At 39.1% G+C, this 288,358-nt stretch overlaps 3 protein-coding genes across 3 annotated transcripts; 2 read left to right on the forward strand and 1 right to left on the reverse strand.

Annotated features, from left to right (window-relative positions):
* Window positions 1-931: 931 nt before the first annotated feature.
* CPED1 (cadherin like and PC-esterase domain containing 1) lies at window positions 932-147,692 on the forward strand. The gene is made up of 23 exons (XM_033059148.1): window positions 932-1,046; window positions 1,516-1,987; window positions 13,874-14,054; window positions 35,060-35,166; window positions 37,041-37,116; window positions 48,231-48,387; window positions 49,908-50,073; window positions 61,512-61,654; window positions 63,020-63,092; window positions 64,658-64,825; window positions 67,481-67,585; window positions 68,853-69,022; window positions 74,789-74,856; window positions 75,179-75,223; window positions 77,080-77,266; window positions 80,025-80,193; window positions 121,884-122,001; window positions 128,477-128,613; window positions 138,265-138,485; window positions 138,747-138,848; window positions 139,055-139,142; window positions 140,973-141,119; window positions 144,670-147,692. The coding sequence occupies exons 2-23, from the start codon at window positions 1,736-1,738 to the stop codon at window positions 144,895-144,897; spliced, it is 3,108 nt and encodes a 1,035-aa protein (XP_032915039.1). The 5' UTR covers window positions 932-1,046; window positions 1,516-1,735; the 3' UTR covers window positions 144,898-147,692.
* Window positions 147,693-165,019: 17,327 nt separating this feature from the next.
* Window positions 165,020-179,269, forward strand: WNT16 (Wnt family member 16). Its single transcript, XM_033057902.2, has 4 exons — window positions 165,020-165,105; window positions 165,201-165,448; window positions 167,273-167,559; window positions 173,250-179,269. The coding sequence occupies exons 1-4, from the start codon at window positions 165,020-165,022 to the stop codon at window positions 173,712-173,714; spliced, it is 1,086 nt and encodes a 361-aa protein (XP_032913793.1). The 3' UTR covers window positions 173,715-179,269.
* FAM3C (FAM3 metabolism regulating signaling molecule C) lies at window positions 178,830-209,036 on the reverse strand. Its single transcript, XM_033057904.2, has 10 exons — window positions 208,937-209,036; window positions 195,419-195,478; window positions 190,978-191,082; window positions 189,855-189,884; window positions 189,335-189,458; window positions 185,500-185,558; window positions 183,931-183,981; window positions 183,379-183,463; window positions 181,649-181,775; window positions 178,830-180,648 (listed from the first exon to the last, which is right to left on the reverse strand). The coding sequence occupies exons 2-10, from the start codon at window positions 195,429-195,431 to the stop codon at window positions 180,559-180,561; spliced, it is 684 nt and encodes a 227-aa protein (XP_032913795.1). The 5' UTR covers window positions 195,432-195,478; window positions 208,937-209,036; the 3' UTR covers window positions 178,830-180,558.
* Window positions 209,037-288,358: the final 79,322 nt, after the last annotated feature.

Here is a 288,358-nt window from a genome sequence, read left to right on the forward strand (position 1 = left end):
CTGCATGGGGTATTCAATCACTTTGATGGCATTTTTCTTTGTCTGCAAACTGATAGGTTTAGTTTCGGGGCGGAGGGGGAGGGAAAGGAATTTTTAAGCTGAATAAAAATCAGCACTTCAAAAAATATATAGTCTACTCTTCCTTGCTGTTTATAGGCCTCTAATTTGGTAGTGCTGCTGCAGCTGCCAAACTGCGTATATTGACTCAAAATTATTGTAAACAACATTCATTTCTTATATATGATGTAGTGTAGGAAGAACTGTCTTTCCAAAAATCATCAACTAAGGATGGAAGATAAAATAGATTACTTATAAACAGATATTTTTAGCTAAAAGAACTTGATTATATTAGAAGTTCTGGTCTATAAATATAACAGAGTTTGTGAACTGTTCCCATCTGTCTCGTCCCTGTCCTGTGTCAGTAGGGGGAAGTAGTAACTAAGACCTTCTGTGGCTTAGATACTAAGTGCTTTCATCAGAGTATTTTTGTCCACCCTCCTTTCCCTCTTTTTTTGACATCAGCAAGAAGTTTTATTTATATTCTGCTATGAGATATTATATCTACTACCGAAAATCACTGACAACTGCTTTGGCAGTGATGCTTATGTCCAAGTAAATCTGCTTAGTTTACAACATTTTTTGTTAATCTGGATTAAAATACTGCAGGTGCTTCTCCCGGAAAGATATTAATATTGTTTCAATTAGGCTAGTCGCTGTAACAGCAGTTTTCTAAAAATTGCAGTGATGGTGGCTTCGAGGCATGCAGCGTGAGCAAGGACACCTCTCCCATCCAGACCTCAGGCTGTGTCTCCAAACCCTGTGCCTGCTCCGAGCAGAGCCAGTTTAGCTCCACCCTCTGAGCAGTCCAGCCCTTATTTATATGAAGTCTGTGGTCCAACTGGCTTCAGATGGCGTGTGTTATGTGCGTGTGCCTGCCTCCTGAGTGAGTGAGACGAGCTGGGATCATGAGCCAGGGTTGTTCCAAGTGGTTTTAATCAGCAGCCCATTAGAGGAGGACGGAAAACTTCAAACAGGGTAAGAACCAAGTAAGTAAACCTAACTTTGAACTTGCAGTTTGGACAAAACAAATGCAAATGAAAATCTTCACAGTCTGTCAGTTTTCAGATAAATTATCACTTTTAGAGAGAAAGCTGTGCCTTCTAACAGGAAGGAGGAAATTTAAAGGGACTGGAATGAAGGAAACTGTAAAAACAAAGTGGGAATTGAGAATGCAAGAGAGAAAAAACAGCTAACGATTGTTCACGAAGTTGGTACACTCTCTTATTTTTTTCAGCTGTGGACAGGACATGTTAAGCTTTAACCTCTTGCTTTCTTGAACACTATTGTCTGGCTGAGTAAGTAGATCCTTTTGCAGAGGGAGTGAAGATTACTGCTCCTCACCTGTCTCCTGCAGGTTTGTTTTCCTGAGAGCATGGAGTGGAAGAGCTCTCTACAGCTCCTTACAGGAGGCCCCCATGGCATGCTGCTGTTGGCTCACTTGTTGTTTTTTCACAGGTTGTTCCAGTACCTCCATGGGAAGGTGTTCCCCAAACCTCTGCTCCTCTGGAACTCGTGACTTCTTGCCTGACACCAGGAAATCATTTACTCTACTTTCCCATAGAAATGGGAAAATTCATGCTAGTTTTGGGTAAAGTGTGCCTCTGACTTTTTTTACCCTGGCAAGACGTGGCTACTTGGACTGCATCTGCAATGTGGCAAAGGGCAAAGTGAGGCCATGGTTTGTGGGCAAATCCCCAGATGCCGCAGGCTTTGTCGCCCTCGTCCCTTCCTTCTGGCTTTAGTGGTGGCCCTCTGTCTGTTCTGCCAGACCCTGACTCCTCTCATGACCAGCAGCATCCTTTCAGCAGTTGTTAATGGGATTGCACCCAACAAACTGACTAAAACACAGCAAGGAAGATACAAGGAGGTCTCCCCAAGCACCAATCACTGCTTCCTCCCTGGCAGCATTTCAGAGACAGTGAAAAAGGTAAGTCAGCTGGAGGAGAGTGCTGAGCAATAATTAGCAAAGCAAGGGATAGCAAGTCTGGCAGGATCATCTGAGTCCAGCTAAAATTAGCCTAAGCTTGGAAGTCTGGGATCTGTATACAAACAAATGGGTGATCTAATGACAGCGGCATATGCACAAGCACATTCCCATTACCAGCTCCTCAGTGCTGTTATTAACACAGGAATCCTGAAATCTTCAACTGCAATATGGCATTGCTCTGAGAATCCAGCAAGATTTCCGTTTGCTGCACAGACCATGCTTTATTTTAGCTTTGGGAATTGGTTTAGAGGCTTTACAGTACAGGCACGTAAATCAGGAGCCAGTAGAGTTTCATGGAAGTGACAGAGGCTGTTAATTGGCACAGGGACTGCAGCTGCCCTGTATTAAAGTTATCTGCTTGTCAGCTCTGAACTTTACTGGGATTCTGCTGAGAACCTGAATTTAACTGTATTTGAGAAGTAAAAGAATATTTTCAAATCACACTATATACTTTGGAATCTCTGTCTCACAAATTTTACTTAGTCCATAGGTTACGTGACTTCATGTTTATTTTGTATAGGGTTCCTAGGATGGGCGTTAAAACTTAAAAAATGGAGACACAGTTATTTTTGTTGGAAAATGTAATAATTTGTTAAATGGTCTCCAGACTGAGGTAGTTATTTTTACTCTGGAATCCGTGATCAGCACTAGCACAAATGTTTCAGGTTTCCTTCAGTCCTATAGCGGAGCTGCTAACGGTGCAGCAGATACCACGCCATGAAATTATCATTATGCTAACATTTTATGTATAACTGTAGCAGAACGGTAAAAAATTTGTTACCTCACAAATTATGGACAGCAACCACACAAAGCAGTTCAAATATGTATGTTTAAAAAAAAAAAAAAAAAAAGTACCAGGCTGCGTCTTTGATTGGACAGAGTTCATAGTCTAAAAGGTCAGCAATATTGATTTTAGAAGAGCAGCTGTAAAGCGCATCTTCTGCAACAATCAAAAACAGATACGAGGAATAACTGTGGCATGAACTCTTTAACCTTAACTCTTAAAATACTGGGTTTTTTTCCTTGTAGTACATGCTGCATTTGTCATTGTTTTATATTTTTATGACCTTTTAGTACACTAGGTACCCAGATTCAGATCTGATCTGAAATATGATATAAATAATTACAGCTTAAAGGGAAATAAGCACAGCTGACACATGCAGGTTGCGTTGTATTACATCTATAGAAACAGTCCATTCCTTTTTACTCATTGCTATTGTAATGGCAAAAAAACATTTCATACCTTGGGCTACTTAATGTCTGTAAGAACTGGTGAAATAATGGCAAAGTTTTGCTGGTATGGTGTTTGGCTGAAAATATCTGTAGCATCTTTAGCAAATTGCCTGAGAAAAAGTGCAGATTGACATCGAACTTGGTGTGCTGGCCAATTGAAACGAGAAGAAAGCTTTTGTTTCCACAGCATGCTGTACTTACTGCTCTCCAGCATGCATGGTTGGATGTGACTATCACATGCACATACTGGACCTGTAGTACAGATGTGTGTGTGTTAACCCTTGTAGGTATGTTTTCCAGGGCTGTGCTACCTTAACGCATTCCTTTTCTAGTTCTTAAGACCACCCATAGCTGGCTCCCTGTTTGTCTTGAATTTCTCCTCTGGAGCAAGAGGAACAAAATGTCTTGCACGTGTTGGGATGTTGCTCTAAGTTGCTCTCTGTTTCTCAACTTTCTCTGCTGGTTGTGTGGGCTGAATAATAATCTCAGAGAACAGAAAAGACAAACATCACCAAAAATCTCTATCACTTTGCTTTGAAAGTGTGTTTTTGAACTGTGTGTTTTCGTGCACTGCTTATTCAGATAGCTGAACTGTTATCTGGCTTGATTTTATTGGACACTCAGTAACATCTAAGACAGATGTCACTGTTGAAACTTTACACTGTTTTATTTTACAGTCACGTGCCCACCGACAGGAGCTAGTTTGGAAACAACTTTTCTTTATGGCTCTCTTTAAAATCTTCATATATGAACCTGGAAAAATACTTTAAAATATAGTTATTCACATTTGTAATTAACTAGTCATACATACATCCTTATTCAATAAATAATCCAGCAAGAAAATTCAAATGCATTAAAAAGAATCTATTATATAGTTAAACAGTGACTTAAAGCAAACACTGCATCATGTCTTATGAAATCAAATTCATGAATAAACTTTAAGGAAAATAAAACCCTGCTGGACGTTATAATTTTTAAGTATCACATAGTGTTTATGGGCATTGAGTGATAGCATATTACACTGCAGATTCCCTTCTGCGTTGAGGCAGGTTTTGTTCTTACCTTCTTCAGAAAAACAGCCAGTAGTGTGTTGAGCCTGTTGTGAGAATTTGGTTCTGATTGTTATTATAGGGGCAAAATCCCCTTCCAAAATCGAATATTTTCTTCATTTAGAGAATGCAGAGCACTAAGTGCCTCAAAAAACGCCCACAAAACCAAACAAAATAACCTTGGCATCTTTTATGAGCCATTTGTTGGAAGCAAAAGAAGAAAAACAGGACTCAACATTTTCTAGTACAAAATTAAATGTTTATATCTGAAGCATGAAAAATAGAAGGCTTACTTCTGATTCTCCAGCATTAAAGGCAGTAGAGAGTGATATCCCATCTAATAGAAAGCTGTCTACAGGTTTAGCAGGGCACTCTTACCTTCCGAATGATGAAATATTGGGGAATACATATAGTAGGGAGAAGAATTAAAACTGGAATAGGTATCAACCAAAAAAAAAAAAAAAGAAAGCCCATACAAGCCCTCAATGTAGTTTTCCTGGCACGGTGTTATGCCAGAAATAACTCTGGAACCAGCCAGCTGTAATACCGTTACATTCACTTTAAGTAATTTCACTGTGCTTCTCAGCCAGTTTTGATTTGAGCTAATTATCTGGTTAAGCTGTGCTTCCACTCTCAGAATTAATTCAGCCACAGACAGTTTAGATGTCTCTGTATGCAAGTAATTTTGCCCAGGTAGATTTGTGTCTCTGCTGGTTGGAAGAAATATAGACTGTATTGCTTTTAGGAGGGCAGATACCTGGTGTACAGTTGCTTTCCAGTCAGAGGAGACCCAAAAACACTTTTCCTTTTTTTCTTAAAAGGCCCAGTTCCCAAATCATTAAGCTTTACATCCAGGTTGAAATTGTAAGCCTAGTTCACCACACTGGCAATGGGATTTCCTTTTTGGTCCTGGAAAGCAAAATTCTCTCTTTTCCTTATTTCTTCCACAGCTGGAAAAAAAAAGAGGAAGAAATTATTAATCACCTTTTATAGTTATTACTCCTTTGATAGGCACTTTTTTGGCATGCTAGCTTTTCAGCCATTATGAATGTATTTAAACAAAAAAACAAACAAACAAAAAAATTTCAATTTTAAATTGGGTTCTGAAGGAGATTATTTTATGGATACTCACAAGACTTTTGCTTCACATGCCTTGGCCATTTGAAAAGAAGAAAACAAAGAAGAGACACAGCTGATTATATGACAACTTGATGAGTGGGTTAGGCTGGCATCCAAATAAATGAAATACAAGTGTAGTGAAAAAAGAGCTGTCTTCTTTTCAAGGCCCTGAACCTGCCACTTAGGTTTTGTGTAAAAGATGTATCTCAAAGAGGAATATATTGAAGTGAGCAAGCAGGAAGGATTAAAAAAAGGCTTTTTATGCTTCATTCTGAACAAATAGGATAGAATATAATTTCCTAGGAGTGGACAGTATGAAAGATAATGACAGCCTCTTGTGCCCATATCTGAAAGATACTATGTAGAAAAAGGCGGGGGGGAAAGAAAAGAGAAACATCATGGTTTAGTCTTAACCAACGTCATGAGAATGATCTGGTTATCTTGCATAGTTACTGGCCCAAGCATCTATATTTGAAAATTGGCAGTGAAATTACTGAAAAACTGAGAAAATGTTACTAGAACATTAGAACATGGGACATCCCGCGTGGAATTATCCTCTCTTTACTTGAGTGCTCCACTCTGACAGAGGCAGAAAGCTGGACCTCACAGTGAATGGAAATGATGGTGTCTAATGCAAAATTAATCATGAATTAATGCAGACATTTAAAACCTAGTGAATTTCATCCTCTAAAGTCACGTCTCTTTTTCTATTGTTGGTTTTTTTTTTGTTTTTTTTTTACTGGAATATGCCTGCTTCAGACAGAATAAGCAGACAACAAAGGAGATAGAAGCAGAGTCTTTTGTGGAAGAAGGCATGGGGAAAGGAAGCCGATGTAGGAGAGTAGAGAACTACAGCTGCAAAGTAATAGTAACTTCAGAAAGTACAGAAGAGATTGTGTACAGAGACGGCTGAATTTTGCAAGGGAAGAGAAAGGGAGATGAGAATGGAAATAGAAAGAAAAGAAGACAAAGCTAATGAGAACTTTTGAATTGTAAATATGTGAAAAAAGAGAATTGAGGCCAGATGATAGAATAAGATGATTTTTGCTATTATGCAGAATGGAGCATAGTGAGAGCTCTGGATAGAAAAGATTACATTATGCATAATAAGGTTGGATACATTTTTAAGGTTTGATACATTTTAAAAGTAAATTTAACTTAAAAGCTATTTTACAGAATAAGTGGGGAGGATGAGAATTTTTCACAAAAGAACAAAGAACTTTGCTGGTATGAAACCTGTTGCAACCAGAAAGCAATCAACATAGGAGGGTATGATATCAGTGACTGATTTCCTTGGAACGATACCACATTCACATTGTGCCCTATGAAAGCAGGACATTTGTTTTCCTCTTTTGTAATGAAAAATGAAACGGCGCTAATGAAACAACTATTTTTACTGAGCAGATAGCTAGAGATATTCTGGTGATAAAGGGCAAGGCTATTGTGGTAGCAGTCAGGAAAGAGGGGCAGGGTGGAGACTTTGCAGGAAGGGAGCTTTGAGAAGAACACATGAGGAGAAAATGGAGGCAGAATCTCACTCATATAATTCACTGCAACTTCCTCCAAAACGAGGTGTTTTGATAAGTGGTAGGATTGGCTCATTGTCTGTTCTCAAGACAATGTGTCGTTGATACCATGTACTACATGCAACCATATAGCTAAAAAGCATTTTGATAAAATAGCTCTGTGCTTCCTGCTCAGAGTGTTGGTGATGACTGTGCAAATTACTCAAGTTTTGCTCTTGGATTTATAAAGTCATCAGAAGACACCCATCAAAGTAATGCCAATAATCTAATTGCTTGTTCTGTATTTATCCAACAAACAATTCAAAGCAGAATTACATTCCAGCCATTTAATTCTACAACCCAGTCCTTTCTGATTAGGAAATTCAACAGAACATAAAGCAAACACATTTAAATATCCTCCAGAAAGTGAAACAGGAAATTAACTTCTCTCTTACTTCTTGATACAGCAGCTATGCACACTCTTAAATATAATGATAGTATGAACAACTTACTATTTCCATGAACTTTTATGCAAACAGAAAAAGGAATTTAGAAGTCACATTTGGAGCTAATAAACATTTGCATAGTCCCATAAATGAGTGGCTTGGGGCATTAGTACCATATGCTAAGTTTTTATTATCACTCTTTTTATTGATGCTGTTCAATAATAGTGCAGTATTTTCTGGGAATCCCATTCGTGTATTTTTTGTAATGTTGTTCTGCTGGGTGTTATTTAGTAGCAAAGGTAGATGCTGACTTCCTTTGCTAGCTAAATAGGAATTTAGGTTGTTCACTGCTTGTGAATATTGCTAATAGTGCTGACCCTGTTTTTATAAGGCTAGTTTTCCTTTGTGATGTTTTTGTTGCACTCTGCTTTCATGCAAAGGCCTTTTGGTTTGCACAGTGGCTCATACATCTCTTTTGCAGCTGCTCAGTACTTGCAGGAAGCATGGGGTTAAAGTAAGCTGGAGTCAAGTTATGTGAAGCTACTGGATCAAGTCTCTGACTGTCTTGGCTAGCTCAGTATGAAAAGTGGATGCTTGTAATCAACACAACGGCTAATGACACCAGAACTGGGTAGTTGAAAAGATGATTCACAGTTTTTGAGTTCTTTCCTGAGAGAAACTTAGGCCATGACATGAGTTGGGCCATTATGTTAGGATGGAGAGTTTTATCTGCAATTGAAGTGATGGTCAGTGAAATTCTATGGCAACAGTTCAAACTGTATATTTGCTTCTTTTCCATGCATAGACAATGCATCAATATTTATGGAATTATGTAATATTCTTGGAATTTTTAAGAACTGCCAAGGAACTGTTTTGCTCTCTTCAACTTGAAATATCTTCTATTTTCTTCTTGGGCTAAACAAAACCAGTAATTATACATCATAAGATTCAGTTACTGACCAAATTCTAGATTTTTGGAACAACCCAGAAATTCTATAAAATAGAGGAAGGGTTCAGAGACTGTTAGGATCAATTATATCCTTATACATTCATAACCTAGAATTGGTTATATACCAGTTTCAAGGGAAATGTCAAAACATTTTGTGTTTAATAGAGAACTTCACAGCTCCCTGGAAGTTGCAGACAGACTGAACTAAGAATTGAAACTCTGAAAATGATCTATTTTCAGTTGCGCAAGGATGGTTACATAATTCTTCAGCTTTCATATTATATAAACCAGGCCTTTTATCTTGTTTAAGACATCAAAGGAGTATACATTTGATACAATTTAAAGAAAACTTTGATAAATTTTAATAGAGCTCAATTTGTTTTCTTTTGTGTTTTTCATGTTATTCTGTAAACTGAAAACAAAATTACAAAATTAATTTTTATGCATTTTTATTTACTTTACAGCCCACTCTGGTTTGTTTGGACCAGTTGTTAAGGCTGTGCATCATCTGTGTAACAGCCAATTGCACTAAAATTAGGTCAGTGACTCAGCTAAGTGCAGTATTTTGTAAGTTTTAAGAGCAGGTATATCATGTCAAAGCTGACATAGGTCTCATCCAAAATCATATGGGAGATCTCAGCCTTGCTGTAAAGCTTCACTAATTTCTGTGGAGACAAACACACAATTTTCTAGGCATGACATGGGCTGCAGATGTTCTTACCAATCCCTTTCACGTAAGATACATTGAGTCTGTAATAAAATGACCTGCGAACAAATAGCCTGATCCTTCAAACTGAGAAAGAGCTAAAAAAATGTTTGGAACATGGGAACAATTGACCATTTACCAATTATTCTCCAATTTTTAAAATGTTATGGATCCATTTTTTTGTGTGTGTGTCTGAATCTGTTGTACATTAAAATTATAGGAATTGCAAAAAAATCAGAACCATAAAATGTGGAAATATGTGAACAGCTTATTTTCATCTATTGTAGGCTGCTTCTCTTGTACTAACTCTCTGCCCAGACCTCATTTTTATGATTGAGAAACATTTTATGAAAACCAGCAGACTCTTTAAATATATAAACATGACTGTTACTGCTATAATATTGGAAATTCTCAAAAACATCTAGTAGTAACTAGATCAGCATGTCCAGTGATGCAAGGCATTTTGTATAAAGCTTTGGAAAAAGTATGGAATCACTTGCTACAAGCATGCAGTTGGCCGGATTAAAAAAAAAAAAAAAAAAGTCTGTGTCGCTGACAACCCACCTTACACTGCAGTGGCTTAGCAAACAGAGAGAACATGTTGCATCTTATAACCTGGACTGCAAATAGCTATGAAAGGACAGGGCAGAGAAAATAAATTTGGCAACACTAAGCACGGATCTCAAGCAAGTACCCTAAAAGGTGTGGAGATACTTCATATTATTTAGTAGCACCAGATTAGACATCAGGTCAAGCTGTTAAATTTAGGTTTCTGGATTGCTCTCGTCCCAGAGACGCCGTTGCGGCTCTTTGGGGAGCTGGTGGATGCCAGTGCCGTACCCAGCGGCGGGCAGGGGCTGGGGCAGACCAGGGTGGCCCTGCTCGGTCCCTGCCAGCACTGCAGGCCTCAGCGCCTTTGTGTGTCTCCGGAGCCAGTGTCCAAGAAAAGCCCCCTCAGAAGCAGGCACTGTGCTGTCCATGAGGCTGTCTCCAGCCCTCTGATCGCCCATCCCGGGGACGGCGCCTGTTGGGAGCTGGACACTGTGTGGGCCCCGTGGAGCCGCTCAGGGACATTTCCTTTGTGTTCTGTGGAAGTGACCCAGGTCACTGCCACTGCCTGAACTTCCCTCCTTTTTTTTTTTTTTATCTTTCTCCTATGCTGCTATCAATGTTCTGTTGGACATTTGTCGCTGCCAAACCGGAGTGTTGTAAACATTACAGCCCTTCCTTCCCCAGAGACTTGAGGAAGATGCCTTCCACATCAAGGCTGATGCTGAGGCAAGATGTTCCCTGGCACATCCCACTGCAGGGAGGCAGGCTGAGCCCCTGGGGAGGCCTGGGGCTGGTTCCTGTCCCTTGTGCCTCGTCCCTCGGGCCCACAGGGCACCGGGGCCAAGGCCTGTGGCAGCAGATGTGCCAGCGGGGGAGCCCTGGGTGCTGGCCCTGGAGTACTGACCGCAGGGAATGGGGTCACTGCCGGGTGCTCGAGGCAGGACCCCTTAATATTTGAAGCAAAATACTTCCGAGGTGACACTGCAGGAGGCTTTGCTTCCACGAAGAAAGGTGTGTTTTCATGGCATAATAGAAGTGTGGTAATTGTTGGTGAGGAGGGGGGCACACCAAGTGCCACCACATCCAAGGTAGGATCCTTGCCCCAGGCCACGCTGGAAGGGACAGGAGCGGGAGAAGCCATAATCATCGGGAAAAATGGAACAGGAGCAGGGACATACATGTCCTGGTCTGCATCCCCTCTGTACTCCTCACACGTCCTCAGTTCACCCTGCAGTGCTGGCCCCTGCAGAACACATGGGATGGAAAATGGAATTTTCTTGCAAAATAAAGCAAGAGGTGTCTCTATCTTCTGGGTTTCTTCCACGATGCAAGTGAAATGGAAAGTAGGAAGTATTTGGCTGGAATGCCTGGAAGAGAAGGGAGAGAGAACAGAAGAGGGGGGCTGGGATAAGGACTGGATTTAGGAACAGAGAGGGAGGGAGGGAAATGGAGAGGAAGGGCTGCCAGCAGTTGCTGGCGCTGCGGGAGAACAGGAAATAGAGGAGATAAGGGGGAGAGGAAGGGGGGTGAAGGCAAAAGGGAACGAGAGTGACGTTTCTGTGGTGGGCAAGGGCCATCTGAGACTAACACTGTGCTTGCCACTTGATTAATGTGTTTTAAAAATTCTGGGATGTCCGGAACGCTGTCAAACAGGTGACCTAACACAGTTCCAATGACTTCACCCTGTGCTATGTGTGCTTACTCCTGCCAGTAAGTGATCAACCTTTCCTTGAATATCTCAGTTTCTAAACTAGTTTTGGGTTGCACATTTAGCAAATGTGGAATACTCTGATAGTGTTGTATTGAGATATTTTCAGGGTCCCTTGATCAATAATGCTGACACTTTCCATGGGCAAAAGAACATTGGGTGTTAGAAGCTCTGAAATAGTTTGTTCTCATTACTGCGGCAGAAAAGCTTACACTTCAGCCAAGCATAATGTAAAACAGAATCATACACTCAGGGAATACACTGCTGAGAAGAGTGAGTTTAGCACTGGATCTCAGACCTATAAACAACTGGATGCGTCCTGAATGATATTTATTTGTATCAAAGCATCTGTCTCTTTTCAGTCTAGTCTACTGTGCAAAAAATGGTGGTGACTTGTTTGTGTAGTGCTTCCTATCTCCAGTGATAAGCTTACTAAAATTAGAAGTTATGGAATAACTTAGTTTTTAAACTGCTGACAACTGTCAGGTTGAAAATCACAAACTTGCAAAGAACTAAATTCCTGTCCTGAATTTAATCCCTGCTGGTGAACTTCAATTCTAAAGACAAATATCTTTCACCAAAATAAAGTCTTGGTTTTTAATGGTGTTTTCATTGCAAAAGAACAGCTAGACTGTTGCAGATACTAGCATCATAATTCCCACATGCAGCATTCTATTTCTTTTTGCTTTATTTTATTGGGGTTTGAACAGCGAGGTTTTGGTAGTGAGGGGCTACCAGGATGGCTTCTGTGAGAAGTTGCCAGAAGCTTCCCCCATTCCCAGAGTCAATGCCAACCAGTTCCAAGACAGACCTGCCACTGGCCAAGGTTGAGCCCATCAGTGATGGTGGTAGCAACTCTGGAATAACAGATTTAAAAAGGGGAGAAAAACAACTGTGCAACTGCAAACAGAGAGAGGAATGAGGATAATATGAGAGGAACAACTCTGCAGTCACCAGGGCTGTGAAGGTTGAGGATGTGCTTCAGGAAACAGAGCAGAGAGCTGCCTGTGGAATGTGGTGGAGTCTGTGGTGGGGCAGGCTGTCCCCTGCAGCCCACAGAGGTGCACAGTAGAGATCCACCAGCATGCCATGCAGTACCCATGGTGGAGCAGTCTGTTCCTGAAGGACTGGGCCCTGCAGAAGAAACTCATGTTGGAACAGTTTGAAGAATTGCAGCCTGTAGGAAGAACACATGTTGGAGAAGTTCGTGAAGGACTGCCTTCAATGGGAAGGACCCCACACTGAAGCAGAGGAAGAGTGTGAGGAGTCCTCCCACTGAGGAGGAAGGAGCAGCAGAGACAACATGTGATGAAGTGACTAAGACCTCAGTCTCAGCTACCCTTCTCCAGAGGGAGAGGTAGAGAATTTGGAAGTTGAACCTGGGAAGAAGGGACAGGTGGGGCAAAGGTGTATTGAGATTTGGTTTTATTTCTGGTTATCTCAATCTAATTCCATTTATTGTCAACAAATCAGTTCCCCCAAGCTGCATCTGTTTTGCCTGTGGCAGTAATCAATGAATGATCTCTCCCTATTCTGATTTCTACCCACAAGACTTTCATTGCATTTTTCCCTCAGTCCAATTTGAAAGGGGAGTGGTAGGGTGGTTTTCATGAGCACCTGGCTTCCAGACAGGGTTAACCCACCACATTTATTTAAGACATAAAATATCCCCCTTGCCCAAAGATCTGATGGCAATGGCTCACTGATATGCCATTTTCGGAAATTAATGTTATGTTTGCACAATGACTGTGTGTTTCTGATACCTCTTTTCCATTTTTTTCTTTCAAGAAGCTCATACCTCAGGGTAGATAGGGAGGAAGAGTTTTCTCTAGATGCCTAGGCACTATATGGGAAGAGAGTAAGTGATAGATAATCCAAGTGTACCTTGGGATTCATTGGAGGCATCAGATACCTTTCCACTTGCTCTTGTATACAAGTCGCCCTGCCAGTCCTCCTATGGGCTAGATTGTGTTGGACTAATAATGCAATAAAGGATTGATAAGGTTACATTTAACTTTCTAGAGCACACTAATCTCCAGTTCTGTTTAGGATTCCTGATTTTACCCCAGTACTCTTCTTACTTTTCTTAATAACACTGCACAGCACAACTCAGATGCCTCACTTACAATCTTCATAATACCCGCGTTCCTTGGAACAGCTGAGGTGGCACCTACCAAGGCCTCTCTGTTTAGGTGACTGCACCCACAGTCAAAGTCAGATGGCAATTGCTGTTGCCAGCTTACCAGAGCAGCCCAGATTTCAGGAAAAGTTGTTTCCACTAAGGAAAGAACATGTTTTAAAGATCCTTGAGTGCTAGCCAGACCTTTCAAACCTTTATAGAATCAGTTCAAAATGAAGATAGAAAAAATGAAGAGGCAGACAAGATGGAATTTGTGGTCTGAAGTCCCTGATATAAAGAGAATTCTTAATGATACTAGAACTATTTTCACTGTTGTCACAGTAAGTTACTAGCTTCTTTTTGTGAAAAACAGCTGTATTTTGTACTGTTGACAAATGTCTTATCTTAAAACCATTGTCTTTTCACTGTGTTTGCTGTAGATCAATGCCTCAATTCTCCAGTACTTTGGAAGCCACACGAGAAGAGCAGTTCTCTATGCGCCTCCTGCTCACCATGAAACTGAGCTCTGTCAGCGCATCCTGACAAAACATGGATATACAGTCACCGTCCTTGAAAACCGGAGACTGGTGGAAGATCTGAGGCATGAGGGACCTTTTCAAAGTAAGAATCATTGGAGTTAGTTAATTTGTTTATTACTAAGTGTGATCACTAAATGTAGAATTGATCCAGCGTTCTTCCATAAGCATAAAGCATATAAACTCTGGCAAAAGTAAGGATAGAAGCCAAATTCTAGCTCTTCTCAGCTGTGTGGATAATTTTCCACAGTTAGGTGATTCTTCCGTAAGCTATATCCTTCTTTAAAAAAATGCGGCAAAGTAGATCATCATAGTCTTGACAACTAAATCAGATCAGTTTGGTTCCTGATGACCTCTCATACCAACTTCATCAATACAATTGAGGGATTTTGAATAGAATGTTTCATAACAAAACACATACCTGCTATTTGTTTCTTTATTTTCTCTCCTAAAGAAAACTTGTATGTGTGAAGGTCATTTTTTACTCTAGTAACAGTTTGATTGTTCTGTAATCTTGTTAAAGAAGACAATATAGGGCAAGTACATTTTGCACTTGCTGCTGAATCTGGGATAGATTACTGTTGGTTCTCAGTTCCTCTTGAAATTTGATACACACTTCAAGCAGACTGCTGAAGAATTCTGATATCTGGCACTGTAGCTTTATTGTGTAGAGTTCCACTGTGCTTAATAGAGAAGGTTGGGCACCAGTTAGATATGTGATGACCATGTTTGAGTGTTCTTGGACACTTCAGAGGTATGAACTGAAACTGATGCCAATTTGGTCTTGGAAGTCAATTCAGGAAATTGAAGGCCTTGGAAAAAATAGGCTACTATTCTGTCAGAAGAAAAATAGTTAGATATTTCTCTTGCTGAAGGGATTACTGTTTGCATTATTCAGGCTTGCAATACACTTCTAAAGATACCAGAGAGCTCAGGTTTGCTTTGATCTTTAACCAAACCAGATAATTTCATCGATGAAAACTACAGTTACTTAGCATGCTTGAGATTGCTCAAAATTCCATGACTAATTTCAAGTTTCTTTAAGAAACTTCCTTGAAAATTAGGTACATGTGATTTTCTTTGGCAGGCTATACCAAGAAGTAGTAAATAGTCTTCATCTCACTCTTATTTCAGTCTGGTTTTATAGTCACCTTTTAGCCAGTCCTTGCCTTGAATACTTTCCATCTCAGGGTGACGAGACACACTATGTCCACAGGCTTTGCTAATGTCAGATGGGCTGCAGAGAAAAGTTGGTATCTCTGGGGACCATGTGCACCATCTCTATGAAATACTTTTTTTTCAAATGGCCAAGGAAGTTGGTATGCCAAATTCAGTTGCAGCTTATAAAAAACCCCACAGAAAAAGGACTGCAGTAGATTTTCCTACAGTGCTCTGTTCATATTGAAGTTCTCACGTACAGTTTTTACAGTCCAAATATTGCCTCTGCAGAAATGAGCTTAACTGTGGGTATTTATACTTTATAGTCTAGAATCAGTACTTCCTGTAGTATTTTTCCAGTAATAATAAAAAGGTCAGGTATTTTCCAGGAACATCCTACAGCTTCCAGCAGATGTTGGATTATGTAAAAGGAAAAAGCTTGCCAACTTAAGGCAAAGAGTAAGACTCTACTAATTCCATTTGATGGCATCATAAATCTGCCTTTAACTATTCTCTGTTATGTAAGTGTCTAGCTTTTTGGTTATGTTTTAAAAACAAGAAGTAAGTAATAGAGCATGTCTACATACCAACCCACTGATCTTTTCTTACTGCTAAGCAAATTACATTCAAAGTAAATTTTCTTCTCCAGTAGATGATGAGGTTTATTCTTCTGGATGGGACAGTATTCCTTATTTTTGGAGAAGGATATTTTGAGCTATTCTTTGGCATAATATTTTTCTAATAGAAGTAAGTTATTAAAAATGTGCTTCTTTAAGCCTCAGTTAAAAATATGTAGATAATGAACTGAGAAACACAGAGTGTGAGTGCTGTGAAAAATCTATAAAAAGAGTAATTTCTTATTACTTGGTATTATTTAACAGTTCTGTCAGGTGCTTTTATTTGTGTGCACTTTCTTACTCATGTATCTTTCAAAGTTCACTCTAAATTTGAAAGGGTTTTTTTGTTTTGTTTTGTTTTGAATGGCTGAGAGCCAAGACTCTGTCTGAAGTCATATATGGAAAAAAATTCACCACAAAACATTCCTAACTTTTTTTTGTGCTGGCCTGCTAAGAATTTTGGGACCAGTTCTGCTGCTGTTTGAAACCCAAATGTGACAGCTCTGTACACTGATCTTCCAGAAAGATCTTCAACACCTGGGCTGCAGCACTGGGTTGATCTCGTTGCTGTCAGAGAAAAACATCAGGGGAATAGTTTTCTTCAGTGGAAATTTTTCACTTCTTACAAACCAATCAAACCCATTTTGAGTTTTGGTAATGGGAAAACAGTTGTCTAAAAAGGAAAAACTTTTTTTTTTTTTTTAAATCATGGCAAAAAGACTGTGGTTTATGGGTTTACTATGAAAAATCCATACAGATGTGTTCTGCAATAAAACACAGATTATTCAAACCCCTAATTTTTCACTGAAAAATAGCTTTGTCAGTAAATTCTCAAGAAGCTTTTCTTGAACAAAAAGTATTTGTGCTGCTTTCACCATTCCTTAACAACTTAACCCACATGAAGAGAAAAGTCCATGGACTGATGATACCTGTGTCTGCTTTGAGCTCTTTGAGACTTCCTTTTGCAGTAACCCTAAATGAGCTGGTTTGCTGTAAGTTTAACATGTCTCTCTGCTGCTGAGGTGGAGATAGAGAGGTGGAACTGTGTTAGAATTGTGTTAGTAGCGGATGTGAGATTTTGCAGAGAGCTAGGATTACTACCTAGGGAAATGTCATTTAACATGGTCAGTATATCCAGTAAATATCTGTGGTAAATCTGTTTTGAAGCAAGCAGTTCAAAAGAAGTTGCTGATGAGCAAACAGCTCATCATAACAGCTGTTAAGAAAGGTATGAGGTTGTATTGCACAGCACATCTACAAATGGCACATTGTATGATTGGTCTTCCTTCCTTCCTTCCTTCCTTCCTTCCTTCCTTCCTTCCTTCCTTCCTTCCTTCCTTCCTTCCTTCCTTCCTTCCTTCCTTCCTTCCTTCCTTCCTTCCTTCCTTCCTTCCTTCCTTCCTTCCTTCCTTCCTTCCTTCCTTCCTTCCTTCCATCCATCCATCCATTATAAAATGTGAAAATCTGCCTCTCCTCTGGAAAAAGACATGCCTTTGCCACAGACTTGGAGGGTGTTGAAATGGATGTCACAATCTTGTGGAAAATAATAAAAGGATCAGAAGGAGGAGTTAGAAAGCTCTACACTTCCAGGCTTTCTCAGGGGAGATTTGCCATACTGAGCTGTACAAGTCTCTGGGCTTCCTTGCCTCCAGCCCAGGACAGAGCTGTGTTGATCTATCAGAGATGAGTGGGTTGAGCCATCTGGCTTCAGAGCCCCCTTAGATCCTTCCAGAGTGGCAAATACCAGAGAAGAACTTGCCAAATATTTTCCAGTGTCTTCTGCCTTCTTCCCTGTTCTTCCAGTCTGAGAAGCTCTCATTTCTGTTACCACAGTAAAGATTAACAGGTTGTGTATGTCCCTATGACTCTGTGCTACCCTGCCAACATTTTCACATTTTTTAAAAGGAAGGCTTTATTAGAAATTTGTTTCGCTAATAGGCATTTCTGCCCTCTGAAAATGACGTTCCCAGTTACTGTCTGCTGCCTGAATCTTTCCTGAATTCCATGCTTTGCCCAGATTTATCTTCAAAGATGAATAAACTGCTTACACCTTTCCTTACAGAGCCATCAGTTTTTCTGTCCTTTGCTGAATATGTCTGCCTCATTAGTCTTTGGTGACCCTCCCATAACAGGCATTTCCTTCATTTCTCAATTCTTCACCTTTACTAATAGTTAAGCAAATCTCAGCAAACTTCAGGCTCCAAGAAATGTGTTCAGTTGTATGTTACAGATCTGACTGGCCAATTTTAATTCATTCAGCAATAACATGCAAAATTCTGTCATTACCACTAGCTCTTAGAATGGAAAAGATGGTGCATAAACTCAAGGGTAGCCCATCAGTTTGGCCATGGAAAAAAGCACATGTATTAAGACTCCTGACAAACTGAGTGCAGTGTAACATTATATTCTCCCTGCAGCCTTAGGGTGTTAGAAATTTAGCAGAAGCTTTTGCAACTGCAATGAGGGACTTTAAGAAAAGAGTCATAAATTTTCATAGTATTGCTTTTATATGATAATTTCCTATTTTTAGAATAATGCAGTTGAGTATTTAAACTTTACTGTTGCCTCTTTTTGCAGTTTGAGTGACATCCATTGAAGATTAAATTTTAGCCATGCCATTAGAAAGATCACTACAGTACAAATATTTATTTGGGTTGGGATTTTTCTATGTGATTTATTGTTCCATAAAGTAAGTATTAAACCCATCTTAGCTTTGGTCAATATTTAGCTTTTCTGTCAATTTCCACAGAAATCAGTACCGTTTCCATGTGCTATTCATTTTACTGACATTGTTAAGTACAGATCATATACTACATAGATACTTAAATTTACATATATTGCAAAGAATATTAGATCTGAATTTATTTCCTCTTTTCTGACTTTATCAATATGCACTGAATTCTGTTCTGTTTTCTGTCATTTTAAGAGCATGCTGTGTTTAAATTCTTGGCTGTGTAAACTAAGCCCTGGTTCCAGCAACTAGTTATGAGGATGATCTGCTTTTTGCAGATGTGGGAGTGGTGCTTGGGTGGAGCTGCACCAGGAACAGGAAGGGATGATTGAGCAACAGACCCGTGGGAGCAAATCTGAGCAAATCTTGGCCTTTCTCTTTATGTGCTCGGGTCAAGAGATCTGTCTAATATTTAAAGTGGCGTTACTTCTGTATGTCACTGATAAAGCCACCTGAATATATTCAGGCATAATTCATTTTGCTGTAAAATGGTCATTTCATAATTGTATTATTATAGAAGATAAGGCCTCTGTGTCCCCCTCTTGGGTCTCTGTAGAGAGAGTTCTTTTGCTTCTTTGTACCCCCAGTGGTGCTCATTCCTTGCAAAAGCTGATGCTTGGGGAATGTCAGGGAACATGAGGCTGTAGGAGTAAGCACAGGTGTTCACAGATGTGGAATGATGCTAGCTGCAAAGTTTTCTGTCTCTCTATATATTGCATGACTGAAGAAGCAGCTGGGAACAGATGGAAAAAAATTCTGATTTTCCCCAAAAACAATTTTCCAAATCAATCTTTGTCAGTTTTTCATTTTGGTTTGTTGGGTATCCTTTGGAAAAATTACTTTAAAAAGAAAATTTACATTTTTCATGGAAGAAAATTACTCAGTTCCCTTTGCTTCACAATTGGAGTTAAAGGCTGGAAAATATTGCCACATCAGTTAGAGATGGAGAAAACTAGGATAGAAACTTTTTGAGTCACTGTCAGAACTAGGATGAAATGCATGCTCTTTGCTGTATATCTTTATGTTATTCCTTTAGCATACTGTACCACCCCTCACTGTTCATACTTTTGACCAGAGGCTAAGTAGGAAAAGTATCAGCTTAATTGCTGACATCTGGCCAGCAGCAAGGTAGGAACTTGCAGAAGTGCTCCTTCGTTAGTGCAGCCAGTAACAGTTTCCTCAGAGCTGCTAATTAGTCTAGAGAATAAACTACAGCCGTAGGTTTTGGAAGCCCCCAGGGCCACGGCTTGAGACTGTCAGACATCGGTTTTTCATTTTCCAAGACATACCATATCAGCAAAATTGGTGAAAATGAGAGAAGGTGGTAGAGACAGGAGGACACAGTGATGCTCTTTCTTTAATGAGTGTGAAGACTAGTATGTTTGGGTGGACAGAGGTGCTTGTTAACACAAAGTGTTAACAAATTCTGCTGCCAAGGAAAAAAGAACAATCTGTTCATCATGCCTGTAGTAATCAGGGCATGATGTACTACAACAAAGTTGTTATTAGGAAATCTGTTTTGGGAGTAAAGCTAGTGAAGTAATCAAATGGATTACCTGGAGCTGTGAAGCATTCCATCTTAGATGTCTTGAATATCAGGTAAAGAGATTTTATTGGGTGTACTGGGTCCCCTGTTGGGATAACAAGATGGTCTCGCAGACTTCTTGGAGTACATGACTAGCCTTGAGAAAATCAGGAAGACAAAAAACTGAAAAGGGAAAATGGTAGTTTCTAAAGATGATGGAGGGATGTCAGGTATTAATTGGCTGTGGTCACTCGAGTCTAGTTTACAGCATCTTCTTAAAATGCAAAATATTCTCAAAACCCCCAAAATTTATGAGAATATATTCTTTATGGGTGTGGGGAAAAGGGAAGGGAACAAAAATCAGTCATGCTTAGATAATAGCCAGTTGAACTTCGAGAAAGTAGAAAGCAAATAGTGTGTTGTGAAATAGGGATGTTTTTCATGGAATGGCATGTAAAATAAGTACTAAGAGTATCAATTTTTCTCCCTTAGTGAATGGTTTTCTATGTAGTTAGAAATACATCAACAAGAGCAGGAAACATTAGTTCTAACTTTTTTTTTTTTTTTTTTTATTATTATTCAGAATATAGATAGGAGGAGCCCCTGCTTGCTGTTTGTTTCAGCCTCAGACAAGTTTCCATGAAATCCAACTAACTTTAGCAAACAATTATAAAGACTAAAGGCCCCAAGGAAAATTTCTTGTGTGTTCTGTAAACATCTGGTTGCCATTTTCAATTACAAGGACCAACCCACTGAAGGAAGCAGTTTAGTTTTTTTGGAACAGAAATGGGACACTGGGGTTTTTGTTCTTTTTCATAGTGGAGAGTAAAGGAAATGTCAGGAATAGAGAGGTCACTAGATGCTCAGCTTTTGTAAATACAAAAGTCTCTGAGAAAATTAAAGTAAATTGAAATCAGGTTCTGAAAGTGTAAACAATTCTGTGGAGGTGAGGTTAAATAAGCAGGACTGGAGATCCTAGCATGCCAGCAAAAGCACAAGATCATTCTATTATAAGTAAGTAATTTAAAATACTGTGCAAAATAATAATGGTGAAGCTAGCCACAGAAATATTTTGTGGGTTACCAGACAAATACATATGTATATTCAAATTTAGCAGATGTAACTTCTCTTCCCAAAATACTTTTGGTGAACCGTTGGTACAGTATACAAAACTAGTTGGTTTCCTAATGCAAAATATATGTTGTGTGAGTCCTCAGCTAAGTTTTGACAAATAAAACACACATTTTAGAAGCACCTCTTTGTATGTTGCTAAACAAGGCGCTTCCTAAACAAGCTAAATAGGTAGAAATGTGCTCCTCAGAGCATACTGAGTTACAAACATGCAACAGATTTAATTTGCTTCCATAACATGGAAGTTCATTTAGTTTTGGGAAGGAAATGCATACCAGAAATATACATTATCTTGATCACTTTTCAGTTTTGCTTTTAGCAATTAATCTTGTGCCACACACATCATTGATTTCAGTACAAGACGTAAGTTTCTGACATACACAAATGAATTCTGCTGTCTAATGTGATGCTGTGGTTTCATGTTAGAAAATCTATATGCATCATTTGTTTTTCTGAACAATATGTATTCTTCTTCCTAATCACTAGCAGAACATGTTCATGCTTTGTAGAAGAGTACACAAATGATTTCTTTGTATTACTAAAATAAACCCTCTGTAAGATTGTACTGAATCCTCTGTTTCAAATGCATTCTTTTCATTTAGAAAGTGAAATTCTTTATTTGTTTATAACAAAAGTATAAGGACATTGAGCTCTGCCAGGTAAAACTAAAATATAGCATTTAGTACTAAATGTACCAAACATATATTTCTCTGAATTTTCTATTTAGTTTTTTAAACAAAACATACAGTCCTGTGGAGAGTGGTATTTAAGGGGCTGACTTAGAGATTACAATAATTGAAATGATACACTCTGATTACACAGTGAGCTAAAATTAAAACTTTACTGGAATAAATTATGTCATATTAAAAGAATCTGAAAAACACCAGTGTCCAGGAAGATCCACACGTTGGCCAAAGGAAAGCAGCAATGTGTATGTCTACTGAACTTAAATAATTACAAGGGATTTAGGCATCAGTATACCAGCTTTGTAGTAGGCTAGTAGCATGCAAAGCCTGTAAAAAGGGTTGAGGCAATTTTTTATAACTGTAGCGTGTCAGATAAGAAGGTAACAGCATACAATTTCTTTTTAAAGTATTTTTTAAAATGCTTCCCTTTAAGAAGCATTTGTTTTACTTTAAGAAATGAATCCTGGCTCTGATAGGGTCCATGCCGAGACTCTGGTTTATAAATATATATGTCTGTTCCTAAATGTCAGATAATTGTCTGCTAATATAGGTGTTGGGAGAATGTGAGTCAGTCTAGCCAGAAGCCTGTCACCATCCTGCCAGAGCACACTCTGTAAGGGATTGTTGGTTAGGACTGCTCAGTGATTTGGCTGCTGGAAGCTGTGGACCCTTTTTGATGTAGTCACTGGCTCTGAGCCCTGGTCAGCTGTGTGAAGTGTGCTGCTGCCTTTCATCACTGCTCCCATTTTAGGTAGTGGCATTATATACCACTGAAACAAAAACAAAAACTTTTTTTTTTTTTAACTTTGGCTACCATGACTTTTATTGATTCAGGCAGCAAAAAGCTTATACACTGTGTATGCCTTCATTGTAATTTGCAGCCAGCCCACGCCATTCCTAGGTTCAGATTCCAACTTTCTCCAGCTGCATCCACTTTCAGCTGACAGCTCTTTTGAATGCTGCATCCCAAAGCCACCCCAGACATCAAAAGTGCAGTAGCCACCCACTGTTTAGAACATGTTTCTGAAAATTTCACACAACGTGTTGTTGTTATGCTGGCTTATCTTACATCAAAAGGGAACCTTTTCTTCATGAGGGGAATGATTATTCTACCCTTCTGATGTTCATTGTACTCCCTCAGAGTTGATTTTTCAATGTAACATGGAATATTTTTTTACTCAGCCCCTGAGGTTGTCCATTTGGAGGTAATCCTAGTTTGCACAGATGTCAAAGAGAATAGAGGCTCCTCTGACATACTCAGAAATAGAAACTATTTCTCAGTTTCAAGTTAGTCGTAAGAAACTTCAGATTTCTGGAAAAAAATATTTACTACAGAAAATTATTACTAAAAGTGACACCCTCCCTTTCATTAAAAAGGAAAAACCCCACATATCATTAACTTCTATCATTTTTGGCAGGCATGTTTCCTTACAAAACAATGTCTATTTTTCACAACAAAAAGGCAAAATATCAAAGGGATTTGCATTAAAAAATAACAATAGAATAGGATTTGAGCAACTTTAACGGACCACACGATTAAAAAAAGACAGTCTTAGCATATTTCCTCAATGGTGCCTCGCATAAATAAAATGCAGTCCTACTCTGATAGAGGGAAGTACAAAGCATCTGAGTGGTGTGCATTTTAGGAAGGTTTGAACCAAATTATTAAAGTCGTAAAGCGTTTCTATAACAAGATTATTGTTGTTGTAATGACTTTGTTTCTGACATTTGTGGTAGTGCTTTCAAAAATAAATATTTAGCTATAAAAAGGATTTTCAGTTTTAATTTATAGCAACTACTAAAAGTTTATATATACAGTGCTTACTGAGTGTTCTTCTGTGTTTTGTAAATGCAAGATGAATCTGGCAGAACCACAGTTATTTTAGATCTGATAGAATACAGCTCAGCTGATCTGTTTATTGAAGAAGGACTTTTGGTGTAAAATGGAGAAGACATGATCTTTTTTTGTTTATTTGGAAGAAAGCCAGTTCACTACTATTTTTTTTCTCAGTAGGTAAGATAGAAAACACATCAGTATACCAAAGTACTGTTCAACAGGCCGATAGACAAAATAAGAAGAAGATCTATCTGTTTTAGAGCAAATCAAGAAGCATTTGTCTGTCTAGATGGGAATTAGGCATTTAAATATCTTTTTCACATTTAGCTTCAGCAAGTGTATAAAAAACTTTCTCACTTTAGGTTCCACAGTCACAGTGAGGCCAAGTATCCATGGAGCCTGTCTAGAAGTCATTCTTCAACAAAAAATAATGGAGGTAATTTTCTATAAAGACGGGGCTGAAGTCAAGGATAAATACATAGAGTTTGACATATTAGCCCTATTTTCCCTAGGAATGTAGTGTTAGGGTTTTAAGCAAGGCTCTGAGGGTAAAAAAAGAGAAGTATTCAGTATTCAGCTCAGAAGGTAACTGTAGACTAGGTTGACAGTCTTAGGTTGCCTTTTTTATGACAGGATGATATGTGAGGTAGGAGAAAGCATCAGATTTTCTTCTTCCTTTCCCCAGCTCCATGGCAATATGATTTACACTCTAGATGTTATAGTACACACTTTTTTTTTGCAAATCTAACAATGTGAAGGTATCTGTTGGACTTCAAATGTGAGGTCTGACCCTATATTTCCTGAAAATGTTTGCAGAGATAATTTTAAGGTCATCCATGTTTTATGGATGCTCTACGTGGCAGTCCAGATATTTATCATGGACTTCCACTACCCCATGGCACACCAGGTGAGTAGAAGTGAAAGGCAGCATATTGACACACAGAAACCAGGATCTGTGAAGTTCAACTGGAAATCCTTACATTAGGCATGACTTTATTATTGCATCACTGTCTTTTGCAGTTTTGTCTAACTCATAAATAAAATGGGTCAATTCTAAGGACAAGTGATGCAGTATGACTCATGCCTATGTATCTAAACCCTTTTCCCCTGACTGAGGGTGGCCTGCTTTTTGCTGAATTTTAGGAACTGTCACTGGCTTAGGCTGTCTCCTGGGGCATTGCATGGCCACCCAGGGAAAAGAAAACAAACACAGTAGATGATTGCAGGCCAGTGGTTGAGCCTGTGTTCTGAAACTGTTTAGTTTAGCCATTGCCTTTATTCCCAAGCTTCTTTTTTCGGTATTGTTTTATGTCTGCTGGGTATTACATAATCTGGCACATTAATAAGGAGTGATATAGGTGCCTGAGTGCTGTAATTGCAGTGATCAAGGTCTGCGATTTGGATCTTAAAATATGTTTTTTGTTTCTTGCATATGTGATTATTATTTTAACATCATTATTTTAATATTGTAATTGGTATCCTCATTCATTGTAATTAGAATGAGACAGCACATTTAGACATTTGCTCATTAGCTGCTTATCCTGAGGTTACTCTATATCCATAGAAGAGGCTATTTTCTCAGCTCTAGCTCAGTTTCTACCTTTTAAAGTCAATGATGAATTCTCATTACTGCCATCATTCAGAGTGCTTCTCAGCTCAGGTACCTCATGTTCTGTTGCAAAGAGTGGGAGTGGTAGAATTGTTGGAGTGAAATGCAGGATGGAAAGTAATCACAAGCTGGCAATTTGGTTTCCTTGGGCAGAATTCCTTGTCCCTAGGAATGACTTTCTAATTGACTCTTCTTTCCAGCCACCAGTTCTTTCTGTTTGTTGCATGTGCCTTTGTAAAACCTCAGATTCTTCTTCATAAGTGTATCAAGATCTGCAGGTTTTGCAATAGTCTAGTGGGGAAAGTGCCTCAGTACCACTTGTTCTTGTTGTTAAGTTCTATGTACACATTCATCCAAGTTAAGATGTGCTTCCACAAGGTCCACAAAGTGCTTTGGGGCTCCTGTTCACTCATCGTGTTCAGCACTGTGGTGGATTCTCCCCAGGGACATCTTGAGGATACCAGGGCAGGGGCTTGTGTCGTTCTGACAGGATTGCTGGGGTTACCTCTCTGTGCTCCTTCGTGTGTGTGTATGCATGTGCATAAGAGAGAGGAGTATTTTGTGGGCAGATCCCTTCCTGCAATGTCCCTGGGAGCAGATGGAGCAGGGTGCTATTTAAATTCTTCCACCTGCTGCTGTTCCTCTGGGGTCCATTGTGCATGCTGGTCCCTCCCTGGGTGTCTTAGCAGCATGACCCTTCTTCCCACATGCATGTTCTTTCCTTCCAGTTTTCATCTGGTTCTTCATGCCAATCTACTCTCAGTAGCCTATAGCTAATATTTTTCAATCTTTTTTGTCTGGCAATTTCCTTCTCTACCTTCAGAGAAGGCAAGAAAACACCTACACAGATGGATTTAGCTGGGCTTTGGTGGACCTGTAACATCTGTGCTTTAACTAAGTACCAAGTACTTCCATCCCACTGGAAGTTAAGTCCCACAGTGTGTGGGTGAGAAACATATATAGCAGCTCTGACTGTTGTAGCTTATGTTGTGTATTAAATACATATGAAGTAAGAATTTGAGCATTTGGGAGCATTTGGGGCTGTAAGTTATTTTAGCTTGCATACACGGAGTGCATACCGTATTGGATTATTAGGAGCTTTTGGTTTCACTGGGATTTGCTGTGCAGAAAATACCCGTGTGTGGAGAACATACCAGAATAATCTGAATATTCATCCAAAGCATGATGTGTAAGCACAGAAGTGGAATAACAGACTTGAGTGTTTGAATTTCCCCAGTGTGTTTGTCATTGTGTCAGAACTGCATATTTTCCTTTTATTTGCTATTGAACTCTATTACAGCTCAGAAAGTATTTTGACAACATGCTTTCATACCTTGAGTTGACAGGTTATGCCATGATAAAACCTGGTTGTTAGAGTTACAATCTGTAATATAACTCAGTGGAAAATGATTCTTAGCCTGACAGTCTTTCCTGGATAGACCTGCCTTACAATACTGCAGTATTCTTCTCCCCATGTCAGACTAATACAGTTTTTGAATGTACTTTTATTTAAAATATTTGGCCCATTCTTCAGTTGCACAGAAAAAATATATGGATATTGTTTAATAATACTGCAATTAAATTTTTTTGTACCTTTTGTTGTCTTGCCGACAGTTATCTGCAAATTGCAAACCCAACTTTAAAATATTTGGTGCAGGCCTGAAAATTCTTTTTAGGTTGTCTGTTACAGTATGGTAATGTACTGATTGAAGAAATGATTGTTAATCTATTGCATGACTCAATGTGATGTAAATGGAGAAAGGATTGTCCTGTATGTTCTCCATTCTTGTACTTTACCTACAACAGATTTCTTTTGCTTCTTTGGAGAAAGTCATCTACCTCGTATTATCAATTGCTCCAGTAAGGAAGATGGTAACTCTTTGACTTGGTAGCTAGGTCTAAGGCAGTTTTAGAGTTTGAGACCAGGCAGAGAAATTAAAATATCTTTACACATTTGAGAATATTTCTGATAGAAACAGATAGCTCTTGGCATGTTATGCTCATTTTTTTTACTTTTAAGATTTGCCTTTGGATTGAAAAGAAAAGCAGGCTTGAAACCTATCCCTGCTATAAATAAAAAGTAATAAAATAATTATTTCATGAAAGAGTGGAAGAATTATGCTTCTCCATTTGTATTTAGATCCAATGTACCTCCATAGCATTTGGGGAAGGGATACAGGATAAGTCAGCCGTTACTCTGTTTTTATGAGAGGCACTGCAAAAAACTTCAAATGCCTATTTCGCTGCCCAAATTCTGAACTCGGATGTGACTGTGCATTAATTCTTGGGTATAGGGCACTGTTTTGTGCTAAGCTGTTCAGAGACAGATGAACTGTCCTTGGAATTACACTGGTTCCATTTGGTTCACGCCAGTGTCTCCTCTACAGAGAATGCCTCCCTTGGCAATTCAGATCCCCTTAGTTAGGGAGTAGTTGAGCCAAAAAAAAATCATGATCATCCTCAAGGGGGGTGAGTAGTGACTGTCCTCAGGATTCCTTCAGCCTTTCCCTGGCAGCCACACAGCAACTGCACAAAGTATTTTGTGAATGAATTGACTGTGTCAATTGGCTCTGTCCAACCATCTCAGCCTCATATGTAGGGTAGAGTATTTTTTTACACTTCAAATACTCCAGTGCGATTAGTGTGACTATAGCTCTTAGCCTAATTTGTCCAGCTAAACTACTGATTATGGGGCTATGTGTTATGGCAGAGTACAGTCAGTCTGAACACACTTGGAAATTGTGGAAGATTTGCATATAGGCAGGTGAATAGATGCTTTCCAGAACAGATCAGAAAATATTAGAAACCTCACCTCTTGTCCTGTGGAATGATCATTTTTTCATTGTTGTCATAGTGAGTCCATATTGGTAATAGCCTGTGACCATCAAGGATCACACCAAAAGAAAATTAAAATGCTTCCACAATAACTACTGTTTTAAGGAGAAAATTCCTGAGCACCTAGGTGTGAGATGTTCCTTTAGGTAAAGTCTTACAAATGAAACAATTATATCAAAAGATTACAAGAGAATATGTCATTAACAAAGAAAAACTATTCAGTCCAACAAACTGCATTCTGATATTTGCACAATAAGACAGCCAAACTGCTGTAACCAGAAATAGGCTTCAAAGGATATTTTCCCCTGGAGTGTTATCTGTGAAGTTCAGATCTTCAGAGGTGTAGAATTCCCACATCCCCAGACCCCGTCATGCAGCCTGCTTGATGCTGCTGCCCTCTGAGATGCTGAAGAACATAAAATTCAGTGTAGAATCCAGAGGCAGTCAGTGAGGCAGAAGTTCTGTCTTCCAGACATCTGTTAGCACTTCCACTTTAAACTCCTGGCTAGCAAACAGTTGTATCTTATAAATTGACTACATGACAGGGTTGAAGCCCAGCATATTCCTCTGTCCAGTTTAAAGTAGGATTTGTGCACAAACAGCTACTTTCATATGTACGTGCTTCCTCACTTGACTCCTCAGTACAATCTGTGCTCCCTCCATTACCATGCAGGAGCAGAGGAGGTTGACTTTTTTTTTTCTTGTATACTATGAGGACTCATGACTCATAAAGCTAAAACTTACATTCATCTAAAACTTACACTTTTTTTTTATAGATCAGGATTACACCATGCTGTAACTGGATACAGTTCAATGCATCAATATGTAAACAATAACTTTTCCTGAAAATCTTCTCTTTATATCCATGCAGCTTAGAGGTGCGTGAAAATACATTTCAAGTAGAGCTGATACGAATTTCTCTTAAAAAAGGATCCTGTGCAAACCTCAGGATCTCCCTTAGCAGGGGCTCTATAGCCTCCTTAGAGTAAGGTATTCCAGTACTTGATACATGTGTTTAGAAACTATTCTTTATATATCCCTTGCTGCAAATTAAAATGCTTACTTTGTATTCTGTCTCCAGTGATTAAAGAGACAACTTATTTTGGGTGTGTAAAAATTTATTCTGGGATGTTGTGGTTTAACTCCAGCCATCAGCAAAGCACCACCCAGCTGCTCTCTCGTCTCCCCCTGGTGGGAAGAGGGAGAGAATCAGAAAGGTAAAAGTGAGAAAACTCTTGAATTGAGATAGACAGTTTAGTAGAGAATGCAAAAACTGTGTCTGCAAGCAAAGCAAAACAAGGAATTAATTCACCCATTGCCATGAGCAGTGTTCAGCCATCCCCAGGATGGGAGCTTCATAATGGATGGAACCAAACCATTAGTTCAGCAGACAAATGCCATCACTCTGAATGTGTCTTCCCCCCTTCTCCCTTCTTCCTTCTTCCTCCAGCTTTTGCTGCTGAGCACAGCATCATATGGTATGAAATATTCTTTTGGCCAGTTGAGGTCAGCTGTCCTGGCTGTGTCCTGTTCCAGCCTCATGATCATCCCAGCTTCCTTGCTGCAGGTTAGAGTGAGACACCAAGAAGGCACTGACACCCAGAAATAGTTAAAAGAGTGGTGTGTTGTAAACTAGTTTGGTATCAAATCAGACATCACTGTGTGAGTTGCTAGACAAAGGATTGACTCCATCCAAGTCAGCCTCTGTAGGAGGTCTTCCAAAATCTATCTCCTTTGTCCACTGCCTGCTGAAACCATGTTTTCCAAAACTGGGGAAGGGTGCTACTGGAAAGGTATGACCAACACAAAATGAAGCAGAAGGATTAATTCCGATCATTGTTACCACCATAACTCTCATAAACAGGTTTGGTTACAATTTTTTGATATCTGCAGGGCTACTATTTAGAATTCTGTGGGGAATTGGCATGGAATAAATTGAAACTGAAATTTTAAAGGAGTAGATTCAACTCTTTCAGCATTGATAAATACTTGCCAACAGCTGAAGAATTATTATATTTGCTTTGTTGGTTTGGGATATTTTTGTTTGGGTTTTTTGTTGTTTTTGTGGGGGTTTTTGTTTTGTTTTTGTTGGGTATTTTGTTTGTTTGTTTTTTGGCAACAGTATTGTATTGTTAGTTCACTTGCCGTTTATAAATTTGGTCCTTCTCTGCAGTAGTTCTCTATGGCAAATTGTACCTCTCCTTTTGATTTCTTACAAATTATGGCACTTTTACCTAGTTTTGAATTTCCTTGTGCTGAATCTGGACCAATTATCAGAGTTATTTTGAATTCTGACCATGCTTTGCAAAGTCCTTATACTTCTCAATTTGATGTCGCTTGCTATTTATAAATGCACTTATTACTCCATCATGAAATTTGTTACCAAAAAGTTTGAGCAGGACTGAATGTACAGTGGAGTATCTTGATATTCCAAAGAAACTCCACTTTGAGAGTGGATTAGACTTTATTTTGTCAAATAGCTGTGCAGTCACCTCATGGGTATATTATGTCGAAACAATGTCTAAAGATTTACTAAAGTCCAGTTGTTTCATTGCTAATATTTGCTTTGTTCACTAAATCAGTTACTCTGATTTCTGTTCACTAAATCAGTTACTCTGTCAGAAGAAAATAAATACTTTTGTGTAATATGTTTTTGACAAACAAATGCTGGCAGTTTCTTCTTGTCTTCTTTTCCTCTAGTGCTCATAAACTGATTACAGTAATTTCACAATTATAAGCTGCACCTGATTATAAGCCGCACTTTCGTTTGCAGTGAGAATCCGAGTGCAACTTTCACAAGGTTGCCAATTAGTAACAGAATCGCGGCATCGCGGGGCTTACTGACTTGGCTCGGGGCTGGGCGGGCTCGGCTTGGCTCGGGGCTGCTGTGGGCTCACACTTCTGGGTTGGCAAATTTCTGAACTTCATCCATATATTGGCCACACCTGATTATAAGCCGCACTTCTGGGTTCGGACCAAAATTTTAGTCAAAATGGTGTGGCTTATAATTGTGAAATTACTCTAATTTCAAGATACTGGTGTAAGTAAATGCAAAATTACAAACTGACTTGAGATTATAATAAAAATAAAGCCAAGTGGCTTTCCGCCCCCAGAATGAATGTAATACAGGAAGATAAACATGCAAGATGAACATTTTATTTGATTTTCAGAGTTCAGTTCTTTTATTTCAAAATTCAGGATGGAAACATTAATACTGCAAAATGAAATTTCAGTCTATGGTAATGAAATTGAATTTAGTAATTTGATTAAATTAAATAATATTCGCCTAAGAGATTAAAAATTCCAGAGGTGCATGCATCTAACAGTTTTCTTTCAAAATTTAGCCTCCAATGCCAGAGCTCATGGGGAGAACATCATCATTTCAATGACTGAAATAAAATCACTTTTCTTTAGAAATCACCTTTAGAAATTTTTGGAGTTTCTCTATAAACCTGAAACCCCATTAAATCCTACTGTTCTCATTTGGTTTCTGTTAACTTTGGTCTATTATATCAGAATACAAAAACTCTGCAGAATATTGTTACAGAAAAAGTTAAATGTTTTTATTGGTGTCTGCATTGCTATTTCCTCTGCTGCTAAAAAACATCTTTGCTTTTCTCCCTAGACTGTTATCTTTTAAATTATTTTTTCCGCATTAGCTATTTTAATTATTTCACATGACAAATCAATGTCAAAGCCAATGAAAACAGTGCTATCTCATTCAAAATTAGAATTTGTACATTACATCCACTTTCAGTCTTGAAGGTTATTCCTCTCTGAATTGAATAGCATGTTCTTTGACTCATTCAGAATAAAGGTGATCACTTCAATGAAATCATGCTGTACTAATATTAATTGAAGTAGAAACTCAGATTGATATTCTTAGGTAAACATGAGATACGCATTGCAGTTACAAATACTTTTTGGGATGGAACTGGATGACGACTCCAAAGACTGCAGGAGATGAGAAACTAAGAACTGGCAAAAGGCAGGTGAATAAAAGCATCATGCTGCCAGCATGTATCCACTTAAAGCTCACTTTGACTGCATAGATAAAATTCTGCAGATGAACATTCCTTGTGTATACAGGGCCTTAATTAACAGGCTGAACTAAACTGTCTTGATTTGAAAAGATATTCAGAAAGCAGATGAATGTGCAATTGCATATTCTCATCTTGTTACCACCCTTTTACTTGTCCAAGTGCAAAATAATACAAAGAGTAGAGAGTATCTCCATAAGGTGTGATTTTATGCTATCTAACTGATCTACAGCTCCTGTGTGTTGAGCTCCACTGGTTTGCTGAATAAAGCAAACAGGATTTCCAAAACTAGAGACAAAGTTCATTTTGTGGGAAAAGCTTAATGCAAATTGCTAGTAATTAAATTGTTCAGATATGAAGCATTCTTTTTAACTTTCCCCTTCAAATGTCCTGTAAAAGCCTGCTTCTGGTTTGAAGTCTGCAGGGAACCAGCAAAACAGTCTGTACATTGAAAATGGAATATTATGGACATTATTAAAGCTTCTTAATTAAAGTCTCTAGAAACATTTTAAAACATGAGTCCTTCCATGCAGATGGTGTTTATTATTACTATCTCTTTTGTTCTTTCTCTTTTATTGTAAAATGTTTTCGCTCACATGTATCTTGCTTTAATTTAAAAATAATTTCTGTGAAAGAAATCTTTGGTCCTTTGTGTGGCCCATGTGATGTTGTTGGAATACTAATAAGAGTAGCACTTTTTTTCCTGACATATAGTTCTGCTATAATTAAATATGATGAAGGAAGACAGATTGTTAGTTTCCTGATCATAGATGTTCATTTTCCACAAAACGTTAAGCTCTGGAAGGAGTGACATGGGCAAATTTGAGGCAAAATGGATTCGTAGAGGAGCCTGTTCTAGAACTACATAGCTGTTGTAACCCATGACTTGTTTGGTAAAGTTTGTGAGGAATGTATCGATACATTTAAATAGAAGTCACTGCTCTATCAGCCTGAATCTGAGAGACAGCACTAGGTGTACACTGTTTTTTTCATAGGAAGTCTCCTGACTTCTATAAATAGACATGCTTCAGTTCTGATTGTTCTGTACTGAAATAACTGGCTAGAGGTTTAATTACTCTGAGTAGAAAACACAAGTAATGGCAGGCACCCAAGCTCTCCTGAACTATTCTGCTTCCTGGGCACTGGCTCAGAAGCACACCAGATCTGAGGGTACATTTTCCTTTCCTTCCCTTAGATACATTCATATTGATCACTCTGATGTATCCTAAAGGCAAATACACAGTGCAGCATATCCTCTGGAGTCAGGGATCAAATTCTTCCCAGGGCAGGATGTATCACAATAAACAAGGGAAGGAAATGAGCTGCTTCTGAGAAATGGAGTTCCCTCCAGCTCCTTTTCAATTTGCACACAACTAGGCATTGTGATTTATATGTAATTATAATGATTTATTCAAAGGTGTTTACTAGTCAGAAGCATAACATCTTGCTTATCTGATAATTACATAGCTGGTGAGGTCATTGAGTAGGTTGTTAGCACTGCCAAACTTTTGCACTAAAATGAGGTATTTGCTTGTACATTTCTTTAATGCTTTGTTTGTTTGCTATCTGTGACATTTTTATCTACCTGCAGGGGTTTTTTGTTATTTCTTTCACAAAGAAGCATGTAGCGAATCTGTCTTGCCTAAATTTCATATACCCTAATTACTTTTATACCATAATACTGGTTCTCATAATGTGAAATTGAAGAACTTGTTACAGTAATAAATGCAGTGTAACTGAAAATGGATCTCTTCAGCTTTGTCGCACTGCTTATGAACATAAAAAAGTGATAGTTACTTTCATAGTCCTGGATCCATTCTACACAATCAGTTCATTACTGTACTTAACATAAATTGAGTGTTAAATCTCCTTAAGTGGAATCTTTACCCTGCTTGACATTTGTAATCATGATTGGTATGGGAAAAAAATACATTCTGGAGAAAGAAAGAAACAAAATAAATAAAATAAATACCTCTGTGGGCCATCAGTGGGACCAAATTAAGAAAGTAACCTAATAAAATTAAGAAGGCATCACAGATGGATAGCACAAAATGGAATAAAATACATGTAATCTTCCCAACCTTGGGAAAAGGAACCAACCTGTCCCTGAAATAGCTATTCTGCAGGGAGCTTTGAGACCTGATTCTATACCCTTGGATGCTGTAGTGTTTCTCTGACTGCCCTTTCTGCTTGTAAGTTCATTATTACTGATTCTTCCTGTCAGTGAAATAATTTACCCTTTATTGAACATACTCATGCTGTCCTCAACAGATGTAATAATTCTGTTGTGAGCTGCCACCGTCTCTAACTGGTCCAGATAACAAAGGCTGTATACAGAGGAAAACAAATGACAGTGAGGAAGCTGTCCAAGGTTATTTGAAGCAATTTCTACACCACATCACATCCTGAGATATAAGCAAGTTCAAGACCTATTTGTATCTTTGGGTCAGCTTTGTCCCAGAAAGCATCACATTAACTCGGAAGCTAGCAATCTAATTCCCACTTGTCGACCAGTTCTAGGTCTGGCAGTCTGGTGTCTAATATTTAGGAATCCACTACACCAAAATAACACTGGATATGTGTTATGAGCATGCATGTTGAGAAAAAAAAAGAACAATTTAAAGCAGCATCATGTTACCAAACGTTTTAATTTCTGAATGTTAAACAGGTCAAACAGCAGGGTTTGGACATCAGTAGGCAGGAATAAAAGGGAATGTCCACTGTGAAACACCTAAATATAATTCCAAAGCTTGAATTGTGATAGCAAGTATGTCTTTTATCCTTCTGCCACCTGTAGCTGTTCATGTAATTAGCTCTCCAACAGTTTGCTGTTCTTCAGGACTTTGCTGTAAGTACTTTTTATGCAAATAAGAATTGCATGATATTTTCTTTCTCAAAGTGCTTCTTTTCTTTCCGGATAGGTGGTATGAACCCTTGGGATCTTTTCATATGCTTGTCTTCCAGAAAAAATGGTGATACTGGATGCTTTCAAACAGAAGATTTGCGTAATCTAGAGCTTTTCCAGAAGGTATGAGATTGTTGTGTTATCCTTCGTGGGAATGGAAGGACAGGCTAGCCCAGATTTTCAGCCCTCACTCATAAAAAGAGAAATATCAAATGTTTATTTTATTCTGCAGCAGCATGGTTTAGCAGAAATGAAGGTTTTTTTCATGTTTTCTATTTACTGAGAAATACTTCTCAGGTACCAACATTTCATTCTTGTTTATATCACACCCAGTTATCAAAAGCAATTTCTCATTTGAACATAGTATGTTAGTTTTTATGTTAGGTTGTAAGTATTTCAGTGTAAATGTTGAAAATTGTTACAACTCAGTGTCAAATTTCCCTTTTCTCTTCTTCAGCTTGAACTTTTGCATTCTTAGCCACCCTCAACCAGCATGTTTGGCTGCAAAAGTGTCTACAAGGGAAATTATTTAAGCAATTTTTCCTATTGGGGAAGAGAATTTAGAAATGGTGAGAAACAATTAGAAAATGCATGCAATATTTCAGATTGATAGTGTAGGCAGAAGATAGAGATGGATGAATTTAGACTTCATATCTTACATCACTACTGAGTTTCAGCTAATGTAATTTCTCCTTTGTAAACACAATTTAGGCACTTCTCCAAAGAGTGACAGTGCTCCTACAATCAATAATGTATAATCTGAACTAGGGCCTTCGAGGGAATTCTTTGCTCTGGCACTGCAACCTGCATTTTCGTTGTCCAAAGCATCAGTAATACCAATTATCTTGGTATTTTCAGGATTGCTTTTTGGTTTTTTTTCTCACTTGAGGTTGCTGTGGGCACAGTTTAGGTTACTTAGATATATAATTTCTATGTAAACACTCAACCTGTATGTGAAAGTGTATGAGTGATATAAACTGAAGTCTTTGATAAAATGTGACCAAGCTACACCTACAGTTTGTCTTGTATTTTAAGTAAAATAGCACAGATAATAATGACAAGACTCTAAATTAATGACTCCAGCTTGAGGGTCTGAGAGAATGGAGCTGCTTTTAGAAGGTGCCTCTGGTGGTACAATAAACCACTGGTGTCCACAGAAGTCAGAGCTTCAAGCACATACACTGGGATTCCCTGGGGCAGGATGCCATATCAAAGTGTGTGCAAAGTGAAACGTTCATGGCAGTTATAGTTTGCTAGAAATATACATGCTTTGAATATACTCGGATAGTAAAGCACCCAAGGCTTCTGCAAACTGCTTTTTTCTTATTCTGCCTATATTACCATATCTGAGCCTCTGATTCTGAGCAGTATAATAATCCTGGCAGCATGCTGCAACGTCCAGATGTGTCACACATGAATAACTGAGACCCAAGGTGATCAAAGGAATTGTCCAAGTTCTGTCAGGAAGTCTGCAGCAGAGCAGGGACTTAAACCAGATGGCCCATTTCTCTGGAAAACTTTAAATATTGAACTAACATGCTGCTGGCATGTCCATACCAAAGTGCAACAGTGTTTTGCTGCAGAGCCTGCCTGTGATTTAGCTACTTTAGGTTATTTCTGATCCCAGGCACAGCAATTTAAGAGGCATAGGATATTTCCATGCAGGGAGAGCCAGCGGTTGGTACCTGGACAGAGCAGTGAAGCCGCAGAGACTGAAAAGGAGACAAGGAATGGGTCAACACGCAGCAACCAGAGGGAGAAATATAGGCCTAAAATTTTGCATTGTTATGGACACAGAAGAAGAGTCCACGTCTTAACTTCATTATTGCAACATTACAGGAAGGGCAAAGTTATCATTTCCTCTTGACAATGATGGGACTTTTGCACATGAGGTGTCTCTGATAAATGAAATACAAACTCCTGGAAGGCATTTTCCATTGAAGAAAAAATAATGTTTTCCTGAATGAAATCATTAAAGCTTCTCTTTTTACCTACAGGTAAACCTGCTTCCAGAAATCCAGCATTTTCTTTGCAGAAAAGAGGGATTATGCCAGATAATAAAAGCCTTTTCAGGTAATCTGATTTATTTAAATCTGAATATGTGATGATGGTCTTTTAATAGTTGTCACAGGAGGTTTCTGAAATGAGACTGTCAAGCTTAAAATTCCATTTTATTTTTAGCCATGAATGCATAGAGGGAAAAAATGAAGGATTGATAATCCATTTTAAAAACTTAAATATAGATTACAATTATACAGTATCTTTCCAGGTAAAGATACTGCATTGTTCAGCTATTGCATATTGCTGAAATAATTTGACTGTGTCTTTGTTTTGGACTGTTTTGTGTTAATATAGTATTGGTATTTACACTTCTGTGCCCTGAGTTTGGTGTAATATGTTTGTTCAGCTTTACAAAAATGTTGTGGCATGGAGAAGGAGTAGGAGTCAGAGTTTGGTTCCCATCCAGACATAATTTACTGATAAAAAGCCTTTATTGTGTATTAAGATCATCAACCAGAAAAGTTTAAAGGTTATGGGCAAGTTTCCAAAGAGTTCTAATTTACCATGGGTAAAATTCATCTTTGAATAGAAACTGGAAAAAAACTGTTGTGCACTCTATTAGGTCTATTTAGGCTTCCCTCTCTTTCCCACTATTTAAAATATATATACTAAATTTAACAGACAGAAAGGATTCACTGCATCTCATTTAACCATTTAGAAGTTAGGTATCTTCTGAAAGCAGTATTCTAGTCTTCCATTTACGTCAGTGGAGAGAGACACATACCTACAAATGCTACTTCTTTTTATTTTAAAGTATGTATTTAAAATAGGTGTGTTGAATTAGTCTCTGCAGATACTTGCTACCCAGTTGTGTCTCACCTCTGCCTAGAGAAAATTGGTAGGCCTTGCTCATGTCGTAACAGATTGCATTTGAACAGCATTGGTTTGCCTTACCACTTGAAGAAAGGCCAGTTGCAGTGGTTTTATTATTTTACCAGCACAAAACCACAAACACAAGTGGCACTTACTACACACAGAGCTTTCTCTTTAAAATATGTGCATTTTCACTGCTGTCCATAAACATGGTATAAGCCATTTTGTATATGACTCTTCTATTTAGCTGTTCTGTGTTTTCTACTGTACTGGGTTTTCATGGCAAGCTTTTGGTAGTGAGGGGCCACAGGAGTGGCTTTTGTGGGAAGCTACCAGAAGCTTCCCTTACGTCCAGCAGAGCCAATGCCAGCCAGCTCCAAGATGGCTTTGCTGCTGGTCAAGGCTGAGCCCATTAACTGTGGCGGTAGCACCTCTGAGATAACATATTTAAGAAGTGAAATAAAACAATTGCACAACAGCACCTGGAGAGATTAGTGAAGAAGGAATGGGAGGAGGTGCTCCAGGCACTGGAGCAGAGATTCACCTGCAGCCTGTGGAGCGCCCAGGGCCAGGAGAGGGGGATGCCTGAAGGAAGCTGTGACTCTGTGGGAAGGCTCCTGGCAGGACCTGTGGAGAGAGGAGCCTGTGCTGGAGCAGTCTGTTCCTCAAGGACTGCACCTCATGGGAAGGACCCACACTGGAGCATTGCATGAACAACTGCAGCCTGTGGGAAGGACTCTCCTTGGGCTCTCTTTCTCCTATGAGGAAGAGACCCCATACTGGAATGTGAGGAGTCCTCCCACCAAGGAGAAAGGAGCAGCAGATGCAATGAGTGATGAACTGGCCGCAGCTCTCATTCCCTTCTCCCTGCATCACTGCAGGGAGGAGGAGGTAGTGACTCAGGAGTAAAACTGAACCTGGGAAGAAGGGAGGGATGGAGGGAAAGTATTTAAAATTTAGTTTTATTTCTTATTATCCTACTCTGGTTTGATTGGTAATAAATTCAATTAATACCCACACATTTTTTTGCCTATGATGGTAATTAATGAGTGATCTCTCCCTTTCCTGACTCATAAACATTTAATAACAGTTTCTCTTGCCTGTCCAACTGAGTGATAGAGAGGCTTTGGTGGACACCTGACACATAACCAAGGTCAACCTGCCACAACTTATCTTCAGAGAAGGGCCATTTGTAAGCATCTTATTCCTTATTCATATTTTTAGTTCTTTCCTGGCAAAGAGAAAAGACCTTGTGGCTGATGTTGAAATCCCATTGAAATCGAAGTAATACATGTGCTTTGCAGCAGGGATCTGAATCTTAATCCACACAGCAAAGGAGGATTATTCTAGCGCTGCGCTGAAGAACTCTCACACAGGAAAAGGCCCATCCCTCACTTTTCTGTTACCAAAAAGAAAGGTTTGAACCTAAATTAGTTGAAGCATTTTAAAATAAAAAAAAATTGTATCTCTTAAATCTAGGTATCTCCACATCAGCATGTTGCCTAGGGCTGAGATAGCTATTTCAACACAAGGTTCTCATGACACTTAAGATGCTATGGAGAGTCCAGCATGCCCAGTAGAATGGGCAGATTCAGCATAGGACCCATTTCCTTTATGGTCCAGCAGCTGGAGGTTCAGATGGATAGCCTGGCAATAGATGTCTATTTGTGGATACTGAATGCAGCACTTGGTATTTAGAGTAAGCAAGCCTGAAAGAGCATTTATTTTCAGCATAATTCAGGATTTGATGAATTGCTCCACACTGACTGTGTAGACTACACTGATGTACACTGACAGGAATGGGAACTTAGACTGTGATACACAGTGGGGTCATCTCTGTATAGACCAGACCTCAGAGCTTCAACCCATAAATTAATCCTATTCAGTATCATTGGATATGTGACATGTAATTTAGAATGAGTGGAAATCATCCATAAAAGGTGAAATTAGAATCAGAAGGGTAAATTATTTGATTTTAGATTCAGTGGACAAAAAGGCATAAGTTAGAGCAAACTAGTCTAGAGGTGAGACTTAGATACTCCCCCTTCCATTCATCTGATAAAGTCAGCTCTTTCCACTTCTTTCTTGCTTGCATTCTCCAACAGATCTCTCTTTCCAACAACAGCAGAGGTGCCAATTAGCAGGATTTGTTTGATCCTAATTTAAAAATTATTCATAGAAAGAACAGTTCTCATCAGTATATCCTCCACAGAACAGTTTGTTTCCTCTCAAATCAGTTATGTACTTTCACTCTTGTGTGCTTGAGTCAACAGGGTTTCTCTGCAATTCCTGTTAAAGAGGATCAGTTGATTTGTTATTACTGTCATTTAGTCAGCCTTCAAGGAGCCAAGCAATTTCCTGTAAAAGGGAAAACACAAAGAATTATGTTCTCTAATTAAAGACATAGTAAGTTGTAGAAAGAAACACCAGGCAGCAAGGCTGAGAAAATGGGATTACTGGATTTACTGTGGCTGTGACAGTGTTGATGTTGATAAGCTGTGGTGAAATGGTTTGGGGTTTTTTTAATGTTATTTTATTTCTTGTTGTGCAACTCTTAAACTGCTAGGCTTTGTATTTAAGACAGCACGCCCATTCTCATAACCCTGTTGTATAGGAAAGGAAATGATTTATACAAAATATTAGGCTAGTGCTTGTTTTTGGAAAATGTTTTTGTTGGTCTAATATTTCTTATTGCTCCTCTCTCTGTGGGGCAGGGAGAAATAATACACATACCAGTGATGACTGCTTTTTAGGAAAGAAGCTGGGAAGAGAAAAAAGTTAGGAAAAATCAGTCTGGAAGAAGACTAGAGGAGCAAAAATGTTAAAAATACATGCTGTGTGTGGATAAATTGGATTAAATTAGATTACCATTGAAGACAGGGCTGCTGGAAGATGGGCATGTATGGGTTTTGTGGCAATGGATTTGTGAAGAGGCATAAGAATAGTAATAAAGCTTAGAATTCAACATGGAAGACTACTTGCTGCACAGTCTGAGAGGATTATTTGAAGTTCTGCTTTTGCAGGGCAGTTGACCCAGATTTTACTCAAGTGCTTGGTGTCTTACTGTGTGGGACTTGGACCTTGAGAAGGTTCTGATATAGCTAACGGATAAGCAAGGAAGGCTCCTGGAATTTATTGCTGCAGTAGTTGTAGTGATCTGGAAATTAAATCTTCCTGCAAATGACCTGGACCTGGAAGCTCTCTGAGGTTGAAGAATGACTGTCAAAGAGATTTCAGGTGTTCATACCTGGTAACCCACCATATGTGGGCTTAGAACTGGGCTTGGCTGCCTCCTGGAGCTACTCCCAGCCAAGAGATGGAGAAGACTAAAGTCTACCATGTGAGCAGAATTGCCCAGGTTTGGTATAGGGCACATCCTGATGCATGCACAGCAAATACTGTATTTGACAGGTTTTGCCTGAGAAAGTAGTGGAACTGCTTATAGCATTGCTTCCCTAATTTTCCTGTTCTGTAAGAAATCCAAATTAGTCTGTCTTTCCATGTAAGCATATGCCTCATTTCATCACTTCTGGTGCCCAGCCCATGCCATGTATAGCTGTTTTCTCTACTCATGCAAATAATTGATCCTTTTTTGAAGTAGTACTTTTGTCATATACTTCCTTCTGTGTTTCTGTTTATTAGTGTCACTAGTGCAGAGACTTCATGAGTGTCTGCCAGCCTTGTGCACTCCCATGATCTCCTGCTGGGCTGGCCAGTAGCGTTAATCGCACAGAAGGTCTTGGGATAGGCATGAGCCTAATGAAATTGTATGGAAGGGAGAGCCAAGACAGTCCAGCTGTGTGACTCTACTCCCTCTTTGTGATATGTTTATGGTCTGGTGCTAACCCTGTGCTAGCTTTCTTCTCCTGCTGCCTGTCCACAGTGTCCTTGGATTACTCTGGAGTCAACATGAAGGTTGTGACCTGAGGGTAGAAAGCAAGGCACAGTAGAACCACCTGTGGAAGAGAGAAGTTATAGATCAAATTCATTTTCTGTTGTAACAATTCAATATCTCTGAGACAGGAACCTATTTTTTTATAGAGACATGCATTTCTTTTGGCAGCTGGCCCTAATAAATATTTGTACACCAGTTTTGATCAGGTTTGTGACTATTCCCTTTGTGCTACTGAAGTTAATAAGAGCCTCAAGAGTGGCCAATAAAATCAGCATCTGATTTTTTACACTTAATTTGATAATAAACTATGTGGGGCAGGAATTTTTTGTTGGTTTTACAGCAGTGTCAAATCTCAGCTAGGTAAGAAGAGCAACTAACAGCAAATAATAGTTTGAAAAGAAGTAAAATGGCTGAATTAGTTAATTAATTGACCTATACTCTTCTGTATTCTGCCCTGTCACTAGTACAGAATTGTGGCTAATGATGCACAGTCAGTCAGCATTTTCACCGGGTTGCTTTTTCCAAAGTTTTATAACTTATCTGTGTAATTAAGTTCTAGTATGAAGAGTGCACACAGAAGAAGCAGCCTTTCTGAAAAATATTGGAAAAACAATTGGAAAAAACCTCTAACTCTTAGGATAGTTTAGGAATAAAGACACAAACACTATATTAATACTGTAAGTACTGTTTTTCATGCACCTGCCATAACAGAGAGGCAAAAAACATGGTAAGTGATTAATCTAAACTGAAGCTGTATTTGTTGATGTTTCTAAAGGAAAAAATAAACAGCATCATACAAAATGTAGCACTGTCATAATTTTATCTTTTTAACTCTTAAACTTCACAATGAATTTCAGTTCATTTCAACCCACAGTTTAAACTACAGTAATTTCACGATTACAAACCGCACGGACTATAAGCCGCATCTCCGGGTCTTGGCAAACATTTCATTCTTTGTCCATAAATAAGCCGCACCTGAGTATAAGCCACTCTGTCGTTCACAGCGAGGACCCACGTGCAACAAAGTTGCCAAATAGTAACAGAATCACGGCAGGGCGGGGTTTAGTGGCTCGGCTAAGGCTGTGCAGGCTCGGCCCGCTTGGGGCTGCTGATGGGGCCAGGTGGCCCAGCTCGGTGGGGCCACTCAGTAGGGCCGCTCGGGGCCGGCCGCCGCTGCCGCTGGGCTCACTCACCCCGGCCCGGCGCTGCCCTGTGGTGGCAGGTGGGGCACGGAGCCTGCCGGCACCCACGGCGGCAGCGGCAGGCGGGGGCAGGAGCCCCCTGCTTACCCCACTGGCCACGCCCCACTACCTCCCTCCCCACCCTGCGCTGCCGGCACTGAGCTGGCCCCACCCACCGTGCAACACAGTAACCAATTTGTAACAATCGTGAAATCCTGGGTTTTACTGGCAGGTGCTCGACTCGGCACCCTGGCTGGCACTTCCGGGGTTGTAAATGTCAGAAAATTATTCGCATATTAGCGGCTCCTGAGTGTAAGCCGCATTTCCGGGGTGGGAACAAAATTTTAGTCAAAATGGTGCGGCTTGTAATCGTGAAATTACTGTAATTTACCTTTAGATCTGTTTTTTATAAATTGTTTGTTTTTAGTACTAAACCTATGTAGGATAGTTTAAACTTCCAGAAATGACAAGTAGTTTGACATTTCTTAATTCTAAATATCCAGAGTGTGTTGCTTTGAGATTAAGTGTATTACAGAGGGTGGGATCACTGCATTTTTTAATGTGGAAAGCTTTTAAGGGCAGCTAAATCAGAAGTCAGGGGTGGGCAGGATATCAGACTTCCATCAATGTTGACATTACAAATAAAACTCGTAACATATATCAAGTCCATCACATATTACATTTCAAGCAAGAAACCATATTCCAGTGAATCAATGCAAATTTTTCCAGGACTTCACTGGGGGCCAGGATTGCCCCTAGTGTTTCTAGTTTGCTTTAAATATTCATTATCTGTTTTGAGTTTCACAGCCACGCTTTTCTAAATACATAGGTCATAAAATGAGTGCTAAAGGATCTTTCTCTTTCTTTAGCAACCTCAGGGCATAATGTGTAAGCCATAGTACATTAGTAGTCTTTGTTTCAATCTTTTCATCCAAAAATCAAATGGCTAACAGGAGGTGATTGAATGGGATAGATCTGCTTTCTGTGACAAGTCTCAGGGCATATAGTGGCAGTAGTTCAAGTGAAATCATCTATCCTCCATAATCAACACTGAAAAATGGAAAAAAAATTGCATTTTCAATGCTAATTGATTTCACAGTTATGCAGCTTAGAGCAGGTTGCTGTACCTGATTGAGCCAAAGGTTACTAGGCTTTATTATGACCAAAATTCCTTGTCCTGGAGGACTCAGAAGTCTACCTAAGAATCTGTGAATGCTTTTTAGGCATCTCCTAATGTGGATCAATATTTGCAGCTGTGAAACCCACCTTTCCAACCTATGGAGGCTGAAAAATTGCCCAGCTGTAAATTCTAGAAGAGGACCAGGTTGTAGCAATGCAGCTTGCCTGGTCTGTATCACAGATAAGCTCTTTGTGCTCCAGCAGCCCACACTAGTAAGGAAAATGGATGATCCCAGAACAGAATGCAATATGGAGTTCTTCTGACTCACTGAGGTGCCCTGTTGGAATGCAAACCTGCAAGGCTGACAGAGAGGGCCTGTAGTTCAATATTTCCTGACTATTGTACTGTAGAAACTGCTGGTGACAAATGACAATGACATGAAGTGCCATTCTCTTTTTTTTTTTTTTTTTTAATGTCAGAGAATTGAGGCTCCTGCTGGAAACAGACTACCACTATGAAAATCTAGGAAGACATTCATAAGGCTTCTGTGCAGATGGAAAGGCTGCTGTACAGTTTCAGCATCAATGTACTTTAAGGTTCTAAAGCATTGTTTTTTCTGCTAAAAAGAAAACCAATTAGATAAATACCTTGCAAGTACAAATGTGCTGGGTTTACAATTTCCTTTCATGAAAGAAATCAACAATGTGTTGGCTCAGAAAAAAGCAGAGCACATGCTACATTCCATTCAATCTCTACCTTTTTGCTCCCTTAAATAACCAGGAGCTCCCAAGGTGACTCAATTGCTCTTGAAGTGTTTGTGACAGATTTGACAGTTGATGGGCACTTGAGAAATAAAATGACCTTTTTCTCACAAATAATAGTCTTAATTGTTCGTTGCTCCATGTTTGAAGTGTGTAAAATATGCAATATTTTTTATGTAATATAAAAAGTCTATTTGATCTTGCTCAATGTAAGAAATTAACTAAAAAACTGATATGGGTTTTTTTTCAATGGCACCATTCCAGAGATGTCAGCATCAGAAAACTTCTTCAAGCTTTGTGTTTTTTTCAAATTGAATGCAGGTATCCAGCCATAGGTCTTTTGCTTTACACTGGAGCATCAAAAATGGCAGCAGCAAAAAGTACTTGTGGCAAAGCCTGAAGCTGCTCTTCAGGAAAAACAGCACTTTATGTAACATCTCCTTTACTGCATAGCCACTGTAAAAGGAAAAATTATCTTCTTTTGTCTGTTTTTTTTCCTTTGATCTTTGGAGTCTGCTATAAAAATTACTATTTACAAATTGCAAATGATATGATTTGGAATTTTGAAAGAGGTAATGTATCTGGAAACAGTATTAGGGTGGTGGAACTCTTTCTAACTTGGTTTCTCAAGCTGTCTGACACATCAATTGCTGAGCCTGCTTCACCTCTTCCACTAAAAAATGTTGATGTTGTTTATATACTTCAAGAGGACTGCTTAATTAACAACAGCTTGTAAAGTGATTTCAAGATGGAAAAACATGGCAATTACTGCAAACAGTAAAGGCACTGCAGGCTAATTTTCATTGATGATAAAGTTGATTAACAAATACATAGCACTAATAAACACTGTTACTGCTTTTGAGTGCAGGAGCAGGTGAAGAGTTGCCATGAGAACTGATGCAGCTGAGTGTGCTCAGTTCAACACTTCTGATGTCTCTTTATTATTATGATAATTGTGTTCATTGATTACTAGGAGTAGATTTACCAAAGTGAGGAACTCTCACTCCCTCTTCACTCTGCCTGATCGTGTACATGCTCTGTATCATCTCAAAGGAGTAAGCACCTAGTGACAGTCTCACTTCTTCTTAGAGCCCCCTTATGATGGGCTGTCTCCCAGGGGGATGCCAACACAAAACCAATAAAGGGGTGTAAGGCACCATACAAATTGAATGCTTTATAGAAGAGGCATAATTTATGAGCATTGCCCTTTTTTAGTTTTCAATGCTAATCATCAGCACCCTGAAATTTGTTTAACCTTCTCTTCTTTAAGACCTGGCAGATGAGTTGGTTGGTTGGTTGGTTGGTTGGTTGGTTGGTTGGTTGGTTGATTGATTGGTTGGTTGGGGTGAGGGGGATGTGGGTGGTTTTGGGTTGATTTGTTGTTTTGTTTTTTGTTTTTTTTTAAGTTGAGGCATTTTGCAATGACTTAGGGTAATATTAAGGATCTTCTACCCTGTAGTTTGAGAATTCCAGCACAGTTGTGTTTTTCATCTGTGCCTACCCATTTGTTTTACTTTGTTATATCCAGCTCCAAGAAATGGTCTACTGGGTAGTAACAAATGAATTAATGTCAAAGTAATCTTTTTTCTTTCCCTGAAACAGCTAAAATTCTCATTTAAGAGGGATAAATACAGGTACACAAACCTCATCTCATTATTTTTAAACTCTGTCTTGTGAGTTGTTACTTATTCCTTTAACAACACAATTAGAAACATGTTTTTAAAAGGAAAAGACACATTGCTTTCTCTTGTGTAATGATCTGTATAGCCCTTCTCTGCCACGGTTACTATTTTCAGTAAAATGTTTACTTTCTTTTAAGTAGCTAAAGTGATGCATAGGAGTAGTTACATGGGATCATTACTAATTACCATGGTGAAATGACATTGTCTATCCGCAGGGTAGAAATTACCATAGTAAAATGCCTTTACGTCTTTACATGAAGTCAGATATGGAAAAAAATACAACTGGATTTTAAAGATCTGGTTCCTGTGTGTGTTCAGAAGCAAATTTGCTAAAGAAATTATTTATTGGGAGTTTACTGTTCTCCTCCTGTTGTCACTACACAGTCAAGTAAGTACAGGAGTCTGCTTTTGTCACTGTACCATCAAAAACCAGGTAGTCACTTGCAAAGTTCAAATCAGTTATAATGCATAACACAACAGAAAGATGTCAGTGTGAATATAATTTGAGCATGACATATTCTATTAAATAACTGCCTGGTTTTGATTATTAGAGCCTTTAATGCTGATAAATGGTGCATGTAAGGCAGAGGACCAGATTAATTCTAGATCCCAGTTGAGACTAGAAGGTTGAGCCGAGCTGATCTGATGAAAGCTAATAAATACAGACAATCACAATGTTATTTTAATAGGCTTTCTGGGAAAATGAATAGTTTTTTTACTTTAAATGTCTGTTTACAGCTCATCATTGGGAAAACAGCTTCAGTTTTATTTTTCATTTCATGTACCAAAGTTGAGAGTGCATGCTTTAGAAAAGAAGCTCTACAAATAAATTCATAACATAGCACAATGCAGTATATCATTAAAAAGAAAAGTAATAAGGTTTGGGAATATTTTGAACAGTTTGATTTTTCCTGACCATTACTTAAAAATTGAAATGTGAGGTGTGTTAGAGTTAATGAAAACTACCCTGCATAAAATAATGACACAATGAAAGGGCTTTGTGCCTTTTTTATCAAGCACAGTAAAAGCAGAAAATATATGCCACCCCTTGACTGATCTCATATCACAACATTTTGATTACTATTAACAGTACATACCTCAATAAGCTTGAGAACTGCTTATTGCAATAAGCATCTGTCCTGCTCCCACTGTGTTTGGTGGCAGAACTAAGACTCCCATAGGCTTCAGTACCTGCAAATTATAGCCTTAATGGTGAACACAGAAACTAGGATATGTGCTTATTTATTGAGCTATGTTATTACAGTAACAAAGTCCCTTGGTTCTTAGTCAAAGAAATTTCTTATTCCCATTAACTGTAATTAGTCCTCCATGAGAAACTAAGTTTTGGTATTCTATATTTGGAAATTAAGGATTTCAATTTTTTTTTTTAGAAGGAAAAAGAGGATGTTTTTGTATGCAGTATTGCTGCACTCACCTCAAAAGTGGGAATTGCAGCTAAACCTTTCAGCTTGCAGCTGGAAGGGGGTGCTTGGTGGGGCTGAAACTCTCTGCTAGCAGATTTGTCTCAGCATTTGTTATTTTACATTTTCGTCAGATGTTGGTAGCTCCTCTCTGTCTATGGTGTTTTATACATTTGATCCTTAGCAGCCGGAGTCCACCTCTGCTTTCAATGATCTGCTGACTTCCTTTCTCATCCCCTTGGTACTTTTTCAGACCTGCAGCTCCCACTTGTCACCCCAGACTGTTCTGGTCAGCCTGGACTGTCAAGGGCCAGCACCACAAGAAATGTGTCCCAGGGCAGCACAGCCACTGAGCAGGCACGTGCCTCCCATCTGCAGCACTGGTGGAAGCAGAGCATGAGCACAAAGCTGTAAGTTAATGATAACCCACCCTCAGAAACTGCCGGTGCTTCAGCACACAATTATTTGGGAGTCAAGGATGCAGAATGCAGTAAAAGAGGAGAGCACAGCAGATGGAGCACTTGGATGTATTGCATCTCACAGTTGCAGAATGTTTATTTGTGTATTAGCCAAGTTTGCACATGTTTTGGCTATAATGTGCAAGTCTTTATGTTGAGGCATTGAAGCATCTCGACAGATAAATGCAGACCCAGAGACACCCCTGAATCTTTAGGCCTCATGGTGGCTGAGCTGTTTCCTGCTCCTGTCCCTGCTTTGCCCCTGCCACAGACACACATATGTATGTAGTCCTTTGAACAGGCATCCTCCTCCCTTTAGGTGAAGAACCAAGAAGTATTTGATAATTTGTCTGTTACCAAGTCCTGTTTCCTACATCACACTATTTCACAAATTTTATGTTCTGAGGACCTGCTATTCTGCAAAGGGGAGAAAAAGTTCTCTCTAAGATAGATGTTATTAGACCTACCTAACAGATAGCAAAATTGAGGTGGAAAGGCCACATATTGCCACATATTGCACAGAAATTGAAGAAGAGTCCTTTGTCTTTTACCAGTAATCAGTCTTAGAGATCCATAATTTCTATAGTCATCTTCCCATTAAATTTTCTATTAGGTAAACTGATACTCAGAGATTTTAACAGACAGATGAGTAACGCCATTGTGAATATGCACAAGTATAGCTCACATTTCCCCAAGTAATGCGCTTTTAAATAACAGATTTTTTCTTGGGTTGGGTTTGCTTTTTATTTCTGTTCTGTTTCTATGGTTGACTCTCTTTGTGTGTACTATGGGTGCTATAGCCTAGATTTTAGAGAGTTGTGTCACTTCTTAAACAAAGTTGTTCGCAGAATTCTTAGGTTTAACTGATTTATTATGGGTTGTTTCTAGGTATCCTAGTCTTTCATAATATTTGAAGTGATTGTATATGGCTTTCATTAGGGGAAGTATGCAGCACCACATGTTTCTGACCCTTTATTACAGAAGAAAGTGCTAACAAAAGTGCAGCCTTTCCATAGGGTTGGGTGGGGGTGTTCATCTGAATTCACTACAAATCAGCATTAAATCGCATTAAATAAACCTTGACTATGCATTTCTGTTATTTAAGATGTTTGGATTTCTTCAATGTTTAATTTGATCTTAATTTAGTTTTTCACTCTGTTACAAAACTCAGGTTTTGTAACACTTAATTGTTCTAACCATGCAGTTACCCATATGTACCCATACTCTCAAACATCACTCCCTCCAAATATAGTTGATTCATGTATTTGGAAACTAAGAGTTAAAAATACTGAAATCAGTAAAATTACTTCATGTAAAGCTTTGTTCCAGTCTACTTGATTTAATCTGTGTTGCTTAACTTGGGGGGAAAAGGGCTAATTTCCTATTCCCACTAATGTCACTATTTCACTACTTTCTTATAGCTCATTTGCAAAATAACTGTATTAATGCTACATATTTTTACTACTTTCCAGGAATCATGTATCAACCATATCAGACAAGGACATCCTTAAAGCTCAAGACCTTTCTGTGATCATCAAAGCATATGTGCTTGTGACATCCTTAACACCTCTGCGGGCATTCATTCACTCAACTGCCACTGTCTGGCATCCACCCAAGAAGAAACATTTTACCCTAAAGGTAAAACATCTAATTTCCTCAGTTTTCCATCTTTCAGGCAAAGTACCCAGACAGAAAGCTAGAGAATATCTTTCTTCTCTTTTACTGCTTTGTTATTAGCAGTCCAGAGCTTACAGTGAATATTCTTCTAATGCACTGTTTTAATTTCTCAGAATGAGTGGGGTTTGCTTCATGAAGCAGGAAAGCATTGCCCTGTGCACTGGGGGCCTGGGATTTGCATGTCTCCAAGCCCATTTTTATTGATGACATTTGACAGCAATTGCAAGATCAGAGTTTTCTCTAAAGCACAGCATTGTGAGTGCTGCCAAAGAATAGCAGCTTTTGCTGGGATATTGACAGTGTTGTGAAAAGGGAAAGTAAATATTTAAATCAGTTTGTTTAGATTTCTCTTTTAGGTGCATTAAAACAGACTAGAAGAGGGTCAGGACACTTCTAAATAAGGGGAAGGCAGTATACCATGGGTAGGGTAGTTCCCCCATGGTCTCAATTTTATGAAGAAGGATGTTCCATATGTGCCTTAGATTAATTCTGGACATCTCCAAGTGCATGGAGATACCCCTCCCTCTCCACATCTTGCTTGCTTAGCAATCCCATGGATTTGCAAATCCGCTTTCCCATTCCTTTCTTCTTCTAGCAGGGGACTGTGCTTGTAACACATCAGCTCTTTGTGGAGAAGCTACAGTTGTGTCACTGCTACTTCCCTTTTGAAGAATTAAGGTCACAATGTGACAGTGATTTCTTGAGGTCACATAGATCAGCTCCTGCAGCAGCTGTTAAAGGATGGGTGTGCTTTGCCCATGTAGCCCTCTTGGGGTAGGAGTGGGTCACAACTTTGGATCAGTCTCTGTTGTGGTATCACTGTCAGGACTGTTGATGATATCAACCATTTGGAAAGTGCTACAATTTTAGCTCTTGCCAAGTGGAGCGCCTAGTTTATGCTCATTATCTAATTCTAGTCATTGGAGAAACAGACACCTCTAGAGAACAAATTATCCCACTAAATTTAAACACCAGTTTTGGCATGAGTTTCCTGGTGAAAGTGTTTGCTTCCTTTTATTGGCTATGACATTCTTAGAGGACATGCCAAATTCTGCATTGCCAAAATTAGTGAGCTGAATCTACTTTTTTCTTCCCCCCACTTAAGCTATGGAAGCCCAGGGAGATGTATTACTTTGCCATGTATTTTTCTCCATTTACATTTATGAAGAGTAATGGTCACTTGCTTTCAAACCCTGGAATTCAGTTTTGCTTTATGTTTATTAAAATAGCACAATATCCAGCAGCAATACTGTTGCAGCTGAAGTAGGGACTACTTTGAAGGCTAGTAGTCATTAGTAATTGTGATATGGCTCTGAAAAACAATTCCCACTGAGGGAAGTCTGCTGAACAGGGTGCCAACCACCATTTACAGAGTACTTTGGCAGCTGAAGAAGCAATAAAAGTGATAGATGGAAATAGCAGTGCATCTACAGTAGTTCCAATCTGTTTACTGCTGTTGTGACACTATGCCTTCCGTAGCTTCAGACAAACTCATCAAAATTGTGAAAAATACACAAAAGATAGGCCCTGTTTGTGAAAGAAAGCACATCTGTAGTGATGTAGATATTGAAATGCAAATAAACAAAATGATGGAAAATGGAGTGTGTAAGGCTGTCTCTCAGCACAGTGTGCCCTGTAAAGAAGGGGGCAGGGAGCTTTCAGGAGAAGGGGTGCACTGGGAATTCATAGTGGCTGGAAAACACTGCTGGGAAAATCATACAGAGGGTCTGTGCTTGATGCAGGGGGAACAGGCAGGTCACCTATCAGAAAATACTTGGGTGAAGGTATGAATTTAGCCATTGATATCCTTTGTTAAGAGATTTTGTCAAGTTTCTCATAAGCTTCATGGAGCCCTCCATCACTTGCCAGCGTGACTTAAAATGCCAGGAGAGTCATCTCTCCCAAGTACCCAGTGGAGCAATGCATGCTTGTACCAGCCAAGGAGTCTGGTCCAGAAAGCTCCTAAGCTTCAGGTTTCTGCCAGTTCTATTGTGTAGGATGGAAATTGCCACGTTTTGAAGCTTCAACCTGTCAATAGTCTATACAGACAGAATTTCCAAGTCCTGTTTTTCCACTGATTGACAGAATACCTATCAGGAACTCAACATGCCTAGGGAGGAGACTTTGGTCCTGAAAAATTTGCCAGTGTTTTCCCACAACTGACTGAATTTTGTTTTTTATTTTTTTAATGTAGAGATGACAATAATTTAGATTATCTACTTTCAATAATGTTATACCATAACTTAGAGACCTCCTCAGTTTGTATAGACCTCTGGTCAGGAACTATTTTCTCATACCAGTATAATTACAACATTTTTAATGAGAAATTCATTGTGATTAACTTAGTTTTGCTATCACAAACTCAGTATGTTAAGTATCTTTAAAATTTAATTTCCCGTGTACAACAATGCCTTATGTTTGCTAGGAGTTACTGGAATGTGGGATATTTGAAAGAGAGATATTTTTTTTAAAAGAAACTGGAGATGGGGTAGCTATATGATTGCGAGTAACTGTGTAAAGAAAAAACAGGAGTTTTATTAAATAATACTGCGTTCCTCACTGCCTTTTTGTTAGTAAATGATTGTAAATTATTTTTGTAATGCATATTTTCTTTTTATAATCATAGTGGCATGGCATCAGAATGATTCCTTGAATAAGCATTGGTCAAATGGCAGTTCAGGAAGAGTTCAAGTGTGTTTTGCTCACCAGCTGCCAGGTTTTCTCTGGATTATACATATTTTAGTATTTCATTTCAGAAAGCAAAAGAAGGTGAATCCTGAGTTGGCATGAGGATTTTGTGTGCAGTCAAGGGGTAACAAAAGTGCAGCTCCAGATTTGGGCCCAGCATGGGAAGATGCAAGACATGCAGGGGAGAGAATGGCTTTCTGCCACACAGATGTTTAGATATGAGGCTTGTGTAATAGCCCTGTTTCTTTGAGGAGAGCTGGAAACCACTTATTTATACCATCTGTGTGTTGAAAAATTTTTAATGAAAAAGAAGCTTTTGATTTTGCATAATGTACCAATTAAGGGAAGGGTCTCTGTCAATGTATGCAAAAATCCCTTTTGTGTTAATCGACATTATGTATGTGTATTGAGAAGAATGCTGACCCCTGAATAATTATCTCTTTTATAGCAGCCAGTGTGCAAACCAGTAATTTATGATTAATTATTTCAAGGCTTAACACACTGCAAACAGCTTCCTTTGCCCTGCCATTAACCTTTCCCAACCTGATCCCAGTGCTTTATGAAGGGATGTACTTTTGTAGACAGAAGTACCACATCCTGCATCATCAGGGAAGGCTCTTCTGTGCTGTCAGCAGCTTCCTGTGGCTCCTGCTATGGCTCATCATCCTTTTACTCATCCAAAATAGACAGTTGCCTCCTGGACTTGAATTCCTTGACTGGTGTTTTTGCATAACCCTTGATGCACTCAGATGAAACTCTGCTCTTAAGTAATTTTCCAGTTGTGAAGTGCCTTAAGTATAATTTATTAAAGCAGTTTGCTGTTGAGCTTGCTGTGGTGTGAATCACTGTAACTGTCACTGAAACTCTCTGTGTATTAAGCACTTGGAAACTTGAATATAGATTTTGTTTTCTTTCTACTTAACATACATGCAAGTAAAATTGGACCCTCACCTTTACAGAAAATCTGTCTTTTAATATGATGTGGCGGTCTGGTTTAGAGTCGAGCCTGGTGGAAATTAAGTTGCAGTATTGCCCTCAAGTGACCAGCTTTGGTACTACTGCAAGTATTTAAAGTGAGATAGAATGCAAACATATGTACCAATGAAGAGCAAAAATGCTTGCAAACAGCGGAAATGCTTGGGATTTTCCCCTTTATGTTTGTTTGTTTGTTTGTTTGTTTGTTTTTAAATTTCATGTCATTACCCTGTCACTTACAGGAGCAAACACACAAGAAAAATTACCATAAATTCTTAATCAATTAGATTGCAGGGTTATTTGAGACTAAAATTAAATTTGCTCAGTAAGTTCTGTTAGAATGCTGTAATGCTCTTCTCTCTGGGATATTGAGCAGGATATAAATGCCATCTCTTTTTTTTTTTTTTTTCTCATGATATCTATAATTTCTCTTTTCACTGATGTAAGAATGGAAGTCTATCTGGACTGGGGGAGATCAAAGACATGCTTAGTCTGACACTTCATTTTTGCCAGTCAAGAGAGTATCATGAAGCTGTGCAACAGGACAAACATAAAGTGGTAGTGGTCCCTAAGCAGACTGTATCTATTTCTGGTAACCTGTGGGATTAGAAACACAAAACTGGAAGTGGAATATATGTCTTGGTGTTTAATAAGCTCCAGTGGGCTTTTATGAAAGCAATTCTCTACTAGGTTTTTAAATTCATGGATGCTTTTGGTCTCAGCCTTCAAGCAATGATACTGTACAGATTATTTTCATGCAGCTTGAGAAAGAGTCTTTGTTTTCTATAAAACTTCAGCTAAGTCAAATATCACTTTATTTCATATCCTTAATTCTTGTCTCAAAACAAAGAATAAAAAAATCCTTCCTTCTTTGCCTTCTTCATCTGTGTCAACCTGTCTTGAAATGCAAAAATAAAATTCTTTCTGGAGTTCTTTTCTGCTTTTCTAATTCTGAATATCCCTATTTAGCTAAGTAAGAGCTTGAGACTGTCCTCCACGACATGTGGATATGTCATAAGATTTTACACAATTATCCTGGCCCTTATCTCTCTGGTGTTTTCTGCTTCACATAGCCTCTTGTTTTGGCTGTTCAATCCAGTCATCTTTGTAAGCATGTCCTTCTGTGGCTTCCGGCTTTCCTAGACCGACCTCCTATTATCCTAATTCTTCTCATCTTTCCTTTTTGTACCTATGAACAACTACTTATGCCCAAAAGTATTTGGACCTGGTGAAGAAATTTTATCAAAGATAGATCCAGTAAGAAGAATGAATGTACAAAAGTGAACTGAGAGAATCGAGCCTATATTGAAAGTATTTAGAGATTTATTGAATTTATTTGAGTTATTTTCAAGAAGACACAATTATTGTAAGATCTTGAGAGCCTGAAGATCCAGCTGATCAGAAGGAGTGCAACAACTCCAGTACATAGCAGAACAATTTGGAGAGGATGCCCTTTGCTACTTCAAAAAGGGTAGTTTTTTTAAACCAAAGGTCATGCTTTGACCCCTCGGACATAAACCTTACTTTCAACTCTTATCCTGATAACTTTGTCTGCTATGTCACTTTGAAGGCTACTACTAGGAACCAGCAAGGTCTTTCAACATCAATTCATACAAATACTGTAAAGTAGGATGTCCTAGATCCCAAAATGTAAACCTCAAAATTGCATTGAGTTACAAGTGGTCTCTTTTCTTCTACTTTCTTGCCTCCAGAGCTCATCTGTGCCTCCAAAGGGGAGTTGCTGTTAAAATGTAGGAGTTCACATTGTTTAACCAACCCCAGAGGTGTCTAACTGATGATATACAATCAACTGGCAGCCAGTAATTATATCTTCTAAAAAGTTCAGTAACAAAAGAGATAAATCATGATACCAGACACTTATTATGTTTCATTGAACATTGCACATTTCTAAACATCCTTCTCTAAATGCTCTTTGAAACTCTAGTGACAACTGCTCATTCACTCATGTTTATCCAGCCTCTATGTCACAGCCAGCACAGGTTACAGAAACAGTCCTGCTCTCGTGGGATGCAGCTTCCCTTCTTTCATGCACCTCTGCTTGGAAAAGTGGGGGCCCCTGTTCTATGGGTACTTATTTCACACATACCCACACTGGACCTGTGCCCATCCTTACATCCCAGTATTCCCTGAAGTCTAGGCAGAAGCTGAGGTGCCAGCAGGCTGGCTTGTGGCAGTGCCTGACCAGGTTTTGGCTGCTACTTTCTCCACCCTGAGTATCTCCTCTGCTGCAAATTTTCATACTCCTTTTCAATTATTTCCCAAACTGACTACTTCTTTGTTTCAAAAGTCACTTTATAATTTCCTGGTTACTGTTTAACCTTGCTGATGGTCACATTCCTTTTTATCATGGTAAGTTTGGTCAAACATCATCCCAGACAGTTCTGCATATTCCAGGCACACAGGTGGTGGTGTCCGTGGGCAGGCTGTGTGAGCACTCCAGTGACAGATCACCTGTCTTCAGTGTCTCACTTAGATTCCCCAGGGGAGCCAAGCAATTTTAGATTGCAATTAATGTCACTGTTTTGAGATATCTGCTTTAGGATGGCATAAATTATGCTCTTCAAGCATCTGTGTTCTGCAGTGAGGTGTAAAGGGAACCTAGACATTTAGCTTGTACATAGACATAAGCTGCGTAGTTTTGTAGTGTGGGATTCCTCTACAATACTGAAACCTGAGTTCCAATTGTCTGTGTGAACTGTGTCTCTGAACCCCTGTTACAATCAACAGAGAGCTAATCAGTGCAATCAGTAAAGGAAGGTGTTCTAAGTTTGCATTAATGGCCATTCCCAAGATTAGTTATGGAAAATCTTTCTTGTTTGTTTCATCAGGAGGCAAGATTGTTTAGGATTGAGCTAGGAGGCAATCTCAGAAGATCACTACAGTTTGGTTTTACATTCTTTCTCAGGGCAATCCTCAGCTGACCACTCAGGTAACTGCCCCAGCAGCTCTTCTGAGAAATTAATTTACAGAAAAGTTTCCCCAGGAAAATCTTCTTGAGGCAATTACTACACTCACCACGACATGAGTGAGTGCCACACTCTTCCACTCTTCTTCAGGCTCCATGACTTTGTGCATGAGGTTGGCAAATCAGAATTCCTTTGGTAATTAAATTCCTTTTCTTCAATGTGTCAGACCTTTACCTGATGAGTCAGTGTATTTTTGAGGAGCCAGAGGGATCTATGTCATTGAGATTATAAGGCTGATTTTGAAAACTGGATGTCAAAATGGGTTAAAAAAAAAAATCATAAAATTAATATTGAATTAGCCTTCCCCCCCCCCCCCCAGTGGCATTTCCTAAAGCAAGAAGAAATTATTGGGTAGTGAAAGGTCAATGAGTTTAAAGTAATCTAAAGAGCATTTCTAGTTAATTCTGCCTTTACAGAAAATGTATACTTGATCCATGTAACTTGACTGCATTTGCACACTTCTGTAAGGCATTAAATCAATATTTGGAGCATATCTCCAACTAAGGCCAGCATTTGGATGAACACCTTCAAGCTTCTGAGAAGTCTTGCAATTCTGTATGTAATGGTGTCATTGTGTAAAATAAGTGTGCATGTCTGTGTTTAGTCTTACAGCCTACTAAAATTTAAACCCTGTTCCTCTGCTTAAAAATTAACCAGACAGAGGTCAGCTTTCTCCCAGAATAGGTTCCTGTAATTGCCAGCAGTATTTCCTATTCTGGAAATTGTTTGATGCTTTAAATTGTTCGATGTTCCTGTTAATCACACTCTATCCGTGGTGAGGGTGCATTTTGCTGGATAGACAGTCTGTTTCCTCTAAAAGCGAGAGGATCAGCATCAGTGGTGGTCACGTGAAGAAACCTTCAGCTGTTTCGAATTTTGCAGTTGAATACAGATATTTATATACTTCTATTCACTCAGAAGAACCTGAGGTTGCTGCAGATTTTCAAATACTACCACTCTTAATCCGTACACTTAAAATTTTTCATATCTGTTACTGTAAATCCTGTGGAATCTGTTGGAGTCAAACCTAACCTGACCTTGTTTAAATAGGATTTTTTTTTATGAATTGGAATTTAACCTGAAGTATTAATCTCATCTCTATTGGTCCTGAGCCAGCCTGACTAAATATTTATTTTCAGCCATTGGCTTAGAATAAACATTGGTCTAAAACCTGATACCCTCTAATGAGAACCTGTTGAGAAATGTTTCTTTTCTAGGTTGTCTAAGGAGAGCCATAACTAAAATGCAGTTTCTTGGAGATGCCAGTTTTATTTTAATGCCTGTTCTGATAGCAACAGTTGACTATTGTAGCCAACAGCCTTCTATGTGTACCAGTAGGGCAAGCCAGCCTGTCTTCATCAGTTGTTACTAGAAATGTATGAATTATGTATTCTTTGTGTTAAAGTGCATGAGAATTGATTGATGGTGAGGGAGGAAATGAGCTAATGGTGCTCTTGCTCTTCCTTCCAGTAATCCCCATCTCTCCTTATAAAACTCTTCCACTCCTTATGTTCCCTATGCAGCACAATAGCACATCTTCTCACTTAGTCTTTCAATACTCTCTGGAGATTCAGGAAGTTAGAGAAAAGGTGCAAGCCAGAGTAGCAGGTAATGTAATTTGTGCACAGAATCTGGCAGAAGTGCTGGAAATAATTGCAAAATTCAGCTGAGGAACCACCTTGGTGAGAGGGGCCATAATTTTAATTTTTTTCTTTATTTCGTATGAACAGTTTAATTAACTGGTTTTGTCCTGAACAAGGAACTGCAGTGGAACAATTTCACTTGGAGATGAATCTGAATCAGATTTGAAAAATGTGGAGTTTCTTGTTCCGCATTTGTACCACTTAATCTTTGTACCACTCTATGAGAGAAACATAGCTTTGGTGGTCTTAGAATTTAGGAAACAAAGACTCTTTCTCAGCCTGTTTTGGGGATTAAATGGAGTGTGATGTGAGGAGCTCTAAATAATGCATCCACGGCTCCTTTGCCCCACAGGCTTATAGAACTGCAGTACACATGGAAAACATTCTACAGTATAAAAATACAGTGTGATTTAATTCAAGATTTCAGCATCATGCAAATACCTGAAGAACAGAGTTGAGGCTATATATGTAACCTTTGTTTTACCATTTCCTGTAGTCAGAAGTTTAATTTTATAACTTCAGCCATAGATATTGCCATTTTTTTCCTACTGGCATTTCAAACAGTTTTACTAAAAAGACAAAATAAAGTCCCAGGCACTATAAACCTTTAGTAAAGATCTGTGCATGGGTCACAATTCTTTCAGTCAATAAAACTTGGGAAGGCAACCATTTGTAGAAATGAAAACAGAGGTGATAAGAACAGGAAAACAAACAGACCAAATTCCTACCCTTCAGTTATTTACAACTGAATGGAGTTAATGAAACTGAAGAGAGCAAAAAACAAGTGAGGATCAATGTTAGCTGCATATTCTGCATATCTCTCATGGCTGGCTGTAGGCAATGTTACAGTATTTTTTAAAAAGGAAATTAAACCGTGCTTATTATGTTTAGCTGCAATATGCTGCGTGAAGAAAGCCATTCATCTGTGCCAGTGCCGACCAGCGTGCTTGAAAGTATTCATGCTCACAAGGGGAGATTCCAAAACCTCCTAGAAAATTCTGTGGGTGTAGTGAAGTGTGCTGTAAGTTCTGGTGTCAGCACAGTGAATGCACCATAGCGCATCACCAGGGACTAACTAGTGTTATATGGAGAGATCCTTACTGGGTCTGCTCCTGTTCAATGTCTTTGTTAAATATCTGGATGATTGGGCAGAGTATATACTCAGCAAGTTTGCTGATGACAGGAAACTAGGAGGAGTGGCTGATACAGCAGAGGATCGTCCTGCCACATGGAAGGACCACAGCAGACTGGGGACAAGCGTTGTCAAGCACCTCATGCAATTCATCATGGGGAAGTGCAAAGTCCTGCACCTGGGAAGGAGCAGCCTCAGGCACCAGCACATGCTGGAGGCCAGTGGCTGGAAAAGAGCTTTGCAGGACAGGGTCTAGGACACCTAGTTGACCATCAGCCAGCAGTCTGCCCTTGCGGCACACCTGGAGTACTGTGTCCAGTTCTACACTCTCCAATACTGGAGGGATGTAGAGAAAGTCCAGAGGTGGGGGCAGGCAAAAAGGTGATTAAGGGTCTCCAGCATTTCTTAGATGAGGAAATGCTGGAAGAGCTGTGACTGTTTAGCTTTGAGAAGCTTCTCAGGGGCCAGAGGGATGTCACCAAAGCATATGAATAGCTGAAGAGAGGCTGTAAAGAGCACAAAGTCCCTTTCCAGTGGTGCCTAGTGACAGAACGGGAGGCCATGGGCACAAATGGAAACATGACACGTTCCTTGTGAGCATCAGGAAACACTTTTACTTTGTGGGTGACCAAGCACTGGCACATGTTGCTCAGAGAAGTTGTGGAAATCTTTATCCTTGGAGGTATTCAAAAGCTTTCTGAACACAATTCTGGGCAACCAACTGTAGATGATCCTGCTTAACCAGGGGTGTTGGATCACATGACCTCCAGAGCTCCCTGTGGTTCTGTAATCATGCTTTGTAGCCAAAATATCACATAAAACTTTGTTGTGGACTTTTACCAAGGCCCAGGCTTGAGTAACCCATCTACTATGGATAGTTGTTCATGGCTGTAGCAGTCCAAAGCAGATAGAGAGGTGCCAAACATATCAGTCCTCAGGAAAGTTGTCTACAGAAGCCTACATGCTTCCATCATCTTACCCTTCTGGGGCATGTTTAAGTGGGTGATAATAGAAAATATATACTGGCATTTCTAAATAAATGTAGTTGAGAAATTCCCAGAAATAATCAGAAAATTTTCCTTTTTTAATACAAAATGTGTTCTGCATATACATTCGCTGCTTTATTCCTGAAGATAATATTTTTTGCTATATATGAAAGTGTCTCTTTGGTAATATAGTACTACTTTATTGTCTAACAGTTTTACATAATTCAGACCTTAATGAGGTTCTGTGCTGTATGATAACTCTAATGGAAATATGGTTCAAAAGCAGCCCCTTTCTGAGCACTGAGGATACTACAAAACTTGCCTATGTCCCACTCTTCGCCAGGTTTCTGTGCTGCTCCAGTTGTTTCTCTGAATCTCTATCTGCAGTGATGATAGGGGTGAATTTGCATGAGTGATGAAAGCACCTGAGGACAGTGTTGTACAGGCCAGTAAATATGCCACTGGGAGGATTTGTACCACAGAATATGCAGAGTTTGGTCAAAACTCGGGCTGCAGTGGTTGATCATTTTTCCAACATTCTTCTTCTGTATTCTACTTAAAGCTTTTTGTCCTGGGGTAAGGATGTGTAGTCAAGGTCAAGTGGGATAGCCCTTGCCAGAGTATGTTAAGAGAAGGCTACTTTAAGTGTGCTGTTATCCTCTGATGAAGATACAATAATTTGTGAGTTTGTTTGCCTAGAACCAGTGACAGAAAAATGTTTTATCAAAATAAGCCTAAATTCTGAGCAATGTTTTTAAAACCATTAACACAGTTGTTTTGTTTTTTTTCTGATATACTTATTTGTAAGTAAAAAGTAATTCTCTACTAGTATGTTCTTTGGAGCTTTTTATTCTACTTTATTGTACAAATGAATAATAATTGAAGATGATATTCCAAGACAATTTTTATTTCTATCAACCTTTTAATTTATAAATTTAGGCACTGATTTACTGTACATTCTAAAAAATATATGTATTCTCTTTCACAGCTGCAAAGGTTTTTTGAGATATTCTTCAGAAACAGTTCTCCCCAGCAAGCCTTCAACAACATGAAGGAGGCTATAAACAAACTTCTGCTTATAACTGAGGTCTTCAGCAAATCATCTGCCTCAGGACAAAATTCTTTCAATCAGTAAGTGACTTGCAGTAGTCATTGTAATGCTAGTGCCAAGATAGTTCTTTAGAACAGAACAAAAATTGCAGAGTATACAAAAATCTTAAAAGAAAAAATTCCCATCTATTTCATACTTCTTTATAAAGTATGGGCATGCTGCATTTAAGGAGTACAACACTTCAATATCCACAGTATTTCTAGTTTGTGAAAAGGTTATGGTCAATACTTAGGACCAGCTGGTGTCTTAATGAAGTGTTTCAGGCAGCACAAATGAACACAAGTCACAGTTGGGATAGTCCTAAAATATATAAAACTGTATTTCCTTTCAGTGGGCATTCTGTCATATGTCAAATATTTAATACTAGAGTAGCCCAGATTGTTCAAAGCTGGCTCTGGCAGGCAATCTGAACAAGAGACACTGTAAAACACTTTATGAAGTGTACGTCATGAAATATACCTAGGCATCAACAGTCACATTTCTGTGTGTAATCACCACTATTAGTGTTACAATTCTTACACATAAATTGACCTCAGTCATGTAATATTTTTACTAAATAAAATTAATACTTGTTCTATGTATGTTATGTCCCATCCCTGACATTTTTATGATACGTACTAAATAAGTTACTATTTATTAAATTTATGTGTTTAAGCTATTTTGAGAACCAGGTGTTTAAGCAGCAGTAATGTAAAACTCATGATTAGACTTACACAAATTGGGAATAAAGCTTATATTGTGAGTGAAGGGGGGAGCAAGGAGGAGAGGATTGCAATGGTGATGAAGCTATTTTGACAGTGGTCCAAAATCTATTTTTTACCATCGAAATGGACTGTCTTGTTTGTTTAACACAAGACTTGTGTCTAACTCCTGGCCTATGCCTCCAAATATCCCCATAGCTGCAGCAGAGCTTTTTGGCTTCAGTTACCCTGGAGTGTTTCACCATCTCTTCCCCTCCAAATGTCTTCAAAGCTTTTGCAGGGCCTCATTCACTCTCTTCAAAAGGCATTTCTTCCTTCAGCATAATTCACCACCCTCTCTGTCAGTCATTAAAAACATTTTCATATAGCACTATTTTCATCACCTCACATTATGACTCCTTCCAGGTTTAATGTTGCTGGCTCTTTTTAGAAATTTATTTAGTCTGTATCACATGTTTCTTGGCCTATGGGTGTATGTTTTCCTGCATATGTTCTCTGGATCTGTGTGTATTGCATTTTACTGTGTATAGGGACATGGTTCAATGGTGGACTTGGCAGTGCTAGATTTATGATTGGAAACAATGATCTTAAAGGTTTTTTTCCAACCTAAATTAGTCTATGATTCTGTATTTCACAACAGTACCTAATCTCACAGAAACTGATTCCTTTTATATTGTATTTCAGATGCAGCCAATGTTTTCAAATGCTAACCTTTGACATTGGATTTGGCATGTCCATACACCCAATAGTTCTTAAGGTGAGAAAATCGCACAAATTATTGCTTGACTCAAAAAATTTACACCAAGAAGAACACAGCAGAAAACCCTCTTTGACAGGTACTCTCAAATGTCTAAGAAATGTACCAGTACTTTAATACTAATTATGGTTGATTGTGAAGAGTTTCTGTAGATGAAACAAGTTTTTAAGAGTCAGAGTTCCAGACTATCAAAATGTGCAAACTTTTCAGTTTACAGTAAAAGACTATTACCCCAAAGGAATATCAGTGAAACAAAATCCATAGGAGACATTGCATGAAAGTGAAGTTAGGTTTTAAATGTGACAGAACAAAGATGAATGGAGGAAGTTAAAAAAACACAATTGGCTTTTAATACAAATTGAAATTCTCCAAAAATTGTATTGTACTTCTTCATTTCATTACCTGCTTTGACCTCCACTGGGCTGCCTTCTTCCTGGATGATCCACAAGGCCCTTAAAACCTATTTTTAGGGAAAATGAAGGAAAGGAGACCTGTACCAGTTTTTGTACCACTCCCGCCTCAGAACAACCTGTCCTGAAACAATTAGTGCTTTCCAACTGTTCTCGTTACCTCATGTGTACACATGAATATGCATATGCCTAGGTATGTAAAATGTTTCTTTATATTTGTGATATACAAATATTTAAAAAAAATAGTTAATATATCTCCACTTAAAATCTGTTCAAGTGCCTAGTAATAGCAGGGCAGTCAATCACTGCATTTTTCAGAAAAAAAAGAAAATCCTTTAAACACATAGGAAAAATACAGAAGTTTGCAGAATTTAAAAATTCCATGAAGACAATATTTTTAATTAGTCTGAGAAGACTTATTTAACTAGTATAACAAATGTGATATGTCATAACAATTCAATATTTGTCTACCAGGCTGTAAAAACATTATTCCAGAAGAGCTTAAAAAAACTAAACATAAAACATAATGTTTATCTTCTTGTATTGAAGTTCCAACCATTATCTGTTTTCCATAAATTCATAGAAAATCAGTAGGATTTAGTAGTTTCTTCTGAAAAAACAAATGGCTCTAGAAAATAGCTGTTGATAATTAATGCAACATTGACTTTGCATATTATAACTTGGAAATTATATTATGCAAGCAATCTATTCATATTGATGCTATATTTGTGTTTATGCTAAAGTAATGATTGAGTAATATTTCATAACCATGAATTTTTTCATTGTTTATATATTGTAAAACTTATGCTTTCATCCATAGTAACAGATGTTCTGTAATAAACCCTATGAAATTAGTTTTGCAAGAGTTTTGTTGACATGTAATCTGACATTTTATATTTTTAATCAAATTTAAAATCAAACATGGGAAAAAAATCTCTTCACATGTGTCTGCAATACTGCCCTCTGTCCACTGGAGGGCAGCAAACATTGTGTTACGGAGCTGTGACAGACAATGTGGCGCAGCTTTTGTTGGATTATAATCCTGTCAGTTTCTGTTGTTATTACCTTTTTTAAAGGTTCCAGGTCAGTATTTACTGCTGTGAGAAGACTGGAATTGTTATTAAAATTATAAATTTTTATAATTTTTTCCAACAGGTGCATGAAAACTTTGACTTTCAGATTGAGAATGAATCAGCTATTCAGGACCAAATTTCCAAAGAACTTCTTTTTGAAGATACATTTAAATTTCTCTTATCTGATGAATTCTCAACATCCAGTTTCATAGAAGCTTTGCAAAAAATATATGGATCATCTGTGAACAAGGTAGTTAATTCCAACTTTTTCTTCTTATTTGAAAATATTTAATTTTCAGTTGTATGCCTCTGAAATTGTTGGTGCCAACTTATAGAATGAAGGATTTATTTAATCAAAAACATCTTTTATTGTATTCTGGGGAATAAAACTGTAATTACATTGAACAATTGAATTTTCTTTTGCAAAAATTCTACTCTCCAATCATGTCATTTTCCAAAATACTGTGCTTGAAAGATATATTTAAAACTTTAAAAAGTAATTTTCCCACTATTTTTAAAATAATATTTTTTTCCTATACAGATTTGTGTATTTTCACAATTCTGTCCAGAAGTGGTTACAGTAATTTCACGAATACAAGCCGCACCAATTTGACCAAAATTTTGGTGGAAACCCGGAAGTGCGGCTAATATTCCGGGGCGGCTAATCTATTAACAAAATTCTAAAAGCTGCCAACACGGAAGTGAGAGCCCGCGGCAGCCCCAAGCCAAGCTGGAGCCCGGCCGGCCCCGGCAGAGGTGGGAAAGCCTGGCAGAGGCGGGGCCAGCAGTGTCGGGGGCGGGCGGCAGAGCCTGAGCCAGCAGGGCGGGGGAGCCCGGGAGAACTGGGGCTAGCAGTGCAGGGGAGCATGGCAGAAGCAGGAAGGCCGGCGGGTGGGGCTGCCTGGCAGCGGGGGAAGCCCAGCAGAATCGGGGCCAGCAGCGTGGGGGAGCCCGGCGGTGCGGGGGCCTGCAGTGCCGGCCAGGGCGAGGAAACGCGGCAGCGGTGCAGACGGGAGGGGGCGGCCGGCGAGCCTGGTGGCGGCGGCGGCAGCCCTGCCGGCGGGGCGAGCGAAAGCGGCGCTCGCGAAAGCGCCGCCACGAGCCGCGAACCGCGAGCCGCGAACCGCGAGCCGCGAACCGCGAGCCGCGAACCGCGAGCCGCGAGCCGCGAAACCGCCGCCGCGAGCTGCGAACCGCGAGCCGCGAAAGCGCCGCCGCGAGCCGCGAACCGCGAGCCGCGAGCCGCGAGCCGCGAGCCGCGAGCCGCGAACCGCGAGCCGCGAGCCGCGAACCGCGAGCCGCGAACCGCGAGCCGCGAACCGCGAACCGCGAGCCGCGAAAGCGCCGCCGCGAACCGCGAGCCGCGAAAGCGCCGCCGCGAGCCGCGAAAGCGCCGCCGCGAGCCGCGAAAGCGCCGCCGCGAGCCGCGAACCGCGAGCCGCGAAAGCGCCGCCGCGAGCCGCGAACCGCGAGCCGCGAAAGCGCCGCCGCGAACCGCGAGCCGCGAGCCGCGAACGCGCCGCCGCGAGCCGCGAACCGCGAGCCGCGAGCCGCGAACCGCGAACCGCGAGCCGCGAACCGCGAACCGCGAACCGCGAGCCGCGAACCGCGAACCGCGAGCCGCGAACCGCGAGCCGCGAACCGCGAGCCGCGAACCGCGAAAGCGCCGCCGCGAGCCGCGAACCGCGAGCCGCGAAAGCGCCGCCGCGAACCGCGAATCGCGAGCCGCGAAAGCGCCGCCGCGAGCCGCGAACCGCGAGCCGCGAAAGCGCCGCCGCGAGCCGCGAACCGCGAGCCGCGAAAGCGCCGCGGGGCGGGCGCGGCGCGGGGCGGGCGCGGCGCTCGCGAGGCGCGGCGCGGGGCGAGCGAAAGCGGCAGCGGGGCGGACGGCGAGCCCGGCGGCGGCAGCCCTGCCAGCCGGGCGAGCGAACGCGGCAGCGGGGCGGTGCTGACGGGAGAGGGGGGCCAGCGAGCCCGGCGGCGGCGGCAGCACCACCCGGCCAGCCCCGCCGAGCCGTGGCGCTGAGCTGGGCCACCCGGCCCCGTCGGCAACCATGAGCGGGCCGAGCCTGCCTGGCCCCGCCCCGAGCCAGTAAAGCCCGCTATGCCGCGATCCTGTTACTAATTGGCCAATTTGTGAAAGCTGCGCACGGATTCTCGCGACGAACGAAAGTGCGGCTAATATTCGGGGTGCGGCTTATCTATTGACAAAGACAGCAACATTGTCGAGGCACCGGGGGTGCGGCTTATAATCCGTGCGGCTTGTATTCGTGAAACTACTGTAAATCATGAATGGAGATACATGAGCATCAGAATTAAATTTTGTTGCTTACAACTTTGTGTCTTACTCTCAATGAAAGATCCAGTTCCAGTTTTTGTTTTTTTTTTTTTTTGCATTTATAGAATCCGCATAAATTTTGCTTCACCAGTGAAAACCATTTGTGACAAGCTGAGATCTCTTTTAGCCGTACTTCTCTCAGTCTGGGAACTTTTAAGGATGCATTTCTGAGGAGTCCCCTGCTTGAAAGACTTATGGCGACTAAATTATCCGGGCAGCTTCCACCTCTTGGACAGATGTGGCTAAAACGGGGTCATGGGTTCGAAATTTATGTCAGGATAAAGTAGAAAGCTGCAGACATCCAAACATGTAGCGATACGATTCCCCAGCCTGTGCTCCAGACAGCAGTAGTCTCTATGGGTTTGTTTCTACACGAAGCTAGGGCACAGTCTGCTTTATTCTAGACTGAAAAATGGGATGAGCTGTAAAGGAGCTGGGTGGCTGAGGTTAGGGCTAATTGAGAGCTGCTGTGACTTGTTCCTATGATCAGTGAAGGGATTGGGGTATAATGAAAGCACATTGCTTTCCATGTGATTTCACCAGAACATGTTGTCCTTTCCTTCACAGGACAGAACATACAACAGAGAAGATGAGCAATGTTTCTCTTTGGAAGAGATGAATTCAATGATTGCTTTCATAAAGGAGCTGAAGAGTCTTGGACAATTTGAGCTGGTAAAATATATAGGGTTTTGCTTTACTGGATATATATTATGTAAATCTCTTAACATTTCTCCTTCATTACTGTCCTTTGCTGTCTTTGGCAAATGTAATTTGGGTGGGCAGGGAAGCAAGGAGATAGAGATAACACTGATATTACTTTGGTGGATCGTTTGAATTTAATTTAAAATAGATAAAGAAATGCAACTGAGTATTTGAGCTGAGCTTCCACTGAAAAGGACAGCTAAAGCAGAAACAGAGACCAGAAAATAGAAGGGAAGGGAAGGGAAGGGAAGGGAAGGGAAGGGAAGGGAAGGGAAGGGAAGGGAAGGGAAGGGAAGGGAAGGGAAGGGAAGGGAAGGGAAGGGAAGGGAAGGGAAGGGAAGGGAAGGGAAGGGAAGGGAAGGGAAGGGAAGGGAAGGGAAGGGAAGGGAAGGGAAGGGAAGGGAAGGGAAGGGAAGGGAAGGGAAGGAAGCTATGTAAATTACTAATAAGGCGGTAAGAAAATAGAATGATAATGAAGCAAAGCAGGAGTGAGTGGAAGGACTGAGAAGTACAATACTGAGATCATGACCAGAGAGTAGATATAGATGAAAAAGTGACAAAAAACCCAAACCAAACCACAAAAACTGAAACAAACAAACAAACAACCAAAATAACCCCAAAGACCACAGGTGGAATATGTTTTCTTCTTCATTCTTTGAGTTCATTTTTGGAGAACACAGATGGAGGAATAACAATCGGTATCTGTGAATAGGCACAGTTAATGAGAGATATTATGAGAATTCAGAAATAAAGTATGTGCAAATGAATCTGTTGTTCAGAAAGTGTACATGATATCAGGATTTCTATGAGACTTCCTGGATGAGTATCAGGAATGGAGACTGATGACACTTTCTGAAGAAGCATTGAGTCTGACAGATCTGGAATTCACAGAATCATCTGTGTTGGAAGGGGGCCAGAAGGATCATCAAGTCCAACTCTTAAGTGAATGACCAATACAGGGATTGAACCTTTAACTTTGGCATTATTAGCTTCACACTCTGACCAACTGAGGTAAGCTCAGGGCCAGTTCAGAGGTAGAGGAGATCAAGCTCCACATTGATACTAGTAATCCTGATTTGCAAGGCTGGGCATGACAGTCCTTTTCTAAGCGTGTGGGAAAGAGCATTAATATATGACCAGCCCTATGCTGTATATACTGTCTTCTGATAATTCTTTACATATTTGCACTCCACAAATACCATACTGTGTTGTCTCAAATCAGTGTCTCTCTTCTCAGCTTTTCCCTTCTTCTACACCCAAGATCCAGATGTTGCTGCGTGACCTTTATCGAACAGTAGACCCAATGAGGCGGCTTAGTTCAGTCCTGACTCTGCATTGGTTGCTTTCCAATGTCCTTCAGCAGTTCCAGCTCATGAATAAAGAGGCACATACAAATCTTTCAGAGTGGTAAGATAACTCTTGTATATGTTGAGGATAGTTTCTCATGTTCTATAACTGCAGTATCTCCAGTGAGCTTAATCCTTCAGTAGATGTAGATGGCTTGCAGCCCTTGAGATGAAGGTCGATCATCCCATATGGAGATCTGTCAGCCATCCTGCCATTAGAACTGTAGCTAGGTCTCTAAATAGAACAGGTTTTGCTTCTCTGTCTAACATGAAGGACTCTGAATTGAAAATAAATTGGAACTATTGTAAATTTTTTAAAGAAACATTAATTAGGTACATTTTTTTTCCTGTAAGCAGTTGTAAACTCTAAATTAGGAGCATTTCCCAGGGTTAAGACTGTCTTAATTTATGCAGTAATTAAAAGCAAAACTGTAAAAAAAAATATAACTTTCAGGTGAAAATTTTTTCCAGAATAATTAATAGTTTACCTTGGTTCCAAATTTTCTGTCCAACAAAAGACAGATCAGAGAGCATAATGCTCTGAGAACCTCATTTAAATGCCTTATGAAAAGATGGAAAAAATGCTATAATGACAAGGTTAGATCCACTGAATTTTTGCCAAGAACTTTTAACTTTCATGAGGAGAGAAAGAGGAAAGAAAGAACAGAACAAGGGAAGAAGAGAGGCAAGAAGGAAGGAAGGAAGGAAGGAAGGAAGGAAGGGAGGGAGGAAGGAAGGAAGGAAGGAAGGAAGGAAGGAAGGAAGGAAGGAAGGAAGGAAGGAAGGAAGGAAGGAAGGAAGGAAGGAAGGAAGGAAGGAAGGAAGGAAGGAAGGAAGGAAGGAAGGAGAAAACATATAGTATACTATATGTTTAGTACAAAATTTTTCAAAATGTATTTTCTGTTTTCATTATCTCTAGCTAATGGTGTTTCATATGCATGTATGCCATACTGACTACTGACATTTATGATTTTCAAGCAAGGACTTGGAAGTAGAGGCACATTAGACAATGTGTATGTTCCATTCCTTTGAGTCTCTAGATGAATGATATTAATTTGTACATTTTACTGGAAAATACTGTAGTGAGTATATAAGGCATCTGTAAGATTTCTTAAGTTTTAATTTTGTTCCTCATTGAATAGAACATGACTTTCAGCAAATCAATAATTATCTGTATGTTTGTTTGCTTTACTGTAAAGGGGACCTTATACTTTGTCACTTTAAGTTAATGTTTATTATTTTAAATATACATAGTTCCATAAAAGTGCTAAATTATTATTGTTACTGCCGACCACTCTGATCAGTCTGTGAGAAGGAACTCAAAGCAGCTGCTTGCATTCATATGTAAGCCCTTGCCCTTTTGCAGAAATATTTAGGTTTGCATATCAAAGCATACCAGCCTTTAGGAGCTTTCTGTTCTAATCTGAGCTGTGCCACTCACTCACTTTGAGCAAGCCCCTTGGCCTCTTTTTTTTTCCTTCAAGCTCAACATTATTGTATATGTATAAATATGTAGAAGTACCATGATCTTTCTCCAGGGCATAGGCCAATGTGCTTCTTTGCTCTGTATTTTTCTGTAGTGGCAAAGCTAATAACACCATTGTCTTCATTCACTGTATTAACAACCATGTCCTTTGACATTGCTAAATCAGAATCTTCCACTCCTTTAGCTACATGCATGTGAGGTTGATGCATGTGTCAGATATGCATGTGATTATACTTAATTGCAAGGAAGAAAGAGCTTAGTTGTACTTACTCCCCAAATAACTTAGGTATGCATTCTCTTTGAGCTTTGATTAATCTTTTTTTTTTTTTTTTTTTTTTTCCCACAGCTTTGATGAGTTTGTATATCAGAACACTTTTCCTGAATTTCCTCAGTTAAGGCCAGGTTGTTCAGTCAATTTATTTAAGAGCTCTTATTTCTCTGACTGTGGAAAACTGGTATTTCTGTTTATCAAATCTAGTGATTCCATAACTGACTGTCCAAGCAGATAAGAAATACATGGGAAAAATAGTGACTTCTGACTGAGGTCTTGTACAATTACTTTGTTTACCGATGATGACTCCAAAGGATGAAGGCAGGATATAAAGATGTTTCCTAGTCTACATTTTAACTCATTTCATCTATATGACTAGGGTTGAAACGTTAGATGGTATTAGTGAACTCTCTGAATTCCTTCTACAGGAGAAGTAAGAACTCTAGAAACTCGTCTCAAACTATAATGAAGTAATTGCAGCCGGTGAAAATGACCACCTCAGGTGCACTGATATAAGATATTACACCAAACATGTACTCTGAAAAAATTTTTGGCTTTTTTAATGGACTTTTTTCAACTCTATGCAGCTTATACTCATATAAACTCATATAGACTAGGACATACATAACTGCTGTCTTTTGGAATAGGGGGCAATGAGGTGTCATGGAAAGTATATTTGGCTATATCTGATAGCATGGAAGAATCAGATTAGTCAGTAAAGCTAGCTCTTCTGTATCTGCAGAAGTCAAAAGCCTAAGCAGGTCAAAGAGCTGCAACTGTTTTTTGAAATACTGATATATTTGTAAAAGTGGTTCTTCTAGCTTCTCATATGCAAACCCTTTTTTAGTTCAAACTGGGAGCATCAGCCCTCAGACTGAATTTGGGCTGAAAATACTTTTTTGTAATTTAACTTGGTCACACCAATTACCTGTGAAACCTGAGAAATTAACATGCTTTTATGGGACAGAAAAAGGCAATGGCAAAGGAAGACAAGACTAAGATCACTGACCTAGAATGGGAAGAGTGAGAGACAGAAAGAAGGAGGAAACGAGAGAGACAGTTGGGATGAAGTGCTAGGAAATTTATCCCACTCTTGCACCTGAATTTTTGTGTTTCACTTCTGAAGATCAGCACAAGGTATTTCATTTAAGGGCCCAAATGACCTCATGGAAACTCTGAGACTGACGCCAAACAAACACTCTACAAAATAGAGTGCTTATTTTGAAGGGAGACTACATAACATCATGTAAAGAAAGAAAATTCATAACTCTACTAAATACTAAAATATGGTCTCAGTCTTGAGTTTATGACCCATTGAAAGTTGCACCATTCACAACTAACATATCCATCAGAGACACCAAAAGTGACTAGTTTTTTCTTTTTATATTTTAATCTTGTGAAATATTCTATTTCTGCATGTCTTTCATTGCTTATGTTAGATTGCATAGACAACCAGAGCTATATTAATATTGCTACTGTCAATCCTTTGCCTTTCTTGTTTGCTGAATCAGGGAGATTTCTAAAGAATAGGTTCACAGTCAATAGTTTGTGATGTACATGTTGGGAATCTTTTCAGAGGTACATTCACAAGCATACACTCACCAAGGGTACTGACATACAGGCATTAGTTTCATTAGAACTAACTGTAAAGTGTGTAGGCAAAGAACACATCTGTACTTGTCACCTCCAAGACACTTAAGTAAAGAGGGGGCCACTGAAACAGATGAAGGTCCTTTCTTGAGTAACAGCATGTGAACGAAAGGAGTCTGCAAAGTTCTCTGTATTAGGAGGAACTTCATAACTACATTGTATCTCAGTCTGCTCATTGCAAGGAGCTTGGACAAAGGAAAGCTTCATGGCGCTGATGATTAAAAAGCTCAGGCTGCAGCAGAGATAAATCATTGAACCATAGAGTCATTTATATTGGAAAGGTTCCTCTCATCCTATCGCTTAATACGTGGGAGAATGCCTCCACCCCGCCACAGCCTTGTTTCAGGAGTTGTAGAGAGTGTTGAGGTCTCCCCTGCACCTCTTTTTCTCCAGACTAAACATCTTCACCTCACTGAGCCACTCCTCATAAGGCTTGTGCTCCAACCCCTTCCCCAGGTTCATTACCATGCTCCAACACCTCAATATCTTTCATGTAGTGAGAAGCCAAAGCTGAACATAAGATTCAAGGTGTGGCCTCACCAGTGCTGAGTGCAGGGGGACAATCACTGCCCCAGTGCTGCTGGCTATGTTGTAATCTGAAAATGTTTCTCTAATATGATTTCTAAATACTACATTTTGCTGCCCAGCTGTAATCAGATATCGTTATTATATGTCTCTTAATGCTGTATGATGTTAATTGCAGTCTCTACAGATTTGAGATTCATACAGGTCATGCTGTTCCTTTGTGAGCAGGGACCTTGTAATTGTGACTGCCACCACAAAGGCACACTCCTGAGATGTTCTCTGACTAAAACCAAAGTCTGTCTTTGTATAGAGTTCAGAAATGTTGCTTTCACCATAAAACAGGATTTTGGACCAGGCAAGCAATAAGGGACAGTAGAGAGAAAAAATATATTTTGTTTGAGTGCCAGGTGTACAAAGCGAAGCATGCAGAGTCCCCAGGCAGGTACAAAGGAGAGCCACTTTTTTGCAAAAAAAAGGCCTCTTTAAACAGCCAGGCCTTTATCAGTAACCTAGTTTTAAATCATAACAAATGTAATCCAACCAACCACCATGATGGGAACACATAATGGTTATATGTCTTGTTTTTCTACCTCTAATTCATCTGAGTCACTTTCCCACGATCCTCTTCTACTTATCCAAAGTAGCAGGCCTGAACCATGATTTTACAAGTGTAACAAGGCCTTTTTTCTATAAGGTTTTACCTATATGCAACAGTATTTGATAGATGTTAGCTGTTACATCTTTTACAAGCAGAAAGAGGGGTGCAAAATTACTTACAACTGGGAAAGCAAGCCCTCCGAGTGTTTGTTAAGTGCCTCCTTTGAAGTAGGTAATGAATTTGCATGAAATTAGGGTGGTATCTAGATAATGCAAGCCCAGAACTACGTTTTCCTGCACACACACACAGATCTGCCAGGTGCTTCTTTCCTTATCTCATTGAGTTAATGCAGAAATCTGTTTTATCACTTTTTCCATGATTGACCTCAGTACTGCTTTTAGAAGCTGCTGTTGAAACATCACTGATGGATGATTGCACAGCACAATATTGCCACCTCCCTTGCTTGGAACAGACAGTGACTTTATGTTCTTCAAAGTCCAAATTGCATTATCCAGGAAGAAGCTGCATTATGACAACTTCTAAAGGAAACACTAGGAGGGAAACCATGAACGCTTCCAGAAACGCTAATGGACCTCCAAAAAGGTCTTATCAGCCAGAGGGTTGGATTGAAGAGAAGCCTACTCCCTTTTTCTTCCAAAATTCTACTTGAAAGAAAAAATCTGCAGAGTTCACAATATGGGCAACTGGCATGTTGATTTTTTTTGTTCCAATTGACTTGTCTTTTTTTCACAGAGATTTTACACAAACACACACATGCATGCACGCGCACACACACACTGGATTTGTTTTGAAAGTAAAACACACAGAGATTCCATTTGAGGAATTTATGGTAATATTAGTGCAGATAATCCCCATGAGACATGCCTTCATTTTTATTTAATTAGTTTTTAACAAAGTCTAGCTTTAATCTCAAGTATATGTAAAAATAAAACCAAAAAACAACTATCATAGAAGCAGTTAAGAGACATGGTTTGGTTTATTTTCTTCTTGCCTATATCCACTCTTCCCAGCAATGCAACTATGTTTTGGAATTTATTTCCTTTTTTTCTATTGATGTGATGTGCTGCCATGTATTATGAGATGTGTGTCTTTTTCTGTTACGTTCACTCAGGTGATATCTCTAGTGCTCGGAATACGAATCCAGAAAGTTCATTTTTCTGTGGAGAGTACTAAAATACCATGTGCTCTGGGGTACCATATAGAAATTTTTGCAAAATATTTCATTGTTTCTGTTCCTCCCATTCATGTAGAAATATGTCTGCTATTGAATTGACAGGCAACTTTCTCAAGAAAATATGAGTCCTAAGCAGAATGTTCCTTCTGACTTCAGGAAGAATCATGAAGGTGAGGGTTCAGAGTAAGATTTCTTATATACAGTATGTTTTTCCTATTTGTATTATTTTTGATAACGTGTGGATTTAGATCACATTGCCTTGCATTTCAGTTGGAAAGCCTTAGCTTACTACATATAAAAGACCAATTTCTTCCTTATCTTATGTAATTTGCTATGCGGAGCCCATGAGCAGCATTTGCAAGCCTAAAGTAAAGATCTCACACTGTAAAGAATAAAAGGTGTCTCCTAAAAGTAAAAGATGGTTATTTCTCCAATAGGACTGTAATCAGGGTGAGAACAGAAAATTATTAGCTGTTTCTGCTTATCTTTCAGCATTGCATTATCCCAGTAAGACTGGAGAAAAACACTGCAGTTATGGTAAGTAAAGGTCTTTCTAGACTACAGAGGGGAAAAGATATCATGAAAAAGTTTCTTGGGTTTCTCTACATAATCTCTAAGTGAAGAGTATCTGTAGGCTCTTACTGAGAAAAAAAAGGAATTTTAAGTATCAAGAATGTTTATAAAACACTCAATAAATGGACTATTATGTTAAATAAGCCTCAAAACCAAAATTAAACACTGCTGTATGTGCATACTAATGTGAGTATTCTAGCACTCATTGATCCCTTGTCACACTTCAATAGACTTTTGCCCCTCTCTTTCCAATAACCTCAGCATACATTTGTTCTTGTGGAAAAACCTTTAAACTTGTCTGGAATTTAATCAGCTTTGTTCAAAGCTTTGTCTTCAGCTCTGTAATGGAGTATTAAGGAGCTGCTTAAGAGATGAGGAGTTTTTCTGAAATATTTGCTTGTAGGAATATCTAAGATATTTTTAAAGATCTGTAAAGAGGTGAAATATGTTTTTCTTTGGTGGTAGCAATGCTTTCTGCTGCCTCATTCCCAAATTATCTGAGAGGCGCGTTTGTAAATGTGAAGCCATTGCTGTATGGTGGAAAGGTTTTGGTACACATTGAGCCTCATGTCTCTTTTGTTGTTGATCTCATGTTGCCTCCAGGAACTATTGTTGTGCCGGACAGAGACCAGAAATACTCCTAGGCTGGCTGACTGGCATCACATTCTAATTGCATGATCCTTTATTTTAAAAACATCTCAATTAATTTTACTTTGAAATTCCTCTTAATTTTTAAGCTAGTAGTGAGAAAAAGAAATCCAAGTGAAGCATACAGAATATGGAGAAATGTTTATACTCATCTGTAGGGTTTTTTTTTAAATACCTTGTGTGTGTCAAGGTGTGACACTCTATTCCCCTACAAAGCTTGTCCAAATTCTGTTCTTCCATTGGAATATCCTCCATTAAGTTTTAATCCATGCAAGAGAGTTCTCAAATTGCCCTGTTTAGTTTCTCAGGGCAGATATTTCAAAATTGAAATAAAAATATTTGCACCATTTTTGACCCTTTTTATTCACAAGATTTTTCAGATATTATAGTAAAGGACTTTCCGATCTGCAATATTTTCTGAAGTACCCAATTTAAAACATGTGCTAATGAATACATGTGTAAAGCAGTTTTGAATGTATTATACTGTAAATCTGAATCCAATAGGCTGGATTAAAATATTTGTCATAAGTAGGTTGCCAACAAATAATTACTCTCATGAGTAATTTGGCAAACACTATGAAGTAAAGGACACATTTGAGCAAATAGGATTTGATTGTGGAGATTTCATGCACAAGGAAAGGAGCTGGAATTTGTTGATATAGGAATTTTAATAAAACATTCTTCCAGCTGTACTGCAAATGACCCCATGGGTCTTGATATGTCCATGTGACTTGTTCTTATGAACAATATGTCTGACTTATTTTGATTTTTATTGAAAATTACACTTGTACATAAACCCTGTACACAGCCTGGTACCTAAGCAGGTTATGAATTTTGGCCTGCCTCTTCTTTAAGTTTCAGTTAACTAACTAGAGACAGATCTCCCAGACTTAATCCTTCCCTTTTCAAAGGCTTACCCAGGCTTTGAGTTCTGTGACTAGGACTAAAGTGATTGGACACTGGATATTTAAAATCCCTGCAAGGCCTACAGATTTCTCTCAAGTGCCATTACAAACTCCATTAAAACTTTGCAGCAGGATTATGAGTCTCAAAGTCTCTAGGCATTAAATATCTTGCCACTGTACATGGTTTCAATCTGCCAGAAGTTGCATGTTGTTCCAGAATGTTAATACGTTTCACATTTTTTTTTCTCTGATGCCTTCTTGGAACAGATAAAGATACCCTATCTCATATCAGACAGATCTTCACCAGTCCACAGCTGGACTTGAATCCTCAGTTTAACCCAAGGATAAGAGAATACTATGCAGAAGTGCCATTTGACATGGTGACAGTGAAGATAGGAGCAGAACCCTCTAACTGTCAATGCCACGTACACCTCGATGACAAGAAAGGGCCAAGGTATGAGCAACAAAATATGAGTGTAAAAGCTTAATTTTGAAAATATGTCGTAATGTTCCACAATTTTTTTAAAGTTTCCAAACCCCAAATAGATTAGTCACAGGATAGTCAGAGGGAGTTCAACACAGAAACTTGCATTTATTTCCAGCGTCCTGAAAGCAATGGTCATGTGTTGTTCCCAAGCCATAATTAACCCTAGCTTAATGGAGTGTACAGCTCCAATATCTCACCCAGCTTCTGCAGTCACTGACAGCATCAAAGCTGCTTGGGAACAGACTATCACTACTCTGCACACAGCAGATGAGTGAGAATTTGATCTCTCGTGTCTGGGTATTAATTTTGCATGGTGCCCTAATCTACTGCCCTGCTCGGCTTGGTCTGTTTACATGGGTCAAAATAGGGCCATTGGCTTCAATAAAAGAAATAAGTTAAAGTTTACTAACTCAGAATGATCCATTTTTGTCATAGTTGTATTGTAAGGGATTATCATAGTATCACAGAAGTCACATTGAAAAAGACCCTTAAGATCATCATGTCCAGCTGTTAACCCAGCACTGCCAAACCACCACTAAACCACATCCCTAAGTGCCACATCTGCATGGCTTTTAAATTACTACCAGGATGCTGACGCAGCCACTTCCCTGGGCAGTTCCAGTGCTTGATAACCCTTTCAGTGAAGAAATTCTTTCTAATATTGAACCTATACCTCCCCTGGTGCAACATAGTTGTTTCCTTTTGTCCTCTCGCTTGGGAGAAGAGACAGCCCCCCACCTTCTACAATCTCCTGTCCAGCAGTTGTCAAGAGTCTCCCCTCAGCCTCCTTTTCTTCCCTCCTGCTCCCTCAGCCACTCCTCATCAGACTTGTGCTCCAGTACCTTCACCTTGCTTCCTTCCTTCTCTGGATGTGCTCCAGCCACTCAGTGTCTTTTTTGTAGTGAGGTGCCCAAAACTGAACACAAGATTTGAGGTGCAGCCTCACCAGTGCCAAGTACATGGGGGCAATCACTGCCCTGGTCCTGTTGGCCACATTATTCTTCATAGAGGGCAGAATGCCATTTGCCTTCTTGGCCAGCTGGGCACATGCAGGGTGATGTTCAGCAGCTCTTGACCAGCACCCTCAGGTACTTTTCTGCCAGGCATCTTTGCAGCCATTTTGCCCACAGCCTGTAGCTCTGCCTGGGGTTGTTGTGACCCAAGTGCAGGACCTGGAACTTGTCCTTGTTGAGCCTATACACTTGGTCTCAGCCCTTCCATCCAGCCTATCCAGATCCCTCTGCAAAGCTGTCTTCCCCTCCATCAGATCAACACTCCCACCTAACTTAGTGTTATTTGCAAATTGACTGAGGGTGCCCTCAATTTCCATGTCCATATAATTGGTTTGGCCATCCAGCTGGTTTTTTACCCAGCAAAATGTATGTGAACGTAAGGTGTGAGCAGCCAGTTTTCTCCAGAAGAATTCTGTGGAAAACAATTCCAAGGCCTTCACTAAAGTCTAGGTAGGCAACAATCACAGCCTTTCTCTCATCCATTAAGTGGGTTATCTTGTCATCCACAAGAGTTCCATCTTATGTGATCTTTTAGAAAACGATAAAGCTGGATGATAGAGGAGAGAGCAGTCATCACTAAACATCATGTTTGAGCACTGACTCACAATAAACCATGACTTAATTGCTGCTATGAACCCTGACACAGTTTTGGCTTTCCCAACCAGCTCTCTCAGAGACAACAGCATGTACCAGGGACAATACCAATGGTATTTTGGATATGACCTGGTTTTTAAGGTTGGGAGGAACAAAAGCTGTTCATTTATCTGGGTCAGGTACCTCAGAACCAGAGAACTGGCTTATTTACATACTAGCCATTAGTGGGTGGATAAGCAGGAGAACAGGGACAGTAATTTTCTTGGGAAGAAACGTTCTTAACCATTTCAGAGCTAACTTTGTTTCATGGCATGAAGTGCTTAGTCAACATACCACCTTTTGACTGACTGTGAAGCAGATGCTTTGACCTGGAATGTCTGCTACTAACCAGAAAGTCTGTGCAGTTGTTACTGATCTGATGCCCAATGTCTTTTCAGTAAGAAATAAATCTTGACTTATCATTTCAAAAGAAACTGTCATTGTATTCTTCCCCCCAACATTTTGCTGTTTTAATGTGAAACGCCTTGGCAGTCAACTTGAATATATGTGAAAACCTCAAAGATTTTTTTTCCTTTCCGTAGAATGAAGAAGAATAGCAAGATGCTCTTTATACTGAAAAACCCTGCATGTGCAGATTCAGCATTTATTTATTTTTCAGAATTTATTTCCCTGCTAAAGGCAGAAGAGCACAGCTCAGCTTTGCTCTGGTTTGTTACTCTGAGCAGTTTGTCTGGAAATCCATCACATTGGCTAGTGGACAATTTCAGCAGCCAGCTACACTTCTGATTGTATTTGTCTCACTGCTGACTTCATCACAAATTTGGGCCTGCAGGAATTATTGTCGCTGATGGTTTCATTCACAGATTTCATGTCAAAATACTTTCCACTACCACTGTTTTCACTAAATTTCACTCTATTTTGTCTTCTTGGTACAAGACAAAATACTTACGAATCCTATTTTGCATTGTTTTTATTTAAAATCTCATGTATTTTGTAAAAGAAAGAAAATGTTAGAAATAGCAGCCTCAAGGAGCAAGTAAAGTTTAGCAGCCATTAAAAGAGTGTACATCTTTGTTTCTTTATTGTTTATTGCACTTCTTTCCTATTTTGTCATACAGCATTGCTAACTACCCCCTTGGCCTTGGACTGAACAAAGTCATCATTGTCTTAACGGATGATTCGCAGCCCAGCCCTGAGGTTGTGAGCAGCTACAAAGTCACAATTTATCGAGAAGATCGCCCTAGTCTCCCTTTGTTTGATGACTATATGATGTGTGGGTTTGTGCAGGTATTGTTTCTGCATTCTTTTGCTATACACATTAATAGGAATAGCTGGTTTCTGTTCATTCCATGGTATGAATTAGGGTACATGAGCCAAAGCTCATGCAGAGCCAGTTTTTCTTGAGATTGTTTGAAATTCAGCATTTATGCAACATTTTGGGTATAAAAGGCAAGTCCAGCGTAAGTACCTGTTACCATATATTTGAGAGCTCCAGGTTAATTAATCCTTGCCTTGGTGAGCCAAAATTTTCTTATAACTTTTCATAACTGTCTCTCTCTGACATTGGAGACATGGAAATAATTTTACCAGGAAAGATATTTAGGATGACAGTGGTTATTTATCAATGTTCAAGACAAATGCTGCTGCATAATTTATGAATGAAAACTGTTTATTCTACATCAATAAACACAGTAAAAAAACCCTCACTTATGATTCCAAAGGTAGGGATGGCTGTTGCTTACATCACATTTGTCCAAATACAAATTTGGGAATGCACATAATTTACTCCCTACAAATAGCAGTCCTTAGGAAGGAGTGGGTCTGTTGAATGAAAAAACGACCAGAGTCTGTCCAATATGGCTTAATAAGGGCTGGGAAAGCTGAGCCCATACTGAATTAGACACAAAAATGGAAGAAAGCTAATGAAAGTAACAGTGAAGATTTCAGTTAGTGAAACTATAGTGATAAAAATATTATGCATAAGAGAGAAAACCTGGGACACATTCTGGAACAGAGCTGTTTATATTCCAAAGTTTGAGGACTAAATGTTGGTTGCTGCTTGATATGATGGGCAAAGATAAACCAACCAGTTTGTAGTGGTAAGTGACATTGTAAATGGTAACCATGGGCAGTGCATTTTTCTGTGGAATTGTAGGCAGATTGAAAAGATTGGTGGGTTCATTCCAGAGTATCCAGGAGTAATATATTTTGTCACAATTAATTCTGCAACCAGAAAGTAGAATTTTCAAAACTATTGTGTTCAAACTGTCATGCTTGTTCACATCAAATATCTAATCCTATCTTTATTTATTTCTGTAAGAAGATCTTAGTATATTCTTTAGCAAAACTTGCTTCCCTTCTCTGGTTTCTTTCCATATACTGCAGAAGAGTTTGGGAGATCAGGGTGGTAGAAGTCAGAGCATTTATATGATCGGACAGATCAAGAGGGATTATGTTTTTCTTGTGGAGAAATAAGCAGTAGGGCTTAAAATGAGTCAAAGAGATTATAAATATTGATAACAAATTCTATGTTAACAATAATTATCTCAACCTGAAAATCAGGACTGCCAGACAAAATGTAGGTAGTAATCATACTGTACGGACTGCTGACCTGAATACCTGATTATGGTGTTGTCTGGCCCTCCACCTCGTCTCTGTCTCTTCTCTTAGACTTCTCTTACAAGCTCAAAAGGTCAAGGACTATCTTCTTACTAATTGCACTGACTCAACACTACATCTAGTAGTCGTTACAGAAAAATACGAATAAACACATATAACACCTGAGATTTCAGTTCAGTTGTACAGCAACCTGCTTGACATCTTAAGTATGACCTAATATGAAAACGAGAACAGCTGTCAATTGAACTAGAGTTATATTACTAGGAGAGCACACTGGCTGCAAAGATGTGAGAAAAGCTTTTTGTTTCCTTATTTGGGACACATATCTGAGTATAGGAACAGGAATTCAACTTCAAAAATATCTTCCCACACCAGAGGTTAAACTGTTGTTAATGTTCTATGATACCATTAATGAGACTGAGTATGAATCTTTGAAGCACTGTGACGGCAGAGATCTAGACTGATAAAAATGAAAAGTGTTTTAGAAATTTCTTTTGATTGAGCTTGGTTTTCTGCTCCTCTGTGAATAACTACCCTCTAACGCTGTTGTTCAGTGCTAGGGATGACTTCAGGAGTTTAGAGGGAAAATGAGATGAAAAGCATTCTTGTGGTATCTAATAAGCACTGTGAAGATACAGTGTGAGATTCTAAAACAACTTTTAGATATGTTAGAGGTAAACTTATCAGAGAGTGACTTTAAAAAACAAACAAAGGCTGGAGCTGGAGATAGAAATGGTATTCTCAAACACTTAAAAGTCTGCATTTTTTCCTATTTGCTAGAACAGAATGTTTTGCCTTTTTGCTTAGAATATCTTTTTATCAATACAAAACTCACCTCTTAAACAGCATCATTGCATTTTGCTCTTCATGCCAGAGAAAACTACTCAGTCTTGCAAAGCCAGTTGATACACCCTCATTAGAGGCATGAATACTTGTTCTCGTAGTAATGATACCCTCTTTTAGGAGAAAAAGGATAAATACAGCATGAATTTATGGAGTCTCCTTTGAACACTTGACTAGGCACAAGTGGGATCACACATGAGGAGAGAAAGGCCACTGATAGTGGTGTGGTCTTTCTCATGGATGGCTTCAGTTAAAATTCTAATCCAGCAGCTTTTTTTCCTCACTTTCTTCTATAGTTAGTCTCATTAGGCTATTCAGGTTTCACTGCAAGATGATACTAAAGGAAGCTTACAATAAAATAGAGAGTGTGAGATGTGGTTTCCAACAGCCTAACAATTCTAATGCAGTTGAATAATCCTGGATTAATTTTGAGGTATTGATTTGAGAAGTGTGTGGTTCCAAGCCTTGCAACCTCTAAAAGGGAAAAAAATATTGTCTCCTGTACTTTTTGATAGCAACTATAATATCCCCATTAAAACCAAATTAGTGAAGAATAAACAGTCATCTCACAATAACACCTTCAGCAGGTTAGGCTGCCTTCTATTTTGTGTTCTGCATTTTGATAGTATTGTTTGGACTGCAAATGGAGAGACTGTTGATTTGTGCTTGAACTAAATTTTGTGCAATTGCTGACAACATTCAAATTAAGTATCCTTGAAAGAAATGGTACCATTTCATAATCATCTCTTAAGCTGTGATATGGAAGATAGTTAGAATCCAAGACAGTCAGCAGAAAAACCAGTGAGCTCTTAAGATAGGGTTATCATCATCACTCTTAACTGAAAGATCCCAGACTATGCACATATTGTCATAAAGGACAAAATATTTTATTCATTATCGCGCTGCCCATTATCTTTAAAATCCAAACAAATCTATCTATGCCTCACTTGAAATGTGTGGATGCTGCCTCTTTGATTGTTAATATTTGCCTAGTTGCTATCATGGAGAGATACTGCTGATGTGCTTAAGGAACCTTTTTTGACCTTGTGAACTTCTGTATCTATTTGTACCTACAGTGTTCTGTTGCCACATGACTTGTTTTGTGTGTTTGTTTGGTCAGTTGGTTGGTAGCGAGTGAGTTTGGGTTTGGTTTGTAGTTTTTGTATTTTAATAATACAAAAATACAAATAATACAGTTATGTATTTGGGTATATTGAGAGCAATGGATATCTAATGCTATATTTTATAGCATGATGTGTTTCATTCCCTGTCATTTTCTTCTGTGCATTTGTACATTCAGTTCCAAAATCAGTGCAGTGCAGTGTGCTGATGTTCTGGCTGTCCTACAGCTTTTACAGGTCTGAAAGAATGAATTTACAGAACAGCTTCAAAAACTTCCCTGATTTTTATAGAACATCCTGTTCTTATGTATTATTATCTCTTGTATTTCTGTAAATCCTTTTATCATATTCTTTTCCTGATAGCTAAACAAGGCCAACAGAACATATGATGAGATATCACATTGCTGACTATATAACACTAAATGGCTGCAATGCAGCTGGAAACAAGATGCTAACAAGAACATGTTTATTTCTCTGTCTGTCTATTAAACTTTCATTGATCAAAAAACAATTAAGACCTAAGACTAGCATATTAACTATATTTAACTTTAGTATAGGCTTTTTGGAGTGGAGATGAAAATATTCTTTAGAAGAGAAGAAGCCTTAAATAAAAGAAAAAGAAGATAATTTCATTTTTATGCTCAGGAAGACATGAGAATAATTATTTTTTTTCAGCTCAAGTTATACTTTCCAAAGGAAAGTAAAACAGTTTTACTTCATTTTTAAGCTATGTGCTGTTGCCATTGCAAAGCTTTTCATACCAGACAGTAGAAATAAAAACTGTCAATTATAGAAACAGGTATTAACTCTTTGCCTAGTACTTTTATGCAATTATTTCAAAGAACCTTGCAAATATTACATAATGTAAAAAAACCTCCAAAAACCCAATCCCCCCTCTTCCCCACTTCCCAAAAAAAAAAAAATCACCCCAACCAAACAACTTAGGAAAGAAACAAAGAACTTGTCCTATAGTAGGACAGGCTGCATGCACGCTGGTCTCTTCTGAATTTCCCATTAGCTTCATTAGATTCAGCGTCACAGCCACTACAAACGACCCATCTCTTCAGTCCTAAGGTCATTGTAAATGCTGTGAGCAGACTCTTAGGTTTTGCAGTGGTTATTGTAGCAGCAGCTGACTCTCTTGGCAGTTCTGAGTTTGAGTGTCTTGCTTAAAAAGGCATGGAAAGTGCATCTCTGGAACTACAGACTAATTATATCAGCAACCAGACGTTATCTTATTTCAAAGTTAGCTTACTTGCCTTTTAGAGAAAAAAGAGAATATCCATTGTAGAGCAATCATGCATTGCATTCTTCTGCCTTCTCAGGTACAGAGGTGGTGAAAATTTTTTTCAGTGGTTTTGAATTTTTCAGAAAACAACATAAAAATGCCCCAGATGTCAAAAAAATAGTTTGAGGGGCTTTTTGTTGTTGTTGTTGTTCAAAAGAGGGTGCTTTGATTCAGTGAGTACTATTTGACTTAAAAATTCTAGCATTCAAAATTTGTGTTGGTATAACTGTTAGATATTTTAGCCATTGTGCAGTCCAGAATGCTAGCTCTTTTCAAGGAGGGAGTGGCTGGGACAACCAAAAAGCTCACTCATAAGATCTGAAATAGCCAAGACTAAATTTTCCTCAGAAAAACTGGTGAGAGCACAGTATGACAATCATGTTTTCCAGGAGCAATGCCAACTTAAGCATCCTTTTCCCTGCCTGCAGCTACCATTGAACCAGATGGGAAGACCTTTTTAAAAATGAACTAGTTTCTAGGATAAGGTTCTCATACTCTCTATGTGAACACAAGAGAGGGCGGGATAAGTGCAGGGACAGAAGTGAGCTTCTGAGCATAGAAAGAGGGTTAGTGAGTGCTGTTTAAGGCAGATTTTTTTTCTTCATGAAAAAAATTCACATTGAGATTGGGTTTAAAGCCCATGGTGGTTTTAAATGAGCAGGAGCTTCATGTTCAAAAATTGATGTGATTTATGGGTGCAAACACACAAAACACTAGAAGTACTTTTGCATTGCTATTAACCTATAAATTATTTTGTTTCTGTGTGACTGAAACCCACTTCCCAGGAAAAACAAAGTGAGGTTCACATGGCCTTGAGGAGCAAATATGTAGCAAACTGAACATGTGTTAAATTGTCAGCAGTTCAGGTGAAAACCACAAAATAGAGAGCTAACAGAGAGAGACTTCCATAAAAAGAAGGCTGAGGTGTTACATCTTCAGCTGCTATATGTCAACGTGGTTCAATTAATTTCAGGGGAGCATTTCCAAATTATACTGATTGAGTACCTGTCCTGACAGAAACATACAGCTGAATTCTTTTCCATTATATCTGCCAGGCAGTGCTTATAAGTGAATACGCTTGCATAAAAATGCTGAATTTTTAAATAATTTTCCTAAATATTTAGGTCAAACAACATCTTAGGATAATCTAAAAAGCTACCTGAAGGTGTTTTAAAGTATTTAAAGATCAAGGGATGTTTAATTATCATTCACTGTAAGTATAAACTGAACAAAGACCTAAATTGAATAACATACCTTGGTGTTTCTAAAAAAGTGTATTTAAGGTGATGTGCAAGGGAGAGATTTAAATAATAAATACACTTAATTAATTTTCATGTAGAGGGTTAATTTGTGTGCACATCTCAGAGCAAACTTTGTAGAGTCAGCATATTCTTTGTCAACATCTCTACCACTGGGGAGAGAAGGCTCGCCATATTTTCTTAATTATACCAAAGATTTTTATGATGATTTAAAGCATCGCTCTGTACATGAGTCAGAGGAACAATTGTGATGCATATTCTTTACATTTATGCACTTCTGTGCTAAACCCCTTTTGGATCTCAGAATTAGGATGTTGCTGTTAGGCTGACACCTTAATCAGCAGCCAGCATCTGCTGCTTTAAGGAAACATCCCAAAAAATACAGCAGAGCATGGATCCATCATCTGAAGGAATTAATATAATGCTCTAGAAGTCAAGCCTGTCTTTCACCTACAAAGTTAACTTCACAGACAGTCTGTACTATCATCTGGTAGTCATGAGTTCGCATAATCAGTGCTCTCTGTGAGACATCTGCTGCACTCTGATGAGGCCACACAGAGCAAATGGGCACAACTTGGGCATAAAATTGAAAGAAATAGAAGAATGAGTTTGTATGTGCTTCTGTTTAGGCAACCCTTTCCCTGAGCATGGAATAAAAATTTATAGTTTTTTTCTCCAGTAGGCTGTGCCTGACTGGGATCATCATCCTACTCTTCAGTACTTTGGGGATGTCATATTACAGAGCCCAAAATTTAAGACTAAAGTTCATGTTAGCTCCAGCTGCCCGAAGAAAAGTTTACAGTCTTCTGGTTTACAGTATTTTGCTTATGCTCCTTGTTGTGCTTAGTCTTCTCTATGTAGCTAAATTTCCTGTTTCACACGTGATTCAAGATTAATACCAGATACCCAGCAGGAAAACTTTCCAGAAGTTCCAGGCAGGCACTGAAGAGAGCAGATGTTTCCATGTAGCAGCAGCTACATTTGTCATTGCTACAGTACTCTGTACTTGGGAAATGGTGTGTTGCATGGATTACTGATGGATAAATTGCCCCCGGTGCTTTGAGACAATCTGTGTGAATACTGATTCAATGATTAAACAATTATAAGCCAATAGTGACTGCGATGACACCAACAAACTAATTTGGTTTATAATCATTAGCCAGAAGAAGTTCTAGGTTGCTATAATAATTAGGGCGTAAAGACTGAGAAATTTATTGGCAGCTTCCAGCCTTAGTTTTTCTAAGTTTTTCTGTTCCTTTTCCTTGGTTGGCACTCTTGTGGATAAGAACTTAAGTCAGGCATGATATCACTCCTCAGCACCACTGAATTTATTGACACAACTAGAGTTGTTTGTAGTACCTCCTACCACAGCAGTGAAAAATTTAGTATCTCCTACCATTCTTTTCTTCTTTAATGTGTTTGAAATTAAGAGTCTTACTAAGAACATCCCACCCTCCTAGATACTCAGTTAGGTGACTCTTGACTTGAATTGTTATTTTGCTGTTATGCTGTCACAGAAAAATGACAGTAGTAGAAAATCATGTGATAAAAGGTAAACCTCAATGACCTGACAGACTAATTTCATTCTTTTGTGTGCTCAGGCCATTCTTCCCTTTCATACAATTACTGATAGCATCCCATGAGCATGTATGATGACACATTAAAGATAGAGAAAATTAAGATCTGCCCGTAAACTAGCCAAGGAGAAACTCATGATTGCATGATTAAAAAATGTCGAGGAGCTAAATTGTGACCTGTATGATTGCAACTGGTGAGCAAAATCCCACTGGTGCTAGTGGGGTGTATGGTTGGACATTTCAGCCTTATAATAGCTGGTCCCTAACGTGCTACAGGATGGGGAGATGCTGAGACAGATACAGTGCTGTGGGTGCAGATTCTGTAGATATACTGCTAGCTCTGAGCCCATGACAGACTGTCAGTACAGACTGGAAGAGTTCCAGGTTTTTCTGATTCCTTGCCTTTAACCAAAGGATTAAAATGTCTTTTTAAATAATAGCAGCAAATCATTGTGGGTGGCTGTGAAAGGAGACAGATGACAGTAAATGCTGGGTAGGCAATTCTGCTCCTGGGAGAACACTGTTCTCTGGAAGAGTTTATCAGAAAACTTATTTTTATATAATATTTGTCAGCTGTGTGGTTTTTTGTTTGTGCTAAGTTATCAGGCAATTATCCCACATATTTAGATTTTCAGTTATGGTCCTTGGCTCTTATTTTTGATATTTTTAATATAATACAGGTCCAATAACACTACTGGAATCAATTACATTTTGCTAGAGGACTGGTAGCAGTAACTTTGCAAAAGACTCCTCATACCACAAACTTATTTTGTGCTTATTCTTTCTTCCTCTCTCTGCCCTACACAGTAATTTCTCCATGTATTGCTGCGTTGTTGTGCAGTTCAGGCAGAAAGTTATAGCTTGGTGGACTGATGGAAAAGAGGGAGCCACATGCTTGAATCACCTCATTCTGAGGCCAGCCAAGAGGGGAAGTGTTTGGGGGGACGTGGCCCAGCCTGACTAGTTGGGTTGCTTCCTTCTGACTGCTCCTACCTAAAGAGAGACACTGCTGGAGCCAGACACTGGGCAGGCAGAGACAGGTTCTCTTGAGTCATGTGCTTTGTTGTACTGATGGTATTACCTTGTGAAGGTACCTGAGATCTCTGGAGAGGAACAGACCATGTACTTGAGGCCTCTGTCTCCCTCTACCAGCTGCTGTTCCATGATTCTACAGAGAACCTAGCTTAGCTGTCTCAATCACTATGTTGGATCAGGATTTGCATTGCCTACATTAACTAGGCTAAATTATGAAGATAGAATGAAGCCCATAATTTTTTTTTGCTTCCATTTCCAACTATACAATATCAGGACTTTAATTTAACTACTCAGTAAAATGTAAAGCCTTACAGGTCTTTGAATGAACCATGTTAAGTATGAAAACTTGAAAGTTTGAATTAAACAGTTCTCCTTTACAAGTTCCAGAAAATCCAATGACATTTAAAAGTACAATAATTGAAGGGGGTAGGGAAAAAGAAGGGGTCATCCAAAGTTTCTGAACTGAAATATTTAGTTTATGATTTGTGTAAATAGCTGTGTCAGTGTTTGCAGTCTGTCAATGTATTGAATTCTGTCTGATTCATGAAGAGAAAGTTCATTAATTAGAAATAACTTGCACTGTATGACAGCACACAAAATATTACAACCATGATCAGACTGCCACTTTATAAATCACAGACAAATCAGTACAGCATATGGGTGTAGTATTTGCAATGCATATGTTGAGCATAATTCTGTGGGGTGTTTATAAATGGTCACTGCGGTTTGCACTGAAGCAAAAGTTATTAATGTTAAACTTAAAATAGTAATGATCTAATAAGTCAATAGCAATTTGTCTGGACTTTTAATGACAGTCATAAAATTCTGATTTGGTAAAATAAAAGGCAAAAGGATAATTCTGCAATTCAGCCAAATGGCACAATAGAAAAAAAAGAGCATGAGGTGTTTTATTGCTGCACTCCATAAAGGCTGTCACCCCTTCCAGCTCTATGGTCACAATGCATATTTGAAATGCAGATTGTTTTCCCCATGTGATATTTTGGTAATGAAGATGGGACATGACCAAAATCCTGCCAGGGGTCTCATGATGGTATAGAGGTTTGACCATTTTTGTTCTCCTTGAAAGAGCTGTGGATGCTGTGGCTCCAAGTGTCAGTAACTTACTCAGACCACCACACAAAAAATGGGAAATGGGATAATTCCGTATCTCAGTGAATACTTCATACAAAACTGAGACCTGAAGATTTTATCACAAAATGGGTCAGCCCTTGAGTTCTGGGCCTGTCCATGACAAAAGTGGGAAATTTGGTCACCTTTGTTGAGAAGTTTGAGAAATTTCCTACTTCACAGACTGGACAATTATGGAAGTATTTAGCTTAATTCATGTATGTCTCAAACTTCAGTCAAAAGTAGTTGCACCTAGGTCACAGAAACCTAGATGTTTTGTAGTTTCATGCAGAAAAAACTTAGGTAACTCAGAATCCAACTTTTCTCAAAGTTGGAGAGAAAAATAAGGAAGTCAGTGTTCTAGATAATTTTACTTTGTTCCTCAGTAGCTTCTTCTTGTGAAATGTTCTTAATAGAGGTCCAAGCTGGCTTGTCAGATTTCTTTATAGAACTATAAATGTATTTAAAAGCTTTTACTATTCTGAAGATTACTGATTTTGACCTATGTTGCTCCTGAGTAAGATGGTAAAAGTCCTTGCATGGATAATCATAGTTTAATTGGTCTGATTTTGTGTTTGTTTAAGAACTTGATAGAGAGCATTAAAAAATATTTACTATGCAAGATGAGTACAATACCTGAAGGACAAACTTCTGCCAAAGTTAGGAAGCCAATCCTCCACTGGTCTTGTTCCTTTTGGAATCAGGGTAGGTATAAAACAAAATCACTTATGTAAAACACAATCATTCATATATGACAGAGACTCAGATTTGATATACTTTACTGAGAAAATCAGTTTCACAGTATAGATCCATTGCTAATTCTGTAGCTGTAAAATCTCTATCCTACAGAGAACTGTTATTCTTTTTACCTGGCACTCTACAATTAGTGCTTCAAAGCTGAAATCCAGGGCATTCATTATTGACAGTTCAATTGGTGTATTCTTTTCGGTTCACCTCATACACTGCTCTCAAATTCATCTGAAAATGTGAAATAGCTGTTGAATTTTCCCCTTGATGATACCACAATAGATGTGAAAGAGGAGCCTTCAGCATAAGGCTTCCTAAGTGTTAACAGATCATGAAAATTGGCAACAACTGTTGTGCTGAGTATCATAACCTGCAAGAGGAGGGCCAGCAATTCCACAGTGATGAGAAGAGAGTGCTTGGTGTTTGAGCTGTGGTCACATTTGCCTTTCAAGTCATTTGGGTCTCCATGCCACACTTTTCAGGAGAAGAAAGCTAATGCAGCTGCCTTTGTTAATCAGTCAGTATGGCCCAAGCCCTCGGGGAGGCAGGCAAAGGCAGATACGTACTGAGACACACAATCCTTGCTGATTAACAGTGAAAGCTGGTAAAGTTACTCTCTAAGCCTGTCTGGCCCATCAGCTGTAGAAATGTAATTTAGATGATTATCTACATGCCCATTAAACCTTGTGACCCATCACTAGTCTGTTTGAAGTTTGCCTGCTTAAACTCGCTAATAGGAAGAATAGAAGGATTAACTCAGAGGCCATGAAATAAGAGAGGAGCAAAGAAGATGACAAAAGAGCAGAGGAAAACTTCCTACTGCATGTATTTGGTAGGGAGAAAGAACTACACTACCACGATCATCTCAGCAGATACTGTTACTTTATGGAGCAAGCAAGCCATCTGGAATTCAGGCCATTTAATCCTTGTGTGTGTGTGCTTTCAGTCTTGTTTAGCTGCAAAAATAAAATGAAATACCTGTGTGATGAATGTTGTCAAGTTAAGCGTTTACTAAACATAGTGCAACATAAAAGAGTGTGGAATGCTGGTGGACAGTAAGTGTTTCTGATTTTGTTCAGGGCTAGTGTGTTGATACAAACAAAGGAAAAATTTAAATCAGTCACATCAGAGAAGGTGTAGTCAGGTCAGCATCAAGTCCAATCTTGTTCCCTTTAGGATAAGAAGCTCTAGCCATTGCTGATGCTTGTTAACTTAAGGATTATGAATGAAAATCTTACTCAGTGATCTATTTTTATTCAGTCAAATTAAAATAAATAGAAATGTTTATAGTAATCTACCTAAATTATTTGCAGAATGTTGCAATGAAAATGGTGACAAGTTAAGACAAAATTAATAGAGAAAAGGTGGGATGCAGTGCAGAAAACAGAATGGAATACAGGAGTACCTCAGTAAGGGTGACCTAAGGTCTGACTAGTTACTGGGAGAAAATGAGCTTGAATTTGAAATGGAGTCTTGAAGGTCATTTGCCTACTTTTACATATAATATCACTCTTTAAATGAGTCCTTGCCCTTCTGATACAGTCAGCCTATTTGCTGAGAAACATTGGTTGGGAGTATATTTCACTGTATTTCAGAGGGAAAAAGCATTCCTTTCATGCTATGTCCGGATCCCTAGGTTTTGCAATATTAGATCTCTTTATAAAGAATTACTGTGGTCTATTCTGGTCTATTTTGCAATTCTTTTGGTATATTTATTTATTCAGATTTTTTGTTCATATAGTTATGATTAAACATAGTTCTGTTTCTCATTTAATTGTGTTGAATCAAGCATATTTTCCAGTTATCTCAGACTGTTCATTTACATATACTGTATGAAACACAGCAATATGCTACTGGCAGTATTCAATGCTGTAGCAATTCATTTTAGAGCCTGAGACTTTTCCCTCAGTGTTTTTAGTATTTTTGTGACTGATAACACAAACACAGATACCTGATGCTCTGAAGCTAATGCCTGTACTTCTTAATAAAATACATAAATTTTAAAATTCCACTTTAAACATCACCTGAAGATGCCTTGCAAATTAATCTGGTTACAAATTTTCCAAGTTATTGTCAAGCAGTTGGATCTTCAGTGTAAAATTGTCAGTCTTCCTGTTTTGGTCACACTGTCAGTGGTTCTCACCTTGAAAAATATAAAAGTTTTAGGAGAGGAACAAACTTCTGTTGCTGATCATAAATCTTCCTTTGAGTGGCATGTACTCAGCTGTTTGCAACCAGACTGCTTCAGAGGACAGAAGTTATTCATAAATCTCATTCCATTGGTGTTGTCTGAAAAATAAAGTAGATGCCAATATCTGCTGGGAGGCCTTGTAGAAAACAGATCAAAGGCTTCTGGAGTTTATTTAAGAAGGAGCAGTTGTGAGTGGCTTAATGTCTGAGCTTGGCATGGCAAGTGAAACAGCCATGACAATGAGCCACCATATGCAGAGGTCCTCTGGACTTCAGTAAAGAATTTGAGTAATATGTGGTACAGGTGGACTGTTGTCTCAGCCTGTCCTTCTGTTACTCCTTCATCTCCAAGGAAGGCATTGTCTCCTCTGTCTAACCCCACGATAAGGGGAAAAATTCTTCTGAAATTCTCCCTCCTCCCCACCAGTGGTGCAGGGAGATGGGGAATGGAGATTATGGCCAGTTCATCACATGTTTCTGCTGCTGCTTCCTCTTCAGGGAAGGAATCCTTATTGATGCTCCAGCATGACATCTCTCCCACAGGAGACAGTCCCCCTCAGTCTTCTCCAATATGAGTCCTGCTCCAGACTGCAGTTTTTCATAACCTGTTCTAGCATATGTCCCTTTCCACAGGGTGCAGTGCTTCTGGAACAGACTGCTCCAGTGTGGGTCCCCTGTGGAATCACAAGTCCTACCAACAAACTTACTCCAGCATGGACTCCTCTCCACAGGTTCTCAGGTCCCTGCCAGGAGCCTGCTCCAGTGTGGGCTTCCCACAGGGTCAGTCTCCTCTCAGGCATCCACTGCTCCAGTGTGGGGTTCTTCCATGGGCTGTGGATGGATATCTGCTCCACCATGGCCCCTCCACACTCCGCAGGAGGCACAGCCATGGTATGCACCATGTTTTGTATGGGAATCCTGCTCTAGCAGCTGGAACACCTCCTCTCCCTCCTTCTCCACTGACTTTGGTGTCTGCACAGTTGTTCATCTAACATATTCTCACTCCTCTCTTCTCTGGGCACAATTACTTCTGCACAATAAATATTTTATAGTCTTCTTTACTCTGTCATCCCAGAGGCACTACCACCATATCTGATTGGTTCAGTCTTGACCAGCTGGTGCATCTTGGATCTGGCTGGCATTGGCTCTGTTAGACCTGGAGGAACCTTCTGGAAGCTTCTCATAGAAACTACCCCTATAGCTCCCCCCAGTACTAAAAACTTACCATGCAAACCCATTACAGTCCTGTAGGATCCCTTGATTTATAAAATACCTTGGGACAGCTGCAACACCTTCAGTTCATACCAATAATAGATTGTATTATATATTGTGCCTGTGCTTTCTGATGGAACCCTTGCTCCTATGTTTTAGGGATTTTGCATTATTTCCTTCTCCCTCCAGACATTCCCTATGTGGCTATATTTTCATTATGGAAGGCACATACAACAGTGAAAAACCCCAAAAAAACAAAGAAGAACATGAAAGAGCTTAAAAATTTAAATTGTTATCCAGATACCTCAAGGTGGTCCTTTCCCCGTAGTCAGCTTTCCCTTTAATGACGTCAGTGGAGTACAAAGGCACAAGCCTTTTCCTGGCCAAACCAGACTCTGTTGGGAGAAGGACTGAGAAATATTTCCAGTCACTCTGATCTCTTAGTTTGAGTTCCTCCGAGGAAAGGAAAAGCTTCGGCAGGGAAGTTCTCAACTATTGCATCTTTAGCAATTAAATCACTTCAGAAAAGGATCAAGGAACTTACTAGGAACTGCCATGTGAAAAAGATACAAGGAGAAAGGGAGCAGGCATCAATTGCCACAATATGCACTTCTTACCACATCTTCCTTCAAACTGCTGATCCCAAAGAAACCAACTGTGCATACTTGCCGGTTCTGTGTAAGTGGCACAGAACTGTGTATGTTCAAAGTAATTGTTTAGACCTTAATCCATCCAAGTGACCCTAGATACCTGTGTTTTGGTACCTGTACCAAACCCTGAATACCTTGAATGTTACTGGCAGGTCACCTCATAGAATAAGTTAATTTCCATGATCTCTTGTTGCTATATGTTGTTTTTTTTCCTGTGGAGTATGTCGTCACAACTTAAAAACCCTACTGAAACTGCTGATAACTGTCCCCATTGTGCTATACCTTTTCTGATCCAACAGCCTAGTGTTTTTCATACAACTGAGCTACAGATATGAATAAAAAATATATTGGGGACAATCTTCTTGAGGGATTGTCTTTTTTTAACCAAAATTAAAACATTCCTAAGCAAACTTATTGTACAATATGCCACAACATATTTTTCAAGAGATGAAATGCTTGACAGAAAAGTTGCACAACTTTAGTGGTAGTTTTGGGGGGCTTTTTTAAAGCCGATGTTTAACACTTCAGAATTTTATTGTGAGAGAGTGTGGATGTGCTGGAAATTGGTTATGATAGTAATGAAAATCTCAAAGAACTGCCAAATAAATTCGAGACAAAAGGGAACACTAATAGAATGCAGGAACTAAACAACAATATCGTAACAGCAAAAAGACAGAAAATACTTCAGGGACCTTGAATCCCCATGGCTTGATGAGGTTTCAGAGGGAAAACTTGAACATCTAGCACATTTTTCTGCAAAGTGGTGTGCATGCTTAACTTCCCACACTGGACATTTCCACTAAAGTCAGTGGGATAACTTGTTCTGAATAATACCATATGTCTCCATCTTTTCAGGCCCAGAATCTTAAGCTATATTTATTAGGCCTGGAATGTGTATAGTTGTATCCATGCTCACATTTGTCCAGGACAGTAATTATTTATTTATTCCTGAAACAGAAGCATATTTGTAGTATCTATCAATGCTTTTGAATTTTGTCTTCTAAGTATTTTTTCTCTTTTGAATGATGACATGCTATCATATCTATGAAAAATTACCCTGTTTGTTAGATATGAAAAAATAAATTATCATTTTAATTTTATAGGTAAATTATCACATTATTAATTCAGAGAACTATATTCATTGACTACACAGAGTTTATAAATATTAAGGATTTTCTTGTACATGTGGGGCCTGGATACTGTCTTCTAGTTTTGCAGTGGGATTTCCTGTAGTCTTTACAAATTGGTGGGACATAATCTGCTGGAATAATCAGAACTAACAAAGAAAGAATATAGCCTCTTATTCCTTCTTTTTTCTTTCTTTCTTCCTGCATATGTGTTCATCAATAACATTTGGTTGTTTTGTGGATAAACGTTTGGGCATGTTTGTGGAAAAATATCTGTTAGGTCCACCATCTGTGTCCCTTTCAAAATTAAAAACTATGAAAATGAAAAATGGTAGTCTTCCTCATCTGGTAATATAATGCAGTTTGATCAAACTGTGGGGGGAAAACCTGTCAAAGACATGTAAGCTTGGAAATCCTCAAGTGGATTTAGAATTTTTGTCTCAATTCCCATTGGCTCTACTTCCATTGGCAAGTAGGGGAAGCAATCAAAGGAGAAGGAGAAAAATTAATTATCTGTTTTGTGTTGAAGAGACAGATCTTTTATCTTATGAGCATCATACTTGGGTAACTCTTCAGACCTCAAGTTGTCATATTTTCCACTCATTTATGAACAGCGTAACAAAGTACTCGACTGGCTGTAAGTTCCTTGCTTGTACCTTTAAAATTTCTCCATAAAAACATTTTATCAGCAGCATTAAATCAAATGCTTTTAAAATTATTTCAATCATGCTTTTAAATGCTTTTATTCTGTAGCTGGTTTACTCAAGACTAAAAAAATATATACAAAGAATGCTTTCTCTGATCAAGAGATAATTGAAACACTTTTTATTTTTTTATAGTGAAATGCACTGAAGTATTGCGCAGTGCACATTATGTGTTTCACCAAATATGATTTTATGTTCTTCATTTCCCAAATTCACTGGTAAACACAGAACTTTCATTTGTCAGAAATCTGCAAGATACTAGTATTTACTGTCAAATCAACCACTCCTCTTACTGTTTCTTTATGTTTGCAGTTAAATACTTAAAATTTTCCCTTTGCCAAATCTTTGTATTCTTTTCACTGAATGAGTTATTGAGTCTTACTTAGGAATAAACACGACACCTGGAATCTTCTAGCTGATTGTGCAATGAGAGTAGAGGCTAAACTGAGGTCTTCATGAAGATCTGTACATTCCACAAATAGAGTATGAGAACAAAGTGCCACAAGAATTCTGTATTTGTACTTGATTGTAGGAGAACATAAAAAATGTGTAGATGCATCATGCAGGACGTGCGTTAATCTTCACATTCAAATCTTAGGATATGACTTTTCCATTCCTAAAGCAGTGTGGAGCAATTTAGAGGAATTATTTTGGTTTGTTGGGGGTTATTTTAAGCTAAGATTCAAATCTTGTGCCTGAACATTTGAAATCTAAGTGAAAGCTGTAGGCAAGGCCAGTCAACGAGCAGAGTCCCTTCCTGTGGCTGTGCAAGAGTAGGCCCTGCAGTGTGCATATTGTTTAGCACTAAACAGATGGGAGGAGCACATAACTAAAGAATTTATTAGTGTTTTAATAACCCTGAGATCAAAATAATATAGATGTGTTACAGTGACCAAAGGAAAGTTATCTTTACAAGCAATAAATCCACTGAACAGAGCAGCCATGTAAGAACAGCATCTATGGCAGCAGCTCTCAGTCTGGTATGCACACTTACACTGGTATTTCATTTCTGGTATTCAGAGTTTCTTGTCTGTGATAACCTCTGCCACTGCTGCTCCCTATTCAGTTGTGCATGCAGTCTTCCACTTTAATATTTTGACTGCTACAGGGGATCTGAGAAACCAAGGCTTGTGTTTAGGGCAAGAGTAGCAAAATAAAATTAATACCAGTAAAAGGTTACAGTGCTTTGTTTCTCCCATATGAAATTTTATAGATCTTACATTTTCCTCTTTGTTTCTCCCTCCCCTTTTTTTTTCAACCTTCTCACTTTTCTTGTTTACTTTGAGAATTCTGCTGAGCATGTATATAGATTGAGGAGAATGAGGTTAAAATTTACTCTGCACAAGATGATGCTCCAGTCACCCATCTTCCCTTAAGGATGAGGTACAACATTTGTCAGCTCAGTCACTGTGTCACACACAGGCTCCACTCTCACAAACCTTCCAGTTCCCCAGCTGCAAGAGGAAAGTAGATGTCAGGAAAATTTTTAAGGTTGAAAATACTTTGGATATTTGTTTGAATAATCCAAACAGATTGGATTGCGGTCCAAGAAGGATTGGAAGATGAGTACAAAAGACTGTAAGGTCACCTAGGACAGGTGGTGAAACCCAGAATACTGTGACACCCTGCAATAATGACCTTTTCCCCCATTGCAAACGGGATTAAAAAATTAAATATTCTCTTAAATATTGCACCAAATCACTGAGAAATTTAGAGGCCATTGGTGAACAGGACTTTGAGATCCAGGATGTAAGAACATGACTTGGCTAAGCAGATAGTTTTCTGTCCAGTTTTCTGGATGGTGTAGAAAATACTCACAGGGAGGCACTCTGTTCCTATTACCTGAGCCCATGGAAGGCTTCTCCAGAGTTTTTTTGGCAGGGTGCTAAGACTCAGGCCCACTATCTCCTGATAGGGAAAGTGTACTTTAAGCTTTTATACATTGGCAATTCTCAGTATTGCTAATACTTAGATACATGTGGAGAGCATCTAATGTGGTAAGCAATGCTAGCTGGCAAAAAAACTTCCAGAAGAAAAGACATCCCTATTAAAGCCATAATATAAACAGCAAAAAAAAAAGCATTGTAGATCACATTGGGAGAAACTTGGAGAAACTTGCATTATATCTTACTGTTAGCACAGTTCCTAACTTGCAGTAGTAAGGATAAAATGGCACCTTTTTTTTTTTTTTAAGGAATTTTTGCCAAGGGATGAGAAGGTGCCTGGCTCATAGAACCCCAACCATCTTTATTTCTGGTTTGAAAAACATACTTCTGTACATACTGATTTCAATTGTACACACACCTTTGGCCACACATTTCAAGATTTGTACACATGACTAGGATGCATTTTAAAAACTAATAATGAATATTCAGAAGTCTTTTAAAAAATGAGTGATGACTAATATATTCAAAACAACCTGGAAGCAAATTCAGGTTGTGACACAGGGTCTTGAAATGTCCAGCAGAGAATTCAACATTAACTGCATGAAATTCTTCTGTGTAAAAGAAAGGATAGATTATTATCTTTATTTTACTTATATTCATGCATTTCTTTTCAGATATATTGCATACTTTATGTTGACATTATGAAGCAGTTTAGTGTAATCCATAATAGACTTGGGTTTTTTTCTTAAGCTGTTTTGTATAAATGCTTTTTGCATTTTATTGTTGCAAATGAGGACTGAGCCTGCATTCAGCTGTTGCTGTGCCAACCTGGCTTAACCCCACCAAAGTAACTGAAGCTTTGTAACTGAGTACAGACTGTACGTTTGTACATTTTGCAAAGCATCTGGAAACTTTGGTGGAACAGTGCCAAACCCATAACTCATTGTTATTGCTTTCATTATGTGATGATTTTATGACATATAATATTCCGTTTTCTTAACAGCAGTCTTTTAAATGCAAATGTCTGGGAACTGCTACATTTCTGTTCCTAACCTTTGTTCATTGCTAGCTTGGGAAAGGATGTTTTATTGGAGACTGGGTAAGATGTACTTGCTTGAATCTAGTGCTTGATTATGATAAACTTTTAGCACCTTTCCTAAACAATTTAGGCATCTGAGTCATCTTCCAAGACAGGAGTGAGGGCACCATGACGCATCTGATCTTAAATCAGAAAATAACATGAAGGACTGAACCATTCATTCACTGTCTGAAAGACTGATATAGTCTCCTTAGTAATATCATTTTCCTGGGAACATCAGAGTTCCCATTTGAAATGAGCACATCAGAAAAAATTGAATTAAACAAGCTGAATTTTTTTATACCTCTGGCTGTCTTTAGGAGTATAAAGAAACTTAACAGATATTTGCTGCTTTGAATATTTGCAGTGTTAACCCTAGGTCTGAGACTTATTTTCATTTGACAGGTGAGTTTTTGTACTTAGAGTTTCAGAAATCACCGAATTTAACATTTGAATTATTGCATATAACTAACATTCTATTTTAAAGAATGGGATAAAGCATAAATAGTGGTTCAAGAGAAGGCATGAAATACTTCTGTTATCATCTTGGCAAGTTCTATAATAAAATGCAAATAATTCCTTTGGAAGTTAGTTGATGCTTGTGTTAATTAAGTTCAGAAATACTGATTCGTTGTCTGTCCAGGCTTTCAGTTTTTCTACCCGTATTTTGATTATCAGATGTCCAAAGAGTCTTCTTTTCAAGGCTGGTTCAGCATACTGGAATTGAAGCAATTTGGTGAGTTTTTCGTAAAACAAACTTTCAACCCAGAATGTCCTCCTGCTTCCTTCACTCTTACCCCAAAATAAAAGAGAATGTAGCTGCTAGTTTCCTTTTTCTTCTGCCTCCACCTTAGTTGTGTCCTATCTTCCTCATTCTTAATAGCCTCCTCCTGTTGTTTTCAAGCTGGTCCAGGTTCTTCTGTCTATCTAACAAAACAGGTAGAATATTCTGCAGAAAACTCTTTTCTCTGATGGGAGAGCATGATTTGCTTCCTGGCCAATAGTTCATTGGTGATATGTCATTAGTGAGGTGAGATTCAGATGGATGCAAGATGACTACTACTGTGTCCTCCTCCTGACTGTTTATTTCCTTCATAAGAAGTGCAACACCACCTTAAATAATTGTCCTGCTGATGGTCTTAATGGTTCCTTCTGAATCATATTCCAATGATCATCCTGGATCAGAATATCTGACTAGTCAGTCTTCAGAGAAGCTTTCTGTTACTGGTTTATGGAATTCTCCACAGTTCCAAAACAGTATAGTTGTCCTAAGGCAACTGTGTCTGCAATTTGATCTCTTATATAGTTTGATGATGGATTGATGTGCAAAAAGATGGTTCTCTGTCACCTTAAATACCGTGTGAACCTAATTTTCCAGTCAAGAAAAAAATCCACTCGTTTGGGATTTTATCTCAGATAAAATATTTGCACCTGGAAGGTTCTGTTTTGGTCCCCACTACAGAAAAAGGACATGGACAGGCTGGAGAGAGTCCAGCACAAAAATGATCAAAGGACTGGGAAGCCGGCCAGATGAGGAAAAGCTGAGACTGCTGGCTTTGTTCAGTCTTGAGAAGACTTAGGGGAGACTTTAGCACTATGTTCCAGTATTTAAAGGATGGCTACAATGAAGATGGAGACTCCCTTTTTACAAGGAGTTACATGGAAAAGATGAGGGGTAATGATATAAATTACTCTGGGGGAGATTCCGTTTGGACACAGATGGAATATTTTTCGCAATGAGGTCAGCCATTGAAACAAACTGGAAAGAAAAGTTGTGGATTACCCAAAGATGGGCACCTAAGGTTCAGTGGACAGGGTGCTGGGTCATTTTGTGTAGAGTCTGCTTTTGACAAAGAAGTTGGACCAGGTGATTCTTGAGGTCTCTTCCAACCTGGTATTATATATTTTTATGGCAATTCAGATTGAGACTCCAAGAAGGAACATCAGACAAAACCGGATTGAGAAAGTTCATTACAGAATGGGTTAAAACCTTTGACTGGACATCTTTGGTTAGAGCTGTGTTAACCAGCTGGTGGGGTACACTAGGTGTCTGCTGTATTGCTTTCAAATATTTCAAAGTTTTCAGCAGCTGTTTGCTACTGCTTCTTTAGCAAACGTGCAGTCACTTCTTATAGAGATTTCTCCTACATTGTTTCAAAATAAAACTAACCAAGTTGCTAGACTGCAATATGTGGAACTTGAAATACTTTGGAGCCCTCAGTAAATGCGTTATCACATTTCTGCCTGCTTTGAGCCTCCTGAAGTCTGTTTCAACCTAAACTATTCTGAGTCTGAGAGTGTAGAGTCCATGAAAATCAGTTGAGTGTCAAGACTGTTGAGAATGCCTCAGGTCCATGGATTACTTCACACTAATAGTAACTCCATCCCATAGTATGTCTTTTCTGTAATTCCTGTACACGGGAATCACAGGTGAGTTTTGTTTCCTCTGTTGTATATGTGTCCCAAGAAGTAAAACAAGGAATATTTTCTGTATCTAGAAAAATTTCACCTATCTTTGAAGGTCTGAATTGACTGTAGCCCTTCCAATTTTCTAAATCCCACAGATAAAACTGTGTGCCTGCCAGCTGGCAATCAGATGTACAAGTGAATAGAACTCATTAGCAAGGACTGGTTGTATTTGGATATTGGACTTGCTGTGTATATATCCCACACATAGCTGCAGCTAGATTCCAACCTCTGGACCTTTGGCAATGTAAGTCAGGAGCATCATCTGCCAAGTCAAACTGCAACTCCCTACTCAGAAAGCTAGAAGCTGTGCCAAAATTGCCTTACTGTGAAGCTAAATATGATACAAGTTATGTCCTACTACTCTCGTGCAAGTTAGTCCACCCGAGAAAGGGGAACACATTCACTAATATTGTTTTTCTACACAGTTGTATTTACAGTTTTGCAAACAACTGTTTATTTTCATCAAATTAAAATTAAAATAACCCCCCTAGTCTTTTTTCTCTAGTGTTACTCTGGCATTTTGAAGGATAGAGTTGATTCAAGGTCCAAAGGATGCAATGTATTCCTTCACATCATATTTAATCAAAATTTTTACTCACAAGAATTTGTCTCTTGATCATATTCACATAAAAGTAGCTGAGGTTAGTAATCACTATCTTAGATGAATTCATATTTCTAATAGTTTTAATTGAGATGAGCATAAATCACGTGAAGTTTTCTGTTAGCAGGTCTTTTGGTTTAGAATTCTGGATTCACTTTTTTATGAAGCCTTCTTGTGCATGAAGGAAGACTTGTTCATACCAGAGTCTCTTCTGTATTGCACTGTTTTAAATTAACTTTATAGTTGCAAATCTCTAGAGAATTTCTATTTGCTCTGTGAATTAATTCCTTTCTACTAATGATTAGTTAAATATTCATCTATGGAACAAGGGAAGGTCCTATAAGAAGAAATAATAGATGTGAAACAGATATCTGGCACAGAACATCAGTGTCATTCCTTTTGCCAATTGGTTTTTCTTAGCATTTCATGAGTGATAGATTATGTGGCTTCTCACGGACTTTTTAACTGTGTTGTGGAATGCCCTTTACTGGAAGATTTTAAGTGAGATTAGTAAAACTGCTGGCACACTTGATCTTGCCTCGATATGGGAAGATGAACTAAATGACCCTGTGGATTTCTTTGCTCATAGGTTTCTATCCTGCTTTGTGTGTCCAGGATTCTCACATTTTTTTAATTTTTTTTTTTTTTTTTGTAAAAAGCTGTGCTATGCTACATTTAGTTAGTCTACATTTAGTTAGTCTACATTTAGTTAGTCTAAGTAAAGTAGAACTGCTAATTATTTTATCAGTTTATTTTTCTCCTATCTGAGATTAAGAACTTCTCTTTCCCTTCAGTTTTAAAGAAGTGAAACAAGAGAGAAGTATAGTTTAGAGACTTTTTATTGGCAGAAATCTTGCTCACAAATGCTTTGCTCTGTAAATTAAAGGTCAAGAGGGTTTTAAACCAGGATGTTCCTTGCCAACAATTGCAATTTAGGAAGCAATTATTTGTAGCTAATATGGTTTGGGACAGATGCCATCATTAGAACAATGAGACTTTCCCCTTGTTTTTGACCCAGTAAACATTCTGTTATGAAGCTATTTAACCATACATATGGACATTAGGGAAATGAAGGAAGAGTTTGAGAAAGGAAATCTCTGAATTGAAGGCAAACTCATGATACAGATTTCAATTCAAATTGAAGCTGGGGTTGAGAATAAAGGCTTCATTTATGATTGCTGAAGTCTAATGAGGTTGTTGGAGGTCAACAGAACTGTGGTGTTATGATTTACATAAAAGTATAAAAGCAAAGCAAATTAGTTTAATCCATTGTTCAAAACAAGCTACTATGTCTGTCTAGTTTAAATTAATAAACTGTGATGTAGTAGAAAACAAAGACATTTTCAGACACGTTTTACTTGCTAGCAAAGTAATTTCCAACTATATGTTGCTGCTCTAATGCTTCTCAAGAAATTCAGCCTAATGACTAAAAATTGAATTTCCCAGAAATTTTTTTCTAAATATTGGCTTCCTAAAACCAAATTGAAAAGGTAGGCTATTTTTGTAGATGCCTTTTTTTCATCTGAAGAAAGCTGCTTTGCATGGTTATGAGAAGCAATATATGGTCGCAAGAGGTAAAGCTCTAATCTAACTTAATAGGAAAATTGTGACATTTTATCTGCATTTCTGGTCAGCTGTGCACAATGAAGAAAAATTATTAATATTTTTCCTCTTTTTCCCTCTGATATTGGTGGTAATTCCATCTGAAAGGAAGATGCATTTGCTAGAAAAATGTGGCTAAACGTGTTTTAGCCACACAGTTCCTGTTGTATCCCCTGCTGGAGTCCTGTGGAATGGCCAGTGTCCAAGGACACAAAAAGATATAAAACATCTGTTCCAACATAAATATGGAAAACTACTTCAGGAGACATTTGTGTCTATTAGCATCAGCTGTGTTGCATTTCTTAAACTTATAGTAAGTTCTAGTGTTCTGAACAAAGTCAGAGTATGTAAAACCCTGTTCTTTTGAAAGAGAAGAACAGAAATAGAGCAGAAATGAAACAGTAAAAAAAAAAAAAAGCAACAGCTGCAAAAAGATGACCTGTGATCACATATAAATACTGAAATAATCACTTTTTAAAAATTTTTAATAGTGCTACACACAGATAACAGAAGAGATGAACATATATTGTCAAAAAGTATAATGATTTATTAGCTTCAGGATCTATCCAGGTGTTTCTGAAGATAAAATTTGAACTGTGATTGCATACACATCATTAAGCAAAAGTATGTTAGGCTGCCTTTTTTCCTCTTATAACACTGTGTTGCAGATTTTACCTGAACACAGTCCACTCTATTGATACTTTAATCCAGTGAAGGAAGGCTCAAGGCTCACATATTTTCAATAAGTAAAAGAACAAACAGTCTCAATTACTGAGTTTATGCTTAGTTTATCCAGCAAAAATGCTGACTAATTAATTTAACAAAAATTAGCATGTAACATATTTTAAGCCTAGATGAGATTTCAAAAATAGCCATAGAAATCTAAAAATTTCAACTTGGTCCCTCTGTGTGGGATGATTCTGCTGGCTAATGCCATGAAAGGCAAAAGTAGCTGTAGGCTTTATTGTGCAAGTTTGGTGTTTGGTCCAGGTAGGTGAAATCGTGATGTTCTCAGCCAAGGGACATTTTCAGTGATCTCTCCCAGGCACTAACCCAGAAAAGCAGAGTCAATACATCATCCACACCTTCTTTATTAATTCTTTCCACTGGAGATTATGTTAGGAAATAAGCTCTTTATTCTCCATTGTTTGTTTGACAGAGTTTGAATGCCTGACTGGCAAATTAAGATGAGCCATTATAGACCAGGCTCTGTCTGAAAGGTTAATCAATAAAATAGAGGCCTCTGGTAGAAAAACTACTGTTTCAGAAAATGAAAATAGAGTATTGTAATTGTTTTGTTCTACTTCAATAGTTCTGTGTTTCATGGCTCTTTTCAGCTAAGAGCAGATGGAAAACTGATTCATGGATCAAAGGTATATCACACTCTATAGGAACTTAATTTTTCTGTTTTACAAGAAATTAAACTAATAATCATAAACTTTAGACAGATGCACAGAAAAATGTGTAAATCCACCTAAAAAGAAATGTGAAAGTGTATTGTCTTCTCAAAATGTATTTTATCGTTCCCTCTGAAAGCAAGATACTGAAAATAGCTTAGCTTCAAAGTTCTGTTTCATTATTGTGACTTATTGCCCACAATTAGCTGTTTCCAAAGCCCATTCAAAGCTCTTGTATTTTTTGACTGCTTCTACAGACTGTGAAAGAAGTTGCTGTCTATTGTGGACCATTAAGTTTTATATTTGGTTTGCTGTAGGAAAAGACATTAACAGTATTTCCTGCTGCCTAGTATTCTTACAGTAGGAAAGATGGAGACGTGTGGATTGCCTCTGTGCTTTACAGCAGCCTTAAAAGACATTTGTTTGACATGGTACCTGAAGAGCTACCATGTGCATTTCTGACAGCTGCTCCTGTAGCTGACAGTTTGCATTGATTTTCTGTAACAAATACTTTGCTTGGTCCCTGCTTTCTGCAAAAATGAAAATATGACAGTGGGATGGAAGGGAAAGTCTTCTGTGACCCAGGTATTTTTCAGGCTGCACATTGTGCATGGGATTCATCTTACCTGACATCTGTTTTCATCAGTGTGACCTAGTTCCTTTAGATGCCGATATACTGGGGTGAATTAGAAATTTTAAGGCACTGTTCAGTTGATCATTTCTGAATATCTATTTTATCTATGTCTGAGTGGCTTAGCTATAAAGTTGTAGTGTCTGTGCTTCAGCTCCTAATATTTGATCAGATGAAATCTATCTTCTGTAATTTGTATCCTGAGTAATCTGGATAAAAGATGTTTGACTAAAAAAAGTCATGCAAGCAAAGTTAGGTCATGCAGAGGAGGTAGGTAATGTGATACAGACTCCTTTAGCAGGATGTTGGTTGCATTCATTAGCACATGAAATTAATGTAGTTCCAGCCTGATGTTGTTAACTCTTGGTACCACTTTGTGATTACTGATTATCTGGTGATGGATATTCAGACTTGACTTACGGGGTGGTGAACAGTGTATACTTGTACTCGAGCAGAATGAAATCGTTTGATCCTAATGGATTGGACCTGTCTTGGATCTGGCTCTTTACCCCCTGAAAATTCCTAAAACTCTTACAATACTGGGTCAAGTCAGTATAGAGGTAACATGATTTTTGGTTTTGGAAAGGTTTGTTTTGGAAAAAGAAGTGAAAGAAGAGAAAATGAGGCAGGGGGTGGGAAAGAAGACTGGTGATGAAGGAAAATGAGCAGAGAAACCACTTTTCCAAGAATCGTTTTATTTGAAAGTATAATTTCATTACCTTTTTTACTTTTTCCTTTTATGGCTTGAGGTTTTACCATCCAGGGTTTTATCATCTGTTAGGAATTTAATGTATAATTTAAATAAATGATAGAAAAATAAACCCACTAGTGATAAGAATGAAGGCTCTGTCTCTATGAAATGAAAATTCAAAGTGATCACTTCTCACCTTATAAAGTTATAAAGTTTTACTCCAGATATATTTGTGATTGTTCCCTACCTTTAGGTGTGAAAGTCATTATTAGTTGTCAAAAGATGTTGAAATATGAAAGCTGACCTGTAAATATTATTATTTGCTCTTATTGTTTTGCAAAAGAATAATATGAAGAGCACAGCAAATTAGCATAGAGTATTCAAGATATAAAATGCAGTTTTTATTCTTTTGAGTTTTTAAGTTCCTAAAAGGCTCCTTCAAAAGTGTTCCTTTAATCCTAAGTAACAGCTTAGAGGAAGTAAGGACCATCTGGAAAAGTCTTTTTCATGGGAAGAACAAAGAAATGTATGGTGTTAAGTCTTGATGTGGATTTCTGTCAAGATGGAAAGAGCACATCATGCACTTTATTTTGGATATGGTTTTCACCATCTCACTAGCTGAGCAAATACTGGACTTTAAGAAGCTTGGAAACTTAAGTAATCATAATAAGGACCTGGATTGAGTTAATTCCTCTTGATAGGAACATTCTTTTTGCATCAGCTCTTCACGGGAGCAATTCTGTTAGGGGGATACTTACAGTAAATTCCCTCTGTGGCAGATGGGCATTATCCTGATTCCTCCAGAAATTTTGGCAACATCCAAATCAACTTCTGAAGCTACTGCTGTCCATTCTTTGACTCAAAATGGCTTCAGCTGTAGTGAGATAACTTACAGAACCTAGTTAAGCTGGAATCAAAGAATCAACTCACATGCCAAGATATTAATGACACGATGCTCTTGGGCCAATAGTTTATCTCTGTCATAAGATGTTATAGTTACAAAATTGAGACAACTTGGTATTTAATAGTCATCCTAAATATGTCCAGACTTGCTTCAATTCCCTATGTCTCTATTTGCTTCAATTTCCTATCCCTCTGAAGAAAATTGAGGTGTTTATCCTTGTTTAAATCTGAGCATCTCTCTCAGATGCTTAAGCTGGAGCATTAGTCCTTCAGAGTCCTCTCAGTCCACTCAGTAAAGCGAATGGAGAAAAGCAATCCTTCAGGGAGTGAGGTGGAGAACCTAACAGATGCAATCACAAAATTACAGCAAAAAGCTTTTCTTTAAGTCAACAGCAAACCTATCCTTCTCCTTCTCAAAGATCTCTTCTCAAAGATAAGGATCTCTCTTAAAACCAGAATTATAATTTAGGTGGTGGTGGTAAAAAAGACATTCATTGGCTTTGTACTCTACCTTTCCATAATTTCTGCAACTGTCTTGCAGGTTCAGAAAAGACCTGTGGGTTTCCTGCATACTGTCTGTGAAAAGGGACTATCACAATAAAGATACTACAGAAAGAATGCTTTGTGCCTCTAACACCTGTTCCTGTAACCAGGAACTGAAGCAATTCTTCCTGTTAAGCGCTGAGCATTTTGTTCTCAACCCAGCAAGGTACTGATATGAGTGCTCAATCTTAATCATGTGATCCTAAAGCAGGAAAATATGAACAGGAAACTATCTCCATTTCCCTTATGATGGAAGCAGAAGCTGATATAAATTAATTTAGCTTTGTATTACTAAAAATATCTTGTCTTTATAAACCAGTACTGATAACCAGTGACTGATAACCAGTTACTTGTGAACTTAAAGTGCTGAACTACGGTGCCTTTTTCAGCTGAAGCTGCATAATATCTAAGTAGGTTCTAAAATAGTAGTAACAAAAACTAGAGGACAATCTTTCAATTATTCAATTAAAACTTCATTGCATCAAGTATAGTACAGCTGAAAAAATTAGGGTTTCCATTTTCATCTCATAGAAAAAATATTTTTGTTGTTTTCTGTTTGGGTGTTTTTACATATATGAAACATAAAGTGGAGCAGAATTCCCAGGCCAGATGAACCTCTACTTTAGAGTTAGTAATTTCTTATCCCATTGGAGATTTTTTTACTTAAACCACTGACTGAACTCACATCAATCAGTACATAAAGGATTTGAATTTGCGTCTCCTACATCTCAGCATTTCTCATGAGAACTATAGAATCATCAGATTGTTAAATTTGGAAGAAACCTCTAAGATTATCAAGTTCAGCCATCAATCTAGCATCACCACTGTTCACCAATAAATCATGTCCTTCAATGCCATATGAACACATTTCTTTGAACATTTTCAGAGGTGGTGACTCCATCTCTTTCCTGGGCAGCCTGCTCCAGTATTTGACAACTCCTGTGAAGAAATTTTTCCTAATTTAATGCCTAATTTAAACTTCCTCTGGTGCAACTTGAGGTAATTTCCATTAGGCTCTTAGATATTACAGAGTTGTTTCAGTTGTGTTTTCTTCTGGATGTAATCTGGCATATAAATTCCCAGGGTATTTGCTAATCAGCCTTCCCTAACAAAACTAGAGGAATGCCCACTCCTAACTCAAAAATCAACACCATCAGGTTTCCTGTGTGTGTGAATAACAAGCTGCACCATCGGAAGCCCTCAGGACACTTTTGGCCTGCAGCAGTTGCCTTAGGAAGGAAGGTTGAGGGAGATGGTCTATTTTAACACAGAATGCACAAGGTTTCCAGGAGAGTTCCTAGCTGCTTTCCTGTGCGAAAGGAGCTTGACAAGAGGGAGCCAGGATCTTTATGGAAGAAGTTCACAGAATAAAAGCTGATGGTCATGAACTGAAACAGGGCAGTTTCTAGCTGGGAGTATGTAAGGGAACATTTTTTTTTTTGTGTGATTCAGGCTGCACAGGGGGATTGGGTAGGCTCCATTCTTGGAGGTCTTCAAGACCAGAACAGCAAAGCAATCTGAACAACCTGGTGTGATTTAAAGCTGAATCTGCATGGAGCAGGAGGTTAGATTAGAGACCTCCTGAGGTTCTTTCCAAGTGGAATGATTTTGTGACTCTGTGATTCTGTGAACTGTATGGAAAAAGATGCACACTTTTGAGGGGGGTAAAACAAACCCCATGTGCTCTTCGACTGTGGCAAATTGTTATGATATGAAAGATTCAAAGCTATATGTGTTTGTTTAAATTAATTATTAGAAGTGCCTTTTTGTTTTGAAATTCTATGATTTGACATTTGAAGCATGTTATATAATTTATAAAATATAAAGAGTGTTACAATTGTAACATATAAAACACAGATTAACATACTACAGCCTCAAGGTAACCCATTTTTTGCTTTATAAGCCAGAAATATAGAGTGCTATACTGTGCAAACAGACCTGTACTCTTAGTTGACAGATGTAGAGCAAAAATATGTGGTTAGACAACCCCTGAACCATTGCACATGTGGGTGTTGCAGGCAGCAAGTTATTACAGATAAAATCATTATAAACTATGATCAACTTGCTTCTACTTCATTTTTCTGACAGTGTATAATAATTTGACAGTATATTTTTTTATACCATTACATCTGTATGAGGAAAGCTTCAGATTAAAGACCTTGTACTTCAGAAAAGGACAATCAGACCTGAAGAGCTGATCTGTTGGGAAAAACACGAATATATGAGTTATATCTAGTAGGGTGCAAACATGAGTATACGGGGAACTTTCACTTTGCTTTAGCTCCTAGAGTTGGTGACATTCAATATAAAGCATGATGTAACAATAGAAGTTACGTACTTTTGTAACTTGCTGTATTTGCTATGGAGAAGTACTTGTGTGTCTTGTGGACCTTAGAAATAATTGCACTCAACAGCGAAGTCAATCAGAAGACAGGGAAAAAATGTCTTGGGAAATGTCCAACTTCTTGTAGAAATTGGTTATGAGCAGCACACTGCCAGTGGACCACCAGCACTTATAAATAATTATAGCACAGTTTTTGTTTGGCTTTAACTCAGAATTAACTTCACTGCTTCAGTCAGTTACTGGAGGGTGAGAAAAGCAGAATAGGATCGAGGAGAACTTTTTTTGCTTTGCATGAAATACCTTACAGCACATTCAAGTCTCATTTAATCATAGAGCCATTAAGGTAGGAAAAGATCTCCAAGATGAAATCCAGCCTTCATTTACATGAACCTTCGCTTTTGCATTCTGATACAGTGAAGAGGTTTATGCTGTTTTACCAGGAGGAAGTGGGATCATCGCTAAGCCATTGAACTTGGCACTGTGAAGGCAATTTGGAGCCTCTTCATGACTGGGATTTCATTGCTGCATTGAGGTCATTTGTTGGACCTGTGTACCTTTCCATTCCCTACTATGTTGGATGATGAAGTTCATCAGCCTGGAAGGAGCTTATTTAATTCCCACAATCACTATGTAGTGTTCTGTTAAGATCAGGCTTTGCGGGGATGTTTTGTAGTGCAAAATGGTAAGCTAGATTTTATCTACTACATGTTTTCTTTGAAGTTCACTCTTTAGTATGAAAATAGTAATTCAGTGCTTTCAGACTAGCAGCCAATCTTGAGCTGTGTCCTCCTATGTTATTCTTTCAACGCTGTAGAATAGTAGGTTTAATATTGAAAAATAGAGGAATTTCAAAGTGTTTCCAAATATGTTTTAGCAGTTGAAAACAATTATTAAAGCAATGCTATTCAATTGCCAAAACACGGCATATCTAGACAGCCATGTGTCCTAAGAAAACGATTGTTTGTTTAACCCATACGCTTCTTTTCACCTTCACCTTTCCCTTTTCTGACCTTCCCTCAAGATTTCTTATTGTCTTTCTCGCATTGATAACATGAAAAAATAATTGGAAAAAGACACAAAGTTCTCAAACATCAATACTTTTCTATAAGTATCCTCCTCTGATTCAGTCTTGCAGAACTGCCATTTTTATGAGAGAAAAGGTTATTAACAGATTAGTGGGAGGATCAGCACAGCAAAATTACTCAACATCTGTGTAATCCTACAAAAAAAAAAAAGGCTGTAAAGTTTATACAATATCTACTGTTGTCAGATGATAAAAAGGATGTAAAAGGGATGTGGCAGGAAGGAATTAAAATAAAGTAAAAGAAGATGACAACATCCTTGCACTAATACTTAATTTAACTTCTCTTAAATGAATATGTATTTAATATAGATTACAGTTTACAGAATATAATGGAATCTAATGTATGATTTATTATAATACACTGTAATCTTTGTTGGAATAGATCCTTTTCATTATCTCAGTCCTTTTTTTCCATAGTAAATCCTCTAAGTCTCATTCAAACTGGAAATATTTTTGCATTCTGCAACAGCCTAGTCTGCTGCAGGACCAGAGTCTCAATGTCCACAGTAAGTTCTTGCAGTTCCTTTCCACATGGAAGAGAGCTGGCCCTGGAGAGAATCTGGTCTGTGTGATTGGTTCAAGATTTTTAGGGCCTTTTGAGGAGCCTTTTTACTACTGGGAGGACACTCTGCATAAAATTCTTATTCAAGATAACCATTATCTTATTGAGGAAGAGTAGGAAGATGAAAAATAGATGGTTAAAAACTAAGAGTATGGGCAGGTCTAGGGCCATGCATCAGTTAGACTGTGTAAAGTGAAAATATTGAAACTATAAGATAATATTCAATCCATTATTGTAGAGCTGCTCAAGGACTGTTGCTTGTAATCAAATAATTCTTTCAATCAGAAAAACAATGTGAGTTATAATGTGTGAAGTTTTGCTACAGGATGTGAATGTATCCATGCCAACTCTGCTGTAGGAAAAACTTGTTCTACATCTCTAGAAAGCTGAATTTACAGTAATTAATTTTATTAGTGGACACAAGAAAGTAAAACACTAAACACCTCACAGGCTGACTCAAAATACTTGCGAAAGGTGGAGAAGTCCCTAGCTCTACAGAGAGTTATTTCTTTGAAGTGCTGAATCTTGGTGAGTGAGTTTCACCTGGGCTGGGATCATTGCCCAGATCCAAGTGTAGCCTCTGTCCTTACAAGAAAAACAGTAGTTAACATGTTTCTAACATCTCAGTGGAAACAACCCGAGTCACTTTGATTCAATTATGTTCGTTGTGCTATGCCAACTGCATTATCTGCCTCCTCTTTGCTCCCCAGACCTGAAGTAATTCACAGGAATCTTCCAGATGTCTTCCTATAAGGGAGAATGAATTTCTGTATGAAAGTATTTGCATAGGTCAGGGAAAATTCAGTGTCCAACAGTGCCTTAATACCTTGTTGAGAGAGCCTACATTTTGATTTTTAAGTTTGGTTGGGTTTTTTTGGGGGGTTTTTTTAGTATTTTTTTAAATTTCTATTTCCACTATGTCCCATCTCTATTCTAATGTGATCTCAATATTAATCAAAGCAAGACTTCAGATCAGCACCACTTACCATGCCTTGTGCAATGGGATAAATATAGTCATTAAACACATGATTCAGTTTTCAGAAATAGTTGGTTTTTTTGAGGGAGACCTTGTTCAACTAGTGAGTGCTTGATTACTTTAGCTGAAAGAAAAGTACATATAGTAAATTACTGCAAGAAGGCTGTTGGAGAAAGCATGGGAAATTCTAACTTCAGCCTGCTTATTTGGCACTAACTGCATGCAATCTGTTTCTGTCCATGTGTGAAGCTGCCTGCATGCAGTCTCCTGTTCAGTGAACATCAAGCTGTAAGCCCGCTTTTTCAGTCTGCTGTGCACCAGAAGGCAAACCTTTAATCAGTATCTTTTAAAAGAGATCATGGTTAGTAAAAATCCATTTTATTCACTTCTGTGATTATAGCAGCCAGTGTGCTGCAAATTCACTCGAGTCAACTTCAAACCCATTATAGTTTAGAAAATAAATCACTACATGACTAGATTTTTAGGTGTTCTAGGAAAACAAATTTACACATCTTACTCCTCTGTCCCAGCTGTGTATATTAAATGAGTATGTGGGAATATATGAAATTTAGGGCTGGTCACAGATATTAGACATCAATGAAGTATTCTAACTCAAAGGCCCTTTTGAATGAAATACATTTTGAATAATGATTTTCAAAGTCAAATCAGTCCTTCATTATGTCATTTTTTTATGGTAAGCCACAGTGTGGTATAAGGGAAGCATAAATGATAACCAGATTCTGTCTGTAAATGTATTTATCTTTTCTATTTTGATACAGTCACTGTTATGACTTGTTCTTGCCAAGAAACTTTAGTCTCAAATGATGTTGACTTAATTCAAGTAATTTTATTTTTACCAAAGCTTTTAACTGAAGAGGAAGAAAGGAGAAAAAAACCCCTATCAATTCTTAAATCTTCCTATTGTCTGACTCTCTTTGAAACATAAAGTAATAGTCATCCTTTCTGCACTACCATGGGCTTATACAGCACTTTCTGAATATAAGTAGCTGTGACTGGAGTTATGGATAGTGTTGGATGGAGGCCTATCCATGCACTGCCCATGTGTCCCAGACATTTGAACAGATATTCAGATATTTTCTCTAGTGTCATTTGCACATTCTTGGTTTTAGCCCTCACATTTTGTTGTATAAACAACAATGCTCTAAACTTTACATCAGTAATAGATTTTCATAGTGTATTTGCTGGTTGCAATTAGGAAGATTTGTGTAAATGCTTTCTATCTAAAAATGTACTTTCTCAAGGACTCTTGACTCACTTAAGCAAAAAACCTAATGCCTTAATAAGAGAATAGTTTGATCTTTGGCCAGAAAAGCCTCAGAGATTGATTCTTTATCAGAGATGGGTCTTTATTGAAGGTCACTTTAAAAACAAAGCCAAATACAGAAGGGTAAGGTCCTTTCACCAGCAATATTATTGTCTGAAGTGGACGGTGTTTGGCTCTGATTCTGTGTATTCCCTGGGACACCATTAAAGACAGTCAGCATCAAAGCCCATGGCTGCTCTGCAAGCATGTGTCAGTGCAGACTGTAAATGTGTAAAGGGAAATTCCTCCTGTTGCCACACATGCAAGCATAGTTTCCTTTAGAGTGAAGCTTCAATGCATATGTAGACCATGTCTTTACATGGAAGGCAGGAACTCACAGGTTTTTTTGGCATTGTCTGGAAAAACAGTTTCAGAAGTCTTCTACCAGGTGTTTCTGAGTCTGCATTATTAATGGCTTTCTCAATATTCCCCAGACTTGTGAGGCTGTGATGTGTATTCCAATACACAGTGTACAATAGAGAGCTGAATAAATATTTCTGTATAAAACAGTGTGTGCAGTAATTCCTTAAACAAAAAAACATTTTAATTTTCCCTGAAGCCACCATTACATACATTACATTACATTTTGAAATCTTGCTTTCAGTCTATTCATGATTCACTAATACCTTTTCAGCCCTTTGGGCCCCTTTAAGCTCAGTTTGGAATAAAAGAGGAAATACTGATGTTCTTTTTTTTTTTTTTTTTTTTTTTTTTCTGGTCACATAAAGGAAACAAAAGAAACAGAATCAGTAGAATCAGTGCTCCTATTGAACTGATCTTGCAGAATTTGTTCTTTTGCATCCTGTCTGGCAGTCACCAAGCTTGCTATTCATGATAAATATTTTGCTGAAAAAAATCAATGTTACATTCCTTTTCTGATGTTCAGGTAATGTCAAGGAGAATCTGAGGCAATCAGTTGGAGACAGCGATTTAAGGATCCTGAAGTCTAGGGAAATAGAACATGTCCAAGCAGTGTAACTAGGCTTGTTATATAGTGTGGAGGGAATGTTAGTGAGGTAAAGCTTGCAGAAAAAAATTAATTTTTTTTCCTAGTAGAACATCAGATATAATTCGGGGGAAGAAAGCACATGTACACAGGCACACACAGACACACACAGACACACACAGACACCCACACAGAATGTTTAGGTACAATCCTTTGTTAAACCTGAAATAGAAGAATTCAGTTTGTAAATCCTGAGAAGATTCTCTACATGCCAGCACACTGATTAGGGAGTCAGATATATTCCCCCACTGGCAGTGATATGGAAAGTATCTTAGATTTACCTTTCTATGGGAGTTGTACATCCAGTCTTAGGTTGCAGGAGAACCTGTCCTCCACTTTGAATTGCCCCATGATCTCTCAGGTATCTAAGCACCTACTTCTGTCAGCCCTGTCTCACACAGCAGTTATCAGGGGCCTAGTGGTGCTCCCTCCCTCCAGTTTCAGCCTATGTTCCTTATACACACCTAGTCTATGGACTAGAGTGGGTTCAAGGCTTTTTACAAGTCAGTGTTTAATTATGTGTGCAAAGAAAATGCAACCTTCGAGTCAGGAAAACATTGGGAGCTTGAACTGAAATCTCCACTGCCAGTCAATTCAAAGGGAGACTTTTAACTGTGTTTGCTACATCAAGACAAGTGTTTTACCAGGGAAATACCAGTTATTACTTTTTACACTGTCAAAGGACAAGGTTTTCTCAAGCTATTCCCCATTTTCAGAGAGTGGACTTGGCAAAATTCAAGTCAGTTCACATTCAGGGCTTGCACTTAGAAAGATCGATGTAGAGAAGAGTGCAAAATAGGAATCGAAAACTGATGCAGCTCTTGAAGTCACCAGGTCAACATTACCATATAACTTTTTAAAGTAAAAAACCACCAGAACATGAACAGCAAAATGCCCCTCTTTATGTGCTATTTCTTCTTCCTGCTTTATCTTCCGTTTTAGGGAGGAGGAAATACTAAATTCTTTTAATTCCTCTTCTTTCTTGCTTTGTGTACTTTGTTTATGAAGCATACAAGCTGGAAATCATCACTGTTCTTGCTTCGGAAAAATATCATTAGCTTCATGAGGAAAGCATGTTTGCTGAGAAAGCACTTGAAAAATCCAAGCAGATGTTGACTAAAAATACTAAAAAAAACACCCCTCTGCAATTATAATTAAATATATTTTGAAACATTTTCTAAAATTTTTTATAATGTTCTGGTCTTAATGGAATTGGATTTCACATTCAGTTGTCTTAGTTCAACTAATTCTGCTGGATCTCTGAGCTGTTCAGAATGATAATTCACAAGCAAATTAATTTGCTAGATTAAGAGTCATACTTTTTAGGTTTCATGAATATTTTTGTGGCTCACAAATGCAGTACTTTGAACTGTTTGGGAGCAGGAAGGCAGATGGGGTCTAACTGATGTCATGCATATAAAATGGAAATTAATCAAAATCCTTCATAGATTAAAAAGATTCTTTTATGTTCCCCATGTACATAAAATATACTAAACTAGAGGTATGAAACTTGCAATATTTTCTTGAAACAATTTCACAGCTTTCTGTGAGGTTAGCATTCTGAGTGCATTGCATTTTCTGTAGCACCAGGGTGAAATTTATTTGTCCATATAAACAGTAAGTGCTTTAAGTCTTTGTGGAGAGGCATCTACTGGGATTTTCAAAATTTCTTTTGCAATTAGTAAAGGTACTGTGTAGTTATGACACACTGGTTAAAGCATGTGATATTATTCTCAAAGAAATTTTGCATGCAGAAATTTGTGATTGAGAGAAATCATGCAATTTAGGGTATGGTTCTATTCTTAAGAAACAGTAATATTAATTATAGTAACAACATAAATAGCACAATTAGGAATTTAGAAACAATTTAGACTGATGGCTGTACTTTATCCATGCATCAATGTGTTCTCTGATGCCCTGACAACATGACCGGAATCTCAGCTTTTTGTATCATTCCCGATCTCCTACTAATGTCTGTGTGCTGCATTTTTTCACCCAGGAGTTCCAAGACTCCTTTTCTAAAGTGTTTTTATGGCCCCTACCAAATCTGTGGGGAACTGAACATCTCATAATCTTTTAATGTGCCACTTGTTACTTTGGGTCATTGGGGAACTATTATCTCGTATTTGGAGATAGAACTTATTAGGTTCCTTAAAGAATACTGTGGTGATATAAAAGACAGGGTTTTTTTGCTTTAAAACATAGCTGCAGAACAAGGACATGTTACTCCATCAGTTCATCCCATTAATCCTATTAATCCTAGAGTCTCTGTTTAATGCATGTCTTTTGATGTAGACAATGTCTTTATCTATGTCTTAGGCAGTGCTTGATGGCTAATAATAGTAATTGTTTCCCATCTGACAGCAGAAGAAAACTTCTTGGGGGAATGCCTCTCCTTATGGCAGTTCTCTAGGCTTATTTTGCACACACACACATTTCAGTTCAATCTAGTAAACTTGAATGTTGAGCTGAACTGGCCTGAACCTCCAGATCTTCAGAGGTTCATCTATCACTGAATAATGCAGTTGGACAGAGGGAGACAGTTGAATAGAGGTCAATATGCCAACTGTTCCTTCATTTATTCCTCCCATATTAAGAAATCTGATAGAGTGGAGCTAATCCATCTGCTCACAATTTATTCCCTAGCAGTAAGATACAGTTTCACTATTTCATGAGCTCACTCTTTGACTAATTTTATTAGAAGTCCTTCCATAGCATCATTTTTAATCACTTTTCATGCAGTTTCAGTTATGTGTAAAATAGTAGAAAAAGATGAACTAAAGAGACATGAAAGGATTTCATGAGAAATTCAGGGCAACTTAAATAGAACCAGATCAAATAAAGTTCAGTCAGTGAACCTACAAAGACCAACATAGAAGTGTTCTAAATTAGTTCTTTTGCATGAAGCTTTATTCTGTCATGTCTACAGTGCAGCATGAGGGGAGGCAGGACTGCAGTGCCTGGAGGAGGTGGCTGGGTCACCTCCCAGGCTGATGGGCAATGCTGGCCAAGAGACTGCAGGATCAGAGCTGGCAGGTTGAGAGGTCTCCCACCTTCTTTACCAAGAACACTCAGTGGGGTTTCTCTCATCCACTAGTTCTCAGCCATGCATGGGTTCTGGATGTCAAAAAGATGTAGGATTTTGGCTACATATTGGTTGTATGCAACACTAAAAGGAATTCCTGTGATCTTAGTTATATTTCCCTGGATATTAAATTTAAAACATTGGTCTTTTATTAGACTAGTAGGGGTAGTCTTCAGTGATTTGGGCTAGGAACAATTTCAGAAATGAGGACTGAAACAGAAATTGCCTGTTTTTCAGCACTGAGCCCGTCACTCCCATTGATTGTTAGGGGTTTTCATAAAAATGCCAGTAGCCAGCTGCAGAGCCTGTATACAGGAGTCTTGGGTAGGAGTTTCCAAAGCATTCAATTCATTAATATAAGTCTACTTCCCAAAAATTATGGGTTTAGCCACCACTATGAATGAACAGAGTTGGATTATTTCATAAAACTACTGAAAATCCTTCCTTTCTGTTTAAAAATGCCTTCTTGAGCTGATAGGTAGCAGCAGGTGTAGTAATTTCACGATTATAAGCCGCACCGGATTATAAGCCACACTTTCGTTCGCAGCAAGGATTTGCCTGCAACTTTCACAAAGTTGCCAATTAGTAACAGAATCGCGGGATCGCGGGGTTTACTGGCTCAGCTTGGGGCTGCTGTGGGCTCACACTTCCAGGCTGGCAAATTTCTGAATTTCATCCATATATTGGCTGCACCTGATTATAAGCCGCACTTCTGGGTTCAGACCAAAATTTCAGTCAAAATGGTGCGACTTATAATTGTGAAATTACTGTAACTTTATTTTTGTTACAATTCTTTGTCACTGCTAGAGCACCAACTGTTAAAATGAACACAGATGGATATTTTTTCCCTATTGGTATGACTTGTCCCAGGAAAGTCAAGGGCTTCTTACCTTCTTTCCTCTTGCTGTAGTTTCAGAGTAATAATTTTTCATTAAGGTGGAGGTGGTGAAAAAGGCACAACAGCAACTAAAAATCCATTAATAGTTAAGTCAGATTCCTTAATCTGAAGCATCACTGCATCTACAATGGTCTTTGCTGTACAGCTTCATCCCATGACATCAACTGCATGAGTGTTGGTCAGCTTCATAATGCTTTGTTCCATCTCTGTATTCACCTGTGAAATTTTAAAACTGGTTATGATTTTTAAATTTTTTTTTATCATTTATGTATGCCTGAGTAAAACTATGTATGTATATGTATATACATAAGTTTATAATTTGAGAAGAAATATAGTGTGGATGTTGAAAGGTGAACTAAACAAACAAAATTCTTATGAAATTAGGCACCCGGACTATAAATAAATGAAATGTCATGAACTAATAGCCCCAAATATTTTGAAGGTAATAATTGAGAAAACTCAGTAACAGGCTTGAAAATCTGTTTCATCTCTGAAAAACTAAAGCATTATGTAGAATCAGGTTCACTACAGTGTGATCTGAAAGAGTCAAGGAAATTATCATTTCCCATAGTAGATGGGCTCCAGAAATTTTCACTCTCTAAGTATCAACTGATGTTGATTAAAAGCTATGTAGATGTACAGAAGAAAGCTTTGTTCCTCTTTTATTTGCTAGTATCCAGAAAATCTTCCATAAAGATAAAAGAAAGTTTACTAGCAAAAAGCCACACCAATCTTTTTGTTATGTCTCCCTTCTAAAAATGAAGGTTTGCAGGAAGAACAGACACAGAGCAACAAGTATCATTGAAGTTTACATATCTGGCTCTCATCTTTGCAATGAATGATCTTTTGTAAACATACTTAAGATCACAAAATGTTTCATCTTTGGGCAAGGCAAGAAGGATGTCATGTCACCACAGCACCTGAAGAAAACAATAGAAAATATACATGCATTTAGAAAAACCCTCAGTGTGCCATACATTTATGGAGCTGAAGTAAATCTGTAGCTGCCATAGATTCATTTTGCATATTATATTAAATATGTCAGCGATGGCAAAGGATTGGTACACAGGTAAAAATGAAACAAATAAGTCTTATTCAGGGATTCACAATCTCTCATGACATGACAGTTTAGATGTGAATTACAAATTAAATGCAAGCAACGTCCTTTACTTTGAAAAGACAACAAAGGGAATCAGTTACACAGTTCCCTGCATGTTGGTTGTAATTAGTGAAAAACAAGCCACACAAAATTGTTGTTAATGATTTTGCCCAAGAAATTTAATTACAATAAAATTTTGTTTCCTTAAACACATACCCTGGGTAGAATGAATGAGAAAATCCCAGTTATTTTATGGTACTGTGTTGAGGGCAATGGCAGCACATTCAGGAATTTGGGCCTCTCTTGTGAAGTCCTGTGCAAATTATTTTACTGCAAGGTAGGAACTTTCTGATGTTAATGTTCGTTGAAGTTATATTGTAAAATAGCTGAACAGCATGTCCAGACCCGAGACTCCAAAGCACAGTTTAATACTGTCCCATTCATTTTGTCATAACAGCTTTCCCTAGTTAGAGAGAGATTAAGCAGAGAAAAGGACAACCCATAACCACTGTTTTGTTGCATATTTATACACAGATATTACTGTAAACCTTTGAAGTCAGTGGGAAGATTATTTTTTTTTATTTTTTTCACCACCATGGACTTTAATGAGGTCATCATAATTGTGAGACAACTATTTCATTTTGCCTTTTGATTGGATAATCAAGAACCACCAGTATTTACAAAATTCCAAGATATGTTCATATTGCTCTCCATATCAGTGGCACATCTTTTAATAGCTGTCAGCACACTGACTCCATTAGGACTTAATTGTCTTTTGCTCATCGGTGCAATTTAGGCACAGCATCAGAAATATAGCATCATTTAATGGTAACAGTGATTATGTAACAGTTATGAAATTAATTTTAGTATCATTTTAGAAAATAGATTTTTTTTTTCCTTTAAGCACCTGTATCTCCTGAAGCTAATTTGGGGCATTTCATCACAGAAATGGATCCCATGTGACTATAAATAGGCATACAAAATTCCTAAGGGCAAATAGGTAGAAATTATACAATATGTAGAGACCACATGATGTTACATGAACAGTATGTATATTTACCTTAATAAATCTTTAGCAAATGTATTATCTGGTATGTTTAATGTGGATGGGGATAATTTATTGCAAAACCTTTGCATGGAAAAAGGATTCTAAATTTCATATTAAACTATATATTGAAGAACTAAGGATGAACTAATCGTGGAATCACCCCAAATAACTTTTTTACTCTTGAAGAGGATTTCAAGGTGATATGGATGGGCACAGTGATGTAATTTTCACAGATTCTATTTTAATTCAGGACTGTGGTTCCAAAATTCGCCCAGAAGAATCCTGTGGCTTGCAGCCTCTCTCTCATGAATACCTCTCAGCAATTTCCCAGACAGTGCTTAAGACCTGTGAAGCTGGAGACACAAAAGGTTTGTACTTTATCCCCCTTTTTTTCTGAAAATTAAGTCATGCACCTCATCAAAGAAAAAGTAGAAACAGTATTAACTCATTGCTACAGGCATGAACTAACCTATGCACAATAAATTGAACTTATCACTTGTAACAGTTACTGATTTTTAAAATCAGATTAATTTGTTTATGTGAGAATTTTTTGTTTAGTAATTTTCTAATCAGTGATCCACCACTGCATCTGTTATTGCCATGTGTTTAAAATGCATTTAAATATTCCTTCAAAACCACTTAAAATAAAAATGCTTTATCTTACATAGAAGGGATTTTCTACTCAAAATAAAAATTAACTTTAGCAAAGGAACACAACATTCAATCAATTTGAGTTTTATATCTCCACTGCTATATTACAAACACAAAACTAATTTTTAATTTTAGGTATATTTATACCCTAAAACACAAGATGGACAAATCAAACATTATATGATAACCAATACAATTAAGACATGCCTTTGGTTTAGTTAGAATTCAGATTAGAACAGATTTTGTCAAGGAGGTACTCATGTGAAAGTAACACTTTCATGAAGATTTTTTCAAGTGTACTTTACTCAGGTATGGGGTCTTGTTCATATTTAAGTTGCTGTTCATGTTTAAGTTGTTGTATGAGACAGTAAGTAATTTTGTTCCATCCTTTATTAGAGAAATGAAAAAAAAACCAACAGTCCTCTGTGGTCTACTGACACAACTGTTTTCTTTATTTTACCATAAACAGGAGCAGCCTCTCACAGCAGTAAATTTGCACAAACTCCTTGAATAATCAATAAAAAGTATCATGAATGTGGGAACTGCCTGAATGCATCACTTCATGTGAAACAGAGGCAAACAATAAATTTGTCTTATGTGGAGGAAATGCACAAAAGAGACACTGTTGTTCCTAGCAGTGTATTTTAACCACACAAGTGTATCATCCTGTGTAACAATATCAGGACATAAAGTTCAAAACTAGAAAGCCCAAACCAAATCTACTGAATCCTTTCTCGGGCAGACTGTGTCTTTCTCCTGATATACAACATACTCCTTTTGGATACTGAATCTAGCTAAGTAATGTATGACGGATGTGGTATATTTTACATCCTTATTGTGAATAATATACGCAAAGTTCAAACAATCTTCAGAAGACGTATACTCAAAGGACAAGTATATTAAACAGGGAAGAATAATTTGTGCTTATAAAGTGAATATTGCCAAAAGGTGTCTCATGAGCCTAGGACAGGGGTTTGCAGTTCCTGGCAACTAGTGTCTGTATAGTTTTAATGTGTGTCAGCTTCCAACTGGAACTTGAAAGCATGGCTTTGTGTGGAAAATAATTCCAAATTTGTAGCACCAAAATGATATACCAATCCTGGCAGTAAAGAATGGTAAATGGCAAATTCCCTGCTAAAGTAGTAATATTTCTTAAATAAGTTAAATTTTCAGAGAAGCCAAGCAATGCCATTTCCCATCAGAAGGCATCTCAATAATTCTGCAGAAGTAGGTGTCATACACTGTCCTTGTGCCTTGTACAGAGGCTGAGGTGGAGTAGCACAGATAAAGATGTAACCTTACATCTTCTGAAATTAATGGTGAAATTTAGAAGGCTGCTTTATAGCTCAGTACAACCAGGATTTCATTACTCATTTCTGATCCTTTGATGTAGAGCAGAGACAGTAATTCAGGGTCCAGCCAAAGACAGAAGTGACTTCCTCTTCTGCTAGTCACCATGGCACTATTCTTTAGAGGAAGTTCAACAAGTTACCAAATAAATACTTAATTTACTCAATTTCTCTCTCTCTCTCTCTCTCTCTCTGTCCCTCTTATAATCAAAAAATTCAAATTGGAATATACAACAGAGGAAGTTTCCTTCATATTTACATCATGGAATTAAATTATGATTTTTCTGCCAAAAAAAATCTTCTTCTTTCAGAAGTTCTCCTTTAATTCACATTGGTTTGAATCAGGCTATCATATCAAAATTAACTCTTTGTTCAATATTATTGCATTACTGATAGTACAGCAGTCAGCAAACATTAACTGTGTGTTTGGCTTCTCAGAGGGAAGGAGAGAAAGACAACTGAAAGAGACCATGAGAACCCAACTTATGCTAAATTTCTGCAGGTGAATCAGGTTACTGTAGTCTGTAGAAATGTGATTTGTAGCAATAACAAAATCTGGTATGTAAGATATCACAGATTCACTTCTAATTTTCTGTTGCTGTGATGCATATGTTTTAATTATATCTCACTTTCCATTCTTCCTACAATGGTATCCAGTGTAAAATAATTCTTTATGACCTCTCTCTGCATTCAACAGCTGTCTGGATTTGGGTCCAGCAGAGACATAAATTGATATCCAACAAAATGAATGTGTTCTTTGATTACAAGGAGTAAATCTCACTTTGGACATAAGTCCCTAGGCCTAAGGCTATTTATTCTGGAGCAAATAATGTCCCTTTAAAATTAGTTTTTACTTTTGTTTTTTCATAAATACAACTAGAACAAAAAGAAAAATATTTCCATAACCTTTTCACAAAGAAAAAGATCTTAGGGTACCAGATAAACACCAAATGCAGTAGTAAACTAGTCATAAATCAAATTAATATCAGTATAGGGTAAATATTTCTATTTTGAATTATCAAGCTACAATAGTATTTTTTCTTTATATGGATCATTGTTTGGAACTGTAGAAAAACCCCGATTTTATATTTGAAAGCAAAATATGTTTAATTGTGGCTATAACAATGTAAAAGAATAAATTAAAGAAGAGACTGAAAGAAAAAGCAAAGCTATCAAGTGTACAGCCATTATTGGTTAAAGCTTTCAATTTTAGGCTGATTTTTTTTAAATGGAAAGTAAACAGTCCTAACTAATTATTTTGAAAGTATATTTCTTTTCATGCCATTTTATGAGAATAGTTTTAGGGAGTACTGGCAATATTTAATCTCATATCTTATGCAGAAGATTTATGTGTGCAACTGATAACTAATGAGCCAAAAATCCAGCTTTCACTCTTCCTGTGGAAACCTCCTACTTACAAGTTTTCATGAAAGTTTGATTATGCCAATTTTTAATTTGAGAAGAAACTAACAGTGTGTCTCTCTTGATCTCGTTCACTTAATTGTTGGTAAACTTGCCCTTGCCTGGTAGAGCCGATGTTAATGCTTTTGCCTGAAGCACCACAAAATGTTGCCTGATTGAAATGGTGCTGAATTATGTGCTGCTAAACTAATAAGTGAGGAAACAGCAACTTTAAATTGCTATAGAATATAAGCCTATTTTCCAAACTAATATTTTTTTCAATTTTTTTTTTGCTGTTGTCTTCTTTTTTATGAGATTAATTTTATCTTGTAACACAGTCCTATTTTTGAAGGTTAAGAATGCATTGACCAAGTGTTGGGAAATTGCAACAGGAAAAGTTCGTAATAGTTTGATTTAAAATGCATAAATTTACATGCATCATAAAAAATCTATGTAAATATAAAACCAGGCATTATTCTGTTAGCAACAAATGCTAGTGCTTCCTAAAAATGTGAATTTATCACCGTGTTCTCAGATCTTTTTACGTTTGTCACTAACCTTTAGCATATGCCAAAAATTGATCTATTTTTTTTGTTAATATATCTAGGGAGCTATTGAACATAAACCAAACTATTTAAAATAAACTTTTCAAAGTTACTTATCACTTTCAGTTGCCAAAGATTAAATTTTTATTGTTCAGATATTTTGGCTCCTCAATATTCATTTTATATAGTTCTACTTTTCTAGTTTATTACCTTAAACTAAATCAGCTCGTAAAAGTATGGGATGTTTAAAAGAAAATTCCATAAAATGAGGGATCTCATATGTTTTAGACATTGCCAGAACTTTTATATATTTGGGTTGAAAGAAAAATTACAACATCAGGAAAAAAAACCCTGAGTTTTCATATAATTTTAAAATATAGGTCACTGCCTGAAACATCTCTCAGATAATTTTATTAAGACCTCTACAGCAGTGGCAGGGTCTCAGTCTGACTTCAAACCAACTGACCATTCTGTCCCTGCTCTGTTATTCAAAAGGTACAAAACGATAAAAGGTCTTTGCATGGCACCTATTGGAGACTTAGCACTTTTCAGTCTCCTCATGAGACTGCTGTAAAGCTGGGAATGACCATTTAGTCATGGATTGCAAAGTGGGAGCCAGCAGCAAGATCCACAAGTGGCAATATAAATCTTGGAGGGTCAAAGTATTCCTGGCCCCAGCGGTGGCTGGGAGACCACAGCCTGGAACCAGGGACCTCAAAGCCAAGGGAGGGTCAGCATGAATAAGGGACTCATAACAACCAGCACTGGAAGGCTGCAATAAGAGAAATTGTCTAAATTCAGCCTCTGGTGTCCCAGCTGAGGAGGGTATTCATTTGGAAGAGAACTCCCTGCTCCAGAAACTGATTATCCATTTTGTAACTTCAGATAAAAAAAATCAATTTAACCCTTTGATAAAAATTCTGCATAGAATCTCTTTCAGGGACCGAAGTTCAGCATCTCTTTTTTCACACAAAAATCACCAGGTTACAAGCATGCTATTTTCCTGTCCTAATGAATTTTGAACTTTCAAGTGGTCCTTAATTGAGTGGGGAATATTTCCCCTAACAGCTGCATGATTAGGATGCAGAAAATGCAAGTTTGAAACACCTCTGAGCAGGAAACATGGGGTATCTCTATCTTCCTGCTTGCACACTCCCACCATGTTCCCAAGTGTCCTTCCTTCCTTCCTTCCCTCCTTCCCTCCTTCCATGATGTGAACTTGCCCAGCACAACCTCCACGAGGCACCCACACCCATGGGAGCAGGGGAAGCTGGGTTATGCTCACTGAACCACAGTGTGCTCAAAGCCAATACCTAGGGTTTTGTTTAGGTTCAGTCTGCTATAATTTTCTCCAAGTCATCTACAAGTCCATCTGAGGGTGGTGTGAGTATGTTCTGCACAGGGCAGAAAATAGGGGCAGCTGTGCAGGGTACACAGAAACTGGTACTGCATGGTTGTGGCGCTGTGGGATGAGTTTGTCCCTTAGATATACCCATGTGGGCTCCCATGCAAAAAAATTCTTGATGATTTTATTTAGAAGGACTTCTTTATCTGCTAAGATGACTCACCCTGCTACTTGCCAAAACATAGTCGGTTGGACTTTCGCCTAAGTGCAAGCACAGGCTGTGTCCCTGGAAATTCCCTTGTTCCTGAGGTAGCAGCTGACTCTCCCAAGGCCACTGGGATCCTTCAGGGTTTCTTCACTCAGCCTCCCTCTCAGCCCATGGCCAGGTGAAATGTCAATAAGCAGCCTTGGTTTTTCTGCTGTGGCTTGCTGTGCAGCAGCAATCCATCAGACACAGCTGGCTGCTGAGCTGCTGCCTGGTAGCAGTGGTGGGGACAGACCTGATCTCCAGGTCTCATCTCCAAGCATTTCACTTTGGGGCTGTTTTCTGGGCTGTGGTGAGAAACTCATCTGTGGTAGAAAGGCCCAATAGCATTGACACAAGGACTTCGGCCTGTGCACTCTTCTTTGTGAAGTGCCTTTAATAAGAGCAGAAGTAGGTTTTGTTGGCAGTTACATAGGCACTGGGAGATACTGTCAGCACTGTGTACTTATGAGAGCTAGAAAAAGTGTTTCTTTTGTTCACTTGAGTACAAAGGCAGCTCAAAAGTTTTCTGTCTTACTTCAGAAATTAAATCCTTCAAGCTTCCAGTAGGATTTTGGAAAGGAATAATTTTAGAAAATCAAAATAACAGAACCATTTAACCATAGATAAGGGATTACTAAAACGCACCGATTTTTAGTAATGACATGTTGTGCTCCTAATCTTCAAAATCTTTTTTGTAAATAAGATCAGGCTATAATAAATCACATATGCTATTCATTTAACCTTACTGTCATCTTCTGAAATGTATTTGTGTAGTCTGGGACAGTCCTCTGAATTCTCACAAACTAAAAGAAAATTAGTGTTTTGGAAGTAAAGTCTTAATCTTGCTTCATTTTTATATCAATTGCTCTCAACCTAACCTTTAGATATTTCATTGTAGATGAGAATTAATCTTCAGACATGTCTGAATGTGAATATTTTCTTTTGCATTCAACCTCCTCACCCATTTTCTCTTTCTCATATCCCTTCTGTTGAGAAAGGACAAGCTGCTACAAGAAAGACAACATGGACTGAGAAATGAACCCACAAATCGCTGTCAAATTTGAGCATTCACAGCTCTTTCAGGGAAAGGAGAAAACTCCAAACCTAGCTAATTGAAAAGGGCATAACACAATGAAAGAAAATAGTCTCTCCAAAGGGTTGGAGGGCATTTAATTTAGGGGAAACTCCCTTATGAGGTCTTTTTATTCATACATGGGTAAAATACTCAAAAATATCTTGCTTCTTGTGTAATAAAGTGCTCAGAAGAGCACAGAGGAGTTGCTGACATTCATTGCTGTTTTCCAGGGCAATGGATTGTCCCTTGCCTCAGTTGCTCTGACAACAGGACCTGTGACTGGAGAGAAATAACCTGGCAGCCCCATGGCTGTCGATACTCTGTGCTGGCCAAGCCCGAGCTCCAGCGCTGCGTGGAGGGCAGAAGGGTATGTACCAGGCTTTACATTTAATTCATTCCTTTTTACCTGGGTGTTTAGTGTCCCGAAGCTTTCAAATATTTTTAAGATTGATATGTGACAAAAATCCCTTTTTAACTAGAGAAATATTTGGGTGAAAAGTTCACAGGGATGAAAACCAACCTTTGCCATTATTTAGCCTCATATGCAGACACAGTTGTCTGCTGCTGTTTCACAAGAGATCTTGGGTCACACCACTGGAGTTTCAAGACCTGTGGTGTATGTGATTACCAGTCAGACATGCAGTGAGTACACAAGGACAGTAAATGGACGATGTATTTGCATTGTTGTCACAATTTTGTCTCATGTGCAAATTGGTTTTCTTCTGCTGCATACCTAATGCATGGCATTGCTTGTGCACACTAATCTTACCAAGTCTTCTTGCACATTCTTTTCTTTTAGTGAAGCTTCTAAAGTGATTGCTTGGAAACACAAGGTCTCCTTAATAAGCATGCTATGACTGTTATACTGTTGAGAGAGAGGTCTGATCTGAGGCTCAGGTACCTTACTGAGGATACAAGTATCCAGAAAGTAAGTAATTAATTGTTCTAAAGCTCTTTAAAGTGTATTGTCTAGGTAAGAAAATAGTTAGTAAAAGTGGCATTTTAATGAAATCCAAGAGCATTTCCATATAGACAAATACAAAAAAAATAGTCTTTCAATTAACATTTTCTGCTTCATTTCTGATAAATTTCTTGCCCTGCACTTTATAAAGTACTTTATTGCCATTTTTCATTATTTCTGTCCGGGGTTTTCTATCCTACTACAGAGCTGCAAGTTACTGCGCTAATATTTTTTTTAAATAATACTGCTTTTTATGACAGAGAAGCTTGATTTGCTCCTCCTGTACATAAAAAAACCTTTTCTGGATTGACCACAGGAAAAAAATATTCAAGAATTAGATTGGTTTGTTTTGGTCTTAAATTTCCATGGATGTCAGGTTGCTTTGACAAGCAACCACTTTTAGTCAGGCAATTGAAGGACAGCAGAGGAACAATATGCCACTATGGAAGTGGACTGCCAAGAGGATAGCTGAGAGGATTTGCTGGCATTTCCACATCCCAAATCTGGACTGCTCATATTCATGAGTGTCAAAAACAGGACAGCATTTGTAAAGGGTCTGTTTCAACCAAGTAAATTAAATGAGTGTCTCTGTAGCTTAATTTCTTAATTCCAGTTCCATGATGTTCTAACTCTCGGATATCACCGATCTATTCTAGTGTCAGATGACAGCCAGATCCTAAGTGAGTTACATTAACACCTTGAGAAAAATCTCTGTAACTAATAGCACTTGTTTCCCATTGTGTGTCTTACAGAAGTTTCCTGACACTGTCTGATAACCTTTGCTGCTCTGTAGAAATCTGCTGAATTACCTCTGTTACCTTTACACAGATGTATATTGAATTGCTTTATTCTTTTAAAGTCATCACTCTAAAGCATGTTCCCCTTTTGGTGTATTTCTCCTGTCTCTTTTTCTCAGATGTTTTTTTTGTCACAACTTTGTAGTGATTTTAGTTTTGTCTGAAATTTTGCAATAGCATTTTTGCTTTTTTTACCAAATATATAAATGTAGAGCCTGGATCAACTCCTTTATGTCAATACAACTTAAGAACTAAGAGACGCTTTCTTCCTTCCAATGTCAGATGAATAAAAATAGTTCCCTTCTTGGCTGATAAGATCCTGATTTTGCCTTTGATAAGTCAAGCTTTGGAATTACTTTGCCGAAGTGATGTAGTAGAAAAAGATTTTTTTTTATTTGGTCACTGAAAAATACTTTTGTTTGTGTTATACAGGTTTAAGTCATCTGGATGTTTTATGAAGGCACTATTGAGTAGTAGGAAGATACAATTCTTGTTAGCAAATACATGTTTATTTTCATAACCATCTATAAATATTTATCTATTCTCAATTGTGATTTTAGTTTTGATTTATTATATGCCTTGTCTCTAAGTACTACAGAGATCACTGACATTGCAAACTGAAGATATCATAGTTTCTGTAATAAAACAGGCAGAAGGTTTCGGTGCTGGAAACAAAAGCAGACATCAAAAAAAAGCATGAATGCCAAACAAAAGGGCAGAAGTCATCAACCCAAGTGAGGACACCGAGGTGTATCTGGAGTGCTGTTTGATTTACATTGCTGTTTACTGAAGTTAGCGAAGAACAGCTGAATTCATTCATGTGTCCACTCAAAATGGGCTCAGCTGGCCTGTGTCTCTATTCAGGGATTTTGAATATTCAGCTTGTGTAACTTTGGACTCTGGAGTTCAAAATCCCTTACACAGGACATCTTTGCTGTTGGCAAGGACAGAGGAATTGTGTGCACCCTCAGCAAGTTTGCTGACAACACCGAGCTGTGTGGTGCCATTGACATGCTGGAGGGAAGGGATGCCGTCCAGAGGGACCTTGACAGGCTTGAGAGGTGGCCTCTGTGAACCTCAGGAAGTTCAGCAATGCCAAGTGCAAGGTCCTGCACCTGTGTCAGGGCAATCCCAATCACAAATACAGGCTGGGCAGAGAATGGCCTGAAAACAGCCCTGGTGAGGACTTAGGGGTGTTTGTGGACAAAAAACTCAACATGGCAGCCAGCAGTGTGTGCTCACAGCACAGAAAGCCAACCATGCCCTGGGCTGCATCAGAAGCAGTGTGGGGAGCGGGCTGAAGGAGGTGATTTTCTCCCTCTGCAAAGCTGAGACCCTGCCTTGAGTACCATGTCCAGCTCTGGGGTCCTCAGCAAAAGAAAATTGGTGACTGTTGAATGGGTTCAGAGGAGAGCCCATGAGTGGATCACTGGGCTGGGGCACCTCTGCTATGAAGACAGGCTCTGAGAGTTGGGGCTGTTTAGTCTGGAGAAGTGAAAACTCTGGGGAGACTTTAGAGCAGCCTTCCAGTATCTGAAGGGGATCTAGTAGAGAGATGGAGAGGGACCTTTGACAAGGGTACGCAGTGATAGGACAAGGGGGAATGGCCTTGAGCTGAGAGTAGGTCTAGATATCAGGAAGAAAATCTTTTCTCCAAGGATTACTCTGCCTCTTCTCTGGCAGCAGTTGTGCATAGAATCTGTGAACTTGCCATCTTTAGATGCAGGCTGGATGGGGATCTGCTCTGCTCAGCCTGGACTACTGGAAGGTTCCCTGCACGTATCAGGAGGTTGGAACTAAATGATATTTAAGATCCCTTCCAACCCAAACCATTCCATGATTCTATGATCATGAAGACATAAACAGCATAAATCTGTGATTACATCTTCTAATTTAAATAGGAGGTGTTAATCTCTATACCATTGTCAGATTTCAGCTTTTTTAGCTGGAGGCTGTTTTCATGTGCTTCTCTATTAGTTTTATAAGGGAGGCAAAAAAAGATGAAAAAATGCCTACTTATATTTCTACTTTTAATGAGTGTGAAGGGAAACATGCAACGATTAACCAGTGCTGTGCTGTGATCCTGACTTGTGTTCACTTCAGCAAGTGATGAAATAAATGCAAAGGGAATGCTCTTTTCAACTGAAATGCAGCACATGGAAGACCAACTGTGTCTTTAAGTGCAGCCATTCTGTTTTTCTCATGTTTCATATAATAATGATAAAAGGCAGCAGATATCTCTTGGTCACGAATTTCTTGTATGCATTTGTCAATTTTTCTGAAATATATTTGTGGTCATTCAAACAGAGCACTTCTTTCATATCTGCATCATAATGAAGCCTTCAAAAATATTTCTAATTTGCTTTCTAACTCCAGGCTGCTTTTATTTCTTATATTAAAATTGATTTGTTTTCCAAAGCTCATATGAGCTTGATAATCTTTCTCTGTAATTGAAATCCATTTCCCTGGCTATGAGTTCCAAGTGATTTCACATCATCATTAGCTGCTATATTAGTTTATGTGCATATAAAACTGTTTGAACTAAGTTGTTCTGTGTGTTTTGGTTTAACCTGGAAGGCGGCTGAACCCCACACAGTCATTCACTCCCTTGCCCACAGGGATGAGGGGGATGATCAGAAAATAGGTAAAACTTGTGGGTTCAGAAAAAGACAGTTTAGGAGAATGGAAGGGAAATTATTATTAATAATAATAATAAATACACAAAGTAATGCACAATGCAGTTTCTCAACATCCCCTGACTGATGCCCATCCCATCCCAGAGCAGCAGCTGTTGCCCCCCAGCTAATTCCCCCCAGTTTTATTGTTCAGTATGCCATATGGTTTGGAATATCCCTCTGGCCAGTTTGGGTCAGCTGTCCTGCCTGTGTCCCCTCTCAGCCTTTTGTGCCATCATCCTCTCTGGCAGGGAAGAATGAGAAGCTGAAAAGTCCCTGACTTAGTGTAAGTTCTGCTCAGCAACAACGAAATAATCAATGTGTTACCAATATTACTGTTATCCTGAATCCAAACCACAACACTGTACTAGCTACTAGGAAGAAAATTAATTCTATCCCACCCAAAGCCAGGACACTTGGTCTCATAAAAACATAAGACCACCTGTAGTGAAACAATAACACCCAAGCTGATGGAGACATGAGAAAATATGTACATGCCCAGAAACAGTTTTATGAGGCCTTATTTTGCTTTATGATGTGTTAGCAAGAATAGCCAGTCATATGTTTGTATTTCATATATAGTAAACAGGAAGATTTTGAAGTGCTGAGGTTAAGGTGGGGCTGGCTGAGTAGATTTTCTTTCAGTACACTTTTAATATCAGCAGTCTTTTTTCTCTTCCAATTTAAGGGTAATGAGATGCTGACTGTCTCATTCTTAGGGAACTCCATATATATGTCCTAATGGAATCAAATAAATTGTTCATGATAATAAAATACTATACATCAGAGTAAAATATTATATCTGTTTTATGCTGGCTCATCAAAATCCTCTGTAGCTGTGATTAAAGACTTTTTACTGTAAGACATGCAACTGTATTAAGATAATGCTTTGATTTTTGTACGAGATTGAATTTGTAATTTTAAAAATGGGGAAAGGAAAATGGGTTCTAACAGGTTATTATTTATCCAATTAGCAGTATATAGAAAGTTGGCCTCAATAGCAGGAGGGACATACATATTTTGCTTATCATTGAAAAATACTAACCAAAGTTTAGTCTTATAATAAAATACCATTGAGTCATGTGTAATTAAGAACAGGAAATATGAAAAGGCAATATTTGCTGAAGTACTTAAAATTCAGCTGTTAAAACAGTAATTTTAACTTATGATTTCTTAATAATATTTTAGAGTTAAGTAGTGTTTTGAACTTACAGGTGTTTAAATTTCCCAAGTGTGGTTAATTTTTAATGATAGGTCTGGTTAAGAAGTGAATTCCACTATGCTTACACAATCTTTCAAAGCCTTTAAGCTATAATGGAATTTTTCACACAAAATATTTGCAACAGAAGACAGTGAAAACATCTGTCTGTGTGGAAGTGTTATTCTTTGTCTGGTAAAATTATAACCTTATGTTTGTCTGATCATTTAGTCATCCTGCAGACAACTGCCCCACCAACTTGAACAGTACATGACTAAGCCTTGTCCCAGACTTGTGAAAAAAATGAGATATGCCTTACTCTACCCACATAAGCCATTATGTTCCTCATTATTATCATAGAGATAAATACAGAATCATCCCTGGAGCCTTTTGTTTAAAACATATTAAATACTGCATGGCACATCCAACTACAATGAGTTCATCTAACTGTATAGAAATAAATGTGGTTTTAGTTACCATGCATTCAATTACATTGAGAGATTATTTTAATTCATCAGAACTCTTGGGTTAGTTGAAGGACATGGATTTTCTTCCTCAGGCTAAACACCATGTATTTTAACCTTTGAGTCCTCCAAGTATTTACTGAAAATGAAGCTGACTTGCAAAAGTTGGACTTAGAAAGATGCTTTTTGATGGCCTGCATACCATAACAAAATGTATTTGGCCAGCTCTGCACAAGGGCAGTTTGAAAACAGGGTAGGATTACCTACAGATTTCCTCTTCATCCGCATCTTTTTTTTTTTTTTTAGGAGAAAAAGAAGAATTTGGGTTTTTTCCCAGGATTTACACATCTCGCATCATGGTTGAACCAATGGGTAGAAGCAGATTGTCAGATGCAGACAAAATTTTAATGAATGGATGCAGTGTGTGTGCAGATGTGCTGATGATGTGCTAAGCATGCACCAGCCTGGAGTGCATCAAATTACAAGAAATGCACACCTATCTTTCTATCTGTGATCTTCTTTAGGCTTATGAGAGAGCATTCACTTCCAAATCCCAGCACACAATCTCCAGAGGGTGACTGCTGCTATTGTCCCATGATGACTGTAGACTTTAGAGCTGTCTCTCAGAGCTAGAGGGCGGGGGCAATAGGTTTCACATATTGCAGTTCTACTTTTCATACCTTTCAAAAAACTTGTGATTTCACCGTGGAAGACAGAGTTAAACAAAATTGACTGATGCCAGTGGTACAGTCCTGATGTGGTTCATACCTACTTGAACAAAGACTTCATGACTGTGAGCTAATCTGGTTACTGTAATTGACTGACATCTTTAAGGATGGCCTCCCATTTTGATCTGTCTTTCTGTACAACCACAAGTCCACTTTGGTTCATTTCTTTCTTTCCCATTGCAGCAAGCCTTGACTATTCTCTTAGCAGACCTGTTTCTAAAAGTCTAGGTTAATTTCCCTAGTGGTACAACCTGTGTTCTTACCCAGTGTGATGTTGCTGTCTTTCTCATTCCTGATTTGGAAATCAGCTGAGTGCAGTCTCATCAGTCTTGTGATGGTATTAGAAGAAGTATGTCAGGGCCTTAACAGTTGTCTGTTTCATCTAGTTATGCTAATTGCTCTAAAGGAGTCTGTTCTGACTCCTGACACCTATTTCACATTCTCAGAACATCAGGACAACAATAGGCATATTCTGAAGCCCACCTGATAGTTTCATATGGTGCCCAGCATTATGGCATCTCCAGACTAGAGCTGCCACTTTAAGACATGATCATAACTAACTTGCTTCTTCTGGTAGGGGTTTACTGAATGACTGCACATAGTGCCCTTCCATCTCCATCTCCTGGCCAGGAAGGTACCCCAGGGCAGACTTGAAAAATTCATCAACGGGTCCACTGATTATGTGTATGTACCTATGTAGGTATAGAAAAATTGTAAAGCCCTCAAATGCTAAATCATGTAATAGTGTAGATTAGGATGTGTGTGTGTGTTTTGCTCTAATTTTGACATAATAAAAAAGGGAGATCTTAATCTTCGATGCTGTGCAGTGTTTGAGACTTAAGAAGTGTTTGGCCTGACTCTTCATCCCTAAATTGCACAGCATTGGCAAAAAAGACATCTGTGCATCATGTTCATTGACATTGGCCATGGTCTTTTTTTTTTTCCCATGGAAGCTGTTGTCCTGCTATTTGAAATCAGTAGTACATGAGATTAGATGAAATACAGTTATGAGAAAACAACGAAGATAATTCTAGTCACACTAGAATGAGATAAAAATGTCCCATCTGCCAGTTTCATGTAATTAATAGCTGAATATGCTTCTTTGCAATTCCCATATGCTGTGATAACAAAATGGTGTAATATGATACTAGAAGAGAAGCAGTGTTGTATGTTCTACTAACTACTGTATGTGTGTAACTTGGTAGGGCCTGTTTGTTATTCTGCTAATGATGTGTTGGGTTTTTACAGAAATGTTCTCACCCACATTACAAGCTCATGATGTCCTTGCCTGCGAATATCTGAGAACTGCTTTTAAGTAGATATGCATCAAGATACTACAGTGATGGGCTTATGAAATGGAGATTAAAGAGACATGGATATAGACAGACTGGAGAATCAAGAGATTTTGCAACCTAAAAGAATTGTTGCTTAAAACCTCAAGTTAACCTACTTTAGAATTAGGACATATTCTAAGCATGGACTGTCTTCCTAATTTTAAATCATTATATGCATGTGTGTGTCTGTCAGAGAGAGAAAGAGAATATCCAACCAGTCCTTCCATGGATCCAAGGATCCTTGACTTCTGTGAATCAAGTTATGCTTGTTTTAAAGAGGTTTCTTCTGACACAATGTGGAAAGCTGGAAAACCCCTTGCATCTGAGAGAAATGCTTGTGCAATACAAGCATGAGCAGCAGCTGTTTAAGAATTTCCTCTATGAAATGGCTTTGAAAGGTCCAGGATGGGAGTTAGAAGAGGCTCTATGAGCTCAGTGCTAGTTTTTATTTGTTTACTACCATACATAATCTATCATGAGCTTCTCTGCAGCCCACAAAGGGCAAGGCATGGGAAGTGGAAGGCATAGTCATGCCCATTCTTGGCCCTAACATCAGATGAGGGTAGGCTCATCTGATATTCCTTCTCTTCTGTGGGAAGTGTCATTGGTACACTGTTGTGGTTTATTTTTAATCACAATAGGTTAAGAGTGAGATGTGGAATCAGTTTTCAAAACTGTGACATTCCTGATGGGAATAGATAAATATATAGACAAATGTGTTCGATTAGTATAGTCCAAAATGTCTTTACCACATAAAGTCTCTAAAAAAACTTTGGAAATATATTCTTAAACGTCATCTTGTGCAGTCTGAATTTTATTTGCATAATCAAATATTCAAGATGGCAGTGGTAAAACACCAAACTCCAAATCAAATTAAGAAAGGAAACGACAAAATCCCAAGTTACAGGATACCAACTACCCTAAGTGCCAGAGGAGGTAGGAGAAGCTGAGTATTTCTGTGCAGAGAACAGGGCTGTTACTGTGCGATGGTTCTGTGGCGCTTCTTAATCCCAGTTTTTCATGTTTGTTCCTCTTTCTGGATTTCTGGCTGAGTGAACCTGAGTTCTTCTACTCTTTGGACTTGTCTTCCATTACCTGCTTCATCAGAAGGAAATGCTAGTCCTATCCACTTAAAATAGGGCAATAGCATTAAAACAAAATCACCACAACACTTTAGGTTCTGTGGTCTCCCCATACAGAGATGTTCATTTTTTTAGAGGATTCTATGGAATGAGTAGGAGCAAACCCAAATTTAACTTCTTTATTCATTTGCAAGTTCAGGGTAGTCCAGCGGAGACTGCTATACTTAAAGTACTTCTGTCATCCTAGCAGGATTTCTAGCTCCCTTCAGACCATGATGCTTTCTGGTGGTCACATCACACATGACAGGATTCTATTCAGATTCTCTTCTACCCAAATAACCCCCTTTTCTTTCCCCTTTGAACCTGCAGAAAGACCATCTTTCTACAAATAAGGCAGCAGCTGTGTAGGAGCAAACCACATGAAAAATTGTAGGGAAAAAAGCAGGAAGCTGCAAGCAATCATGAGAGTAATTGTGTACTACCAATTAGAAGCAAATATAAACTTAAGCAAAAGAAATTATCACCAAGGATGAAAGATTCAGGACTTTTGCATCTATAGCCATCTATAACCTTTAAAATACATAATAGAGTTTTTTATTAATCAAATCACACAGATCTTGCTAAGTTTAGTATTAAGTTGCCAGGGTACTTGCAGTTTACAAAGATATGTCTGGAACATTATGAGAAGCATTTTAAAACATCCCAACTAGCTGTATTCTTTTCTTATCTTATGGTTTCTGGATTGTGCAACTTCTAAGTCATATCTTTTCCATTTGAAGATTCTTTTTATAGGTGACTCAACTAACAGAGGCATGATGTATTATCTAATTGAAAGAGTGAATAAGACTCTTCAGGAATGGCAGAAGACTCATGATGTTAAATGTTATCACAATATCAATGAGGGGAAAACATTTATCAGTTACTCCTACTATCCCCAGTTCTGGATGACTGCAAACCAGAGACCGACTTTTGAAAAAGCACTGGAACAGCTGCTGCAGAGGTACTGCACAAACTCTGTATCTCCCTTGTTTGTATTATCGTTCTATTCACGAAAGTGTTTAGCACGTTTTACAATTAAAGTCAGTAAACAATAAAACATAACATGCACAGACCATATTGTGTGGTTAAAAAATAGCTGAAAATTACATCAGGCATCTGATCAGGGTGCCAGATACAGTTCAGTGAAATGCAAAGCAATGTAGTTAAAATGTTCACCATCTGTTTAAAGCAACATGTGTTGTTTTTCTTTTCTGGGTTTCAGATCACGTCCCCTGGAGAACACAGACCAGACCGTATTAATTGTAGGTGGCGTTCAGTGGCTTAATTCCAATCACTTGCAAATTATCCAAAAGGTGTTGAACAGGTAATAGTATGTACTTGGTGCTATTCCTATTTTTGATATGATAAATTATGAGAACAAAAAATTTTAAATATAAACTTTTCATTTGTTTTTTTTCATAGGTGTGCAGTTAAGTGACTTTGACAAAAATAAAACATGCATTGTCTTTTGTTGTGTCTGTTAAGTAAAAAGTGTGTCCTTGCTTTTTTTTTTTTAAATTTGCAAAACAGGGAAAATCTATCGAATATCCTGGTAATTGTTAAATCCATAGGGATGGGCTTTCACCTTCCAGTGGATGGAATCCATTCTCTATCACAGGTAAGCTACAGTACATTTTGAGAGCATTTTCATGGAAGACTTGTCATTTTGTCATTCATTTTGCTGTCTGGTCAAAATATGTTACGTCTGCTGAGCACATTTTAAGTGGATCAAAGGATGATTAATGTTTGTATTTGTTCATACTGCTTACTAATAGGGTTTCAAACCAATTTCCTTATTTCATGGATTCTGCTGCAGAGAGCTGTTTGAATGCCATGCTTGGTCAGCTGTCCCAAGAGCCAGAGGAAGCTCCAATATTAATCCTGATGCCAAAATTCAGGGATTGTGCTGGAGATAAGCAGATTGCTCCTCATACTACATTGTGCATAGTCCCTCCCCAGGCTTCCTCCATGGTTACTGCTGGATCCAATTCACTTGTCTGGCTTGCACAACTCAATAAATCTATCTTAACCCACCTATGAAGCCAGAACATTACAGAGCAGCTGGAATGTACCAGTGAATCTAGCCTGTTATTTTCCTGTTAATCAGATGTTACAGTCAGTTTAAATCATATCCAAGACTCTCAGAGTAACAAATGTGCTCATTTCAATGCACTGTGTAACTCACTCGATTATTTTTATTTACAATTTGGACAATGATTCTCTATTGAACACACATAAAATGCATGGATGAGAAGCACTGGAAGGCAGAACGGAGTAAATGATGCCTGCCAGTGCTGTGTGTCACGCTCCAGTTATTCCCAGGTGTTGAAAAGAGAAAATTACTACCTTTCACAGACTATGTACAGCACTGGTGTGCTGGGGACTAGCGCCCACGTCTTTTTGCAACCATAACACACTGCTGTATTCAGCATGTGACTTCTTGTTACTCTCACCCTCCTCTTTGCTACAGAGACTGCTCTGTCAGATTTTCCCATTCTTTATAAGTTAGAACTGCCTATCTGCCTTGTCTCTACTGAATGCCTTCTTGATATTCAAACCATTTTCCTAATTTATCTGGAGGACCTAAATAGAATAAAGTAAGGAAATTGTTGCCATCAACATGAAGAAACATTTTCATAGCTCCTGTCATAGTCTTCAGCGAATTTCAATCCTAGGATGAGGAGCTTCAATCCAGGGTATGTGAGGCAAGGATAGAGTATTTAAGGCTTCCGAAGAATTTTTCTTATTCATTACATTTACAGAACTCTAGAAATCAGCTACGGTGTTAACAACATTCTTTTCCCTTTTAATATTGGAATCATATGCCAAATTACCTATGTGGTTTGTATCCTCTAGCCTTCAGGATTACCCCATCTACTCTCAAAGGCCTTTTGTCTGCTGTGTTGAATCCACTGCCTCGCCAACTTTATGGCTAGCTTTTTTTCTATTCTTGGTCTTCCTGAAGTATATTCAGAAGTAATAATCTGCTCTTCAGTACAACCATATTTAGGATATCTACAGTCCTATAGTCCCTTTTAAGCAACAGCCTCAATGAATTTGATTTGAAGCTGAATTTTTCTTTAAAGGAGCAGTTTCACCATTTGTTACAGACAAACTAAAATTGGATTTTTTTTTTTTTCTGAATTACACCTCATATTAGTGAACTACATTTTAAAAACCATTACCCAAGAATTATATTTTAAACAATCATGACATCTTCCTATAAAGGAAGCTGCACATCTACTGAAAAGTAATTGTAATTTCTGTAAAAAACCCTACTGACTACATCAGTCTTGGAGTAGTACCTTTTATCAAGAGTGAATTTATAGTAAATCATGTCTGTAGTATAACATAATGGCTTTTTCAAAATACAGTTTTGCTATTTTTTCCATGACACAATAACCTTGTCCTTCTGACAAGACATTGCAACATTTTATCTGGAATGCAGGCAGAAGTGCAAAACTTATGGAATGAAAACTTGATTATTCTGGATACAGCAAAAAATTTGGGCTATGAAGTGGTTGACACCTTTGTCATCACCATGGGACGTTACAAAGAATTCCTTCGAGGGAAGTGTGGCTGCCATTTCCATGAGGTAATAGTTTACACTTATATCATTCACAGGTATTTAAGATATTTTAACTGTCAGATCTTAGAAACAGGAAGGTATGTGGTGAGGTCAGCATCTGTCACTCAAAGTTAGGCCTGAATACAAACCGTGGCGAGAGCAGTTTGTATGGTGGCACTTATCACTGCTCACAGTGCAAGGCGGCCCAAGGACATGCTGAACTGCTGGCATGGTGAAATAAATATAAACGTGCCCTTCTGCAAAGGTAACTCATATAAAAGGATGTTGCACAGTTTCCAGGTTCTTCTGTTATTTGTTATATCTGCTACATCTGCACAGACTCAGTTTCTCTTTTTACTCAGTCTCACTGGTTTTTGACTGATGCATTCCTAACTGAACAGCTCAGGACACTCACATCAAACCATAAGTACAGTTAAAATAGAGCTTAAAATTGAAGAAACCATCTTACTGTTATATATATCTGTTTTCCTTTGTCTGAGAAAAAGTAATCTGGAATAGTTGCTGTGATCCGTTACTGTACAAACAGAAGGGTAGATTGCTTGTTCTCACTCACACTGGTAGTCCTGCTTTTTTAACTAAAATCTGTAGAATTTTTTGGGAGTGTTATCAGACTCACATGAGCTCATGTGCCATGCATCAACCTCACAGCTGGTTTCCACCTCAGGCTCCATGGCAGCTCATGTGTTTTCAGACCAGTGCCATGCTTTGGGGCCAACATCAGCAGGTGTGGTCAGCTAACCAGTCCTCTAATACACTACTCAATACTTGAGAGGCACAAATATAGCTCAGTCCAAATGAAGCTGGAAAAGAGGGAGTAAGTCACGGAGTAGATATTTATGTGATTGATAAATAGTCCTGTGGAGAAAATGCTTCCCTCCTTTTTACCCAGACAGCTGTATCTAGAACCCAGATGCTGGTGTTTTTTGTAGATGATTGCTGATTGCTGATGTTTGCCATTTCCAAAGATCTTTTGAGTGAAACAGAGAGCTTCAAAATTAAATATTTCAAATGCTTTGTATGGAACTGGGTGGAAAAACAACAGGGCGTGATCAGCCATCAGCATTTTTCATGTACTCCTCCATCATTTTGTATGAGCTCATGTGCAGATTTAGTCTTGCTTCTCTGCTGAAGGAATCTCAACAGAGTATGAGTTTCTGGGGAGGATCAGGGGAGAATTTGGCTCACAGAGGTGTTATTAATGAGGCTTGAGAGGTCATTGTTTCTGAAACAGCCATAGATATGCCCAGTAGAATCTATCATGCACCAAAAACCAGTTTTGATCCTTGAAGAAAGTAAAAAGAAAGTCCTTGAGTTCTTTTGATACTTCATTATTTTTAATAGTTTTGTCATCAGCTTATTTTTGCATCCTGGCTAGTGGAGTTTCATTAAGTGCCGAAGCAGTTTGCACCAGGAAAATGGCATTTTGCCCCAAGGACAAAGCCAAGAACACTGTGTAAAACCCCAGCACTTTTCATGTTTTCTGAAACCAGATGAAACAGATTAAATTTTGTGCTTTATACTTTCACTTTCTTTCTCTTAAAAACTGACCATCCTAAAGTGTCAGAAGGTGGCACCCCTCTGTAAATGCTATCCAAGCTAAAGCATGCCTGTGCAGGAATGGAACACTGGCCAATCTGTGCAGTCAAAAAACAAGAACTGAAATGCCTTCTGCAGTGCTCATTTAGTTCCCACTGAAGAGAAAGCTATTTCCTCTGAATGGCCTGAAGAATTATTTGAGTTCCCATCAACCCATTTCAGAGAGTCTCAGGTGACCCTGACAGCATAGAAATCTCCATCTCTGTAGACTCTACAATCTTTGCTCAGATTTCTGAGGGATCTGGACTTTCAAAGGGATTATACTGAGCTGGGATAAAATATCTTGCACAACCCTGGCACTTATTGCCCAACATAATTGTAATTCTGTGCACCCATGACAACTTGATTTTTTATTTACCTCATTCTTTGAAAATTCTTATGGACATCGGGCAGCACTATACAATTAGTTCAGAAACTAATTTTAAATTCAGATTTATTTCCTATTTTAATGGCAGTGAAACCATAATCACTACGCAGAAATTAGCAACCTTGGGATTTTTGTATCTTAATCAGTGTCTGGCTGCTGGAGGCTGGGTGAACATTAGATTGCATTCCTGGGAGATTATGCCTAACAGGAATGCAGTTTGGGTGATTGGTTCAAGGTGGCATCATTTTGAAATAATTGTAAGATCTAAGGCACTAATTTAGAAAAATGAACCTACAGTAATTTCATGAAAACAAATAATAGCCCTTGGCTTAGCTGTATGAAATTGATCAGAGGATATATTACTTTTCTACGTGGATAATTCCTGTTTTCAGTTCTGCCAGCTCCCTCATAGTCTCTCTGCTCGGTCTTTCAAGCCTTTGCACGTTATTTCTTCACTCACACCTAATTTTTTATGATTTCATATATTATGAGCTTCACCACGTATGAGTGTTGATTCTGATTATACATTTTTTTTTAAAAGCTAACATGCATAAATATGTGCATTAATAAATGAATTCTACATTTTCAAATGTCTGCTGTGATTGATTGCTGGGAAAATTGATGGGCATCAGAGCTATCAAGTCAGCATATATATACAATTTTAAAAATAAGTTAACCACCTTTTCTGCATTCTCAGGGTTTGCCACTGCCTGGGCTGAGGTCCTCTGTCCTGCATAGGTGCAAGGTTCTAAAGTTTTGTTTCTCTCAAAGTTGCTTCATTATTCATCAGTGACTGGGTATTCACTGAGACAAGACCTTCAGCATTTCACCGGAGATCACCCCCCAGTTGTTAAGCTCCTGACAACCATACCTTTCATTTTCTCACTTGTTAGTCCCATGAGCATGTTTTTATTCCATACAAGTCGAACACGATCATCCCAGAGCTTTATGCATATTTCAGGGACCAACATGAAGCATTCTTCAACACTAAGTTACTGAATCATGTTGTGGTTCTGTCCCTGTGGTGTTTTGAGAAGAGGAATGTTAAATTGCACCATAACTCCCTTCTTGAAGAAACACGACACACAAGGGTTTTCATCTCAATGTGGGGCTGGGCCAGGTTTGCATCAAGACCTCAGAATGAGGCATTCTCACAGGGCTTATAGCTGAGACACATTATATGTGCCTCAAGTGCTTAGTATCAGAGCAAGATTTAAACCTTTCTGCATTTTGGAGCAGTCATGAGTTTGTTCTTCCACATGCTAAAAATATACAGACAAGCTGTTGAGTATGAATTTTATTGTTTTAGGTAAATTGTCTCTAATGAAGAGAACAAAGTCTAATACACAAAGGCATTACAAAGTCAAATCACTGAGTATAATGAGCCTATGCAAAAATTCATGATCTTGCTCTTTAGTTTGCAACATAACAAGTTGGCCATTAAAATAATGTTTATGAGCATCTTGTGCCTCAAGGTAAGAATATCAGGGCCTGCTTCACGGACAACTGCCTCAGCATTTCTGCACACACAGCTGTGTGTCTGTCTTTGTAGGTGCAGGCAGAAAGCACTCACATATGTCATTTCTTCTGCAGGTGGTGAAATCCAATCCCTCTGAAGAAAGGCCACACATAACAATGACGTTATCGAGGCACTATACGCTGGGGAAATATTTCGGCAATCAAAGCAAACCATCACAACTGCAGGACTATGCAACAAATTCTCAGTCCCCATATCATGTCCGAGGCCCAATAAATCAAGTGTATTCTGAAATCCTTCTCAGCAGGCTCTGTGCAAGCAAGAGGCAGTTTGTCAGCACATAGCTTCTCTTGGATATAGCACTGAGACTAGAGAAGTGCCACTGCCTGAGTGACAGTTGAAGGACCACGGTGGATTTATGATATGCTTCCTTGACTGACTGCGTGCACACAGAGTTTGGGACATGTGGTATTTTTCCAAAAACCTTATGAAATTAAGATATGCCCTGGTGACTCTGTTGTGTGAAAATGGAAGATAGAGAGTTGCAGAGGAGAGAAGAAGGGAAGTTACTTGAACTGTTTCCAAAGACTAGAACAGCTGTAGTTCAAGCAAGTGTGTATTATTGATAGTAAAAAGAGACCTATATATTCACTTGAACATTTGGAAAGGGCTGCTTTAGGTCTTCAGCACTATCTAGTTTTCTATTTATAGAGACACTGTAATATTTGAATGTATTTAGAAACTGACTACATTCCGTTTGAGTTTTATTTAATGTGGAGGTTTCCTTCCATATCAAACATTTTCTGTTTAGACACTTGGTTTATAGAATTTGAAAATGTCTATTGGCATTTTACTGGTGATGCTGAGTTTTGAATTCTAGTGTTTTTAGTGAAAACACATCTCTTCTTTGTATCTTAGAGGAAGCAGATATCTACTTTTTTGCATGTTCTGAAGCTAATAGGGAGATAGGTTACCTACACTTGAGATTGATCGTAACTGTCTCAATGTAATATATAGATATAGAGAATTTGTTAGCATAAATTTATTTATGGTCCCAGTTTAGGAGGGTGTCCATATGCAGGAAGAATTCTTAGGTAAGTTCTTCAGTGTCTACCTTGGCCTGTAAGCTAATCAAGTATTCTTCCTGCACGGAACTGCCATTTCTTTAATGATTTTTTTATAAATTACTTGCTAATGTGTGAAGCCAGTACCACAAACATAACAAATCCCACTTGCAAGCACACATAAGAATTTCAGGATCTGGTAGTTTATCTATCATAAGAAGTGTGTGATACGATGGCAGCAGAATATACTGCCAGCATCTCTTGCTTGTCATGGACAAGACCTTCTCTGATTCAAGTTTCAGTTCAGACCTTCTCTGAACTGCAGTTTCATGCTGCAGCCCAGCTACATCCCCAGTACTTGCAGACCTTCTGTGGGTGACACCCCAGGGAGAAGCTGTGTGTTGGTCCCACAGCACTGGCAGCTCACTCATTCACAGTTGTAGTGCCCAATGGGAAACTGTGCACGGTCCAGGGTTAGCAGCTGGGTGACAGGCTAGTGGCAACCCATAGGACTGCTGTCCCTACAAATTATCCAGTTACGGATTTTTATTCCTCCAGTCACATAACAGGCAATCAAGGCACCACTCCAACATGTATTAGAGGATATTTTAATGAGGCAGGTGCAAGTCTAATGAAGGATCTGCTGAGTTCTGTGTCATGCTTCCCTATCACAATTTTACATATAATCCTCCACTAGCTTCTGCTTTGGGAAAGTAAGCCACAAACAATGTCAGGGAATAAACAAATTATAGCAAGGAAATCATCATTTTTTTTGCCTTAGTACCACACCGAGGGGCTGCCCTGTATAGAAGTAGGGCTAGCAATTCATGACACAACATTTAGTATTTGCTGGATGCCCAGCTATAGCTTTGTGAATTTGTGCTTCTTCAGGTAAGATATGTAAAGTTGTAATGGGAAAATGTCATGCAATATGGAGTTCGGCATCCTAGATGACAGAGGGTATCTTCCAAAATAGGGTCTGGCATACCTAATTTAAGACACCTTTCTATATATTGAAAAAGCTTATTAATTTAGGTAACAAAATTATTGAGATGGTAAGATTATATCTGTTTCTGTATAATATGCTGCTGATTGCTTACAGCAAATATCCCCAAATTTCAATGTAAGGTTTTCCCTGGCATGGAGGTCTACATGAAAGATGGGTCAGGAGCTGTGCATAAATACTGAAAATACCAGCACTTGGTTTTGAGCAATATGATTATCTAAAGAATATAAGTGAATGCAAATGATGTAATATATTCTCTTGGTTCTGGAAATCCAGGGCTTGCATGACCTTAAAGCTGAAGGATAGAATATCAGCATTAATATTAGTAGATGCAAAATACAGCCAGATGTCTTTGGTATTAAGATGATCAATGATAAGTGCATTACAGTTCTGTTTCTGATAAGATGTTTTTGTAGCTCATTTAAATCCACATGCTGTTACTGTTATTGTTCTTTACACAAATGTTTTAAGGCATTAACTGGGTTTTATGTTTTTGTTTGGGTTTTTTTGGTTGTTTTTTTTAGCCAAAGCCTACTGCTGAAGCATTAGCTTAGTGATGAAAAGGAAAGAGCTGACTTTATTATACTATAGTGGATATCAGTGAATGTGCAATTCATCAGTTCTGGTTTCACCACAAAATGGTTTACATGTGCTGTACACCCAGATGTCTTAATGCTTTCCAAATCTTAATATTTTTCAAATGTATTAAGTGTATATTTCCCTCTGTGTTTTCTATTTTTTACATGTCTGTGTACATTTATTTGTTTGTACAAAGTCATTGGTACAATTTGCAAATTGAACTTTATTTAAACGAGTTCTTTGAATAAGCTTTTTCCAATGCTATGTATGATCCACATAGTCTTAGGAATGAACAAAGGATACTAAGCTACATTTTTGTTACTTAACTTTAATACACATCTAGTATCTCTATGTATGTGAAAGATGAGAGTTGAGATTGACATGCAAGGATTGCTTGCTCATATGCATTAAAATTTATGGATTAAGACAATAAAAGGATTACCGTGTTTGAATTCCAGTGAGATCACATGTTGCTATCTATAGTTTACTCTAGAATTATTATATCTGCTGTGACATTTTACCTGAATAAACATTTAAGTGTTCCTATAGTCCATATACCTACCTTAGTCCAATTACTTACCATTAAAACAGCAAAGGACTTAGCTCTCTGGTTAAGTTCCACCTCCTAATACAGACATGAGTGGCCCTGGAATTAGTGGTAGGATTGAAATATTTAGGCTGGGGAACAAGTATTCTGAGAAGTGGGGTTTCCTGCTCAATGTCTGCTCAGCAGCGTGTGGAGCTTAGAACAGAACTAGGGCGTACTTTAAGCTACAGGTAGAGAAAGAATGGAACTGTGTTGCAAAATAAATACTCTGATATACAGAGCAGTAGTCTCAGTTTTATTGCATGTCTTTAGCTGAAATATAATTTACCAGTGTCCAGTGAGTTGCAACTCCTCACCTCTCATATAATTCCATTGATGTTGAATAGTGAATTGGGTCAGAGCCTTGCAGGGTACCTGGCCACCATGATCAAGTCCATCTTAATAAATATCTTCGGAATAACTGACTTTGGAATAAAAAATATTTCTCTTATTGTAGGGAAATGCCTTGACAAGTCATCTCTGTCATCACAGTTGCTAGATTTCAGGGAGCTGAAAGTGAATGGACTCTGAATACAACATCTAGTCTTGGTATTCATTTGAAAATTATAATCTTTAGAATAATCTCTCTCACACTGTTAAATACAAGGCCTTTATTTTTCTCTTCTGTGACACATTAAAGGGACATCAAAGTAAGTTTATTTGCTTAGTGGGTGGGGTAGTGAGGCATCAAATTACCTCAAGGTTGAAATAACCACTAATAGTTATGATTCTGTTGCTATGTTGAGCCAAAGAGAATGCTTTGAAGATGTAGATATGTGTGATATTAAGTTGACTGCAGTCCAGGGATCTTTCAGATTACTGTTTTAGAGTAAAGCAATTTTTAGAGGTGCAGTAAACTATTTGGCATAGACTCAAACTCCTAAACAAGTCTGTAGGGTCACATGAAAAATATGGTCTTACCTTTTTGTTTGCCTGCTAGCCTCGCATCTGGCTTGTTTTACCTCACTGGCTATCTGCACCTGCTCTACTCCACATCAGCCTTTCTTTCAGTTGACCTTAAAAATTTGGGTTTTGTCAGACTAGCAACTTCTGGAAATCTGAGATATAATTAATGCAAATTCAGTCTGAATCTTCAAAATACGTTTTTGCCAAGCCCAAAAGCAGGGGTAGAGCAAGCCTCTTACCTAGGGCAGTGATTTTCTCTGATGAATTTAAAACAGCTGTGTTGTATTAAGTAGTTAGTTTTCACTAGCACTTAGCTCTTCATGGAGCTTGCCTTTGCCAAGCGATAATCCATCTTTCAAGCTCCACTGCTATCCCTACCTGTGTAAATCTTCCAAACATGAGAACAGTCTGTAAAATGCAGGCATAGCTCTTTATTTGTGCTGGTATATATTTGCTGGTACCTTCACAGTATCAATTCAACAGAAAAGCTCTGACTACACAGTAAAAAGACACTGTGCATTTTAGGCATACTTGCCTGTGATTAGTTTCTACTAAAAATATTGCTACATGTCAGTCTAGGCCACTACCTGTAGCTAAGTGTCCTAGAAAACTCCTGAAGTAATTAACTACAATGGTCAAGATGAACCTGTGGATGTTGTCTGCAGCACAAGTTTCTGTTGTTTCTCCCATTTCTATGTTTTTTATTCTGACTGTTTGACCAGCTCTTGGCACCTGTGGGCAGCCCTTCCTGCAATCCCTCAAGCATATTCAACAGCCTTGGCAAGGGACACCACATTAAGCAGCCCTGAACTGAAGATCAAGCATGTGTTTAAATAAAATCTGAGGTATTTATGAAACTCAGCATCTATTAAGCATCACCTTCATTTCCTCTAGCAATGAACTTCCCTAATGAGGAGCAGGATTCACTCCCTTTCAGCTGAAATTCAAATACCAAGGTGTTTTCCCAGCTTTTGACAAACTTTTTTCCCACTGCTTGCTTGCCTGAAATGAAGGGAGGGAACTGCTCTGCATGCTCCTGCCTAACAGAGTGAGGTATGTTCAGACAGTCACTGCAGTGGGCATTTCCCTCCCATACCTCATTGTGGGGACAACATCCCACAGCAGATGATGTTTTCATTATTGTGATTTTTTTTACTGTTTTGAGCAGTCACAGTCTATGTGGTTAAAACAGACAGCTCAGTGTCTGCCAGCACCACTTGTCCCACTGCTGCTCTAAGGATGCTGAGTAGACTCTGGGTGAAGACAAAACTGCAGAACTAAAATCCTTGAGTGAGAAATAAAAATGACTCAGACACCTCTTGACAAAGGGCAGTTATGAAGAGCTCACTGCAGATCAAATGTGTGAAATTAATGTTGTCAGGAGCCCTTTAAAGTTAGTAAATTATATGGATGATCGTGAGGGTTGGAAGATCAGATCTGTGTTTGGCAGAGTTTCTCGCTTGCCATGTTCCAAAAACATCTTTTATATTTTCTTTTGTTCTTGTCATTATCAACTTCCATATTTCTGTTATGATTCTGTGGTACTAAGAAGCTGGAAGTAATATTTCTACTCTGCCTGATAATGATTGTGCAGCCTCCCCAGATGGTAGTCAAATCGTCTAACAGATGAGAGAACTTTTATTAGTACTGAAGTGTATTTTTCCTTTACTTCCATATGCCAGTTCCAAAGTTTCTTTATATTTACAGAAAGTTTTAGTTATGATAGCCCTAATACCTCCAATGTATTCAAAGAAACCTGCCAATCCCTATTTATCCCAATGGGATGGAAAACACTTTAAGCCTTGAAAACCTGACCTTGCAAGCCATGAGATAATGCAGCACTCAGCATGATCTAGCCCACAAATGGCTTCCTCTGAAACAGAGAATCATAGTTGTGTTCTACTTAAGTTTTCACTGGGGTAATTACAATTTAAACATGATTTATGTGGACTGATAGATGTGTTTTTTCATCTCAGGGCCTATGTTGAGCTCTCTTTACAGCAAATGGTATCTATTAGCTACTGTAAAATCCTATTTCAACATCCTTTGACACTGTGTCCTGCCCAGTTCTTATAAAACATATACATACAAGGGGATTTACTGCTGATGGTAAAAGGTTAAATCATAACAGGTCTTACTGCTCCACCCATTACTGTGCTCTAAATTCTACATTGCATGATTTCTGTGGAATAACAAGGAGTCAGGGTCTAGTAACCTCTTAATGCAGGGCTCCTGAGTCTACAGAACAGCTCAGCACTGCAGCCCTGATGGAGTTACCAAAATAACACACCTTCAGCTGTGAAATGCATACAGCAGAGCCTGCAGGCATACTCAAAACTTGCCTGTTGGATCAAGGCCAGCCTGGAAGTCAAGGACGACAGCTTCTAGAGACTGTTCTCAGGCACCACGACCTGGTTTCCTGCTTAACTTTACATATTTAACAGAGTCATTGTAATTATAATTGTGGTCACACTAGCCTTCTTTGTAATCATCACAGAAAGACCAAAATCTGAATTATTCTCTAGAGGTATCTATTATTTCTACCATATTGCTTACTGTAAAGGGAACCTAAAGAAACTCTGATTTTTCTGATTGATGCCTAAAGTTTTGAGAGAAGAGTGTCAGTTCAACAGAGATGTGTCTCTGGGATTCATTATGCAGGTAAAAGATGTTTTTATATCCCCCTTCTGCTCCTTTACTGCAGGAACCTGATCACAAGCCCACCACCACCATCACCAGGAGATGCTTTCTAGCATGGATAACATGGAACAGTCTCAGCATCTGCTCCTGGAGCTGCTTGTATGTTTAACAGTGCACTGGATCAGAGGGATGCCAGTCCTGCAGGTAAGTAGAATATTTCATGATACTATGGGATATACAGATTTAAGACCCTTCATTCGGGTAAATTAAGAACAAAGCTCCACTACTGCCTTACAAGAGGGCTAAATGAATGTCTGTTTCTATGAGAAAAGCCAAGCTGACAGGCACTTAACTCCAGGAAACAACAGATTCTTTTTCAAGTTTAGAGGTCATATCAGAGATAGGTACCTGGTTGGTATCTGAGGGTCCCACTTCTAGCACTTATTTCTGTACCAGAAGTGCATTGTAAGCCCAAGTAACCTAGGGACTGCTGACCTCTGTGCAGGAAAAATGTCTAATAGGCATTAAAAAATAAGCCTAACCTTGGTCACATTCCCCATTTGGGCTCTATGAAGAATTTAGTGCCCTTAGCATCTCTCCACACCTCACACACAAATACAGCCCCAACGTTACTACTCTCTGTGTAGCTGTTCATGTAATTGCTCTCTGCCTCAGTTTGAAACAATACCGTATAGAAAAGACATCTTTGAATTGTAGTGTGTAAACTAACTTGTGCAATTTCAGGTGGTTTGAGTGGGGCATCTTGAGATAGCAGTTATGACAGGGTGAATGGTAGCATCCCTGAAGACATAGAGGGGAAAGGCAACTGGTGAGCTGGAGCCAGGAGGGAGCTGACAATCTTCCCCACAAGTAAGGTGCAGTAAAACCACTCCATCCCCACTGAAATGCTGTTGGTTTAAACCTCCTGGGGTTTAAATGCCTGGCTGCAAAGTAATATTCTTAATGTGAATATATACCTGCTACAAATACAAGTTTGTAAAAGAGATGAAAAGGTTCGAAGCAGGAACTTCTAAGTGTTTGGTAACTATATCTAACTGTGTCTAGGGAGCCTGAGGGACTACTGTGTACCTATAAAACAAGTTCACACCTGCTCCTCACACTTCTGTTAATTAAAATTCAGTAGAGATGCAAGTCATTGAAATGAGTGATCTGTCACTCCACAGGAGCCAGTCTGGAGTGGAGCATCTGTCTAGACAATGCTGCAATTACCACATTTTGTATCTGGTATGCCATCTTCAATGCTCCTCCAGCCTGGGCACTTGGGTTATTTCCTAAGGCATGGAGGACGGAATACCAGCCCTCAAGCTCACAGCCATTTCTAGTTTGGCTAGGAAAACTCCAGACGATATGTTTTGATTGTGGGGAGGTCAGTAAGGTGCAGAGCTTCCTATAAGCTCTCAACCTCCAAATAACAGCACCATCATCTCAACACTACAGAATATGGTCCTGCAGTTACCGGAAAAGAGTCAGTGCAGTAGCGCAGCCCAATCTTTGGCAAGCAAGTGACTGCCATATGCCAGACAAGGGCAGCACCTGTACATCTAGAAAGACTCCTCTTGTCCAGAAGAGATGCTACTTGACGTGGCTTTGCTTCAGTTTATTCCACTTGGGAACTTAAATCTAGCCTTGCTCTGTGCACCATGAAGAGGTCCCTGGCTCCTTTTGGGGCTTGGGGAAGCTGGGATGGTCCTGTCCCTTTCCATCATCCTGAGCACACATTTTCTGGGATGTTTGTAAGTGAAAACACCACACTGACTACTTGTTGCCTGGTTCAAGACTGTCATTGCCTCTGCTGAGCAAAGGCTTTCTACTCAGAGCACAGAAGATCTGAGGAGAAAAGTCCTGTAGAACGTTTAAGGGTTTGACAATAATTCAGCCGCAGACAAGTTGCTGAAGTGAAAAGTATGGCTAACATCCAAGTGGCAGCAAACTGCAATATAAAATGAAAGAAAAATCAAGGCTTGATTTACAAGGGCTCTGGTAAAAATGCTATGACACAACACTGGCAGATTTTAAATTGGGATTTGAGTCTTCAAATCTTTCACCAAGTAATATTGAAGGATCTAGATTTTTTTGCTGCTATTGTTGTTTCAGATATAATTTTTGCGGGATTTTTCTCATCTCACAACAGTATTGATGGCAGTGGAAGCTGAAATAGGAGTCTGAGATCCAATCCTGGCTTGTTCATGCATGATATAAGATTACGTACTTTTGAAGAAAATATAGATCTCCAGCAGAAATTCTCTGCATCTTTCCAGGTTATTTGTGACAGATTTAGAGACAACTGTTATGAAAGCATCTAAGAAAATGCCCTGTTATGGTCACATATTCAGCTGCAATCAATGCACCTGCTTCCTGGATCCATAAAGATTTGATGACCATCTAGCCAAGAATGGAGATAATACTGTGTCTTACACATAGGTACAATATGTATGTGACTCCTTTTTCCAACTGGTTACATTTTTGTTTAAAAAGATCCCCAACAAGGTCCTCCAGATGGTCAGAAAATGACAAACTTCTGAAGCCCAAAGTTCTTCAAATTTGCTCATGCTTTGCTCAGGTGCACACCTTTATGGACATGACTGCATCCAAGGAATTCATGGATTCTTCTGACATATCTTGATGAATCCTGCAAATAAGTAATTGTCATCCTTTTACAAAAGCATTCCAGTCTTTTCCTTTTCCTGTCCTTCTTTGGATATTCCTTACTAAAATCTTTTGGCCTTTTCCACTTCCACCATTTTTCCTTAGTTCTTCATCTCCTCTTCAACCACTCCTGTCTATGAACAAGTGACCAACCTCATTTTCCAATCTCCACACATCACCTTACCTGCTGTCTAGTGTCCAGTTCTCAGCTGGTGAAGCTGGTGGTCTCCATCAGCTTTATTTTGTACAAGTGGTGAAGGCTTTGTGAGCGAGGCAATGTGCCTGTGTTTACACAGGCCTGCTGCATAACTGAACCCTGGTAGAAGAAAAAGTGGTGAAAAGTCAAAAATTAAAAGGAAGGGAAGGTGGGAATGCATTTCAGTTTTTCATTTTTTCTTACAAGATCCATCTCTTTCTTAATCTACTTTATTTTATTCTCTAGCTAATTAATTTAATTAAATTCCTATTTTCATAGAAATGTATCCTACCTGTCCATATCCTGCCTATCCTGTCAACTCCTGTGCCTGTATAGGCAAAATCATATGGTGTATTTACACAACCATGTCCTCCTTTTTAGCTGATTCTAATACAGGGACAGTGTACTGAAGGAAGGAAAGGTCTGTTTTGGTGAGGTGGAGACCCCTGATTTAAATAGGTGGAGCTGTATTCCCGTAACAGGGCAGATTTGGGATTTGGTGAGTAAATTGCACCGACTCTCACACTCACACATGCATAAGTGCTCTCAGGAGTCGTATTGTAAAGCAATGCCCCTTGTAACACATCACTTCAGCATACAGCTTTAAGGGTCTTAAAGCTTCTATAAAATTGTTTCCATAGTTCCCGGTTGCTTTCTGAAAGTGACAGATTCTGCAGCTGGGGAGTAGTTTACCATCTGATTATACCTTTTTTTTAAGCTCATTTGCTTATTTTTGTAAGGCAAGTAAATTTAAAGTTAATATACAGCCCTTCTACAGCCACAAATAATACAATGAATCTTTGTCCTCCAATACTTCTCCATGGATCTGACCCAGCAGACACTTACTGTTAAGTTTATATGATGTAAATATAGTCTGATATAGCTTGATTCACCAGATATTTATTTTTCTACTTTAGCTATACTGTACAGATAGCACCATGTATTCCTTGAAAGTAGTAGTAGATATAAAATAGAGACCATATGGAATATTAGCAAGCTCTGAAGATTTTATAATCAAATTTGAGAATATGTTTCTTTCCACTTTGAATATATATGATTCACTTAACATTTTGTATTTAGGCTTCCCTTTGAGTTTGCTGCATTAGTTTTTGCCTTCACCAGTTTCTATAAAAGTAATTTTATTGGTAAAGACACATGATCAGTATTTACTCTCTGTACTTAAATTCAGCTTTTATTTTTATTTTGTCTTTGTCAATATATTCTTGACTCTCAATATCTACATTTACCATAAGGAGACATTAGTCTTGACATTGCTAGCAATATCATCTTCAATTTCAAATGTAAAAATAAATATATCAGTTCTTCATAACTGCAACAATATAAATTTTGTGACAGCTGCTATTACAAAAATAAAAATTTACTTCCCTTTCATGTATTTTTGCGCCTGAATCACACACCCAAGCTCCCTCTACAATCATGAAAGCTTTTAATCACATGTGCCCATTAAGTTGTACTTCAAAGCACAAGTATCACCAAGTCAGTCTAAAAATCTTTCCTGTTGAATCCCCTTATATTACTGGCCAGCATGCTATGATATCCTGTATAGCCTCAGGATGAGATAAACAGGAAGTGCACAGAGATACTAGATTTGTGTGTTAACCAAGTCAGCTGTGTGATAATAAGAATAGAAAGCCTCTAGGGCTTTCTTCCCCATTGTTCCAACAGATATGGAAGTGTAACAAGCCTTGGAAAACACAAGATGATGTAAAGATCTAAAGATAGTCATTTCTGGAAAACAGGCTGATTATCCCTTTTTTTGGTGTGGACCAGGCCTGTTGTATATCATCATGATGTTTGTCCATGACCAAATGGACTCTCTTGGATCCTTGCAGATAACACCTCCCAGAGAGCAGCTGAAGAGGGTGTATGTTCCATTAAAACACAGATAATGGGATGTCTGGCACTGGAAAACAATTTTGAGGAATAACACATAGTTATGCTATGTGAATGCCAAGTTCATGATCCAAAAATATTTCCTAATCACTTCCACAGAAATAGTCATAGATATTTTTAAAAAATCAGTGACAGTACTGAAGCACCTGTCAGACTCCCACATGCAAAAGTACCAAGCACAGCTGGGACAGTGGTGCAAGCAAGCAAATTCTAATACAATTGTTGAGGATAATTAGAAAATAAAATAGATTTTATTTACAGAAATGAGAAATTAAAGGACTTGATGGTCCTGTCTGGTGTCCTCTGCTACCAAAAAGGCAGGAAAATTTTGAATCACAAGATAGTTGAATTTTCTGAGGAATAACAGAGGTTGAAAGCATTTGCTGTGGGTGCATCAAAATTATAGAAATGTGCTTATTTCTAGGCGGAAGATGTAATTAATTTGGTTTTGAGTCTGTAAATAATTTTTTTCACTCAGGAGAGAAACCTAATACTGTGTGCACTATTAAAAACAGATATTTGTGGCACCATGGAACTTGATTTTACAGCTGTGTTTGTGAGCTCCTTTACACTTTGTCTGGGGAATCTTTCACGTACCCCAGCAACTGCGACAAGCAAGAGATTTCAGGTATCTGGGCAGCAGCCCTGTCTCTGCAGGATGGTGAGGAACGGCAGAGGGAGTGACAAATTGTCCAGTCAGGATTAACCACTGCACTTTTAAGGCACTGAGACGCTTCCATCAGAGGTGTTTACGGAGTTCTGGCATCACCTGGATGCTCCAGAGCAATATTGGGCTATGTACCTCCTGCTTGTCTCCTCCAGAAAAGACTACTTGGCTGTATTATCTCCTGAAAGGGGTTGGGGTGGAGGTGCCTGTCCTCTTCTCCAGGACGAATCCTGAGCCATGACTGCTACTGCCCATGCCATGCTAAGGAATGCTGATCTCTCCTCACAGCCGTAGGGGAAATTGGACCTGCTCAAGCTCCACACAGACCCCATTTTCACTGGGGGTCACTGGAGGATTTTGCAGTTGTTGAGCTGTTCAAACGTCTCAGAACACAGGAGTAAAAGAAATCTTTCAAATAAATAATTATGACACAATAGGAAACTACCAATGGGAAAGGAATAAAAATACCAAAAAATCCCCAAACAACTCAAGCTATTCCCTTTTATCCCCATGGCCTTAACTTTTGCGTGATTTAGATCAACGCTATTACAAGGTTGCTGAGATGTTAAACCCCAGCTATTCTGATAACTTGCCAGTTTAGCAGAGTTCAATTAGTTGGCGAGTCTAAACCCTGTAGACTTTGGCATCTTGCCCATGACTACACACATTTTAAACCACAACTACCCTGTCTTATGCAACAGTGGAGAGATATCACAGCTGCAGGAATATAAGACGTGTAAGGTTTCCAAAGCTGAAAGACTTTCTTTGACAACAGTGTTAAAAGGTTTAAGTGGGTTCACATACTTCAGTGCCAGGCCCAGTCAAAAAAGAAAAAATTATTAGAAAGAGAGAAGAAGGTGATCACTGAGGAGAGGAAAAAAGGAAGTGGCTCAGGAAACAAGTAACATGTAACACTTCGCAAGATTTAGTAAGATTTGAAGAAGGATTTGATGCTTGTCATCTAACCCAATCAAAAATTTTGACCATCTTATAAAACCTGCTAGTGCAGGGCATCCCGTAACCATTTGATGTTAAAATGAGCATTTATGAAAGCACAGATTGCTTTCTCACTTGCACCTTGATTTTTAAAATCTGCTGTACTCATTACCAGTGAAGAGATATCATTTTATATGGGCCTTGGATTATCCGCAATGTAACTGTATAAGGTTTTAATTTTTTAATATTTTTCATTTTTATCATTCAAAAAGTGCTAAGTGGAAATGGGGCAAGATGTGCAACAGGACTATTGGGGACATAAACGAAAAATTCTGAGGTACAAAAGATTAAATTTATGCAGTGAAATGGGAGAGATCATAGGAGTTGGGGATGGGGGGAAGTGTATAATTAATTATTTGAATTTGGAATGTTTTAAATGCTGTCCTACAACTTGAATGGCTCTTAATTTGAAAAAGTAGGCCATTAATTTCTTCCCATTACCACCACACAATGAGTAAAAAGGGACTACTTCTGTGGTTGTTGATATAATACCATTCTTTCACTTTTCTTCCTAAGCTTCCTCTATTTAAACTGGCCTTGTAGGTAAATTCACATGTATGGTGCAAGTGGTCTGACCACTGGACCAAATGCTTTGCAAGTTAGGCACATATCCATACCTCGATGAATGAGAAGATAACAAGTAGAGCTTTGATTACGACAGTTACAGAGTAGATTCTTGTTTCTATCATTACCCTCACTCAAATGGTAAGTAGCTCATTAGAAATTGAATTAGCAATTAGAAAGCAAGGACCTGATCACAGTTTTAATGATGATGCACCATCTGACACCAGAAAATTAAATAGCTCTCTGAATGTCAGTTCTCTCATCACAGGATGGCAACAGTCCTGTTGTGTGAATCATGTCTCTACTAGGAGATGTGACACAATCATCTATGAAAGGGTCCTGTGGAAAGTGTTAATGCAAATTATCAGTTGGGGTGGGAATATAAATTGAGATGTAGACAGCACTGCTCCTAGGGGAGCAGTTCTTCCTCCTTCTTCTGCCTGTGTTATACCTAAAATTCAGTGACCTCTTTGGGAGCAAGTGTGCTGCTTCTGTGCATACCAGGAACATGCATGAGCACACACACACAGTGCTTTATCCTGCTTATCTCAGGAACTTCGGTATACAGCTTACATGTACATCAACTAAGCAGTGGTGTTACATCCTCAGGGGAGTCTGATTTAAAACTAAATAAAGAATACCTCCAAATGTCCCCTCTGCACTGGAATAATTTGGATTCTTCCATGCACTTGAGCTACTCTTTTCACCAAACTACACAATTACCTTCTAGAAGTTCTGCAACACCAGCCAGCAGCATCTACTCTAATCTCATATACTTGATCTAAAAACAACAAAAAATTAAATTATTTTGCTTTAAGTACAAAGAAAACAATAAGCAAACTTTAAGTCAGCAAAAGAATTCCTTTTCTTCCTTGTGTCCTGTTATCAAGAGCATTTCTCATTGTCCTCAAAACAACCAGGGAAATTCATTGACACCATAAATGTGCACTGTTATCAAATACAATTTTACTACTAATTTCAGCTTTTAATAGTAAGCAAAGTCTGGGTGAAATCAGAATTAATGAGTGGATTTTATTCCCACATCGTTTACACTATGCTTTGAAGCCTTTACAGCATTTCCTTGATGAATTTTACTAAATAATTGTATGCTGAAAACATCTCCCTGGGGTAACCCTAGAAAACACCTATATTTAGACGGTCCGTGTCAGAGAAAAGAGTTTGCTAGCAGCACTTCAGAAGAAACCCATACCTACTTCCAGGCTTCCCCCAAAAATGAGGAATTATCAAGTACTCATGTAAATACTGGTAAGCCCAGGACACTGCTTCCAGATTTGTGACCACAGGAAACATCATACTCTAAAGTCAGACTGAGTCCTCTCTTCCTAAGCCCCAGCTTTCTGGATGCACATCACCAGTGGATGTAGATTGCCAGAAGACCTGCTCAGCAATTGGTGCAGCCACTATCTGGAGTTATGGGCTCCAGAAAACTTAGTTTTCTGCTGGATCCTTTGGCAAGAACAGAAGGGATTGTGAGAAGCATGCATGCTCTTTCCTCACCTTCCAGGTACTACATCTCCTTTTTTTTTAATGTGTCTCTGTATACTGTGTTGTGTAGCTACTATAAACATAATATTCAGGAGTAGTTTTGGAATCATTACATGTTTGTGAGGTCTGTTTGTGAAGTCTCCATCTGACAACATGTCACTCACTACTGGATGCTGTCCCAGCCATTTGTGAACTCAGCATGCTATGTCTGAATCAGCAGCAGTGTGTACTTTCAGGTATAAATATTAAAATTAATAACAGCAATAATGTTAAACCTTTGGAAAAGGGGCAGAGGGATTTTGCATGGCCATTAAGGGTAGAAGGGGCATCTCTGTTTTCCTCTCCTAACTTCCCTTTTATTGCCAGCCTGACCTAATTGAAATCCTGAGACTTTTCTACAGACAATCCCCTGACAGAGAGATGCTGCACTGTGAGGGAGCACTGCACCAAGAGCACGAGGACTCCTGCTCCAAAGTCCAGGGGCTCTGCACGTCTCTCCTCATGTTCCTTCTCACTGAGGGTGCAGTACTCTCACTGCCCCCACGGTGCAATGGCTCTGCTTGAGTAACATTATTTTGCCAACATAGTTCCTTCAATGCAAAGACTCAGCACATCTGCCATTCCCAGAGTGATGGCACATCGTGCAGCCAAGCACTGAGGGGAATTGAAAGCGTGCTTTTTGTGTTAGAAGTACAGATTTTGATCTTGGTCACCACATGTGATAAATGTCATAGCTGAAGGGATAACCTGATACAGGTTTTCCTCTGTTCATGTTATAAGATAAGGGGATAATGACCCCATTGTATGTACAGGTAGGATAACGCAGTTTGTTCTGTCATATTCATGGCTCTGATGGGCATCAGAAGTTCAGGAGAAGGAAAATAATTTGAATAAAGCTTTCAAAAGGGGTGACTTGTTTAGAAGTTAACTTTGTATGTACAGTAATTTCACGAATACAAGCCGCACCAATTTGACCAAAATTTTGGTGGAAACCCGGAAGTGCGGCTAATATTCCGGGGCGGCTAATACATTAACAAAATTCTAAAAGCTGCCAACATGGAAGTGAGAGCCCGCGGCAGCCCCAAGCCAAGCTGGAGCCCGGCCAGCCCCGGCAGAGGTGGGAAAGCCTGGCAGAGGCAGGGCCAGCAGTGTGGGGGGCGGGCGGCAGAGCCTGAGCCAGCAGGGCGGGGCAGGGGGGCGGCAGAGCCAGGTCAGTAGGGCGGGGGAGCCCGGGAGAACTGGGGCTAGCAGTGCAGGGGAGCATGGCAGAAGCAGGAAGGCCGGCGGGTGGGGCTGCCTGGCAGCGGGGGAAGCCCAGCAGAATCGGGGCCAGCAGCGTGGGGGAGCCCGGCGGTGCGGGGGCCTGCAGTGCCGGCCAGGGCGAGGAAACGCGGCGGCGGTGCAGACGGGAGGGGGCGGCCGGCGAGCCCGGCGGCGGCAGCCCGCCGGCAGGGCTAGGGAACGCGGCGCGGTGCGGCCGGCGAGCCGGGCGGCGGCGGCGGCAGCCCGCCGGCAGGGCTAGGGAACGCGGCGCGGCCGGCGAGCCGGGCGGCGGCAGCCCACCGGCAGGGCTAGGGAACGCGGCAGCGGGGCGGTGCTGACGGGAGAGGGGGGCCAGCGAGCCCGGCGGCGGCGGCAGTGGCTGGTCCGCCGGCAGGGCGAGTACGTAAACGCAGCGGCGAGGCGGTGCTGACGGGAGAGGGGGGCCAGTGAGCCCGGCGGCGGCTGCAGCACCACCCGGCCGGCCCCGTCAGCAACCATGAGCGGGCCGAGCCTTCCTGGCCCCGCCCCGAGCCAGTAAAGCCCTCTATGCCGCGATCCTGTTACTAATTGGCCAATTTGTGAAAGCTGCGCACGGATTCTCGCGACGAACGAAAGTGCGGCTAATATTCGGGGTGCGGCCTATCTATTGACAAAGACAGTAACATTGTTGAGGCACCGGAAATGCGGCTTATAATCCGTGCGGCTTGTATTCGTGAAACTACTGTACTTACATGTAATAAGACAACAAACCTTGATTATAGTTAAAGCACTAGCCACTATCTTTTTAAAGAGATAATTGGTCTGTCTCTGAAGCACATTATCTGTGAAGTGAAGCTTATTCACACAGATTCTGCACAACAGAGTAGTTCTTTACATATAAGTGAATCATATATATATGTATGTATGTATGTATGTATGTATGTGTGTGTATGTATGTAATTGACCCTGTCAGAATCATATTAATGTTCATTAAATATTAAATCAATATATGTCCCATCAAGAAATACAAACCTACTTGGACACATTTCCTTTTTTTTTCTTTTGTCAATACTTGATATTTTTTTAATAAAAAGGCAGGCATTTTAGTATGAATGGCCTCAGACAGCCCCACCATGGCCAGAGAAAGCAAGATAAGCAGAAAGTCAAATTTGTCTTCCCTGATTTATAGTAATTTTTGTTCACTGAAACTTAGCACTTAACCTTGGCTTGGATTCTGCTTCAGTCTCTCTGCATCCCACTCATGTTGCTGTCTGTGATGGAGTGAATGGTCTTCCAGCACAGAGGGCTTTGAAGCATCAGTGAATTAGAATTACAGCCTTCAGAAACATTTGGCAAATTACAATAAATTCTGGTAGATCAGCAAGGCATTTCTAAATTGTTTCCCTTTGCAGGTTTGCAAAGCACATAGTGTGCAAAGTAAAGTGTTTGCCCTTCCACTCTTGGTAGCCAACTGACCTGCATGCAGACACAGAGCTCTAGACTAGCAGAAACATTACTGTATATGCTGCCTTTGACTGGGAAAGAGAATATTGCTGGAGGGAATAAAGCAGTGAGATGGTGTAAACACCAGGCAGGAAGCTAAAATGCAGGAGAAGGGCAGGGGATGTGGATCTGGTGGGGAATACAGCTGTGACAGCAACAGGGGAGTGGTTGTAAGGGAAACAGATGGGAAGAAAGGCACATAGGAGATCAGGATTCAAACATATAGTAGTAACTCAGACTTTTAAAAATCAGACAGTCATGGAAAAATGTAGTTTGCTTCCAGTCATTGCTAGAGATTGAAGCTGGATGATCTCAAGAAGTCTCTTGCAATAAATATTATTTTTTGTTTAGCATCAGCCCTCCAAATTGCAAGTATTTCACTTTACAGTGTATATGATCAAAGGATTACTCTAACTAGATAAAGATGACTGTAGCAAAAAATGTACATAAAATCAGATCCCCATAAGAACCCAACTAAAGAAAAATTATTTATTTAAGGAAGCATATATTAAATACTACAAATAGGATTGGAATTTTTGAAATCAATATTTTTAAGATTTAAATCTTAAATTGCTATTTGCATTTAAGATTCTGCAGCTTCTTCGAAAAATTCAAATATAAGAATTTAGAGCCAACAGATCCATACTTACATTAATAAACTAAAAATTAAAAAAAAACCAGCAACAACAAAAACAAAACAAACAAGCAGAAGAGAAGAAACTTGTTTAAAGAACCTGAAGGAAAAAATTATTTCAGAGTGGATGATAAATTCATAGAGCAGATAAAGCAGCACATAAGGAATCCACGTCTGCTAAACCAAGGCTTTGAATTAACTTTAGAAGATAGAGCCAGGAAGCAGCAAAGAGGATAAAATGAACCATGTGTCCTGGAATAATTAGATAATTCTTTGACACAGCCCACACATTTTGGCTGGTTCAGGCCTGTGTTACAATGTCCCTCACTCTGGTCTAAGTTCCTCTGCAACCACAAGCAGATGTTCTCTGGACTAAAATTCAGAACAGAGAAAACAAGTTATATCGAAAGGTTTAAATAACTAGTGGGGTCATTAGCAATCTGTCCAGAGTTGATGATGTTTTGGAGATGCTTTGAGAGCAGATACATAAGCATGAAGTAGGAACGAGGCATCATTTTATACATCTAAATAGACCACAGAGTGTGCTCTTAAAACATCTCTGCACATTCATGGGGGAAAAAGGCAGGGAAAACAGCACATCTACGTGATTATTCCCCAACATGTTGTACTCTCAAAAATGTTCATTTGTCATTGAGATGATTTATTGTGTTCTTCACTTGGAGCAATTTTCAGTCCACAAGAGTTATTTCACTCACTAATTTACAACTGTGTCAAATCAAAGTTTTACAGATCTGTCATTTTACCCAGATTATTTTTAGTGCAGGTGTTTTGCTTACAAAGAAGAAAGAAGCAATATATTGTGATCAAAGAGGACTTGAAAGTCCAGAGTGCCAACGCCAGCTCTCCATCAGGTGCTAGCTGACTCATTGGTTTTTAATGTGTAACTAAGGACTAGCAATAGAGGTAGAGTTGATAAGACTGTCTCACTGAAATTATCAGGAATTAACAAATGCTGTCCTAATGAATATTGATGCTGACTCAGTTAATACCGCTAAAGCCTTAGCAAAATTGAATAAAAAGTGTAGGGAATGTTATGATATATTAACATCTCTCTCATTTCTGTGGATTAAAACACTGCAGACCTACGGCTTCCTTTGCCCTCAGCTCCGCTCTGCCGCGCCCGGACCCCGCTACACCCCTGGCAGCCGCTCTCGGCTCCTCACAGCCCAAGCGGCAGCACCGCAGAGGGGCCGTGCGGGGCTGTGCGGGGCCGTGCGGAGCTGTGCTTTATGGAGCGGTGCTTTATGGAGCGGTGCTTTATGGAGCAGTGCTTTATGGAGCAGTGCTTTATGGAGCGGTGTTTTGCGGAAGGGTGCCTTGTGGAGCTGTGTTTTGCGGAGCGGTGCGGAGCCGTGCCGAGCGGTGTTCTGTGGAGCTCTGTTTTGTGGGGCCCCGCTTTGCGGAGCGCTGTTTTGCGGAGCGCAGCCCCCGCCGCGCCCCCGCCCGGCCCGCCCCGGCCCCCGGGCAGCCAATGCACGGCCGGGGAGGCAGAGCCGGGGAAGGAGCCGGGGAAAACATCAATCCCAACTTTCTCACCTTGACGGGAACCGAGCGCTCCCGATGTGTCCCTCCCTGCCAGCCCAGCGTCCCGAGGAGGGCCGTCCGACGGCCCGGGCTCGCCGCGTCAGCCGCCCCCTGTCCCTGGAGGGGGAGAAGGCCGAGTAGGGACTCGAGTACACAGTGCCCACAGCCCCTGGTACAGCCCCCTGGGTCGCTGCTGCCCGGGCCGGGCGGCGGGCAGGGGCGGCTCCTCGGCGGGGCTTGATGCGGCTGCCATGGGGCGCGGGGCTCCCGTCGGACCGTGCCTGCTGCGGGCAGCGCTGCTGCTCGCCCTCTGCCCCGCCGCCGGCAGCACCTGGATGTGAGTACCGGGCGCGGGGTCAGGGTGGGAGCGGCGCGGAGCCCGTCCCCTCGTGTCCGTCGGGGCCCGGCGCTGACGGGGGGCTGCCTCCGCAGGTGGCTGGGCATCGCCGCCGCCGGCGGGCCCGACAAGCCGGGCTGCGCCAGCCCTCCGCTGAGCCGCCGGCAGCAGGAGCTGTGCGAGCAGAAGCCGGAGCTGATGCCCGCGATCCGGGAGGGAGCGCGCCTGGGCCTCCAGGAGTGCCGCAGCCAGTTCCGACACGAGCGCTGGGACTGCCGCTCGCCGCCCGCCGCCCGCCGCGGGACCGCCGCCCCCGCCGCCTTCGGGCAGCAGCTCAGCAGCGGTGAGTGACCGCGCCGGCCGGGGCTGCCCCGCCGCTCGGCGTCTGCGGGGCCAGCAGCGCCCGGGACCGCCCGTGCAGCCCGTCCGTGCGCCCCGTCCGCAGAGCCGGGCCGGGCCGGGCCGGGCGGTCACCGCAGCCGTCCCGGGAGGTACCGCAGGCACACGAAATGCACCGAGCAGACGAAACCTGCCCTTGTCTTTGCAACGTTGTTGTTGTTTCTTGCGATTTTCGCGTAGTACGTCTTTGGATGACACTGCCCGCAGGTAGATCCACTTAGCTATGTCGAAATGCCGTTGTTCTTAGACTTTTGGGTTTATCCCCTTGTGTCATAGTTACTAAATAAGTGGACTTATGACACATTATTTCGAAAAGGTCACTAGCAGGTGAAAAATCTGCTCAGGGCACAAAATACTATGTTACATGCTTTAAAATATATATGTGCTCAGTTAGTGGTATTGATCAACACAGTGAAACCAAAGCTGCTTTTTTTGCATAAAATAATTACGAAATTGTGGGAATTTCCAACAATAATGAGCCTTTTGTATCAAGTGTCACACCAAAGCTTTCCTGAAAGTTGCAAGGGTCCTGCAACTCTCTTTTAGCTCCCTGGTCACTGACTGTGTGATGGATGTGATTTTAAATGTTGTGGTACTTCACTTTGTGTTCATGCAATCTTCACTTTGTACTAAAACAGTATAAAACCCCCAAGCTTTAATCATGGAAACATGAAGTGAGGGATTAAAAGTGCATATTCCAAAAAGGAAAGGGAAAAAAAAAGAAAATGAGAATTTTCCCCACTGTATGGAGCCATGTGTGTGTTAGTCCTGCTCAACAGGAAGGACTGTTCACCCACAAAGCTTCACTAGTGTGTACTGTGGAAGCCTTTTATGATGGTACCAGCACATACAAACAGGAGAAACAAACAGAAATTTTCCTGCCTATGAGCAGGAACTTTGGAGAAAGGAAATAATTTTCACAACAGTGAAAATTGGCCCGTTCCAGTAAAATTTCAGCTACATTTGTTGACCACTCACGAATATTCAGTGTGCTTACAGTATGGCCTGCTTAACACTGGATAAAGCTGTGTGCCACATTATGCCAGAAGTTTCAGAGAATAGGTCAGGTGTAAGAAGGCCGGGCAGGTCCCTCCATGACTCTTCTGAGATATAGTCTAACATGTAAAGGCCTTTAACACTGCTGTCCTTCCCATGGCCAGCTTATTCTAGGAAAAGCATATGGCCTAAAAATCTTTGTGCCATCCTGATTTCCACCTGGTTTAAGATTTCTGGGGCTCTTTGCAGCTTTTGTGAATTAGAAGAACATCAATGTTTGCTAAATTTAGCATGAGGTAAGTTTTGGCACTGTACCAAAGTAACCTGGGATCATGACAGCTTCTCTGAGATTTAAACTGACCTTTTCTTCAAATCAGCATGAATAGTGAAGAGCAGGGTGGGGAGTAAGGAGTTTGAAATGTGGTTAGTTTTGAGCTTGATTTTTTTTAATTTTTACATTATTTGGCTTGAATATTTCTGTGGCAAATAGAATTTCTAATCAGATTTAGAAAGAGGTTACTAAAAATCTCATGGTACAAGTAGACAGAAAGAGCACCATTAATAGCATGGTCATATGAAGAGGCCCTGGAGTCATTTTGGGTATGAACGTTGCTTTGAGCAAGTTAACACGACAGACCAAGCTGTGATGATTTTCCACTTGTAACTGTTCCCTTTCAGTAATGATCTGGCCTGTGAAGTCCTGGTCTGTAGCCCAGCCAGGAGGGTGTTCAGAGGGAGCTATGGAGTAACATTTCCACGCCTTGCTGCGCAGGCACGAAGGAGGTGGCGTTCGTCTCGGCGGTGACGGCGGCGGGCATCGTGCACGCGGTGACACGGTCGTGCAGCGCGGGGAACATGACCGAGTGCTCCTGCGATGTCACCCTGCGGCATGGCGGCTCGGCCACCGAGGGCTGGCATTGGGGCGGCTGCTCCGACGACATCCACTACGGAATGTCCTTCAGCAGAATGTTCCTGGACCTGCCTTTCAAGAACATGACAGGCAAGAGCGGGAGCGGACTGGTGGCGATGAACCTGCACAACAACGAGGCTGGGAGGCAGGTGGGTGTCACTCAGATGAGGCAACGACTGCTCGATCACCTTCATTGACAAAACGGCATCAGCCAAAGGAGCTGGGTTCTTGGCTGCAGGTATTCATGTGGCCAGTGGCAATAACAGCACTAACATCACCAAAGGAACATGTACAAACTCAGAATCAGAGCTGGTTTTAACCAACTAATCTCTGTATGTTAAAGTAAAATCCACAAAATAAGTAAGAGATCTGCTTAAATAGTAAATTTATCTTAATTAGATATTTGACATTAAATTGCACACTCAAAATAGTCCTGTTATCAGCATAATACAATATTATTTTTGTCACTGATTATTCTGTTACTACCATGACCTGCATCTTTAATTCTCTCTAATACTGAATGAGAAGGCCAGCTGGACACAAGGCCTCATTACTCATCTGCAGTCTGCAGTCCACATCTGAGAGTGCAAGTTTAACATTGTTCAGAGGGGAAATCAAGAGTTAATACTTTCCCTAAAAATATAGGATAGAAATGAGACCTTCAAAGCAGCTCATTGGTTAGGACATGCATCAAATGAAAGAGACTGATTTTGGATGGGTTTTTTTCAGCCCAAAGAACTTCCAACCCAGGCTTGCTGAGGAAATCTGTGTTCGGGTGTGTGACATTGGATTCTCCTTCCTGTCCTGCAGAGGATGTAAAGTGGGGGCAAAGTAGCCTATACAGGGAGATATGGGCCTGTAATCGAGTGCTTGGAGCTTACATCTGGAATGGCAGAGATTTGTATTCTTATTTTTCCTTTAAAATTACTTTCTCTGCTTTACCTTGGAGATTTTATCTTTAATGGCTCTCTCTGGGCCCATAATACTTTAAATCTGTTCTACTCAGAGACACAGCTTTAATTAAAGGAAAAAAAGAGAAAGGGAGAACTTCTGGTTTTGGCTGCACATATTGATGGACTCCATTGTGACTCTGAAATTTCCGGTAGCTGAAAGCAACACCAGTGGGTTTCGCTGTAATCAACTTTCCTATCTGCCATAGAGAAGGAGTCACCACAGTAAGCCATCATAAGAGCCATAGTGGTATGATTGAAAATTACTTTAATTTTAAGTGATATTTACAGGTAATATGTGTTATTTCATTTAAGCTATGTAGTTGGAAAAGCAGAAAATCTTTTGGGTTCCTTCCCACTCAAACCATTCCATGAATCCATGGTACTATGACAAAGACCCTTTTTATAACTGAAGTAGATGAAACAAATTTTAACCTAAGTGAGAGCTGAGAACAGTTTCTATGAGTTTAATTAGAGGCTAGTCAGCTAAATCATCTCCGAGGAAAGGTGATTGGTATCTTGCAGTATAGTAGGAGATGTTAATAAGAGGGACAGAAGATTAAATTATTATTTACTTAAGGAAAGAGCAAAGGGTTGTAGAGCGAGATAGTTAAGGAAGAAGTATATAGTCAGCTTCCATGCATAAATATTTTGTAATTTAATGGCAAAATGTAGGATAAAGCAAATATTTTGATCACTGTCCAGAATGAAAAAGAATGTTTGTTGTTGGTACTTGGGATTTCTAGCAGCAATATTATCTGAAGTAAAGTTTACCATAACTCTCCTTTTTTATATCTTAACTAGGAGATGCTGGAAAATGTTGGCCTTCATGTTTTGGGGCTTACAAGAAGGATGTTTTGGTATATTATGACCTTTTGTAATAAATACTGTCATGTTCCTGGTTTGGTGCCTTGCAAGAGCAGTCTTCCAGGGACAATACTTCTGTGTTTGTTTGGCATTAGTAACAGAACTGGTATGTGCAGAATCTTCTTGTTTCTCTTATTTCAGTACAAAATGTTATTTTGTACTTCCGCATCTCATAGTTATCATATCAACCTATAAAAATTTTAAAACTGTGTGTGTCTTTTGAGTTGTCTACTAATCTGACTCTCAGAAGATTCAGATTGCATCCTTATTCTGCTAAAAGATAAACATTCATCATCTTTTAGCATGGCAATTTTCAGTGTGCTTTGATGTGCATATATGAGTTGGGCTGCTCTGCTCCTTATCCAAAAGGATGTGGGGAATCAGGCACTATGAGTTGACTAATATTGTATTAATATTATTTTACTGCTGGAAAAATTCAGCTCACTTTTCCACTTGTGGAAATTTATTTGATGTGAGGCTTGTTTGGAGTTTGTTTTTACTGATACTTGTAGATTGGTAAGAGACTCACCAAGTTTGGAACTGTTCCTAAGTGATGCACCTCTGGTAGGACATGTGATTGTCTTCATGAATAATCGTATTAGTTCTACCAGTGGCTGAAACTGGGACATTTGGTTACAGGCATCAGTTCTTGTGACAGAACAAGTACAGCTGAGAACAGTGCCTGCAAACAGAAAGCTTAACTTGGACATGATAAGCATTAACTGGTGTTAGAGGGCATGCAAACTGTGATTCCATTGACACTCTTCTTTGTTGCAAATCAGTCTCTGCTTTCTGCCCCATCTGTTCTAGCCACAGATTCCCACCCTGTGCTGCTCTTTCTGTTAGCTGCATAGGATCAGTGAAAGGAAGACACTTTAAAAATTATCTTTCTCTCATGTTTAATTTTAAAAAAGAGCAATGCTGGTCCCTGTTCATCACTTAGCCCTGCACTCTTGTCATGCATATTGTATGTCCAAGGCTGAGTGGGAATAGGGGCTTGTGGCTGACCATGATGCTTGTGGACCCAGCTCAGTTCCACATTGATCATTTCTCATTACCTACCAGTCAGTTCCAAACCCACCTAAGAAAGCCTGTCCCAGCTTGCTCAGAATGACACATCTATCCACTAGGTTTCTGTAACAGTCTTCCTCTGAGGCTCTCCATGGAATTTTGTTTCATAGGAAGAATCCCCTCACTATCTCATGAATAACTGAACAGATTCATCACATGAATCTAAAGTGTGAAACAGAATAGTAGTTGTGGAGTCAGTCTGGAAGTTGTGGAGTCAGTCTGGAAGTCATGGTCCCAGTAACTGCAGTCACTGTGCACTGCTGAGACACAGGTGTGTGCTGCAGCTGTGTCCCATCTGAGGGCCGTGTTGGCTCTATAGGCACGATCTTAGGTTTGCTTGAAACATCAGGAGAAGATGCCTAATCCCTAAATTTTGCCAGATGTTCAATTATGGGAGCTTTTTCATTGAAGTTCACGTGGCGGACTGAGATGCAGTAGCATGTTCTGTGGTCAGGCGAAGCAAAATGTCACTTCCCTATGTTGGCAACTTAAAGTATATTGCAGTCCTGGCTGAAAATTTGTCCATCCTAGCAGCTGAGGAGCAAGACACTGAGCCACATTCGTAATTCTTGCATTCATCTGCTCATCTGTACACTGCTAAACAAACATGTATGCTGCATGTTTGTATTTTTATGTCAGTCTAAGACTTCAGTTTCTGCTCCTGTTTCGAAACTCTATCTCCCTCTACTTTTGTTTAATTCATCCTCAGAGAAAGACTCTGTGAGGGCTACTTGCTCACGTGGAAGTAACTCGTCCTTAGCACCTAGCAGGCATGTCCAGAGCTTCCTCTGACAATTTCTGGATTCTCCTGCCCTTAGGAAGTACCTTACCATACTGCAGTGAAAACTAGGATTACATCTGTAACCTTATAAATCAAATAGCACAATACGATAAAAACTACTTCAAAATTCTAGTTACTTGAAAAAATAAGTTATCATTCAAAACTGGAAAAATACTATTAAATCCTCTCTATTTTTAAGTTGTGCATAAAATTTATCTTTTGATATTGTGTTTCTCTTTTCCTTCACATTTTTATTGGGTCATCTGTCTTCTGACAGACTCTTTGTCCTTGGATTTCAAATTCTCATCTGCCTCAATCACTCTTACATCTTAATGATTACTATTCTGACTACCTAGTGATTTTGTTATTGACGGATTCATGAGATATGAGCAAGGTCAAGTCTGTCTATTAAAGAGAAATTAGTCTGTGTTGAAGAGATGGTAAGTATCTATCAGTATTAACAAGCAGTTGTTTTGCCCCTAAAAGAGTCTGTGTGTGCTCATGGGTGAGAATTTGCTTGTTGCAGTATTCTTATTTCTTCCAGTAGTGCAGAAAAATTTCCAGCTGCAAAAAGCAGCCCACAGCATGTGGAAGTATCTCCTGTACCATGTTTTGGCAAAAGTGGTTCCTTCAAATGCATTGGCATTGATGCATGAGAAGTTTCAAGACAAACTTACAGTGAGTTAATTTAAAATCCACACTTAATGTTAAATTTCCCAATTGCTTTGATTGTGGAATTTAAATATGGGTGAAAGGGTTAGTAAAATGGAAGATGGTGACATGGGCTTTCCACACTACTAACCAATGGCCCATATTTATCCACAGGATGGCTCCAAAAAGTACATTATTGCAGATAAAAAACAGATCAAAAATTATGCTATCTTGTGCTACATCTGTACATGTGTGATTTTTCAGTGCCTTTTTCAAACTCTAATGTGAGGGTTGTCACAAGACTAATTGTATGGTTTTATACTATGATTATTAGATGTTAGAGAAGTAATTATTGTACTGATTGTCTCCTGAGTGCTTGAGTCTGTCTCAAGATAAAGACATAAAGGAAGTTACTGCTTGTTTACAGATTCCAGTAGTTTGAGACTTGATATCCTATAAACTGAGCCAAAATTGTTGTGTGTTGTAAAAAGCTTAACTCAGGCTTCAGATTCCTGTTGTTGGTCAGAGAGTTACTATTCAGCCCAGCCCTTGCTTCTGCATGGGCATGGAGAAGAAACTCATCTAAGGGTATTTAAATGTTGGCAATAACTGTGGAAACCTTGCTGAAACACTGATAGTTTTAAAAGTAATATGAATGCAACTATCTGTGTTAAATAGAGCCATTATGAAACTGGCAACACTAGAAACCCATACTAGAACTAGCTATGTCTAAATTAAAAGAACAGGGCTTAAGTCTATAAGTGAGAAGCACCTGAGGTTTAGTACAGAATACCTGAGCCGAAGACACCTCTGCTAGGACAGCTGGTGGGTCTTTTGACAGACTTTCTGTGGATATCAGAAATGTGAGCATCCTCCTGCTCTTCCAACAGCTTGCCCTGAGGTGCCTCCTCCTGTGCTGCTTTGGGTGCTGAGCCACACTGGCTGCCCAGGCACTGTTGTGTGACTTCAGCCATTCCTGTGGCCTTAGTTACAAACAGGGTTCTGAACATTTAGTGGTATTCATGGTAGCTTTAAGGTACCCTTAAAAGACAATGTAACTGGGCACTTGCCCAGTAAATGTCTTCCAGCATAAGAAGGGTGCCATGACCTGCCCTATCCTTGCTTTCCCCTTCTGCTATTCCCCACTAGACCCTTTTGCCCATGAGAGCCTTTTGCATTCCAGGAGTGGGAAGAGTGACATAGGACATGTCATTCAGGTATTTAGGATCCTCCAGAATGAAAAACTATCCAGAAATCACAGCATTCTGTTGTGATCAATATTGCTACATTATGGCCCTTTCAAACTGCAAATGAAGAGCACATCTGAAGATCATGCCTCTCACAGTGGGGGTCCAGGCTGGAAACCTGGTTCCTAACATGTGCTCTGACTTCCCTGTTATGGAAATGGCAGTGGCAGCTGTAATATTAAATACTTTGCGACCTCTGTGTTACTGATGCCAGGCAGCATTCCTGATGAATGAAAGACCACATCCAAATGTTATTCTCCCTTTGTTTTCAGGCTGTAGCAAAGCTGATGTCTGTGGATTGCCGTTGTCATGGTGTTTCTGGGTCCTGTGCTGTGAAAACCTGTTGGAAAACCATGTCATCCTTTGAAAAGATTGGCCGGTTTTTAAAGGATAAGTATGAAAACAGCATACAAATATCAGACAGACTGAAAAAAAAGCTGCGCAGGAAAGAGAAGAGCCAGAGGAAAATACCAATTGGGAAAGAGGACCTGCTGTACGTGAACAAATCACCCAACTACTGTGTTGAAGACCAGAAGCTGGGGATCCCTGGGACTCAGGGAAGAGAGTGTAACCGCACGTCGCAGGGGCCCGAGGGCTGTAACCTGCTGTGCTGTGGGCGCGGGTACAACACCCATGTTGTCAGGCACGTGGAAAGGTGCGAGTGCAAGTTTGTCTGGTGCTGCTACGTGCGCTGCAGGAGGTGTGAGACCATGACCGACGTACACACCTGCAAGTAAGATGAAGGACAGGAAACATGGCCAAGCCATCCACGCTGTGTGGTGCACACAGCTGCTGCAGGGGCAGCACTCACTGTCACCAAGTGGGATTTCAGAGGGAGCAGCCTCAGGGGGAACAGGTACTGCCGGACAATGGGTAGTCCAAGCATGCCTCGACTGAAAGGACAGCTGAGTAAACATCAGGCTGCATGCAGGGACAGCTTAAACAGCAAAAAGGACTCCTGATGACACATTTGAACGTGTTACTCCATGAGCAGAGACAGATGCTAAACTTTTCAAGTATTTAATAGACACAACGTCCTGAAGATCCATGTGGTGGGAAGGCACAGTGGAGAAATCTCAAGATCTCATTAGTCAGAGACTGAAGAGTTAAGAGAGTTTGTAAGACACATTAGATACAGTCCTTATGTCTGTGCTTTTAAAACTGAAATTAGATGGATCCACTAGATAGTTCATTTCTGCAGACTTCAGAAAAACCCACAGATAGGGAAAGGGTTCAGCTGTTGACCACGAAGCATTTGCTTTGCAGCCGTTCAGAAAAGTGCCTTCTGCACAATGTGCAGAAAAGCGTCGGGAAGTGAGGAACGTGTGAGACCACAGAGAGCTCAGCAGTGTCTGCCTGGAAAAGGAGAGTCAAGCTGTGTCCAGGGCAGAGAGGCAGGAGCACAGCTTGGTGAATATGAATGGAGTACCAAATAGCAACCTCAGAATTTTTAACAGGATATCCTTCAAACACACAAGGGACAGGTATGAGAAGGGGCAGAAACACAGTTTGATATTTGAAGGAAATAAAATCCTCTGCAGGCATTTTCCGAGTATCCGAGCATACATTTTGTGAATCAGCTGGTTGTCACCCCACTCTTGAATACTATGCAATAACCTGCCACATTCAGCCATCTCACTGCTGGCTCACCATCATTATCAAAATTGACCACATGAAATTTAGCCCAAAGGAATCTGCCATAAAACAAAGGATTATTTAAAACATATTTTCTTTATAGAATCAGCAGCTAGAATTTTTAATTAGGTTGCATCCTCAGTAAGCTGACTGCACAATGTTATTTATGGATTGGCATACACCACTAAAATATTTAAACTGTTAATGATAACATTTTTCTGTCTCCATATGTTGGCTTAATTTTATTTTACATCTGTAAAAGGTTGTTTATTTTTATGCAGTGATTTAATGCCTGGCTTTAAAAGCATCATGTGAAAGGATTACTGTTGTTTAATTATGCAAAGTACTATTTTTGATAAAACAAAAGAGTTTATATTTTGTAAATATTTAAATTATGCAAGTTATGTAAAATGTTTCTAAAACTAATGTGATAAGACTACAGCCCTTGAGATTTGTTGGGTAGATATTTGTTAATATTGTACTAGCCTTTAATTGATTTTTATTTGCATGTGCTGGGGGAAATTAATCAGAGAACTGCATAAATGTTAAGGTTTTTTATCATCAGAGTGGTTATAACTATTGCAGTTCATACACACTGACGAGAAACACTTACTATGATTTTCTAAATGGTCAGTTAATTGATATTCTGTATACTTTCTTTTTATTATTCTCTTAAATGCATTTTACCAACACTGAAATCCCACTGAAATCAAGGGAACTTGAAGGGTTTTCAATCCCTTAACTTCTTCCATACTAGCAGCCAGTTTTTAGAAACTTGGGACAGTTTGGCTGAGGCTTTCAAAGTTACTTTAAAGAATTAATTTCCTTGTTGTCAGTTATTTTCCCAGGAAAGATGGTGTCCAGATTCTGAACTGTCACTCTTTATTGGATGTTTAGATCAGGAAGAAGGAAGGGAAATCTCTGATGTGGTATTTCACTGCCTTATGTGGACTATTTTAGGAACATCAGTTCAGCAACAGTGAAGTCCATTATCTGCTATTTGGACCTTTGCTCCACATTTGGCCAGTCCATCTCCATTGGCCTGACCATATTATTATCTTGGGACCAAAAAATCTGCTGTCTGTGGGAAGGGTGCTCAGCATGGCCAGTAAGGCACTGTCACAGGAGGTTCCAACATCTTCTCTTGAAAACTTGAATAGGGAGGAGATACTATGGTGGAAGACTCTGAAGAGAGAGTTGTGACCCTGGGTTGTTTCAGCAGTGAAAATAAACCCACAGGTTCCTCAGGCTGTGCCACAGGACCGATTGGCAGCATGGCTGGGAGATGACTGAACAGTACTAAGTTCAGACAGAACAGTATCATACTCTGTGCTGAGACCATACTTGAGATAATACAACTGTAACCACTTAAATAACCTTGAAATCTTATTTGAGCTCAGTTGTTTGTTGGTTTTGTTTTGTTTTGTTTTCCTCCTGTGCACTGATTGCAAGATCAGCAAGAGAAAGAGAATTAATTACCTGCTTTGGCTGCCTTCAGGGATCAGAAACTTCCCAGAGGATGGAGTGATTTCCATGCATTTTACATAGTAGACAATGTAGTTGGACTATTACGATGGTCTGTGCTGATCGCTACCTCTCTCCACATATATTCTAATGCCCTGAAACAAAGTTTTCATATCTGCATACTTCAAGTGATAATAAACATATGGTGTTGATTTTATTAACTAATTTACATAACATGACACAAGGTGTAGTTATCTACATGGTGGGTTAGGTCCTTTTGAGGCATCTATGAGAACTAAGATATAAAAGTCAGAATTCAAGACATCCACCAAGTTTTTCAATGGGATGATTCAGCTGCTAAGACCTGGGAACTTGTACTGATGAAAACTATGCTAAAACATTCAAGGTTGAAAAGGAAAATTAGAGAAGATTGCTGTAGCATTTGGTAGGAAAAAACAGTTGGAAGCTATGTTCCACAGAAGATAGCACTCTTCCACTGCCATCCATCGAGCTCAAAGAGGAGTCATGATTCCTCCTGAGTTTGAAGTGCCTTTTCTCATGCTTTTGCATGAGCCTGTAGCTATACCATGATGTGAATAACACCCTAAGAAAGGAAGAGACTTTTCTGAGGCAACAGGTGATTACATATTTATTGACTATAGCAATTGAAATACAAGAGTAAGGAACTGGTTTGTGTGTTCTGGAGAGAACATTGGGCAAAGAATAATGTAGAAAGATACCTAAGTGGAGAGTCGCATGAGCCAACCCACCTACATGAACAGTTAAGCACAGGAAGTGATATCTGAGGGATGTTTTAACCTGAGTCTATGACGGATGCCTTAGAGCTTTGTAACATTGAAAGAGATAACTACAGATACAGCAAGGAGGAACTAAAAGTGGCTTTAATATTATCAGAAATGCAAAGAAACATCTCATGTAGAGCATGTTCTCTTGCCATTCTTCACTTTTTCACCCCCTAGGGAGGCAGGAGTGAGATGTGGCTGAAGCTCAGGTGTTTGTGCCCTGTTGCTCAGAGGGTGAGAAGCAGGATTCCCTTGTATCCCTTGAAGAGCATCTGGAGCTACTGGCACCCCATGGTATCACTGAACACATCAAGAGCTGTCATCATGCTTTCCTGCTCAGCCTCAAAGTTCCCATCCCTTACAGCCTTAAAGCTGAAGAGGATTTCATCAATAAAAGGTCCTTTGCTTGGTACCCACCATAGCCACGACCCAAGTCAGTTAGGGAGGCACTGCAGCCCTTCCCATGCTCACACAGGAAAGTCAGTCTGCATGTATAGCAGCAGTATTATTTCCCCCTCTGAAATTACCCACCTGGCCTCTTATTTTATTAATACACTTATTCTTGAAAAACACTCAGACTGCAGAAAACCCAAACAGTTCAGGAGACATTACATACACATCAAGCATTTAGCAGTCAATTCAATGTTTGAAGAAACTAAGTGCCACAGTAAGACATCTGGAAAGCAAAACATGCTGAGCAAAATAAAGCCTTTTCCAAACTGGCAATCAGGAAACTAAGGCTGTAAAAGGGTCTCCTTTTTCCAGAGGGGGAAAAAAATAGTTGGATCATGAAAGGCACTAGGGAAGGTCCAGAGGATAGGTCAAGGCAGAGACCCCCTTCCATTTCTTTCTTAGGACTCCTGTTAATCCATATAAAGCACCACTAGTAAAGCAGTTGAGAGCTGTGGTTTACATTGAAGTCATCTTCGCGTGCCTTGAATCTCAGCTGGATATTCCTTGGTGAAAATTAAGTTAAAACCTTGCTGTGTCCTTCCCCCTCTCTACTCACAGCTCTACTTTTTGAGGTAGACATATCTCACAACCTTTTTCTTCCCTTCCCTTGCTGCAAGATGCTGCAAAAATTCCCATCACCATGTATAGGAAAATAGGGATCCTGAAGCTTTGTCACATACAAAAGTGTTTGTACATCTGTACCTTTGTCTTTGCAACTGATTTCCTGTCCCCAGCTGGAGAGAGGCCAGAATAATCACCTTTGTGCTTGGCAACTCAAATGAAATGCAGATAGAGTACCAGAAAGTCTCGCTGATTCCAGAGTTCATCTCAGCAGCAGGAGACTGCAACTTGCCCGCCCAAGGCAGAGAGGGCAGGACCAGATCTTGCAGCAAGTCAATAGAGCATGATAACAGAGAAAAACAAGGAGACCCCAGTTGTGTGGCCAGTCCAGTATGACTCAAATTTTTGGCAAGAGTCTTATTAAATATGATTAGCATATAGCTGTGAAGACACAGTTTAGAGAGTAAGAGGAAGATTTCCATCAAAATTTTAAATAATTTGATTCTTAAGATGTAAAAAAATAATTCTACCGCTTTATTGTTTTAAAATTCATTGTTTCAAAGGTTTGTTGCAGGTACAACTTTAAGAGGTTAAGAGAATCATATTTACTCAACTTGGATTGCTAATAAAGGCACACATTCTCCATTTAATTTTGTACAGGAAATTTGAAATTTTTAATTGGAAGAAAGATGAAATATTAATTGGCCAAAAGAATGAAGACAAGCGTAGTCCAGGGAAACTGCTAATGCAGCCAAATAGGGTTTCGTCCTCTTAAAACCCTGCTGAGTAACTTCAAAATAATTTTGGTATTATTTGGGATAGCAGCATAGCCAATACTGGCCTATACACCGACAGAACTGCTTTTCTGTGAAAATTCCAGGAATTACACAGTTAGTTTTTCACTACAGCCTTAAATAATGAAATAAAATTTCAGACTGATTAGAAAAGGGGATTTTACTTCAATGAAAAAATACATACGATTTTAACACATTCTCCTACACAGGAAAATCTGCAAGATTTAACAAAAGCACTATGTCAGATGCATTTATAGATGTTTTACATTAATATCAAGGGAAATCCACATTATTTTAAAAGCTAGTCAAACATAGAGAACAACTCAGAATCCAGTCTTACTCTGGTATCAGACATTATCTATTTTTCTTATAAGGTAATTCTCAATATTGCTTGAAATTTTTAGTGCACAGAATTTGACTCAAAAAACCATCAACAATAATACTATTTCTAATGTATTTCATCTATGTTAAACTCACTGTGGGTTCCTGAAAAATCCTTTGTGGCTTTTGCCCCATAGTACTAGCTTGAAGTTTTTTGAGGACCATAGCAGAATTTATGACACAAAGCTCCAAAAGATTACAGCCAGTCCTGTGTCAGCCCTAATTTTGTGACTATGGACACAGTCAGTTAGTATGGTATAACTTAGTTTCCAGAAAAGTTCAAGCTGGCCCTACTTAAAAGAAATACAAATTTAGAAAGAAAGCAAGGTCTTCACACAGCTGTGATATAAGCTAAAGAATAAGGCCACTTAAACTTGTTCCTTTCTTTTTTCCATTAAAAAAAGGGATGAAGGGAACATCATTAAGTCACACATTGTATACCCCAAGACACAATGCTCTCTCTGACATTGCACTGAAGAAGAGATTGCCTTGGCTCATGAGAAGTACGGTAGGTGGTGAAGGTGCACAACTGTGCACCCTGAAACAACTCTCACTAGAAGGCAGTCTGCTTTCTAACAGGTTCTTTGTGATGGGAAATTCATTCCTGATGTTAGAACTAAAAGTGGGAGCTCTTTCATTACACACATTCACTCCACGACCAGCTACTGCAGCTGAACAGCCATAAGGGAGAAGCAATGGTTAAGCAGCATTACAAAAGCTGCAATAAAAAATGAACAAATTAGTCACAGTACTGCTGCTTAACATGCCAGTCTCTTCTATAAAGTAAGCACTTTCAAGTACAAATTCTTCCAAGCTGCTTTTAAATATCACACATACTGTTTTTATATTTACTTTAGTTCATCCCCTAAAGATAGAAAAAAAATTCTATTGTGCTTTTCATGGCACATCTGTGTTATACTATCATGTAGTCTTCCTTTGCTGATTGATCAGTTTTGATGGGGGACCACAAAATAAATTTTTTAAGCACTTGGTATTAGAATAACCAAATAGTTTTAATAAAAATTGATGCTGCCATTAAAAAGGCAGAGGATAAAAAAAATTAAAGCTCCTTATTAACATATTACTAAAATCTACAATGTTCCACCAAGTTTACATAGTCACAGCAACACTGAACTGTTAAGAGGACAGTACATTTGTCACAATCTGTTTATTGTTCACATACGTACTATTAGCCAGTTATCTACAAGTATTATTTACCACAGGCAAACTAAATACTGTGCTTTTAAGAAACCTGCATAGAAATGATTGGATGTTTCTTTTATTTTGGACATATTTACAAAAAGAATTTCTATGTGTTAGCAATAAATAATCCCAATATTCAAAATGTCAGTGCTCATGCACACACTGACAAGATGGCTGCATGCTTTAAAAATAATTTTTACAGTACAGTCTCCTTCATAGCCCTCTCTCTAATGATAGCAGAAAGTGCATTTTCTTCCATATTCTTTCTCCTTTTCCTTTGTTTTCATTTAGTCTTGCTTCTGAGGGATACAGCCTTCCATCTCAACAACTTCTGGCCAGCCTTCATACTTGTTTGTGTCCTTGTTATTCTTTATGTGCTATAAAGGGAAAATAATAATGCTGTTAACTTGAAGTCATTTATTCTTTTGCTTTAACTCACAGCTTTAAGACAAGTACTTATTTTCAGGCCATGGACAAAGAAAAAACATCATTATTAACTTCTTGTGTTTTGAATCAAATATAACAATCTGTAAGTATTCGCCATTTAAAGTAACTCGCTCAGACAAGTATATGGCAAAAAGTTAAGCCATACAGGGAACACATTTTTAAATTTTATTGTAGATGTTTGCTTAGGAAGAGAGAAGCAAGGAAATGATCAACTGCATTAAAGCATGAGCCACTAGGTAAAAATAAATAAGGATACTAAACTTACAAGGCAATGAAAACAAATAGTGAGATTTGAAAGAATATTTTATTTGTCCACCAAGCAACCATCTGCAGTCAGGTAAGACATTATTGCCTCCAAGATCTGCCCCTGCTTCTGCACTTAGTTTCCCCTGTCTTACAAAGCCGGCAGAAGAAAATACATCTTCCTTACTCTGCTAGCACAAAGCTACTTTTAACAGTAATTAAAGGCAACATTGACACATGCTGAATTGTAACAGCTGAAGTATGGGAATGTATTCTCTTTTACAACTTTTGAGATGGCAGCAATTTAAGAGAAGAGCAAAGCTAACAGCTGGAAACACCTTAACTTCTCACTTAGTTCTTGGAAGTTCACTGTTCTTTGTGCATCTAAAATACAACTCAGGCAGAAGGTTTTGAATTCTTCAGTTTAATTTGATTCATTAAAAAGAGGGATAATCTAGTTACTGGCATAGTAAGATCTACACTATATAATTTTTTTATTATTTATGAGTCACCAAAGAATCTTTTTTTTATGTTTAAGAGGAGGCTACTCAAGGAAAAAACCTGAAAATAACAGTGTGTACCAGTACTGCAATAGATACCCGTCTTGAACAAATGCATGGCATTTATAAAACATGCTATGCCTTTGTTAATGCAAGTTACATTCCAGGAAGTTCTAGAATCACAAACCTGTTCAAATGGACTTTTAGTCTTAATTCCTTTTCCACCACAGAAGACCCAGTTGTCTCTGAAGCCAAGGTTAGTAACAGACGTGCTTCCTAATTCAGCAATCAGTTTCCGTGCTTCCTCATTAAGCCTTGAAAAAACCAGAGCAGTTCAGTATGTGAATAAAATACATACCCTTAGAGCTTTCATTGCTCACTGAACCAGTCTGCTTTGATCTTATTTAATATAGTTTAAGTCAGTCAATATTGGGCAAGATCTATCTCTCAGAATCAGATAAGGCTGGTTCTGAAATCACCTGATGCAACAAGTGCTGTTCTTTCATACTATAATCTCAAGGAACCAGGATATAAACCTATCACTACACCAACAAAAGCCAAGAACCCTCTCCTGTGAGAATGTATACATCTCAAGTTCTGTTAGCAGTTCTCCAAGCAACTGAAAAAGTCAGCCTTTAAAGCAAACACTGTTTGTAGGCTAAAGCTGAAGTCTAGATAAAGTAAAAGCTATTTCAGATTAGAAGAATGAAATAAATATCTGAAATAAATTCTCATCTGCTTGGGGCAGTTAATTCAAAATTCAGAATGATGCCTCACAGCACACTTCAGTGGCTGTAAACCCAAATAGGACAATTTTAGTATCGAAAGGAAAACAGTTCTGTTAGATATCATTCCAAAATTTCCAAATAACAGCTCTTTATTTCTTCCTTTAGGTTACTAAATGTGCCTGATTACCAAACAAGACACAAAACTTCTGATTATTGACACCTATTGAGATACAGCTGTATGACTCGCTCTAGTCAAAATTATGAAAATTGTTAAATACTACGGAGATTATTTGCCCAACCCATACTCCAACCTTCTCAAGCATTAGGGCAGCTTGATTCTTCACAATTTTGTTTCCAAGAACTGGCATTTATATTTACTATCAACTACCAGTGGTAGTTGTAGTACTGTCAGTAAGCAGTAGTTCCTGTCTGTCAGTGTGACAAGGCCAAATGTAACTTCTTTGTTTAGCTGTATTTTATCTGCATACAAACTTTCAAAAATATCAGCTGTAACATGATTACTGAAGCAAAACTAATCGTACTTATTATCTAAAACATTGAAGAAGAAAGGAAAGTGGGTAAAATGTAAAGTAACAAAACAAGTGAACAGAACAGAGAGAAGATCCAACCTTGGCTAAAACCCCAGTAAATTACTTTCTTCTTTCCTAAAAGCAGTGAATGTAAACACACTTGACTGTTAATAAATTGAATAGCTTTAGGGTGAAACAGTAAAACACTGAGGCCAAAAAATACAAGGCTCAAACCAGTAACCTGTGTGACTTTAAGGATTCAGGCAAGGCTGGTTGGGAAAGGTTACAATCCTGTAACCACCAAACTCTGTCTTGGAGTTGTTCTGAAGAAAGTGCTGGATGGAACAGACACTTTCCATGATAGTATTGTTCTCATAATCATGTTCCTTTGCCTGGACCTATCCGAATTTACTAGCCTACAACAGAAGGAGCTATCAGAAGTAGAAAAATCAGCACACCTATATCTGCTTAGTTTTAGTTTTGTTGTGCCCAAATCACATCTGCATTATACAACTAATAAACTGAAAGTATAGTTTCGAATCTGTCACCTTGGAAGAACAAAATCTTATTCAAAGTGGTTGTGTGGTAATGTATTTTTTCAGTATAAAACAGCATGCAAAAGTTCAAGTAACATGTGCTGTTTAAAATCAATTACATACTTGGTTGCACCATCATCATATGTTGCCATTAACACAATCGTTCCATCCTGGATGGTCTTCAGAAATTCAATAAGTGGTGCCACATCTGGAAAAAAGAGAACATAAAACTGTTTAATAATAAAAAAAATTTTGTATTTAAACACCTGCAATGTTTTCTGCAAAGACAATACTTTTAAGAATATTTGTAAAGATAATATTTACATATATAAAATATATATAATATTTGTAAATATATCTTTATAAAAAGATGCAGAGTTGAGAGAAAGCTAAAATGCATCAGAGAACTCTTACTTTATAGAAAGAGTTTAATCCATATTTTGTAAAGACATAACCACTAACGAGAACTACTCTGGAGAACAAGTCTGTTTGATTAACCACACCATTCCCTCCCACCTCAACTATTTGTGTTTCTTTAAAGTTGCATTCTCCTCACAAAGGTAGAGGTGAAGCACTCCCTTAGCTACCACCTGAAATCACACAGCAAATGGAGTCTGGACAAGAAGGAAGCAAAAAGCACATTTGTTTATCTCTGACCAGTGTTACTGCACCTACCTCCTCCCCACATGTCATAAAACTTAGTATCTAATAATTCTCCTGTTTTACCTGAAGGAAAAGAGAAAAAAGAAACATTTAATATCATCATATATAGTCAAAACTATTTTACAGATAACATGCTCAACTCCTCTTACACTCTTTCAGACAAAGTGCTGCAAAAGACAGTAGATAAATGAATTATGGTAACTTTTTTTTAATAGAAACAGTTTAGTGGTTTGTGAAAAAGTGCAGGAAAAGTTAAGAAGAAAAAAGTGAGAAGAGCCAGAATAGTGTTAGAGGCCAGGATGGATGTAGCTTTAAGTAACTTGGTCTAGTGCAAGGAGTCCCTGCCATGGCAGAATGAGATGCAACTGGGTGATCTTAAAGATCCCTTCAAGCACAGATCATTCTGTGATTCTAGGCAAATTTCTGATTTTGCTTCAAGTGGAATCTAAAATAAATGATAACACCCACTGGCTCTAAAACCAACAAAGAATGTTCAGTTCATATATCTGCCTTTTTTAAAGTTGGTTTTGCAAAAACAGACAGTACAGCTTTAGACTGCCTTTTGTGCCACATAGAAAGTCAGAAAGATTAAAATTAGACTCATATTTTGCTATAGACTGGAAATTGTAAGTAGATGTAAACATCCAGAGTAAATAAAAAAAGTGGACAATAAAGTATATTTCATTATCTTTTATTATTATGCTGTCTATAGAGGAGTATTTGATGGAAGTTGGAGGCTTTTTAAAATATATACATTCATTTAAAGTTTGGAAGAAAGAGTGGAGCTACAAAATACTAAGACAAGTATTTTGGTTTTGATCAGATTCAGTCATTTTAGGAAAGCAACATAGGATTAGGAAATATGGTTCAAGTTATGCTTTAGATGATGTAAATCTGAGTACAATCAACAAATAAAAATTCATATTGCAGCAAAATGACAAAGTGCTATCTCAGTGCTACAAGGAATAATTTCCTACACATTAAAGACAAATATGCCAGTGCTGACATTCAGTTCAGCTTTCAAGGTAACACGCAGCTAAACTTGTTAGGTTTAATGAAAATTGCAAACCCTGAACACAATTACCTAACACAATGTATTTATGGGCAGGATCTATAGCAAATATTCTGATTCAAGTGAGGAGATAATGACCTGGTCTTTCTGTGCAGTAACAAAACTGTTAAAGATGCTAAAGAAGTTTCACTGAAAAGAGAGCAACAGAAGAATACAGTTTACAGTTTAATTAGTGGTGGCAACACACAAGGTCAAAAGAGGTAAAGCATCTAATGCCTTTTTCCATTTTTCTGTGCATTAGGAGTTTGCAAAGTATCAACAAGGCAGTCACCACAGAACTGCAGGTTACTACTATTTTTACAACCCATTTTCGGAAGCAAAAATACACTGAGTTTTTCTGCTTCGTAATGAAGTGTCAGTGCCAGTATCTGACATTATCTCAGTACAAATAAGCTGAATACTTCCTTTTCTCCTTGGTGCTTGCCTTTTATCACCCCACAGTATTTAACCTTTCATTTCAAAAACTATTTTAAAATGAAAACAATCTGTCCCCTTAAAATATCACTTACCATTGACCAAGGCGATATTTATTCCTCTGCCAACGTTATTTTTAACTCCACTCATTAAACTGAAACAAAATAAATGCTTTTATGTTTAACTGGACGATCTTCTAATGTGAAATATTTCTTTTTTTAAATCAAATCGAGTTCTAAGAGACATAGTTAAAAGACTGCATGTTCATGAGTACTCAAATAAAGCAAAATCTCCTTGAGCTAATCTGTGTTCTTGAAGCACCAGTGAATTAAGAATAATACATAAAGTATCCCCAATTGTAGTGATTAAATTTGATTGCTTAATCATGGTTTCAAAGTATGTCTATATATTAAATGTCATAAAAATGAGCATTATGTAGTTATGCTATTAATGTTATTAAAAATAACCAAATATTAATTTGTGGAGCTCAGCACTGTCACATAACCAATATTTTAATCTTTCTTTTGTAAGCACACAATGAACAAAAATGTGTTAATACAGAACCATTTAAAATTCACATCAAGAAACAAGAAAGGCAAAGCACTTAGCTACTCATACAATTAACAGGAAACCTAACTGCAAGAAAAATAGTTAGCACACTGATGGGACTTTAAGCAAAAGTGGCATACCATCTTGGACTACAATCACACATCCCCAAAAAATGTCACAATCTGTGACAGAAATTTATTTACCAAACTCAAGAGGGACAAAGGGACTGAAGAGTCCCCTCGTGAAATGGAAGCCCTTCAGACTGGTAAAGAAGAGGTAGCAGGAGCATTAAAATTTAGGTAGGATGCTGTGCCACCTTAGACCCTGGTGGCTGTACCACTCCAGTGAGAGAAAGCTTCCAGAGCTCCTCATCCCTGTTCACTGACAGCTCACACAATGTGAAGAAGTCTGTTCTGACTTCAGTGCCCAAATATCCCAGCATTAACATTTTGAAGCTAGGATTAAAAGAGGTCACATAAACAGGACAAAGAGAAGTCTGGAACAATTACATAATTTAGGATAATGAGGAAGCCTTCAGCTGAGATTAAAGAAAGCATTTCAGCAAAAGCATATAGCTGCACACATGTCCTTAGTTACAAACACACTCTAAAAGATGCTGAAATTACATCCTGATCAGGATTCTTTAACCTCCCTAGCTGGCTTTAGGAAGGGGCTGCACATGTGTACAATCCTGTAACATTCAAATTTTTTCACATTTCTTCTACAGCAATATGATCTTCTGGTCATGTCTGAACACCTACTCTTAGCAATGCATCCTTACACACACAGCTTCCATGTCAGGTTTCTCATGCCAACTTCTTAGTGATAGGGCTAGAAACAAGAAATGGTCTATCACAGAAGTATGTCAAAAATCTTCCTCTCTGGTGCTCTCTCTTGCGCCCAGGATGAAGACAGGAGCCAAAATTTAGAGGAATGACAAACTGAATAGACCAGTATCACAAACAGACTCAGTATTCAGAGAGGCTGTGAAAGACTACCAGATAAAGGCAACTCTTGGCAGAGTGAATTTAAAAGGTTTTAAAGAACTAGTAATCAGAGATTATAGAGTTCATATTCTTATGTTAGTCCCTTAAGTCACACTATCTGCCAAAAACTGTGGTTTAAATTAAAACTCTAATTCAGTAATTTCTAAAAGGAAATACTTGAAATTTTCTGCTGAAATTCAGAATTCAATCCTGGTTAATAGGGAACTCCAGAAGTATTTTAGCCACTGGAGGATCATTTCTGCTCTGATCATGTGATTTTCATGCATGTCTGAACATCCATTCTAAACAAGAAAAAACACATCGCAAATAAAAACTGAAACATAAATTAATAAAGGTAATGAAGTTCTAAACCATTCTTTTCCTCCTGCAAGATTTAGTGGGCATTTAATTTATCAAAAAGAATAAGAACATCCTCTCATTTGGAGTAAAAAATTCTCTGTAAATAAATACCAACAGAAAAATATCTAATACTAAGGTGACTAGACACTAAAACTCCACACATGCATAGAGTTATAATGGATTCAGGTAACAAAATCTGCAATTATGAATACAAGACTTACTAGTTACTAAAGGAATGTTGTACATACAACCCTGCTATTGGGTTACTGTGGCACTATCATGCAACTAGCTTCTTAAAAAAATAAAACTGCATGGAGAAGTTGCTAGTAAAGAAGTAAATAAAGCCTCCTCTAAAAAGCCCATGAAGTAGCAACTACAATATTGAATATTCTGATGATAAGGCCAGCATTTTTTTTTCTAATTTAGATTATGGCCTCCCAATATAGAACAAGGCTATGACTGAACTTGTATAAAGCAGAACTCCTGTTTGACATTAAAATATCTATATAATAAAAAAGAAAAATTGACAAATTACTTGCATTCTGAATTTTATCAGCAACTTTAGTGCTTTCCTAAGTCAAGTGACATCCTTACATTTAATACATAGGAAAATACTCTATTTCACATATATCATTCACCAATTATGAAAATTTGTTCCTGCTGTCCTGTCATGGAAATGTGAAGAACACAAAGTAATCAGAAAAAGAAAAACCTTTTTGTCGGTGTGAGTTCACAAAAATATCTCTAAAAAAAGAGCTCAGGAGTAAATGAGTTTTTTTCAGAGCTCTGACACATTTCTTCCTACATTTGAGACAGCTTGTGCACCATCGAACACAACAGGCTGCAATGCAACAGCTTCTCACAGGAGGGCAGCCCTTCATCAGTTTTAGAATTCTTGCAAGAATTTACAGTCAACAAGTTGAGAGCTTTTCAAAGAGAAAAAAATCCTCTTATGAGGAAAGCAGGAGATCACATGAAAACAATAAAATTTTATGGTGGACACTTAAGAGACATGACCAGTTCCCCTTTGAAGAAATTCAGAAAAATGTTTGCCAAAAAAAGCTGGATTTTAGAATCCAATAGCTGTGCACTAAAGTGTTTGCTTAGAGGACTTTTCCCAGCAACTACTTTGTTTTCATCGTTTTCTTCAGCAAAAAATCTATTATAGGATTTCCCTTTTTTTGGACAGAAATAACAAAACTCTTCTTAGTTAATCAGTTAGCAAGACATTAAAACAAAAATAAGGTAAAAAATCCCAAACAGAACAACCCTACAATCCTGAAATTTAAACATTACTTGCACTTTCACAACTTTTAATCATTGAATCAGCTTAAGTCTTCAAGATATTAAGCATCCTATATCAAGCAACCAGAATGAGACAACAGCATGTTTTGTAACACCAGTACAAATACCATGCTGAGATTAGATAAGCCCGCCCAAGGTCACCAAGCAAGTCACCAGTAAGGTAGCAGGAAAGCAGAAGGAGCAGCCTGTAGTCTGTATGTGCCAAGGTGAGTTCCTGCTAGCACGTGTTCCCAACTACACAGGGATGCTCTGCTGCAGACTGACTCCCACACAAACCAGCAAGCTTGAGCTAAGCCAGCCTTACACAGGAGTGGTACTTAGTGCTGAAAACAGTCTTCTCTTCAAGATCACTTGAGACTAGTCTTGCAGTTACTTTAGAGAGTAAAGTGATGGAAAATGCTACCAATACATTTTTGTTCTTTTATACATGAATTATCCTATTTACTCTATTATGTGGGTTCTGTAATTCACAGAGAAGTTGCCATTGGCTCTAGAATTCACTAGCACCAGCTGCTGTAATGCTAACTGTACTAATATAGTCTGACTAATATAGAAACAGCTAAACTGGAGTAGCTTAAATGAATGTGGAAGGCAAAGACGTTAAGTGTGACTGATACTAAAAAAAAGATCTCCTTCCAACAACACTAACATGTCAAACTGCTGATTTTATGTACAAAGTGATCTAAGTATTTCAAAGAGACACTTAGAAACAACCAGGAAAAATACTCACACATTGTCCTCTACACAGATTTTAGGTCCAACTACATTCGCTGCTCCACTTGACATTTTGAATGCAAAATGCTTTTCAGGACAAGATTTAGAGATCCCACACTTGTATCTTGGAGGTTTTGTAGCTTTCAAAAGGAAATAAACCAAGATTTTAGAGAACACCACAGGTAGACAGACAAACAGACAAATATATTCTGAAGGAATTCAAAGAAGAGAAGAAACACAAACACTATTGCATCTGCAGTTACATAGCAGTTTAAAATAATCTAAGTTCCTGAAGGATCTTATTATTTCAGCTTCTTGTCACCCTGCTGCTTGCTCTGGCACTGTCATCAAAAAACACAATCCAAAACTACAAAACAGACTTTACCAGAAATTTAGGAAAATCAGGAGAAGAGGAAAATTAGTTTCTGATTGCGTTTGAAGTGTAATTAAGACTTTCTTAACTATGAAAATTCATCAGTCTTTCTGTTATTAGTAAAAGCAAGTCACAGCAGTAACACATGCCTATGAATACTCACAGCGTGCAGCTGCATCCAATGCTGATCTAGCTAAAATGAAAAAAGAAAGTTTTACAAGACGTTACTATTAAAGTGTCATCTGCTATATCATATCCTAAAAATGTAAAATCTTTCTGTACCCCTATAAAAACAGGCTGGTTGAAATGAAGTATCAAATAGACCTGAATATTATGCCCCAATTAAAAAAAATAACTTTTATGCATTAGCAGAATGAAAGTGACTAGGAATCCCATTCAGAAGCACTGCTTTAATTTATTGCTTCTTGAGAGTCATGGAATCAAAAACCCACAGAAATCCAAAACCTCTGAGAATTTATGGACTTCAGGGCATTGAAGTGAAATTAATTCCCTCCTTACAGCTTCACTGGAAGCCTGCAGCTCAGGTGTATTTCAACCCAACCATTCATGACTCCCTTTCCTGAGACATGAAGAGACACAAGTGCCCCCCTCATGCACAATGACACCCCCATCTCTTCAATGATTACTGAAGATGTTTCTGCTGACTGGTTTGGATGGCAGCTTACATTGCAGTCATCCAGAGTTAAAGAACACAAACTCCACCCATTTTTGGGGCGTTTTTTTGGTAATGAAAAGCACCTTGAAAGAAAATTCTGATTCAAAATAGACTGAAATTTGATATACCTCAACTGCTAATCTTTATCTGTGTAGGACACCTGGGCACATCTGAAATGTTTTGATTACTGCACATTCAACTCAACACAGTCGCATACCTGCACAAGAGAAAAAGCCCCCCTCCAAAACAAATTCTAAATCTCTTTAGCAGTAGTAAGGCAGAGCATGGATTTCTGGAAACATGGTTCAAGTCACCTAATTTAGTACTCTACGCTAAGAATGCATTTCCAGTAAACAAAACAAAAGCAGGTAAAATTATATATCCTTGGCAGACAAAAGAATCAAACTAATTAAGAGAGTTAATAGGTTAAATATTTCATATGGAAAATAATTTAATACATATACTATAGACAAAAAAAATAACAAGCACACATATTAAAAATAAACACAGAATTCTTAAGTTGAAGAGCCTAAGGCAAAACAAATACAATATTCTTGATAAAAGCTCAAGTAAATATTAATAAATGACCAGAGAAAACAAAGTCACTTACCAAATATGTGTCCTAAGTTTGCATCCATTTTTATTTCAAACACTTGAGATATGACATAAAATGTCAATAAAAATATTGCTATGACTACTACCAACTTTGCAGCACCTGTTAAGAAACAGAAAAAAGTTTCAAAAAATTATCTGCAAATGGTAACATTAGTTTACCAAAACTACCACCATGAGAAATGTGTACTAGATAACATTCTGGGGAACTCAAACAGAAAGATCATTTGTGACCTACTATACAAAATAAATCTGAAAAAAAAGGATGGATATTATAATGTAGGATGTAACTGCACCAGTCCATCAGGTTATCATACCAGATGCACTCTGGTTTTAACTTTCTCTACCTTCATGCTTGTCTGACACCACAGTACACCAACTCAGCTCAGCAGCCAGAAGAAATCAGACTTCCATGAAAATCCAGCTTAACCAAATTAACTAAGATGATCTACCTGGCTGTTGCCCAAAATTCCCACCTTCCCCATTCCACTTCCATATTCTTAGCCATGAACACCTGGTTCCTTACTGTTCACAAATACTGTTTCCCCCTGCCCTCAAAATGAGCTACCTCAGTTTTAATACATGGCCCAGACTGAGTGATTAGGGATCTGTTTATTTACTGCAGCTTGGCTAATATGGTCAGTCAGACCAGAGTGTGACATTAAAAAAAAGGCAAAAAACAACAAATAACCCCCCCTCAAACCAGCAGCCAACCAGAAACAAGCACTCTCACTTATTTTTCAATAAATTTATATTAATGACCTTCAAAAAGCAAGTTTGATGGTTCCAAGGCTATTTCAAAATAACTAAGAAAAAGCACTAACTCTCCCATCCCCCCTTTACTATACTGAAGTAGGCAGCTCTAAGTTTTTACAAGACTAAGTTCCTGCAGTGCTGAGTGGCCAATCTACTTCCTGGGAGAAGAGTTGTAAGCTCACAACCACATCAGCTTACATCAGAAATGGAAATGTATGTGATACTGCCACAAACCTCACAATTTTTTAGCATAATTTGCAATATATTTTTACACAATACTCCACTCTTAACTGACTGTAAAATACTGATTAAAAAATACTGACAGAGAACAAGTCAGGTGAGGAGGCATCTGATCAACCTCCTGCCTTCCTATCTTACTGCAGTATGTCAAACTAGTTGGAAGAATCAACCTTAAAGTATGCTTCTTTTTTTTCAGATTGCCAGCCTAATCCTTCATAAAAAGCCAAACTTATATACTCCTGCAGATCTCAGACTGCTGCTGTGATGGGCTGCTCAGAAAATCTTAAAATAGACAGATTACTCAGCCTTCAGAAGGATGAGAGATGCTAATCAATCCTCCCAAAAGGCTAAAAAAAGATAAGGGGATAGAAACAGAAAAGAAAGATGAAGAAAGATACAAGGGTTTTTTGCTTGTAATTTGGTCTTTTTCATGTATGAGCACATACATATTATGATGTTTTAAAACACAGGTGCAAACCTAACTTAAAAATATTATGTTGGAACTCCTAAGACCAATGCACTTGAAAGGAAGGGAACCATGTGTAAGCATTGGAGAAACAGATGATCTGAACATAAGTTAAGAAATGGGGTAAAGGTTTTCCAAGCAACATTGCTTAAAACCACAAGATGGTACCAGATTTTGGAATGTGTCATCTAGCAAGTGGCATTTGGAGAGCATGTTTTAGTATACAGTATGCAAGATGAACAAGAATTCAGTCTGAGGACTAAACATCCCCTCTATATATTCTGAGCTTTTCAGCTGTACTGCAAGTGCTCCCTTCAAAGAAACAGTAAGAAATTTCCTAGAAGGTTCTTTAAGCATTTGAACCAAAACTGGCATGTTTGCTACAGGTGAAACATTCTATAGGAACTGCCATATCTACTTTGTGGCTTTAAAAAAAAAAAAAAAAAAAAAAAAAAAGTTGGATAGAAGGGAAAAAAAAAACCTAAACATGTTTGGAAAGTGATTTTCCAGACGAATTGGCACATAAAAATTGGAGTTCCTTCCAGTTCTTCAGCAGATTCACTTTAACAAATTGCTCCCAATAACACATTGTGGTTAATAAAGCAAAATTAGGAGTAGTGAGAATGCACTGCATGCACTAAAAAACTCTTGGAAAAGGTGTCCTTTTCTTCTAGAAGAGGCAACAGTTTCTCCTTCTGCAAAATAACACTGTAACTATTGATAAAAGTGCAATGCACCAGAAACTCAAAACTGTTCCATGCACTAACAAACTCTTGGAAAAGGTGTCCTTTTCCTCTAGAAGAGACAACAGTTTCTCCTTCTTTCTCCTTCCGCAAAATAACACTGTAACTATTGATAAAAGTGCAATGCACCAGAAACTCAAAACTGTTCCATTGCTACACAGGTTATTCTACTGTGACAAAATGTCTAAAAAAATGTGGGGTTTTTTAATGCTATATTAGTAAAGATCTTATTTTTACAGCCACTAGACCTTCTGTCAACTAGAATTAGTTTCTTAAACCTGTACTACAGTAACTTAGCTCTATGAAAAGGCTTTTATAGTTTTCAAACTCCCAGCAGTCATTCAGAAAGTTTCAGACACTTAAAACAGCACATAGCTGTTTCACTGAGGCGGGGAAGGAACAGCTTCAGAAACCATTTGCCATTTCCTTATTCCTTCATCATCTTACAGAAACAGCAGTCAAAATATGTCAAGTCATGGCACCTTAAACAGTCACTGCAGATCAGCTACAGCATTTTAACAAGGTGATGGTTCTTCAACCTTCCCAATTCCAAAACGAGTTTCATTGAACACCAATGAAGTAGAACAGCAATGCCTGCTATGGCAGTTAAGTGAAGCGTACCTGACAAAGATTGATGAGGATACCAAACTGAGTGGCAGTGGGCATGTCTAAAGGGAGAGCCAATCTGCAGGAACACCTGGATAGACTGGAATAATGGGCTAAGATTATCACTGAAGTTCAACAAGGACAAATGTAAAGTCTTCCACCACAGGAATCATAACCCAGGAGTAAAGAACAGACTGGAATCTACCCAGCTGGGGAGCGGCTCTGTGGAAAACGACTAGGGGATTCTGGTGGACAAGCTCAATACAAATGGAGGGTGCTGGCAAAGAAGCCAACAGGATGCTGGGCTGTATCAACAAGGGCCTCACCAGCAGAGAGGGATAAAGCCATTATTCCTCTCTTCACAGCACTCACTGGGTCACACTTGTTACACTCCCCTCAGCGTGGGACCCTGGTATTAAAAAAAGAAAAAAGACAGATACGGACAATCTAGAGACAGTCCAACACAAAGATAATAAAAAGGACTGGGAAGCCTGCCAGATGAGGAAAGCCCAAGACTGCTGCTGTTTGTTCAGCCTTGAGAAAAGACTTAGAGAAAACTTAGCAGCATGTTCCAGCAGCATGTTCCAGTATTTCAAGAGGGGTTACAAAGAAGATGGAGACTCCACTTTTGCAAGGAGTCACATGGAAAACAAGAGGAGTGGTGATTACAAGTTATTCTGGGGAAGATTCCAGTTAGCCATGGAAAATTTGTCACAATGAGAACAATCAGACACTGGAATAACCTCCCCAGGAAGTGGTGGACTCCCCAACACTGGTCATCTTAAAATCTGGTTGGACAGAGTGCTGGGTTAGGGGTCAAACTAGAGAAAGTTATAGCAGTATGAAAATTATAGAGTACAATACAGCTGCTGCTTCCTGGATGGAATGCTGTGAGTATGCTCAAAACCTATCCCACAATGATTCCATACACACACAGTCTGCAACCTCAAGCACGTGCTAACAGGAAACAAGGTGCAGAGCAGAGTGGAAACACCTTTGCCAGCCGCAGTTGAAATTAGATGGTACTTTGTAGCTGATAAACCTGCACAGCACGTGCCAACCAAGGGAGATAGAGCAGGTATCTTGCTGCTGAACTGTGGTGAAATCACTCTCCTGAGATGCACTTGGCTCTTTACAACTTAATTGTAGTAATAACTCACACCATCATCTCAAAGATATCTGCCTCCAATGTGCTACCACCCCTCACTGAGCATGTGCTCTATATTTTATTGACTATATCTGTAATAGCAAAGCAAGACAATTTTACACCAACGAGTAACAAAAGTATGTATTACTAGAGTCACTCGAGATGCACCCAAATGTGAAGGAAGTTCATTGAAGGGTGTCCATAACAGGACACAGACTAGTCAGGCACAAGGGTCTGGGCTTTCCCGGTGTGCTGACAGACTAATCAAACACCAAAGGTTTGAGGAAATCTCCACTTTTCACATGGCAACTATCTTGTCCAGACAATACTTCTGCCAAGAAGTGGTTAAGTCTTGAATTCCCTTTTAACCTGCTATTCTATGATTCTGTGACTTTAAAACCTTATTGTCACAACTTGTTAATGTTGTCCACAGCAGTTGTTTCATAAATGACCAAAGTCTGATTTTACTAAGTGTACTTACCTGCTATTCTCATGTTTAGTCTTTAGACAGTTAATGACACTGTTGCATTAAAACAGCCACCTATAGGAAACAAAAAAAACATAAAATAATAATTAAAAAACACTTCACCATAATTACAGCCAAAAAAGCACTTTTGTGTAAAAAAAACACATTGATTTTCTAGTTGATAAAATTAATGACAATTGTTCTAAATACCTATTTCTTAACACTCACAGTTAAGGGAAGATTTAAGGATTTTGGATGTCTGCTTTCATTTGTTTTTCCATAAAACAACTGTTCTGGAAAAACGTTAATTTCATCTAATCCCCTACAAATTCAGTGTAACTTTCAGTCCTTCACTTTGTGACCCAAGTACTTACTTACCAGTGCTCTATCTAAGCAGACTTTAGTTTCATTAAGCTATGTAGATGATAACAACTCTACCTTCACTCCTTCAAAACCCTACCTGCTTCTGGCTGCAAGTTGCTATTTGGCAACACAGCATAGCAAACTATGCTTTAGAGAGAAAATATGTAAGCATTTTGTCTCTAGGATACTACATAAACTGCATTCAACAGAACTGAAAGAAGGTCAACACTTTAATCTGTGCATTACAGAAACATAACAACATTTGTCACTCATAAGTTCAGGCAGATGAATAATGTGATGGTTAACGATGACAGAAGCACCAACCCTAGTATTCCAATTATTTCAGAATAAACTAGAAACCAATCTAAGCAAACAGTGTCTAAGCATCCACAAGCCTCTTGAGAAGAGTATGTCACCACACGGAGTCAAAATGGGCCACAAACTCCACAGGCTCTGAGCAAAAGCTCCCACCTCCTCCTCCTCAAGTAACGCTGGCTCCAGGGGCCATCCCAAACCTGCCCTCTGCTGCAGAGCCAGAGCTGCTCCAGGGTGGCTCTGCACCATGCTCCTGCTCAGTCCTGGTGAGCCCACACTGCACTGAGCCTGGACATCTGGTTCAACTTTCCCCCTGATTCAGGGATCTTGTTAAATCACCTACACTAAGGAACATTTGAAAACATGTACTCAGCTACCACTCTAATCCAAGCAGCTGTCTCCATCACAAAAGCTATAGCATCCCTAACCCTCTGCAGTCCTGTGCCATGATTTTGAAAAACTTGAAAAACATTATGGTTAGAAATTATTAGAGAAACTGCTCTTATTAGAAACACAAATTATTTGGAGACAAGCACCAAAACACCAACATAGTTCTCATGGTCTATACTAACTAGGGAGAAAAAATTGGTATTATGCAGAAAACCTTTTGCCTTCACTTAGCTCAGTAACTTCAAGTTCAGTGATTTGTGTCCAGATCCTCTTACCCAAAGACTCAGTCTTTGTGCTCTATTCCTTCAAGCTTACAAGAAAAGAGTCAGCAGAGAAATAAACAGGAAAAAGAATTGCAAATACAGAAATATTTAGAAATATTTATTTCTACTCTATTCAAATTTGAAAGTACTTATCACCAAAGTTTAAAAGCAGACAAATATTTTTGAGTGCTGATGTTGTACTGTAAAGGAAATCTCTCAGCTTATTATAGACGACAATATATCCATTTAACTGTAGCCACGTATATTATAGCCATATAATTTCTTTCAGTGAAAGGCTAGTATTTATCTGCCTTGTAAAAGCAAGACAGAAAAGTAAAAAAGAATCGATCAAGGCAGATAAACTCATTTTATTTCAAAGTCTGAACAGAATTATTCTAGGCTTCTTCTTCCAGACACCCAGAAATACATCAATGTTACTAAAAACACTGACTGTACTTTGAACAGCTACAAGCTTGTTTTAAGTCTGCACTGAACAAAAAAAAGAAGATTCCTTTTTTGTTTCACACTGAACAAAACCACAACATCAATTCAAAGAATGAAAATAAGAATATGAACACCAGAAAGAAGAATCTAAGTGAACCAATTGTATGATCTAACCTTGACTGCTTTTATCCCAACATCCCCTTTCACCCATCTCAGGGATCATCATTTGTTGCAACCATCAAATAAGAACGCACATTCTTCTTAATGTGTGGAATGTGTTTTGATTTAGAAAAAGAAAAAATTAGTATGCTATGCCTCAAGTTGAAAGGAATTTTAAAAATATAGCGATTCTTTTTCTAAATTACAGTATACTGAAAAATCATTAGGTTTTATTTACCTCATGAATATGCAGTATAATATAATAACACAGTAGCACTACAGTACAGACAAATGTCGCACAGCACTTTCCAGCTGCAAACAAATAATTTATGTACATCAAATCCTTTTCCTACACTGATTATCTTAAATTGTTTTTTTATTTCAAGACAGAACAGGAATAAAACAGGATAAGCTGTGAACCCTTAAAAATGCTCATGGACCATTACTCCACATCTTCGGTATTAGACTTCATAACTGAAATTAGAGAACTGATTAGAAAATTGGTTTGGAGTTTTTAATAGTGAACATTTTAGGATCATTTAAAAGCAAAGAACACTGGATCACAACTGAGCTTGTTCAAACTCAGATGCACAAAACCAGTACCAAAAACATTCCTTTGATTGCTTCAGAAATGGGCCAAAATAACCTAAACACTATTTTCTATTCTTTAAGATTCCATCAAGCAGAGGCAGAAGAACTAGAACCTTAGAATCCTCTTGACTTACGAATGTCCAGTAACACAAGTAACCATTTATGACTACACCATTCTCTGTCAGGCAGTACAAAAAGGCTCCCCAGTACCACTCATTAGAGACTGAGGCAGGAGGTGCAGCCCACAGCAGGGTTGACAGGGTTGACAGGTAGTGTCCCGGTGAGTTCAGCAGAACCCTACAGAGATGCAATGACCAAGGAAAACACCAAAAACAGGCAACACAAGTGATCAACATCTTCAAGTTGCAAAGTAAAATGCCGAGGTTTGGGAAGCATTATGTGACTTAAATATGGATTTTTTCTTCAGACTGTTTTCTTGGCACAAACTTTGGGAAGTTTTTCAGTCAAGGTCTACAACTTGGTCAGCAGAAAGAAACCAAAAATTCTCTCATGCAGCATTGCCTTGAAATGAAAAGTTATCCACAAAAGAACCTGAATAGAAGACAAGAAATTAGAGATTATAAATCCTTCTTGAATGCGGGTTTGTCATTGTCCAGTTCCCTGCATGGAGTTGCACATCCATCCATGCAGCAAAAAATTATTTATTCTGGATACTAACAACTAGTGAGAGGATATATGGAAAGACAGCTGGGAGTTGATGTTACTGGTTGCTTTATTCCTGCATCCTTGTGCATCCCAAACAACCCCCATGACAGATTAAAATGCTCTCCATAGGGCAGAGAAAACAGTAGCTTACAATAAGAAAAAAAAAGAAAGAGAAAAAACAAAGGGCTTTCCCCAACTCTGCTCTACTTGTTGATTAACTTGTGTGCTATGATATACTCGACACAAATACAAAAAATTAAATACACAACTACACAGAGGTACTGCAGGTATTTGTGTTCATACCTCAACGAGTTTCAATCAGTAGATGAGCAGATGCTTGCTTTTAAAAGTAACCTGTGTCTCTGGAGGGAACCTTGCTAGGTGCTTGCTGGAGGAAGCTTATAACTCCACTTAAGAAAATTACAAGCCTAAAATTCTTCCAAGCAAATCAGCATAATATTTTGTCAGATGATATAAAGTTTCTAACACACCCAAGACTGAGTTCTTTCTACATTCACGTGTTAGACAGAGTGGTCATCATGCAAGTTTTCCTCCTAGAATCATTGTGCAAGAGGAAGCTGCATTGAGATGATTGACAAATTAACAGTTCCTATTAATCCTACCTCACTGACATAACAGTGAATGAAGTGCAAATTTCAGTCCCAAGCTGAATGCAATTCAATTTGGTTAATTCTTTATCAGGCTTTTCTCAAGACTTGCCCAGAGGCAGTGCCATGGGACACACGTCACTAGGGCAGGAGCACAGCCTCTGCCCTACTTACCATGCAGAAAGTTGTGGCCACTTGCCACAAACTTTGGTTTAAAAGGGGTTTCAATAAGATTGTAATTAATGTTTTGAAGGATGATAATGAAACACGTAGATTAGTCTATTTAATTCCCAGGATAATAGCATTTCCATTAGCAACTTGATAACATGAGTGGATTATGCTTACAAAATGGGCACACACAAACAAGCAAAGATGAGAGGCAAGAATTTAGAAGGTCAAGATAATTTTGAATTCTGACCATAGCTGATTAGGAAGAGGTCCATTCAACAACAATATTTCATAAAACAGAAAGTAATGCACTCCAAAATTGGCATCAAGTGCTGCAAAACAAGCAGTAGAAATGGAAAAAGGAGATTATAGCGGCTCTCTAATATTGGGGTCAACAATGTCATACTGCCACAAAAGTGTAAGTGTTCGTTGTAAACTGCACTGATAGGACTGATGTGTATGGAAAAAAAGAAATTATTCTGCTCTGCCTAAATAAACAAAAACTACCCTGTTCTATGTGTTATCTTGACTTTTAACTAAGACCCATGCACAGTTTTTTCCTAAGTCTATCTCAATGCATAATCCCCAAATGGAAGAATCTAGATAATAATTACGTGACCTAAATAAACCAACTAAGGGATAAAAGAATAAAGTCTGCTTTGTAAGGAACTGTGAAAGAGAGAAGTCAGGATCAGACATCTTTATCTCTAATCTTCAAGGTGTAATTCTATAAATTTTTGGAAATAAATATATATTTAAAAGTATTTATAGCAAAACTAAAATATCTATTAAAGACATTAAATATTTTAATAATTTTTTTTAAATGCTGATAAGAACTGTTCTCAGTATTCTCTGGCTGTTGCTTACCTATTTGCAGCTATAATATTAAAGAAATACAACCTTACAGTTACAAGGATAAACAAAAAATTTAAAAAGAGGCTGTAAATCATCATAAAAGTCTGGGAACAGAGACAATTTTTCTTAACACATATAGTCTACACGGTGTGGGCTAATGTCCCGTTCAATATTAAGCCCACATTTTTATACTGCAAATACTGTACATGCAAATCTGTACCCAGGTTATATAATATTAAATGTGTGGCAGCCTGAGATGCTTTGCATTCAATTCAGGGGGAAGTTTTCCTCCAGACCAGTGTCTGCATACTTTCCAGCAAGGTCAAATAATGTTATACCTGGTTTTGTATATATCTGCTATTTGTTCATATGAATAGCATACATTATACTGCAGTTAAACAAGCATTCAAAATTACTTAGCACCAAAAAAAACAAATAATCAAACAAACAAGACCAAATTCCTCCCCCACTCCCCAAAAAAATCAACCAAAAACAAAACAAAAAAAAACCAAACCAAAAACCAAACACTTGAGCTTTTATTTTATTTCCAAGACTTTAGTAGATTAGGACATTGTCTTTTGTTTTTTCTTTTTTAGCACAAACTGCATTCCTCAATGATGAGCAGATGCATTTTATTCCTGTCAGAGAATAGCAAAAAATCCTTTAAACAAAAAAAACACCCATGATCATACGTGCTTAAATATAATCAATGAAACAATATTGTCTTTAACCCAGCATCTCTTGATAAGATATTTCAGTGTGTTGTATTCAAGCAGTTCAGAGCAGTGGTAGTTTTTTTTCCTCAATATTACACAGTGAATTAGATTTGTCAAGGACAGCATTAGCTATTCTTATGTGATTTCTGGTTTTAAACCAGTGGTTGTGCCAACTCAAATTATACGCCATGGATGAAAGAGCTGAGACATTCAAAATCATTCAAGACTCTTTTATTTAAATGCAGGAGGCATTTTCTTATCCAGATGATTGCTTGCTTTTCTGCTAGGCAATTAATAGTTTTTCCAATATGTTTACAAAATTACGTAATTTAATTTGAAATTAGTGAAGGACACACATGGAAAAGAATTAGATCTTTAAAAAAGTAAACAGTATAACTCAGTTGTATAATCATGCACCATTTGTGTCTTTTGGAAACACAGGCTATGATCCCAGTAGTTGCTTTCTACAGGCAGCATTCCTACATCCATACAAATTCTTTGAGGTTCTGGCAGAACTCCACATTGGGAAAAGGTTTGTCCACACAGAAAAATTTAGAGACTCAGGAATATATATTTTCTTTTCTCCTTTGCGATAAACGGTACCATGAAGTAAAATTATAAATTTCTTATAAAAAAGAGAATTCTTATAAGAATCACGTTCTTCCATATACATATCAAGATTCATCTTAGTATTCCAGACGACTGAGTCAGACCCAAAGCGTTTACTTGTAAATACAAGATTTTCTTTTATTTCGATCAAATTATATCTACAACAAATGAATGTAGATAAATGTAGGAAATGAAAATCCAGCTTATTCCAAAGTTAGAAATAGAAAATCCAGCCATGACATGTTGCATGTCCTATGTTGTGACTCCTACTCTGTGGTTTCACTTTTAGAAAAGGAAATACACATGAGAAGCAGTATTGTGCCTGAGTGCTCTGAAACTTGATGTGCAAAACAAACCCTTCCCAAATGACATGTCAAATCACTGGCCATGCAAGCTTTTGCTACTGGCATCAAGCCAGTACTTTCACCTTAGGCAACACACAAACTAGCCAGTCTCAAACACTGAAAAATTCTTCTGAATCCTGAGAAGCTGAGATAAAAGTACTGAGGCATTCTTTCTTCCCAAAGAGAATGAAACTCAACCCACATTCCTTCTGCAATTAAAGCAACAAAACCAAACCATTCCAAGGAAAACAAAAGCAACATATCCAATCAATAACAAAAAAAATATTTAGCCTTATAAGCACTTAATCCATACTTCAAAGACTGCTCTCAATTATTACAAAAATTTACTGGTCCATATAGTTAAGAATGTGATCTATGGTCCCTAAAACCCATACTATTTATATATGATAAAGTAAATCATACATTTGTTGCTGACATACCTATTGAAGAGAATCTTAGTTCTGTGTTTCATGGGGTTTGATAAATCATATATTGAAGTTCAGAAAGATAAAATCATCAAGGACAAATTGCTGAACTTCATTCACCAACTTACTTCCCCACTTCATCTCAGCTAACTACATAAATCTCACAATAAAGATTTAAAAGAATGAGGTACCTCGAACTATTTTGTAACTGAAACACTGCTGTAATTACCACCTGTTCAAAAGTTCAAAACAAATTATTTGTTTTCTGTAATATTTTTAAGAAAAAAATTAGGATCTTGATTTCATAAGACTGCAAAGTCTGTTCAGCTTTTACACAACAGGAAGTCAATAAAGCTTTGCAACACATTAATCTGTGGGATCGCCAGGTCTCACTTGAAAGTATTTTCCAGAATCTAGCCAATGTTTCAAATACACAAGAGCATTCACATCAATAAAAATACCAAGCCTCCTATTAGAATATTGCATCACTATCAAGCAATATTATTCTGTCCTGCTAAAGAGCAATTCTCAACAGAACTACTGTACCAAAGGACATGTCCTGAAGAGCAATAAATAATAACAAATAAATAAATAATCAAGTACACATAATTACTGCAACTTCACAGAATGGCTCAGGTTGGAAAGGACCCCAGTGGATCATCTGGTCCAACCTCCTGCTCAAGCAGGGCCATCCCAGAGCACATGGCACACGATTGCATCCAAATGGTTCTTGAATGTCTCCAGTGAAGGGGACTCCACAGCCTCTCTGGGCAACCCCACTGCACAGAAAGAAGTTCTTCCTCAGAAGAACTCTGTTAAGGTGGAGCTTCCCACGCATCAGTTTCTGCGCATTGCCTCTTGTCCTATTGCTCAGCCCCACCAAGCAGAACCTGGCTCCATCCTCTTGACATGCTTCCTTCAGATACTGACAGACATTGATGAGGTCTCAGTCATCTCTTCTCAAGGCTGAACAGGCCCAGTTCTCTCAGCCTTTCCTTGAAAGAAAGGCACTCCATGCCTTAACCATCACTGCTGGACCTGCTCCAGGAGCTTCATGTCTCTCATGTACTGAGGACTTGATAAAACCACATATGACCACCACATAAATTTCCTTGATGGTATGGTTATGGAACATCATTTCACACAGAGGCATATTTTAAATAAATTTATCAAGCAAGCAAGAAGAGGAAAGGAGCATATAAATACTTCCTCTGCTGTTCCAGGTTTATTGCAGGAAAACCAATTAGCTCCTCCACACTTCTCTCCAACCACAATAACACTCTAGATAGCAGCTTTAAGGTGTAAGGGTGAGATGATCATCTTGTGAATGAGATTCATGAACTGCACAGAGCACCACACTAACCTCATGCCAGAGATGCATACCAGGACTACAAACATGGCAAGCCATGGAGATTGTATATACTTTGTAAGGCAGAGAGGATTAAGACCACTAATAGGTAACAAGGGACATTTCCATACACTGTTGGAAATTAAACCCAATCTATTGTACCTACCAAGCATTTAAGTTTCTTTAACAAAAGCTCAGCATGGTCTGAGGCTGTATGTTGGAGAGGAATTTTAACCTCTGATCGGTAGCACACTGATCTCATCAGGAAAGAGGGGAAAGTACTCCCCAGTAACAGTCACTGCTCACAGCATTGTTGCTATCTCTAGTTCCTCTTGTTCTAAGGGACATTGAAACCCACGATCCACTGCACAGCCTCTTTTCATCTACTTATCTCCTATGTGAGGTAGCATTTGGACAAGTTTTGGCCCTTTGCAGGATTAAAAGAGCGTGTCACTGACTGAGCAGAGCACCCAGCAGAGACAGCGCTGCACATCAGCTCTGGGAAGAAGGGCAGTAGCAGGCTCACCACACAGAAGAGCCATGCTATACTACAGGATACTGCCAGTGGGATCACACTGCATATATGGGACTGCTGTTGGTGCCTGATCACCCCAAGTGCATGAGGCACCCAGAATCAAAGTGCTTCTGCAGTGCAGGCAAGTCACTGCTACTTGTCCATATTAGCAGTGGACAGGTTATCATTTCTGAGTGATGAGTTTAAAGATGCTTGAAGATGGAGAGGAAGTCAGTCAGTGACACGATTCTTCATAGCTCTAGAGTGACTCACTTCTTCCTACTGAAGACACACTAAACAGTCCCAAAACCTGTAGTTTCTAGGTTTCTGAGCATGAAGATATCAGAACAAAAGATCCACAACCTACATCTTGGCCTGGTGTAATCTTACAGCAACCACTACCAAAACCTTAAGCCATATCTGTGAGGAATAATTTCACAGAAAAAAAAATCTAGGGACAATGTCTTCTTTTTATACGTTATATATTTACATAATATTTAGTTAACAACTGGTTACACCCACTAACTAAAATCCAACACAGATATTTTCTATCCTTTGAGACATTATAATCTAAGCATCATCATGAGTGGGGAAATCTAAAATTATGCTGCATAGCAATTCACTGCATGTCATTACCGATGTAGAAATTTAGGAACACAGGAACATCAGGAACATATAAACTCCTCTGAAGAACAGCATCCCTCAGTGACAGAAAGGTGTTTATTACAGTGACCTTACCACTGAGACTCTATGCACGGTTGACACAAAGATATGTTGATATGCAACCACTGATAATTTAACAACTCCCAACGCAATCCCCTCTGGATTATGCTGTTCTAAGATAAATTATCTAATTGTTATGAGAACTTCTTTAATAAACCTCTGCCTGAATCAACTCAAATGCAGTTCCAAAACCATTTGTGTGTCAACTGATATTCAGCTGACCAGCAAGCACACAAGCAGCCATGGCAGCTCCATCAACCACCTCCCCAAGAAAGTGCGAGAGTATCAAGGCTGATCCAAGAGCAGCATTAAGTATCTGGGAGCAGGTCAGCCATTCTCTAGCAGCAGCAATACTAACAAACACAAGCTTAAACATTTGTGAAATGATGACTTGACTAACTGGCGACAACAAAATAGTGCAAAATAAAAAATAAATGTTTGCTACTAGGAGATGGTTACTTTCTTCTCAGACAAAAGACAACTGGGAGAAGGGAAGGAAGCCAGCCAGTCACAAGAAAGCAAATCTTATTAATAGAGGGAAGATGCCATGCATTTCCATGATAAGATTTTAATTGGACTGTTTAATTGGATGAGAACTAGCACATGTTTGTACATATAAACATATTGTGCAACTTTCTGTCACTAGTACTGACTCAACAGTCACACTAAATGCAGGGCCGAGTTTACTCCAGCAGCTCCCTCTGTCCTGAGAGTCTTACAAAGTTTCTCCTCTCTTCTGCAAAGAGTGTTCCACATTCTCTTGTCACTGAGTATATGTGAGACCAAGGCTGGAAAATGCTACAGTGCAGCTCAATGTGTAAATTAAGATACAAACTATTTTTTTATTACAAAAATACAGTACTGTATATGGGGAGCAAAAATAATTGAATAATTCCAAAAGAGTAACTATTTTTAATGCCCTGTGAAAACTTCAGTGTGATTGAATTTCAGGAACCTTGGGTGAAATACCATTTAATGTAGTCATCCACCACTTATTATAAACATCAATGAACTATTGAAGAAGGATAAGATTTTTAACACCAAGAAGCAGGCAGATGGGAAAAAACAGGGTGGAATTGGAGCTACAAATTACCCAGAAAAATATTAATCTATTTATTTTAACAAAAAAATTCCTAAAGTCCTCTCAAGAATATACCCTTAACAAAAGTATGAGGAGGCTATGTTTAGATATAAAATTTTAGATGATGAAGCAGGAATCTAGGAGCACCTATTTATAGGTTACATATGTTTAATCTAAGAAATACTAGGAAATGAGGTTTCAAGCAGCAATACCAGTTTAAAGTTACTTCCTCGTTACCCTTCCATTGTGTCCTCATGCCACAAGACCTCAGGCACACACATTAGGAAACATATTAAGAAGCGTAAAAATTGAGGAGATAGGCGAGTTCACCTGCCAGGCTGCTCCAGCTCACATGATTTTGCTCACTAAGGAAACGTAATGTAGTAAAAGAGAATATAACTTATAACAAATTATAGGACAACTTTCAAGAGTGTTTAGAGGCAAAGTGCAGCAGCATTGGGCTGCTAGCTTTGCTCACTCATGTCATGATCGCACTGCAAGACTATCAGATTCCCAACACTAATGCAAATTACGTTTTCTCAGAGAATTTATGTACAATCTTGGTGTGAGACTTCTCAGAGAGATCCTTCCAAACTGCAAACAATTACAATAATTCCAATATTGTTGACAGCAAAAGAATTGTCATAGGGCTAATGCAGCTGGCCACTGGCAGGTAAAACACAGACCTTTACAATAATTATGCCTCAAGTCCTACACAGTCTCAGCAAATTTTAGTGGAAAACTCAGAACTGAACATACATATGACTTATATAATGGACATACTGATTACCAGTATAACTAGAAAGACCTGCAGCCATTACATCACATGTTAATCCCCTGACTTCATTGGAGCTACAAGTTTAAAAAACAGAACCTAAGTTCTATTTGAATAACAAATTCTCTTTGATCAATTTAAATCTTCAAGAACAAGTTCTCTGTGTCTGCTGTAGATTCATTTTATGGACGCCTAATCTTCAGGTTGCAATATAATCTGTAAGTAGACAGGTATTTTGGCACAGTATCAACACATCTTATGATTTTATTAGAAAAAAATTAAAATCTGTTTCCTGCATGTTAGCATTTTCCTCAAAAACCTGAAAACTAAACATTCAGGAAATCACTTCTTAAATATTAATTTTCCAAAGTTCCACTAAAATGTTAAACTCTGTGTACATCATCCCTCTCTTCTGCAAGTACTAATAGTGCTCATTAAATGTAGGTGGCTACTGGTGGCACTCCAAGAGTTGTAGTCAGTGTCCAAAGGACTAGAGCAGTGTGCCTCAGACGTTGGTATTGGGATGGTGATTAGACACCGACACAGGTTTGCCAGAGAGGTGACAGGTAATCCATCGCTGCAAGCACTCAAGGCCAGGCTTGGATGGGGCTTTCAGCAACCTGGTCTAATGGAAGGTGCCCTGGCCACGGCAGTGGGGCTGGAAATAGACTGTCTTTAAGGGCCCTTCTAACCCAAACCATTTTATGTAGAGCACATATGCCCTGAAGCACTGGGGCTGCTTAGAGAGGCTGGGCAGGAACTCGTGGCTCTGAGAAGCAACTATTACTATCTGTTTACTCTGCACTCTTACTGGGTGAGCGGTCAGGACTTTTGCAAAGGGATGGAAGCAACACCTACAAGAAACAGGTGCTTCCTCCATCCTGAAGTGAATAGATGCTATTACATGAGGATGGCAAGCTATTAGCTACTGAAGAGCCTACCTGCAGGCTTAAAGCAAGTCACAAAACTTGTTTTGCCACACAAACAACTATGCAAATCAATAGTTAAAAGAGATTTCTTCATACTTAAAAGAAACCCTGAGGGGAAATACGTGCTAATGAAGATGCTCATACCTTGAGAAGTTTCGAAAGCTTTAAAAAAAAAAAAAAACAACATGACAGTCATTAAGTAGCCATTTCTGGTGTGGGTTTGTGGTATTGATACTTTTTCTAAATAACTCCCCAATTAGTATTAAATAAATACTTTGTTAAAAGAGGAACAGTCAGCTGCGTTCATCAGCAAAGAGCCACCACAGGCTCCAAGTCTGTGAGGCATACCAGGCCATGCAGAATATTTAAAATACCTGGTATATGCAAAGACCTTCACCCAAGTCTGGAGTTATTACGCTGACGTTTAACCGCTTTTAAATGTGAGAAAATGGGAAGATAAACAAATCAGGTGAGTTATATGGTCCCTTAGTGGCGCAGCCAAACACGTGACTTAACATACGGTAGCATTTACCTAAGAGGGACAAAAAAATAATTTCTATACGTTTTCCTGCTTCAGCAACTCCAGTAACCAAAGGCACACAGGATGCTTCGAGAAATATCTCTCTGCAAACAGCACGTTTAACTTCCTTAGGAGTTCACGGCTGCCCTCTGTAAAGATGCATTTAGCGTTTTAGTTAAACAAGAGCTGAGCCCTACACCCGTGAGCCAATCCACAGAGCAAGCCGAGGGAACAGCACCGCCGAGCTGACTTTGTTTCAGCAGGAAGGGGCTGCCACGCTGCCAGGTTTCACTCATTTCCCTGGACCGGCGCGTCCTGTCGGCCCGACCGCCGCCGCCCGCTGCCTCCTCCTCCGGCACCGCCGCAGCTCCGGCGCTCGCCCCTGCCCGCCGCTTCCAGCCCGCCCTGGCCCCGAGCCGGGCCGGGCCGGCGGAGGAGCGGAGCACGGGACGGACACCCCCGTCCAGCGCCCCGCCCGGCTCTGGCCCGCGGCCCCGGCCCACCTCGCCCTTCCCGGGGCGGGAGGGGATGGGGGAAGGGCCAGGCGGCCCGGGGAAGGGGCACGGCCGGGGAAAGGCAGCAGCGGGGGCAGGGGCTGGCAGCCAGCGGCTGCCCCGCGCAGAGGAGAGCGATGCGCGCCCGGGTGGCGGAGCCAGCAGCGGGATGCCCGGCGGGAGACGGGCCGGGGCCGCTCCCCGCCAGCCCCGCGGACATCGCGAGCACTCACCGGGGCTGGAGGGCGCGGGCTCGTCGCGCAGCGTCCCCTCGGCGGCCGCGCCGCGAAGGCTGCCCCGGCCCGAGCAGGAACCGAGCGGAGCCGCCGCCGCGCAGCCGGAGGAAGGCGCGGAGGGCGCACCCGCCCCCTGCCGGTGGCGGACCGGGCCCGCCCCGCCCCGCGCCCCGCCCCGGGACAGCGGGGACAGCGGGGACAGCGGGGGCTGCGCGGGGATGCGCGGGGTGCCTCCGACACAGCGTGCCAGCAGTGCCTCCCCGTCAGCCTGGGGCCCGGCCCCGGAGGGCTTGGACACCCAGCTGTTTCTGCTTGTTTTCTCTCCTATTTTACACGCCTTTTCTTTCTTTATTTCTTCTTCTTTTTTTTTTTTTTAACCCAAACACACCAGAAGTTGTCTTCTGTTATGGAGCAGAAATGGCATTTTCGGTTTTAAAATAAACTAACAAAGTCCAACCTTTTTATTTTAAAAACATTATGATCATCAGGACTGAGGCAATCTGTGTTATTGCATAAGAAGGAAAAAAAATCTCTTCTTTATCCATTTTTTTTTTTTTTGCACTGATTTTTTTCTAACCCCACCATGAGTTGGGGTGGGTAGGGAGTTAGGGATATTTGGGGTGAGTGGGGCAGCAAGCAGGAAGAACAGCATTTTATTTTGTGAACTCACATTTTATTTTTTGAACTCACTCAGCTGGACTATTGCTGGGGTAGGTATCAAAGCGCTGGGGAAGCAGAGCTCCAGACTCTGTAAATTCCACTATTGTCAAATCAGCAAGAGAGCATTTTTACAAAATCAGTGTGGCACTTCTCTTAGCAGGGGACAGAGCCACAGACGAAATGTAGGGCATATTGCACATCATCAGTGTCAGGTAGACAAAAGAAAGTTTCCATGTCTTATTTTAACGACTTCTGGGCAATAGGTATTTCTTTTATTGGTTTTAAAATAGCATGCTTTGAGACTGACCGGTCCTTGGTATGAGACAGTTATTTGAACATCAGTCAGGTAATTTCTTCAGTAAATTTTCACAATACAATGAAGTTTCAGGCATACTGTAATCTCAAAATAAGCAAAATGTTCCCAGTGGGAACATTACACAAAAGGAAAGTATTCATAACTTTTAGTTCTAAATGATGCTATAGATATATAATATATATATATATATATTATAGTTTGACAGTTAGTGCTTAATATATTAAAATTAACCATGTTCCCTGATTACTAATTAGGTGGCACAGTCCACAGTAGCAGATTAGTAAGGTCGATATGCTAACAGAGGCTAACTCCTTTGATAAGCAAATGTTTGCAATTGAAACAAACATTGAAAAAAGATTACGTAAGTAGCAATATCAGATTATTTAAAGAAGAAATAATATTATCTGCGCAATAACCAATACCTCAGAACACATCCGCATCAAAGTCAAAGAAATAAGTTAGACTTGAGAACAGCTGCAGTTGAATCCCGTTGATTATTTACTTGGCTGAAAAGGTGCCACAGCACACAGAGGGTGTAGAGTCATGCTTCCCTCAAACCATGACAGAACAAAGGAGTATGCCAGCCTTCCCAGTGTCTCAAGAAGGCTCACATGTCCTCTTTTCCTTTTGTATTTCTAATTTGTCACGTAATTGTCCCTTTTTTCATATATTAAAATTGCTATGCCCATTAAGTATAGGTCTTCCATAAGAAACATAAATATCTATTATTATCTGTGATGAACTGACCATTTTTTCTTCTGTAGATTGCCATGAAACTAAATGTGTTTTATAGCTATATATATTCTAAATGTTTCATCATGACCTAATATGTTCTTAATTCACAGTTTTTATTCCAAAACGTTTATATTTATTTAATTATAAATTAACAAAATAACTTGTTTTTATGATTACACTGTCTAGGAAAAACATATACTATACCTATTCATTTTGCAAACATCAGAAACCAAAGTATCTTAAGAATTTGGATTCCATGGGCTTGAACAGAGATGACCTTGTTGGCCTTATTTGACAAATTTCTTTGCTAGTGTCTCTAGCATTTGACCTGAACTTTCTTGTCTCTCTCATCTTTTTACAAAGTGAAATCATAGGATTGTACTATGACTGTTTTATTGAGAATAAAAACATTTCCTCCATGTAGTTACAGGAAAACTAGATGTACTGCAAGCCTCATTTGGCATCCTAGAGATAACAGGAGTAATTGAAAATGAAGCAAAATACAGAAGCAAACCCTTTCAGGTGCTTTACCTTTGTTCTGTTGATTATTGCCTCTGGCAAGAGATGTTGTGCTAATTAGTCATCAGTCTGGATTCTCAGTTCTGGAATCAAAGCTGTTTCTGGTGACTTTTAAAAGTACTATTTTCCTGTAAGCCTAAACTTCATGTTTGTACACTATAAACTAGTACTTCTGCCCTAGCAAAACTTCCCATGGTCCTTTGAATGAGCCAGACTCACATTACTGGCAGAAAGCCAGCTCTCCAAAATTTGGAATATCTGTGGCATAGAAGTTACTTTTCTCAACACAGTAGAACAGTCATAGGAAACACTTTGCATTTGATAGCACCAGTATTACAGTGCTGTGATAAATAAAATGCAACCCCAAGACCTCTTTTAAATATTATAGAGAGGAAAGGAAAAATAAATAAAAGAGAAGAAAGTTCCTTAGAGAATGCTACAGGCGGTTTGCCTTTAAGAAATTGGAAAATGTGATTTCCACCAAGTTGTGGGTCTTTTAACCATAAATAGAATTCACTCCTCTCTTCTCTCCACCTCTTCCAAACATGTGAGAACATGTATGAAAAAATCTTCCTTTGTGTCCTGTTGGCTTTCTGACTGGTTTTATATATACAGTGTGGGCGTGTGTCTGAAAGAGAATGTATTATATAGTGTTTGTCCAATGATGTGGTAGAATTTAAAATATACACATTCAGTATATATTTTTGTGACTTCACCCTGTTGCTATCAAAAGTTAATTTTCAAGCAGCCAAAATAACAGGTCTGATATGAGATGTCTGATTAACAGTGGTTATAGAACTAAAATCAGTGCTCTAGTTTTAGATGAGAAGCATGCAAGAAACATTTCCAACTGAGGTTGTACTCATGGAGATCAAGAACAAGCATCACCAGCTGGGAATTGTAGATGTCTTGAGAAAGACAGACTACAGATTGTATTGTTCATGAACTGCATTGTAAAAGGTCATGAGCGCCACTCTGAACATCTTGTGACAGCATGAGAATTCTTCCACGCAAGAAACCTCCTCCAAATGTAACTCTTCATCATAGAAAACATATGGAGTTTGCTTCCAAGTTTATTAATGTTTCATTTCAGCAAGATATTTTTCCTGATCCACAGGCTCTCAACTAGATCCTACCTTTCCCAAGGCAGAGCTCCATGTATTGCTGCTGCTCTCTCAAAAAAGGTCAATTCCTCCCCTCCCTCCCAGTCCTCACTAAACTGCCTGTATCCTGTATCCATCAGCCGCACCACTCCATGTGTGAACTATGCCATCACGGTGATCCCAATGAGATATTGTAGTTGTGCAACTGCATTCAGACCTCTAATCCCTGCTGTAGATTCTCCACGCTGTATGCATTCATGTACAAGCATGCCAGATAAGGCACCGGGTTGAGATGATGTCCCAGAAAAAGATATGAGAGTTTTTCCATAATGCCATACTGTTGGCACTCTTTTATTGCTGTGCATTCCCTTAAGTTGACCTCTTTCACCCTGTTCTGTTTATCACACACCCCTCATCCCACACCACTTCCTTACTTGAAGGTGGGCCATATTCTCCCTCTCTGTTGTTTTGTAATTCCTAATTTACAGCTCTCCTCACCATGCTTGCCAGTCATGAGCCTGGCAGAGCTGCTTTAGCTTTCCTAACAGAAACAACCAATTCATTCCTAGTAGTTGTTGACACTCAGGACCTTAAAACCATAAGATGCCTGTTATTGATGCCAGCTGCATGATGCCAGCTGATGATCTGCAGTGTCTGTCCACTCCTCAAGACCTGTCTTTCCTTTCTCTCTCAGTATCATCCAAAAATCCACCTGGCCTGCCCTGTCCTTGACCCTCACTACCAGAGCCTTATATGTTCACAGCCTCCTGTGGCCAATGTCATTGCTGCCCATGTGGAAGAGTAGCAAAGAATAATAATCTAAGGCCCCACAAGTTTTCTTCAATATGTGTGATACAAACCCCAGAAAGAAGAAAATGCCCTTTGCCAGCAGGTAAGGTCAGCACATGGGGACCTTCTTCCCCATAGCAGGGAGTCAGTCCCTGCTTTTGCTTGCAGATTCCATCTGGTATTGTTGCAGGTTCAGCCTTAGCTGTTTTCCTGGGCCAAGCTTCTGGACGCTGCTGCCAGGACACTCAGTATTTTGTAAATCTGCAGATAGAAGTGGGGACATTCCTCCTGTTGCTAGAATCCACAAGTTTCCAGACTTCTTTACCCCCACCTCTGTGAATGTGTGAGGAATGTGCTCTGTTTTTTACAGCACATCACAAATGACGAGAGAGGAATTGATGGACAGTCTCTCCATGTCCACCCACACTTTAGTGCTTAATCAAGGTAACCACTCCCTGTCCTACCAACATATAAACCATTGTCAGTAGTTATCATGTCTGTGTTTTTCTAGTGGGAAGGAAAGAATTTAATCTTCTGAAAAATCTCAGGGTGATGGGGCAGAAAGACAGGGCAGCTCAGCAAAAATCTGCAGGATAGAGACTGTACTCAGGCCCTTAGGTACTACTGTAATAAAAAATTTTAAATCCTATATATCCAGAAATAGAAAGCAGCCTGTGTAATTAAGGATTCAGCCAATTCACACATTTTTCACCAGGATGGAATGACTGGATCCCATCCATCTAAGCTTCAAGTGATGAGTAAGATAAAAAGTGCAAAGGCAGTGGTGATCATTGTCCCTATTGTCATGCTTGGCTAGACCACAGAAAAGAAATTTCTTCCTTAGCTGGATTGATAGGCACAGCCCTGAAAAGGGGGTTCTAGCTCTAACCACAGAGTTACAAAACTGGAACTGGAGGCATCTGAATGTCCTTGAAAGTGAAAAAGAGAACTTGGACAGCAAACATGCTTTGGGTGAAGCAGGCCAAAATGCAGAAGTTTTCAGGTCAAAAGGATTTGTCTAGAGACCAGACTAGGCTCAGGCTAGTACAGAGAGCTCAAATCTAATGAAAGGATCTCTGATAACGGTGGAAACTCCAGGAGCAGACACATGGGAATGCAGCAGAGCTTACAGCTCACCAACCATAAGATCACACAACAAAAAGATCTCTTCAAGGGCCAAAAGATACAGTATTCTGAAACCAAAATACTGAAGCTATGGCAGTTTGGATGTTGAGGTTAGAAACCATTGTTTTACAGCTGTGGGCAAAAGAACCGGAAACATGAGAACTTCTGGGGTAATTTGGAACTTGCTGGCTGCTCATTTAACCCACATGCCCCTCTGATACTGCTCACTTGCCATCTTCACATGGGTGTTGCCTCCGTTATCTATGTAGCAATGGTATTTCTGAGCATCTCAGAGTAGCACAATGGCATTCATAGGGAAATGCAAGCAGACTCTGGCTTCTGCTGATAACCAACTCCTGTCTCAAAAGCTCTTCTGGCTGGGACACAATTTCAGCCTTTTTGAGTGATAAAACAAATGCAGTGAAGACTATTCACCACAGGCATGGTGGTTTTCTGAGCTCAGCAGTTTAGGATGAGAAAATATTTCTCATTGGTTGCTTCCTTCGACTACAGAGTTGATATAGTCACTTAAATTCAGATGTCTTTGAAGAAGGCTTATCTCAATAGCCAAAGTTATATGGTATGAGACAAACCAATTTTCATAGTCTCATTAAGCACAGTACCCTGTCAGAATGGATACCATCAATTTTTTGCAGCAGGACAACTGCTGCAGCAACTTCTTATGCAGTACTTTTAACTGTTTTTCATGTTGCTGGCTTCAACAGTGTACAAGCTTACTACTATAGATTTTCTGACAAAAGAATAGTATGACTTTTATTGAATTTTATAAACATATATTCCATATGAAACATCTACAGATAACTTACATTTTAGTTCAAATAATGACACTGAAAGAATATTTGCTTTGTTTTGCAGCAATGTGCTGTACAAACATCAAAGGAAAGAAAGAGCTCATGAAGTTTGAGAAGGTGCAGCTTGTAAGTTATTCCAAGGCAGGTACCCTTTGGTGCTGTGGTGTTTTGTGCTCTGCTTTTGCTGGGTTTATTCACCAGTTTGTTAAACATGCATTCAAATTTCAACTTGTTTAATAGTTTGTAGATTGTCCAGACAGAAAAATCTGTTACACCTCTCCCCCTGCTAAAAAATGCAGAGGTGCATAACATCCAGAGGAAGGCAAACTTCTCTAAAGCGTGAACTTCTTCCATCAGGTCTGCACAGCAGACCATGGCCTCTCTTGCGACCCTGTGACTCTGTAGGAAACCTCACTAGTTCTACAAAATGTGACCCTGCACGTGTCTTGCAGTGTATGTGCACAAAATATCTTGCACTGCTGAAATAAAGTGCAAACAGTCCCTTCTAGCAACACTCCTAAAACAAAACAGACAGCAATTTTGGGTTTTGGCATTTGTATTTGCCTGAATACTACTTAAAAATAATCTAGGAAAGACTTGAATTCTAAACTTTTATTTCTTGCAATCAGTCTTTTATCTTGCAAACAGAGCATAAAGGAAGAGGAAAGGAAAATACTGGAGGAGTAAAAGTTTGTTCTGCTATTGCACAGTTAGTTTCTAGGCAGGACATACTGAAATTGAAGTGACTCCACATAGACTAGACAGAATTGTTACTGTAATAGATTTGTGTTACAAAATGTCTTTAATGGACTTTCCTGCTTGAAGTGCTGACTTTCTGTTACAAATTCACTGAAGATATTTCTCTGAGTAAAACTGTTTAAATTATCCCTAAATCTGTTCCTTTTAGAATTTGCTGAAACAGATTTGTCGATCAGATAAAGACACTCATATTTGTCATAGATGTCGGGAAGAAACTGAAAGGGGCCTATGGCGGTCTCCTAATTCACCTTTCTGCTTCCCATCAGAATCATGAAACCTTCCTTCACACTCTATCTGGTGAGGCAGAGTGTGGTCTCTCTAAATCATTACTTATCTATATTTATCATCCTAATGTCTAACCTAAAACTTCCTTGTAGTGCATGCTCATTTCTTCCTCTCATCTACAGTGGTGACGTACAGAGAACCACATATTTGCTTTGCCTGTGCTATTCTTGTTTGTGCTATTCTTGTTTGAAGACGTTTTCTTCTTTTTTCTCTCAGCCTTCCCTAAACAAAACAGTCACACTACTTCTTATTCTTACTCACAGACAATGTTTTACAGACTTTCAGTCTCCTTCTCTGGATTACAGTTTCTTTGAAACATGGTAGCCAAACCTCAAAACACTTTTCCTATTTAGCCATCACCAACAGAAAATTATGTATGGCACACAGTACACTTACATGTTTTCTTCCATATTTTTGCCATTTCATTTACTAATGCTTGGCTGTGGCTGTATATGACCCCTACAACCTCATCTTGGGATCTACCAGCCTGATGAGAGTTTCCAGTCCTATGTTTATGCAGCTGATTTTTTTAACACTAAGTTGGAGCCTTTTTTATATAATTTCTGCTCCCTGCCAAGATATTTTTGAAAATATTCCTGTTCTCTAAAACCCTCACAGGCTCTTACAGATTGGTTGTAGCTCCTTATTTAGCAATGCAAAGTTCCATCATCTGGAGTGCCAATGGGAGCAATGCTCTTTACTGGAACCAGGACAGGATAGACTGCTGGGAGTAGCAAAGGGATTTTGGCATAACACAGCTGAGTGCATTTTTCTTCCAGCAGTATTGCACCTGTGTCAAAGAAGTTTTCTTCAGGTCTTGTGTGCCAATATTGTACCTGAAAAATCTCAAAAAAGACAGAGTCCACAATCCTCCTACCATATTACAGCCACCAACATTTCTCCTATCTGCATGGCCTGTTGACTTGATTACGTTGCTCACCTAAATAATTTTATTTCTCTTTAGCATGATAAGGCCTCTCATGATTAACTGAGGAAAGATATTTAGTCTTTGTGGTGTTTGAAGAAATATTTCTTCTTCATTAACAGAATTCTCATTGATTTCACAGCAACAATGACATTAATCTGACATTTGCCCACCTACCAATAAAATATATTTACAGTCACAGAGTGTTTTTTTACTTATTACCACTTTAGAATTGAAATAACCAGAAAATCCTACACTTTTTGAACCTGCTTTTGGGGCTATGAGATTTTATTTCTTGTAGTACTATTAGGAACTGTCTAAGTGAATAAAAACTGCTTACAGAAAGATATACCAGGATTTCCATTAGAAATATCTCTTTCCTGTATTTAGGACTAATCTGGTATTAATGCCTGTCTTTAATCAGAGGCAGGCTTCTAGTTCAATTAATTGTTCAGAACTTAAGAGCATTTATGGACATTTAAGAAATGCGTAAGTAGAGAGCAATTAATTATCTTCCGGTATCAGCCTCATGTTTCCCTAACTGAAGCCTGAATTATGGAGCTTTCAGCTAGAGGGAGGGGCTCCTGGAGCAAAACCTCAGAATCAAATGCCACTGAATGTTCAGAGTGCTTGCTTACTAACCTGATCCTACCAAACCACGTGGGAGTAGAAAAAATACCCAACAAGTCAAAAAACAACCCATAAAAATAGCTTTATCTACTTCCAACAGGGAACAATCTGGCTAGAAAATTTCTGATGAAACGTTTCTTCATCAGGGTATACCATTCATTGAAATCAAAATGTTCCACAAAAGAATTTCCATTTTTGACCAATTTCCAATGGAATCTAGGCAGGTTTCCAAGACAGATGAGCCTGCCAGTTCTCTTCTTAACAGCCATTTGGCTGGTTCTAGGAGATCTTGGTCTTACAGACTGCTTTGCCTTGGGTTTGGCAGAGTGCTGAGAGCTGGAAGAGAAGGACCCTCCACTTCGTGGCTTCTTGGCAATCCCAATTCCCCAGACATGTGGGGGCAAGGCTTACAGGCTTCCCCAGATCAGAGGCATCATGCCATGAAAAGACTCAACACTCCTTGGTTTCATTCCAAATTTTAAAATATTAAAATCTTCTATTGTATAAAAAAATAATTTGCATTTCTTGCTGATGCTCTAGTGAGTCTATTCCAGATCAGAGCCTAATCCTTTAAGCATGTGCATATCTATTTATTACAAGCTGTTGTATAAAATTACACAGAACTAATGGAGCTCCTGCAGGCTGACTATAGATAGGCATGCAAATGACAAAGGCCACACCTTAACATAAGACAAGGCTGTAATGCCCCTGTTGATGTGGGCATATAGCACTGCTTAGCTAACACTTTCCTCACAGTACTTAATAACTGACTACTTCCTTCAATATATCTTTGAAGTACTGATACACAATATTCCATTTCAGAAGCAAAAGAAAAATATATGGAAAAGTTACTGGTTTTTTTAGAACCACAAAACATATTAATATGACCTGGTTTACTATTTCACTGTCCAGCATATTCTATTAAGAGTCTTAGTTAAAATTAAATGCCTTCTGTTGTGCCTTAGATGATCATCCAATTCTGTCTTCAGCCAAAGAAAATAACTTCCTTGCCTGTTCTTTTTAATTTTCATTTCTCACATGCTGGTCTTGCTTGCAGTCAAGGGACTTACAGCCCTTACAGCTCAGTTCACAGAGTGAGTATGTGTCTGGTTTTTTCCCAATCCTATGTGATGCTGTTGCTCCTGTCTCAAACTCAGCCTAATGTGGCAACATGGCCACATGTTACTTTGCCTTGGTGTTCTATACAAACAGGAGACTAGAAAACAGCTATGGAGATGGCAGTGACTTCAAAGCCACACCAGATTTTTCAAAAAAAGGCTATTTGCTCCTTATGTGTTTTTCATGGTTGTTTGGTATTCTCACACTAAAATGTTTTGGGAAAAGCTCCCATATCCCTTTTGTGATGCACAATGTCAAATATACAATTAGAATTACTAAATGTGATGAAAACTACTAAAAATCCACAAAATCAGGGTAATAGGTGGCCTGCCAAAGAGTAGGGCTTCAGTCCAGGAGGACTTTTGGAAACTTGATGATTGAGCTAATAGAAATTACATACAGTTGTAAGAGCAGAGGTGCAAAGTTCTACACCTGGAGTAGGATTACCCCATACACTGAGAATTAACTGTCTGAGTAGCAGCACTGATAAGAAGAGCTCATGATAGATGTCACAGTGGATGCGAGGTTGAGTATGAGCCACTAACCTGGTGATGGGATAGAAGCGTGTCAGGGAGTCTGTCCAGCCTGAAGAAAAAGCCAAGAGAAGAATACAATTGCTGTTTTAACCTGTATAGTGAGGGAGGGTTTAAAGGTAAAGCAAACTATAGTCCTGCTTTGAGTGAAAATGGACCAGTCAACCTCCACATTTCTATGATTCCATTAAAACTGTATTTTCTAAAATTTTATTTGATGAATATTCAACACAATTGTCTAACTGAAACCAAGACCCTGGAAGTTCCCTTATCACAATTAACCAGGGTATAATGGTAGGATATACCATGAAAAAATATGTTCTATTCATGGTTTTTCCTGACCTTTTCCCCACAAATATATATTAACCATTGTCAAATACAGAGCTAAAGGGACCGTTGACCTATCTATTAAGGAAAATACTGGTTCTAGATTCCTAAGGGAAATAACAATGGCTCTTATGTATTTGTAGAATGTAAATATTTGCTGAAATTTATAAAAAGGTCTGACTGTCTTCCAGTCAGTAGTCACAACTGATAGACACAGTATGTTCAGATTCTGCCTCTGAGGCAGCATGAAATCCTGGTATTATGCAACATTCAGGAATGTTTTTGTATCAATTTCAGTGCAACAGCATTCAAGCATATAGTTTTAATCTGCTCATTTAAGAGATTGTAAAACAGTGCTGATTTACCACTCACTTGACTAAAATAGAGAATATGAGCATTTTAGGAACCAAACTGTGCAAAATAGTGTGCCTTTTGAAGGATAGATATGTGTTGGCAAAGTTGAGTCATTGACTGTATTTACCATTGACTAATACTCCCTGCACATATTGAGTTTTAAAGTGTCCTCTTTGGCTGTCATGCTGAATACACTGCCACATGACGAATATGGAGAAGATCCTGACTCCTTTGAAATCATGGCAAACTTCCTGTTGCCCTTATTGGCCAACACCCAGTATGGACATGGCTCTGTGAACCACGTAAGGCAAAATTTTGACAAATGTGAGCAAGAGCGGCTGGCAGAGTTGTATCTAATATCAAATTATCCGTTAGGTGGTGATTAAACTTTATTTCTTGCTTAATCAAACATCCAGTCATGTTGTGGGATAACAACTACTATGCCATAGATGGAAAACACAGTGTCTGGGAAGCAGATGAAAGGGTGGTATCTGAGCTTACCTCAAAACTGAAGTTTTTCTCTGTGTTACAGAATTCTTAGGCTAACCTATGCTCAAGTTTCTTGCCTCAAGGGTGACCTTATTTCTTGATCTTCTTTCCAAAATACTGGGACTCCAATTTTCATCTCTTTGACTTCGAAACAAGCTAAATCAGTCCCTCTGTGGACACATTTTCATGTACTCTGTTGCAACATTTTGTATTTAATGGGCTGCCTTTAAATAAAACACTGCAATTTTTTCTTAAGCAAAACCTCTGTGTAGTTTTGACTGAATCTGAAATCTATGTATCTTTAGGCTCCTGCTACTCTTTGTCTTGGCTTGCTTCAACAGGCCTAATTTCTCTGTATGTTGCAGTACTTGGGGGCTCCACTGGTGACTTTTCTTCCTCTTGGATACAATTTTTCAACCTTAGAACTTAAAACTTCTCCAGGATAGAAAAAAAGAAATATTGGGTTCAAGAGCAAGACAGGGAGCTATTTTTTTCTGACTGACCAGGGAGTCAACTGCTCCACTCAATTGACTACTTGGTCAGTCAGAAAAACACAGCTGAAAAGGCATTAATAAGTATAAAGTTAACTCGGGTCAATTTGCACAGAGTGGAGAACCCACCCAGACAGTCAGAGATATCAGCGAAAGTTTAGTTACGCTTATCCTCAAGTTTAGTCACCTATCCTTTCTTCCATGGATTTCCAGCCCAATATATCCCCTCAGACTTCCTATTCTCCGTTTAGTGTATACAAGGTTTAAACAGTTTCCAAGCTCCCTGAAAATATCTAGGAATCTAAATTGGTTTCATTGTAATGTAAATGGTCATCATTCCCCAATTACACTGCAGTCTGGCATTATGCCTGAGCTTGCATTGGGACCATAATCAAAAACTAGTCTGCAGCACTGCTCTGCCAGGAGCTGCACACTCTTGCTTTACCAAGTTTAGCAGTTGATTTCTGCTTTCATGAATCACCTTCTGAACTACTGGGGGTTTTGCCATTTGTCAAGGATTTCTAAGTATCTCAGTGTCTGCGTGCCCACAAATTCAGGATATACAGCCACTTGTCTAGTGCTTACTTGTGCTATAGTGTGGAGGCACAGTCTGAGAGGTTTATAGCGTATGGAATCCACTTTGCAACTGATTTGTGCATGCACTGGAAATAGGACTCATTTTGAACACTGGTTGTGTAGCACATGGTTTGAAGTTCTGTCTGCACATGCACAAGCTGTGTTGTGTCTGGGGTACATCAGGCTCCATATATATGCAAACACATATGATCCATGTCAGTCTGAAAGAAGATTGTAGAGGTAGTAGGCAGGATTGAAAAGATGACAGTCTTCCTCTGACTTTGTTGTGCTCACCAGCAGAATGACATGCTGCTCAACATATGCTTGCAATATCACTGGTTTCAGGCAATGTGGGTCCTTTCCCAAAGGCTGCAAATAGCTTGAAATCAGAGGGCCCAGGTGCTCATCACTAAGGAAGAAAACAAGTAATCTCATCTCAGTCTCATACCCTGGTAAAACCTATGTAAAACTTCACAATCACAATTCAGAATAAATGGCTGTGCATGAATTGTTGCTTCTTTAAGACCTGGGGCAATAGAGCATGACCTCCCCCTCAAACCTGTGTGACCATGATCAGAATAGAAAATGTGTCACATGAAGAGACATCACTGTGGCTATCTGCCTTACATGCTTGATAGCCAGTGTGTGGGAAACTTTCCTGACTTCCTATGCTGTTGTTTCATCCCAATGCTTTGAGAGTTCCTTCACACAACACAAATCAAGGAACAAAATATAAACCTTTGTATCAGACAAAACCAAAATGTTAGGCTTCAATGCTGAAAGAAATGTAGAAACAGCTAGTGATGCAGTAGCTGTTAAAAGCTAATTTTCTTTCCTTCATAAGCATAAACCACCAAACCGGCCACAGAACTTTCTGAGTTTGAACAGGCTGTACACACATGAGCATGGTACAGTAAATTTCTACTGTAATCATTTCCATTGTGTAGAAGGGCTAGTTTTAAGAAACCTGAGCAATAGTGGAATTATCAAGTGGTTTGGATTGAAAGCGACCTTTAAAGTTCATCCAATTCTAACCCCCCTGTCACCCTCCACTAGACCACGTGGCTCAAAGCCCTGTTCAATGTGGCCTTGACCACTTGCAAGGGATTGGACATCCAAGACTTGTCTGGACAACCTATTCCAGTGTCTCACCACCCTCAGAGCAAAGGAATTCTTCATAGTATCTAATCTAAACCTACCCTCTCTCAGTGTAAAGCCACTCTCTCGAGTCCTGTCACTAGTTGTCCTTGTAAAAAGTCCACCAGACGGTCTTTTGAGAAACTAATATAATTACTTCTTCTTATTTCTTCCTTTTTACTCACACATATTTGTACTTGTAGATAACTTCTGTTGCCAGACATCAGTATGGTGTTGCATCACCAGGAAATACTATATTATTTTTTCAACTAGACTGGTGAAGAATACTGTGAAGCGATATTGATTCAATCTGAACTGCAGTGGCTTGAGGTATGAAAGCCTATACAGATACAGGTTTTTCCACTTTGTTTTGCAAAAGTACTCCAGTCAGGATGTAGAGCTTGCAAGCTGTTCTGATCCCCAGCATGGGCCAATTGTAATGTAAACATAGGCCTGGGTGAGATAACTGTCTCAGTTTTCACTTAAACTACAGATTAAAAAATAAATTAGTTTCAATCATACTGTGCCTTTTAGATCTTCAATTTAACCTCGAATAAAAAGATATCTAATTAATTTTTTCCAACTGTTGCTTGATGAAAGGAATATTAATATGGTGGTAGCAGGTTACAGCATTTAACACTGTAGCCTCAACATTTCTTATTAAATATTTAACTGCTGGAAACTTGACAAGCATCTGTGAAAATGAAACCTGTTTTTGAGAACACAAAGTTGATACTATAAGAATAAGAATGAGAATATAGATAAAATAAATATTATAGAGTTGTCACATAATTTTTTATCTCCAAGACAAGATTTAGATTTTTAAAATATATTTATTTGAATGTATATTTTTTGTGTGTGGACAAAAGTTTGTAGATTCACTAAAATACATGCATTTAAGTCACAGACTGGTTTGTGAACAGTTTAATTTGGTTTGGGTTTTATTTTTTCAGACTGTATGTAAAACACCTCTTGTATTTGTAAAGAAGACTACTTTTGCAACATGGTGGTCTAAAAAAGGCAAATGGGTGAAAAGATGGAGAACCTCACAAAGATACTAAAACATTTGTCTTTCATACATGACCTCAGTATAATTTTAATTTTTTTTTTTGCAGTGATACCATAACACTAGGAACCATCTCAGTTGTTTTGCTTTTGAGAATTAAAACCTGGTACTGATCAAAGTCTCTGTAGGAATTTTACCCATGTGAAACATGACAAATTAAGAATTATTTCTCTAGTTCTTGTATTAAAGTGCTATTTTTCCCCATGGAGATAATAAGATTTATGATAAATCAAGTAAATTGCCTGAGCATCTTCATTGCACTTCATCTACATTGCACTTCTCTATCCATGTTTTGCTGCAGCATATGGGAGCATTTAAATTTTGATTGTAACAAGGCCTAGTAACACCTGGGTTTTGGGAGGAACTTTGGCAGAGTCTGCTTCTCAGGGACAGCTAACACAAGTCTGTCTCTAGTTGTTTCTGAGGACAACAGTTAATTATTTTCTGTTCAGTATATTCAATCCCTTGAATTAGAGAGCACATGAATTTTGCTACTAAGGGCAGAAATACCGGTTTAAAAGCTGATTAAAAGGACTGTAGTAATCTTGAATGAAATCTCAAAAGCTTAAAAAATGGATGAACAATACACTGATCACAAATAGTGACAGCATTACATACTTGGTATTGTTGTATTTAAATAGTAGAATAAGGTTCCTTCATACATACCTAGAATTTACTAAACAATTTATACTGTCTTATTCTTTCTTAAAAATTAATCCATGCAGAATATCAAATCTATAAAATGTCACACCAACAGGTCTGCAATTAGAAGACCTCTGTTCACCCCAGATTGAAGTCAACCATTCCTGAAACAAGATTCAGGAACCTGGATTTGTGCCCAGTGACTGTGGTGGAAGCAAAAATAGCTTTTTTATATGTCCTGGTAAGTCATTTAGCAGGTTCACCTCATTTTTTAATCCGTTTGAAAGAAAAAGGGAAGGAATGCTTTGGTGCTTCAAAAAACATGAGGCAAACACACACACATGCACACATTGCTTAAAGTAATTGAGGTGAAAGCTGTCAAAGGACAGATGTGACCGTAGGCCATAAGGTGGAGTTAGTGGGGAGCTGCAGGCTCCCAGGCAGTACATGCAGTCACTCTTTGCTCCCTACTACTGCATGTGTCTCGTGCCTGTCCCAAATGACAGCCCTAAGGAGCAGTAAAGATTCCATTCCCTATATGTTGGCAGTGCCTTCAGCTCTTCTGTTGAAAATACCAGCACAGATGCCTGTTAGTGGCAGGAGCAGTGATGATTTATTTTGGGATGAAGACATGTCTCTCTTGCTCTCTTGGAAGCTGGATGAAATCCACCTAACTTGTTTTGCAGAACTAATTTCAGCAGGCTGTACTACAACTTCTTTTAGTCACTATGAGCCTTGACTCAGATGAGCAAGGGACACAGATAACAGGGGGATTTAACTGCACTCTTGAAGTTGCATTGCCATACATATTCCTGTTTCTACAGGTATATTTCTATATTTTATTAGCACTGCTTCTGAGCCATCATGATTTTTAACAGCTAGTTGCCTAATTTAATTCCCCAAGAAGAAACCCAAAAGTTTTGTGTCAATGCACTGATCTACTACAACTACAGTGTTGCCTCCTATTTCTTCTTATTATCATATTTACTAGAGCAGAAAAGGCTATTATCCTTCCAAGAGAGTCATGGTGAACTGCAAGCAAATCTCCAGGTGTCCAAAAGGTTTCTGTATCACACAGTCCATAGGAAAAAAAATAACAAAAAGTTCAGAATAAAGAATACCTAATTTACGCAGTAAGTATCTCCGCCCTTGATTTTGCCCCTTAAATTAGAGGGAGATATTACGGTATCTGAGATTATATCGAACAGAGCTACAAATGGAGAAAGACTTTCTAGTGGCAATTGTTATGCACAGTAAGTTATAAACATATCATGGAGTATCATAATTGTATTATGGAAAGCAGTCAATTTTTCGTATATATGTAATAGGGCTATGAGATAGTGTGTTCATGTCCCACTTTGCTCAATGGTCTCTTAACCCTTTGAAATGCCTTCACTGCATATACTATTCTGTGAGCAAATGAATGGAATGCTTATGAAGCAGAATTGAACCTTCTTGTAGCAGTAGTGCATTTGGTCCTGTACAGATGGCCAGAATATACCAAGCCACTTTCTAATTGTTCAGTACAATGCATGACAGTGGAGTGTATTTTTGATAATTAGTATTACACAGCAGTTTCTGTCTTCAGTTTAAAGCAAAATGTCAGTATTTTACATGCATCTGAAATTTCTGTGTATATTACTTGTTAGCCAAAATAACTAACACAGATTTGCATAATCTAAAAGAATACTGCTTAATACTTTGGGACTGATTGAAATACCATAGAAAAGCAAAGCTACAGTCAATCTGTCTTACATAATATTAGCATAATATAATGTAATAATTTTTTTTGTAGTATTGCTTCATGACCAAGATTAGGCTGTCCTATATCCCTGGAAAAGCACTACTATGCAAAATAATAAGAGGTGTGGTCTGATTATTTGAGGGCTCAGTGTACTTAACAAAGCACTCATCTATCTATGTGAATAATATGAAATTCCATCAGCCCTGTGACAGTTCTGGAAATAATAAATGTGTTCAAAAAAGCTTTGGACTCTTAACTGAATTGTCCAACAAACATTCTCAAATAAATAAATAGGAATAGAAATAGGTGATTGTAGTTGGCTTGGCTGAGTTACTCTTTAAAGACATTTCTCCCTCTGACTGTAAAATAAAACCCTTGGCAACAGGCACTTAAGAGACTAAAATGACTGAGATGAAATGTGCAAGTGGCCATCCAAATTTTGCAACATCCAAGAAAATGTTTGCACTATTGTACTTGAAAAGGGCAATTTTTTCTTCTTGTTCTGTATCCTTCCGTGGCTGCAGAAGGCGTACTAGCAGGGATGCCCAATTCTGCCCTGCTAGAATAGAGCTGATCACTTTCTCAAGAGATAAACACTGGGACTGTAATAATTTCACAGGCAGATGAAAAAGGGATGTCTTCTGATACCATTTCACCTTCTCAGATACCTAAAAAAAAAAAACAAACCCACAAAAAAACCTTGATCTTGCTCTTAATTACCGCTCCTTAATTGATTTCAAAACCAAGCAGCACTCCTGGCAGAGCATTTCTGATGACTACTTCTATGTCTCTAGCAGTCAGTCACTTGTCATGCAGAATCATGGCTCACAAGCTCCACTGCCTGAAGTGTGATAACAATCACTCAGAAAAACATTTGTTTGCTTGCATGAGAGAAAGCCTTCATTCTCAAAGTTGTCTTGATAGGAACGTTAACAAAAGACACAGGCTTCCAAGGATAGACTGAATCCTTTTTTTTTTTAATACCAGTGTAAACAAGTTCTGAATAATTAAATTTCTAATTGAATATCTCATCTCAGACAAAGCTCCTTGGCTAATTATTCTGGAAATTTGGTTTTTTATGCTTGACTGGCTTTTTAAAATGGTTACTTTTGTGATACTGCAGCTTAAAAGCAATCTTATTTGAGAATTGAGATGTCTTCATGATCTAATGACTATGATAAAAGTGAAACCACCATGCTAGCAAATTTTATTTTTGGTGATTTTGGTGATAAAATTTTATTTTATTATGATTTCTACCTTTACTCTAAGATAAATGCAAGCTTGTCATATCACATTTTGAAACTTTTTAGATAGCTTATGCTAATTTATATGATGTGGGGATTTATCTCTGTCAACTCTCAGTCAAAACCACGTTGTCTGTCATCACTTTTATTTATTGGAATGCAAAAATCTGACTGCAGAAAGCAGAATGACTTCATGTGGATGCTATCAAGAGAAGACAGATTGCTGGAGCTGTGGTTTTTCAGGAGGAGGAAGAATATGGTGGAACAGTGACGCTGACAGAGGCCAAAGGTTGGCTCCAGCTCTAGGACATGACTTCAACTAGCAACAGATCAATAGGGTTTAGGGAGAGCATGTAGACCAAAAGAAAACTCCAAATTAATGAATAACCCATTTTTAATCCTTTCCTTTTCCTCAGTGCAAACATATGGACTTGATGCCTGTTTGCAAATAATGAGAACAATAACAAAGAAACCCATTGCCAATGACTTTTGCTTCTACAAAGGGTAGCTCGTACCTCCACCAATTTTGGCCAGCTGCTCAGGATGAGGGGACTAGCAGTATTACATAACAATGCTTCTTTTTCATTAATATTTTGAGTCTGATTGTCATAGAATAACATCAGGGCTTCATGAGTTAACAGTCCCAAAGGAAATCCAAAGGAAAAATTTTTTGTGTAAAATTTCATTACCCGCCCCTTGCAGACTGAAACATGCCTTTAGTGCAGCATGACATGGGGGAAAATAGGTGTAAGCACATCAGCAGATAGGTAATTGTGCAGGGAGGGATCCTTCTTTGCAGCACATTATGGGGACAGGAGCTTAGCAGGACTCTGCATCCTCTACAACAGTGGATCCTAACAAGCAGAGCTCCTTCAGCTTCTTGTGCCATCCCATGTGAATTCAGGAATGGCTGTTAGTATCAACTGTGTAGATTTTACAGCGTTTTTACTGGTTTTTTCAGTATTTTATTTTTTAAATTTTATATGCTCAGGGCCCACAATGGTTGAATTTATTGAGAAGCATGGTTAAATGAGGGAAGAATCTGACACAGAAGTTAATTAGAGTTGGGAAAGCACTATTTGCTATGCTTGACAAAAATCGACTGCATTTTAAATCTCAGAATATTCTTAGCTCTGTAAGCAAAGCAACCTGTTTTCTGTAACACAGCAAAACAAAATACTACTGTGTGCAATTTCATTGAGAGTCTGGAAGCTAGAAAGGAATTAGGAAGTAGAAGATTAGTATCTGAATGGTAGAAAAGCATTGGGAGGATGGAAAAAAAATTAGAAGGAAAGACACTGTAATAACTAACATACATATCTTGATATCAGAAAAAAACCTCCAAACTTAGGTTTCTAACATAGCATCTTATTAGTGACAGAATTGAGGATCTCTGTGCAATTTTAATTTGCTCTTTCAATGTACAGACATTATTATTGTCTTTAATAATATGAAACTGTCTTTACATTTTTCAGTACTTCCCCACCTCAGACCATGGTTTGGATTAAAAAGAAGTTGCATTTTCTTTAGAGTTTTCATGATTGCTGTTAACAGAATAAGCTAAGTAATTCAAAAGCATTATTATAGTTGCCTCCATAATATGACTATTACACTATGTGGTATCATTATTCTCATTCTATAAGCAGAGGCAGGGAAATCAAAACCAAAATTATCAACACAAAATATATGCCAATTTCTATCAAAAAATATTACATCACTTTTACAAAAAAAGATTACAATTGCCCTGGATTTTCAAAGCATAAGGCTCACTTACTGGTCAAGACAGTGGGTTAAATTAAAGGACTGTCTAGAATCCTAAAAGCAGTCTGTGATTGAGGAAGTTTCAGTTCCCCAGAAAAACACACAACTATGCAGTTTAAAGGGCATCACCTGCCATCCTGCTTTTCCCTGGCTTACCCAGTGAATGTCTACTTATGTCTTTAAAGGAAGCAGCCTGCATTCTCTGCTCTTACAGGCTTCAGATTTTTCCCAGAGCATTATCCATTCCCTTGGTGAATCTCGAATATCTTGCCATCAACTCAAAATTAAACATGATATCATAACACATACAAGGAAGAACTGAGAACAGGGAGCCCTCACTGGGATGCGTTATAGGCATATGAATGCTTGGATTTACTTTTTTTCTTTTTCAATGGTTGTATAAGAAAGAAGGAAGCTAATTTGAAACAGGTTTCCAGAGACAGCATGATCATCAGAATACTGGAGTTGCACTGATCTTCAGTGTTAGTAATAAAGGAATCATCAATTAAAATAATCTTACAGTAACTTATGCATACTCAGCTGTTCAAATGAGTAAAAGAAAAGAAGGAATTAAAATTTTTGAAGGACAATGCAATTTTTTAATAGTCCAGGATATTAGGCTGTAAATTCATTCTTTTGCACGTTGTGATAATTACCTGTCATATTTGACATAGCCAATCCCCCTCATACTGAAATGCATGAAGATCTTTTCACCATCTTCAGTGAGTGCAACAACATCTCTGGATGGCTGTAAGATTTTTTGGCATTTCACCTGAACAATGCGGATTCAGCATGTGCAGTTTCATATTATTGTTGTTAGCTCTTTTGTCCTAAATATGGTAGTTTCACAGTGCTAAATCATTCTTTCATTTGTTTGTTTGATGCTTTGCAGGCATTGTATTGTCATTTATTTTAAGCCTATGTCCTGTAGTAGCTGAACCAAAGAACAGGCTCTGCAGAGATGTGAAGAGAATATCCCTACCTAACTGCAGCTTTTCAAGGAGTCCATTATTGTTCTTTTTACAGCTGCACACCAAAAATTAGAGAGGAAAACAGCACAGACTTTCAGCTAACAAGCCCCTGCCGTACCCACAACGACAAAGAAAGTACAATCACAGCAAACCCTCCTGCTGGAAAAATGCCAAATATGACTTGGACTGAGTCCAGAGTTTCCACAAACTATGTAATAATAGAGTTATCACTTGAATAAAGAACTCTGTAAGGTCAAGAACCCCCCACCTCTTTCTCAAACATTCCAACTCTGTGTTATCAGAGCCATGTGGACTATTTCTGACACTCTCCTCTGAACACTCATGGAGGGACCCTTGCATCAGTGTGCAGGAACAAGGCTGTGCTACATCCCAAGGTTCCCATGTCCATCTACTAGATGCAGACACCTATAAACTTTCCAGCCATTCCTGTTTCTCCCCAGGGAAACCTGTCCATCACTGCTGCAGCATGGGTGCCCCAGCAGATGAATCTGACTGCAGCTGTGAATGGAAGGAGTGGGAAGAGAGAGGCAATGCACAGTGCAGGTGCTGGCAGTTCCCATGTCCATGACCAGGGATGGTATTTCACATCTACATCTTTTCTAGATAAAATCTTGTGTCTTGTTTATTATCTGGTACAGACTGACCAACTCTACATTTCTTGCAATTTCTTGCTGCATTTTTCTGTGCTTTTTTACACCACATTTTTTGCTGATAGTCAGACTTTTAAAAATGTGACTAGATCCTACTGCTCTGATTGTTTCCTTGAAACTGGGAAGCACTGAGAAATTCCTGAGTCAGAGAATGGTTTGGGTTGGAAGTGATCATTAGAGATCATCTAGTTTCAACCCCTCTGCATTGAGAACGCACACCTTCACTTGACCAGGTTGCTGGAGTATGAGAATCACCTCCCCCAACCTGCTGGCCACACTTCCTTTGATGCAGCCCAGGGTACAAGGACCCTTCTGGGCTGCAAGCTTGCATTGCCAGCTTCTTTTGAACTTTTTATCAACTAAACAAGTACTCTGTCCTACTGCTTTACATGTGCTATGAGTTACTAGCAGAATATTATTTCTGTAATTCATGGAATAGCAAAAGTGTGACTGAATAATTGACCTTGGCTGGCTGCCAGACACCTACCCAGCTGCTTGCTTACTCTTCCTTCTCAACATGACAGAAGGAGAAAAAGTGAGAAAGCTCATGGATAAAGACAGGGAGATCCCTTGCAGTGAATGTCACAGGCAAAAGAGTCTTGACTTGGAGATTATTGATTTCATTTCTTACCCACTAAAAAAAGGAAAGAAAAGTAAGGTAATGAGAAAGAAAGACAAAACCAAAGCACCTTCTCCTCCACTCCAGACCTTCTTCCCAGGTTCCACTCCAATCCCTTTTATCCCCAATCTTCTAGCTCTTCTGCTTCCTCCTACCCTAAGTGGGACAGGTGGATGGAGAATGGAGGCTTGCAGTCATGACTGCTTCTCCCTCCTCACACTTTCCTGCTGCTCAGTGAGAGTCCTTCCCCTAGGGTATAGTCCTTCAAAAACAGGCTGCTCCATCATGGGTGCTGAAGGTCTTTCCAGGAAATCTATTCCAATGTGGGCTCCCCATGAGCTGCCTGTTTCTTCAAGGGTTCATCCACAAGCTGTGGCATAGGGAACTCCATAGGCTGCACAGTGAATATCTGCTCCATTGTATTCTAGGGGAACTGCTGTACCTCTTTCCTCTCCTCGTCTGATCTAGGTATTTCCAGGGCTGCTTCTCTTACATTTACTCAATCCTCTCTCTCTCTGCTGCTCTGCAGGTTTCTAACCCCTTTTAAAGTGCGTTTTTGTAGAGGTGCCACCAGCACGGTTAACAGGCTCAGCTGTGTGGCATGTGGTGCCTCAGTTTTGGAAAAATTTTGAGCTCTCTCTGTGCAATGCAGGGACAGATCCTGGTTTCTTCTCACAGAGGCCACTCTCGCAGCCCCCTGCTGCCAGCACAGGGCACAAACACCCAACACAGCTGCTGTGAAAGCGTGCAGCAAACCCAGCTTGTCCAAAATGCGCCAGGTTTCAGCATTCATCCACATCAACTCTGCAACCGATCTGTGACTGCTCTGTGCCACCTGTAGTGAGTCAGTGTGCAGGTCAGCAGGTCAGGCGTAGTCTGGCCACGGCTCATTGCCTCCCAGAAGCTGTTCCTGCCCTTTCTTCCCATGCCTGCAGCTGCATAACTCTCTTGCTCTAGCATGCCTCACAGCATGATATGCTTTGATCATGATTAAGTTTCTTAATCCAATGAAAAACTTCACCCTTTTCATTTGCAGATTTAGCTTTCTGATAAGTTTGTTTCCTGACAGATGGTGAACATCTATCTTAGTTCAGCTATAAGTTTAACTGTATATGAATAACCATGATGGGCACTGCTCCTAGTGTGTATGCATGTTTTTTATTCCCAGAAAACCCAAATGAAAATATAGGATGCTCTTGAATGTGAAGTGAGGACAGCTCTATATGATTTAAAAGAGTTGCAAATGCCCATGCCAGAGTCTGTTACAAACACAGAGCTTTGGGAAAGAAACTAAACAAGCTTGCAGGATGCCTGACTTTGCACATTATATTCCAAACAAAAATTATTCCAAATTGCACAAAACAATTCAAACCAGGCAAAGGATAATAGGTAAGAAAACCAAAGATTTCCAGCTGAAGGCCCAGAGAAGGATAAGGGTGCTCAGGTGTATGAAAGGAAAGGATTTGCTCTCTAGACAAGGCTATTGAGCCAGGAATGTTCCCCTGAGATATGATATGAGCATCGCAGTGAAGATGAACAGAGCGTGCAATGAATATTATCTTGGACTCCAGCCAAGGTGATAATAGCAATGTTTTCCGAAACTCAAACATTTACAGAGGAGAACATCCCAGAAGGTGACGTATATCTTACTCCAGGATGTCAAGCAGCCCTATCCAGACAAGCAGGAAGCCTGGGTGGGAAATGATGGGACTGTCTGAGGACTGGAAATAAGGAGCAACTGGGAACAAAAGAGCCACAACAAAGAAATATAGTAGGTTCTTAACTTCAGTCTTGGTAAGACTCTCATAACCTATAACTTTTATAGCAGAGAGGACAGATGAGATAGTTTGGAGTAGGCATACCCAAAGTATTTAGACTAATCAGAAGAATTAAATGTTAACAAGTCACCAGGACCAGATGACATTCACCCAAGTGTTCAGAAGGAAATGAGACTAGTATTGCAGAACTATTGGCTATCCACAGCACATGCTGGAGGGGGAACCTGTGAACTACTGAGCAGTGAGTCTGACTCATGAGAAAATGGTAGAACAGGCGTGTAGAAAAGAAAGGAATTGCTGAATACATGGATAAACAGTGTCTATCGAAAAAGTGTCAGCGTGGCTGAAGCAGTGTCCTATCTCCCTGGCCTGCTGGAATTATAACTTGGGCAATGGGAATAGTGCTCTTGAATTTCCAAAAAGCCTTTGACTAGATTACATGCTGAAGGTATACAAAAAAACCCAACCTTGCACAGGCACAGGATTAGAGAAAATGACCCTTTATCTACTGGAAGATGGATAAAGGTTGGAAAATAAAAGCTAACCCTGTAGAAAGTAGAAAAATATTGGCAGTGGACTTCAGTAGGGACTAGTATGAGAAGCAGATTTATTTGTATTCTTCACCAGTGGTCTGGAAAGGGAAATGCAACAAACTCCTCACATTTGAAAATGATACCATGCTCTTACAATAGGGAGTGAGGAACTCCAGAAATTCACAAAACTGAATGGAAAAATGATATCTAATTCATTTCATTGTATCTAAAAGAAAAACAGTGCATCTAGAGAAAAAGAATTTGAAGTGCACCTACAGAATTCAGGATTCTCAGTATTCCAGCTCAGGAAAGTGATCTTGGAAACACTGAAGTCAGTTTACAAAAATCATTGTCATAGTGTTCAGTATCAGCCCCACAGCAAAGCCTACAAAATGCAGATCATTGACAGGAAAGGTGTTGAAAATAACAGAAGGAGCATAATTTCATCACTATGTAAGCCTCTCAACTTGTGAACTTATAGTTTTTGGGCCTTCAAGTAAAATGTAGTGGAGCTAGACAAGGTACAGAAAAAGGCAACTAAAATCATTGAGGGGATATCACAGGAGTTTTATAAGGAAAGAGTCAAAAGGTTGAAGCTGTTTAAAAGGGAAATGAGAAGTCTAAAAGGAAAAAGGACTAAAATTTACAAAATTATTAGAGTGGTGGAAAGGTCAATGCAGAAGTAGAATTTGCTACATCTTGCAATACTAGGACTGGAGAGCACCTGGTGGAGCTAATTTAAGATAGATAAAAACTATCACAGCCTTTAAAGGGGATAGATAAATTCCTTAAAGGGAACAGGCAGTGATGTGTGCTACCTTCCTACATCTTTCAACCAAATCTTGTGGACAGTAGGGAGCTGGCCTCTTCTGCTTTCTCCAGGTGGTATTTTCTACTGCCACTATAAAAGGCAATATGGGCACTGATGGTTTGTCTCACTGATCCTGAAATGTGATGTTTCACATATTCTTACCCCCAGGCTAAATGGGCTGGGCTAAATGAGGCACAAGGAGAAACTTGTTGTAGAAAATACATGCAAAAGCCACTGGTTTAATTTCTTCAAACCCCTTAAAAATGGAGAAAGAAAAAACTGAATTAAAAAGGAATTTTCTGTCACTAATTTCATGCTCCCCCTCATAAAAATATCCTATTTACAGTCCTTTCCTTAGAATTCTATTAAGCATTAACCACAATGCAAGTTGTGCAATACACTCAAATACTGAGACAAACACACAAAAAAAGTAGGAAGTACAAATAAACACAGGAACATGACAGCATTAATTAAATACTGTATTGGTCTGTTAAATCCCCTTGTCCAATAAAATTGAATATTTTAGATTTATTCTGTATCCCACACAATAATGATCAAATTAAGAGAAACTAGGTTTCAAGTTTTCACAGCTCTCTTCATCTCAGAAACATCAGTTTTACTATCCTCCCACTGTACCCAGCACTCCTCCAGCAGATATGCAAATCAAATCTACTCTGCTGCCTTACTAGCTCCCTTCCCCCATCAGAACTGATAAAGAACAAAGCTAGAGTTGCTTTCCTTACTTCTCATTTTGCTGCTGAGTGGGCCTGAAATTTCTCACTTTTCTCTCCTATTCATGACCACAGAGAAAAGAGAGGTATACTGTATTATTTCCTGGTGGTACCCATAAATCAAAGGAAGTGAAAACTTTCCTTTCATCCAACAGTCTCATCTCTTCTATATATTGGTTTACTTGCTGCCCTCCTATTAACCCCAAGGAGATGGCACAGGTATCTTTAGTCCTTTAATTATTTTCAGCTATCTCCATCCTTCTGTAATCCTCATCTATTCAGGGCTCATTCATCCTCTTACCTTAGTTGAATGGTCAGTTATGGCCTCTCAAGAGCATCCCCCACCTGCACCTGAAGTCCTGGTTGTTCTGCTCACACTGAGCTGCCCTCAAAGCTGATTCTGCCCAGTGCTGCCTGTCATCCACATCACCAATGCAGGGTGGCCATGCAGCAACAGATTCCACAGGAACCAGGAGCACTCCACCCCTGCCACTCACACACACACAGTGCAAGCGAGACATGAGACTCTTTCTCCCCAGGGAATATTCAGTGTTATTCTTGTTGAACTGAGCTGAGCAAGGTCAAGTAACTGGAAAAGCAAAGTCCTGCCATTCCTGTGCTCAGGGGATTTAGATCACTCTGCTGGATGATGTTGGCTCAGTTGTCCTGAAGCAGAATGGCTCTTTGAGCTCCGTGTCCAACCCCTGGGAGTGCCCTAGCTACAGCTGTCTGTCAAGAGGGAGTTAAGCTGCACCCATCCCTGGTTCTTGGCTTCCTCGGCCCCACAGAATGCAGCTTCTCATATCAGACATTCCATTTACTCCAGAACCAGTCGTTCATCCATGCAAATGCAGAAAACCCCTCACAGTGCTCTAGGTGAGCTGAACTGCACTCTGTTGAGGGGTTTGCATTCTGCCAGTGAATGGAATGAGCGGTTAGTCATAGAGGCTTCACCCTGCAGATCACTTAAACAGCTAAGAGAGTCATGGCAAAATGTATCTTATCTGGAGGAACCCATTGTTTTAGAAAAGAAGCATAACTGTGTAATATTTTTGCAATTTGGTGTTTAAAAGTTTAAATGAATATGTGGTATGTGAGCAGATGTGACCTTTACATTTTAAAGACTGTGAAATACGCCAAACCTTTAGGAAGAAAAGTAAGTCAACTTGGAAGGTGATGTAAGGAAAAAGGTCTTTATTTTAAGGAGGCAGTGTAGGGCATTAACTATTATCTTTTTTTTCTTTTTTTTTTTTTTTTAATGATGACTCTCTGCACATATGGCTCTGAGAGAGAAATAAATGGCAAAACTTTCCAGAAGCAAGAAATTCTCCGTGAATTTTCAACATTTCAGTGCAGGCACCTTCAGATATTCCTGTGTGTTTTGTTCCACCTTTCATTCTGTACCTCCAGTTTGTGTTCCATGTATTTGCCTCAGTTAAAATTTTCATACCAGAACAACTACATAAAATCTTTTCCAACAGCAGTCATACAATAACTGAGGCAAAAGTCTGAACAACATCCAACACATCAGAGAGAAATCTGGGAAATCTGAAATCACTCTGTAACACTTAAATCTGTATGAAACTCAACACAATTCAAATAGCGGGCAGATCTTACCCAGCAGAATCCAGAAAAGGAACTATTTTTTGTCTGTGAACAAAATACTCATTGCAGCTAGCCAAATGGCTACAGCAAATTGCAGCTACTTTCTGGTAATATATTGTGATGGACAACACTGATGTGAGTAGAAAATCATAATAGAATTAAAGAATGGATTTTATTCTCCAGCTTCTAATTTTTGAGAGGAGTCTTCAAACCTTGTCTTTTTAATTGAAAATAATGTTTTCCAGTTTCTTCTAGTTAGAGTACTGTATGATGACAAAAATAAACCGAATGCTACTTTAAAAAACTGCACCATTAAAATACCAGTGAAATTTAGGTCTTCTCTTATAATTATTCAGTGCACACCTAACGTACAATGGTTTATATATGCAATTAAGAAATGGAACTCCTGTGGGAGCAGAAATGTGCATGATGTATAGTGGCGTTCTAAGGAAATAGAAACACTTCAGCAGAAGGTTCTTGATCAGAGAGACTGTCCAGTGGACTGAACTGGTAGTTTTTTAAAGATAGGAACTTACAGTAATGCTTTCAGAGTTAAAAACATAGATGAAATTCTGACTGGGCATACAAACTTTTGACAAGCATCTATCATGTACATTGAACAAAAAATGTTCTGTGTACACTCATCAGAAAGACAAGAACACAAGAAAGGGCAATTACAATTTAACAAACAAAAAACTGAATTCTTGGTGTTATCATTATATTTATGTGAGTTTCTCAAGTGATTTTTGCCTGTTTTTTGTTGTCCAGTGCATCAGGGTGTGGAACAGTGACTGCAAATACAGTAGTACCGAGAACTACTCTTCAGAAGAAAAATAAGCCTTACTTCAATTTTCAGCAATACCATAAGAGACTTGAGTTAGATAAAGAATTCAGAGTGTGAGATTTTGGTCTGGTACTTCCCTGCATGGTATGCAGTTACTACAAACATGTTGATTATTATTACATTGCATTAATACACTTGCATACATTATTTTTAAAATAAGAATTAGGAAGATGATTACAAATACAACTGAAATTCCTAGAAGTCTGACAACACTTACTGTTCTCTGTTAAGGCTGTCTAGCCAAGAGTGAAACACAAAGATTAGACAGAAAAATATAAAGGAATTTCTCACTTTCGGACAGAATTTATAATAAATGCATCAAACTCTGTTACCAACTGGAGAAACCCTGGGTTATAACAGAGGTCCCATTAGTGTAAGGGTTCTTAGAGGAGCTTGGCACCTTGAAGTGGTGCTTACCACGTCCAGGTGTTAGGCAAGCTGTTCAGAACTTTGAAGAATCAAGTTTTACTTATTTGCACTTAAAATTCCAATTAGTGTGCATCAGATTTATAGGCTTGACAAAAAACCCCAGAGTAATCATCATCTGCCTACTTAGATATTGCTAAAGATAGTCTTATAGTGTGGAAGAACTCCTGTCTTTTGAAAGAGAAAATTTGTTGGTTTAAGTAAAATGGATTTAGTGTATGGTTTATAATTCATAAAATCTAGAGGGAATATAGAATTTCCCTGTGAATTACATTTTAAATAAAAACTGAAGCAGTAGAATGAACTATTCATTTAATATTAATTATCTCCATAGAAGAAAAGGTATCTCATTAGGTGTGCTAGGAACTAAACAGACACTTTCAAAGCTAAGGAGAAAGAATAATGAGTTTACAAAATCTATTCTATTTTCTTTACCTGTACCCTGTAGCCACAGTGTTAATATCGACTTTCATTCAAAATTGCCTCAGGCCTGTTTTGCCAGATTCTTTTTTTTTTTTTTTTTTTTTTTTTTTTTGAGCAGTTTACAAGTCTGGAACATCCCAATACAGTTTAAAAAGGAGGAGATGCATTCTTCATGCCTCCAAGAGTCCCTTTCTGGGAACCATCTGCAGTCATTTTTACAGTAATAAAGGGTTGTATTCAGATTTGCTGGTAAGTGATGCAGGAAGACAGTCAAGAATAAAGCCTGTTTGTTTGCACTATTCATTTTACGAGAGACTAAGCCTTATCTTGGAAGCTCATAAAGGACCTGTGACTCCTGACCACACTCACTAAGGTTCCGGTAGATTTTGTATTGCCATCTTGTTTCCAAATCAAGAAGCAAACTATATTCTTTTCTTATACTCTGTGATATGCACATTTGGATGAGAAAATGTGAAGTTTGAATAGAATCAATTTCATTTAACTCATTAACAGCTGTGACTGTCACCCATCTTTTTGGGCTGCATTCAGCACCACTGTGCTCTATACGCTCATTATTTTTCTCAGGGCTGAAATGAATGCAAATTGACTTGCTTACAAGTTAACCTCACTGGTGTCAGTGGCTGTCTAAAATGCAGAAAAAGGGTGATTCAAATGTGCTGCATGTGTCTGGGGCAGACATGATGGAGCTGCCTCCTTGTTGCTCTTGTCAGAGGTATCTGTTTGACACTCTGTCACATTGCACTGCACAAAGCTGATTTATTCTTTCACAGCCTCAGCAACCAAGGTAGGCTCAGTGACCTCAGTAAAGCAGGCAAATGTGGTTTTCTTCCCCAGAGCTGAAAATTAAATGTATTATTTTGTCCTTCTACTGGGTCATAAAAAAAATCAATTTTGTGTCAGCAGCAAAGCTGCTCACTGAAGTGCTGTCTTCTATGGCCAGCTGGGAGCCCTGAGGCTGAGCAAATCCCCCTCTCTGCAGGGATGTCTCACATATCTGCTGCTACCTCCATACCTGGACCCAGAAAGTACCTGTCCCTCTTTTCCCTCTCTTCTCCTGGGCCAAGCCCTACCCCAGTGATGCTATGACTGACCAGGGAAAGGTGAGACAAGGTAGTGCTGTCCACCCCTGGGTTTCCTCTTTGCTCTCGTCTCTGTGCTTGGGAAGTCTCCTGCCAGCGTGGCTTCTCCCCAGAAGGTGCAGAGGTAGAGGGGAGTGGGCAGGGACACAGGCTGTGTAATACAGGCCCGTGGGGCTGACTTGTTCTCTGTACTCTGAAGCAGTCAGTGCAAATAGGACCATGGAAAAGCCACTTTGTCACTGGTACTGAGCTGTAGGAGAGTAGTTTGTAAGGCTAGAGCAGAAGGCAGTTTTCCTCAATGAATCACAGCTGTACTGATTACCGAGGAGTGAAAATAGCCTTGCCCACCCAATGAGGATGGGGGTTATAAAAGAGTGGGCTAGCTAGACAAGACTAAGTTGGAGTTTGAGACTTGGTGTCTGCTGCAGTTTGGGATGGTGTTTCCTGGATGTGAGGAGGTAAGGGACGTACAGTCATGTGAGGGACAGACAAGGTAAGAAGGTGTTGTGTGAGAGATAGACAGAGTTAGGTGTTGGCTGCTAGGAGGGTCCATGGAGATCCGATGCTCTAGACCCAGGAAGCCGCAGACCTTCCCAGAGAAAAGGGACTGCCTTCTAAGGGGGTGTTTTGGCAGGTCTCCTAGCCACCAGATAAACCTCAGCAAGCAGTGGCCTGTGGCCACAGGTGATCAGTTCTGATCAGTGATTTCAGCTCAGTGATTTCAGCTCTGCTTGCAAGGCTATCCCAGACCGACTCAGGGACAGAGAGACAGGAGGGTCGTATGGTAATTCCACAGAGATTCTTTTATTGTCCATGAGCTCTGTGAAGGGGGCCTGGAACAACAGCTCACATAGAGAACTGGGGGAAAAACTGGGGGTTTTATGGGGGAAAGCAAGGGTGGTACCAAGGGGGAAAGACCAGTGGGTTACAAAGGATTAACATGAGTACTAGGGCATGGTGGGATCACTGATGCCTTTGGGGATAGCTCACCATGATAAGAAAAGGTGTGCCAACCCAAGGAGCATCCTTCCAGGAGGGTTGAGATAAGCTAATCACAGCCTATTCAAGGGGTGTTCCATTCAAGGGACATCCCTCCAGGGCAAGGCCAAAGGCAGAGCAGTGGCAGGCCCACTGTCCTCCACAGTTTGGGTGGGTGAGAGACAGGCTGGGGTTAGCCAGCCATGCAGAAAGAAGAATAAAACTTGTGGAGAGAAGGAGTCAGTGCTGTGTGGAGCTGCCTGTAAAGAAAGGAGTCAGTACTGTGTGTCTCAACATAACTACCATGATGAGTCAGTGTAGATTTTTCTGCAATCAGCTTCTTCACCTCTTTTCAAAGCCATTCCTACTTATGAAAGACCTGGCATTTACTTAGATTCTTGTCAAAATGTGAACTGTGGGGATTGATCATCTTCCAGGGACATCAGTGGAATTTTAGCCCATTTTTAGTGAAAGTATGTTCACAGTCCAGATGTGAAAGAGTTGTGTTGTGTGTTTCCTGAATGAGGAGTAGCACTTGGAAAATGTCTGAGGCTCAAAAACCCTTTTGCTTCCAAAATATTTGTCCAAAGTAGGCTGTGTAAAAAATTTCTTCACTAGACAATTTTTAGATTGCTAGAGTGGGAACTGACAGGGACAATGGCTTGCTGAGAACTATAAGTATTATTAAAATTGGAATATAGTGTGCTTAGTTTCTACCTGTTGTGTAATCCTACAGTTAATTTATCTATTAATATTGAACCAAGAGATTCTACTGCAAGCAGTGGACATCGCATATCCCATTAGCACTATCTTTATGGGGACATAAGGTGAGTCACAGACTTAAAAGGCTGAGTGGTGGATAAGTTAAAGCTTCTTGTACACAGTGGTGTCAATCCTTGAGAATTTAGCTCTAGTGTATTAATAAAAATGGAAGGCACTTTTGTGTAGTATCTACTTTTCCTATGTTTAAAGTGCTCTGTAAGTCAATTCTGTAAGCTAATGGGATGGTAATGGATCAATAGTAATAGCATGAGAAAATGCCACTCTAGCACACAGAAGCCAGCAGATTAGCTGATTAATGGTCCATCAGTCATCTGGTACAATAGAAATAGTCATTATGAAAGAACTCCAGTATGTGATCGTGTTAGAAAATAAACACTTAACACTGATTTGTCATTTCATTTTTTAAAAATTTTTTTGTTTCTCCCATAAATGTTGGACTGTTCCCAAAAAGTATTTATGAAGCAGTCAGATGCATTGACCACACACAAGGCTAGAAAAAAAAAATCTCCAGCCATAACTGTTCTTCAGCCACTGAGGGGCTTCCCTGAGAAACACAAAGTGAGCCTTTCCTGTTTCCCATGTATATCTGGTGTCCACAAGACAAATGAAATGTCCTTCCAGGGACTACCTAGAGAGGGATTGGTTTGCTTATCACTTGGGAGTGTATGAAAGGGCCATTCTGTCTCTCACTACCCACTGACTAATCTGTTAATTATACCCAGGAGTGTGAAGATCACTAGGGCATAAGGATATGAGTAATGTAATTATTATCAGCGGTCTTAGACTTTGAAACACAAAACAGAGCAGGATTGAAAACCTCAGTAAACAGAAACCAAAACTGAGTCCTGTCACTCTGTAACCTGAGAGCCAAATGACTCCCCAGCCAAATTTAATGGAAAACATATTATCACTGACCAGCACTGATTGCTTTGCAAGGGGATAGGAAAACCTTCATTACCTGAGGAAAGTTTAGGAAGATTTGAATAATTATCACATGTGAATAGTAAATTACACAGTCTTACCAGTGAGTGTTCCTTAAACCCCTGAGTTTTCTTCCTTCTGCCCTCAGGGGGTTGTCACAAGTAAAGATTTTGGGTTCAGGGCTGTTTTCAGGCAAACCCTTTTCCAGCTTCCTGCTTTGCTCTGCAAAGGAGCCTTGGTGATTCTCCTGGCAACTCCTCCTGGTGCTGCATCCTGCAGCTCCAGCATTGCCAGCTGCTTCAGTGTTTCTGCCTTATCATTTACCTGTGTCATACTGCCTCTATGCTCAGTCTGTTCAGTATCAAGACTGTCTTATCTACCCTCACAGCTCTGGGGCAGAGCTGTGCCTCTTTCTGGTCTCCATTTCTCCAGACAGTGACTGGCTGAGGTATGTTGGCTCCACAGCCAAGATGGTCTGTGGGCAACAGAGTCCAGACAAAGGAAAGAGTATGTCTTCGGTCCAAAGCTTGGGTTTCAGCTCTGTGAGGGCACTTTAGAAATGTCTGAGTGCTGGGGATATATCCTTCTTCTTAAGGACACATCTCACATCTTGCCCTGGCCCTTGTCTCTGAGCAGGGATACAAAAACATGCTTGCTCAGGTGTTTTAATTTTTTTTTTTTAGCATCTTTATTTTCACTGGCCACTCTCAGCTTCTGGAAACTGCTTCTGCCTCAATTTCTTACCATCAAGAGCAGTAACAGCTGCACCCTGTGACTGTCTTGGGAGATCACTGCTGTAGGCAGTGAGGGAAAGTGGGAGAAGGTAGCTACGACTGGAAGGTCTGTCTCTGGGTCCTGTCCTCATCTGCCAGAGGTGGCAGCAGCAGTGCTATGGCAGCTCATTCATAGCCTCTGGAAGAGGCATCTGTCTCTTCAAGTGTCATTCATACTTGAATGACTATTGCATCTCCTCCAGGGAAGACACCAGATGGAAGTGTTCTGAATGCCAAATTTGACTACAGGTTGCCAACAGGACTACATTGGGTCAGACATGAGGGTTCACTAGTTTACACCAGAAATCCAAAAAATTTCTGGCCAAATCTCATGCTGCTTGGCCTGAAATCATGCAGAAGCTGCCTGCCCATTTCATTCCCTCCTGTGTGTCCTCTGTAGATGGCATCAGAGCTCCCTCCATCTGTGAGCTGAAGCCTTCAGGGCTAATGATGCTTTTGTCATTTTCGGTATTGGGAAATTCTCAAGAGTGCAACTTTTACAATTACCACAAACCTGCTTTTTGCTGAAGTGGAACAAGTTGATTCCCACAGCAATAAACAGAGAATGTCACCGGTCATTAGGATGCTCCTGCACAGTCTAGATCTTGCAATGTAGACCTGGGGCATGAAACACATTATCTCCCATGAAATGCCAGGGTAAATAATACAGGTAATGCCTACAAAAATATGACGTGAAAGAAGATGCTGTGGACTAATTTAGAATTAACAATGATGCAAAATTACACTCACAGAATGAAAAATTACAGTAATTTCACAATTATAAACTGCACCATTTTGACTAAAATTTTGATCCCAACCCGGAAATGCAGCTTACACTCAGGAGCAACCAATATATGAAAAAAGTTCTGAAATTTCCCAACCCAGAAGTGCAAGCCAAGGTGCCGAGCCAAGCACCTGCCAGTAAAACCCGGGATTGTGCGATTGTTACAAATTGGTTACTCTGTGGCGCGGCGGGTGGAGGTTGGCTCCCTGCCATCAGCAGTGCCGGGGAGGAGGCAGGGGACTCCGTCCGTGGGTGCCGGCGGGCTCCGTCCCCACCTGCCGCCGCGGGGCAGTGCTGGGCTGAGCGAGCCCAGTGGTAGCAGTGGCCAGCCCCGAGCGGCCCCACTGAGCAGCAGCACCAAGCTGGGCCACCTGGCCCTGTCGGCAGCCCTGAGCGGGCCAAGCCTGCCTGTCCCCGAGCCGAGCCAGTAAACCCCGCAATCCTGCGATTCTGTTACTACTTGGCAACTTTGTTGCACGCGGGTCCTCGCTGCGAGCGACAGGGCGGCTTATACACAGGTGCGGCTTATTTATGGACAAAGACCTGAAGGTTGCTGACACCCGCAGGTACAGCTTATAATCAGGTGCAGCTTGTAGTCGTGAAATTACTGTAACTATCAATGTTAGTGTGCCTTTGGGTGTTCCCACTGCAGAAATATGTGCGGAATTAGTACATTACTGACACATTCTTGGTTCTATAAAAGTTATTTCCCATTAAAAAATCCCTCAAGGACATGACCTACTAAACCACATTCTTTCATGCAGCCCAAAGTATTATTTGTACAATAACCATTCTGTCGTTGTAATGTGAGACACCACACTATTTTGAATGATTAGTATCCAAAATCACTCGACCATAAGACAAGGATCCCTGATGAGAAAACCCATGAGCTTGATCATCCTTTTATTGCCTGCTAAAATGTTCTCATTTTCCTTCCCTTTGCAAAATTTGGCTGTCAGTACTCGAAGAGATTAAATTTCAGAAAAGATGCTCTCAAAATTAAGTTTCTGCATTGTGTAAAAGGGAATGAGTTGAGGGGGATAATATGGGGCTGTATCCAGATTAAACCAACTCTAGGACAGACTGACAGACTTGATTACCTACCTGCTTGAGGCAAGGTTGTGGCAAAAGATAGAAGAAAATGAATCCACTGTTATAATGTGTTGTGATCTCATTTAACCAGTTAAAACAGACCAGTTAAAACAGTCACAGTCTGTGAGGGGTAGAGAGTGAAGGAAGCTGTGTGGAGTACCCACCCGGACACACCTTTCAAAAGTCTGAAAAATTGCCCTCTCTGAATTTTTGTGATTGTCTGTCTGAATGAAAGAAGACATCTTTCTAAATACAGTAATTCCACGATTATAAGCCACACCATTTTGACTAAAATTTTGATCTGAACCCAAAGTGCAGCTTATAATCAGGTACGGCTTATATATGGACAAAGAACAAAAAGTTGCTGTTTTAGTTTGGAGGACAGGTGTCTGCTGAGAAAGGCAGGAGCTTCTCTTTGAAATGGAGAATGTAAACCCCCTCCCTCCAAATTATTAGAATTTTGAAATCAAGGGGCTTTCAGGCAAAAATATGGGAATTAGGAATAACAGTTCTTTACTAGGGAAATTAAAATAGAAATACAGGACTACAAAGAAACAAACTCCAAACCCTGACAAAGTCAGAGTACAACCTGACACCCCATCAGGCAGGGTGTTGGTAGCAGTCCCATTAAATGGTGGCTGCATCCTCCTGCAGTGACAGATGTGATTCAGTTGAAGCAGTGCTCCTGTAGAAGGTGCAGTTTCCCTCCGGAGGTCCAGTGGTGATGTGGAGAAATCCGGTTTTCCTCTGGAGTGCAGTGGAGAAAGGGGCTTCCTTAGTGTCCCAAAACCTCTGTTTTTATCTTGGTAAGAAATGTTGGGCTCTTCCCCCTGGCTGGAGCAACTTCCAAAGGGATGCAGTAATTTTATCAGTCACACAGTGGGACTCAATGGGCCATTAGCAGAAAATGACTCGCTGGAGGAAGGATGGGTTGTGAAAAGATAAAGAACAATGCCCTGCCTGGTTTCAATGGATGACCCATTAGCAGAATATCTGCCGTTGAGATAAGGATCACTGCCCCCACCCTCAACAGATGATGATAGAATAGATACCTTTTATCACACTCTGTATTGTAACGTGCGGCTTATAATCAGGTGCGGCTTATATATGGACAAAGTATGGAAAAGTTGCTGGCACCCGGAAGTGCGGCTTATACTCAGTGCAGCTTATAATCGTGAAATTACTGTAATTTTTTCTGGGATGGAAATAAGCAGTAATCTCTGCCAGTTGTCATGACACTGGTGGTGGCAAAATTGTGAGCTAACTTATCTGGTTTTTTATGGTGGCCTGTCCTGGACAAAGAATCTCTGTATCTTGAATACAGAGAACTGGGAATGTCTGCCTTGCAGGAAGGAAGAACAGAATGTTGCATCACTGTTCTTGTCTCTTCCCAGGGAAGAACACTGGCTCATGGCTATTCCAGAAGGAACAGACTGGCTACTTCAAATAGTTCTTAGGATAAAGCCATGTCCTGGTGATGCAAATAGGGCCAGATTTGTTTTGGAAACCTGCTTTTCCAGAGTGGTCTGGCTGACATACTGGTTATTCCCTACCCTTTGCACTTTCTTGCTCTGACTGTAGGTCCTTTTGAAAGCTGAGGATATGACCCCCACACCACTCAGCAGAGCCTGGACACCTATATATGCACAAAGCATTCTTTGCTGAAGTTCACAGTGCACAAGCGAGTGATGTACAAAGAAGTAGCTGAAAATACAAACCAGGAATAATTGTTGTTTGCACCACTGCAGCTATCAGGGTGAAATTCATTTCACAGATCATACACAAAGAGGCAAGCCCAAAAAATTCCTTGGATATTTTATTTGCAAAGATTACCCTGACATTCTGTCATTTCAGGCAGTGCAACCTTATTGAAGACTTTTGACTGTTGTCAAGAGAGGCTGTTCTCTGTATTTGTTTAAGTCAAATGTTGTAGCACTTGATGTCTTGTCTTCTCCTTTCCTTAAGAAACATTCTTGGGCTGTCACTGTTTTTTCTGTCCCCAGTCTGAATCAAAAATAACACTTTATGTGAGCAAATGCAGATGCAACTGTTCTGCCATTATATTCAGTGGCAATGTAGAAACCCTGGAAGAAGCAGAGGTTTTGAAATGGAAGAAGAATGTCTTTACAGGACTGTTCTTTCCTTGTTTCCATGGTTGCTTTTCTGCTTATTTTTACATGAGACCTCTCTTTGAGCTATTTTACTGTTAGTGAATTGTCCACACAATATCAGCCCTGAATAGAGATTGAATTTAAATCAATCTCAAATTGAATTTTAAAATAGAGTGCATTTCAGTGTCTCATCTGCTTCTTCATGCTTCTATTTCAAGGATAGTTCTGAAATCTGTTGCAGGATGTTTACCTTCATTTTGCTTGTGAGTGCTAATATATATGTTCTAGTACCATATTATTCAATAGGGAAGAGGGAAAAAATTACTGGAGTAAGGTAGTGGCTAGTAAGAATTTTAAATTTTTCCTGCTGATTTTATTCTGCTTCTGGAATTTTAAATTGCATTGTTTTTCATTTAGAGTCCAAGAATGGAATGAAGCAGGTTGCTGTCAAAAAGCTTGGGATGGATGAGTGATTTATGGACTTTGTAGTATTACTCTACTTAAAAAAAAAAATCCCTATTACAGAGAAAAACATCACCTCCATTGGTAAAAAATCCCTCAAATGGAGAAAAAACATAAATTGAATTAAAAGGTTTTGCAAAGTGCTTCACATGGATTTCTTGGGCCTCTACCTTCTGTTGGCTGATCAATGGCCTTAGGATCACACTAGGATGCAGCCAGCTTCCCTCTGCAGCACCCATCCTGCTAGCACAGAAAGTAAAAGTATATTACCATGCAGCATGGGGCCACTCCAAAACTGGCTTTCAGTCGTAAGGTTGCAATTACTCAATATCTTCTGCTTCCCAAAGCTTCCCGACCCCCTCCTGCTTACATAGGAAAATTTTTGTAGACTTATAAAGGAGAAAGATGGAGCCATTAATAACCATTTATTGTAGTGTTTAGTGCCTTTGCTCTCTAGTTTCTTAGGTACTTATTCAGAGTCACTTGTCCTGCAACAGCCACCAGCTCAGGACTCTGTGCCCTCCCCCTGACAGCAGCAAGCGCAGTGGGTGGCCTGGCTCCCAAAGTTCTTGTCTGGGTGAGGTGATTTCCAGGCTGTGGCACCCTTTCTTTCTCCCCTTCCTTCCCTGCAGTCCCGCACTCTATCCAGCTGCCCGTTCACCTCTGTCTCAAAGCATCCTAAAAGCCAGTGGAGCACAGGTGACCCTATGCCAACCCAGTGTCAGGGCACTGAAGAAAAGTGCAGTTACAAAAAAAGTGATGTAAGCTCTTATAATCCGTTACAGTCAGTACAGCTGAATGCAAGGGGGAAAAAATAGACATTGAAAATGTCTGTTAAGAATAAAACCATTTAGTACATAGCAAGCTTTTATTCAACACTGACTGTATAATCTCTTATTCTGCAAAGAAAGCTTTACACATGCTTCTCTGTTTTCAAGAACTCCTTCATTAATATTACTCCCTCATCTATAAAGTGAACTCATGACTTTGCATAATCATTCTCTCCTGTATGAGACAGAATCGAGCCAGCATTGCACATTCCATTACTTCTGAAGGGCAGCTTCCAGAGCTGCATTTTAATTAGGGTGATAGGTTATTTATCTCTAATGGTTCAGGTAGACTAGAGGATTTCTGAACCTTAGTAACTTACTGCATGTCAGCCAAGGCAGGTGACTGCCAGTGTGTATGCTCCTTCCCCGGTACTTGTCAGGAAAAACATTTTTTCTTCTATTAACCTAGAGTAAAGTCTGAACTGACGTGTTTTACACCACATTTGGAAAGAGAACCTTCAATCAATTACCAGTGCCTTGTTAAACTGCGGGTAAAATAATCTTATCTCTTAGTCCAGAGTACTTAGGCACAGCTGTGACATGGCCCATCTCATCTTCCTTACAAGAGCTTGGTTAATGGGAAATAGCAAAGTCCATCTTATCTGCTTTCTATTTCTTAAAAATGCATGAACCCCAGGTTAATTACATAGGCTTGCTGTCTGTAGGAGAAAGGGTAGTTCTGTATATTAATAATGAATCAACTGACAAATAATTTCATACGTTTTGACTATAAAATAGCACTGGAATTTTGACCTGTTCTTCCAGTAGTGCAGATACTGCAGTAATTTGGGATTAAAGCTTTTCTGTGCTACCTGGTGTTATTTAACCTTGGTTGAGCTTGTTTAATACAGGAAGTGAGGAAAGTAATGCTCACAAGGCTGTGAGGAAGCTTTTATTGAATAAGGGATGCAAAAAATCCTGGAAACATTAGTGCGAAGAAACAACATAAATCTATATTGGGCCCATGTTAACTGGGAGTTTATTTTTTAATGTCAATCTACTGGAGTAGAACTTCTGAGATCATTTAGTCTTTCCAAGGACACCCAGCAATATAACTGGAGGTATTGAGTGTATTTATCTTGCCATAAATCAAAATTCCTTATGCTGGAATTCTAGAAACACAGTGACATCCAGCTCAGGTGCTGACTCACTGCATGACTCATTGTCTGAAGGTGTGGCTGTCTCTTGGAATAGATGCTGGGTGCATGTGTTTGCTCTGTCCACTTTGGAGATGAGGCTGCAAATGTGTTAGACTGCAGCTCAGAGCAAGGCGTTTTCTGTGTGTGCTTGGAAGCCTATATTTAAACTGCAAAGGTAAGGTACAGAGAACCCATCAGGGTAGCAAGGTAGACACACTACAAATGTAGATGCCAGATAGACTTTATGAATACAGAAGGAGAGGTTGTCTCAGTCAATTACTTTCAAATTTTCATCCTAGGTAGACATCCAAAATCTAGCACTTAACATCTTGCCATCTAACCCTCAAGATGCTTTAAGTCCACAGGTATTCATGTTTCCCATGTATAGTATTCCCCAGGTATTTGAAGTTTTTTTCCTCCTAAGTTCAAGCATCTACAAAAGTTCAAGAACTGTTTAACATTAAACCTCACCTTGAAGGTAGTGGGATAAGTTCCACCAAATTGTACCAGAAAAAGAATTGTTAATTAACAGAACAAGCCTTAGTTATCAAAAATTACAATTAAAATATAATTGAGACTGGCTGCTAGTCTTTAGCATGCCCTTAATTGTAAGGTTAATGAAATGATACAATAACTAAATGAAGTACAGTTCTAAACAGCATGAGTGAGGGATTAACTGAATTATATATGGAGATTGGGAGTAGGAACCAAGGGAGAAAGAGAAATTTCTGAACATTTCATTAGCTGATTGCTGGTTATGCTGTTCCAGTCCTCCAAAATACAGTGGCCAGACTTTGCCTGTGTGTGCAATATTTGTGGCTTGTAGAAATTTTACATTCGAATACTCATTTGTTAATCTTTTCCTGAAAAGAGCAGAAGACTCCATCTATGGGGGTACAAGTAGAATCTTTCTAGCAGAAGCTGAGAAGAATTAAGAATTATACAAGGGAAAGACAAGCAGAAACAGTAACTCATAGCATCTGGGAATATGCTCTTTTTTCATGTCTGGTTTTTGTCTGTGGTGGTTTTTGGTTATTAATATAAACTCACTAATAGATGTTGCTTTGAATATTTACACTTAAGTGTAATTAGGGGAAAGAAAGTCTAGCAGGGAAAACCTTTCCCAAAACAAACCTCAAGATTTTCATATGATTGCACATATGATTGATTTGCTTTAATTCAGACTTTTTAAATTGCTTCCATAATGTACTTTAACTTAGGGTCAGTCCTGCAAGTGTGGTTCAAGAACTGCCCATTGCACATTCCAAACTGATTACATTCACTTGCATTTTTTCTAATTACACCTACTTTAGGTGATAAGATCTACATGCAATGAAAGGCAATATTTCCCTTCAAGACTGCAATCACTGGTGATTTTCTGCATTCATATAGAGTATCAGGCTCAGCCAGGTGCTGTCCTGAAACACGCTGAGCACTTCAGAATGCCAAATTGACTCAGCTTCTGCAGGAGCCAGCATTGTGGAGCCAGCAGGTGTTTGGCACGTTACAGGGCAAGTCGTGAAATTACGTTTTAGGACTTTTCCTTGTAATTACTTTGCCTCGTGGGAATTCTGAATTTTTTTCTTTGTTTTTCCTTTTGCAGAGGTCACAGCCACGTGAGAGCTACATGTAAACAGGCTGTTCTCATTTTGTGAATGTCACACCTGTGGCCAATAATCACTAATAATGTGATACTGGCAGTTATGTACATTATGCACATGGTTGTGAAAGCAGTAGGTATTGTAGCTCTTGAAATTAATTTAAACTTAAAGGGCTTCTCTGTAACTCCCTCTGCAGAAGATACATAACAGAAGAGCCAATTAATTTATCCGCTCTGGGGGAAGTAAGTGTCATTTACCCAAAGTGCTGAGAATTATCTCCTTGCACTCCACACTCCAAGACATACCCTTCATTATTCAGAGAGACTAAATGCTTCATAGTCCCTGTCAGATTATCAGCTCAGAGCGAATCTGTAGCAGGTCTGTACTATTCAGCAGCACCTTCCAGCACAAAGCCACTCACATTAGAACGCTAATTACTTTCATATAATAAACATAAATAATTTGCTACAATTTCTATTGGATACCTGTTAAGAGTTTTGGAATAAATTAAATTTGCCATCAAAATTCTACTTTGGAACCTGGCTGAATTCTACAGATAATAGTTTTCCTGAAGGATATATGTTTAAATCCTTATCAACATATATCACCTTCCCTCTTCCGCTCCCAACTCCTCCTGTCACTTCAGAACCCTACCAGTGAGATTTTTGAGGCTTCTTGGCAGTATGACCTGATGGGTCTGATTGTGGCCATGGGAAAGGGGATTCTGAGCTCTGTGACACTGGAGCATCAGCATGATGTGCTCTTTCACATTTACACCCATGGGGAATAAAGAAAACATTTATAAACTAATGAAAAAGATACAGCTTTTACTTAAAGATTTTAAATAAACTCACATCTTTTGAAAGTAAGAAATCCTATATTATCTATCTGGTAATCTTTGAGCTATATTTGTGTCATCCCAGTTTGAAGGATGTGGGGATAGTGAGCTTTAACAAAAGGGAATCTTGTTAAATTTGTGATGGAGAAATTATTATTACCAAAAGCAGCTCCCAGTGTTGCAGTATAATAATGTTATATTATTATTTATAGTGAGTGGAAGTAGGAGCAGAGTTAAAAGTGATCTTCAAAGCTTGCATCCTAAAATTGCAGATAATCATTCAGTGACAGCAATCATAATCCCCAAACAGTCACAGTAGGTTCAGAAGGGTCAGAAAACCTGGTCACTACACCTGTGCTGCTTCAGAAACTGCACAACACTTCCTGTAACAAAAAAATTTCAAATATCTAAAAAGCCAGAAGCATAAAAATACACAGGAACAGAGCAGGAGAGAGAAAAGCCATGACAACATCAGGGTATTCACTAGCATCTTGCTACTTCATGTTTTCCTCATGGTGTGGTTTAAGAAAAAAAAATTCTTTCCTTCCTGAAGTCTTGTGACTGTTTAAACAGCAGGAATATTCCTCAGACACTCCTCTTAGCTACTCACAAATTTCTCTGCACTCTAGTTGATATAAAAAAAAAAAAAAAACCAAAAAACTGGCTATTGATAAATGTCTGCCATAACCTTTTATTTATACTGCTTCCCAGCTGTTTAGTGAAATCTTCCCCAAATAGTCCATGTTTATTACTATTTAAAAAACAGAAGTCAACATGGATTGTATACCTCAAGTCAAAAAAATTTTGGAGTGTAATTTGCTCAAAAATGTGTGAATTTCAGGCTTGGGAAGATTGAAAGAAGATGAAAAGAAGCATAGTTTCAACTTATGTGAACTCTGCAACTATGGAGAGATTCAGATAAAAGTGTCCAAGGTCCCATAATTTCCTTTGGTGATACTGGAGCTAGGTTTTGATCAGACTCTCCTTTGTAGGCGTTTGGCAGCTGGCACAATCAGTACTGGAAAAGATTTGAAAGGTGCCATTTAGTTCTGTCCTCAGCATTTCCTTTACTTCTACTTAAGTATGATCCCATCTATGTAACTACATACCACAAGTATTAAACAAGCTTATAATCCAAGAACCCTAAGGATGCACTTAAAAGCGACAACCCACTTTCAACAAGTGCAGGGATGATACCTATCCTTTCAACAAATAAATTATTTATTAACTACAGTGGTATTTGAGAAAATTAGAACCCAGTATATGTCAGAACATGTTATGTAAATCCATGTTCAAAGCCGGTTTTCTTTTTGTAAAAAAATCTTATAAATCTTAAGGAAACATTAATACAATGAAGCCTAAATAATTTGTTTTAATGACTGCATCTTGCGACCAAGAATTTTGGGGCTCTTAGTGCCATCTAGTGATGTTTGGATGGAATTGAAATATAGCTATTTTCACAGTATTGAATACGTGTATGAATATATCAGATCATGAAAAACTCTTTTAGATTGGCAATATTATACTTCTTAAAATATAAATAACTCTTTAAATTCTGTTAAGATGTGTAACAGCAGAAATCACACATATATGATACAGCAGTAGACAACAGCCACCTGCCAGCTTTGTCCCCTGCAGTTCTGTTCCCGCATCTTTCCTGGATCCTTGCATTTTCTCCCACCTCCTTTTCTACCCTGCAACATCTATGCATTGTTTTTTTCTTCACAGAAAACTTGCAAAAAAATTAATTCAAGAAACTTTTCAGTTACAAACATATATAAGGAATTTACCTTCCACACAGAACCTGAAAATCACCCTAAGGTCTTTTTTGGTGAGGTTAATGTGATGTGTTCAAGGACTATCTTTAAAACATACAATAACTGGTTTTGCTGTATACTTCTATATCTTTCTCTGGATTTTATTGTGAAGTGATGAAAATCCTCAATTTTTCTTCTTAGAATTTGAATGGCTTTTATTGGTCAGTTCAGTCTGTAATGTTACAGTGTCTGAATATAAACCAGGAGGTTTTTAAACATTAGTAGTATTCTAGCCTTATCCTGAAACCCTAGTTAGATGTAAATAATTCTTTGATAACTGAGAATAAGGAATATGTGAAATGTGAATTCCTGTCTCAGCAGTGCACACAATCGAAATCCAGAGTGCAACTAAGCAAATTGAAAAACTGGGTTTTGGCAGACTGATAAAAAATTCTCAAAGTGGGTCTGTCTGGATGGTGAGTGCGGGTTGGCTCTGTCCCTGGTCGGACTGGTGGAGCTCTTGCCTGCTTTCCTGGGGGCTGAGCTGAGGTAACCTGCTTCAGCACTGTCCTCTAGCTGCCAGAATATCTGACTTCTGCAGGGCAGGAGAGCTGTGTGGTGCTGTCTGAGCCCCTTTGTGAAGAGAGACCCTCTGTAAAATCTGTGCAAATGCTACAGTTTCGGGTCTTGATAAAGAAAAAAAATAAGCATACTAGCAAGAGCTTACTTTCACTATTATATTTCAACCATATTTCAGCCCAATTGACTTAAATGTGACAGTGAAAAGGAACTAATTTCATAAATACTGGACTGGAGAGGAGACTGCTTAATATAGAAAACTTGCTGGAAAGATTATCGCTTTTTCCCTGGAACACCTAAGCCTCATTGATGGGCCAGGGATACAGCACTGAGGAAAGCAAACTGCAAACAGAAGGAATTTACCTGCTGTTTTCCTATCTGACAGATGAATTGACAAGAGAAGCAGAACCACAGCCTGAGTCAATGTTCAACAAAGCAAGTTGTATTGACAGGGTTTTTATAAAAATTGCACATCATCATTCTCATTTTGCCTGCCAGAGGAGACTGCCTCTGACAGGAATGTGTTTTATGACTTTGAATAATTATTCATGCTGAAGATCTATATTTCATCTACAACATCACATGCTGAGACAAACTGAGTGTTAGATAAATTGGGGCTCTGAGTCCCAAAGAATATAAAAGAAGGATCTCACATCATTTAGAAAATCTGCCTTATGACAACAGGACAAAAAAACACACTGATGACTTTCTATTTCTAGCTTTGAAGACAACAACCGTGACTGAAAAGCACTTCTTTTATCTCTGATGGGAAGGGATTTTATTCCTCCCTCTTGGATGTGTTCCTCTGCATTCCAACATGTGCTAAATTATTGCAATTCCCTGCTGATCTTCAAGAACAAATGGAAATTAAAATGAAACTTAGTGTCTGAATTCAACAGCCTTGAAGCAGTACAGGCCAGTAACGGTATTGACATCAGATTACTCCAGTCCTGTATCAGTGTTAAAAAGGATCTCTCTTGACCTTTAAAACTAGCAAAAATATAGGTCAGGCTTTCAGAAATGTTGACTCTTCTTTTTTGACCTCTGAAGCAAGTTCAATATCTCTGATTCAAGAGGAGAGAGACTGTATGGGGGAGGAGGGAGGAGACCATTTCAGCTTCTTCCCTAAACATAAGCAGTGACAAAATGTTCCCGCAGCTGTAAAAGGCAGAATCAGCAGGCTCTGTGACAGCACACAATACCAAAGAGAATCATGCTTAGCACCAAGCATAACAGAAGTGTTAACATTTGTGGAGTGAGGACCCAGTGGGATTTCTGAGGGCTGTGGGTGGGGAGATCTGCTACCCTCCCAGATCATGCACACTCCCTGTGGGGAACTTCCCCTGATGATGCAGAGGAAGGTGTTGAGACCTCCTGTGGTAAGGGAGGTTCTCCTCCCCCCTCACCTCATTTCAACTCAAGGTGCTCTGCTCTCATTTATGACAGCTCTGCGCTTCTTTTCTGAACATGGAAACCCGATGAAAGGAGCAGAATGCACTGTGCAAAACATGGCGTGGGACTGGTTATGGGGACCATCGTATCCCTTCCATTTCCATGTTCCCTGGTCTCGTCTGGTGGTGGTTTATCAATGTGGTAGCACAGCAGCGCCTCTGTATTGCCTTTCTGTGACTTCAGGGTGTGCCTTGGGTGGTGTGACATGGGTATCAACTTTATACAAGTATGTCACATGAGTCAGAAATGCAGGTGCAGCTCATTCTCTTGTCACAGGTGATGGTTTGCAAGAAGAATGGGAGCAAGCAACTAAGGGCAACGCTGTTTAATGTGCAGTTCTCCAGAACACATGTGGACACCTGAGACAAGTGCCTGAAATGAGTTTATTAAATATGGTTGGTTCTGAGAATGTGCACCTAAGTGGCAGTGATGGTAATTTGCTGTCACCTGCCTGACTCAGTTTACACATCAGTGTTTCATCAAGATTAACAACTGGTGAAATGCAAACATTTATCAAATCCAGTTCAGCTTTCTAATTAACTTTCAACCTGTCACAGCTAATCACATCCACCAAGACAAGCCTTGTATCATTTTCATGATGTAGATTTTTTTTTAAGTGCATGAAAAAGTCATCATTTCAGAAGTAATTTCAGAAGGAAAATCATTAAAGTTAACCCACTCAATTTGCTTGCTTTCTGAAATGACCAGCATCTAAGCTAAGCAAACCTTTTGTGAGTCTGTTTGAAATTAATTATATTTCATTAGTCTTGCATGTTTTCTGAAATCCATGGTAAACATTTTTGATGTTCATGTTCAGAAGATGAAGTTGCTGCCTTGGACCAGATTAAAGTTTCCTATAAATCCAGTATCCTGTTGCTGACACCAGCCAAATGTTGGTGCTCATGAAAGACTAGTAAGAGTGAGAGGAGCAATACAAAGTGTTTCTTGAGGGCCCTCTTACCTCTAACCATATCCAGATACTATTCTATATTCTCCATATTCTTTTTAACACAGATCATCTGTTCTTCAGAAACCCATCAAACCCTCCCTTGAATCAATACAAATTTTGAACATTCACATCCTTAAGCATGGAGGTTTTCACGATTATAAGCCGCACCATTTTGAGTAAAATTATGGTCTGAACCCAGAAGTGCAGCTTATAATCAGGTGTGGCTTATAATAGTGAAATTACTGTACATTATGTGAGGAAAAAAACCCATCTTGTTTCCTTGTTACCATCTAGCTGCTATACTGGAAGAGAGAGTCCTCTTTTCATGCCATTCTTTGCTGAACAGACCACGGCCAACAATGATGAAAATTTGCATTTTCTCAATTTCCATGACTTCCAAGTAATCTAGATTCTCTGTGTGCTCTTCCCATCAGTTTTTGTAGGTGTTTTCATGGGCTGGTTGTATCTCTCTGTCTCAGAGACCCCATTGGTGCTTTTTTTGCTGCTTTCCTTACGGATTTCTCACTGATGAGTCTCCTTTGACTTCAAGGAACAGAAAGACATCCTCCTACACTGTCACATTTATCTGTCAGTGTACTGCTGCCCATGTCATGTTCCCCCTCTTGACAGTTAGCATCTGTTCCACAGGATACGTGACAGCAATACTGAATGGCTGGTTTTAGTATTCCCTGGGCTCTCTAGTAAAGCATGAGACACTTTTCAGCTTGCAGTGTCTGAAGTCAAGGGGAACAGATAAAACATAAGGACAGAAATGGTTGTTCCGATTAGAGCAAATTGTTTCAATGATGTCAAGTTCTGGATAATGTAATCAAATTTCTGAGAAAGAAAAACATACCACTTTTCTTTTGCAGCAGAAAATCTAGCAGGCAGAGCACATAATGGGATCCCCACCTAAAAATCCTAGTAGTTAAGTAATAAGAAATTCCATTATTATAGCCATGCTCTGAGTCAGACAGGGAATATATCTTTTTGACAGCACTGAAGGTGGCTGCCATTTCTGTATCTAAAAATTAATGCAGCACAGGAGTTTTGCAGGTCTCAAGAAAACAGAAAACACAAGATGTCTTTGAAAAGCAGCAATCTTGATGAAACCTTGCTGAGGGGCTGAGAGCATTTTGGGCTGTAAGTCACATGAAAAGCTAAGGCAGGTGCTCTGACAAATCTTGCCACTAATCAGAGCACAAAAGAGGGTAGTACATTAAATCTATGCCTCCTGCATTTGATTTAATAACTTCTTACCTGGCAAACTGCCTGCTGTACAGTGATTCACTTCTTATTTTAATAAAGAATAACTTGAGATAGAAAATTGGAGATTGGATGGTAATACAATGTAGGGAGTTTTGATTTAATGACATTAATGGTTTGTAAACGACAATGGTTTGTAAACGACAACAAATTCCTCATATTAAATTACAATGAAGCATATGTTTTCAATCTTGCACTCTCCACTGCAATTTATAACAAGAAAAGAAAATCCAAAACACAGATACTACAGAAAGCACACATTCCTCTGCATTGGACCAACCAGTTAGCTTGGAATGTTAATAACAGAGAACCTAGCTCTGGTTCATTAAAATGAAAATAAACATGTTTGCACCTTGATCTGTTTTGCTTGGAGCTGCTCCAGCTGATAAAAATGAAGTGTGGGCTGCAGAGGTAACCTGTGCCACAGCTGCCAGGAGCTTCCTTTGTGTTAGAGATGAAGCTGGTGGGGGAAGGCAGTTGTGTCCTAGCAGCAGCAGCAGCAGCAGCAGCAGGACAGCTGCATTTTGGTACCTAATGTACAAGTAGGATTATATTTGATAAAGTGAAAGAAGGATTACAGTGCATCTGACAGTAGAGGGGGCTTGAAGGAAAGTTGTTTGTCATGGATTATAGGGACATAACCTCTTAATGTCCCCAGTAAAATGTTGATTTGGAGGAAAGATAGAGCAAATGCATATCAGTCTTTAGGGGAAGAGGGATTGTGTGTGTAAGTTGCTGTAATGACCTAATATTGTTTTAATTTGATTTAATTTGATTATTGAGAAGGATGCTCCATTTCACAATGCTGTATATAGGGCGTGGTACTTGTCTAAATATCAAAGCTGCAAATAATAGGTATGGAAACAATAAATGCTTTATCTCTTTAGCTAATTAATTATTGATGTAGACTTCCCACCAGAATAACATATTTTGAAGTCATTCTGTAATGTCTTTCAAGAGAAAAAAGGTCATTCTGAGGCTTTTTTTCCTTGTTTTTAGATTTAAGCTTTGCAAACATCAGATAAGCAAAATACTTGATTAATATGTGAATAATCTGGTTGTGTTTCATATTCTCTAGTCTTTAAAGGAAAATTAAGCAGAACTGCATTTAAATAACCAGTATTGTTACTCTTCTTCACTTCTGAAAACTCATTTATCTTCTAAAGCTTGTGTGAACAAGCTTTTTTATGGGGATACAAAATATTAGATATCAAATCCAGGAAAAGAAGGTGCAAATCCCATTGAAAATCTTGCAATTTATCTCTTGCCTCCACTTTCCCAAGCTTTCTTTCATGAGCACCTGCTCAGAAGGAGCTCTGGCAACCCTGATATGCAGACTGAGCACCCACCAGATTGCTGGGTGTCCCTTGGATCTCACACCTAAACAACAAAACTTGGCCCACCTTTGGTTATTATTTGATGCTGGTGAAGATATAGAAAGTAGCATACATATTGAAATGTTAAAAGCATATTTAGGGCCAGGTCAAAAGCTCAGGGCTCAAGCTGAGCTCCAGCCAAGCTGTTTTAGCTTGGCTTTCTGACAGCTGAGGCAATTGACCTAATTTTTGTGAGTGACATCCATGGGACCAGGATTTTGCTCTGGAATTATCTATTACTATGTAATTATGCACAAGAGGATTGTAGGAAGAGTGTTTGAGGTTTAACTAGGAACTTCAGAACAAATAAATATATAAATAGAGAACAAAGCACTCAGTAAAGCCATGGAACCTATCACAGGAATCTAATTAATGCCTCCCAGGCACAATCTACTTATCTATATTTTGATACTCAGGAAATGTGGAAATTACATTACCATATAGCCTGGCTGCATTCCTTTCTTTTTCATTGGAGCAATCCTTCTCATAAGGATGGGAAAAAAATGATACTGAGCAGACAGTGACAGAGTCATGAGGCCCTGTGCAAGGTCCCAGTAGAGGCTATCCCCATCTAAGCTGCAGGAATTGTTCAAACACGATTTCATGGTCAGCAGAAAAATGGCCTTTGTGGAATTGCGCAGGACCATCAAAATCCATAGGGAACAGCTTGGAAGAAGGTTTGGGTAATTCCTGCAGGAATGCACTTTTTCATTATAGCCCATCCAGGGACTTCATTTACCAGGGACAAAAGTTGAGGGCAAGCCTTTAAGAATCAAATCTCACCTCCAAGCAAAACTGCTCTACTCAGGCTCCTGTTTATTGCTACTGAAACCAAGAGCAAACCTAGTGCTGACTTTTAAAAGAAATGGGTTAGGATTACCTCATTTTGCAGATTACAAAATCATGTTACTTTGAGTAGCAAACATCATTAGGAAAAGCAGCTGAAATAATTATCCCAAAAATTTCAATTTTCACCTGAAATTTTTTACTTTTCATCTTCCAACAAATTTCTATACTTAGTTAATCTAAAAAGCCTAAAAATATCTTCAAGTGTATACATATTATTCTCAAATATTTTTCTATCATTTTCTAAAATTTGTAAGAAAAAATTATGCTGGTTATATGTGATTAAGGAAACATTTTGATATTCAGGGAATTTTTTCTACAATAGCTAGAGCATGACTAAAAATGACTGGCAGGGTCAAGTATATTCCATTTAGGCAATCAGAGTGTAAATGACGTTGATTGTCACAGTATTTTATATGGCAGAACAAGTATGACTAAAATTAATACGAAAAACACAACTTTGATTCATTTTTCCTCTGGCAAAAAAATTATTTTATGCTATTGCATAAGCAGTCATGGTAGTCTGTGTCTTGATCAGATGTGATTTTCAGAACAGAAAAATTACCTCCTGTTTAATACAATTTAAAAATTGGACTCAGAAATTATCTGTTTTCATTGACCACATTGAGTTTCTGGAACAAAAAGACCTTCCTGAATACTCAATTGAAATTACAGTAGTTTCACGAATACAAGCCGCACGGATTATAAGCCGCACTTCCGGTGCCTCGACAATGTTGTTGTCTTTGTCAATAGATAAGCCGCACCCCGAATATTAGCCGCACTTTCGTTCGTCGCGAGAATCCGTGCGCAGCTTTCACAAATTGGCCAATTAGTAACAGGATCGCGGCATAGCGGGCTTTACTGGCTCGGGGCGGGGCCAGGAAGGCTCGGCCCGCTCATGGTTGCTGACGGGGCCGGCCGGGTGGTGCTGCAGCTGCCGCCGGGCTCACTGGCCCCCCTCTCCCGTCAGCACCGCCCCGCCACTGCGTTTAGTCGCCCTGCCGGCGGGCCAGCCGCTGCCGCCGCTGGCAGGCATGCCGGCCGCCTCGCCGCTGCGTTTACGTACTCGCCCTGCCGGCGGGCCAGCCACTGCCGCCGCCGCCGCCGCCAGGCTCGCCGGCCGCCCCCTCCCATCTGCACCGCCGCCGCGTTTCCTCGCCCTGGCCGGCACTGCAGGCCCCCGCACCGCCGGGCTCCCCCACGCTGCTGGCCCCGATTCTGCTGGGCTTCCCCCGCTGCCAGGCAGCCCCACCCGTCGGCCTTCCTGCTTCTGCCATGCTCCCCTGCACTGCTAGCCCCAGTTCTCCCGGGCTCCCCCGCCCTGCTGGCCCGGGCTCTGCCGCTCCCCCTGCCCCGCCCTGCTGGCTCAGGTTCTGCCGCCCGCCCCCCACACTGCTGGCCCTGCCTCTGCCAGGCTTTCCCACCTCTGCCGGGACCGGCCGGGCTCCAGCTTGGCTTGGGGCTGCCGCGGGCTCTCACTTCCGTGTTGGCAGCTTTTAGAATTTTGTTAATGTATTAGCCGCCCCGGAATATTGGCCGCACTTCCGGGTTTCCACCAAAATTTTGGTCAAATTGGTGCGGCTGGTATTCGTGAAATTACTGTAACAGTTCCTTTGTACCTGGAAAAAATTGTGAGTTTTGTTATAGAACCAACAGAAATATTTTTTAAGTAGAAACTCACCTCAAATATAAATTTAATAAGGTAGGATAAAATTCTAGTTGTTCCTCATTCTAGTATGTCAGCAGCAAGCCACCAAGACACCAAAAGATTCAAACACTGTAATATCTAAACTAAATTATAGCTTTTATAACTGAATCATGTAAAACATTATTTCTTTAGAAACTAAATGAAGGAGTGAAGACTGGAATTAGCTCAAATATGAGCTAATTAATTAATTATTAACAACAGATGTGATGGAAATTGTGTGCTGTGTGTCACCCAAACACATTCAACCACAAAAAGCATTTTCCATAGCACTGATCACTTAAAATTAAAAAAAAAACCCAACTATATTTCTTATAGACAACCCAAACACCAAGAATATTTATTTCCAGAACTAAAAATATTTTTCATTTTGTGCTGTGATGTGCAGGAGGTGACAGATAAGACACAGAATGAGAATGTAGAAAAATACAGAAGACATGTTTCTTTGTAAGCACACATGGAATTGGCTCTTGGAAAAATTGAGCCCTTCCACTCTTAGGAGCAAATTTTTCTGCTCTGCTTTAGCCATCTAGAATTTAGGTCTTAAGGCTGAGCAAGATGGTAAGACATTCCTTTCACAGTTACTGGAGGAAAATGAACTAAATATTAAAATACCAAATACTGAATATTATGAACTAAATATTAAAAATAACCAAAAATGCAATTTCCTGTAAATGCTGCTGGGTTGCTATGAGGATTAGATTAATTATCCACAGAAGACCTAGATTCAGGAATCATAATATTGCTAAAAGAAAATGTCTACTTTCCCTATTATAATTTTAAACATTCAATAGATCTTTGAATTAATTCTTACAGTGAACAGAAGACCTGAAAAATTATTATGGAAGTAAAAGAAAGAGTTCAATATGTAAATCAAGATTACTGAATTTAGCATTTAGTATAAATACTCCACCAAAAGAAAAAAGAGGCAAGAAAGCAGAAATATCTTGAATACATGTATCTAGACATGGACTGGAAGATTGCCTATAGAAATTGATATCCCCAGGCACTCAACAAGCGCAATATTTGGTTACCAGAGTAGATAAGGTGCTAAAGTATCTGCATGGCATAGGTATGTCTCATAGCCTGACATCAGCCTGCAATAAAGTTTTTAGTGAAATTGGTTTTCTGCAAGAAGGCAGCACTTCTGATAGTTCTGATGAGCTATGAAATACAATTTTATATTTATGTTAGGAGCAACTTATTGCAAACCATGTTGTCCTAGTTTGTGAACTTTTCATGGTCACATCAAGAACTGAACCAGCTCCTGCAGCAGTGAGGCCCTACTGTTTCCTCAAGCCATCTTCACTTCACTTGAATTTCTGTTGTAGGGACCAATCCCTGATATTTGGTACAAAAATAGTTAGTCAGCATGTGATTTACCTGTAGCATGGTATTGAGGGATACATAGTGTGAGGAACTTCAGTAGAGTGCAGTGGTTTTTTCCCTCTTTTATTACCTTTGTGTATGAGTTTTGGTTCATAATATTATATGATAACATGCTGCTCTGGACAGGGCCTCGGGAATAATTAATATTTTTTCTGTTCCTGAAATAAAAAAAGTAAGTGAGAGACATCCTAGGAGTATGCACAGAAGCACTATGAATGCCATGATGTCAGTCAGAATCAAGATGTGGGAAAAATCAAATTTGCCTGCCTCAGCAGGGCAGGAGAAGTTCTGGCTGCCACAATGTCACTTTGCAATAGCAGCTTCAGCAGCATTTGGTCACAGGAGTGATGGTGGCACCATTCAGCAACAGCTCCTGAATGCACAACACCAAAGAAGCTGGTAGGAGAAAACAGCACTGGAGATGTCCAGGGATGGCAGGGCTGCTTCCATCCTCCTTTTCAATGCAACAGTCTCTCTGGTGAGAGAAGTTCATCCACGAGGCTATTTCCATGGCATTTAAGGGTTTCTGACTGGTTAAGAGCTCCCTGGCAGGCAATTAAATCAAAACGCTCACAGAAAAAGACACCGGGAAAAAAATGCCTAAAGCACTGGGGTCTGAAATGAGACCTACATTTAAACAGAAAGGATGTAAAGAGAAACAAACCTAGGGATTTAAAGATAAAAAAATCATAGAGAAAGTGAAACGAACCCATTGGATTAGACTTGTGTGTTGAGCTCTAGGCGAAAGCAAGATTAACTTTATTGAGGTCAATAAATAAACCTCCCCTTCAGAAACAAATTACTTAATTTAGTTCTGCGGTGAGACAGAGCCATCTGTAATGCCCACCCATCACTAGAGCAGTTCTATAAATAACTACCACTGTTGCACTAAAGCAGAAGAGGATTAAAGCTCTCATTTAGCTCCCTTGCCGAGACAAAATACGAGGTTTTTACTGCATGTGAGCAGTGTAAGTGGTTGCTTACTGCTGGGTGAAAGATGGCCATCACAAAAACCTTCCCAGGACACTGTGAGACACGCCTATTTTTTCCTTTGGAGCTAACATTTCTAGATCAGTAATTTAAAAAGAAAATCCTCCTTCTCCACTCTCCATCCCACACCCCCTGCCCACCCCCACACACCCAAAAAGGGGTTAAGTGCAATTGAAAAACAAATTATTGGATAGGTTGAAATCTGCGTTGCCAAAACCAGTTCAGACACATAAAATTATTATGTTAAAGATCCTTTTATGCCTCTTCACTTTTTTCAATACTTATTTTGATTGTATAGGTTCCCCTATCAAGTGTCAATGAAGAAGACACAGACCGGCAAATAAGTTCTGTTTCAAATATGCTAAACAATTCAGTGTCAGTCTTACTTTTTTTCATCACTTAAATGTTAGTGACTTCAAAGCATGGATTACCAGAATAGGTTCTGCTTTATTTCTAATTATTATCTCTATCTTTGATTGAAATCTTACTATTATTTGATTTAATATAAATATTAAAAATATCTGCTAATATTTAATACTGGGGGTAAATGTCTCCTTAATTCAGAGACACAAAAAAATTTTTTTTTTTCTTTTTCATTTATTGTTATTTATATCTTAGGACTGTTAAGTGCTACCTAGTTTTTGATCAGTTTTTTTTATGGTGATAAACAATAAAACTTTTTTACTTCTATTAAAAGTGGTCTTCATCCTCCTTTTCCCTCTTCAAATTGTTCCTGTCCATCAGCTAGAACATGGGTCATTTGATTCACAGCAGCTGAGAGGGTAGAGATTTCTGGAAGGCAGTGCAGAGCAAGGGCAGGAAAATGCTGTCAATGACTCTTGGGTCCCCAGGATGTGCAGATGAATGTAAAATCAACTGGCTGCCTGGCTGCCTTTTAATCTCTGGGGAGGGGGTAATAGGAAAAAGAGGGTTTTAATCTTTTTGTTCCATATCACTTTGCAGCTGAGCTCTGTGGGCAAAATGAATAGTTAAGGTTTCAAATCACAGATGGAATTGTTGCCCTGAAGCTTTGGCTTAAGTAGAGACCAGTTTTGATAACGAGTTGGTAAAGCTCTCCCTGGGAGAAAGTCAGGGTTGGCATTCTGCCTGGATCACACCATCATCAGTAGAAAGATTTTCATTCACACCAGCTGCACTAAAGCTCTCCACAGAATTCTTAAAATTTTTTAGTCTGAAAATGGTTATATATCTCTTTGTTGAAGAATATCACAGTTTAATCTTCAAACAGAAGAGTACATAGGAGCTAAGTGGGATTTTCAGGCTCCAGGATTATAATTTTGTACCACTAAAAAAACAATAAAAGTGTCATTCTTGAGTAGAAGTAGCAACATAATCTTATATCTCAGGAAATTGGGACAGACCAGAGTGTTACATTAACTGAGTATAATGGTTACCAATTCTCCACTGACCATTTAAACACAGCAAATGTGCCTCAGTTTCTGCCAATATTTGAATGTCAACAACAGTATTGTGTTAAAGCAGTTCAGAGATTAATATTTTCCCTTTTCACACAGTACATAACCTCTAATGCATTTGCTCCATCTACCAGTGGTGCAACATTTATGAGAGTTTCAAGGAGCAGTCCAAGGTGTAGTTCAGAGTGGCACCATATTCCTGTTCTCACACAGGTGGTGTTGCAGAGGTTTTTAAGTAATTTTTCTCTTGATTTAGACGAGTCCCAAAGAGACCAATGACCTCTCAAAATGCTGTTGTGTCGCTGCCTGTCACCTTTGGCTTTTGTCACAAGCATAAATGCCTTGTTAGGTTCTTAATAAATTCTGGGAGTATTGATTACTAGCTGGTTATCACATATCAGGTTTTGGGCAGGACAAAGCCTTTCATAGTGATGTCAAGTTACATGAACCTTCTTCAACATGTTGTTTAAATGAACACTGGCAAATTGACAGTATCACACTGTCTGGAGCAACTAAAAAAACATACCTTAGTGCAAGTGAAAGAAGGTAGTAGCTGGCAAAACCTCCTTGGGCTAACTGCTGAATTTGGGTCTGTCCACAAGCATAAAATGTTTAAACATTATGGGCAATCATTTTTAATTTTTAAAGTTTTTTCTGAACCAGAATCTAGATTAATTTAGCAGAGATACAGAAAGATTTTTTTTACAATGCAGTTCCATTTTAGTTTGCAGTGAAATTCAGTATCTGTTAAATTATCAGTGGATGTTGGCACAAAAAAGATGAAATAAATTATTCGTAACAATTAGCATAAAAGTATAAAATTTCACAGAAGGGATTAAACTGGAGTGAGTCATGTAATCTATCCTGCTGTTTGCAGAGGTTTCAGTAACCTAGTGAGGGTGGAAAAATTTGCCATGAGGCTCAGACCTCAGGTCAGGTAAAGAGATGTTTTGAATGAGTCAATTGTAACAACTATTTTAGAGTAATGTGCTGTCTAAAATAGTGTTGAAATGTAATAACAGCTTCTGGGCAGTGGGTCATTGGCTAAATACAGAATAACAGGCTCATTCACAGATGGTGGATGTGTTAGGTCAGTGGAACTAGCAATAAGGTCTGTCCACAGAGAGTAACTCAAAACACCACTCAAAGCAGCAGGATCCTGATCAGAAGCTAGGACACTACACTGCTGGATATCCATATGCATTTGAGGCTAAAGGCAATGGTACAATCCTTCAGAAAATAAAAAGATTTCAAGAAGCAGTAAAAATTAGAACTTCTCTGTCTCAGACTGACAAAATGTTCAGATGTGACATTTGAAAGCAAAAATTTCCTGTTTAATATATGCAAGAAAACACCTTCATATACATTCCTTGTAAACAAGTAGAACTTCAGTGAAAGAAATCCAACTCTTGACATTTGTCCCTCTATTACAAATAATCTTGCAAGTGCTTGGTCATGAACTAATAACTCTGATTAATGGGAAAAAATATATTCAGAAACAAAAGGCTTGGATGACAAGAAAGATGACATTTTTATAGTTGCATAAGGGCCTCAAACATGTCTGTATCTGACCACAATAGTTTAAGGTCCTTTCTGAGGCCATCTAATATATTTCTGTGATACCACAGATTTTCAGAAGAATTTGAAAGGATGGTGAGATTTTGACTGGAAGATGATTGTGAAAGAACTTTCTGGGACACACATCAAGCTGAAGAATAAAGTTAAAAGATAATTCCTATGACTAGGAGGCTGTAGTAGGATAAAACTGCTAGGAAGTATTTGCAACTTGTCATGGAGCTTGAAGAGAATTCTCTCTGGAGCTGTGAATATGTTCATAGTTAAAGCTCAGACTAAGAAAGATGTGACCAGAAAAATTTGATTTCTCTGTAAACATATGCCCATGTTTTAAATAAGCATGATTAGCTGGAAGAATATTTTGTGCAAGAAAAATGTTTTGGCCCAATTCCTTAAATGCTTGCAAGAAATTTAAAACTAACTGAATGTCTGTATTGTATCCTCAGTATTCAGTCATTGTCTTGGATGATTTGTACTGGTTGCAATGATGTTGAACTGACATTTCTAAATAGCAGCAGAGTTAACAATCTCTGTGTCAGCATTTCTATTTCGGCACATTCAGGTAAAATCTCCCAAGGCATAATTTTGCTACAATGGGAAACAGTCAGAGGAAGACTTTTATGGATAGCAAATTAAAGTAAGTGATTGACAAGACAGAACCAAGTTCAGGTACTCAGCATCAATTCTGAGAGTCCAACAGCCTGCTCGGATTTTTTACCAGGATGTTAACAGAAATAATTGCCTTTTTTTTTGTTATCAGACAAAAGTTGATTCTGTACTTCTGAAAATAAGAAAAATTACAAGGACATTTGCTTAGTCATATTTTCACTAACTTAATTTCTGCTCCACCTGCAGTCTGCAGAGTCACAGACAGCCAAAGCTTCTGGGAAAAAAGCTTCAGGATTTAATAAGAACAGTGTCTTTTTAAGACTGGTTTCCTTAGCGTTTCTTGACCTTTTCTTTCACAGAAGCATTTTATTATCTTTTAAGAATTTCTGTATATCTTTGTGCAAAAACTGAGACTCACATATGGATATAAATCTGATTTGCCAAAAGAGCTTGATTTCTATGACATGGAAGGATTGTACATTTCTACAATTTTTTATTTTAAACCTTACCATTCTGTGAAATATTTCAACAGCTATTGTCTTTCTTACTTTGATGGTTCAGGTTCTGACCTCCTGAATCTGTATTTTGCTGTTACTTATTTAGTACGACAGTACTGTTTCATGAACACACAATGTCCATGTAACTGCACTTGTGTTTCCACACTATTTAAAAATAAGAAAGCAAAAATATGTTTCAAATACAGTTCAAGCACTTCAATCTTATACATGAGGAAGAACAAGAAAAGAAGAACAACTGTGATGAAAGTACAGAATAGAAATTTAAAAAATATTAAGATGCGTTAGCCTCTGATTTCAGGAAAAATCATGATGTTAATAAAAGAATCCTTAAATATTTGCATTTGAAATACTTCCAGAGGTCATTGTCCATTATTCACACTCTGCTCCAACTCAAAGCAAATCTAATCAGAGCAAATTGCTCTGGCCACGTCTTGTTGATTCTCGAGCATCTCCAAGGATCAAGAGTCCACAGCAGTTCTGGTCAACCTATTTTGGACCAACTTTATGTTTAAAAAATAATAACATTTTATTGCTATGTCATAATTAATCACAATTTACAATGTTCCAACTTGTTTTCCTCTTTTCCTAGGGACAAATATAATCTAGTCATTGGAGATGAGGATATGAACATGGAAACAGTCATAATTAGGAAGGAAACAAAGGGGTTAGTGATCTTAAGACTGTTATTTAATTAAGGTGAGTAGAAACTGATCTAATGGTTTGGAACACTGTGAGTCATGCCAAAGGAGTCGTTTACTGTCAGAGATATTAGTAACAAAAGCTTCTAAAGATAATCATTGGCAGTGAGTTCTTAATGTTTTCATTAATAATCTGGGCAGAAAAATAACACTTTGTTAATGCAATTTCCCAACAACATAAATTTGGAAGATAAGAACAGTACAGAGAAAAATAATAACTGTGTAGACACATAAAGAGATAACCTCAAACTGAACAAAAACCATAAACATGTCAGATTTAATAATATAAGAACACGTAAGTAAGGCTCATGTAAGCCTCTCCCAAGTTTACACTTTTTAACACATCTGGGGGTCTTGGGCTAAGGCTCAGCCCACTCCCTTGGTTAGGGCTAGGAGAGACACAAATTTTGGAAAGCTGGAAAACCATGCTGATTAAAATAATGTCTAGACCATTTATACCTCTTTGAGAATAAGATTCAGTCCAAGACTAGGTCTTGTGCTTAGTATTCAGAGACACGAAGGTATGAGCCTCTCTCACAATCTGTTTTAAGGTGAAGTACCATTGCATTGTGTTTGTGTGACAAGATTTAGGTAGTGGGGAGGATACAGGGGTGGCTTCTGTGAGAAGCTGTCAGAAGCTTGCCCCATGTCCAGCAGAGCCAATGCCAGACAGCTCCAGGATGGATCTGCCTCTGGTCAGGGCCAAGCCCATCAGTGATGTTGGGATAACAGATATAAGAAATGGGAAATCTGCTGTGTAACATCAGCAGTGGAGAAAAAAGTTAAACTAGATAGAAAAACAGCTCTGCAGACACCAAGGTCCCTGAAGAAGAGAAAGGAGGTGCTCCAGTGCTGAGATTCCCCTCCAGCCAAGGGAGGACCATGGTGATGCAGAGATCCACCTGCAGCCCACAGGGAACACAATGTTAGAGCAGCTGGATGTCCAAAGGAGCCTGTGACCCACGGCAAAGCCAAGCTGGAGCAGGTCATGAAGAACTGCAGCCTGCAGGAAGGGCCCACATTCATGGAGGGCTGTCCATGTGTGAGAGACCCCATGATGGAGCAGGGGAAGGGTGTGGAGTCCTCCTGAGGGAGAAGGAGCAGCTGAGACAATGAATGATGAATGGGCCAAAATCCATAACTCCCATCCTATCCCTCTACCCACTCTGGGGAGGAGATAGAGAATTTTGGGAGTCAGGTTGAGCCCAGGAAGAGGGGGAAGGTGAAGGAAAGGTGGGGGAAAGGTGTTCTGAAATTTGGGGGTTTTCTCATTAACCTGTTTGACTTGATTGGCAATAAATTCAAATATTTTCCCCGAGTCAAGTCTGTTTTGCCTGTGATAGTAATTGGTGAGTGATCGTCCCTGTCATTATCCCAAACCATAACACTTCTGTTATTTTTTCCCTCCCTGTCCAGCTGAGGAGGAGAGTGATAGAGCAGCTCTGATGGATACCGGGTGTCCTACCTATGACAGTGAACTCACTTCTCTGAAAAAGGCTGCAGCAGAAGCAAGATGGGTAGAAAAAGCTTCTAATAGCATCCAGGTTAAATAAATTATTGAGTGCACGCTGGGGGAAAGGAATTAATTAAGAGGTTGCACAGTATGCTCCTAACATTTATAATCCTATAAGGGACCCTCTATACTGATTTTCTTCCAGCACTGCAAACAGAGAAAATGAGGTTTGGGAAGAAAGAAGGATTTTTGAACAGCACATTATCAGTGCGCAGAAGGGATAATTTTGGTGGTGACTGCAGAACATACAGCTCATACACTTCTGGTGTCTGGGAATCTTGAACACACTACTCAGCTTTAACTCCCCTGGGCTCCCACCTACACTGTCTTACAGTAGAAGTGTGTCCAAACACGAAATATTCACCTAATTATTAGTTTAACTAATAACTTAAGTCTTTGTAGTAATGTGCTAAACAGTGAAGAGCAATGGAGACTTCATAGATATTACAAGGTACAGAATAATATTAAGGGTCACAGTATTCCTACTATTAAAAATCCAGATTAATACAATAAATCATGTCATCTGGCTCATGAGATTGGAGAAAAACAGAATTTGACCCTCTGCTGAAGGACCCCCTTTATCACTTACAGATTGGTTTTGTACCTGCATCTGTTAATACAGACCCTCCTTCCTTCAGGAATTCCTGGCAAGAGAAGATATAACTGAGAAAGAAAAGGTGTTACAGTGCCTCAGCACTGCTCAGTGCTAGAGGACAAGGAGATGGCTTTTTGATATAGCTTACTTGTCTCCTCACTTAACACTTCAATCGTACCCCTATATGTACATAGATAGTTCCTTGCATAGACAATCCACCTGGCTGTGAACTTCTGTTAATATGGAAAATTAGCCCCTGGTAATTATGAATATGTTGGGAAAGTCAACACTGCTTGCCAGGTCTCAAAGTTATGTGTACATCTAGGAAGATTTTCACTAGAACTTCATGGGCACATTCACAAGAATAATGAGCCACCAATTTTAATTACTTATCCCAAAGAATTGGGATGTAGGAGATTTTCAGGCAAAAATTATAATTCAGGACACATCATAATTTTATTTTCTTTTTGGAAGTGACTGGACCACTGAAAGTGAAATTACAATAAATTGCTTTAGGTTACCATCAGGACTGGACATACGCTTAAATACTTCAGATTTGGCAATTGAAGAAAGCAAAAGCAGTAGTGTGAATTACAGGCATCATAAAGAGTGTTGCCTATAGTGAAATTGTACTGTTCATTAAACTATAATTCTTAGCTAGTTAGACCTTTAAACACAGTGTATTATTAAAATTATAGCAATTACCATGACAATTAAATGAGTCATCTATGATTACACCTGAGCTTAATGTCATGCTTAAGGCAAGAGGTGCACTTTGGGCTTTAAAATGTTAATTGGCCTTTAGGAAAAAATAACTGGATTGACATGATATGAAGGACTCGATGGTACCTTGCTCCTGTGTAAGAAAGCTTAGGATCACAGTAGCCTTCCCTATGTGTCTCCATGACCTTCTTGGACTTCTGTGAAGAATTTTTCCTGTAGGCCTAAAAATTAATTGATTTTGAGACTTTCTGTATTAAGCAGGATAATTGTTCCTCTTTTTTTTTTTTTTCTTTTTTTTCCTCAAATTTTCAAGAATTTAAACATTTTATTAATACTGTGATTAAGAAGAGTGTTAACTTTTTTAGTGGACACTCCTGTAAACAGTATCCTTTATTGACTGGCATGTGAACCTGTGGTATTTAATGTTTTAAGGTGGCAGTAAAACCAAGCAAATAAAACAGTGAGCTTTCAGGAAACATCTGATACCAGCTAGTACTTGGAAGTGACATAGCACTGCTGCATTAAACAGGATGTACAGCATCAGGCTGCCTATATTTGCAAGGCTTGAACAGGCTGCAGGAGACTGAAGCAGGACTTGCAAAGCTATTGTCAGATTAACATTGCACTTATTTGCCAATCAAAAGTAACTGAGATGCTTCTTTTCATTTCTCCTCCTTTTGATGGGTTCATGACTGCTGCAAAAGTGTCACCTGAATGTTCCACACTCACCACCTATGACATTCCCATAGGTGACTTCCAGCTCCTTATTTTTCTTCATGTCAAACTCCCTATGCTTGCAGAGCTAATGGTGGGGCATCCATGTGACCAAAATGACTGTGTTACAATTACAGGTATCTTTACCTGTGGGACTTTCCTTTCCTTTTTCTGTTTGTCTGCTTTTATTTTCTTTTACTCTCTGTTACTTCACCCTACAAATCACATTGAAAAAGATCTCAGCCCAGAATGGAGATGCAAGAGCTAAAAGAATCCTGATTTTTTTGTCAGAGAGCTCTTTGAGCAAATAAAAGAAATTAATAAAACAAATTTACATGAGGGACTCCCTTATGCTTGCTGCCCTGGGATTAGGAAGATGACAAATTCCATTTTGCAAACATCCTATAGATTGCTATCAGATGCCCACTCCAACAAAAATCAAAACCTATTTGAGATGCTCTGTGATATCTCACATTGTCACTAGCCAGTGATCCAGAAAAGCATGGATCTTTCACAGGTTTTCAGCAGCTGTGTTTTACTCAGTCTATTAAGCACCTCTCATCTGTTCCAGAGACAAGTCTGTTACTGGTAATTTCAGGTAAAAATCTGTGCTAACTTTTTCCTGAGGCACTTATTTGTTTCTCTGATGGCAGAGGAATGCTGTACTTCTATGAAAAGAAGGATAGGACCTGCTGCCATACTTCTCAGGGGCATCTCAATGAGTCTGCTCCAAAATCCATTATTTTTCCTACAGAGTGAGGTAGGGACAGGGTTAGTGTTTGTAGGATTTGGAATTTTCAGAAATACGAGTATGCTTCCCTACCCTGGAAAAGGCTAAATCTGTATGGTCTAAACACCCAAATGAGGGCATTCATACTCACATGACCTCTGAAAAACTTGGAATCTAGATGAAAAACTGCTGCCAAGGGGAGCTGAAGATTGCTCTCACATCTCTGTGTTTTGCTTGGGGATTTCTGTTAGACAATGTCCTGATTTTAAGTCCAGATGGAGAGGAAACACCATGCAGCCATCCAGTGGGATCAGGGAGAAAACTGGAGGATGAGGGGTACATGTGGAGGGATGCAATAATAAAAAGACAGGATGCCCATAAAGTTAGCAACCCTGGATGTCTCACAAATTAATCATCTTTTTAGTACCTTCTTTCCTTTCTGTGCTTTTTCTGGTTTGTAATTTAACCAGCTCTTCAGAAATGACTTCAGATTCACAAAGGCAGGTCACTCAAGAAGATGTCCTCTAGGTTTACTTCCCAGTTTACTCTGAGTCAAATTTACAGTGTACACCAGTGTTGTACTATTTTTCCCCCTGGACTCAAAAAAACCCAAAAAATGAAATGAAACAAAAAAACAACCCACCAACCAGACAAAAAAAACCCCAAAAAAACCCCCAAAAAACCCCAAGAAAGCATAGCCATAGAAGGAGAACATTAGTAAGACAGAGATGGCTGACAAAACCCCTTTGGCAGATACCCCTGGTACCCACAGAACTTTGTGGACTAAGAAAGCGATAGCAACATTCACATTAGGTGCTTTTTGGATCAGGAATTTTAGACAAGTGATAAACAGCACAAGCATGGACAATTTAGCATGCACAGAATGAGTCAGAACCTCTGGGGAACAACAAAGTTAAACATGAATTTGTTCTCTGCTCTCAAGACATGTTACAAGTAGGCATGCACAGGATTGTGACTGTTTTTGCCTGCAGTCTTCAGACCCTTTTTCTTATCTCTCTTGGGATCCCTGACCCTGTAGAATCAATGATGATCTGAAACTCCGACTATGTAGGAGGCAAGAAAAAATGTATGACACATAACAGTGGGAGGTCCAAAGATCCACTTCAGCATCTTGATACAAGACAAACATCAGATATCACTGAGCCCATTTGGAAGCTACTCACATTTTCTGTTTCCTTGCTCAACTTTCTTTTTGTTTCCCTGTTACAGTCTCCTGAGATTATATAACCAATTAATAGATTTGCTGCCTCAGTCTCTGCCTCTTTCTTTCTTTTCTCCCATGGATTTCTGGTCTCAGAAGCCAACATGCTGTGCAGTACAGGCTATAGACCCTCTGTAAGCCCCACTCTGATTTTGCTGCCTTGACAGTCCCTGAAACATTGCTATCACAGCTCACAAGGCTGGACTAATGCCAGCTAAATATAGTTTTAATGGGATCGTATTCCCTGGTGACTGAGAAGGCTTAACAGCCATATGGCCTCCTTGGGCTGCTTTTCCAGTAGCACCATAAAAGTGAATTACCCTTCCAAAAGCTGTAAAAGGGGAGATCAAGAAGTAATATTAAGAGAGAGACTGTGAAAGTACAAGGTGTCAGCAAGTTTTATAGGTTAGCAGATGAGTCATTCATCATGAAGACTAACTCTTACTGAAACAACGGAAGAAAATAAAAGGACAGAAAACATGAAGTTCACTGTCCTATAGCACATTTCCCTTCTAACGTGGAAGGTTATTCACCTTCAGTTTCTTCAATGTTTTCAAAACTCCTGTGAATCAAATCCTTAATATAACAGAAATCACCCAGCAGTTTTCAGAGAGCAAACTTTGGCAACTTCCACAGGAATATTGAGGAAAATAATCCTAGCAAGGACCAGGGGTGTTCTGATGAAGGTAGCTATTGACTTTTCATGAAATCCTTGAACTGATTATTAAACCAAATGAGATGAAGAACAAAGTAAGTGGTATTAAAATTTAATCAGTGATAAATGTAAATGTCAATAATCTAATTAGTGCTATTCCTCCTTGAGAGGCAGGAAATAATAAAACCACAGAGGATTACAGTCTAAGATTAAGACTACACTTCAGCATTTCCTGCAGAAACTCTATTGCAAAACCAGTTATACATGTCCTTCCATCACCATGGCTATTTCTTCATGGGAGACATAGTTTTGCTCCACCAATCCAGAGCTCACAAAGTATTGAGGCTGATGGACAAACAGACCAGCAAAGACATTCATGACTTAATGCCAGTGTTACAGATTTGCTCTAAGACTTCACAGACAGTCTGAGCAATCGAGTACCTTAGTTTTCCTTCTTTGCTGTTTAGAGTCAGTATCCATACATTAGAGCTCTTTCTAGCTGATACCCGTGAGGGAAGCACAGGCACTGCCTCAAGAAAAATGCTTGCTCTTGTTGAGACAGACGCACCAACACAGCACCATAGCCTAGTGAAGTTATATTTGCCAATGAAAGCATTCTTCCATCAGCCTATTTCCACCTACATAAGCAATTTGCTGGTGTAAGGATGTGAAACAGAGGACATGATTTGTTCACACATGACGGCAGTATTTACCACTACTTACATCTCTCAGCTTAAACGGAGGACCTTAGGCCAAAAGCACACAAGTTTTAGCCAGGATAGCAAGTGTTGGCTAAGCCAGCATCCCCCCTAGGCAATTTGGTTACACCACCAATTGCCACTCGTAGAGCGGGCATTTTCTGAATTGTGTTTAGCTCTTTTAGGAATACTACGTGAGCTGCGTGGTTAGGAAAGCCCCCAGTGCTGCTGCTCCTCATGGCGCGTCCACGAGAGGGCTCTGCTGGCACGGCTACCCGGGCCCGGAGCCGCGGGACGGGGCAGCGCCGGCGGGATGCTGCGAGCCCCGGCACCGCTCCCGGGAACTGACGGACGGGCGGAGAAAAACCAAACACACAAAAAAATCACATCTGGGAAGGAAAAGGGAAAAAAGGAAAAGGAAGAAAAAAGAAAAAGAGGAAAGAAAGCAAGAGAAAGTAAGAATAAAGAAAGGAAAGAAAGGGAAGAAAGGAAAGGAAAGGAAAGGAAAGGAAAGGAAAGGAAAGGAAAGGAAAGGAAAGGAAAGGAAAGGAAAGGAAAGGAAAGGAAAGGAAAGGAAAGGAAAGGAAAGGAAAGGAAAGGAAAGGAAAGGAAAGGAAAGGAAAGGAAAGGAAAGGAAAGGAAAGGAAAGGAAAGGAAAGGAAAGGAAAGGAAAGGAAAGGAAAGGAAAGGAAAGGAAAGGAAAGGAAAGGAAAGGAAAGGAAAGGAAAGGAAAGGAAAGGAAAGGAAAGGAAAGGAAAGGAAAGGAAAGGAAAGGAAAGGAAAGGAAAGGAAAGGAAAGGAAAGGAAAGGAAAGAAGGAAGGAAGGAAGGAAGGAAGGAAGGAAGGAAGGAAGGAAGGAAGGAAGGAAGGAAGGAAGGGAGGAAGGGAGGAAGGGAGGAAGGGAGGGAGGAAGGGAGGAAGAAAGAAAGAAAGAAAGAAAGAAAGAAAGAAAGAAAGAAAGAAAGAAAGAAAGAAAGAAAGAAAGAAAGAAAGAAAGAAAGAAAGAAAGAAAGAAAGAAAGAAAGAAAGAAAGAAAGAAAGAAAGAAAGAAAGAGAATCCAAATCAAGTGTCCACCAGAAAAATTATTGGTCTTGACCCGATAAGGAAGAGTGCCATGGGGCCTCTTTACAAAATAAGCGCCCAAGTTTGCAGTGAGAAGTTGAATGCTGCCATAGCAAAAAAACCCAAACAATATGGTACAAACTTTATTCTCCAAAGACTTTGGTTTCTCATATGCCTGAGAGCATCACTGTGGTTGATCTTCACTCCACATTTGCTTGTTTCCCGCAGCAGTGCAAACCCAGGTGAACAATGTCCATCTGTCTCCTCTGGGCGATGTTTGCTCCATTCATGGGAGCAGCTAAACTATGAGATCACTTTGTTTCCTGTTTGTCCCTGTACAGCAGGCCTCATACTCCCTCATAAGTGAAAAGTTCAGTCTGTGTAACTGAGCGTAGGTGAAATGGCTTTCATCAGTGTACTCAGCATAACACCCTTCTGCACTGAATGATGAGATTTCTGAAACAGAAGTCAACTCTCATGTGCACAGCACCAAGAAAGTAGAACTAGGTCACTCTTATGTATAGAAATATATTGTATGCTTCACCATAGCAAGGGGTTGGCTTTATATATTGGAAAGTTGTAGAATATTATTAGTTTTCTAAAAATATAACTGATTCCTACTTTTATCACTACTAATTACAGTGGTTTTGCATGCTTAAGGTTTTGAATGACTACATGTGAGGTTTTTTTCTATTTTTGCATATATATGTATGAACTATTGCCGTACTCTGCAGACTGAGCTTTCAACAGCTTCAGCAGCCTGAAATAACTGTAAACCTAATATTGAAAAAGCTTTAAGCCTAATATTACCTTTTGTCAATGTGTCTTATGAATTTGAGAGCTCTAGAATTTTATTTAAATCTCACAGACATCACTCAGGTGAAGAAAACTGTGACATTCCTGCAAGGATCAGAAGCAGTAATGAATGTAAATGACTCAACTGTGGTTGAGCTAACCACAGTCATCTGGTTCATAGCCTGAGCTGTCATGTGAGCCCAGGGCCCACACACCTGCTCACACCCTGACTCACATCTGGAATGAGACAACTGACTTTCCAGGCAAGAAAACTCATGCCCAGGCTAGATCTGCCTCACACACTGATTTTGCCTTGGTAGGCAGAATGGGTACATCCATCTTGAACCCTAGCCCAGCAGACAGAATCAGAATGAAAGTAACCACCAAATGTCTCTTATGTTTTAGGTACAGAGGGGAACAAAGCTGTGTATGTGCCAGTCTGTGTTGTCCTGGTGCAATGACAGTATTGTTCTGAATTTGAAGACACAACCACAAATTTTAACTGGTTCAAAATGAAGAAGGCATCTGCCTGCTGCCTCCTTGGCACACCTCCAAAGATGTGCAGTGTAGTGCACCATGCAGAGCACCCTGACTCCCCACTCATCTGTAACCAGTGGCCAGCTGTAGCTCATGGAGGGACACATACTTTTTCTTTGGCGAGCGTAGGATATTTTGCTGCTTGCTCTGAGAGTAAAGATGAAGTTCATTTTGGCATCAGTGGTAGAATGTTAGTTCTGAAAGAAGAACTGTTGCTTGAACTCAAATAGTGGTACAGAAGTCTCACATAAAATTGGATCAAAAGTCTAGAACTACTTTAAACTGCACTTTCCCTCTTCCCACTTGCATATGCCATTTTGGACTCCATCGCAAATACTGAGTTCAGCTGAGAGCCCTAACTGAACCCTGCCTCAGCTGAAATGCCTGGATCTTGGTGGCATAGTGGAAGGAAGGGCATTTGACTTACACTTGCATTAATCTTTGGTAAGTGGCCTGCAGATCTTAATTTCCAGAGCATGTTGAAACAGCTTCCAGTTCATTTGGCTTCTGATTAAGAAGACTGCTGATGAAGAGTATTATTTTGGACAAAGAGATGTTAAAATCTGATGTTTGGCTTTTTGAATTGTATGTTTTGAATGTGTCATTCTGGGTTTGATTGACTTTTAATATGTGTTCTGTCCCAAATGCTAAGAGATGTAATTTAATGAACTGGAAAATAAAATTTTCATTGTGACTGTTTAGAGATTGGAAAGTTTAGTAATTCTTGTGTCTGTGACATTTTTAAAGGTTGCACAGGATTTTCATCACATCTGTTCTGATACAGTCCTATCCAATTGGACACTTTACCTCTCCCCTCTCAGCAACTGATAGGAGGAGAAGAGTCATGAGAAATAAAAGACCACACATGAGTTTGGAAAGGTAGTGTATAGAGATTTTTCATTTTTCTGAAAACCTAGAATGGATTAATATATTCCTATAGATTACTACTATATTCCATCTAATACTGTATATATGGAATATTAGTAGTCTGAAACTGCAAAGTAATTTTCACTTGGAAAGCATCATTCCAGCACATTTGCAGCTAGAAGTGAGTCTAGCCAAGGTATCTATCAGTCTAGATGCAGGTATTGATTATCTGTAAGGGGTAAACCTTATAATTGTTTTAAAAATAAAAGAGAGAAGCAGAAGAAAGAACAAATGTCTGTGTCCATGGCAGTCAAGCACCTAGACTCACTTTTGAGTAAGCATTCTCTGTGTCCAGGGACAGAACCAGTGCTGACTCAAACAGAAGTTCCTTGCTGCTACAAGTACGGCCTGGCTTACCTGCCCCTTATTTTTTTCCTTTAAATACTAGTCAGAAATTGCTACAGTTGTCCCAAAAGTGTAATATATATCTATACAGTTTTTCTTTCAAAATGCAATCAGAAGTCCATTTTTTCAGTATTTCAAGTTTGAAGCAGATTTCTATAACCAGATTCACTAGAACAGTGTCCTTTGCTTCGAAAATACTATTATGTGGGGATTTGCCTGCTCTCTGAAATTCCTAGGATAATTCTGCTATTGGTGCTACTATAAAATTCACTGTTTATAATTGTGTTCCATTGTCTTAATGACTTGCTTTTCACATTCTTCTACACCTAATTAGATTCAGATCAAATGAAGTCATAAACGCCTGGGGATAAGGAAAAACTCTTAAAGGGCAATTGGCTCAGTCAATGCAAGACTCTAAGGGGAGCTTGAAGCAGATGCAGTGATTAATTGGTTATTTCAACTTCTTGTGATGAACTCTTCTGACAGGACAGGTATTTTCATGCTATCTGACTTGATTGCAAAAGCTGTTTTTTGTAAGAAAACTGCAGCGTTGAAGAGATAATAATTTAATGTGCACATAGGGACTGTATCATCAAAATAAGTATATGGAAGTTGTGAATATGTAATAATTAGTGTGGAGAGGCTAAGAACATTTTTTTAAGATCTAGGATATGCTGAATAATTGCTCCAAAGGGAGTGATGGTATGACAAGTAATAAATATTTAGCTGAAATAAACTGATATCGGTAATTTAGAAGTAACTCTCAGAAAATGTACATTCTTCTTTATTATGGTGAGATCTTATGAAGGTAACATGCACTGAACCAGCAGAGCAACAGCTGGGAGAAAATGCAAGATCCATCACTGAGAATCCAGGCCCTAGCACTGGTACCTGTTGCCTCCAATTCTTCATAGGAATGACAGGGTTAGGATAATTTTCTATAATTTCTGCTCTGATTAGCTTGTTACATATCCTACAGGTTCCAAACAGTCTAACAATGTAAACTCTCAACTTCTGTTTAATTTACTAATTTGGGAGAAAAACACCTTCAGCAAGAGTAGTGATCTCAGAACTTTGGCTAAGGGAGTTAGGGGTGTTTAGCCTGGAAAAGAGGATGCTCAGAGGTGGTCTTACCACTCTGAAACTCCCTGAAAGAAGGTATTAGCCAGTAGACATTGACCTCCTCTCTCAAGATGCCAGCAAGGATGACAGAACATAGTCTCAAGTTGTGTCAGGGGAGGTCTTGGAAGAATTTCTTCACAGAAAGAATGATTAAACACTGGAATTATCTGCCCAGGGAGGTGGTGGAGTCCTGTCCCTGGAGGTGTTTAAGTAAAGGCTGGATGTGGCACTCAGTGCCATGGTCTAGTTCACATGGTGGTGTTGGGTTATAGGTTGGACATGGTGATCTCAGAAGTCTTTTACTACCTAATTGATTCTGTGATTAATTAACTTGGTCCCTTCCAGGCTGTAACTGTACATAATTTTCTGTGGTATAATTTTCACCTTCCACATATGCTATTAGTTCGGGTCATAAAAGTACAGATTTTTTGGAGCTAAGCAATGAACAATCACCTTTGGAGTCTCTCTGGGCTCTGGTATTGGATGTACTTGCATGTGAGACTCAACATCCCCCTTTTGGCCTCATCTTTTTTACAGTCTGACTTATATCCTGGCATTGTTTCCTTAACCTTTCCTTGTTTTCTTCATTGCTCTCACTTTGTTATCATTTTGCTTTGCCATCCCTTTTCCCTACTGTATGTACTCTGTGCAGACACATGCCCTCCCATTCTATGTTGGGCTTTTGTCTATTTTAGTCTATTTTTTTTTTCTTTTTAACAGAACACACACAAGTATGAACAATGCTCAAACTAGAAAGACTTCTGCAGCAAAAGAAAAAGAAACACATTGACACATTATGTTTTGGCCTTGCTTCCTTTTGTTCTTCCCATTCTTTTGATTTTTGGCTTGATCTCTCATGAATAATCAGGTTATATAAATACTTTGCAGTAGGAACTATATCTTTTATCAGTACCTAACACACTTCTGGATGCTATATAAAAGCTGCAATATGTGGTTAAAATATTTGCCTTAAGAACTCAGTGATACCGATACTTAGCATTCAGACTTGATTATCTTTCTTTCTTTAGGCAATTGGCTCTGAAACAAGACCAGAAATAGAAACATAAGGAATTAGTCAACTTGTATCAGTCGAGGGACTGCACTTGGTCCATTTATATCTTGTTTACATGGGAAAAAACCAAGGCACCTTTACTGTGACTCTTCAACTTCTGTCTAGAAAAACAACACTCCTACACTCAAGGTTATGCACTTAATTTAGAGAGGAAGAAGAGCCAAAGATTGTAAGGTGAAAATACTGCTCAAATTACATTCTATAACATGGTTCAGTGCTTTGAATTTTCCTGGTTTAAGAAAAGATTTTGCTGCAATGCATGTCCAGTGATAAGTTACAGCAGTGTCCCAGTCACTAGATCCCTTCTCAGACAACCCCTTACATCCACTGGGCTTCTACCCGCTTTTGCCATATCAGACGCTCAGCATGGGAAACAAAAGCCTTGTCCACAACTCAGTGGTTAGCAAACTTGTCCAGGATATTTTTTATGTGGTTTTGAGCCTGTGGCAGGTCTGAAAGACAAGTTTTTTGCCATGCTTGCCAGAGTGCTGTGACCACTAGATTGTTTTCAAGGCATGATCAGTGTTACAGAGGCATGAAGGAGGCACTGAATTGTGCTGAGAGGAAAAACAGGGCTTGCAAAACTGCAGTTTCTAGTACGTACAAAAGAGAGGCAGAACTTAAAACAAATTTCCCTCTGGGTTTTCATATGTTATTCACCTACTTTACACCAGCTAAATCTTGATTTCTATGCCACTAGAACTCTATTCCTTGCACATAAAATTCAATCACGACTAAACACTGCCAAAAGAAACAAGTATCTAAGTGTTAGCATGGCAAAATGAGAATCCTTGAAGCAGACCTATAACTTTATAACTGGAACAATTAGACAGTGCATTAGAAAATGTAGAGTGATGTCTTCGACTAGTTGTCAGCTGCTAATGGCTTATTTCAATTATTTTTTAATTAAAACCATTGAGGTGTTGGAAGAAATGAGCCCAATCTTTTTATTTTGTTTCATACTTTTAATGTGCATGTTTTAAGAATGCTCAGTGCAAAATTAGCTTTAATGCATAACCTTTACAGCATTATGAATAATGCTACCTTATTAAAAGTGAATCAGTCTGAAAAAAAACCAGTATTGCACTCTTGCTTCTGGCAATGTTTTTGCATGTTATTCATCTGTTGTGATGAGCATAGACCTCCAGGTTATCATTTTGTTTCACTCTAGTCTTACACTTCACATTTCAGACAGAATCAAGTTTTAGCAAGCTCTGAAGGGAATGTGGTTAAACTCCTTTTTACTATTTTTTAAACACGATAGAAACATGTAAACAAACTTACAGCTCTGCCATTTTTTTCTGGTGCTAGACTACACAGAAAAGCTAGGAAAAATAATTATCCCCTCCTCAGATTTGAGGGCTTTGGATCCAAAACTAGGCCATGAAGTTTTTCAATTAGTTGGATGCTCCAACAGCATTTCAGGACAGCACAGGTCACTTATCATACCAAATGCCTGTCTTAGAGCAGCTCTCTCACTGTGCTGCAGTGGACTGAATACACAGGGTCAGGGAATCCACCTGATTAGAACCAAAGTGCAAAAAAAAAATTCCAAATAATCAAACAAAGCCCCATCTTTTTATGTTACGTGTCCCACTCACCCCCTGCCCTCCCCCTGCCACCACAACCCTACTACATAGCCCCTCCCACTCCAAGTAAACAGGGTACACAAAATCCTGGTCAGTCTTAATCCAGTTCAGCCCCCTGATCATGTTACAATATAGGAGAGGTTTCAATTTAGGTTCCTAAATGTCTCCAGTGTTAAAGGTGAACCCTTCACAGAGTGTCTGACCCTCCAGTACAATCAAGAGAGATGTAGGCCAGAATTCAGAGGGTATCAGCTAATATCCCAGATGCTCGGATGCCCTAGGTTATCCCAGGTACTTCTACAGAGCTGGAATGGCTCTTGCAAGAGAGACCTATGCCCTTCCAGATGGGCAGCTAGGCAGCAGGTGAGCAAGTGTAGGAACATGCACAACACTAGATGTTTATGATTGGTCAATTCAATATGAATGTAGACATTTAAAAATCCACCTGTGTTACTCTCAAGCTGACCCTAAACTCACTTAACCTAAAGCAGAAAACCACTCACAAAAATGCCAACAAACACCAGGGAGAAAGGCAGTGCAGGATGTAGGTATTGCTCAAACAAAATGGGAGTGAACACCTCCCTTCTTACAGCAAAAATACTTTCTTTTGAATAGCAATCTCTTTGTATACTAGAACATGGTTTTTATAATTACCATGTTATCAGTAAAAGCAACAGCAATAATCTTTTACTTTTGGAACAGAAGAGGCCATTAGTTCCCCTTTAGTCCTTCAAAGACCTCACAGGAAAGAGGTCCAGCTCAAGATGCATCTTCTCTTAACCTGTAGTCTCTATCTGAAAGCATATTAAATTATCCTGGAATATTTTCTATAATTAATTTGCATTCCTTTGCACTCTGATTGAGTGCTTCTGGACTCAGCCTGGGGTGAGGACAGCCCTGAAGGCTTAGGACCCACTGGGACCATGCTGTCTGGTAGTGGAGAGAACTGTGATGAATAGGACAGTAAGAAAGTTGAGGTGAAGTCTCCTCCAATTTGAGGAGTGTAAGTTCAAATATGTGTGATCAAAAAGGAGAAAATTGTATTTCAAGAATAAAAACAGTTGCTGTAGCCAAGTAAGTGGATAACATGAACTAAGCAAGAATGAGAAGTCTAATTCCCCTAGAATTCATGAGTTTAACCCCAATGCATTTTTCTGCAGATTTCCTCACTTACTCTTCCATAAAACAAGTAGACAATACCTTTGATATGAATATTTCACTTCTAATGAAAACAAGTGATCATACATCTTCCTGCCTAGGTGGGATTTATGTGAGCATCTCTGTACTGTGGGAAAAGGCAAAAACCTGTTCATTCTCTATTTTTATCTGGGCATTTCTTTCTCAGAGGTTACTGCCTGTCCCTCATACCATTCCTCTGAATAGACATAAAAAAGGCAAACTAAGAAAAAAAAAAGAGAAGGAAACAAAGGACATTTAGGGAACACAAAACCCTCCTTCAATCCTAAATTTACCAGGAAGCCTCATTATTTATATGAATACACACATAGAGCAGCTTGTGACAGAAGAGATACGTCATAGAGATCATCATTATTTAGAGAATTTGATTCAGGAGTTGGAAACAGCCAGCCCATCTCAGCTGGCACGGGGAGAACTTCTTGGGAAAAGTTGTTGCAGCTCAGAAAGTCTATGACTCAGGTAAAACTAAACCTGGAAGCAAGGACTTCCCTGCAGGGACACCTCCAGGGCTGAACAAAAATTGGATGTAACATCCCTTTTTTTATTCTATTCTTGACCCATTCATTTTGTATTTTCTCTGCATAGAAAATTAAATTTCCTTGTATAATAAATAATAGTAACATAATAGAATGAAAAATAATATAATATAATAAACATAATATAATAAAATATAATATAATAAACATAATACAACATAATATAATAATATAATATAATAATATCTTATATCATCTTATATATATTCTATCTCTATATTCTATATTCTATATTCTATATTCTATATTCTATATTCTATATTATATATTATATATTATATATTATATATTATATATTATATATTATATATTATATATTATATTATATTTGGAAGTCCCTTTGGTCTTCTTCGGGAAAGTTCATGTCAAGTTTCTGCCTATACTTTTCTGTATCTACAGAAATTTGTTGAACCTGGGAAGTCTTGCATGAAGGAAAAGCTCTAGGTTTATTCTAAAATAGAAAAAGATAACTTGAAAGGATGAGCCTTAATGCTATGGAAGAGCTTTCAAACCTAAGCATTAATACTCTGACACGAGATTACAGAATTAAGACATATTTTTAAGTCAATGCTCAATTTATTTTCTTGAAGCCCTTTATTTTCATGTCTAGAACTGGACTTAGTTCATGATTTCTAATGTTAGTTTGACAGCACCCAGTGATTATATCAATCTAGGCATTAAAAGGATCACTTTTAAAATAAATTAAATACTTAGTGCATATGTGAAGACAGAATAGGACTTAAGGAAATCAATAATGAACACTTGAATGTTGCCAATCAGTCAGAAAAGGCCCTTATTGTTCCGATATTTTCTTTGCTTAGTTTAATTAATCACATTGAAAGTAACTAGACCTTTTGTGTGCAGCAGTGTCTGAAAGACATGCTACTAAAGTGGCAGAAGCTACCATGTATCTGTTCTTAGTTAAAAGGGTTGAAAAACTCAAATTCTTCTTTCAATCTTTGACATCTTCACCATTTTTTCTCTTTTCAGGTAGCTCAGTTCTCTGCAAAGTCAATTGCTTTGGTTGGTTGTCTCTCCCAAATGGAAAAAAGCAATTTTCCTTAATCTCCAGCTTTTAAAATGTATTTCGCATGATTATTTGATGCACAGTATTTCATCCCGCAGTATCTGCTTTGTCATTTGCAATGGATTTCTAGCTTCTTTACAGTGATCTGCAATAGCAATTCACTAAAATATTTTTGATGAATCTCCATGAGTATCTGATTTTGTAGTAAGGCTATATATTTTTGCAAGAAAATTTATCTGACCACAATGAATTCTATATTATTTCTTCATTATATTATTTTAACTCTATCTCTTGGGGATAATTACTACCTGCAGAAGTTGCATGTCTTCCTCTAGGGACATGTTTTGAAAACCAATACATTGAAGTATCACGAAGACGAAAATGAATCAAAATGTTCCAGATTTCTAACTATTAAAAATTCAGTAGTTTGCAAAGACACTGTGATAAACTGGTTCTATTCCCAGACAGAAATAAAAGCATTATGTGTTAGGGAATCTAACAAAATTCCTGAGAGAAAAGCCTGATAATATCCTGCTACTTTACACCATCACTTATCTACATTTGGAGGAGCTTAACTTCATTGTATGCCTCATTATTTAGCATGGAATCTCTTAAACACTCTAATACCTGCACCTGGAAGGGGAATGTTTATTTCCTACCTGAGGCTTTACTGCCTGGTATTCTGTTCATACTAATGGGCAGCATTTAAGTCCTGACAGCAGCCTGGAAAGTTAGTTGTGCTTAGAGGCAAGAGCTGTCTTCTCCTGACCTGCTGATGCTCTTTTTCCTTTCACCATCTATCTTTATCCACTCCACAAAATCATCAAGGTTGGAAAAGACCTTCAAGATCTAGTCTAACCATCAACCTGGCACTACCCTAATCACCCCTAAACTGTACCCCCAAGAGCCACATCCAGACACCTCTTGAACACTTACCAAGATGGTGACTCCACTACCTCTCTAGGCAATTTATTCCAATGCCTAACTACTCCTTCAGTGAAAAGTTATTTTCTAATATCTAATCTGAGCTTCTCTAGTCAATTTAAGGCCATTTGTCTCAACTTTAAGAGGACTGTTGATGGGTGGGTACAAAACCACAGCTGAGAATAAGGTGAGGCATGTTCCTGTAGGCACATTCCATAATCATGAGGTCAGATCCAGACTTTCCTTTTCTTTTACTCCAGGAGCATAGTGCTCAGCTTTGACCAAGGGAGATGGGATGCCTTAATTTTCAGATCATGGAATACTGTGAATTCAGGTATTCCTAGAGGATCCATGCGTTTTAGACTGAGGGAGCACAGACCTATCACCTAACTCATCCTGTCTTCTGAGCAGTTTTGTTAATCACTAGGCTATTACACTAAAGATAACTATCAGTGCTATCACAAAGCTCTATTAAAGTTACCAGCCTCAGAAGAGCAGGGGTAGAGTGCAACACTATGACAGATAATATCAGCAATCTGAACCATCCCTTAGAGCTGCCTACAGATTCAGAGGGAATCACTCTAGTTGAGCATACAGGATTCAATCAGCATGGAATTAATGCAACTTGTTAAATGGCGTGATTTGAGAACCTGGAGAGGGCAAGTTCCCATTTGGACATGGAATAACAGAATTGACTAAGAAAGAACTGAAATGCCTATTTTGCAGTACGTATCATGGTAAAACTGCTGTGTGACTGTGAGAAGTGACTTATCCCAATCAAAAGATAGTAATTTTTTTCTGAGGTGATATTTTCTACATTATATATGTGTAAGATGCACCTAAAAAACCCAAAAAACCACAGAGAAGAATCCTTTTGGATACCTATCGTTCTTTGGGTATCATTTTATCTTGATTTTCTAGATCTTCTTGCCTTCTTTCCAGTTAAGACAGAGAAGAAGAAAACATCATAACTGTTGTGTTTTAGTTTAACTCTGTGGGTAGTTTTAATTTAGAAGTTCTCTGCTGTTTGTCCTGCAAATCATGAGTATTACTCTGATTAACATGCCATTAATGGAACTGAAAGGAATATGAGAAGCTCAGGCAACTATTTGGACAACACAGCCTATAACTGGATTTCATTAGCACTGCACTAATAACTCAATGCATTAGCAGAAAGAAAATCATATAGGAAATGGGATGGAGCTGTCATCAGGGTACTTGTATATTTTCACTCTGGTGTGACAGAGCACCAGAGTCAATACCTCGGCTACTGAGGCTGATGTGCAAGAGTAAAACAGCAAATAAATTCAAACCATTCTTTTTTT

Source organism: Catharus ustulatus, chromosome 4, assembly GCF_009819885.2.
Source record: "Catharus ustulatus isolate bCatUst1 chromosome 4, bCatUst1.pri.v2, whole genome shotgun sequence".
Classification (NCBI taxonomy): domain Eukaryota; kingdom Metazoa; phylum Chordata; class Aves; order Passeriformes; family Turdidae; genus Catharus; species Catharus ustulatus.

Coding starts and splice junctions, on each gene's coding strand:
- CPED1 (XM_033059148.1), top strand. CDS start 1,736: ATGGTTTGTGGGCAAATCCCCAGATGCCGCAGGCTTTGTCGCCCTCGT. Junction 35,167..37,040: donor ATCTAGAGCTTTTCCAGAAG/GTATGAGATTGT, acceptor TTTTACCTACAG/GTAAACCTGCTTCCAGAAAT. Junction 48,388..49,907: donor CAGAGCATGAGCACAAAGCT/GTAAGTTAATGA, acceptor ACTACTTTCCAG/GAATCATGTATCAACCATAT.
- WNT16 (XM_033057902.2), top strand. CDS start 165,020: ATGGGGCGCGGGGCTCCCGTCGGACCGTGCCTGCTGCGGGCAGCGCTG. Junction 165,106..165,200: donor GCCGCCGGCAGCACCTGGAT/GTGAGTACCGGG, acceptor CTGCCTCCGCAG/GTGGCTGGGCATCGCCGCCG. Junction 167,560..173,249: donor ACAACGAGGCTGGGAGGCAG/GTGGGTGTCACT, acceptor CTTTGTTTTCAG/GCTGTAGCAAAGCTGATGTC.
- FAM3C (XM_033057904.2), bottom strand. Junction 189,459..189,854: donor ATTGGATGCAGCTGCACGCT/GTGAGTATTCAT, acceptor TCCTTTTGAAAG/CTACAAAACCTCCAAGATAC. Junction 183,982..185,499: donor AAATATCGCCTTGGTCAATG/GTAAGTGATATT, acceptor CTTTTCCTTCAG/GTAAAACAGGAGAATTATTA.